Consider the following 243793-nt stretch of genomic DNA (forward strand, 5'->3'; position numbering starts at 1 on the left):
TGACCTTGACTTATCAAAAGGCCACAGGTGAACTTGTTCCCTCTTGGAGCTGATCCCTGTCTCGCCCCTCAAATCCCTGCCTTTAGTAGAAGCACACCTGTGGCTCTGTCCACCCGAGACGACTTTCTACCTGAGCTCTTAATTCTGCATCACAAAGAGCCCTGGGATCAGCTGGTAAAGACTGAATTTCCCTTAGATATGGAAGGAGGGGAGAGAACTAAGTGGCTGATCAACTGAAAGCAAATAATCTTCCCTGGCTCCTACGATAGGCTGCAAGTCTATGTCCACATCCATCCTCCTATAGCTTTTATGGTTCAGGAAGTGAAGATGTACCAGGGAAAGGAGTTGTTGAGAATGAAGGGCATGGTAAATCCCTTATTTTTCCTGCCATCAAGAATAAAGAAGATCTTAAATTACACCAAAGGCTTTTGTGGAAAACACAGTAGAGCGTTTGAAAGTAATGTCTTGGGAACCACACGTAGCTCGACCTGAATTCTAGCTCCAGCACTCAATAGCTGTTTGATGGGGCCAAGTCTTTATGAACCTCGGCTCCCTAATCTGTAAAATGGGATGATATCATGACTGGCCTCGCAGTGTTATTAGAGTTAAATGAAATACGCTTTAAAGAGTCCAATGCATGGCAAACACTTAAGAAAAAAGTACCAAGATATATAAGGGATTTCAAATCCTTAAAGATGTGTGCAAGTATAAATCATCCATTATTTACAAAATCAAATCCTTCAGGAGACTTAGATTTTCCAGAAGAAAACATAAAAAGCAAATTAACTCCCATGTTTTCTATTCCCTCTACCACTGCCCTTGTTCAGACTCCCCATTTCTTCCACTGGACCTGGGCAATTAGCTCCACATTCTGCACTGCTGCCTAATAAGCCACCCCAAAGTGAGTGGCTTAAAACAATGATTTATTATTTCTCATGATTCTGTGGTTTGGCAGGGAGGCTCCGACTCTGGTCTTACCTGAGCATATCCATGTGGTAGGTAAGCTGGAAGCTTGTCTTGGCTGGGATGCTGGGAAAGACACCTTCTTTCTCCTTAATGTCTGGGTGTCTCCATTTTCACCCGGCCTCTCATCTTGACGGAGGCTAGCCGGAACTTCTCACACGGTGGCTACACTGCAAGAAGCGAGCCCCCGTTCAACAAGCGATTTTTAAGCCTCCACAGGCATCACGCTTGTTGATGACTATTGGCCAAAGCAAGTCACATGACCAAGCCCTGCCTCAGTATGGGGAGGGGAACTCCACAGGTGTGGATATAAGGAGGCTTGACGCACAGAGGCCATCAATTTGTAGCAGTTTGCCTTACCTTAGATGAATTCCCTCCTCCAATCAGCTTTAGCATCTCAGCTGTCTTCAGTCAGGGCTGATCTTGACCCCTTACCCCCACTCAGAGGAGACGCCTGTGATCATCCCGAGTGCAGGAGGTGTGCTACTAGCATCTAGTGGGCAGAGCAGGGATGCTAGACTTCCTACAATGTGCAGGACAGCCCCACAATAGGATTATCTAGTCCAAAATATCAACAGTGCCAAAGCTGAGAGACTGTTCTAGATGTAAGGTCCTGGGATAACACTAGGAACAAAACTGGACCTGAACTCTCAACTCAGGGAGTTATTTCTTATGGGGGAAGACAGGCAGGTAAAGAGCAAATGCAATAAAGCGATAGATGTTCTAAAATATGAGGAAGAACCTGAAGGCTTGGGTGCCCAGGGAGGGAGTCGTCAGTTCTGCTTGAGGTGAGAAGAATCAGGCAGATAGTGAGGAGAGAAGGTGAGCCATGCAGACACAGAGAATAGCACACGTTAAAGCCAGAGGGCTTGAAATAGATTGACATATTTGACAATTTACCATTCTTTCAACATGGATGAAGGACCAGCCATGGGCTGAAAGTGGGGTAAGGGTGGGAGAGAAAGGGGAGACGTAAGCAACGGGCAAATCAATGACAGCTTCTGTGGCTCATGGAGGTAATTCTCACTCATGGCTGCACATCAGAATCACCTGGGAGCTTTGACAAACCAGCCCTTCTGAGCCTCACGCCAGAGCATGTAACTCTGACTCTGGGCGTGGGATTCTGACATCTGTGCATTGTGAAAGCTCCTCGTGAGATTCCAGTTCACAGTTAAGAGTTGAGAACTGTGCTCACTTCATCTTGTAGGCAATGGGGAAACAGAGAAGAGATTTAAGCAAGGGGCAGCCTGATATTTTAGGACTGTGTTCATCAGAGGGTGGAAAATAGATGGAAGATGGGCAAGACTGGACACAAAGGGCCCCATTCTATTAGGAGATGACCAGGGGACACAGCTCAGGGGAGAGATATCGAAGACCCACACCAAGAGCAAGGATGGGGCTGGTAATAGGTTAACATGATTCAAGCAGCATTTTGAAACTGAGTAAAACGGGAGAAGTGATGACAGAAAAAGAGGAATTTAGACAGAAGAATGAATACTGCATGATTCCACTTATATGAGGTATCTAAACTAATCCAACTCATAGAAACAGAGAGTAGAATGATGGTTGCCAGGGACTCGGGGGAGGGGAAATCGGAAGTTGATTTTCAACAAGTATAACCTTTCAGTTATGTTAGGGGAATAAGCTTTAGAGATCTGCTGTATAACACTGCGCCTACAGTTAACAGTACTGTCTTCTGCACTTTAAATTTTCAAAGGGTAGATCTCGGTGTTTAAGTGTCCTTATCACAATTTTAAAAAAGGAAAAAAAGAGAGGGATTTAGGAAATCTGATTTTCTGATAGGCTGGCCTATCTGATGGAATAGGGAGGTCATTACTGATTTGAGGTCGTGATACAGTTTGGAGGATTATGAGTCACATTTGGATGCACGGGAGTTTGAGATTCCTCAGCTCCAAGCACCTGTTAGTGGGCAGTGATGGACTCTTCCTCATGAGAGGGACCCAGCTGGCTTGCAGCCATTTGCGAGTCATGGGACTGGATAAGTTTGAACAAGGGAGTGTGGAGAGTAAGAAGAAGGGGCCAAGGACTGGCTCTTGCATCACGGCCACACGGAAAGCGTAGGCAGCGGAGAAGTCAGCAAACACTGATAAGGAAGGTTCAGAGAGACCCCATCTGTCCCCATTCCAGATCACTGTATACACCTCTGCCACGAAGACTGTTCAGTCATGAAAATATGAGTTCCTTGGCCCACTGTTTAAATTCTTCAGTGGCTCCTCTCTGCTCCTTGGCTGAAGACTAAGCTTGGCATTTAAAGCCTTCCCACTCCAGACACGGCATGTATGTTTTCCTGGTTTCATCCTTCACCGGGGGCCAGCATTTACCCGACCCTCTGCTAGTACGGAACTGCTTTAAACTCTCTGTACTTGCTGTGCGGCTTCGTGCGTCTGGTCTCTGCATAGGTTTTCTTTTGACTAACCTGCTCCCCCAACCCTTCTCTCTTCCTTGTTCTTTTGCTGAGCTCCCATGAGCCATTCACAACTCAGCTCGGATGTCTTCTCCTCTCTGCTTCAATCAGAAAGCTCCTTAAGCCCTTTGTACAGAACTTGTACAGAGTGGCATTTCCCAGAAAAAGGCAAATAAAAGGTAGTGGTTAAAAGCAAGTACACTGGAGCCAAAACCGATTGAGTTCAACACAGGCTCGCCCACTGGACAGAAGACCTTGCCTTCTTCTTGTTCATATCAAGTCCTTCTAATATATTTTTAAAGGATTTAATAGTTTAAAAAATATTTTTCAATTATTTTCTTAATATTTCCTAATATTATTTCCTATTTTCCCATTATTTAAAAATAATCCTTTCAAAAAGAGTTTATGGGGGCTTCCCTGGTGGCGCAGTGGTTGAGAATCTGCCTGCCAATGCAGGGGACACGGGTTCGAGCCCTGGTCTGGGAAGATCCCACGTGCCGCGGAGCAACTAGGCCCGTGAGCCACAACTACTGAGCTTGCGCGTCTGGAGCCTGTGCTCCGCAACAAGAGAGGCAGCGATGAGGCCTGCGCACCGCGATGAAGAGTGACCCCTGCTCGCCGCAACTAGAGAAAGCCCTCGCACAGAAACGAAGACCCAACACAGCCATAAATAAATTAATTAATTAATTAAATTTAAAAAAAAAAGAGTTTATGTGGAATATTTTTAGGAAGATTTATACGCACATATATAACTACCTCAATTTCTAATGATTTTAAGATTTATACTGGGTATTAAATTCAAACAGCTAGGACTTTCAATAATTTAATTTTAATTGTTAAAAAAGAATAACTATTCTTTATATGCATTAGGCAACAAATAAATAATTTGTCAAGGAAAAAAATTTTCTGTCTTTAGAATCTCTATTAACTCACAAAAAGTTCTATATCTGGTACAATGGACGACCACTTCCTCAGTGAAATCAGGACGATAGTAGGTCAGTTAATTAAAATACTAATTCAAGTAAGAATCATCCACCTCAACTGCTAGGAGCAAAAGTACTTGAGCGTAGCCTATTAGATGCATTAGTCAGCATATTTTTATCAGAGGCAGTGGTATGAATTACTCTGGCAAGTTAGTTAAGTGGAGAGGTTAAAAGAGTCTGTTCTTAATTACATTTTAAAATCTAGTTTCCCAGAGATAATGGCATTTGGATTCAGAGTGACCTGGGTTCAAGTTTTGCTTCTGCCACTTCCTAGCTATACTCATTCACTCAGGCCACAAATTGTCTACGAAGCTCCTATTATCAGCCAATCCCTTTCTTTGTACATCTTGACTTCTCTATAGGTAACTACTGGATATAAGAATGGCGCACCTATGATCACATCTTTCTTATACTACTTACCAGGCTATACAACTTTGGGTAATTCCTTTACTTTCTTGGTGCCTTTATTTCCTTGTCTATAAAATGGGGATATAACACTACCTACCACATAAGATTATTATGAAAATTAAAAAGTTAATAGGTGGACGTTCATCAGGGTCAGCATACCTTTTCTGTCAGGGATCAGATAGTGTCTCTTTCTGGTTTTGTAAACCATATGGTCTCTGTTGCAATGAATCAGCTACACAAAAGCAGCCGCAGACTGACTATACAAATGAATGAGTGTGGCTATGTTCCAATAAAATTTATTTACAAAAAAAAGGTGGCAGCCACATCTGGGCCATGAACTATATCTTGTCAACCCCTAGAGAACAAGCCCTGGAATATACCAAAATTTATCTATCTTTATCATTATTTTATATTTCTGGAGGAAATGTTTTGTAATCAATAACATCTTACTTGACTGTTTATCCAGATTTGTATTTGTTTCTGCGAGTCATTTGGGAGCACCACATACCTGAGAGCACGTTAAAGTGTCTGCTCAAGGTTTTGGGACCATCTTGGTGGTGTGAATGCAAGTAAAATATCCATGGTACTAAGAGCTTGTGGTTCTAACTCTAATGGGAGTTGTCTTTTTCTTCCTTCCATCCTGTGCCAACGTCGAAATATGAAAGTTCATTACTGCCCTTTCCTGCCTAGTGTTTTTTTTACTCATTTGCTCTGACACTGCAGATTTAGCTCTTGGGTGTCCCAGCTTTACGTGAAGGTTTTTTTTTCTATTAGACCCCCACCTTGGGCATTTTTTCCTTTCTTTATAGTACTTAAAATAATAGTGCATTTTATAATTGGTGGGGCCCTAAATTTGATGAACTATGTTATTAAAGCTCAGGAAATATTAGCTATTGTTACTTATGATCATTTCTGCAGTGGACCCTGTGGGGCTCTGGCCAGACTCCCTTCCCCAGCCCCCAGCTGGTCTAAGTCTTTTCCAGAGACACCCAGAAGGTGGGCCCAGAGGTGGCCTTCAGCCACTGACTGGCAGATCAATGTATGTTATGGGCTGAATTGTTCACCACCCTCCAAATTCATACAATGAAGCCCTAATCCCAGTACCTCAGAATATGACTATATTTGGAGACAGGGCCTTTAATTAGGTGATTCATTAAAATGAGGCCCTTAGGGGAGGTCCTCATCCAATCTGACTGGTGTCCGTAAAACACGAGGATGTTTGGACATAAAAAGAGACACCAGGGCTTCCCTGGTGGCGCAGTGGTTAAGAATCCGCCTGCCAATGCCTGGGACACGGGTTCGAGCCCGGGTCCGGGAAGATCCCACATGCCGCGGAGCAACTAAGCCCGTCCGCCACAACTACTGAGCCTGGGCTCTAGAGCCTGCGCTCTAGAGCCTGTGAGCCACAACTACTGAGCCCGCATGACTAGAGCCCGTGCTCCGCAACAAGAGAAGCCATCACAATGAGAAGCCCGCGTGCAGCAACGAAGACCCAACACAGCCAAAAATAAATAATAAAAAATTAAAAAAAAAAAAAAGAGACACCAGTGACTCGAGTGCGCAGAGAGATGACCAAGTGAAGAGGCAGCAAGAGGGCGGCCATCTGCAAACCAAGGACAGAGGTCTGGACCAGATCCTTCCCTTATGGTCCTCAGAGTAAACCAACCCTGCTGGCACCTCGATCTTGGACTTCCAGCCTCCAGAATTATGAGACAATACATTTCTCTCATTTAAGAGAGAATGCCACCCAACCTGTGGCATTTTGTGAAGGCAGTTCTAGCAAACTAAGAAAATGGGGGCATAAAATGCTGGCCCTCTTGCCTCAAGGTGGAGCCACCTCTTGCTGATCCCATCCCCTTCCTATCTTGCTTCCCTCACTTCTTTCTTCTTGAGCACCCTCCCTCAGTTAGTCAAGTGCATTCAAATCCCTGGTTCTAGAGGACCAGGGATCCTGGTCAGGTCCTGCTACTAGAGGACCAGCTCTAAAAGAAGGTCTTCCCTTCTCTTAATCTGCTCCAGTTATTATAACAGACAACCACAGACTGCATGGCTTAAATAACAGAAATTTATTTTTTACGTTACTGAAGACTGGGAAGTTCAAGATCAAGGTGTCAGCCGATTCAGTATCTGGTCAGGGCCCACATTCTGGTTCATAGACGGCCATCTGGTCATTGCATCCTCACATGGTGTTAGAAACAAGGCAGCTCTCTGGGCCATCTTTCGTAAGGGCACTAATCTAGTTCATGAGGACTCAGCCCTTAAGACCTAAGCACCTTCCAATGTCCCCAGCTCAAAACACCATCGTGTTGCAGTTAGATTTTAACATACGAATTTGAGGGACACAAATATTCATTCCATAGCAGCACCTCAAAACTTTTCCATGTTCTGGAAGCCTATCAGTTTTAGCAGGTAAATATTGAGGCTATAAATCACATTGGATTGTAAGGGCCACCACTGTCAATAGAAAGATGAATATGCCCAGTAAATGAATTATTTTCTCATAATGATAGCATGTTTCTACATCTGTGCTGACATCCCCAGCACACCAGTATGTTCCAGTGATATTAAAATATCATATGTGTATATACTATCACTGAAATAGAAGACACATTCAAACACAGTATCTGGGTTGGCAGAATGACTCAGGAAAAACCTGGCGTGCTTCAGCACATGTGGGGAGCAGATTTTTAAATACCCACATCTCTCTAATTAGAAAAAAAGTAGGGGAAAATATTAATATCCTAGGCATATGCAGGAATTTTAATTATCTTTTGCAATATGTTATAATTTTGCATGTTACAAAACATTGTTATTTTTAATCGTTAGATCATGACATCTTGAGAAACTTTAATGCCTGTGGACTTTTTCAAAGTTTTTCTTTATTAGAATGCATTAACAAAAATAGCTATATAGCATGTGTGTGTGAGAGGGAAAGGGGAGAGGGAGAGAGAGAGAAATGTTTGTGAAAACATTTAGATATTTATTGCCCCATGCATTTAGAAGCTAATAAATTCTTTAAATATATGAGAAAAGGTAAGGGAATTCATGTGTTTCCTTATTTATGTCACTATGGTCTGTGATAACATTGTACAGTATTAAGAGAAAGCAGTGCAAGTATTGTTAGGAATCACTCAACCAACCAGGAAGTAAATTATGGTTAGGTCTTCACAGTCTGATTGAGATGGAAACTGGAAGCAGTTATCAGGTAATTCAATGAATTTCAAAACAGTTGCCAGAGTTCTCCACTTCCACTGTATCTAAAGGCAGGTGAGCCATTCTAAATTAAGAGAGAAACAAGAGGGATCCTATGTCCCTAACGGAGATTATACTCTACCTCGTTCTTATTTTCCTGGACAAGTCTATACCTATTTTTTGTTTTCCTGTGAATTTGTCTTCAGAATAACAAAAACACACATGCAAAAAAATTACAAAGCACAAAAGCGATCCTGTGAGTCTATCATAAAACAAGAATTTGATTGCTTGCTTCCCTATACCACCCCCTCTCACCCGCCACATACATGCACATGCTCAGCTCACTGCTTACCACTTACCTCTGAACTGCAGAACATGTTTGATTTAACTCTGGTTCTTAAGATAATGGCTCCCAAACTTGGGCCCTCATTAGAATCACTTGGGGAAGTTTTGGAAAGTTTGCATTCCCAAACACCAGCACGGAGAGTTTTAATTCCATAAGTATGGGAGCTATGTCCCTTGAGTTCTGAAGTTAAATAATAGGAAAAATTAGTCAGTCTTGCCCTTTGACCTTATATACACGAGGAAGGCAAAATGTCTTGCAAAATATATGCTACCACTTCTCCCTCTCAAACTCATGACAGACATCCTTAGTTGGTCATGATAATGTTTCCAATAACTTCAGACAGTTTCAAAATCCTCATTACAGCACTATTGGTGGCTACTAGCAACACAAGTTGGGGGAAAAAATTCAAACCTATTTGCACTAAAAGGAAAAAGAGACTGAGTTAATTCAATTACTATAAAGATGGTCAAAACTTAAGCAGCAGCAACATGCGTTCATACCATAGTTATTCCACTTATGGTTTGTAAATTGATTAATTTCTTAATGTCATATGCTGATTTAAATATAAAAAACTATGTATCTTCTTTTTCCCCAAGAGAGGCCCACTTTATATGTTATCCAGAAAATATTTCATAGAAGTCAAGTCAACAGAAAACTGTCTCATTAAGTAACATATAATCTTAAATCATCATTAGAAGAAGCAAAGGGAGGGGGTTATTAAAAATTTCAAACCTCCCTTTCCATCTTTCCTTCATTCTGCAGAATACATCGAGGTTAAGAAGATTCTGATTTACAAAGCTTGCATGAGGAAATTTCTCATTTTATAAACTTAATTTAGGAAAGTTACACTTTTAAGGGTGGAATAAGATTTTGATTAAGAGCTTATCTACAAAGACAATAAAGAATATGGCATGACTGCAAATTTGATGATGGACATACAGAGCTAGCAAGGGTAATGCAGGACAAATTAATTTTTTTTAAATGTGTGAAATAATATTAATAATCAGAGGGAAATCTGATATTAAAATCTAATTGAAATTGAATTCAGTCAGAAAACTTCAGCTTCTACACTTCTAACTTGACATCTCCACAAAGACTTTCCTTTGATATTTTCCTTCACAAATAATTGAATTATAGGACTTTTGTGATATAGGAAGCCTCTGGCCCATGCATCTAGGACAAGCCGCTAGGTGGAAACAGGAAAAATATATTAGATATTTGTTTTAGCTTGTGGTATGGCATGGGCCATAGTGTTTACTTATGGACTAATTGAATAAGATTTCTCCTAAAAAAAGGAGGGAGGTTTTGGGCCCCAAACCCCATGCTTTTCAGTGTGGGAGTGGTTATTAGGTGGGAAATGGGGAAAATGAAAGCAGATTTGAGATGATATTAAAATGTGTGAGCTTATTAAAGTAGTGTGATAGTCTATTTTTCTTAGACCTGGCCCTGGACAGAGCTCGATTTCCATAGCTTGCAGAATGCCACATGGCTAATAAAATATCCGAAGCTTATGCAAACCAAATAGGTTTTGTCTTAGTTTACATTACTCTAGAGCCAAAGAGATCCTGATATATTGGGGGGCTGAGCATAGTTAGTTCTGACAAACAACAGCAAAATGTTGGGGGTTCTCCCTGAGCTCATACCTGGGTAATAACCTTAGCTTCAATTACACTTGGCCTTTCTAAATGTTGCCTAAATTAGGGACTAGATAAAATGGTGGCTATTAATAACTCGCATTTATCCTTCTTAAGCATAAATTCATTATTTTCTTACACAGTATGTCTTCTGTCATTTACTGCTCTTTGATAAACTCAAACTCAGGCTTCAGGCAGCACTTATATAACATGGTTAGTATCTATTTGAAAATAGGAAGGTTCAGTCAGGTTGCCATTTTTTTTCTGTCAACCAGTTTTATCTGATAATTTTAACAAATAGAACTGAGTCTTTTTGTTGTTGGAGGGGGATACAAACATACGGACCCCACCTCCCATCACTCTCAATGCATCCCTATTGAAATGACACTCAGAAGCTAAATATTTGGGGAGAGGTTTATTTCCTTAAAACTTAACTTCAAATATCATATAAGCCAGAAAGAAAACAGTAATGTCGAACGTCTTCTTCAAAATGAGGCAAACTCTTTATCTGAAGCATGGGCTCTGCTCTTTGAACACAAGGGTAAAATGAGCCTCTGACCTGTCTAATGATAAAATCTCTTCCTTGGATTTTTAGCATCGTTAGCTTTAAAAGAGCCTTTTATATTTAATATGTTACTGAAACTTATCCACGTAGAAGCATGTTTGATACTGGTGTGGTGCCAGCTTACTTCCAGAAGTCATGACCCAAAGTTAAAACTGAATATGGTAAAGGGTGTAATACTATGGTTATTGAAAATTTTGGGGTTCCAACCTCTGTTACTGCATTTATTCAAGGGAGAAATTGAGCTCTACAAACCTCACATTCAATATCTGTGAAATGAGAATAATAATAATACCTATTTCTAGGAAGGGTATTCAAAATATTTAACAACTGGTTGAACCCAAGCCTAGAAAAATCAGAACAAACATCCATTTGGTCAAAATAAATGCCAGTCAACATACATATTGCTGACGGTCAACCAGAATATCAGCCAGTTTCATTTCCTCAGATTGTTGACACATACGAGGAGGACGTCTTAGCTTTATGTGGCAGCTACCCCTCAAGATGGACCCCAATGATTCCTACTTTGTACCTGGGTTGGTTTGTGTGACCAGTAGAAAGAATACAGTAGAAGGGACGGTGCATTAATTATTTCTGAGATCATATTATAATAGTCACTGCAGCTTCCATTACGGTTGCTATCTTTCTTCTTCATTTTAGTCACTCACTCTGGGGGAAGCCACGTCATAAGTAGTCCTAGGGAGAGGTGCCTGTGGTGAGGAACTGAAGCCCTGACAGTGGCCTTTGGAGTGAGCTCAGATCCTCCAGCTAGAGTAAAACTCCAGATGACCGATTCCCCGACTGGCAGCTTGATTACAACCTCATAAAAGATGCTAAGCCAGAACTACCCAGCTAAGCTTCTCCTGGATTCCGGACCCTAAGAATCCGTAGGACATAATAAATGCTTGTTATTTTAGGAAGCTAAGTTTTGAGATAATTTTTTATTTATCTCAGCAAGAGCCCACTGACTTACTATATAATTGGCATTATTATATAATAGAGAAATGAAGAGAAAAATAAACATTTTAGGGCAAAAAATTATGTAGTACTTAATGCTGAAATCTGAATAAAGGAGAGATCTTAGACACGGACTTTTTTTTTTTTGGCAGAGGTGTCTCTGAGAAAAGATCATTATATTCCATTGCATAGGTTGTACTCCACCCAAGGGGACCAAACCAAGGACATGCCTGGAGGTTAAAATCAAATCATGCTCTGTTCTCCAAGCTTTGTGGCCTGGCTCAGAGTTGCATCTACTCAGAAGAAAAGGTGCCTTTCGTTAATTCATGCAAATGTTTAGTCCTCTTGCCAAGACATGTATCCGCGAGGTTTGTCTACCTGGTGGAGGCGTCTTTTCCTTCTAAGCACAAAGACAAAAAATGGGCTGACCGTGGTTCCAACATTGGTGGGGGCCCTGGGATTTAAACTTTTTGAAGGAGTTTTTTCTAGCTTCAAATCTGGCCTACCTCACTTATTTTATTTGCACCTTTGCATAAGTTTTATAATGTCAGTTTTCTCATTGTTAAAATGAGAAATGAGAACAATATCATCTATGTGATTGGATTATGGGGAAAAATCATATGAGATAATTTTTATTTATTTATTTGTGGCTGCATTGGGTCTCCATTGCTGTGCGTGGGCTTTCTCTAGTTGCAGTGAGCGGGAGCTACTCTTTGTTGCAGTGAGCAGGCTTCTCATTGTGGTGGCTTCTCTTGTTGCAGAGCATGGGCTCAGTAGTTGCGGGACGCGGGCTCAGTAGTTGTGGTTCGGGGGCTCTAGAGCGCAGGCTCAGTAGTTGTGGCACATGGGCTTAGTTGCTCCGCGGCATGTGGGATCTTCCCAGACCAGGGCTCGAACCTGTGTCCCCTGGATTGGCAGGCGGATTCTTAAGCACTGTGCCACCAGGGAAGTCCCACATGAGACAATTTTTGAAAAGCACCAACCTCAACAGGCTGTTACATAGTAAATACTGAACGAATGCGATTTTCCTATCTCCATTATACCAGTTTGAGTTTAGGCACAATTAAAGGCTGTTTATGGAGGAAACTGCCAGCCTGCCAAAGGCTTTCTTGTATAGATATGAGACTGAGACTAGGCTATATTATTCCCCTATCATATAATAAGCATAATACATTTCCAATAAATAAATAAGACAACTTCTCACGTGATATCTAATTACTAGATTTATTCAACTAGCATGAATAGGGAAAACAATCTACATGGCTTACCAAGAACTGAATACTCTTAATTAAAAATGTCTTTATCAATACCACATATGCTCCAAGAAACTCCAAATAATCTATAGGAGAGGATAAAATACTTAGAGAGAAAAAACATCTTATTGTAATAAATCTACCTGCACTAGAAGCAATTAATCTCATATGTGAGGAAAAATGGAAAAGAAAGACTAAAATTATGCTCTGGTTTATTATTTAGAGTTCTTAAGGAGAGCAATGAGTACCGAAAATTATTATCTTTAGTGAAGTGGATCTAGTAGAAGAATAACTCTATGAGTGAGTTGGACCAGAGATATTTCTCACTGAATCTACTAGAAGTAGTAGCCAAGGGATTTCTGGGAGCTATGAAGGGAACTAAGGAGGGCAGTCACGACACTGCCTTGATTGTCACCATCAACACTGCAATGAATCATCTGCAATCATTTTCTCTTATCTCTTTCTCATTTACTCAAGATTCAACTTCCAAGAAACAGCTTGGCAAGCTTTGGTTCAGTAATTTTTATGGCAGGAACTGGAGCAGGGAGAGTAGACTGGTACATCGGTCTTCTGTATCAGAAGGCCATCACCTGGAACTACATCTGCATCAAGACTAGAGATAGCAGCACAGAAACACTTCCCCAGTGGAAAGGGAAACTATTTCTCTACAGTCTTCAGCCAACAGCCAGCAAGGACACGAGGCCTGCCAACACTCGTATGAGTGAGCTTGGAAGTAGATCTTCTGAGGCTGGCCAACAGCCCTGCAAATAGCTTGGAAGAGGATGTGCTCAGCTGAGCTTTGAGATGACCATGGAGACACAGTCAACATCTTGACTACAGTCTTGTGAGAGACCCCAATACAGAAGCAGCCAGTTGAGTTATACCTGGATTCCTTTACCTGATTCAAACTGAGTTAATAAATGTTTGGGGATTTTTGTATGTCACTAATTTTTTGGTTAATTTTTATGCAGCAGTAAATAACTAATACAGACATTGATTTTTATAAGGAATGGTTTTGCCAATTATTTAGCTGTGGTCCAAACCCATCCTTTTACACTCAGCTTTGTGATGCAGGGCTGGGACTCTGCAAACCCTATTTCCTCTTTGCCAGGTGCTTACTGGCTCTTCCATCTCAGGGTGGGGAAGGGAGGTGATAGAGAGTGATGAAAGGCTAGAGGAGGAAATATGGACTTGTTCCTTCCTGCTTGCTTCATGTGGGCTTCCTATTCTTGTGACCCTCACCTTAGCCGTGCTTCTCCACCCTGGAACATCTGTGTCTGTCGTAGGGGTGTTTCAGCACCTGTAGAACCAGCCTCACTGTGTCCCCCTTGAGACGACCAGGGCCAGCTGTTCAGTATCCCTGCTCAGAAGTCCGTGTGTCCGTTCCACAGGGCTTTTCTTCCAAGCTTCTAAGTTGCAATGATTCCAAGCTTCTCCCTGTTTCCCCAGCCCTACTGGGTGACAGCTGCTTCCTGCAGTTACCATCTCCATGATACCTTAGTTTCCCTTTTTGCCTCTTCAGTTACCTAGTTACAACTTTATACATGGTTAACATTTCTTTATATCACATTCTATTAAAAAAACTGGTGTGGTTTTTGTCTCTCAACCGGACCCTGACTAACACAATGACCTAAGGGCCAACTCTACCCTAATATCACAGGGGACAATGGGAAAAGGGTATTGGTTTTTCTAACCCAGAACATTAATGATTAAGTTAAAATTGGCATTTTTTTCATTGAAGGGAGTATGTATCAATAGATTATTGTTCTGTATTACAATTTATTGTGACTGTGTCTCTACTGTGCACTTCAAAATAGACAAATACATGCACAAGTACCTGAGGTTTAAATTTTCCAATGACTTGCAGCTCTTCATTTATTTCTGCTCCATTGTGTTTAGCAGTTCTACTGCTTTCTGTTTCACATAGGAAAAAGCTTAGAAAGCCAGAAGAAAAAAAGAAAAAACAAAGGTATAACCTTTACCTGATTCCCTACTAGCCAAAATATTGATTTTTTCTATTTTTATTTTACAGGAGAATTCAATTCCACCAGCTGAATAGGGCAGCAACTCCCTTCTATTCTGCTTGTTGTCACAAGTAGAATATATCCTAGCTCCTGCCTCTTATTTCCTTTTGTGGGTTCAATAGGCATTTGGAGGGTTTCACCTGAGAAGAGATGTACAGTGCAAAAGAGAAAAAGTCTCGTTGAACATTTTTTAAAAAACTATTCCTGTATGAGTCCACTGTTTGAACAGACCGTTCAAGTTTGAGGTTAATGACACCATGACTGTCAGTCTGGAGAAATTCAGGAATTTAGTGACGATAATGTTTTGTTAAAGCATCTGACAGTGCGTTGAATACTGCACATGCTTTGTACATATCTGGTGATTAACCAAGAACAAAGAATGAACTTTCATGGTAAGAAGCACAGACTTGTAAAGGCTTTGATTAAGACTTATTAGAGTAGGCAGGAAACAACTTTGAAAACTGTTAACAATGTGCTCAAGGACCTAAGCAGTGGTGTAAAACACAATTTTTTTTTAAGCAGAAGGACACTTCATTCAAATGAGATCTTATGAAGTACAAAATATCTATTAAAATTAAAGATAGTACTGCAGTAGTTGAGGTTGAGGTTGGTTCCTGGCACCTTGCTAAATGGAGCCATCTTCCTCTATCTTCCTTGCACTCATCCACTTTCAGCCTTTACTGGGTACTGTCCCAGCAGGAAAATATGGCATCTTCAAATTTGATAATTTGAAGATAATTTAGCAGAGATTATTTACAAAGGTATAGACAGGGTATAAAGAAACCCAAAATAGCACAATACCCTAGAGTTATTAATTGTCTAAAGCAGTCTCTTTGCATTAAAAAAAATGGCTATAATATATCTCATCCCAGGTGTTCTTTGTACAGTATCCCTTGGATTCCTCTGACTGAGAGGTGGTATCTCTGTTCCCTTCCCTTGAATCTGGGAACATTTGTGACTATAGTAGAAAATGATGCTATGCAATGTCCATGGCTGCATCCTGAAAGGTGATGCCATTTACATGCTGGTTTTCTTTGAGAAGCTTGCTCTTGGAACCCCACCACTATATTGGGAATTTTGGAAATTCAAGCAGTACAGCCTTGAAGAGGCCTGTGTGAAATAGAACCAAGGCCCCCTGACTCTCAGTCCAAGCTGAATTCCAAGCGTAGAGTCAGTACCAACTTGCCGTCCATGTTAGGGAGCCTTCTCGGAAGTAGACCCTCTACTGGTAAGAGACAGAAATGAGCCCTGCAAAAATTGCAGAATCTCTACCAAGCCCTGCAAAAACTGCAGAATCTTGGGGCAAATAAATGATTGTAGTTTTAAATCACTATGTTTTTGGGATAGCCTGCTTTGCACTAATAATAACTAAATTGAGAAGTTGCTACTACCCTTAGGCCTGAAGAAGAAAGGGGAGGTTTTGGTTACTAAAACAAAGAAGAAGAAAGAAGTGTGTGCTATTAATGGCCCCTCCCAAGAGAGGAAACTGGGAGAATAAATACCCAAAAACCCACTATCTTCCCTCCTGATGAGCTCCTGCTGATTCTCTCATTGGCTGAACCCAATGGGAAGCCAGAGGGTAAGGGTGCCTATTAATATAATCCATTCAAGTTAGCTTCAAGAGACAAAGAACAGTGGAAACAAGTGTCACAGAACTTGAGGGCAAAACAAACAAACAAACAAAAAGTGATATCTAACTCAAACCCCTTCAACTAATCTGCAGGGCTCTGTGAAACAATTTAAAACCCAATGACCTAGATAGGGCACACCTATGGAGTAGACACTCCTCTGCAATTCCACCACTGTTTAAAATTCTGCTGTAGATTATTTCTCCTTTGTAAAGTGATATACATGGACATATGGATCTATAGACCTATAGATAGATCAATATATAGATATAAAATTTGAATACAGATTAATATACCATAGTGCCAAGATGGTATATTGGTATTATCAATATACCAAGATGTTATTGGTGATTATCATTTTAATATTTTTCTTTCTTTTGCTTTATCTGTTTTGTTTTTCTGCAATGAGCAAGTACTACTTTTGTCATTCTCAAACTCATTAAGCAAAAAAAAAAAAAAAAGCCTCAACAGAGAGTGTTTTTCAAGTTTGTGATGCTCTTCTTGATTTATAATGCAAATCATCCTGGGAGAGGGTGAGTAGGCTAAAATTTAGGCCATCAGTCCTTCACAGGGCAATATGAATATTTTTAAAGACGTTGTTGAAGGTAGGCTTTGATGGAATTGCTAAAGGAAGGCTTTGTGGGGAAAGGAAGAGGAGGTAAAGGTGAAGAGCTACAGTGAAATGACCAGACAGGGATTAAAAGAGGTAAGTTTCTGAGTCTAAAGAAAATCTTTGAATACTCTAGTTTGGCCAACAGCCAGACTAGGACTACTGTTTGAAGAACAGTGCCAATGGGTAACAGCAGGAGATCACAATGGCTGCTCTGTGTAGGGTTTTTTTGCCCACATCCAACTCAGTACTTCTCTCAGCTGCTTGTCTGCCTGGTTCTCCAAGATCCTTTGTTATTCTCTAAGAGTGGCTGAAAACTCAAGATTCACAAAAAGTAATTGTGCCAATGTCTTCAACTGAAACCCTGTACTTAAGAATCATGTGTCTGAATAGCAGTGACCCCAATTTAAAACACTAACCTCTCTGTGAGGTCACCATCCAACTAGACAGAGGTTGAACGGCCTAGATGTGTTTGGGCTTTCAGCACATTCACTCTTTCATTGCACTCAGACCTTCTAAGAGATAGGACTCATAGAACTCAGAACTATATTTTGGATTGTTTGGAAGAATCCTATTAAACATTTCCTCCAAAGCAGTAATTCAGGCTTTTGAGAGTCAGCATGACACTTAAATGAATTATTCATGCAAGACTCTGCAAGATGGGCAAGTTTCCTGCCAAGAGATGCACAGCAAGTGGTGTTATAAAACTGAAATTGGTATGTGTAGAGGGGAGCTGATGGAGAAGATTTCAAAAGATGATCTCTTTGCTGGGGAAAAAAAAAGAAAACCCTGTAGACCTTTAAAGCTTGCTTTCACAGCAGAGAGCTTTCTACATGCTCTGATTCCCACCTGCCATTCCTTGTCTTTCCATAGCCCAAGATTCTAAAACACAGTTGTCTCCTAAGTTTAATTAGAATAAGAAAGCAGCTATGAAATAGACCAATCAGTTCTGAAAGTACCCGTTGGCATTTCATTGTGTGACTCCGGGTACTGCATTTTGTGCAGATGAAACGGGTTTGAATGGCAAAGTTACTGCGGTGGCAGTGAAGACTCTATCTTAAACAAACAAGCAGGCAGCACATGCCCGCATGCCTGCCTGACTGTGCGCAGACTAGAAACTCAACTTCAGCGTTGACACATGGCAGCGGTACAAGGCCAATTGCCAGTCCAAGGATTAAAGCCTTTGAGTTTTACCCACGTTTGCAGGATTTAATACTTTGATGCAGCCCTCTGCATCTGTAAATGAATAAAGCTTATGTCATTGATGGTACATCCCGCTGAACAGCAGTAAGTAAGCTCACAACAGAGATAAAATAAGCCATACCTGGGTAAGCAGTCATAAGAATAAATACAAACTACAGATATTATTTATCTGGTCAGGCCATACAATTTCTGGGTGCACAAATCATTCAGCACTGAATAGTCCTGATAATGACATTATGAATAATGCAAACCTTTAGCAGTACAAGGGAGGCCATCAGTAATGCAAAGCTTCTCCAATGACTCTGAAAATGCTCTTTTTATTTTAATTTATATCTTAGTGAATGTCAAATACACACCATCCACAATTAGGCTGGAGAGCTTAACAACCGTTTATTCTAATTTGGTCTCAATTAGGGATTTGGTGGCAACCCCATCTTCCCTTTCAGCAAATCGCAGAATGATAGTCTTCAGGTTATTATCCCACTTCTGACAATCTAAGAAATAGCAGCTGGAAAGTGATGAAAAATACATGTGAGTTTGAGGTTCCTGCTCTTTCCAAAATGCTCTTAAAGATTGTGTACATAATTTTTAGACAAACACAAAAATGTTCTACTACAATGAACTACAGAACATGTAAATACCTTCCTAGACTCTAAAAATGTGCACACCCAAATCTTGTAACTTTGACTGGAATGAGACTGCAAATGGACAATGGGAAATAAGACGTTCTGGGTGATGGTTTCATTTTCAAGACGTTAAACCGGAACTATTTATTCGTGGCTGGGGATTTGCTGATTAGGCTTGTGTTGAAGTTACGAAATTTCCCACTGGAAGTTGTTTCGGGTTCTAAATGACTGGGATGATGTTTTCTTAAAGATAAGCATGACTGGAACGCAAAAGGAACAGCATTTCCATTCGACAAACCTATGGTCTTGGGGATGTTTGGAAAATATTCAAAGCTGACTTCCATGCTCCTAAATTTTAGAATTAAACTCAATTCCTGATCTGTCAAGCTAGTTCAATTATGATTATGATTAATGAAGAAGCACGAATTCCCTTATTCTAGATTTGATACTCCACTTTTGAGTGCTTTCTTGAGCATTGGTGGTCCATCATATTTATTGGATGCTATTAACTGTAAAAATCAGGTAATAAAGGCAGTAACTTGGCCATTTCCTAATTTAAATACACAAACTTTAAAAATACAAGGCATAACATTCCTCTGGAATCACTAAGTAATAGATTATATATACAGAAAAAAAAATATTCTTCAGATTAACTGAGTGAGTAGATAAAAGACTATCCTGAAGTGTCTTCCACCTATCTTAAGGTGGGTTATAAATATCATACAATTAAAAAAAAAAATGAAATCCAAATGACTTCTAGTTGTCATTTGCCAACTATTAGATAATGTGAAATAAGTAAAAACCACAATTAGGTACACAGAATGACAAATTATGCTGTAAACCAAGTTATCACCTCTGGAAATTTCAGTTTTTTAAATCCTAGAAATCTGGCAGAGTCAGTTTTTAGACTTTGGTCCATGACGTCTCAGGTGATTAATATCACAGACACATGCCCAAAGTACATCAAGAAAGAAAATGATGCTGTTGGTTCTTTTCATATTTTGGTAAACTCATATCTGATCAAGAAGTATGATCATAAAACACTAGTATTAAATATAGCTGGCACAATTTTAGCATTTTAATTACATAATTTTTGCATAAGTTATGTCTATGCAAACACAACAAATTAGATTAGAAATAAATATAAAGCTTCTCCAGCTTGTTAGTGTCAAACGTGATATTTTTCATTACACATAGCACCAAAATTTCCAGTGAATATAGCCTTTGTGTTTTGAATTTGTTTTAGGAAAAACAATCTACATCTAAGAAAAGTTCATAAGAGAGACTCTAGAAAAATATTTGTGCATCACATACTCTGAAATTTCACATTATGTTTTTGTTTTGATAGAGTTCCCTAACACGAATGAAAATTTTCTATAGTTTTATATAAATTGAACAGTTACTGGTTGACATAAGAATGGATATCAAGCTCATCCACATGCTATCTGTCATTCTAACATTTAGCCAATATCCAAAATTGCTGAACATGTCCACTTGAAACATATCCGAATTCATTACAACAAAACAGAATTGATAAACACCTAGAAGGATTTTGTCATCTGCTTATTTTTTAGAAATTGACAATATTAAATAATTCTTTTTCGTGCTTCGTTCCTGTAGTTGCTGTTATTATTGATAACAGGGTTAAGTCAGATTCCCCTAGTGCCTAGAATCCCATTGGCACCTCTGGGTTTTACATCCATTTTTTTTAGGCAATCAGGATCCCATTCGGTAAACAGAGCCACTAAGTGAAAAAATGTCTGCATAATACAACCTTCCAAATTGTTCTATTTTATTTTATTTTTAATATTTATTTATTTATTTATTTGTTAGCTGCGTCGGGTCTTAGTTGTGGTGCACAGGATCTTTCCTTGCAGCGCGTGGGCTTAATTGCCCTGTGACATGTGGGATCTTAGTTCCCCAACCAGGGGTCAAACCGGTGTCCCCTGCATTGCAAGGCAGATTCTTAACCACTGGACTACCAGGGAAGTCCCCCAAAATGTTCTATTTTAAAGAAGGGAGTAGCCAAGGGACTATGAAAATTAAGCACTCTAGTACATTTTTTTTTTTACGTATCTTACACATTTTTTTCATTCATTCATTTAAAACCTAATACAATCTGGGCACTGACCTATGCTAAGGGCTACAAAAGTGAATGAAATAGGGCAGTTACCAAGGAACTTAGATTCTAGTTGGAAGGTCAGACGAGTGCAGAGTGAAAATAAGACAGTAATCCTTAGTTAGATGGAAAGATGTTGCAAAACAGCTTTCCAAATAGGTGATTGATGCTCACATTTGAGCTTGAAGGAAAAGTCACAGTCAAATAAAAAGTAAGGGCTGCAGTAATCAAGCCAAAGAAAAAGTATTTCCAGAGGGACACACAACTGCACCATGACCGAGGAAATCCCAGTCGTGACAAAATGCTGATGAAGGAAAACAAAGCCCATTTTTAGCCAGACAGTAGCACACAGCGAGAAAAAGGTACCTTCTGTAACTTGAAAGGCTGATTTTCGAACAAAGTCCTCCTTATATAGCAAGTAATAAACCTGAGGATACCTTGGTTAACCCCGGAGATGTTAAGTAGAGTTTCATAATACAGTTTCAAAGAAGATTTAGTTAAATTAATGACAGGGAAATAAACTCTAAGAGTAAAATCATAACAAATAATAAAAACAGCAACATTGTACATTCATAACACAGTCAATACACCCTTATACATTAACTGATTAAATCCTCACAATACTCTTTCAAAATTGATACTGTCATTGCCAATTTACAGAGGAGAAAACTGAGGCTCAGAAATTTAATGGAGGTATGCTAGATTTTAGAAGGATATATTTCTGACCCTTTAAGGGTGATATCACAGAGGGACAGCTAAGATTTTTCCTGGAATTTTGCATGAATAGAGAGAAAATAGACTTCTTCACAGGCTCTAAGTATGACTCAGTACAGTAATTTTAACTATTTTTTCAAGCAGTGGCCATTCAATGATTTCTAGGCGTTAGGATCTGCATTAGAATCACCAGTAATTCTTCCTAAGATCATGTTTTTTGCCAGCTGGGCTTCAATATGCTTATTTTGGACTTGGTAAACCTTGAGAATATGGAAATTCACAAAGTGGGTTCGGAAACATCATTGGTATTTTTAGGACATATCCATCACTTGCTCCAAAACACAACTTCAGGAATACAGTCCACAACGAACTCAGACTCACATATCATTGCACAGGTTATGAAAATAAAATAATTTCCCAGACTACTCAGTTATAATGGATTTATGAATACTTAATATTTTTCTAGGCCCTGTTTGATTTTGTCTGTGCATATTATGTGCTAGGTACTCTGATCTAGGTAGGATATAAAATTAAAAATAAAACAACCTCATAGGAGAAAGATGAATTATTGAGCCATAATTTCGAATTGAGTTTCTGGTCAACCCACAAACCATTTGAGCTTTGCACTCATGTTTTCTATTGTCATCGGTGGCTCTCTAAGGAATTACAGCACCTCATAATTCAGACTTGTTTATTCCAGGGTTAACAGCACAGAAAGCGAACATCTTTTTATGCTTATATGGTTGCATATTAAAAGTGCTGGAGATGAAGTTTGTCCTTGTATCTCGGTAAAAATAACAATAGTCAATAGATGGATTTTGTACTTTCTAAAATGTTTATTGTGTGACACCTGTGTACACAACACAACTGGATACCATGGGCAGAAAGCTAGTGCAACACAAGTACAATCCAGCTGAGAAAAAAAGGAGGATATGTGTGTACTTCTATAAACATTTATTTTAAGAATGAAAAATAATGATAAAACTGCCTACTGACAAAGTTGTAAACATTTAATGAAAATGGAATAACTGTTGAAATGATGAAAACTAATGGAGTTATCCAAGTGAAAAACTGAGATGGCTATTGTCAGGGTAGAGTTTTGGAAGAACCAAGTTTCACCCAGTTATTCTTTTACTGAAGACTCCTGGGGGCAGGCAGAAATTTACCTCTACTAACACAAATTTATGATGGAAATTTTTTTAAAGGATACAGAAAAATCTCATGGAATCCAAGGGCAGGAGGGTAGCTGGCCTCACATAGTATAGAACTAGGAACCAGAACGCCCGTAGGAAACACTCTTCCCACATCCCATGGCTCTTACTCTCTCTTTCTGGAACCACATGGGCTCTCATTTCTGCCACCTGATACTCTAGTCAGTCTGTCCGAGTCTGAAACCCAGCTTTGTCCCTTACTCTCTTAGCCTGGGCAAATGATGTAACCACTATTGCTCCATCTTTCTCATCCATTAAGTGGGGTCATAATAAAAGTGCCCACTTCATTTGGTTGTTGAGAGCATGAAATGAATAGGCACCATTATTCTCTATTCTCTGGAATTTTCCACACCAGGGCTTTTCTGGAACTCGAGTTTTGTCAGAAGTTATGAAAAATGTGCAGTGGGTTGGAGCTAGTTATCTAGGCATATCTACTGCAAGATTACTAAGAACCTAATTTGGACCAGGGTAAGGAAACTGAGGCACGTGCTACTGGAGCGAAATTCTAACAAAAAAACTCAGGAATCAAGAGAAATATTTTAATGCAATATTACAAAAAAATCAGTAAACTATAGGCTGCAGGCTGTGAGGTGAATGAGGAAGGGCTGTGAAAGGTAGTACTGGATTTCATATTCATTTGCAATTTCGATATAGCATCTATCATGGATTTTTCTCATTAAAATTGATTTTAAATTAATATTCCATTAAATATTATTTATCTTGATTACTGCATTTTGGGGCACCTGCTTAAGTTTCAGGCCCGAGATGAGGGCCTCACTCACCTCACCCTGGTCCTAGTTCTGTGATGTTCATTTTGAATTAGCGAGTCTGTGTATACCATTTTATTCATGGGAGTGATCACAGAACTCTTCTCTGCATGGAGCATGAAGGACTAGTCTTTACTGGCAAAAGACAGCCAGGGAAACAATAATCCCAAGTTGCCCCAAAATTGCCCAAGCACTTTTAGCCCGTCCGCCTTTGACACAGGGCAAAGAGTACCAAAGAGAGGGCAGGTGGATTTTAATAAAATAAAATTTGGTTGATCTAGGTTTTTAGGGCGAGTAACTTATACCCCGACACACACCCAGAATTGGTTTGGCAGCCACGGCAGAGATGATCACACCTGGGTGGCCCACGTGCAGTGAGTTAGTCTTACTCTGAATTAGAACTCATTCCCAGCCACCTTTCAAGCAGAGGGCAAGGCTTAAGGCTGATTTACCATGTAAGTGAAAAGGGTGAGGCCAGTTCTAACGGGATTAGGAAGAAATGGCTCTAGGGCCAACTTCTATGGTCATTTAGGACCCCACAACAGTGAGGCTGACTGACTCAGCGCCATCTATGGAAACATCCAGGCAGAATACAAGCCAATGAACAGAATTTCAAGCAGACGCCCTTTCCTTATCCCAGCTTCCAATAAAATATCTCCGCTTCTTCATCTGAAGCATCACAGACCATATCCCTCCATTATTTAGGCCTTATCATAGTTTGTCTTGGTTTCTAGCTATTTGTCAGAAGACCTGAGTCTGAGTCCTGACTATGCTTTTGGTAACTCTGCCTCCTCAAGAAAGTCTCTAGCTTAGATTTCTCAAATATAAAATATTATAATGGTGTCCTGGTATTCCATTATGTGACAGTAGAAACTGGATATACCTTCTAGTTTCAGAAAGAAAAAAAATGGGTGTCAAAGTGCTATATTAAACTCTTAAGCCATCCATAAATAACACAATTCAAACCTCAATTTTTTTGATTGAGCCCTTTGACCAGAAATTATCTTACTCATGACCAGTTATGATGCCAGTACTAGGAGCTAACACGTGCTCAGCATCTGGAAGCTGGTAGTACTCTGAGTGCTCTACAGCTGTGAACTCATTCATCCCCCCGACAATCAACGACGGTAGCATTATCATTACCCCAACTTTAGAGCTGAGAAAACTGTGCCTGACTGGAGAGGAAAGTGGAAGAAGAATCTATTGTGTCAACAGAATGTGATTTTACTTTGATGTTATTTTCTTAATAAAAAAATTTCTCCTGTCATTAGAACAGACTCCGAGCCACACTCCCCCCACCTTACAGCTGGACGTCCCGGGGCTTCCTAAATACTGTGGAGAAGCTAGACTCAAGTCTGCTGGCCCCGGATAAAATGTAGGAGGTATTATTTTCCTGACATCATGCACTAGCGGTTTTTCTAAGTATACAGAGGACACACTTTGCCTACATCTTCTCTCAGTTTCCTCCCTGCATTACCAGAGCAATCCCCCCCTCAGGAAAACACTGAGATTCATTTTCTTGTCCTGAGCCCCTTCATCACGAATGAGGTTACAAAAATAGCAGATGCATCAAATCACCCCTGCTTTCAAGATACCCATGAGGTATGGAGTTAGCCTTAAAGGTCTGGATCCACCCATTAATCAACTCTAAATTAAGATAGATTTCAATTTTTAAATGTATAATATTTAAAGCAGAAAACGTTGCAGTCCTTACTGGCCAAGGCGAGGGGGGCTGTAACAACTCACTCGGGGTAGATAGATGAGGCGAGATGCAGGTGATTGTGTTTTTCATAGTAAAAGACCAAAATGGGGCGGTGCGGGGGGGGGGGGGAGGGACTATGGGCATCTAGAAAGATCCTTTGACATTAAAAACAAATCTACACCATGCTGGCCTCTGGCTAAAACAGGAAAAAAGAAAAAGGATGCGTTTTAAAAAAAAAACCTCTCACCTCTGTGAAGGTTTGCCCAATTCCGCCTTACAATTCGACAAGAGCCACAGCAGGTAACAATTAAAGTAATGACTTCTAAATAGGACTGTAAATGTAAATCATCTGGAAGACTTTCTGATCATGTTTTTACTTGGGCTACACCCTCCCATGCTAAATCAGATTTGCACAAGTACGTTTGTACCTTCCTGTGGAGGAAATGGAGGCGAGCTGCACACGCCTGTACGTGCTTGTACGTAGAGGCAGCGTGTGTAGCGATGGAGTGTCTGGGCTCTCCACCACACGGGCACGCCATTGAGAGGACACGTGTGGAGCCAGACTGTCACGTTCATATTGCACTTTCTAGCTGTGTGACCACAGGCAAGTCACTTAACCCCTCCAGGTCTCAGTTGCCTCCCCTATAGAAAGGAAATGATAATACTAGATCTTACCTCATAGGTTGTGATGAGGATTAAATGACTTAAGAGCTTAGAAGAGTGCCCTGCAAATAGGGAGCACTATGAAAGTGTTCAGCTGCTGCAACTGTAATAACAACCATAATATTATCGAATATGTATGCACACATGAGAGTGTGTGAGTCACCGGAGGCCATCCAGGAAAACAGAAATTGCTCTGTGAAGCAGCTCAGAAAATTCCAGGCAGCCATGGAAGGGCTGTCCCTTTGGAGCTGAGAACCTGTAAGAACAGCCACCCGGTGGGAGCCGGAGCTTATGGTAGAGTTTCCCCTGTGGCTCGATCTGCTGCAGAAGGAAGCAGGAGGGACTGAGCAGACATACCCTGCTTTCTCCACTCCCCTACCCTCCCTTGTAAGGAATGGACTTGAGAGCAAACAGACATGTGACCAGCACGAGCTACTGAAGCATTCTCGTCCATGGAGGTGAATCTGTGCATGTATTATGTATATGCTTAGGAGTGTGTAGTGATAAACGTGGACCCACACATACATACAGATATACACCATATGCTGTCTGAAAAAGCTCTCCAGGGGACTCAGGCTTGGACCACCTGGAGAACCTGGAGGCAAAGGGAATCTGAACACCTGGCTGCTGCAGTGCTTGCGTGAAAGTTAGCCGACTGTTGGCCCAGTCTACATATGGTGTTACTGTTGAGGGCTGCTAGTTGCTGGTTTCTATTAATGGACTCTATGTTTCAAAGCACCATAAAGCATCACCTTTCCAAAGCAGTGTGAGTCTTCTGCACCAGGACCTTTAGATCTATACTAAAGCTAAACCTCCACACGAGGACACTCTTTTTCCATATTCAAACCTTCCAGGGTCATTTTCTGATAGGAATCATAACCAAATTAAGTAGTGAGTGAGTCCTTAGTGAGTCTCAATTATGACCCAGGGGAAAGCCAAATAAATAACTTAATAAATAAAAAGTGAAATTTACAGTTCACAAGTTCCAAATAAACAAGAAATAGATGGAAATAGCTGAACATGTTTTCAAACACAGAAACTCCAAGTATTGTCGGCTAAATGTGTTTTGTGGCCTCACTGACCTTTCCATAAAAATATTGTTAAGGAATTATGCTATTTACAAATTATTAAAGAAGGGAAACAGTGCTCAGAGTAACAATAACATTTGAAGTAACTCATAAGTAAAAGAAAGGTTCAAATTTTAATTAGAAAAGGTTAATACAAAGCATGTTGCAAAAAAAGAAATGCAAATTTTTTCAGTGATTTCTGTAGAAGAAAGGAGGTGTAGAAATGTTGGAATTGAAGATTCAGTCAGAGAGGAGATATATCAAAACTTAACCTTCCTTGGCATTTTCTTTACAATACTTTGTCTCCATCCTAAATTGTTTTGACCCATCCTGTTAACCTTTCTCATTTCCCTTGAAGTATGTCCACACCTGTTTTGACTCCATTTTGTGCATTTCAGCCTCCAAATAAAGTTTTACCCCCCTTCATTGTTCTGTGTGTGTCACTAATACATCCATACTTTTACTTCTTTCTGGGTGGCTTCTCCCATCAATTTCATGAGTTTTCTTCTGTGTTGTTCTTCTTTACGCTTCATTATTTTTTTTTCAAAATACTGTACCCATCAAGAAATTTTGGCTTCAAGGAACAAAGACTTGACCAAAGAACCTCAGGATAAAGGGGAGATTTTGAAAGGATGTCCATACACGGGAAGGAACTCAAGAGTACCTCGACAACCATTCTTATGAAAGGCAGAAATGCAGGCAGCATTTAGGTCCAAACATGTCTCTATTTCTGCCACAGTGACATTGCATATCTGTCCTTCTCCAGACATTTACTCAGTTTTCTTTCTCTTCTTTTTTCTTCCTCTCACTCTAATCTTCTATTCCCTAAAATGGCAGCCCCAAGACCTGCATCGACATGACCTTTCAGTTACAGCAGCCAAGCTCATAGTCAACTCTGCTCCTGGATTCTCAGTCAAATAACTCTTTTTGAAAGGGGTGAGTGACAACTATTTTTTCAATCAACTGTGCCATGGAAGCAGTAGACTGCTGCCTCCTCAGAAAGGTTATGGATGGATGTGGACAAGAATATACTCTTTCATTGCCTAGCACATGGGCAAGCTTCTAAATCCCTCCCAATCTCTTCAGAACCCCCTCATTATGCCAAGCCACAGCCCCTTGGTCCATTAACCGTCCTTCTGTTCATGCCCTCTCACTTTCTCTCAAAGTTTAGTTGTCATTAGAGCATGGGTTCATCCTATTTCAGCAGGTTACAACTGGAACTGAGGAGAGGTAATATTTTTCTCTACTTTGGAAGGAAAAAAAGAGGCATTTGATTTTAAATAAACTCATTGAAAAAAGGGGTGAAGAGAAAGGTCAGGATTATAGGGAAAGAGAAGAGATTCTCTTTGTGTAAATATACATGGAAGAATGTCACCAAGATGTGTGTGAAAGACTGTCTGCTCACTCTTCCCAGAACAGGGGTCCCAGCCCACAGAACCAATGTGCTGGTTTCCCCATTTTCCTTCCCTCTTCTGTGGGGCCCTGAGGCAGAGACACCTATCAAGAGTGGAAACTTCATTTGAGGAGCAAGTGACCTCAAATACAATTGACTGCCATCTTACTCATACTTCATGGGATAACACTAAAACCCAGGAAAAGTTAGGTGACTGGCTCTAGCCCTAAAGCAGGTGAACAGCAAGAAACTGAGGAACCATTCGTGAGACACTTATCCTTCAGTGACAGCTCTCATAGTACTGGGGAGCTTATTTCTAGGTAGAACATGAAGTGATCTTGCCTACAGTGGTTCAGAAAAGCTTTTCATGCATTGCAATTCTCTCCAGCCCTCACCTCTTGCCCATGAGATGTCTGAGTCAGAGTGGTACCTTGGGAGAGTTACTCGGTGTTGTATAATCTTGCTTTTGTATTTTATCGTGTAAGAATAAAAAAAGAAAAAAACTGCAAAATACTTAAATTGAATGCTTTGGATAATTATTACAGAAGGAGATAAAGGGCAAATAGAACTTATGTTTACTATTATTTAAATTTATGTGGGGACCTGTAAGACCATATAAAACTTTGAGGAGCAAGGCAGGTGATAGCATCAAGACACACATACACCTGGGCAAGATCACTTGATTTCAGACTAACCAACTCAAGTGAAATTATAAAAAAAATTATTCCAGTTAAAGTTTTAAAACAAGGTTATGAGAGTGGCAGTTTTATTCATTCAGAATAATTTTTTTAACATCTTTATTGGAGTATAATTGCTTTACATTGTTGTGTTAGTTTCTGCTGTATAACAAAGTGATCAGCTATACGTATACATATATCCCCATATCCTCTCCCTCTTGCTTCTCCCTCTTACCCTCCCTATTCCACCCTTCTAGGTGGTCACAAAGCACCAAGCTGATCTCCCTGTGCTATGTGGCTGCTTCCCACTAGCTATCTATTTTACATTTGGTAGTGTATGTACGTCAGTGCTACTCTCTCACTTCGTCCCAGCTTACCCTTCCCCATCCCCATGTCCTCAAGTCCATTATCTATGTCTGCATCTTTATTCCTGTCCTGCCCCTAGGTTCTTCAGAACCAATTTTTTTTCTTTTTAGATTCCATATATATGTGTTAGCATACGGTATTTGTTTTTCTCTTTCTGACTTACTTCACTCTGTATGACAGTCTCTAGGCCCATCCACCTCACTACAAATAACTGAATTTCGTTTCTTTTTATGGCTGAGTAATATTCCTTGTATATATGTGCCACATCTTCTTTATCCATTCATCTCTCCATGGACACTTAGGTTGCTTCCATGTCCTGGCTATTGTAAATAGAGCTGCAATGAACATTGGGGAACATGACTCTTTCTACATTATGGTTTTCTCAGGGTATGTGCCCAGTAGTGGGATTGCTAGGTCATATGGTAGTTCTATTTTTAGTTTTTTAAGGAACCTCCATACTGTTCTCCATACTGGCTGTATCAATTTACATTCCCACCAACAGTGCAAGGGGGTTCCCTTTTCTCCACACTCTCTCCAGCATTTATTGTTTGTAGATTTTTTGATGGTGGCCATTCTGACCGGTGTGAGGTGATATCTCATTGTAGTTTTGATTTGCATTTCTCTAATGATTAATGATGTTGAGCATTCTTTCATGTGTTTGTTGGCAATCTGTATATCTTCTTTGGGGAAATGTCTGTTTAGGTCTTCTGCCCATTTTTGGATTGGGTTGTTTGTTTTTTTTGATATTGAGCTTCATGAGCTGCTTGTATATTTTGGAGATTAATCCTTTATCAGTTGCTTCGCTTGTAAATATTGTCTTCCATTCTGAGGGCTGTCTTTTCATCTTGATTATGGTTTCCTTTGCTGTGCAAAAGCTTTAAAGTTTCCTTAGGTTCCATTTATATATTTTTGTTTTTATTTCCATTTCTCTAGGAGGTGGGTCAAAAAGGATCTTGCTATGATTTATGTCATAGAGTGTTCTGCCTATGTTTTTCTCTAAGAGTTTGATAGTGTCTGGCCTTACATTTAGGTCTTTAATCCATTTTTAGTTTATTTTTGTGTATGGTGTTAAGGAGTGTTCTAATTTCATTTTTTTACATGTAACTGTCCAGTTTTCCCAGCACCACTTATTGAAGAGGCAGTCTTTTCTCCACTGTATATTCTTGCCTCCTTTATCAAAGATAAGGTGACCATAGGTGCATGGGTTTATCTCTGGGCTTTCTATCTTGTTCTATTGATCTATAATTTTGTTTTTGTGCCAGTACCATACTGTCTTGATTACAGTAGCTTTGTAGTATAGTCTGAAGTCAGGGAGCCTGATTTCTCCAGCTCCGTTTTTCTTTCTCAAGATTGCTTTGGCTATACAGGGTCTTTTGTGTTTCCATACAAATTGTGAAATGTTTTGTTCTAGTTCTGTGAAAAATGTCATTGGTAGTTTGATAGGGATTGCACTGAATCTGTAGATTGCTTTGGGTAGTAGAGTCATTTTCAGAATGTTTATTCCTCCAATCCAAGAACATGGTATATCGCTCCATCTGTTTGTATCATCTTTAATTTCTTTCATCAGTGTCTTTTAGTTTTCTGCATACAGGTCTTTTGTCTCCTTAGGTAGGTTTATTCCTAGGTATTTTATTCTTTTCCTTGCAATGGTAAATGGGAGTGTTTCCTTATTTTCTCTTTCAGATTTTTCATCATTAGTGTATAGGAATGTAAGAGATTTCTGTGCATTAATTTTGTATCCTGCTACTTTACCAAATTCATTGATTAGCTCTAGTAGTTTTCTGGTAGCATCTTAAGTATTCTCTGTGTATAGTATCATGTCATCTGCAAACAGTGACAGTTTTACTTCTTTTCCAATTTGGATTCCTTTCTTTTATTTCTTTTGCTTCTCTGATTGCCGTGGCTAACACTTCCAAAACTATGTTGAATAATAGTGGTGAGAGTGGGCAACCTTGTCTTGTTCCTGATCTTAGTGGAAATGGTTTCAGTTTTTCACCATTGAGAACGATGTTGGCTGTGGGTTTGTCATATATGGTCTTTATTATGTTGAGGTAGGTTCCCTCTATGCCTACTTTCTGGACAGTTTTTATCATAAATGGGTGTTGAATTTTTTCAAAATCTTTTTCTTCATCTATTGAGATTATCATATGGTTTTTATCCTTCAATTTGTTAATATGGTGTATCACATTGATTGATTTGTGTATATTGAAGAATCCTTGCATTCCTGGGATAAACCCCACTTCATCATGGTGTATGATCCTTTTAATGTGCTGCTGGATTCTGTTTGCTAGTATTTTGTTGAGGATTTTTGCATCTATGTTCATCAGTGATATTGGCCTGTAGTTTTCTTTTTTTGTGACATCTGTGTCTGGTTTTGGTATCACAGTGATGGTGGCCTTGTAGAATGAGTTTGGGAGATATTTTGGAAGAGTTTGTGACGGATAGGTGTTAGCTCTTCTCTAAATGTTTGATAGATTTCACCTGTGAAGCCATCTGGTCCTGGGCTTCTGTTTGTTGGAAGATTTTTAATCACAGTCTCAATTTCAGTGCTTGTGATTGGTCTGTTCATATTTTCTATTTCTTCCTGGTTCAGTCTCAGAAGGTTGTGCTTTTCTAAGAATTTGTCCACTTCTTCCAGGTTGTCCATTTTACTGTCATATAGTTGCGTTTAGTAATCTCTCATGATCTTTTGTATTTCTGCAGTGTCAGTTGTTCCTTCTCCTTTTTCATTTCTAATTCTGTTGATCTCAGTCTTCTCCCTCTTTTTCTTGATAAGTCTGGCTAATGGTTTATCAATTTTGTTTATCTTCTCAAAGAACCAGCTTTTAGTTTTATTGATCTTTGCTATCTTTTCCTTCATTTCTTTTTCATTTATTTCTGATCTGATCTTTATGATTTCTTTCCTTCTGCTAATTTTGGGTTTTTTTGGTTCTTCTCTCTCTAATTGCTTTAGGTGTAAGATTAGGTTTTTTATTTGAGATGTTTGTTGTTTCTTGAGGTAGGATTATATTCCTATAAAATTCCCTCTTACAACTGCTTTTGCTACATCCCATAGATTTTGGGTCATCGTGTTTTCATTGTCATTTGTTTCTAGGTATTTTATGATTTCCTCTTTGATTTCTTCAGTGATCTCTTGGTTATTTAGTAGTGTATTGTTTAGCCTCCATGTGTTTGTATTTTTCCAGTTTTTTACCTGCAATTCATACCTAGCCTCATAGCACTGTGTTCGGAAAAGATACTTGATATGATTTCAACTTTCTAAAGTCTACCAAGGCCTGATTTGTGACCCAGGATATGATCTATCCTGGAGAATGTTCCAAGAGCACTTGAGAAGAAAGTGTAGTCTGTTGTTTTTGGATGGAATGTCCTACAAATATCAATTAAGTCTATCTTGTTTAATGTGTCATTTAAAGCTTTGTTTCCTTATTTATTTTCATTTTGGTTGATCTGTCCATTGGTGAAAGTGAGGTTTTAAAGTCCCCTACTATGATTGTGTTACTGTCGATTTCCCCTTTTATGGCTGTTAGTATTTGCTTTATGTATTGCGGTGCTCCTATGTTGGGTGCATAAATATTTACAATTGTCATATCTTCTTCTTGGATGGATCCCTTGATCATTATGTAGTGTCCTTCTTTGTCTCTTGTAATAGTCTTTATTTTAAAGTCTATTTTGTCTGATATGAGAATTGCTATTCCAGCTTTCCTTTGATTTCCTTTTGCGTAGAATATCTTTTTCCATCCCCTCACTTTCAGTCTGTATGTGTCCCTAGGTCTGAAGTGGGTCTCTTGTAGACAGCATATATACGAGTCTTGTTTTAGTATCCATTCAGCCAGTCTATGTCTTTTGATTGGAGAATTTAATCCATTTGCATTTAAGGTAATTATCAATATGTATGTTCCTATTACCATTTTCTTAATTGTTTTGTGTTTGTTATGTAGGTCTTTTCCTTATCTTGTGTTTCTGCCTAGAGAAGTTCCTTTAGCATTTGTTGTAAACCTGGTTTGGTGGTGCTGAATTCTGTTAGCTTTTGCTTGTCTGTAAAGGTTTTTAATTTCTCTGTGGAATCTGAATGAGCTCCTTGATGGGTAGAGTAATCTTGGTTTTAGGTGTTTCCCTTTCATCACTTTAAATATGTCCTGCCACTCCCTTATGGCTTGCAGAGGTTCTGCTGAAAGATTAGCTGTTAACCTTATGGGGATTCCCTTGTATGTTATTTGTTGCTTTTCCCTTGCTGCTTTTAATGGTTTTTCTTTGTATTTGTCTTTGTAATTTTTGATAGTTTGATTAATATGTTTCTTGGTGTGTTTCTCCTTGGATTTATACTGAATGGGACTCTCTGTGCTTCCTGGACTTGATTATTTCCTTTCCCACGTTAGGGAAGTTTTCAACTATAATCTCTTCAAATATTTTCTCAGACCCTTTCTTTTTCTCTTCTTTTTCTGGGATCCCTATAATTCGAATGTTGGTGGTTTAATATTGTCTCAGAGGTCTCTGAGACTGTCCTCAATTCTTTTCATTCCTTTTTCTTTATTCTGCTCTGTGGCAGTTATTTCCACTATTTTATCTTCCAGGTCACTTATCCATTCTTCTGCCTCATTTATTCTGCTATTGATTCCTTCTAGAGAATTTTAAATTTCATTTATTGTGTTGTTCATCATTGTTTGTTTGCTCTTTAGTTCTTCTAGGTCCTTGTTAAACGTTTCTTTATATATATATATATATATATATATATATATATATATATATATATATAAATTTATTTTATTTATTAACTTTTGGCTGTATTGGTTATTCATTGCTGTGCCTGGGCTTTCTCTAGTTGCGGCGAGTCGGGGCTACTCTTTGTTGTGGTGCACAGGCTTCTCATTGCAGTGGCTTCTCTTGTTGCGGAGCACAGGCTCTAGGCATGCGGGCTTCAGTAGTTGTGGCTCACGGGCTCTAGAGCGCAGGCTCAGTAGTTGTGGTGCACTGGCTTAGTTGCTCTGCAGCATGTGGGATCTTCCCAGACCAGGGCTCGAACCCATGTCTCCTGCATTGGAAGGTGGATTCTTAACCACTGCACTACTAGGGAAGCTCCTTGTTAAACGTTTCTTGTATTTTCTCCATTCTATTTCCAAGATTTTAGATCATCTTTACTATCATTACTCTGAATTCTTTTTCAGGTCGACTGCCTATTTCCTCTTCATTTGTTTGGTCCCATGGGTTTTTACCTTGCTCCTTCATCTGCTGTGTGTTTCTCTGTCTTCTCATTTTGCTTACCTTACTGTGTTTGGCGTCTCCTTTTCACAGGCTGCAGGTTCGTAGTTCCCGTTGTTTTTGGTGTCTTCCCCCAGTGGGTAAATTTGGTTCAGTGAGTTGTGTAGGCTTTCTGGTGGAGGGGACTGGTGCCTGTGTTCTGGTGGATGAGGCTGGATCTTGTCTTTCTGGTGGGCAGGACTGCGTCTGGTGGTTTATTTTGGGGTGTCTGTTAACTTATTATGATTTTAGGCAGCCTCTCTGCTAATGGGTGGGGTTGTGTTCCTGTCTTGCTAGCTGTTTGGCATAGGGTGTCCAGCACTGGACCTTGCTGGTCATTGAGTGGAGCTGGGTCTTAGCATTGAGACGGAGATCTCTGGGAGAGCTCTCGTCGATTGATGTTACGTGGGGCTGGGAGGTCTCTGGTGGTCCAGTGTCCTGAACTCAGCTCTCCCACCTCAGAGGCTCAGGCTTGACACCCAGCCAGGGCACCAAGACCCTCTCAGCCTCATGGCCATGTACGTGAGGAGTTTCTTCTCTTTTGGTAAGTCTGAGGTCTTCTGCCAGAGTCAGTAGGTGTTCTGTAGGAGTTGTTCCACATGTAGATGTATTTTTAATGTATTTGTGGGGAGGAAGGTGATCTCCACATCTTACTCCTCCACCATCTCTAAGGTCCTCCAGAATAAATTTTTGAACCATTGATCTAGACGCAAAGAATGAGAAGTGTGAATTGGCAATGGAGTCTTCTTGAGAATGACAGCTGATTATATCTAGATGCTCATTATTTAAAGAATTTCCTTTAAACCTCTCCTCTGTGTTGAGGGTGGATTAAAGCCATTCTTATTATATCAATGAAAATATACATCCAGCACAGACTTCACCATTTGAACCAAGTAGCACTTACTAAAGGAGCACAAACATCTGATAATAGAAAAGTGACAGAGCCGGGAAATAAAATTTTAATACAGATAGCAAAATCTTTGAATTACCGAATGTTGAAAACATCAAATTCACAGTTTCTAATACTTGATTACTTATCACCATGATTGCTTTTATTAATACTTGATCCAAATATGTTAGCCTTAGTATGCAAGTTGGATTTAAATGAGCAAATTTGAAGATGGGTTTTGGTAAAATCCTCCCTAACGATAAACAGATCACTGGACTATTAATGAATAAAAATATTTTAGGCTGCATGTTTTGTTCATATATAAATACTAATTCAGAACAATAATCTTCTAGAAAGATGTCAAGTTTTCAGTGCTTGTAAACAACAAATGCTTTAGGATTATTGACAACTTAATGAAGATGAAATGGATTTTTTTCCTTCATACATGACTCAACTGATTTATCTAGCATTAGGATCCCAGTCTAAAAAGGTGCTTTAAAGGAAAGTGACATAGTATGACTTTAGTAACAGAGTAAAAATAAGAGAAAATTGTTGCATAGTAGCCAATAGTGGATATGTCTTCTACCAGCCTCAACAAAATGGACAACTGGAAGTGGAAGTTTAGTCCAAGGCAGTGGAAATCCAAGTTCCATAGGTGGTATTATCTTGATGCAAAATGATCTCTTTCATATTAAAAACTAACCATCATGTCATGTGGACATGACAAAGTGGAGAACTTGTGTCAAAGCTAATGCTAGCCAGCACCATTGACATTTTCATGCAAGGTCTAAAATCAAAACTGAGATTTGCTGGCAATTAGATGTGAGGGGTATTTTCACAGGGGTTACAGAACCTAGAGGAAGGGAACATCAAACCAGTGAAACAGCTGTTTTAGCATTTCAAAATTTCACAACATAGTAAAGATCAAGAAAACCTGAGAGTGCCAAGGAAGAGCTCATACATCTGGAAGAACCCTCAACATCAGCTGGAAGTTGTTAATGCCACCAAGACCGGAACGTGCTATGTTATGTGGGCAGGGGAGGTGTAGGGAAAGTGATTTCCATATTTCTTTATTTTCTGATTGTTGAAAGAGTATTTGTCCATAGCTATGGATAACTTCATATTTCCTTTGAAATGCAAAAGACTGAAGCAGATGAGGCCACATTTTTGGATCAGCACACAAAAAGGTATCCAGAAGAACACCCTTGGGACAGAATGATGAACACTGGGCTTGAAATCAGGTTAGAAAATATGCATTTCAGAGCAAATTTTGCCAGTGTACAAGTGAGATGCCAGCTAAGCAGAAGTGCCAAGGATATCTGCAGTGCAATCATTCAGGTTTAAAGAGATCACCTAAATGACACAGGGTGAGCAGGAGCTGTATTTAGCCAAGGAGCATTTTTTCTTCATTTTAAGATGTTAACTTAATGACGACTATTGGCATGATGTTGATCTAGGCATTAGGGGTTTTACAAATGCGGAAGGCCTGCTGCTCTCCCTCAGTGTTTGCATTTTGTACATTGTAGATATCTTAATTATCTGTATTGCTGTATATCTAGCCACCCCAGAACTTAGAGGGGCTTTAGAAAGCAATTACCGTTTGTTGGCTCGCAAGTACACAATTTGTGCCAGGCTTGTGGGGTATGCATCATCTGTGCAGAGATAGAGTTGACTTGAGTTACTTATGCAGCTTCATTTAGCTAAAAGCTCGGCTGCGGCTGGAACATCTAAGAGGTTCACTCACATGTCACGTGTTTCAGCTGGAGTGGCTGGAGTGGACTTTCTCTCTCTCTCTCTCTTTTCATGTCTACAATAACCCTCCAAACCTTTCACATGGTAGATGGGTCTCAAGAGGTTAAAAGTCAAAGTTTCCACCATAGGCCTAGAAGTCTCACAACACTTCTGCGGCCACATTCTGTTGATCAAGGTAATTGATCCTGGGCCCATCAAGGATGTAACGGGAGGGGAAACAGACCTCACCGCTTGATGGAGGAAGTAGTCAGGCATTCAGGAATGAGAGGTGTCGGCAGCCATCTTTGCAGACAATCTTCCATGGTATACAGGAAAACTATGTAACTAAGAATGCATGATACAAAGGGAGGGGATATCTGTATGTGTATGGCTGATTCATTTTGCTGTGCAGTGGAGGCTAACATAACATTGTAAAGCAACCATACTCCAATTAAAAAAAAAAAAGAATGATAAGGGAAGCATTTCTGTACAAAATCAAAAGTAAATGGACCTTTAAGCTCTAAAGGAAAAAGAAAAAGAATGCATGATACAAAACGTGGAAGAAAAGATAAAAGAAACCAAAAATAGCTAATGTTTATTAAGCATCTATTTTGTTCTAGGTAAAAGGTCTGCATCAATATGTATCTTAGTAAATGCTAGGAAATAAAACAAATTCACAGAAATAAATACAGGATTTGTAGATGAAATTGTATTTCTTATGGAAAGAAAAGGATGAGAAGGTATAAGTAGATGGGGGAAAGAAAGGAAGCTTATTCCAAACTGAGAAAAGAGCAGGAAAATGGCAAATTACAAGAGTTAAGGAAGAAGCTTGGAGGAGAGGGGTATGTGTGTATGTACGTGCGTGTATGTTTAAGGAGCGAGACATAAAGCTGAAAAACATGGCATGGATTTAGTCCTGGGAGATGTGGCTGGAGGTTTGGAAGGCGATGGTAAAAGGTACTAACTGTTGAGAACATTACAGGCAGCAAGGCCAACATGATTTGTGATTTTGCCATAAGGGATGTTTCTCAGATTTTCTAATTTTCTGAGGGTTGAGACCATGGTAGCCTTTTCATCACTGTATAAAAGCACCTAGGTTTAATTTAATTTACTACATTTAAAAGCGTATATCCAAACTTCAGTCTTTGTCCTTAAAGGTTTTTGGTGACACCATGGGTACCGATGGTTATGTGGAAGAGACCCCCGTCTATCCTCGTCATATCTTTTGCCCTCCATGACCCACTTATCTTTGGCAGGAGTTCTGATCATAAAGACTCAGACCCTACTGTGCTGGCATACTGCAGGCACCAAAGATTATTTGCTGATGGACTGATAAGCGGTCTCCCTTCTGAGTCAGCATCCTCTCCCACCGCCTGCATCTCTACTGCCAGATGAAATTACCTGAGGAGTCCATAATTGACACTGTCATTCCCAAGGAGGAAATGTAGGGTGTCTAAATGCCTCTTGTCAGTGTTTGCCAGGCACAAAGCTCCATTAACGTTGCTTTCAGACCATCACCCTTCAAATCACAGTTTAGAAACATTCCTGCAACACCCTGTATACCCTACCCGGGTAGATGCATGCCATTTTGGAAATCATTTATCCTTTGGAGATGTGAATAATTGGCAGGCTTCAACTGCAGCGCTCTCATCAGACGTTATAATGTTGCCAGTTATCAAACTTACTCTTATGTTAGCTGCTTTCCAACATCATTCTTTTCCATCTTATAGCAAGACAATTTCTAGGTTGCACTGAAATAAGGAAACAGCAACATGCATGTTTGTTTTGAGAAAGCCAGACAAGACATTCTGCATTTGGCAGGGACAATTTATGAACACACTTTAGAAACAAGGGATTTTATTGGAGAGTTATGAGGCAACAGTTGGTCCTAGTGGATACTGTTTTACACTAGAAATAAAAAACACATTTTATTTCCCTACCTAGATGGGTAACCTCATGAGCAATTATGAAAATGGTATTTTTAGGCCACGGTTTCTGACCTTCTCTGAAGGGATCGGATCACCCTCTCAAAGATCAAACATATTATGTTAGGCTCCCTTCTAATTTTGTGGCACATAACTCTCTGGTTTAAGTAAGTTCATTTTAAAGGAATCAGCTGTGTTTTTAAAATGGAAATATTCAGCAATACTTCGGAAAATTGGAGAACATTCTCTTGGTGTGAAACTGAAGCACTGCTTTTCTTGTTTAGTATTTTTATAAAGCTCTGTGTAGGTTTAGGGAAGAGGAGGAAGAAGGGAATAGAAACTCTGAAAGGTGAAGTTTATTAGTGGTTAGATTTCATCTCCTGGCATGAATATTCATGAGTTCATTTCAAAAGTTTGTATTGAATTTCTAAGAAGCTTAAATTTAACCACTGTATTAAATTGGATGCCATCAAGTTACAGAAAAAGTTACAGAAAAATATAACTCATATGTCTTAAAGAGTAGGAAATACATTATTTCACATAACAGGAAATCTTGAGCAGGCAGTTCAAGGGTTGATTAATTCAGTGACTCAGTGGTATCAGGTATCCACATCAATTTCTCGGTTTCTCTTGACTTTCACCTCATGCCCTCAAGGTAGCTGCCAGAGCACCAAGCATCACATTGCAACAAAGCAATATTCAAAGCCAGGATGTGACATGTTTCTGCCTTGTATCTGGAAATGTCCAACAACAGAATTCCCAGATGACTCATTTGTCAGTATTATATCTGCTGCCCAGTCAACAGCAAAATAAATAGAATTACCATGATTGGCTTACACCAATCAAAATTTAACCAGTGGGTGCCAGAGAGAGGCTTCGTAAGCTTTTATGTACCTAGTTCCTGAAGGCCATTAGTGTAATGATAATCAGAAAGAGGGAAGGAACAGCCATTGAATAGACAACCAAAAGCACCCACTACAAATATTTTCCCTTCTGCAGTTATAATTGGGTAACAGTTAAATTTTGCTACATAACCAACCACTCCATAACTTACTGGCTTGAAACAACACCATTTATTTAGCTTTTAATTCTGTGAGTCAGCCATTTAGGTTGCACTCAGGTAGTTTTCCTGCTGATCTCGACTATTATTGTGTATGTATCTGTAGTGAGCTGCAGGGAAGATGGGGGCAGTTAGGTCAAGGGGAGGTTGTGTTCTAGGGGTGGTTCTCTGCTTTAACAGCTCTGCTCTATTCTGTATGTTCTTTGTTCCTCCAAGAGACTTGCCTGGACTTGTTCACATGGTGATGGAAAGGTTTCCAGAGCCACAAAAAAGTAATCCCCAATGTACAAATTTTTTTTTAAAACCTCTGTTGCGTCATATTTATTAATGTCTCACTGCTCAAGGAAAGTCACAAGGCTAATGCGGATTCAAGGGTTGAAAATAGTATCCGCTTCTTAATGAAAAGATAGACAGTATCATGTTGCAGGGGGTGGGGGGAATGCAGGCGAGGAAAAATGTATGGCCACTTTCACAATCCACCATACAGCTTTCCTAGAAGTTGCTGTGCTGAGCTGCTTTCCAAATTTCTTACAACACACGAACAAAGGCAAAAATCAGAAGAATAATAACAGTTATACATGACTTTTTACATGCCATACATTATTCCGAATGCCTCACACATTAAATTAATGATATCACTCTTATAAAACTTGTAAAAAGCATATGATGAAGTAGAAAAAATCTGGGTTTTCATGTAAGAAAGATCTATGTGTGATCCTGACACTTGCCTTTTACTAACAATAGGTATGTGACTTGGGGAAAGTTATTTAGGTTTTCTATCTGTAAAATGGGGAAGTTGTTAGTTTGAATCCTCTAGGAAATGGACACCAAGACAGGGTAAGATATGCACAGTATTTGCTGGGGAAAACACTCGTGAAGATTAAAAAGAGATGGAGCAAAACGTAGGCAGAATTTCACATTGCAGGCGAGATTTGGCACCTGTGAAAGGTGAAAGGGAAGGGAACTGGGTATGAAGAACCTCAGACGAGAGCACGGGACTACAAAGATCTTAGAGCCGAGGGAGAACGCCCAGGCCTAACTTGCCCACCAGAAGAGTTCTGCAGAGGGCAGGAATGGCTTACTTCTAGTGTCCCCAGTGGGCTTGATCCTTGGCCAGGAGCAAGCAGCCCAGGGAAAGCATTGCCTGGTGTCAACACAGAGGCAAATTCAAAGAGATGGCAGCTAGAAGCTGTCAAACAGCAATGCTCCCTGCAGCTGGTTCTCTTGAAGAGCCATCTGAGCAGTGTAGTTTCACAGGGCTAAAAGGTTAGCATTGCTGTGTCAAATGAGATAATATGAAAAGAGTCTGCTGTATTGTCTGGCATGTAATAGAAACTACAAAATGATACTATCATCCTAACTGCTGGAAGTATAAATAGCCTCAAAGTTCAGTCATCTTACCCAGAAGTCAAGTCCAGTGCTGATTGCAAAGTAGGTGTTTAATAAAATATTACCCAACATTCACTAGCTGCAGTGAGCATCTCAATATAATGGATACTGTAGTGAGCATCTATTACACTGATTTTCAAGCCCAATCCCATTCTAGTTTATGTGATTTGTACCCCTCAAATCATGTTGGTAGAGCCAAAGCAGCCATGTCTATATTATATGTCTCAACCATATTGTGTACAGTCTATTGACTTGCAGTGGGCAGCTAACCCAACATGAGCTCATGACATATCTTCCCTGGGAGATTAAAAATGGAAAGGGTCAATTCAATTGCTCTCCATGTAGGTGGTCCAGTAACAGGAAAACTCAGGATGTCATAGAAGCTACATTTCCAACATATGGCCTGGGAAATAGTGAATGCCAGTGTGCTATCAGGAAGAAAAATGAACTAGATTCAAGAAAAAGATCATATATGAAAGACAGAATGAATGTCCTTTCAGAATTTGAATCCTTTGTTTCAGTTCATTTCTTCATTTCTGATGCATTTCTGTCATTTTATGTGTTTATGTGATAACATAAATACAGTATTTCCTTCATTTTCTTTAAATTGGTTCAAGTGGGCTTTGTTATATATAACTAAAAATGTCCCATGCAATACACCAACATATGTATGGTGCAGTCTGGTTGCAACCAAGCACCGAAGAGTTTCTTTCTTTAATGTTATTTGGAAGTTATAAGAAAAATAACTAAGATATACTAACAACGGAAAAAGGCCATTTCTGTAGCAATCCTGCTTTTGAACAAATGTTAACATCCTAAAGATGAGTCGTTGGTGGCATCATATTTAAAATTAGGAATATTAAGTATACAAATTGAAAACATATTAAAAATATATTCAAACTATAAGAAGAAAACAAATTGCTTACAAAACCTTACCACCATGCATTATGAAAATTAATATAGGGATTTTAAACATTAGGGATTACTAAATAGAAACACTTTACAGAACTATTTGTTAGAGTTTAGAATTCTCCAATATTAAAATATATTCATAGGGCACTAGTAAAAAATTATGTAATTGGTAGTATTTAAACAGATGGTGGCTGATGGACCTTCTGTGCTTATATGAAATGGATTCCATTCTATACTGGAGATTGAACCAGAGTATCATTAACTCCATGAACTCTCTGATTCAAAAAGACCATCATAAACAATACAATGTACAGGCCATGATAAGAACTGAAAAAATTCCAGTAAACATATAAGATGTTCAGCTTCACTAAAATCAGAGAGGTATATATAAAAGCTTTAATGAGAATGTTAGAATATTAATCAGTCTCGCAATGTTAAGTGTTGATAAGAATAGGAAGAGACAGGAACTCTTGTTCTCTGTTAGTAGAACTATAAGTTGATCCATATTAATTTTCTTACATTAAGAAACATGGATGTACGTAGGAAAATTAATATTGTGTATACACTCCCATCCAATAATTTCAATTCCAGGTTCATAAACTAGGATCATTCTTGCACATGTGCACAATAGGAAATGTACAGGGGTGTTCATTGAAGCACAAAGCCCCTCCTGACTCTTGATGGTATTCTCCCTGTATGTGATGCCTAGAAATGCTATGATCATCTTGCTATCAACTAGAAGATGAAGCCAGAACAAGATGGAAGAGAGATTCAAGAAAAACCCAAAGAATAAAAGATGGAGCATTATGCCTGGAATTGCCCTACATATGTACTTAGGTAGGCACACAATTTTAAGATAACACATCCATTTACTGTTTACACCATTTGAGTGGTTTATCTATTACTTGCAGCCAAAGCATTCTGTAAAATAATATCATGAGATTTTTGTCTGTTGCTTTGTTTCATTTTGTGTATTATTTTGTTTTAACAAGGTAAGGGCCTTATGTGCCAGAGTGAAAGTGCAAATCAATTCTAGATTTATCACTGGCTCATTATAGAATGTGTTAAATATTCATGTTTTAGCCTTTTGCCCGTTCATTCTTTCTTGCCATTGCTCTTTGGCATTCATTGTCCATTAGTAATATTTTCTTTCCATTGACTTTGGGGAGGAGTTGAAATTTGACTCAGATAATTCAGAAGTTTCTGTCCAATTCTAATGAATTTTTACATAACTGTAGAACTGTACTGTACACTTATGATTACATTATAGTAAAATTTGGTGGAAAAGGGGCTGCAATCTTTATTTATCTATAAAAATCAACAGTATTCCTACTTGGATATTTGTGAGTAGGCCTTGTAACAAAGACCACAAAAAATATTTTTAAGATAATCTGATACTCATAATAACTGTGCACTTGGTTCAACCATGAGACACATTTGCAATCTGTGAAATGGGCATTTCAACACTGTAAGTTTAAAAGATTCTGCCAAAAGATTGCTAAAATTTATCCACAAAGACTTCAGTCACCTTAAGGATGCTCTTTTTAAAATATTAAACCAATTGTGTGGACTTTTAGTTCCTTTACTGCTGGATGAACTAGTAAACTCTATAAAATTGAAGCAGGGCTTCCCTGGTGGTGCAGTGGTTGAGAGTCTGCCTGCCAATGCAGGGGACACGGGTTCGAGCCCTGGTCTGGGAAGATCCCACATGCCGCGGAGCAACTGGGCCCGTGAGCCACAATTACTGAGCCTGCGCGTCTGGAGCCTGTGCTCCGCAACAAGAGAGGCCGCGATAGTGAGAGGCCCGCGCACCGCGATGAAGAGTGGCCCCCGCTTGCCACAACTAGAGAAAGCCCTCGCACAGAAACGAAGACCCAACACAGCCATAAATTTAAAAAAAAAAAAAAAAAAAAATGGAAGCAGCCTCATTTTACTTTGCATAAAAGGCAGGGGTGCAGGAGAGGAACACAAATGCTTGGCAGAGGTCAACTGTTTCTCCTGCCAAGGAGGAGTTGTCAGTGGCAAGAGACTGTCAAGACAAATTAATCCAAACTCTTGTTTACATCACTTGAGGAAAGTGGCTCCTCTACAAGCCGCTTCCTCTGGGAACACTTGATTCATAAGTCTAAATCACAATTCCAATTTCAGCATGTTCATCCGTCTCACAGACCACAATGCTCCGTGTTTCCCTGGTAGAGCACTTTATTTCATTCCACTTTAATGCACAGTATGGTTCTGCTCTCATGCAGAAATTACCATTCCTGGCTTTTCAATGAAGAACATTTATTCTGCAAAGTTTCCATAAGAGGGAAGATGCTGAATTTAAGTGGTTTATTCTCTTCTGTGATATTAATTGGCTGAACATAACTGAATAAAATCCATCAAATTGAGTAGCCAGTCAACAAAAGGACAAGAAAATTTAAAAAAAGTTTTTTTCAGTGAGTAATCCTCAATTAAGGATATTTCACAGGATGCAAGGCTGCACGTACTTCAAAATGTCCAGTGTATAATAGCTTTTAGTATAATATTTAATCTTTACATTCATTACAATTATTACCCACCCCTCTAGCAACTGAATAGTGTTGACAACACACAATCTTATGGTTTCCATAGAAAAGAGTTTTCCTAACTCCCAACAGTCACCTTATACCTATCCCTCCCTGACACTCAAATAATATCTGGAGGTTGTTCCTTAATATAATTAAAATCAATTTAGATGGCAAATATCAAAAAAAAACCCCCAAATAACCCAATCAAAAAAATGGGGAGAAGATCTAAATAGACATTCTCCAAAAAAGACATACAGATGGCCAACAAACATATAAAAAGATGCTCAACATCACTAATTATTAGAGAAATGCAAATCAAAACTACAATGAGGTATCACCTCACACGGGTTAGAATGGGCGTCATCAAAAAAATCTACAAACAATAAATGCTAGAGAGGGTGTGGAGAAAAAGGAACCCTTCTACACTGTTGGTGGGAATGTAAATTGGTACAGCCACTATGGTGAACAGTATGGAGGTTCCTTAAAAAACTAAAAATAGAGCTACCATATGACCCAGAAATCCTACTCCTAGGCATATAACTGGAGAAGACTGTAATTTGAAAGGATGCATGCACCCCAATGTTCATTGCAGCACTATTGACAATAGCCAGGACATGGAAGTGACCTAAATGCCCATCAACAGAGGAATGGATAAATAAGATGTGGTACATATATACAATGGAATATTACTCAGCCATAAAAAGGAACAAAATAGTGTCATTTTCAGAGATGTGGATGGACCTAGAGATTGTCATACAGAGTGAAGTAAGTCAGAAAATGAAAAACAAATATATAATACCGCTTATATGTGGAATCTAGAAGAATGGTGCAGATGAACTTATTGGCAAAACAGAAATAGAGTCACAGATGTAGAGAACAAACTTATGGTTACCAAGGGGGGAAGAAGGGGGTTGGACAAATTAGGATATTGGGATTGACATATATACACTACGATGTATAAAATAGATAACTAATGAGAACCTGCTGTTTAGCACAGGGAAACCTACTCAATAATCTGTGGTGACCTAGATGGAAAGGAAATCTAAAAAAGAGTGGATATATATATCCATATAACTGATTCACTCTGCTGTGCAGCAGAAACTAAAACAACATTGTAAAGCAAACTATACTTGAATAAAAATTAATTAAAAAAAGAGAGCAAAACTGTATTCGTTAAAATGTGGGAGAAAGCATGGCTAAAACATATTTTGAAATGTATTTTACAATTAATGTATACTGAAAATATTTTAGTTAAAAGCAGACATTTTAAATGCCCTCCAAAACACTAAAATACCACAGTAGCAGTAAAATAGTTCAACCACATGTTTTGATTATATTCTGCTTGATCTAATACCCAGTTTTGAACATTACAAATATCAATAGGTTATTTCTATCTCAAAACTTTCAGTCCATTGTACCTATGCTGATTGGAAGATGCTGATTATAAATTAAGACACACAATGGTCTATGAAACATATAATTTCCAAGTTGGGGTGTTACAATTCACAGGCCAGTGAAGGTTCCAATACCTGAATGCAATGGGAAGGCTGACCTGGTAGACTCAGAAATCAAAGTAGACAGGATTTGAATAACTTTCCTAAATCCAGGTAGCTTTGCAGTGATCATTACATTTTGAACATGATCACTGACTGATTTGCTTTCATATTTGCATTATTTTGCATATTTCTGCTTTATCATAAGCTCATTTAATGAGCTGTAGTACAAATATGGACATTTACATTGATTTGCATGTCATTGCACACAAGAATTAGTTTACACCCTAATGGCAAGACATTTGCCCTCTGACTTTCTTGGCTCACTCATAAATGAGAGTTAAGCTAAACTAAGCCAAAAGAAAGAATCATCTAGAAAATAATTTACTATACAGCTAGTATGTATTTGTGTGCAGACATGTACTTACAGCACACCTTCTCTTTCAATCAAACTAAGAGGAAATCTCCCAGGGTAACATTAAAGCATCCTTATAATTTACCTCTGAAATCTCTTCATTTATTTTTGAAGCAAGTCATATAAGTTAGCCCTGTACTGGAGGAAATTCTGGAGTAATAAGTATAGATCTCTGCTGGTCAGTATGACAGCCACAAAACAGGTGTAGCTATTTTAATTTAAATGAATTAAAATTAAATAAAATGAAAAATTCAGCTCCTCAGGTGTACTAGACATATTTAAAGTGTTCAACAGCTGTATGTAGCTAATGACAATGTACTGGACACTGTATCTGTAGAATATATAAAGCAAACATACAAATCAATAAGAGAAAAACAACCCAACGGAACAAAAATGGCCCACTCATTTCTATAAGCAAATGAATCGTTAGCAAAGGGATAGCCTAGGAACATAATGATGAAGCAAAGCCGAAATAGTGGATCAAACGGTACATGTGTCAATAGAAACAAATGTGATCCTAATGATAAGTAAAAAGTAGCCAGAGGTCGACCCTCTATGCTCCAACCCCCTGTGTTTAATGAATGTTACAGGTGAGCCGGCACCTGCCCCTCTGACTGCCCTCGGGGACGTAGATGCACTCCTGGTCCCCCAGGGATGTGCTTACTAACAGTTAGTTGCTGCATTTGCTACCCAAACCACTTATTTGAGCTGAATGATAAGTTTTAAGTTTTATTTATCAATAAATATTTTTAAAACTGAAGAAATACGTGTGTTCTATAAAGTCAGTCAGAAAGGGCATCTTGCTCAAAACTTATTGTAGAATTAGGTATACAGTAGTTTTAAATAATTGGGGCAAACCATCATGAAAATATAAAAGACCTCACTCTGTAAGGAAACTAAAGCTGGAAATGTTAGATGATGTGTCCTGAGAATTTTTTTAATGAGTAAAAAGGCAGCGGGGAACTTTTGTCAGCAGGCCTATACTCAGTAAATAAGAAGCCTTGGTTTTGCAGCAAACAGTTAATGAATAAATGAACATTTATATTTTTATATTAAAAATGTTTGTGTGATCCCACACATTACGTGGTACTTTTATGGGTGATCAAATATCAGTGCCAGTTTTATCAGACTGGGTTTCTACTGTACACTTTTCTTTACACCTAACCTGTAAAGGACAAAAAAACCCACTCATTGAATTCTGTTGTATTAAGAAAGAAAACATTCACTTTGTTGCCATGGGTCCATTTAAAACGCCGAACCCTGATTCTCTAATTCTTCCCTTCATGTAGCAGAACCTCAGCTTTCTCACCTGTAGAATACGTATCGTAGTCCAACCTCAGAAATGCATTGGGGAGATTAAATGAGATAATGTTATAAAGCACTTAACACGGTGTCTGTGACTTAAGAATGCATTACATCTCATAAGATCTATTTACACGGTACTTCTCAAACTCATCAACAAGTCTCAAAATTTGCAGTCCCCAGGTCACCACGGGGAACAGTAACATTCAGCCCGGAAACTGGATGGAGAAAAAAATCAGCTGGGCCAGCTGCCAGCCATCTGGTTGCCGGGCCTGGCCAGACCTTTTTCTGTGTGAGCTGGCACAACTCCCCGTCTGAGGTGCTCAGCTGCTATCAGCGCAAAGCTCCGTCCTCCTGTCTCTGCATCCACAGGGAGCCTGATCGGGGACACCCACAAAGTGGCCATAGTCAAACCCTGGCACACCTGGGCATGGGAAGCACAGCCAGCCTGCTGCTGGCATTCCGGGATAGGGTTGTAGGGAGGGGAGAGATGGGCTGCAGTGCCACCTTTTAACCCATTTACAGTACTACACAGGCAAAATGTATATCTTTGTACCTTGTTTTCTCTTCCATTTGCAGTCTCGTCCTAACTCCTAAGCCAAGTCCAGAAGAGCTGCTCAATAAATGTTGGTGGAATGCTAACTCTAATTGATTGTTATGTGTCCCTTCTAGATCTAAAAGTCTGAAACCCTTCGGTGAAATGAATGAATTTTACCCACAAAGATACTTCTCTGGCAGCAGGGCACACTCAAAATGATTTGTCCCAAAACAATGGAATTGGCAGTGCTACAGTATAAAAAAATGGCAAAGATACACGAGTACTAGCAAACATGTATTGAGCGCTTACTGCCTGCCAGGAACCTTACATGCATGATCTCATTCACTCTTCACAAAAACGGAGTGAGTTCAATATTATTATTATTTCCATTTCATTTGGGAGTTTATGGCAAAAAAAAGGGAAACTCAACTGAGGTCGTAGAACTTGGATTCAATTTCATGTCTATCTGATTTCAAAGAATGGGCTCCCTTAACAGTTAAATTAATTTCCTCTTAGAGATAATAAGAATGGAGAGAGGGTGTGCCAGCTGAAAGATGGAAGAACTTAGGCCATGTGGCTGTTTTAAAACATGGCTGCAAATGTTGTGCTATTCCTCTCATGAGAAGTGGAGTCTATGTCCCCTGCCCGTGAACCCGGGCAGACTTGTGACTGTTTAAACCAACAGAGTATGGCAGAAGGGACTCTAGGTATCTTCCAGTGCTACCTAATGAAAGGCTGTGCAGCTCTGCTGTGTTCACTGGAACACACTACCTGAGCCATCATATAAGAATTCACACTACCATTATCATTCACACTACCTTTATCATTCTAGAAAAGGTGCTCCAATGGACACTCCAGACACCCGCTCATGCTATCAGCATGTGTGCAAAGCTATCTTGGGCCACTGAGATCCACCCATCCCACAGCTGTGTGACAGCCATGAAAATGTACTGCTCAGATCGTCAAGACAACTGGCTGCAGGGGGTATGTATGACTGACAGTCACCCGTCCTGATCCAGGTGTTCCAAAGCCACCCTTCTCCTAGACGCCTAGTATCCAGTGACTGAGTACAGTTAGTCTACTAGTGGAATCTCATTCCTGAAGGACATATTCAATACATTTCTTCTCACAGGTAATTTGCAGCCTGCCTGAGCCTTTCTTAAACTAACACTGCAGTCTTGGTCTTCCTCCCCAGTCCGCTCTCCCTCCCTGTCTCTTTTATAGGTATCAGACCTGCATCCCAGCCTGAGTCTTTTCCTACCTATTCCCACTCCCTCCTCTTTATCCTTCACAGGCATTTCCCCAAGAAACCCCACGCATGTCTAGACTCATTTTTACCTCTGCTTCATAAAAGCCTTAAACTAATACAAATTGGAAGAGAATAATTCCCCAGTTAAGCTCTATCCAATTCCTGACCCACAAAAATCATGAGACGAGATTAAATTGTCACTGTTTTAAGCCACAAGTTTTGGGCTAGTTTTTAATGCAGGAAGAGATAGCTAGAACAGCAATGTTTAACCACAAGCTGCATGAAAGACAAAAAGTTTGTATGTGAAAATGCAATGTGTTTCTGCAGCAAATACTCTTCTAAAGACAAGACTTTATAAAAAATAACCAGCCCAGGATATGAAGCCTGAACTACAGTGACCACCTCATCCAAGTTTGCCCAGGTCTTTCTAGTTTCAGCACTGAAAGATCAAAGTCCTGGGAAAGCCCTCACTCTAGGGTAAGCCATGTCAGTTGTTCAACCCACCCAGAACTCTTCAAGTACACAAAGTGAACTGGACTAAGGTTTTCCTCTTGGCATCTATGCTGAGACAAGTATTCCTCTTTCTCAGAGAACCCCATTATCTTAACCAAGAGTCACACAGCTTAATGTAATTGCTTAGTTATGAACTCAAGGTCATTCCGCTAAATTAAAATCTGAAGATAATTACCTCTTATAACTGTCTCATTTCTCAGTGAATTCCTTTGATGGAAAGTTCCAAATATATTCATCTTAGCCTCCAGGAAGCTTAGAGAGAAACTGTACACTGCATCCCAGCCACCAGTTGAGTCCAAGCTAACATTTCTGAGAGAGTGCTGAACTCTTGTGTCTTGAGACCCTTTAAGAAAGAAAAAAGGTGCCATGGTTACTTTGGGAAACATTGTATATTCGCTATCCCTTACAGAGAATCTCAAAGCATGTTACATATTAAGAATCTGAGTAGGTTTGCAGAAGAGCAATCTTTTTGTATCAAAATATAAATCACAAGAGATCTATTTCACTCATCAGACTGGCAAAAGCAAAAATGATTTGTAATATCCACTCTTTGTGCAAGAATAGGAAAATAGTTCCTAAGATAAACTGTGGATAAAAATATAAATTGGTAGAGATTTTTCTGGAAGGCAAGTTGGCAGTTACTATTAAATATAAATGTACATATTCTTCCATTCAGCAATTCTACCTCTTGGTATCCTCCTTAGAACAAATACTCATCATTGCACAAAGATGTATGTACAAGGGTATTTATTGCTACAGCTTTGTAATAGCAAAAATTTTAAATCAGTCTAAATGACCATTCATATACATTTATTTTGCAAGTGTTTATCAAATGTTTGTTACATGCCAAACACTGTTCTAGTCATGGGAGATGGACCAATGAAAACTGGAAATAAGAAAATGGTCATCCATCATGGAGCTTTTAGAGATGGAATTTATGTAACAAGGAGAATGAGGAAGGTCTATAATCAAATAATAAGCAAACAAAATCTAATAAATGTATATCTCTTAGATTTAGGATTGCCTTGGTATATCTGGATTCCCAAATAATAGTGGCTTAAACAAGGGAGTTTGTGTCCTTCTTATGTCAAGGTCTAGATAGGTGGTTCAGGGCTGGTTTGGTGACTATAGTCAAATGAGGTCAAGTTACTTTCAACAGTCTGTGCTCCCATCCCTGTGAGTAACCCTCGTTTTCAGGGTCCAATATGGAGCTTAAACCATCACATCCACATTAGGGAGAGTGGTAAAAGGTGGGAAGAAGAATGTCTGTTGGAATTTGGACGTTCCACGTTCACTTAATCTCACCAACCAGAACCTATTCTTATGGTCACGACTAACTGCAAGGGAAGCTGGAAGTTACGGTGTTTTTTTTGTTGATGTTTTTTGTCTGTCTGTTTACTTGTTTTTTAAATGAGCATTCATGTGACCAGAAGTTCTAGTAATGAGGAAGCAGGAGAGAAGAGATAGTTGGTGACAACTAGTAGCTTTGCCTTAAGATAGCAATGAGCTATAAAAAAAAAAGTGATAAAATAAACTGCGTGATTTTTTTAGTGAGGATGAGACATTAAGATTGGGTTGTCAATGACAGAATTTCTGATGATTTGATAGTTAGGTTGACACCTACATGAGAGGAAACTTCTTCTATTATATTAGTTATCTATTCTGAATAATAATAACCCCAAACTTAGTGGCTTAAAATAATCTACATTTATTGTCTCACAGTTTCTGTGGGTCAGGAACTTGGGCATGACCTAGCTGGGTCATCTGCTTTCTGTCCCAGGACAAGGCTAGACTCGAGGTGTTGACTAGGGCTATAATCTCACCTCAAGGCTCAAGTGGGGAGGGATCAACTTGCAAGCTCAGGCGGTTGTTAGCAGAATTCAGTTCCTTACCAGTTCCTCACCAGTTGTTGGACTGAGGACCTGACTTCCTCACTGGCAGCCAATCAGAGGCTGCCCTCAGGTTCTAGTCATGTGTAGGTTTCTCTAACATGGCAGTTCACTTCCTCAAAGCATGTAAGCCACGAAGGCAATAAATAAAGTCTGCAATCAAAATGGAAGCCTAATCTCAGAGTGGCATCCCATCACTTTTTGCTGCATTCTATTTATTGGAAGCAATTCTAACTCCAATCCACATCCAAGGGGAGGGGATAACATAAAGACACAAAAATAGCAGAAGGTGGAGCCTTCTTAATAGACCGCTTGCCACACCATCTATGAAAATACATGCAGTGAAATCATTCCAGGCAGATGGACCAACTAGTACAAAAACCCTAGTTTGCTCGCAATCTCGGCATGTTCACAAAAAGAAGGAAGGTATATATTTTTGGAGTATAAAGGAGAAAAGTGCTATGAAATGAGGACAAATTAGTAGGTAGAGGTCAAAGCACATGGGTTTTCTTAAGTTGAGATATAGTTGATGTACAATATTATATAAGTTACAGGTATACAACATAGTGATTCATAATCCTTAAAGGCTATACTTTGTTTATAGTTATTATAAAATATTGGCTATATTTCCTGCATTGTATAATATATCCTTTAACTTATTTTATACATAATGGTTTGTATCTCTTAATCTCTTACCTCTATTTTGCCCCTCCCCCCTTTCCTCTCCCCACTGGTAACCACTAGTTTGTTCTCTATATTTATGAGTCTGTTTCTTCTTTATTATATTCACTAGTTTGTTTTACTTTTTAGATTCCACATATAAGCGATATCTACAGTATCTGTCTTTCTCTGTCTCACTTATTTCGCATAGCATAATACCCTGCAGGTCCATCCATGTTGCTGCAAATGAGAAAATTTCCTTCTTTCTTATGGCTGAGTAGTATTCTATTGGTTATACAGATGTATAGAACAATTCTCTTCATGGAAAAGCAAGGCACACTGAAAATTGCTGCAGCCTATCTCAAGCAGTCACAGAAGCTCTGGCTTTCCCGCCAAACTTCACCTCTGTCCCCAAGGGCAGAGATAAGAAAAGAAGGAGAACAGTGCTTTCTGGAAGCAGCAAGTTCTCAGGAGAAGGTTGACGCCCAGCTAACATAAGTTGCAGGAATTTACAGCTCTTCTCAGGAATCAGCAGAGGACACCAGCCAGTCCTCAAATGCCAAGTCTGTTAACACCATCACTGGACTTCCTTTTATTTCACACTTAAATCTATGCAGTTTCAGGGGCTTGTACATAGTCAGTGATCAGTTAATGTTAGATATTATTGATATTATGGAAGAATAAAATTGGTACTTAATATATATTAATAAAGATCTAGGATATTTTACCTTCTGCCTGATTTTAAGACAGGAAGAACATTTATATATCTGTCACTAAGCAGCATTACACACTATTTTCATTCCTATATATACAAACTTATAATAACAAATTTAGCACTTTATATATAGATACTGTCACATGCCTGAAGTAAAAAAAAGTTGTAGAATCTGAGTCAAATTCTTTAAAATTTTTTTTGAGATATAATTAACATAAACCATTGTGGTGTTTGTGTTTAAGGTGTACAATATGTTGATTTGATACATTTTATGACTTGCAATAAGATTAGCATGGCAGCATTAGTTAACACTTCTATCACGTCGTATGTTATCATTTCTTTTTTGTGCTGGGAACAATTCAGACCTAGCCTTAGCAACCTTGAGGTTTATAATATTATTATTTATAATTACAGATCCAAATTCTTGATCTCATATGGAAACTGAGAAAAAGTTTCTGACTTTTGTCCACACTGTATCTCTATCATTACCCCTTATTAGTTGCATAGAAGACTGTACCATTAAATGCTCCAGTTTTGAGAATTTCCAGAGGCACATGCAGGATGTTTATATATAAGAAATATACAGAAATCTTTCGTACTTAATAATGTGCTTTCAGCTTTAAAATAAAACGTGCAGATTCAAAAGCTTGACATCTTCCTCAAAAAAAGGTGACGTGCTACAGTCAGGTATTGAATTCCACCTCAGGTTGGTAGTTCAGTAGTGGATTATGGATTCCAAATGGTGTAAGGAGTTATATCCTGCATCTGGCAGGAGATCACAGGCTTGGGGCAGCCCATCCAATATGCTCTCTGAAGTCTAGCTGGACAAAGTGTTCTCTATGTTCTATAAATGTGCTAATTTCTTCCTAGTGCTCATCAACAAAAGTTGACCATGCTAGAAAATTGAAGGACAGTATGCTAAAGCAGTACGGTATGATTTGATAATTTGGGATGTTAATAATGACACTACTAAAATTAAATGACAAACAATAAGAAAAAAATATTCATCACTCTAATTGTTCACAATTCTTCCTGAACACTTCTAAGTAAATTCAGGTTTAATTGCAAAAGGTATTTAATAAAGGTGTACCAAATATGAAAAATGATCACACCACTTAATTACTTATAGTTCATTTAAGTAGATTCAGTAAAATATATAGTAAATACGAAAACATAAATATACCACTATGCATATCATTGATTTTATTCAGTTGCCAGAATATACTCAGATTTGTTAACCAGGTTCCCAAATATCTCCAGGTGGACAACTAGGGAGATCATTCAAAACCTTAACTATTTTAAAGGTAGTATATATTCTTCTCTGCTTTGGCCTTCTTACTATGTTTTTCCTTATTACAGTTTGAGCACAGTTTAATTTCTGCTCCATTGAAAATCTGTGCTAATTTGATCAGAAACTGGACATAAGGTGTTTCTAGCAGCAAAACATGGCTTGGTAGTAAAGTTAGTATCAAGTTTCGAGTTCATGTTTCATTCTCTTAAAATAATAAGCAGTTTGTGGGAATTTTGAAGCGTATTTTACCATCAATGTAGTCAACATCTTTGCTTAGTCTGGTATTTTCTCTGTCTATATAGCATGTTTATAGGTTCACTAACAAAGGGTTTCTTTTGCCTATTTCCAATTACTATGTGTTCTTCAATGTAATAAAAATACCTTTGCTTTTTGGTCCAGTAATTAAGACTTTTAACTAATTCAAGCTGACCTTCCTGCAATGGGTGCAAATAAGTGAGATTAAAATGAGATTGCTTGTCTCTGTTCTCCTGGTTTACGTGCAACTTTTACTACAGCTCATTAGCTAGCTAGTTCAGTGCAATGAAGTGCTACTTTGTCCTTTTTCAGTGAAAATCTGGTCCTATTAGGCTTAGTAGCTCTTTCTCAGATTTTGAAAATAATTTAAAATTAAAACTGGTATATATAAAAATTCCTAGTTGTTATTCATTAAATTTCTATCACACGTATAGACCTTAACACAGTATTTAACTCTTTCTTTTTATGTGATTTAAGAATAAAGAAGACACTTGGTTAAAATGTGGTGTATCAGTCAGCACAGGCTGGTTTACGCTGCAGAAACAAACAATCCCCCAGATTTCAGTGGTTTGAAATACCAAAAGTTTCTCTTTCACAAGCTCCTTGCCCAACAGGGATTGGCAAGTTGGTCTATTCTCATTGTAGTCACTCAAGGATCCAAGTGCTGAAAACTCCTTTTCTTCCACAATCAATAAAGGAGACATAGTTAGTCAAAACTGGCTTTAAGACTTCTGCCTGAAAAATGACACTTGTAACTTTTTGCTCCTATTACAGGGGCCAAAGCCAAGCTTAATATCAAGGGGCCCAGTTGAGTACAATCCTACCATGTGCTTGGAAAAGAGAAAAACTGGAATATTTATGATTATCCCTATTGACCGGCAAAATCTGCCTTCTGGTCACCACATATTTTATGTACTCTCCTTTCCTTCCTATATACACACAACAACAAACATTCACCTGGTCTATGAAGGGAATAACCTATAAGCCACACAAAGTCACAACATCAAGATTAATGTCTAGGATACCTGAGTGATGGGCTGTAGTTCATGGTAGTCATAAAAAGTACTGGCTATATCTCTTCTTGATCCAGAAACCTCCAAAATTAATGATAAGTTATCTACTCCTACTCACACAAAATATATAATCATGAAACAGTGATAGGATATCCATAATAAGAATTTTCACTTAGAAAAAAATAGGAGACATAAGATATATGCCTCTACAACTGACAAAGGACTCATCTCCAAAATTTACAAGCAGCTCATGCAGCTCAATATCAAAAAAACAAACAACCCAATCCAAAAATGGGCAGAAGACCTAAATAGACATTTTTCCAAAGAAGATATACAGATTGCCAACAAACACATAAAAGGATGCTCAACATCACTAATCATTAGAGAAATGCAAATCAAAACTACAATGAGGTATCACCTCACACCGGTCAGAATGGCTACCATCAAAAAATCTGCAAACAATAAATGCTGGAGAGCGTGTGGAGAAAAGGGAACCCTCTTGCACCATTGGTGGTAATGTAAATTGATACAGTCACTGTGGAGAACAGTATGGAGGTTCGTCAAAAAACTAAAAATAGAACTACCATACGACCCAGCAATTCCACTACTGGGCATATACCCTGAGAAAAGCATAATTCAAAAAGAGTCATGTACCACAATGTTCACTGCAGCACTATTTACAATAGCCAGAACATGGAAGCAACCTAAGTGTCCATCGACAGATGAATGGATAAAGAAGATGTGGCACATATATACAATGGAATATTACTCAGCCATAAAAAGAAAAGAAATTGAGTTATTTGTAGTGAGGTGGATGGACTTAGAGTCTGTCATACAGAGTGAAGTAAGTCAGAAAGAGAAAAACAAATACTGTATGCTAACACATATATATGGAATCTAAAAAAAAAAAAAAGTTCTGAAGAACCTAGGGGCAAGACAGGAAAAAAGATGCAGACGCAGACGTAGAGAATAGACTTGAGGACACGGGGAGGGGGAAGGGTTAGCTGGGACGAAGTGAGAGAGTGGCATGGACATATATACACTACCAAATGTAAAATAGATAGCTAGTGGGAAGCAGCCGCATAGCACAGGGAGATCAGCTCAGTGCTTTGTGACCACCTAGAGGGGTGGGATAGGGAGGATGGGAGGGAGAAGCAAGAGGGAGAGGATATGGGGATATATGTATATGTATAGCTGATTCACTTTGTTATACAGCAGAAACTAACACACCACTGTAAAGCAATTATACTCCAATAAAGATGTTAAAATAAAAAAAAAAGATATATGCTTCTATAAAAATTGAAAACGCACTCTATGGGCCCTCTACCTTGAAGGTGGGGCATACCCCTTGGTTAAGCTCTGATTCTATTTTCTGAGAATCCTTTGCAAAGTGGTCTCTGTAGCCCCTGGTCTTACCTTCTGAAAGATACTTTCCAATTTATTATCCTTCTTGACTATATCCATAGGAGAGACTAGGAAATATCCCCTATTAGGAGATGAACAGCTTTCTCAGCCTACCTCCTGTCTGCAACTTTTGAGGCCCTACCTGACTGATTTACATTAGATATCTGTTAAGACCAGTTTCCTACTTTTAGTACCGGTTTCTGTATCAATCTAATCTTAATACAACACAAGTTTATTTCCTGTTACATTTTGAACATGGGGCAGCAGGGAAGCTCTGCTCACGGTATCACCGAGGGACATAGCTGATGGGGGCTCTGTTCTAACACAGGCCTTCATAGGGGCTAAAACAGGTAAAAGGAATGTGGCTAAAGTGGGAATTTTTTTAAAGCTTCTTTCTAAGATGATAATTGTTATTTCCACTACTGTTGTTGGTCAAAGCAGTCACATATTCATGATATAAGTAAAATATTACCATTTATCTAAAATGATGAAAACAAGAGTTCTAGGTGACAACATTAAATGATTATCACATATGGAAAAATATTTATTTAAGATTTTTAGCTATAATTGTGGCATTAAAAAATGAGAAGTTAGTCCTGAAAAGGGTGCAGTAAGTGCGGGAATATTTCCAAATACTTTCTGTCAATACATAATTTATATAATTCTATAAAAATTAACTTGTTAGCATAAATCTATATAAAATAAACTCTTAAAACTACTATGTGAATTTGGCAAGGTTACTGTACATAAGATCAACACAAAAAATAATTACATTTGTATATACTAACAATGATCATGTAGAGAATGAGCTTAAAAAAAAACACCACAAAACCATTTGAAAAACAGAAAACTGTTGTTCTACAACTGATCCAAGAAAAATGAAATACTTAGGTATAAGTCTAACAAAAGATTTATAAGATCGAAAGAAATTAAAGAACACCTAAATAAATGAAGAGATATATCATGTTCATGGATTGAATGACTCAACATGCAAAGATATCAATTCTGACAAACTGATTTACCTATTCAGGCATTTTTTATTTTTAGTGAGGTCTGTGTGTATCAGTGAGATTTGATATAATTTCTATCAAATCCCAGTGAGGCTTTTTATAGACATAGACAAACTTATTCTTAAATTTAATAGTGCCACAATTACTGAAGCCCGCACGCTTAAAGCCCATGCTCCGCAACAAGAGAAGCCACCACAATGAGAAGCCCACGCACTGCAACGACGTGTAGCCCACTCGCTGCAACTAGAGAAAGCCTGCACGCAGCAACGAAGACCCAATGCAGACATAAGTAAATACATTTATATTAAAGAAAAAAAGAAAAAGAATTGAATGGGATGAATTATTCTACCTGAATATAGGCCTACTATATAGATACAGGAGTCTGACAGTGTGGTATTGGCAGAGGTATAGGCACATACAGCAATAGAGCCCAGAATTAGACTCACTCAATGATGTCCAACTGGTTTTTGACAAAGGTAGCAAAGCAATTTGATGGAGGAAAGATAGGCTTTTCAACCAATGGTGACTGATTATAGGCAATAAAAATAAACCTTGACCTAAACCTCCTACCTTACATAAAAATCAACTCAAAATGGACTACAGATTTAAATATAAGAAGTAAAATTATAAAACTTAAAAAAATTAAGCAGAAAACTGCAGTATCTATAGATAGGCAAAAAGTTCTTAGACTGATATCAAACATGTTTCATAAAAGTAAAGATTGATAAACTGGATCACATCAAAACAAAAACAAACACAAAAACAAACAAAAACAACAACAAAAAAACTTCTGTCCTGTAAAAGACCCTGTTAAAAGGATGAAAAAAACAAGATACAGATTGGGAGAAAATAATTATAAACCACAAATCCAAAAGAAGACTGGTACCTAAAATACATAAGGAATTTTTAAATTCAATGGTGAAAAAACAAACACTCCAATTAGAAAATGGGAAAAGGTATAGAGATATTTCACCAAAGAGAATGTACAGATGACAAATAAGTACATGAAAAGATATTCAACATCAGTAGCTATTAGATAGATGCAGATTTAAAATACAGTGAGATATCACTACATACCTACATAAGTGACTAAAATGAAAAACAGTAACAACACCAAATGAAGATGAGGATGTGGAGGAACTGGGGGAGACTATCTCCCATATATTATGGGAATGTGAAATGTTACAGAAACTCTGGAAGACAGTTTGGCAATTTGTTATGAAACTATATATCAATTACAACACAATCCAGCAGTAGCACCCTTGGACATTTATCCTAGACAAAAACAAATGTACAATAACACAAACCTCTGTACACAAATGTTCATGTCAGCTTTATTAAAAACAGCCCCAAACTGGAAACAATCTAGATATCCTTCAGTTGGTGAATAAACATACGGTTATAGATCTGTGGCATGGAAGAGTACTTAGCAATGGAAAAGAGCAAATTATTGATACCTACAACAATTTGTATGACTCTCCAGAGAATTATGTTGAGTGAAAAAAAAAGTCAATCCAAAAGGTCACGTACTTTATAAATCTATTTAGATTACATTATGAAAAGACAAAATTTTTGAACTGGCAAACAGATTAGACGTTGCCAGGGGTTAGGAAAGGAGGTATGGCAAAGGGTAGGTGGTGGATATGGTTGTATAAGGCAGCATGAGGGATCCTTGTGGTGATGGAATTGTTCTGTATCCTTACTGTGGTGATGGATACACAAACCTACGTATGTGATAAAATTGTACAAAACTAAAAAATACACACACATACACACATACAGATAAGTACCAGTAAAACTTGAGAAATCTGTATAAGACTGGTGGATTGTACCAATGTCAATATCCTAGCTGTGCTGCTGCACTATGTAACAGTGGGGGAACCTCGGTAATGAGTGTATGGGATTTCTCTGTAGTATTTCTTATAACAGCACATGACTCGGTTATCTCAAAATAAAAGCGCTCATTGAAATTAATTTGGCAATATAACTCAAGATCTTAATTACTTTCAGTTACTTAAGTGTAAGAATGTCTTACACACAATGCTGACACAGATCTGTATCAGTCAACATTTGGAAGTAACTTCAAAGTAAGGTAACTGATAAACACCAAGCCTCAAAATATATGCCTAGGTAGATCACATTAGTATAAATCAAGTTGTCTGAGTCTGGTATGTGTCAGTGAGTGTTCAGCTAAATGGAAACAATCCAATTATCAATGGTTAACTCTGGTGATTATAATGTGGGGTATTGTAAAGAAAGATGAAGTTTACTTTATATTCAAAGTAATTCTCACTGAGATTTTTATAATGCACATGTGTAAATTTGTAATTAAACTGGTTTCTTTAAGAAGAGTATGTGCTCATAAGGAATAACACTTGCTATGTAACTGAATAAAGCAGAGTACATATTTGCTCATAAAGTGTGGTTTGTGCACTAGATATTACCTTTTTGGTATTTAGCCATACTTTTTATTAATTCTTAAGTTTCTAGTTCATAGTGCCTACTGCAGAAGAAGTCAATAGATACTAATAAATATAGATTGTATACAACACAACATACATAAAGGCAAGGAGACTGAAGGTGTTCAGTAGATTATAAGGAAATTATTGTTTTAATCATATCTATGGGTGATTTCATTGTTTTTCAAATTTTGGCTGCTCAAGATATCAAAATTCATATGATGAAAAAAAAATAGCTCTCAAATCGGTTCATGGTGATCCAATTACCGAAGTATGTAAGAAATACAATCCAGTCACTCTGTCATTAATTTTATTTAAATAAATAATCCAGCATATTCTCATGTTACATATGACATCAAACAGTGAGGATTATTATGTTCAAAGGAAATATTTGCAAGCTCCTGATATTTTTGAACTTGGCCTTGCCTGGTTTGAAGTACGGATTGAGCAGCAGATTAAAACCTACATGTTCAGTCACATCTCCAAATGATGTTTCACTTGTTCGACATGTCATGGCATTTCTCTTTAACAGTCTCAGTTAACTTGCTTCTTCAACATATGTACTCATCTTAATCATTCACTCATCCTTGAAGTAGCCAAATTTAAATGCCATATGTTTTTATTTGCAGAGCATGGAATCAATCTCATTATACTCTTGAATGCACAGCTTTTACTAGGAGATCCTCCTTCTAAGCCAAAAAATCAATTTATGTTTATCTGGAGGAATGATATCTTCTTCTCTGTGTTGGCAGAGTGGGAAAGAGAGGGAGAGAGGGAACAAGTTCGCTTATTATACGTTAAAATGTAACTCAGTGGCTAACTCCCGTGTGCAGGGTGGATCTCGGCAGCTAATTTACCTTGTCAAATCATGTTATTCTCACTTTTAAATTCATTTGTTCTTTCTGGATAATGTAACTGAAGTCGATGTTCTGCAAGGGAAGATGCACGATCACATTAAATGCATTGATGTGTTAATGTGTTACAACATAGTATGATGTAGCCGTAGTCCAGTGTTCACTAGGACTCTCAGGAATGACTTTGTCTTAAAGATCAGGAAGAGCTGCTTTGCAAGGACTAACACAGGAGACAATAATTCTGCAAGATCAAGGGATTAGTGTGGGGAATGAAAATCCAGAGCTTACATTCACAGCTTCATGGTGAGTTTATATCCAGTTTGCTTTTCTCAATTGTTAGTATGCTAAGATTCAGAAAAGAATTCCCTCTGAGATGTCTCTTGCATGATTTGTGTTGTAGATCAGAGAGCACTCAAGAAATTTGGGGGGCTTCACATGATGATTTAAGATGGAAACACATTAGTACTGATCTTTACAGTTTGACAAAATACTTTCACATCTATAGCTTTAGGTGATGTTAGTAAAAGCCTTGTAAGTAGGCAGATCAGTTATTGACTCCAGAAAGGTTAAAGAGATTGATTAAGATCACATATTTGGAAAAAGACAGCACTGAGATGGTAATTTTGCCTATTGATGGAAAGCAATGAATGAATGAATGTAAATGAATGAATGAATGACAAATAACCAACTCTAGGTCTTTCTTACAAGTAGTACAGCATTGCACCTACTAGCTCATATGGCATATACCACTTAACATTGCGTGTTCCCCCAAAACTTTTTTTATGCATTTGGAGGTAATCCTTTAAAGAGATGGTGTGCACAAGCCTCAATGAAATTATTACTTTTGTGAATAAATATTGGATGTGTCAGTTTAGATATAAAACAGGTTCTGGTAGTTTGCACAGTGTAAAACTCTCAGCTTTGTCTCTATTTGATAAGAAGCAGTGACACCTGGGAGTAATGTCAGAAGGCAGTAAGAATTCGGTATTGTTAGATCTACAGAACCACTGTACATGTGATTTTACCAAGCGATATGAAACAACATTCTCACTTTTATAATTGTAAAGGACTAAATGTCCTTGAAAAATCTTTTTAATCAAGCAGTGCAAATTTGGAATTATCCATATTTATTCACTTCCTGAATTGAAAACCATCAAAAGGAATTCTGTATCATATTGATGTCATTTTTATTACTGCTACATCAGTGACTAATTGAAGTATACTTTAAGCTTAAAGAATATGCTGCTATGCTTAATTATAAACATATAAACATATTTTATCACTTTTAACACAAATGCTATTTCATTATAATTAATAGGTTTTAGAAACATTGATTTAGTTGACAGTTTGCAATACCATGAAGAAATGGGATGAATAAGTCAAGGTATGTTTTATGTCTTACAATTGATGAAATACAGGTTCATGAGTCTTTTTTGCCTATAACTTTCATTAGTTAATGGTATTTCCATTAGTTATATTGCACATATGTCATGGAAAAAGGAAATAATGAGTGTTTTTATCAAGGAAGAACAAGTTTTAAGTCATGAATTATTTTCTTCCTACTGCAAGTAAAACTTAAGCATAGGTATTACCAACCAAAATTTTGCATTGCTCAAGTTTCAGGCTATAATCAGCTCTTACCACAAGTACTATAAGAGCCTCCTAATTGGAATACCTGCACTCACTCTGCCTAGGCTCAAATACTCAAATTCTGAAATCTGTAACCACAGGAATTTTGTTTTTAATCAAATATAATGACATCCACTCCATTGCTTAAAACCCCTCAATGGCTCAGAACTTCTCTTAGTATAAGACATCGTATTAGAGAAAGAATAGCTGCCGTAACACATAGACCCCAAATTTCACTGGCTTAACACAGTACAAGTTTCTCTTTCATTCATGTTCAGTAAAAAACAGATGTCTCTGCTAGGCGCGATTCAATCTAATTATGATATGAGAACACCAGTTCCATCCCTTAAGGACTCAGAGTTTGCTACATTCTGATGGAAGAGTAAAGAAAGGGTGAAGAAGTCACATTACTCCTTAATCATGTTATTCCAGATGTGCACATAAATTTTAACACATTCCATTGGCTTGAAATAGTCTGATGGCCATATATAGCTGGACTTCTATCTGGGGTTTATGTTCCTTCAATACAAAGCCACTTCCAGGGAGTTTTCCACCATAAATGGTGAGACAGTTTTCAGTGGATAGCCAACTGTCTCTGCTACGATCCTATCCCCCCAAATGCCATGTAAGACCCTGTATTTCTGGCCTTATCAAGTACCCTGCACTCCTTTGGCTCACACGGGTATTCCTTCTATCTCTTTAATGCCACAAGATTCCTTTAAATATAAAGTTTTTACACATGTATTTTCTTTTTGCCCCTGGGTTTCAGCATAACTGTGAATTCTTTGTCAAATTCTGATCCAACTTGAGTCAAGTCCTTTTGTTATGTATTCTCATAGCTACACCCTACTGTGTCTCTCTACTCTGTAGCATTTGTCTCTGTTGCAATCTTTACATGTATTTGTCTCATTGTTAAATAAAATACTCACTAGAATATAAGCTTCACGAGCGTGAGTATTAAGTTTAGTTTTGTTCACTCTTATTTCCAGGCTCTAATGCAGTACTTAGCATATAGTAGGCATTCAATAAGTACTAAATTAATTAATTAATTGACTTTGACCTAGTACTCTTCAAAACATTTTAAACTGCTACTGAGACCTTCTAAATGCAAACATTCACCAAGTGTTTTCTTCCATTTTGACAAAAGTTAATGCCTTAATTTAGGTTCTCTCAGAAGCAGACCCTAATTTGAAATATTCAAGTGAATGTAGTTTATTACTGGGAATGGAGAATGTGAAGAGAGAAATGGGAAAGTGATACAGGGAAATATAGGTAACCAATAATGTGTTATTAAACCACATTGGGTGAATGAAGCTGACTTTCATAGGGAAGACTGGGAAACAATGTAAAATAAACCCAGAAATATCCAACTTAATGGTCAATGGACTTGAGGTATTAATACACTCCTCATCATCATTACTTTAGGAGGAAAGTTGATTTTCCAGCAGGGATAAATCAAACAGAGTGGCCTTCTGAGAAAAGATTCTGGACAAGGATATGCAGATGTTGGCAGTTGGAAGTTCTCAGATGCACTGAAAAATTTTATATATATATAAAATTATATGTGTGTATATATATATATATATATATATATTTTCACGCAAGACATTTATAGCAACTACTACAGTTTACCTGAGGCTTAGTACTGCTGTGATCATGTAGCTCAAGCCTTTCTCCCTCTCACCTTTGACTATTATCTTTCTGGTCTTTAGTTTATGCTCTTTCCCAATCTATCTAGAATACCACCGACAGATGAATATTCTTAAAGCATGCCATCCCTCGTGTTATGTGCTTTGTCAATAGTCCTCAGTAAGTATTCTGTTGTTATAAGATTCAGCCCAAACTCATAGCTTACATTCATATAAGTTAGTCTTATTATGCTTTTTTTCATTCTTGGCATCCATTAACAAGTTTTCTCCTTTGATATGGTCTTGTGCTTTTCTGCATAACTCCCCTTATCCCCACTACCTGGAATAATCTTGGCTTACTGAATTTCCAGTATTCTTTAAGATAGCATTCAAATCTAAGATTTATTTAAACACTGTTTATTAGAATGTTTAATCGTGGAGCTATCTGAATGACCTACCTTAGAAGGTGATCAGTTTGCCATTCCTATACATTTAAGTACAAGTTTGGCAAAAACGTGGTGAGGGTTATCCAGGGGAGACTGGATGAGTAATGCATTATATATCTAGACCTCTGAATGCCTTCTTATCCTGTGATTCTATGAACTCCTTCCTAATTAGTTCAACCAGTATTGATCATTTTGTAAAATGCCTGTGACAGGCATAGTTTTAACTAGGCTTTTGGAACTAATCATCTATAGCAATTTTCATACATCAATTTCTCATCTCCCCTACTAGATAATAAATTCTCAGAGGGAATTTATGTTGCATCTCAGAGATGCAACATAATTCAATCTATATCTCAGAGTGCCAGTATTTTGCTTATGGTAAGAACTAAAATTATCTAAAATGAGCCAATACATTTTTTCAGTGACCTTCAGGAAGCTTCATTTTCCTTTCTTGATTCCAACCACCAGTGAGCGTGTACTGAGTATGTAGTGATCCTAGCCCTGTTGACCCTGAGCAGTGTGGTGCTACATAGTTCTACTCTCAGAGTGAATATTTCACTCAGAAAATAAACTATAAAAAAACCCTTTGATTATCTTGTTTCTAGAAATCATATGTTAGAAATTTCAGTGTTAATGAATAAATAATGTACATTTTCTTTGGGTGACTTATGCAGGTGAGTTGGAAATGCTTATATTTATATACTAGAAATACTGTGGGAGGTTTAGTAGTTCCCAAGCCTTGCCCATTACCTGGTAAGTGTTCCCTACTCCAAAGTGGTAGCTCCTGTGGACGTGTTTGCATTATGTGTTTCTACCCATCCCATTTTTTATTGATGGGTCTGGGGTATATATTTGCAAAATGGAGACAAAAATATCTGATCTTTTTACTGTCAATATATACACTGAGTGCAAAAATAAGAGTATTCAGCTATACAGGGAAAAATAGATATAAAATTCAATATGTTACTGAGTAGAAAAAACTCACTTTAACAGTTCTTTTGCCCTTTGAAATATACTATATTTTCTCAATTCATACACAGATTTAAATTTTTCTTCTCACCCTTTCTAGCATGCATTCACCCACATACTGCCTCACCACAATTTCATCCTGTTTCTCAGCTCATTATTATGATTAACTGTCGCAGTGATACATTAAATACACAACTCTAATAAAGAGAAAATATACTGCAAATTTTTCTTGTATAGAGTCCATTTATTTCTAATTTTATTTGCAATGCTAGTGCATTCTTTGTGATTTCTCTCATCACCACCATCATCATCCCATATACAAGAAACAAAAAACGCAAACTAAAGAGTAAAAGTATTACTTAAGCTGAATACTGGTCCATTCCAGATCTGACTCAAAGGCAAATCTTCTAGGCAGGATATAATCTAGAGTTTTGAAAGTCAAAGTTTGATTCTTGGATAATTAGCAATGGTACCACTTGGGAGCTTGTTAGAAGTATAACCTCAGATTCTATCTCAGACCTAATAAATCACAATCTGCAACTTAACAAGTTCCTCAAGTGGGTTATATGCAAGTTTTGGACATGTGAGACCTGGACATTACTGTAGCAGAGATGACTGGGTATCTACCAGCAATTCTTTATTTTATGTTTTTTTAAATAAAAGAACCTCTTAGTTTTAGCTGGTTACTAGGTTAACCATCAAGAGAGTACATTTCTCAGTTTTTCTTGCAACTTCCTGTAGTGATGGGACAAAGTTCTGCCCAGTGGAATGTGAGTAGAAGGTGGTCTGTGATTTTCAGGTCAGGCCTAGAAAGTGAATGTGTGTGAGCCCTGGTCCTGTTCCACATGATGCTGCCTGACAGATGGTGACAATCTGAACAACTAAATTGGACCCAAAGGAGGAAGCCATATATTAAAGATGAGAAAACCAACTTTGGACTGCTAAACTAACCCTAAACTACTCTGTGAGAAAGAAAAAAAAAGTTTTATCTTGCTCATGACACTCTGTTTTGTCATTTTATTAATATTGCAATTGCATGGATAATATAATATCCAAAAGTTAATTTTATCTTTGTCATTCTATTTAAACCACATCTATGACACAAAGATATAGTGAGTTGTATTTTAAACTCCCATCATGACATTTTTAACAGCTGAATCACCTCACTACAAGCCAATGATTAATTTAAGTCAGTGATCATCTTTATCTCTTTTGCAACTTTCAAATTTGTGTTACTTAGCAGCCTTTAATTTAAGCATATGTTGCTCTTTCTAACAGGTAAAATGATCAAAATATTACCAGAAAAAAGTCATAAAACAAGCCCTAAAGTGTACAGCATAATTAAACAATTATTTATCTTTCTGATTTTCAATGTTAATTTTGGTCTTATACTTTAAACCCCAGATAATTGCATTTTTCTGATTATACAGCTTTATACTTGGCAAAACAAACCCTGTTTAACATAGGGACTTACCTTTCTACAACAGGATCCCCTAGAGTTTTAGGACATATTCCTGGCATGATGTTCTGTATAGAGGATACGTTCATTTACACAGTCTTTCCCAACTTTTAAAATATTATTTTCTAAAACAGTTTTAGGTTTACCAAAAAAAAAAAAATTACAATGATAGTACAGAGAGTTACCATACATCTAATACCCAGTTTTCCCTGTTATAAATATCTTGCATTAGGGTACTGTATTTGTTACAGTTAATGAACAAGTATCAAAACATTGTTATTAACTAAATTTCATAGTGTATTCAGATATCCCTCATTTTTACATAATTGTCCTTTTTCTGTTCCAGAATCCCATCTAGTTCCATTTTGTGGTCATGTCTCCATAAATTCTTTCAGACTGTAACAGGTTCACACTTACCTTTTTTTGCTGACCTTGGCTTTTTTTCTTTTTTTTTTTTTTTGGAACACAGGTATTTTGTTGGCTTTCCCTCTATTGCAATTTGTCTGATGTTTTTCTTATTATTGTACTGGCAGTGTGGGTTTTGGGGAGGAAGATCACAGAGATACAGTGCCATTTTTATCACATCATATCAACTATATATACCATCAATATTATTTAGGACTTGATCTTTATCACCTGGCTGAGAGAGAGCTTGTCTGGTCTCTCCATTGCAAAGTTACTTCTTTTCTCTTCTGTTCCCCCTTTCCATACGGTACTCTTCGGAAGGCCCTCATATGCACAGTCTACATTTATGGAGTGGGGAGTTACGTATCTCCTTTCTGAGGGTAGAGTAGCTACATAATCTGAACAGAGTTTTTATGCACTTTTTCTTTACTTTTTATGTTTATCTTAATGTTTATCTCCTAAGATAATGCTGTTTCTGAATATTTGGTAAACACATTTCAGAAAAGCCTAATTGTCCATATCTTTATATCCATGTTTAATATAATGGAGAGAACTAACCTAAATTTATGTGTGCTTTAATTATGGAATAAACTCTTGTGTCTGATATACTGGTTTAAGGAAGATAACACAATACTTTTAACTAATATTTACTGATTGCTCGCTGTGTGAAAAGAACTATTCTAAGTGGTTTGCATGTATTATTTAATTGATATTAAACCCCACTCTATTCCAAGGATTATTATTAATCTACCACTAGGGCTCAGAGAATTCAATAATTTTTCCAAGTTTTCACAATTGTTAAGTGGTAGATCAGGGAATTTAGTCTAGTCTTATTCAAGTGAGGTTTAGTGACAGTTATGAGATTGGTATTAGGTATTCAAATGTTATATTAAGGCAAAAACACATTTACTCAGTGAAGCTTAGAACACATATCATTTGAATATTTCAGCTGTGAAGAATTTTGGTTTCAATTTTTATATAATGATAACTGCATGGTCTAATGCAATCATCCAAAAACCACTCAATTTCAAATGATAATCCACCCACATAGCATTAGTCATCTGAGAACATATATAGATTTGGATTTGGAAAATTGCAAAATATTGTGGGTGAGTCATGACATCTACAAAAAAAATAGTTTTGTCCTCTTGGTATGCCCTCTAAGAGGATTTTCAATGATTCATAATTGAGCATGATAGAAAGTAGGTAAGCGTTTTTAAAATTCTGTTGATGGCACGAGAACAGATTTTCATACCCAATTAAAAGCGTTCCATTTGTGATCTGCTGGAGTATACAAGTGTTTCCTATTTTCACTGCATTAATTGTACTAGGATATAAATTGTATAACAAAATTCACAAGCAACTGAGAAATTTTACAATGATATCATGGCAGGCATAGCAGCCTGGAAGCACTTTTGCAAGTATGATATTTAACAGCCATAAAATTTTTACTGAATTAAATGTACTTATAACTGGCAGTTAAAGAATTAACAAGACACCAGTCATTTGTACAAGTTTCCAAACACAGTGACATTGATTAGAAATGCCCTTGCTCCAGAGATAGCAAACAGAATGACTTGTAAGATTCTGCTTTAATGGAAACAGTAATGATGCATTTGATAGGTGTTGCATATAGAAAATGAATTAAGGACCACTCTGCCATCATCTCGTTTTTTTATAAGAAGAGTGCCCTCTGGCTAAATTTCATGTTAACAATGGTTCTCATTTACTTCTCTGTTGCAATTTCCATTACTCTAAAATAAAACTTAGATAAATTCATTGGACTGCCTACTTTGACATACATATTTTAAGCCTGCAAATTCTGGAGAGATTTATATGGCTTTATAACTTGTTTTCAGCTACAATATGATCACACTGTGTTATCATTTTAAAAGTGTCAGTGTTAGATAACAGGTCACTGGTGGAAGTAAACGTCAAGGTATCTAACATGTATCTTTTCAACTGAATTCACAAATATGGATCTCAACAATGGCTCAGAGGCATTATTAAGTATGGGAGCTAATATTTCTCTAATATGACTGCATAAAAAAAAGTCACCAGCATCTATAATGTTTAACACAATCCTGGTGAAATACAAAATAGGATAGCTCTTTCCCTTAATATGACACCAATAGTTAGTGCATTCATGTTGAGACTTCCTTGATGCAATGTCTCTCATATTGCTTTTCTTTGCTGTTTAAACCATTATTTGAAACTGATTTAGCTTCAATTTGGTTTCACAGATACATATGTCAGGCATTTTATCCTTTTGATGGACGTAGGTTTCTGATTATGATTCTATAGCTGTCAAATTTCACGTTCAAAATCTGATCCCAAACTACCAAACGTATAGAGTTGAAGCCCTGATTGTAAAATATTAATGATTCAATTCAACTTCTTCACCCTAAGTCAAACAAATCAAAAATCAAAATTTGATACACTTAGCTATTTAAAAAACAGACATTGATTAAATAGCCATGGGATATCTAATCAATAAAATAACCACATGGCTACGAAGAGTGCTATAATAGAAGAAGATGGAATCACACAGAAAAATGGTTACAATGTATTTTAGGTAAAAAAAGGAGTCTATTAAACCTTAAGATCCTAATTTCAAAAAGAAATAGTTGAATACGTGAATATATAAACAGGCAGATAGGTAAATAGTGGATCAAGGAAAGAAGAGAGAGATAGATAGAAGGATTGAAGGAGACAGAAATGATAAAAATGATATTATCCTTGATTTGTTTCTTTGTGCTTTTTTTGCATTTTTTCAAAAATAAATAATAAAGTATATCTGTATGTATTAAGAACAGAACAACTCTCTCATTACTAAAACGATTAGGAGTTTTAGTAATCAGTTCATGCCTAATCCCTTTATTTTGAAAGAACTGAAAATCCAGAGGGCACGGATTTATACCAAGAAATATAGTGTCAGAGCAGAAGCAGAAACCAGAAGCCAGAGCGCTGATCTCCTGGTTAGTGTTGACCTAACGAGACCTCAATGCCTCTCTCCTTCCCCTGCCACTTGGTAACTTACTGGTAGTTCTTTATTAGGCATCTCAGGTGTGGATCTTTCATTGCAAAATGGGCTTGAAATGATCGTATAAGAGGGTAAAACAACTTTTCAAATTCTCTGACAGTTTGGGAAATAATGGAGAAATCGCTAAGAGACCTCTGTCATTAAAGGTGGGCTGGGAATGTATATGTGCAAATAATGTATTCACAGAGCCACCTCGCAGCTAGGAGTTATAAAAATAGACTCCACAAAGGTACATTTTGTGTGGCATTCTAAGTGCAAAGTAACATGTTTAAATTCAATTTTGTTTCTCAATTAAAGTGATGGGGAATTTTAAGAGCTTCGCTGACTCATGTGTAGTCAAGCCCATCATATATTGACAGAATGTCGTATACGGAAGTTGTTATTCATTATTAATTATGATGAAGAAATTAGTGAAGACGTGGGTAGGAATTTTGATGTATACTCAATTTCCTCCTTTCTTGTTGTTTTTCATGGATTGAAAGAGTTCAAATGCTTTTGGTGATTATTTTTGCTTAAGGTGTGAGATGTGGAGCTAAGTTTACCTTTTGTCGAATGGCTATGCAGTCATCCCAGTACATGTTATTAACAAGTCTATTTCTATCTCAGTGATTTGAGATGCCATTGTTGTCATATACTAAGTTCCCCAATATATTTAAGTTTAATTCTGGACCTTCTATCCCATTCTTCTGTTTGTCTAGTCATGTGCCAGTAATACTCTATTTTAATTGTAGAGACTTTGTAGTATCTTTTAATGTCTGGTAAGACTGGTCTTCCCTGGTATTTCTTCTTTTACAGTGTATTCCTGGGTACTCTTGCATGTTTTTTCTTCCATCTGAACATTAGTATCATGTTATCTAACTTTGTAATTTGTTGGTATTTTGATTAGGTTTGTATTGAATTTATAAAACAACTTATGGAGAACTTACATCCTTATAGTGTTGAGTCATTTTATGCAAGAACAGGGGGTGCCTTTCCATTTGTTCACGTCTTCTTTAGTGTCTTTCAGGAGCATTAAAATTTTCATCATACATGTATACATTTTTAATTAAATTTATTCCTAAATATTTAGTATTCTTTTTGCTATTGTACATGGGGTTTCTCTTAAGTTCTCTAAATGTTCACTGTTAGAGACTACATAAAGCCTATTGATTTTTTTAATGTTAATTCTATATCCACCTAATTAACTGAAATATTTGATTCCTTGAGTGAGCTCTATTATTGATCCTATGTGGTTTTCCACAACAGCAAATAGAGATAGTTTTATTTCTTCTTTACCAATGTTTTATGTTTCTTATTGATTCCTCTCATCTAATTGAGTTGGCCAACACTATAGAATAATGTGAAATAGTAGTAGTAATAATAAGTATCCTTACCTTGTTCCTAATCTTACTGGAAATGCCTGTTGTATTTCAGCATCAAAGAACATACCCGCCTTAAGACCAAGGTAAATATATTTTAGCAGGGTAAGAAAGAATACCTTAATTCATATCTCCTTGAGTGCTTCTATCATAAATTAGTCATGTTTTCTGTCAAAGGCTTTCTTAATGTCTATGAACATAATATAATCCTCCCTTAAATTGTTAATATGGCATATAGTATAAATGATTTTTCTAATATGTAACCAACCTTGCATTCCTGAAGTAAATCCTGTTTGTTCATAGTGTATTATTTTCTTAATGTGGTGTTGGATTCAGCTTACTAATGATTTAAGATTTTTACACTAATATTTATGAGTAATATTGACCTGTAGTTTTCTTTCATCATGTGGTATATATCTAATTTAAGTATCCCTGTTATAGTTGCTTCATAAGGAATTAAGATATTTTTCTTCCCTTTTAATGCTCTGAAATAATCATAGAGCATTGGGACTATCTGGACTTTGAATGTTTAGAAAAATTACCTTGTGAAAGTAACTGGGTCTGGTGCTATTTTGTGTGGTGTTTTCCTAATAGTTTCCTATATTTATTCTATGAAATTGGTCTACTTAAGCTTTCTAACTTCAAAGGGATCACTTCCAGTAATCTGTATTTCTCTGGGAAATAATTCATTTGCCTAGAATTTCAAGTTTATTTCTGTAGAGATAGAAAACGTAGTTTCTTACAGTTTAAAATTTTCCTTTGGTTTCAATAATTTCTTTTTTGTAATTTCTAATGTTATACAGATTTACTTATTTTTCTTTTTTATTGATAAAGTGAATGTAGAAATGCATTTAATTTAATTATCTAAAACTTAAGTTTAAAAGCTAATATTTGGCTTATTTATTAGAAAACTCTCAAGTATATCTGGAAAAACTTGGTATGTGAATTAACTTTTAAAACTGTACATCTTACAAAATCTAAATATAGATCAATAGAATAGTATGAATTAACTGTGTACCTCAAGTGGTTACTGCAGCTTAGAGCCATGGATTTGATATTAGATTTTATGTAAATAGCAGTCATATCACATTGTAGACTACAGAAAATACTTGTTATTTTTTTTCAAGGCTTAGAATCTGTACCTTCTACTCTATGTTTGGATAATTCACTATTTTAAGAGTCTCAGTAGAAGGCAGAGATTATTTCTTTAAAAGTTGAAAACAGCACGTTCCAGTGTATTCAACCTTCCCCACACTAGGGTATGGTCAATCAACGAGATGCTTCCAACCAAGTGTTTAAATTGGCAGGTAATGATGAAAAACAAAAAAAAAGAGACTGGCTGAGAATCTATTGCAGAGGTAGACGGGGTGGCATAAATACGTGACTGTCAGGGGTAAGAGACTAAGTGGCTCAGTCGTGGTATCCAGAGGTGGCAGCCATGGCTTTAAGGTCTGTGGCATACACTGCTCCAGAAGACAGGTGTGGTGTCCTCCCTGAATTCGTTTTATGAAAAGTTTTCATTATGATCCTCCCAGCTGCCTATTTCTTTATTGTTTCTGTGTATTTTTGAGTCTAGTTCTCTGGATTTCCTGATAGTACTCTAATCTATTCGATATCCATTCAATAGATTCTCTTTATTAAGGTCTGCCAGAGTCAATTTCTGTGACTCGTAACTGAGGGCTCTCACTGATATAACTCTCTTGGCACAATCAATGGATGTGTAGTATATTTGCTTCTTAGCTTTTTCTTCCCTCATCTAGAAAATAAATATTTATTTAGCCTTCCATACACTATTCCCTTTATGTCATAATTTGAGCTCTCTTCTGATCATCCTTGTGTCTCTTCAACAGTGGAGGGTCCAAACTCAGCACCTGATAGAGTCTGGTAGTTTAAAATCAGCTAAAGACACAAATTTAAAGTCTAAATCTGCTACTTAGTAGTTGTGTGACTTTTAGTAACTCAATGAACCTTTCTTTACTGTAGTGAATCTGTAAATTAGGGAGAATATAGGGAGAATACCAGCTCTGCGAATTGTTATAAGAATTAAATGAGGTAATGTTAGCAAAGACTCTAACTTAGTACTCACACATAGTAGGCATTCAGTGCAGTTTATGGTAATCACTATTAGTAATTACATAGTCTCAATACAGTCTATGGACCTACAAGTATCATTTGTATTCACTGTGTTTGAGACACCAGTCTTTGCAGTCAAATTTCAGCTTGACTTTTATATCTTTCTTGCTTTTATTTTCTCAATATTATGCCTGTTTACTTAGTTCTCACTTTTAAAATGATATTCTCCCAGGCCTTAACATCTAGTAATTAAAAGCATGAGAGAATAAGGATCTTTAAAAACCACTAGAGTGTGTTAGGATGGTACTAAGTCCTAAGAGTTTTATGCTTAAGTAAACAAATAACATTTTACTGCAGCTCATTTAAGTAGGATTTTAGGTTGTTCCTGAGATGTGAGTCTATAGGCAACTAATAAGAGGAAAGAAGTAACCGTGAAGAAAAACCAGCTGCACCAAACTGCAAGCACCCCATGAATCTGCAGATCCTGCAGGGCACCAAGAGGTGAACCCAGCCAGATGCAGCAGTGGGCAGATTTCTCCAGTGTTGTTTCAAAATATCAATAGTGCTTTATGAACAAAGAGAGTTTTTTAATCATTTGTATGTCAGAATCCCTGCTTATCAGCATTACTTCTTGAGGTTTTTAACCATTAATATTAGTGTATTAAAGACACTGAAACATCACAGAGTAAATAAACCTGTCACATTTTTCTAAAACCTTTATTTCTCCCAACCTACTAACATAAAATTAAAAAAATATTTTGTTTAGATTTGTTTTTACAGAACACTTTGTGATGATCCAAGGTACACAGTTGATATAATTCAATAATGACAAATGAAACTGGAAGGTAGGACTGACCAATTATGAAGACTCATAAAAAACAGTCTATATATTTGGAGCTTTATCCTCCAGGTACAGGAGAGCAATTAAAGATTTTTGAGGTAGAACAATAAGGAAGTGGTAAGTTAGAAAGATTAATTGACAATGATATGTAGACTTCATTAAAAAAAGAAAACAGATGGAGGCAAGGGAATTCATTAATAGGCTATTGTGATATCTCTATTTTGAGAAAATAATTAAGAATTAGAATGAAGGCACTGAACATAGAATAGAAGCCACAAATAGAAGAGATTAATCCACAGGACATGGGGGCTAGTGGATGTGGATGGGAAGGAGAAAAGACTGTAAGAGAAAGTAATTAAAACTGGCAAGAGGGTTCATGCCTGAAAGAGTGAATAAAATATTGTAATAAGTAATCCTCAAAAAGATCAAATCAAGAGGGCTTTTGTGGAAAAATACTGAAAATATTTTAGGAGCCTAAAACCTAGGGAATTATTCTGATGTTTCCACTTAAGTTGTTTGGAGTCATAATTTGTCAAGGATTGAATCATGTTTCAGCTCTCTATCTTGCATTTTGTAATCTAGAAAAGAGAACTAAAAGATAATAAACACTCCTTTTGACAAGTATTTTGCCATCCTTCACCTACTTGTTATGTACAAGCATGTCTTACTGAGTATGTGTCACATTTACTGGTGATTTACGTGGAAGAAGGATTCAACAACATGATAATCAATAAATCTGGATACTTTAGTGCTTTTTGGTAGAATGTAACATATTATGAGTACACAATGTAAAGAAATCAGGAATCCTCCAAGGACAAATGTTCATGAAGGATGGGCAAAAGTAAGCTAGGGCAAGACAATTTTTCTCACCCTTATTGAAACGTTCCTATTAACTCCCTGTCTTATACTTTGGGGTGTTATCATGCTTGTACGTAATTCTGCAAGGGAAGAGGGAACATTAAAATATTTGTTCTAAAAACACAACAAACTAGTGAATATAACAAAAGAGAAACAGACTCACAGATATAGGGAAAAAGCTAGTGGTTACCAGTAGGGAGAGGGCAAGGAGAACGGGAAAAAACAGCGTAGGGGGTTAAGAGGTACAAACTACTATGTATAAAATAAATAAACTGCAAGGATATATTGTATAATATAGGGAATATAGCCAATATTTTATAATAACTATAAATGGAATGTAACCTTAAAAGTTGTGAATCACTATTGTACACCTAAAATTTATATATTACATCAACTCTATCTCAATTAAAAAAGTTTTAAAAATAATAATAAAGCAATGCAAGAAAAAATAAAATAAATTCTTTGTTCTACATTCTTCCAGTTAGACATTAATACCCCATGCTGCTCTAGACTTAATTCTATCAGTAATCTTTTCTGAGAGTAAACCACAGTGTCTTGTCTTCCTTTAAGTTATGCCACAGTCCTAAGAGCCACACTTGTGAAACTGGTGTCCTGGTACCAGATAGGGTAAATTTGAGAGGGCTGCAGAAATTACCCAATAAAATTTGGAAGATATAGGACTGGGTTCTGAGAAAGAGCAGGGGGGAGGGGGAGACAGAAATATCAGGGCCAAAATTAAACATTTTGGGATCATCAGCACGGAGTAAAAATCATATCTTTACATGAAAAATAGAGAATTTCTCCAGAAAAGGAAATATAAGGAGAAGGAGATTGTAATGCTTTAGAAAACCTCACAGGACACCCACAATGGAGTTCCAAAAATAAGGATTACCAGCAATGGAGACTGAGATAGAACATGTACAAATGAAGAGAATTTGATGATAGGAAAGTATAGTAGGTGGAATAATAGGTCCCCAGAGATTCCTGCATTCTAATCCTTGAAACCCGTGAATATGTTATATTACATGGCAAAGGGGAATTAAGGTTGCAGATAGAATTAGGGTTGCTAATCAGCTGACATTAAAATGAGATTTTTCTGAATTATCCAAGTAGGACCAGTTTAATCACAAGGCTCTTTTGTATATGGAATTAGGAGGCAGAAAGTCAGTATCAGAGTGACACAATGTGAGAAAGACTCCTCTGGCCATCTCTGGCTTTGAAGATGGAAAGAAGTCAGAAGCCAAGGAATGCACTTATCTTCTAGAGGGTGGCAAGACAAGAAAACTGATTCTCCAGAAAGGAACAAAGCCATTCTGACATCTTGATCTTAGCTTACTGAGACCGATTTCAGACTTCTGCTCTCCAAAACTGTAATATAATAAGTTTGTGTTGTTTTAAGCCTCTAAATTTATACCAATTTGTTATAGCAGCAATAGGAAACTAATACAGATGGCTATTGTTTACATGGATATGCAGTTTCAGTAAAAAGTATAGAAACCTATTACAAAATCTTACAAATGAAGAATGGAAGCAGCAGGTGTGGCCATATTTTCAGCAAATTAGGCAGTGGAATAAGGAAGAGAAGTAGGATGACAATGTCTGAGAAATTGTTAATTGGAGAAAAATTCAAATGGATCTAATTAAACAAAAATAACATTGCTTGAGAAAGATGTTCTATTATATTTAGTTCCTTTTTTGTAAGTAATCAGAACATTTCTTGAGATCATACGAACATTATCGTCAAAACAAACAAATGAAAACCTCCCAAACTAATGTATGTAATAACTGAGATCTAGAAACTCACAGAAAGCTGTTTCACTTTTTAAAGAATTTTTAAAAAGTAATCTCTAAATTATATGAAAAAACAAATACTGCCAATTATGAATGAGATGAAAATAGACACTTAAGAAAAAATTCTGGCACCTTATAAAAATGTCAATTTTATATATTAAAAGAACAAATATAATGCTGACATGATAAGTGCATTTACAGAGAAAACAAAAATGAGTATGTTAAATCAAGACATATACAGAGCAAAATAGAAGACTGGAAAATTGTCAATAAAATCAGTGTATAGAAAAAGTAAATCTGGCTTTTCACAAGGGCTTTTGTAAGAAAGTAGGAATATTTAACAGTAAAAGGTAACTAAGCCTGCCAAATGCTACTGTGGACAATACTAAATTACATGTGCAATTCTTATGCAAAAGTAATTCCATTGTAAAAACAGGAAAATGATGAAAAAATCTTTTATTTACATAGATTTGACTAAAAATGAGTTTAAAGCTAATAATGCAGTTTTAAAATAGATTTGTCTAAATCTAGGTAAACGAATTCAACTGCCAAATGAATGATTCAGACCATATACCCTACCAGGTTCCATATAAAATAATTGTTCTAGGAATTCTAGTGCTGGAGATGTAAGTAAGCATTACTTGTGAAAAGCATTCGGTGACGAGTTGTTTGGTAAATACTTTATTAAACTTTGCTTCATGCTTTCTCAAGCCCTTTAACAAATACTGCATATACCACATAAATCACAAATACCAGTATACCATCATCCTTAGATTAAATCCATAAATTAAATTTACTATAGATAAATTTAGTTCTAAAATAGAAGTGAAAAATAGAAAGAATAATTTTGACTTCTTTCTAAATCTCCACTTTTTGTAGACCTTTTGGATTATAATGGACTGTTAACTCCATTGTTCTACTTCGTAGCACTACATTTGTCACGCCGATTGTCTGGTTATTAACATTTAAAGATTTTCTATCTGAGAAAGTCCTATTGGGTTGTTGAATCAGATCTTTGGGCATTGAGAACTCCTGTTTACTCCATGTTCTTGATTATTCATTTGCCAAGTTATTCTCTACATGCTTTATCACCCTTTGGCCTTCTTTTCTCTTAAATAACAATCAAAACTCCAGCTGTTATTAGTTTGGTATTAATAATACCAATAATTTGCTAAGCACTTAAGATGGAATTAGCTTTTCATGTCTTATCTCACTATTCACAACAACTTTGGGGCAGGTGTTAATCTCTCCACTTTGCAGAAGAGAAACCAAGAATAAAGATTCCATGGCTGGTACATGAGAGTCAAGGTTTGAACGCAGGTTTGCTTGTCTCCAAAACTTTCATCTTGATGCTATTGTCTTGTGATACATTTTCTTGCCCTCTCTGTGCTCCATCATGAAACCCTCATAACTATCTAATTCTTTAGCTAGATTTCCGTGAATTGACCCTAGGTATATAGGAGAAGAAGAGGACATTACTTAAGGGAAAAGAATTCAAGGACTAGAAACCTGAGGATGACTTCTGAAGGTGATCATCAAACCCAAATCAGAACTCACTCATGCCCCAGGGTGCTTTCCCCCACTGCAGAACCCGACATCAGGCCTTGAAAAATGGTCATGACTTTTTCTTGAAAGCACTTACCTCTACCACTTCCTCTTTCCCAGCTACCCCTGTATGAGGCTCACCCTTTTCATGAGGAACATGGCCTCACACCTGTGAGTAATTTCTTGACCCCCTTTTAACTATGTGCCCTCAATCAATAGCCCTTCCTCTTCTCTTGCCACTGATTTTTTCCAGAGGCCTGAAAACGTGATTCCTCGGAGTAACGGAAGCCTTTTCTGATCTGTGCCACTGCCCCCACATGTTCTCTTTTTCTCCCAGAAGTGTGTTTCATGTCACTCATGCTATCTCAACCCATAAAACCTTATGTTGTACTATATAAAAGTATATTCTTCTAACTTACATAGGGCCCATGAGCTCTAGGATGCTATTGTTATCTTTAGGCAATATGATCCCAGATTTTTAAAAAATGTGACAATGTTGTCTTTATTTTTCTAACAAAGGGTTTTTTCCCTCTTATTAAAAAGGAACTTGTTCATGGATTTAATGGGGATCAGACGAGTCCACTTAGAATCATCTGGGAAGCTATATTAAAATATCAGTGCCTGATTTAAGAGTTTTGGAGAGGTCCTGTGTGTCACTGTTTTTAAAAGCACCCCAGATAATTGCAATGTGCATCTGGGAATGAGAATCACTGTTGTAGGTAGCAGTTCTGAAGTTGGTGTTCTTATATGGGGTAACCATATGTGCTAGTTTGCCTGAATAAAGTCCTGGTATAATTATTAACAATGCTTCTTTCTCTCAATATCTTGACTTTGGATGATTAATCATATGGCTATCCTATTCTTACTAACCATCTAGACAGCCCATTAAAAATTCAGATTCTCTTGTCCCATGTCCAAAGATTAAGTTTCTGTAGGACTAATAAGAGGTCTGAGAATCTGCATTAAAAACAAGCACCACTGCCCTGAAGTGATTCTAATGCAGGTGATCCACATACTACATATTTTTTTAATGCACTCTATTTTTTTTAAGACTTTTAGTTTCATAGCAAAATTGAGAGGAAGATACAGAGGCTTCCCATATACCCCTGCCCCCACACATGCAGTCTCCCTCAATATCAACATTCCTCACCAGAATGGTATAATTGTTACAAATGGTGAACCTACACTGTCACATCATCATCACCCAAATTCATAGTTTACATTAAGGTTCATTGTTAGAGTCCTACATTCTATGAGTACGGACACATGTAATACAATGACATGTGTCCACTATTAGTATCATGCAGAAAAGTTTCACTGTCCTAAAATCCTCTGTGCTCTGCCTATTCATCCTTCCCTCCCCTCAGACCCTGGCAACCACTGATCTTTTCACTGTCTCCAGAGTTTTGCTTTCTCCAGAATGTCATGCAGTTGGACTCACACAGTACGTTGCCTATCCCGATTGGATTCTTTCACCTAGTAATATGCATTTATGGTTCTTCCATGTCTTTCATGGCTTGGTAGCTCATTTTTTTTAGTGCTAAGTATTATCCCATTGTCTGGATGTACCACAGTTTATTTATCCATTCACCTACCGTACATCTTGGTTGACTTCAAGTTTTGTCAATTACGAACAAAGCTGCTATAAAATACAGTATGTAGACATAAGTTTCCAGCAACTCTGGGTATGTACCAAGAAGCATGATTTCTGGACTGTATGGTAAAATATGCTTAGTCTTGTGAGGAAACAGCATACTGTCTTCCAGAGTGATTGTAGCATTTTGCATTCCCACCAGCAATGAATGAATGTTCCTGTTGATCCAAATCCTCATTAGCATTCGGTGCTGTCCATAGTTTGGGTTTTCTCCATTCTAATAGGCGTGTAGTAGTAACTCACTGTTGTTTTAATTTGCATTTCCCTAATGACATAAGATTAGGAACATTTTTTTTCATATGCTTACTTGCCATCTGTATTTCTTCTTTGGTCAGACGTCCAGGTTTTTTGTCCATTTTTAAACTACGTTGTTCATTTTCTTATTGTTGAGTTTTTAGAGGTTTGTTTGGTTTTTTTTTTTTGGTGTATTTTGGATAAAAGTCTTTTATTGGATATGTCTTTTGCAAATATTTTCTCCCAGTCTGAGGCTTGTCTTATTCTCTTGACAGTATCTTTTGCACAGCACAAATTTCAATTTTAACGAAGTCCAGTTTATCAATTCTTTACTTCATGGATTGATTTGAAATTCACCAAAACCTTGTGAGGCAGACTGTACAAAACCTGCTAATTTAAGCAGATTAAATGACTTTATTATCCCTGATGTTATATTGGCAGAGTAATGAAGGCAGTATATGAAAATAGGTCTTTTAATTCCATATCTATTTTCTACTCTTTCACTTAATGTAGATTAAATAAGGACCCATTTTTTTCCCACTGTGCATTTTTAAGGACCTGTGAGAACTACCATGCTTTAGAATAAAAGCAAAATAAATGTTTACCTCTTTTGAAGTAGATGGTTAATTTCTTATTGCATGCCTTGGCCACTATTTCTGAAGCTTAAAAACATACCAGAAAGTCCCATCTCTTCCATTTCTAATAGAAAATCACCCCAGCTGGCTCCCCAACTCTTTTGTAAGTTCTCTCTTATTTATCATATTCAAATCTGCAATCTTGATGCTGTTTTTATGATTGTAATTCATGCTCAACAATCTGCTTCCATTCTCAACTCAGTGAGCTGGCAATCAATTTCTTAGTGCTATTTGGGAAGAAAGCAAAATCTAAAAATGAAGCTATTAATATATTACAAGTAAGAACTGAATCTGTTAGGTAGGGGCTGACAGATCACATTAAAATGGGCGCCCTGAGGCACTGTGAGGCATGAGAAAGGACTTGTGATGCATGATACTATTATTGACCTTTGAGTTACACAATTTATCAGAAAGGAAAAAATAGCTTATTTTGTGTAGGTAAAAACCACTAAGTGAGCCCTTTACCCTAGATTTCTAGGAGAAGCAAATTGGTCATTGCAGAAGTTCACTAATTAGACTGTTATTCCCTCAAATCGAAATGGAATTGTTACAACCCAACCAGATTGCGTTTAACATTAGTTCTTAGTTTAACATTATATGGGAAGCCAGAGTAAAAAACACACTGTGTTTTGAAAACTACTGGGAGGGTGGGCCTGCCTTTCAATTAGAGTTTTCCACTACTCTGATGCTTCCGTTTATCTCCATTTTACACACTCACACTGTTATAAACATAAAATTACATTATAATAAACATAATGGTGCTCTACTACTAATAGAGCACCTCCACTAATTTATGCATGATACTTAGCTCTAAATTTATCTTATTTAATCCTTAAATATTTTATGATGTAAGTATTATTATTCTCATTGTGCTGATGTGGATATTGAGGCTTTGGTGAGTGAAATGAATTGTGCAAGTTTGCACAGCTAGTAAGTGGCAGAACTGGGACTCAAATCTAAGGTGGATCTGCTCCAACACTCTTTTCTTAAATATAACTTTGCATTGCAATGTAGTTTATTTATTTTTAAAATTGAAGTATAGTTGATGTACAATATTATATGTTACAGGTGTACAATATAGTGATTCACAGTTTTTAAAGGCTACACTCCATTTATAGTTATTATAAAATATTGGCTATATTTCCCATGTTGTACAATATATCCTCGTAGCTTACTTTATACATAATAGTTTGTACCTCTTAATTCTGTACCCCATATTGCCTCTCTCCCCTACCCTCTACCCACGGGTAACCACCAGTTTGTTCTCTATATCTGTGAGTCTGTTTCTTTATTGTTATATTCACTAATTTGTTGTATTTTTTAGATTCCACCTATAAGTGATATCATACAGTATTTGTCTTTCTCTGACTTATTTCAGTTAGCATAACACCCTCCAAGTCCATCCATGTTGTAGCAAATGACAAAATTTTCTTCTTTTTTATGGCTGAGTAGTATTCCACTGTGTGTGTGTTTGTGTGTGTGTGTGTGTGTGTGTGTGTATGTGTGTGTGTGTGTACACCACTTCTTTATCCATTCATTTGTTGATGGACACTTAGGTTCTTCCATATCTTGGAAATTGTAAATAATGCTGCTGTGAACATTGCAGTGCATGTATCTTTTCAAATTACTGTTTTTGTTTCTTTTGAATATATACCCAGGAGTGGAATTGTTGGGTCATATGGTATTTTCTAGTTATCTGAGAAACCTCCATACTGTTTTCCACAGTGGCTGCACCAATTGACATTCCCACCCATGGTGTACAAGGGTTCCCTTTTCTCCACATCCTCACCAACATTTGTTATTTGTATTCTTTTTGATGATAGCCATTCTGACAGGTGTGTGGTGATATATCATTGTGGTTTTGATTTGCATTTTCCTGATGATTAGCAGTGTTGAGCATCTTTTCATGTGTCTGTTGGCCAACTGCATGCTCTCTTTGGGAAAATGTCTATTCAGTTCTCCTGTCCATTTTTAAATTGGGCTGTTTGTTTTTTTGATATTGAGCTGTATGAGCTATTGTTATACTTTGGATATTAACCACTTATCAGTCATATCATTCATTGCAATGTATTTTAAACAAGGTGATAGTGACTGCAATTATTCCCTGACATCTAACTCTATATGTAATATATTTAAAATCAATGGAAAGTACTCCAATCTAATCACTGATATGGTGCCTCCAGGTAATGCAATAGTTACATCGTTTTCTTATTCATCACTGCTATTTAAAGAGAGACATTCTCTGAGGTTTATCACTTTCACAGATTTCCTGACAACCACAAGCCACGGGACAGTTTGAAAAGTTTATTGAGATGTAATGTACACATGTTATAATTCACCTTTTGTTATGTGCCCAGTTCTATGAATTCTGACAGAGTTGTGTAAATACCATTAGCGTCAAACACAGATCATGTCCATCACCCTGAAAAAGTTTTATTATTTTTTTAAAATAAACTTTTACTTTAGAATAGTTTTAGATTTACAAAAAAGCTATGAAAAAAGTGTACAGAGTTCTCATATAGCCCACACCCAGTTTCCCCTATTGTTAGCATCTTACATTATTATGGAACATTTGTCATTTTTTCTGTTCCAGCATCCCATCCAGGACACCACATTACATTTAGTCATCATGTCTCCTTAGGCTCCTATATTGTGTCAGTTTCTTAGATGTTTCTTTCCTTGGTTCCGATGACCTTGACAGTGTTGAGGATTTTTGGTCACATGTTTTGTTGACTGTCCCTCAGTTGGGATTTGTCTGATGTTTTTCTCATGATTAGATTGGGGTCATGGGTTTTTAGGAAAAAGAATACAGAGAGATGAAGTACCATTCTCACATCATGTCAAGAGCACATGCTATCAACATGACTTTTATCACTGTTGACTTGACTTTAGTCACCTAGCTGACAGAGTGTTTGTCAGGTTTCTCTGCTATAAAGTTATTCTTTCCTCCACTTTCCATAGTGTTTTCTTTAGAAGGAGGTCCTATGTGAAGCTTAAGGAGTGGGAAGTTATGTTCCACTTCTTTTGGGGAGACAGTATCTACATAAATCATTTGAGATTCTTCTGTACAGGATAATTGTCTACTCCCCTCCAATGATTCATTTATTCAATCATTAGTTTATGTAAGTATGGATTTAAAGATACTTTATAATTTAGGTTTTAATCTAATTCCATGTTTTAAATTTTGCTGCTCATATGGTTCTAGCCATGGCTATTAGGAGCTCTTTCTATTGACTCCTGTGCCCCTTTGATACATCCCCATCATTGATTTTGTTTGTTTGGTTTGGTTTGGATTTTAGCACTACTTTGCTGTCTGGCAGTACAAGATATTCTATGATAATATTATATATTCCCTATTCAAGCCCTAGAATCAACCATTTCTACAAGGAGTTCTGGTTCCTTTTATTAGAGAAACCAAGATCTGGGTGGAGTGTGCTTATTGCTAGTGGGGTGTGGCTTCTAGGCTCCTGCAGCTCATAGAGAAGGAAATAGATGTGTATATACTAACCCAGGTATGTACACATATCTGTAGATAATTCTATACATATCTATCTATTGGTATCTATTTTATGCTAAACATGAGTTCATGTTCATGTCTTTAATTGCAATTACAACACGGATCATTCTAACCTTCTCCCTTGCTTATCTAGAATCCCCCATGCCAACAGCGAGAAACCTAGCTCCCACTGTCTGCCACCCATTTACTTAATTGTTGAATTTCATTTTACATATATAAGGTTTTCTGAATTGTTAACCTGTACCCGATAGGAACCAACTTTACCAACTAGAGTACGGTACTTATTTGAAGTTCCTTGTTCCTTTGGTCTTAGTCTCTGCTCACCTCCGAAGTTAATTAGGCAATGTGTGCTGACCTTTTACAGGAAAATATTTGAACTAGGATAAAAAAAATAAAAGTTTTATTTAATGTGTAACTACATTATGAAGAGTTTTAAAATCTCCGAGTTACTTGTAATCATGGGTGTATACTCTTGAAATAGTTTGAGATCTATAGTTTTCTTTGAATATTCTAACATACTGGCTATTTTCCAATTCATTTTCCTTAGCTTCTTCTATGTTTTTGGTTTTCTGGTTCCCTTCTAGACTGTGCATTGTTAAAAGTAGAATTCTATAGACAAGGGTTTGATAGTAACAGGAAGTTTAAAATATTTCCTATAGGCTTTCCTTATTATTTATCTTCTCATGGACTTAAAAATATATTATATCTTTAAACATTTTAAACTGGATTCCAGATAGCAATTGGAAACTGGTGACAAAAATGTGACTTTTAGGACTTCCTTGGTGGTGCAGTGGTTAAGAATCCACCTGCGAGCGCAGGGGACACGGGTTCGAGCCCTGGTCCGGGAAGATCCCACATGCCGCAGAGCTACTAAGCCCATGAGCCACAACTACTGAGCCTGAGCTCTAGAGCCTGTGAGCCACAACTACTGAGCCTGCATGTCACAACTACTGAGCCTGCACTCTAGAGCCCGAGAGCCACGACTACTGAAGCCTGCGTGCCTAGAGCCCGTGCTCCACAACAAGAGAAGCCACCGCAATGAGAAGCCCGCGCACCACAACGAAGAGTAGCCTCCACTCGCCACAGCTAGAGAAAGTCCGCGTGCAGCAACAAAGACCCAACTCAGCCAAAAGTAAATAAATAAACCATAAATTTTTTTTAAATGTGACTTTTAAAATGCATCTTTGATAAAAAATAAATAAATGTCTATATTTTTAGTAATAAAATGGTATTCTCCCCCAAATATTAAGCTAATGTGATATTTTATCACCTGAAGAAGTAGAAAACCCCAGCAAATTCAGGGCTATCTTCTACCAGAGGAGTCTTACAAGACCCTATTATCCACTTGAACTTTAAAGAGAAATCTCATCTCAAAATATTCTTTCTGAAATTCTCTTTTGGAAGCCCAAGAATGTGTTTTTAACACAGTTCAGAAACAATGTAAATCAAAGACAAAAAAAAAATTTAAATGATTGGACTGCTATATTTTCTGTAAAACTCAGGCTGGATGCCAGGATTGTACTCTAAGTTCTACAAAATCAATTATATACACATGCTGGAATGGTATCTGAGATTAAGGCAAATAGGATGAGCAGGGCGTTAAGGATAAGGCATCCACAAAAGCAAACCTTTCACTGAATATCGGATATAAAACATTTAGGAGCCTACACTGAGGAAATCTTCTTTTGATTACAAATTCATGATTTTTATTTATAAAATGACTAGCTTTGAGGTTTTATATATTCATAACTTCAAGGGTTTCTCAGATATTCCAAGTACATTCAAGCTTCTGTAGTGAGGATTCATTTTAAATTAAATATTTATTGCTTCCAGGAACATTTTAAAGTAGTTTGTAGTATGATGTGGGGCCCCAAAGAGAAACGACTGCCTCAAGAACTCTATCAGGTGGCCCTTCTCTGTCTTAACAGGATTCGAAGGAAATGGATGAGGCCAACTACAATGACTGAAGCTGCATGTGACCTTCTCAGGATACAAACATTCATATACGTGTAATAGTTCCCGTTCTTTAAGAGCATGCTTTGATGCATGGTTAAAAACACAAGGGTGACTATGGATTTGCTTTTGAGCAAAACCATAAAGGCCACAGTGTGTGACTCTCTCTTTTCCAGCCGAATAAGCATTTTGCTGAAAGATTTACTATGTGCTTTTGTACATTCATTGATTTGAATATCCTAGACTAGTCTTCGGTCGCACAAATGTAAACCCAATAGGGACAGAGATTTTTTTTTTTTTAAACCAGGCTTTTTTGTGTGTTTTTTTAAACCATCTTCTCCACCTTTTTCTGTGTATGGTTGGGAGTGACTTAGGAGTATATCACAAGACCACAATCATTCCTTGAACAGTGGGTATTTTCTCAACATCCTTGTTCACAATGGCTCTAAGACTTGATAAAAGGAATTAGAGAAGTACACATATATATATTACAGGGAGGTAAAATTAGGTGCCTCTAAAAAGTACAAGCCTAAATGCATGTGTAGTCAAAGGAAGGAGGAAAAACATTTTATTATGAGGATTAGGAAAACTTAGGACATTTACTGAATGATATTGCTTTTGAAAACCAAAGGCAGGATAGAATTTTAATGGATTAGGAGGAGTAATAGAGGGTTTGGGCCTTCCAAAGGGAGAAGAGTTTCCTGGTGGAGGATATTGCATGCATAAAAATAGAGAGGGAGGAAAACACACAGAGCAGGACAGAATCTATGAGGCTAAGGTATATATGAAAAATAAATCTAGCTGAAAATAAGTATCAGGACATACTATTGAAGGTCATACATGTCAGGGTGAATAATTTGTTCATAATCTTGGAGGATCAAATAAATTGGGCTTCATAATCTAAGAAAGTAATACAGAAGCATTGTGCATAGATTGGTAAAGGGAAAGACAAGATACACAGGTATCAACTTAAGATTTGTTATAAAAATCCAGGTGAGAAGAAACAAGGATTAAACTAGTTTGATCATTATTAAAATTAGAAGGAAGGGAGTGATAAGCTAGATATTATGATGATGTACCAGAATTTGGTAACACCTACATACTGAAATATGAAATCGAAGATGACATAGAAATTCTGATTCCAAGTGTCTGGAAGAATGAGCATGCCCTTAATCAAAAAAAAGAAGTTGCTTCTAGAAATGTGGCTAGGGAAGCTATGAGGATGGAAGTCAGTTAGACTTAACAAAGGAATTAGTATTGAAGAGGTTTAGGTGACACTGAATTACACAATGTAAAGAAGAATGGGCCATTAAAATGAAAGGGAGCCTGAGTCCTGAAAAGGATAATTTGGGGAGCAAGGAAATATCAGAGAATCCATGAGAGGAATAAATGAGAGAAAATGAGAGGAAATAATTAATAGTGAATAAAGAATGACATAGTGTTTTTATTTTTTCTTTTGAGGTTTCATTTTTTTCTTCCTTTTTTTTCTTTCCTCGCTTCCCTTCCTTCTTTCCCCAATAGACTGCTGCCCTAAATTTTGATCCATGGAAATCTATAAGAGAAAACACTAATACTGCTCCTATATTTAGGGAAGATTTTGCCTGTCTCTTAGAACAGTTGTAAAGAGTGAATTTGTCTCCAAACTGGTTTGCATTTTTTGTATAAAGATGCTAAACGTAAACAAAGCGCTGCTATTAGAATGATATATGTGAGGTTGCCCATGCACTCTGGCAGAAAAAAATGTTATATAAATGGAAAGTTTTGCATATATTTTAAAAGAACACACAAGTTTCTCAAGGGGAATTGTTGATTTATGTACTGTGCTTGTTCTAAAGGTATGTGTATGATTCATAAATTAATTTATAAGTAATTTTATATTGTAGAAAGAAAACTAAGAGGATACTTAACTGTTCCCAAGTATCTGAAAGATTTATTTTATGATAATCAACTATTCACCAGTTTATTGTAGAGAAGAAGGAAATAGATTTAAATTTCACCTGTAAAATTTTATGTAAGATACAGACCTTACTGGAGCATCTTCATTTGTTGTGGACTCTTGGAAAAGGAAAAATAATTATTTCTTTTATTTGTTTTTCTAGTTCTTTGACCCTATATTCTCTGTTCCTCATGTCTACACTCCTGAATTTTACCAAATAATTGACAGAATATTGACCAATTACCTGCAGTAAGCCCTTTCTTATATTAGTCTTTTTATAAATCTCCTCAAGATAGCCAATTAATTTTATTTGCTTGATTGTTTTATTTCCACCTTTATCACAGTTGTCTATTCTGGTGTTTAAATATGTACTATGTCAATGACAATTTTAGTCAATCACAAAGTTTGTGAAAGTAACACATTATATGTGTTTATTCTCTACATTTCAAAGAAAAGTCATTTAAAATATTATAGGTTTAACTGTATCTAGAGGCAATGAGGTTGATAGTTTTTATTTTTTGCTTTTTATGTTTTGTTTTCAGTCAGCAATATCAATCTTTTGTTAAATATTTAAATTATTTAGATTAAAAAAAACTTGTGTTGTTTCTATATCCTAGCTATTGTAAATAATGCTGCAATGAACATTAGTGTGCATATAATTTTTAAAATGACTGTTTCTGTTTTCTTTGTGTGAATACCCAGAAGCAAAATTGCTGGATCATACGGCAGTGGCCATTGATAGATGAATAGATAGGAAGATGTGGTGTGTGTGTGTGTGTGTGTGTGTGTGTGTGTGTGTGTGTGTGTATGCCTGTATATATATAATGGAATGTTACTCAGGCATAAGAAAATGAAATCTTTCCATTTATGACAACATGCGTGGATCTTCTGGGTATTATGCTAAGCAAAATAAGTCAGGCAACAAAAGAAAAATACTGTATGAGTTCACTTATATGTGGAATCCTAAAAGCAAAACAAACAAGCAAAACAAAAACAGACTCATAGATAGAGAACAAATGGGTGGTTGCTGGGGTAGGTGACAATTAGGGCACGTAAAATAGATAAAGAGTATTAAGAGGTATACACCTCTAGTTATAAAATGAATAAGCCATGGGGATGTAATATACAACCTAAGGAAAATGGTCAGTAATTGTGTAATAACTTTGTCTGGGGACAGGTGGTTACTAGACTTACCGTGATGATCACTGCATAATGTATGCAAATGGAAAAATCACTATGTAGTACACTTGAAACTAATATAATATTGTATGTCAACTACATTTCAATACTAGAAAAAAAACTTGGTAGAGTACCTAGATTATCTTTGAGATTGTTATTGTCATGTCATACTTTCATGTTTCCTATTCCTTGTTTTCCTTCTTTTTGATGTACTAAAAAATCCTAAAGTGTTATTATCTCCAAGAAGCAAAGGCATCATTTTTTTCTCCAAGATAATGATCTCCTTCATGGCTCCTTCACTCCAGCCTTGAAGCCATTAGTTTAATATGCAAATAGAACGCTGACAAGGCATATTGAAAGACTTAATGACCAGCTAACTGCTACCACCACCACAATTCTCTCCCATGAAAACAGGGATACTGTGAATTGACGATTAGCATCACCAAATGCTTAATGGCAAATAAAACAGGAGGTTCAGTTGTGCCACTGACAAAACATGAAGAAAAAAACAATTCCTATCACATGTCCCTGATTTAAAAGTGCTCCAGGCCATCTTTGTTCCACAGCTAGGAGCATAATAAATTAAGAAAAAGTAGTATATGGCTGAGATGAAACCTTGTGGGATATGTGAGCAAACTAACAGGTAGAGAATTTAAGAGGAAAAATACAGTAGCCTTGGGTAAATAAGATAAGAAGCAAGAAAACAAGGTGCCAGGATATTGCACTAATAAGATAATATAATTTACAGCTGTGATGTACATTGCTATTGCTGTCTCTGCCTCTTGTATTTCATACTTAAGGAGTTTCTGAAACTATGTAAAGGCATGATAAAGCTGGACTTTATACATGAAAATATGTATGTCACTAATAAGGGGGCAGTTCGCAGAAAAGTAACAGACATTCTGGGAAAAGCACTGATAAAAGAATGAAAAAGCCAAGTGTGGGGCTGTCTTCACACTTCTTTGGGCTGCTTGGGGTGCTGACACCACTGCTGCTGCTATTGTGCCTGGGCCAGTAGTGATAGAGGATTGACCAAATAGAAAGACCTTTAGCTCACCTCTTATGGACACACCAAAATCACAACTATCTGCAGAACAACCATTGATGAAAAAGACTAGAACCCACTAAAACACAAAGTGTTCTACAACTAAAGACACAAAGAAGGAACCACGACAAGATGAGTACGAAGAACAGACCCATAACATAGTCAAGTCCCATAGCCCTGGGTGAATGACCCACAAACTGGAGAATAATGACATTGCAGAGGTTCTCCCACAGGCGTGAGAGCACTGAGCCCCATGTCAGGATGAATCCCCAGAGCATTTGGCTTTGAAGGCCAGTGAGGCTTAATTTCAAGAGTCCCAAAGGATTGGGGGAAATAGACACTTTGCTCTTAAAGGGTTCACACAAAATCTCACACACTCCAGGACCCAGGGCAAAAGCAGTAATTTGACAGGAGCCTGGCCCAGACCTACCTGCTGGTCTTGGAGAGTCTCCCAGAGAGGCAGGGGGTGGCTCACCCCGGGGACACAGACACTGGTGGCAGCCATTACTGGGAGCTCCTTCTACTACGTGGATGCTGGTGCTGGAGGGCACCATTGTGGATTCCTCTCTCAAGCTCATTAGCACCAAGACCTGGCTTCATCCAACAGCCCATAACCGGCAGGGACACAGACCCACCCATCAGCAGACAGGTTGATTAAAGACCTCCTGTGCTCCCAGCAGCCTTTGGACATGGCTCTGCCTACCAGAGAGCCCAGGACTCAGCTCTACCCACCAATAGGCAGCCAAAGGTCCCAGAATTCCCTGGGCCCCAGCCCTGCCCTCCAGGGAACCTGCTCTGGCCTCTGGACCAGTATCAACCACCAGAGAGTAGACACCAAACACAAGAAAACCTCAGTCCCACTTCCTGCAGATGAACCTACCCACAGCAGGCCAGAATCTGCCCTGAGACCAGCTGGTCCCTGGCCCTGCCCACTAGCAGGCCAATACAAGCTTTGGGAGAACCTGGATCCCAAATCCAACTGTATCAGGAACCAGTCCTCCCCCAACCAGTGATCTGACACCAGCTCTGGGATTCCTGGGGCCTGTAACCAGACTCTAGGACCTGGCTCTGCCTACTTGTAGTCCAACACTAATTCCAGGAGCTGTCTTCACCCACCAGTAGGGGAGCAACAGTCCTGGAGTCTTCTGGACCCTGACCATGCCCTCTAGCTCACTCCAGCACTAGCCCTGGGGACCCCCAGGGCTCTGCAGTCAGCCGCCTCTTGACCTGGTTCCAACAACCAGTAGCGGGCAGCCTCTGAACAAGGTAGAGCCTGGCACTCAACCAGACCGGGGACCAACCAAGCCTACCAGACCACCCCCACAGACAGCCCGCCACAACAGAAGGACCCACGCAGACCTCATGGGGGAACCCACAGAGCATGTACCTTAAGTGATGAGAGGATGAGTGCACTGCTGGGATGCATAGGACGTCTGCTACAGAAGGTCACTTGTCCAAGGTCGGGAAACATAACAAACCGACCAGTTACCTAAAAATACAAACAGCAATTTAGGAAAAATGAGGCGACACAGGAACATGTTCTAGATGAAGGAACAAGATAAAACTCCAGAAGAAGAAATAAGTGGAGATAGTCAATCTACCCAAGAAAGAGTTCAGGGTAGTGATTATGAAGATGATCAAAGAACTTGGAAAAAGAAAGGATACACAGAAGGAGAAGTTAGAAGTTTTTTAACAGTTAGAAAATATGAAGAATACAATAACAGAGAGATGAAAATACAATAACTGAAATGAAAAATACACTAGAAGGAATCAACAGTAGAGTAAATGATATGGAGGGACAGATCAAAGAGTTGGAAGACACAGTCGTGGAAATCACTGACGCTAAACAGTAAGCAAAATAGAGGACAAGAAGTGATATTTACTGAGTGCAGGCAATAGGCATATGATATTTATTTATGATCCTTTTATTTTCCCTATAAGGTAAAATGTATAACTTTTCATTACATATAAGAAAACTGATGTTCAGACATATTAAATTATATGCTAAAATTGTTGACTCATTTGTTCATTCATCCACTTGACAAACATTTTCATTTGCATACAACTTCTTGGATGTTAAGGCAAAATATCCTGGATTTTGAAATTAGGCAAAATATGGGTGGCATATATATATATATATATATATATATATATACACACACACACACATATATATCACGCAGTGTTAAGCAATGCATTTTGTTCAAATCACTTTATTATAAAAGATAGGCCCATATCTAGTGAATTGACATATTACATTATAAAATTATAAGTGTTTGTCTGGTAGAGATACACATAACTCTGACCAGCAGTAAATATAGAAGGTTAAGGGACCTTCAAGATGGTAGAGGAGTAAGATGTGGAGATCACCTTCCTCCCCACAAATATATCAGAAATACATCTACATGTGGAAAAACTCCTACAGAACACCTACTAAACATTGGCAGAAGATCTCAGACTTCCCAAAAGCCATGTGGCTGACAGGGTCTTTGTGCTCCGGCTGGATGTCAGGTCTGGGCCTCTGAGATGGGAGAGCTCAGTTCAGGGCAGTGGTCCACCAGAGAACTCCAGGCTCCATGTAAAATCAAATGGCGAAAGCTCTCCCAGAGGTCACCATCTCAGTGCTAAGACCCAGGTCCCCTCAAAGACCAGCAAGCTACAGTGCTGGACAAACCATGCCTAACCACTAGCAAGACAGAAACACAACCCCAGCCATTAGCAGAGAGGCTGCCTAAAATCATAATAATGCCACAGACACCCCAAAACACACCACCAGATGTGGTCCTGCCCACCACAAAGACAAGATCCAGCCTCATCCTCTAGAACACAGGCACCAGTCCCCTCCACCAGGAAGCCGACACAACCCACTGAACCAACCTTAGCCACTGGGGACAGACACCAAAAACAATGAGAACTACGAACCTGCAGCCTGCAAAAAGGACACCCCAAACACAGTAAGTTAAGCAAAATGAGAAGACAGAGCAATACGCAGCTGATGAAGGAGCAAGGTAAAAACCCACCAGACCAAACAAATGAAGAGGAAATAGGCAGTCTACCTGAAAAAGAATTCAGAGTAATGACAGTAAAGATGATCCAAAATCTTGGAAATAGAATGGAGAAAACACAAGAAACATTTAACAAGGACCTAGAAGAAATAAAGAGCAAACAAACAGTGATGAACAATACAATAAATGAAATTACAAATTCTCTAGAAGGAATCAATAGCAGAATAACTGAGGCAGAAAAACGGATAAGTGACCTGGAAGATAAAATAGTGGAAATAACTACTGCAGAGCAGAATAAAGAAAAAAGAATGAAAAGAATTGAGGACAGTCTCAGAGACCTCTGGGACAACATTAAACACACCAACATTTGATTTATATGGGTCCCAGAAGAAGAAAAAAAAAGGGACTGAGAAAATATTTGAAGAGATTATAGTTGAAAACTTCCCTAATATGGGAAAGGAAATAGTCAATCAAGTCCAGGAAGTACAGAGTCCCATACAGGATAAATCCAAGAAGAAACATGCCAAGACACATATTAATCAAACTATCAAAAGTTAAATACAAAGAAAAAATATTAAAAGCAGCAAGGGAAAAACAACAAGTAACACAAAAGGGAATCCCCATAAGGTTAACAGCTGATCTTTCAGCAGAAACTCTGCAAGCCAGAAGGGATTGGCAGGACATATTTAAAGTGATGAAAGGGAAACACCTAAAACCAAGATTACTCTACCCAGCAAGGATCTCATACAGATGCGACGGAGAAATTGAAACATTTACTGACAAGCAAAAGCTAAGAGAATTCAGCACCACCAAACCAGCTTTACAACAAATGCTAAAGAAAATTCTGTAGGCAGGAAACACAAGAGAAGGAAAAGACCTATAATAACAAACCCAAAACAATTAAGAAAATGGTAATAAGAACATACATATCGATAATTACCTTAAATGTAAATGGATTAAATACTCCAACCAAAAGACATAGACTGGCTGAATGGATACAAAAACAAGACCCGTATATATGCTGTCTACAAGAGACCCACTTCAGACCTAGGGACACATACAGACTGAAAGTGAGGGGATGGAAAAAGATATTCCATGCAAATGGAAATCAAAAGAAAGCTGGAGCAGCAATTCTCATATCAGATAACATAGCTTTAAAATAAAGACTATTACAAGAGACAAGGAAGGGCACTACATAATGATCAAGGGATCAATCCAAGAAGAAGATATAACGATGGTAAACATTTATGCACCCAACATAGGAGCACCTCAATACATAAGACAAATGCTAATAGCCATAAAAGGGGAAATCAACAGTAACACAAGCATAGTAGGGGACTTTAACACCCCACTTTCACCAATGGACAGATCATCCAAAATGAAAATAAATAAGGAAACATAAGCTTTAAATGATACATTAAACAAGATGGACTTAAGTGTTATTTATAGGACATGCCATCCAAAAACAACAGAATACATTTTCCTCTTAAGTACTCATGGAACATTCTCCAGGATAGACCATATCTTGGGGCACAAATCAAGCCTTGGTAAATTTAAGATAACTGCAATCATATCAAGTATCTTTTCTGACCACAACGCTATGAGACTAGATATCAACTACAGGAAAATATCTGTAAAAAATACAAACACATGGAGGCTAAATAAGACACTACTAAATAACCAAGAGATCACTGAAGAAATCAAAGAGGAAATCAAAAAATACCTAGAAACAAATGACAATGAAAACACGACAACCCAAAACCTATGGGACGATCCCAAAACCTATGGGATGCAACTCTTGAAGAAGTTCTAAGAGAGAAGTTTATAGAAATACAATCCTCCCTCAAGAAACAAGAAACATCTCAAATAAACATCCTAATCTTATACCTAAAGCAATTAGACAAAGAAGAACAAAAAAGCCCTAAAGTTAACAGAAGGAAAGAAATCATAAAGAACAGATCAGAAGTAAATGAAAAAGAAATAAAGGAAACAGTAGCAAAGATCAATAAAACTAAAAGCTGGTTCTTTGAGAAGATAAACAAAATTGATAAACCATTAGCCAGACTTATCAAGAAAAAAAGGGAGAAGACTCAAATCAATAGAATTAGAAATGAAAAAGGAGAAGTAACAACTGACCCTGCAGAAATACAAAGGATCATGAGAGATTACTACAAGCAACTATATGGCAATAAAATGGACACCTGGAAGAAATGGACAAATTCTTAGAAAAGCACAACCTTCTGAGACTGAACCAGGAAGAAACAGAAAATATAAAAAGACCAATCACAAGCACTGAAATTGAAACTGTGATTAAAAATCTTCCAACAAAAAAAAGCCCAGGACCAGATGGCTTCACAAGAGAATTCTATCAAACATTTAGAGAAGAGCTAAACCTATCCCTCGCAAACTCTTCCAAACTATAGCAGAGGGAGGAACACTCCCAAACTCATTCTATGAGGGCACCATTACCCTGATACCAAAACCAGACAAAGATGCCACAAAAAAAGAAAACTACAGGCCAATATCACTGATGAACACAGATGCAAAAATCCTCAACAAAATACTAGCAAACAGAATCTAACAGCACATTAGAAGGATCATACACCATGATCAAGTGGGGTTTATCCCAGGAATGCAAGGATCCTTCAATATATGCAAATCAATCAATGTGATAAACCATATTAACAAATTGAAGGAGAAAAATTATATGATCTTCTCAATAGATGCAAAAAAGCTTTTGAGAAAATTCAACACCCATTTATGATAAAAACTCTCCTGAAAGTAGGCATAGAGGGAACTTACCTCAACATAATAAAGGCCATATATGACAAACCCACAGCCAACGTCATTCTCAATGGTGAAAAACTGAAACCATTTCCACTAAGATCAGGAACAAGACAAGGTTGCCCACTCTCACCACTATTATTCAACATAGTTTTGGAAGTGTTAGCCACAGCAATCAGAGAAGAAAAAGAAGTAAAAGGAATCCAAATTGGAAAAGAAGAAGTAAAACTGTCACTGTTTGCAGATGACATGATACTATACACAGAGGATCCTAAGGATGTTACCAGAAAACTACTAGCGCTAATCAATGAATTTGGTAAAGTAACAGGATACAAAATTAATGCACAGAAATCTCTTGCATTCCTATACACTAATGATGAAAAATCTGAAAGAGAAATTAAGGAAACACTCCCATTTACCATTGCAACAAAAAGAATAAAATACCTAGGAATAAACCTACCAAGGAGACAAAAAACCTGTATGCAGAAAATTATAAGACACTGATGAAAGAAATTAAAGATGATACAAAGATGGAGAGATATACCATGCTCTTGGATTGGAAGAATCAACATTGTGAAAATGACTATACTACCCAAAGCAATCTACAGATTCCATGCAAACCCTATCAAACTACCACTGGCATTTTTCACAGAACTAGAACAAAAAATTTCACAATTTGTATGGATACACAGAAGACCCTGAATAGCCAAAACAGTCTTGAGAAAGAAAAACGGAGCTGCAAGGGTAAGCTGAGACAAAGTGAGAGAGTGGCATGTACATAGATACACTACCAAATGTAAAATAGATAGCTAGTGGGAAGCAGCCGCATAGCACAGGGAGATCAGCTCAGTGTCTTGTGACCACCTAGAGGGGTGGGATACGGAGGGTGGGAGGGAGGGAGACGCAAGAGGAAAGAGATATGGGGATATATGTATATGTATAGCTGATTCACTTTGTTATAAAGCAGAAACTAACACACCATTGTAAAGCAGTTATACTCCAATAAAGATGTTAAAAACAAAACAAACAAACAAAAAAAAAAAAAGGATCTGCAGTAATCAGGCTCCCGGACTTAAAATTATACTACAAAGCTACAGTAATCAAGAAAGTATTGTACTGGCACAAAAACAGAAATATGGACCAATGGAACAGGATAGAAAGCCCAGAGATAAACCCACACACATATGGTCACCTTATTTTTGATAAAGGAGGCAAGAATATACAATGGAGAAAAGGCAGCATCTTCAATAAGTGGTGCTGGGAAAACTGGACAGCTACATGTAAAAAAATGAAATTAGAACACTCCCTAACACCATACACAGAAATAAACTCAAAATGGATTAAAGACCTAAATGTAAGGCCAGATACCATAAAACTCTTACAGCAAAACATAGGCAGAACACTCTTTGACATAAATCACAGCAAGATCCTTTTTGACCCACCTCCTAGAGAAATGGAAATAAAAACAAAAATAAACAAATGGGACCTAATGAAACTTAAAAGCTTTTGCTCAGCAAAGGAAACCATAAACAAGATGAAAAGACAACCCTCAGAATGGGAGAAAATATTTGCAAATGAAGAAACTCACAAAGGATTAATCTCCAAAATTTACAAGCAGCTCATGCAGCTCAATACCAGAAAAACAAACAACCCAATCCAAAAATGGCCAGAAGACCTAAATAGACATTTCTCTAAAGAAGATATACAGATTGCCAACAAACATATGAAAGGATGCTTAACATCACTAATCATTAGAGAAATGCAAATCAAAACTACAGTGAGGTATCACCTCACACTGGTCAGAATGGCCATCATCAAAAAATCTACAAACAATAAATGCTGGAGAAGGTGTGGAGAAAAGGGTACCCTCGTGCACTGTTGGTGGGAATGTAAATTGATACAGCCACTATGGAGAACAGTATGGAGGTTCCTTAAAAAACTAAAAATAGAACTACCATCCGACCCAGCAATCCCACTGCTGGGCATATATCCAGAGAAAACCATAATGTAGAAAGAGTCATGTACCACAATGCTCATTGCAGTTCTATTTACAACAGCCAGGACATAGAAGCAACCTAAGTGTTCATCGACAGATGAATGGATAAAGATGTGGCACATATATACAAGGAATATTACTGAGCCATAAAAAGAAACGAAATTGAGTTATTTGTAGTGAGGTGGATGGACCTAGAGTCTGTCATACAGAGTGAAGTAAGTCAGAAAGAAAAAAACAAATACCGTATGTTAACACATATATATGGAATCTAAAAAAAAAAAAAAAAAAAAAGTGGTTTTGAAGAACCTAGGGGTAGGACAGGAATAAAGATGCAGATGTAGAGAATGACTTGAGGACATGGGGAGGGGGAAGGGTAAGCTGGGACGAAGTGAGAGAGTGGCATGGACATATATACACTACCAAATGTAAAATAGATAGCTAGTGGGAAGCAGCCACATGGCACAGGGAGATCAGCTCGGTGCTTTGTGACCACCTAGAGGGGTGGGATAGGGAGGGTGGGAGGATGACACAAGAGGGAAGAGATATGGGGGTATATGTGTATGTATAGCTGATTCACTTTGTTATAAAGCAGAAATTAACACACCATCATAAAGCAATTATACTCCAATAAAGATGTTAAAAAAATATAGAAGGTTATGGTTTATTGCCCTGTTGGGTATCAATCAAGTCTGTATTTTACTTAGCATTTTCATCTTAACGTTCCTTTATTAAATTGTTTACGAATACCTATCTCTTCATATGTTCTCAGAGCCATTTTTAACATCTTACTTGTTTCCTCATTAATTAATGGGTTGAATAAACCCTTTGAGACATTTCATATTTGCAAAAGACTTAAAAATGAGTACAAAGACAAATAATGCATAATCAGATAAGTAGCACAAACACCTTGCCCTTGAGTGCTTGATAGGGAAAACTAATCTTGTGACATTAACTGCAAAAACAAATATTATAGGCTCTAAGAGTAGAGTGGGAGCAGTAAAGACAAAGTTGTAAGTTAAACTTGAGATGAAGCTTGAAAGATGAAAAGGCAAAGTCAGTGGTGTGGAAGGGCATTCTGAATAAAGGTGAAAAATAATATGACTGACAGAGGGAAGACTAAAGCCTATATCTGTCTGACTTCTAGGCACATATTTTTCCCATCATGCTATGCTCTTCCCTATCCTTTTCAGAAGACTTGGGTTTCTAATAGTCTTCCTCAGTCTCTCTGGCCTTGACGTCCCTCATTTAAGAAATAGGGTTTGGGGGATGAAGGAATGCAACATATTTATGATCATTAAGATTTCTTCTCATTTTAATGTTTTTGAATTACAGAGTCCAAATAATAACCTCTTGCTTATTCCTTTTAGAACATTTTTAAAGTAATGCAAAAGAATTCCCAGTACATTTTTTTCTTGGGTTTGTACAGATACACAATTAAAAACTCCTCTCCTGTGACTTTTAAACTTGAACCAACTTCTCCTGATTAAACAAAGTCAATGAGTGTATGATCTTCAATTTAAAATTATTATGTCTTTTGAGTTTTGATTCATGTCTAAAACTAGTGGAAATAGATTTTTTATGTTAATATAAAAATCACTGTTAAAGGGCTGCATATCTTCTGCTTTTCCTCATGTACTCACCAAATCCATCCAATTTTTATTCTGTATATTTAAATCTGTATATTGGGGAATTGATTTGATTTCTTTTTGTGAAGGGAGAAAAGAGGGAGGGTAGAAGCAGCACACTTATTGTGCCTTGTTTGTGAAATGTTACCAAATCACATGGTCTTCTCCACCCTCTCCAGCTTTATGAGTAGCTAGGAAGATACAAGAAGGATGATGTATTAGGGTCTTATTAAACTAATTTAATCTATCAGCTTTATTCTTTTATCCTCTTTATTCTCTTAGAGCATCACTTATTTCTCTCTCTTGATACATATTAAAATCAAAAATTTCCATTCATTTACATGGTTATTAAGATTTAGATCCCTCAAGAAGATTATACTTTCCTTAAGGACAGGAGATGAGTAACAAGCATATATTAGGCACAAAAAAAATATTTGAATAAATGAGTAAATGAATGAATAATAAATGAGTGAAAATATCCTGGTGCATATGTGTGTGTGTATGAAATGTAAAATCAATCAAAATATTTTAAGTGATTCAATCTCTTAAATTATCTTTTCCACTTCTTGTTCCATGAGATTAGCTCATACATTGTAGTGTTTTAGTATTGTTTTACATATTAACGGCTCTGGCAACTTTCTGAAACCCAACCATTATTTTCTCTGCATTTTGCTATTTCAAAAAAGTTAACTTTTTTTTTAACATAAAATAGGTATTAAAATTTAAATTTTATAAAATCCTGTGAAACTTTTAACATCAACCTAATTGTACTTTCTGTAGTGTATATCTTCCTTTAACGTTATTGAATATCAGGGTTTACATCTCCACTCACCCTCTTTCTTCCTTAAAGCTTCAAGACTCACATTTTCCTAGTATTCGAAGAACTTTACTTATTTTTCAAATGCTTTTCTTCACTTAATCATTCACTCACTCATTCTTTCATTTAGTTAATGAACATTGCAAAACACAAAAAACGTTGTATATGACATTGTACCAGACATTGGCAAGGTTCTAAGTATAAATTAGATAATTCCTTGATTTATGGAACTTACAAACGCATAGTTATAATTAGGTAATCAAATATATAATAAAGATCACACTTGATACTAAAATAACAGTTTTTAATTATCCAGTTTATGGGATATGATTAAATATATATATTTTTCTTTATTATAGCACCACTTTTTCTTATGCTATATGGACATTTTATATTGTCAGTGTATGACTATGAATAAAATACTAACAATTTTAACTTTAAATGACCTGGGGAATTTTTGAAACATAATCAAAACTCTCTGCTAGATAAACTTAAAATCATGTAGTTATCTTCAATGAATAGTCAATGCTTCTATTGAGTGAGATAGAAAGGAGTATGCGCTAGGCTGCTGAAGTCCTTGAACTTACGATGATATAGTTTCTCAGTGTAATACTATTTGGACAAATGAACACCAACGTTTTCCTTTTTTGCTAGCATTATTCCACAAAGGATGGGGAATGCTATTTACGGTAGTTATTAACCTTTGCCTCTTGTAGAAAGGAAAGAGTTTATATCATGGTACAATTCAGTGACAATTCTTATTGAAAAAATATAATTATTTTGGAGGCTGTAAGGCAATACAGTAATGCTACAAATTATTTTTTAAAAACCTGTTGTGTTTGGTAAGGTTTCACTTACGTGCGAATGGGGCAAGAGAGCAATACATGCAGCATTAGGTAACAGTAGCTAGTAAGATGGTGTATTTTAATTTAGATATAAATAATGAAAAAGTCATTGGCAAATACTATCAAAAATCAGTTAAATAATAAGGGGCTCTAGAGAACATAAATGATTTTCTTAGACTTTTGAACAATATTCCAGATGATAAAAATCTTTTTACCCTAAAAAGTAAAAGTAAGATTTTAACTTAACATGCGTTGGATGGATAGCAAAATATTTAATTACATCCTTGAAAAGCAAAAATTTCAGTTACATCCTGTGTGAACTTGAGCAAGTTACCTCTCCACGCTATGGTTTCTCATTAGGAAACATAGGGATAATGAGAACTGCCTACCTAGTGTTCATGGCTGTTGTGAGGCTTCCTGAGAAAATCGTGTATAAGGTGCTTGGAGTCCTTTTGATGAAAAGTGCTACTTCAGTGCTAGGTATTTTTATTGCCTATGAGGTGACATGGTGGATTAATTGCAGTCATTTTTCATCTACCAGAGTTCAAAACATTAAAAGAGAAAGTGAAATGGTAGTCTCAGGTTAGCTCCTCCGCTTGGTATACTACAGATTATTTCATCAGACTGGACTTCATGGCTAAGAAATGTTGACCAAGGTGATTTGAGGGTAGTAAAAAAGTAATCAGAATTTAATAAAGGTTTTTATCTCATGTAGATGCAGTTCTGTCTAAAATCATGCATTTATAGAAGATTAACATATATGTACATTTTAGAGTTACAAAACTGATAAATGAACTTTGAATATGTGCTCACACAGGAGTGGAACTGTGTGTTTCTGGGTATTGGGGGTGGGGTGGGTGGACTTGGGCTATAGAAGCTATTATAACATGGCGGAGAGCAGAGCAATTGAATGTATTAATATAAAATGAGAATAGCTATTGGCAAAGTAACATGTGGGAAGTACTTTCGAAATTCTTTGTGGTTATGAAGTGGTTCGAAAGGAATTTATATTTTGTTTTCAAACAAATGCAGGATGTGAATCAGGAAATAGAGAATACACAAGATGTAGTTAGATTAAGGAAGTGCACGATGACATGCCCTAGAATAAATGGTCATTCCTAGTTGTGCATCTATATTTTAATGCAGAAAGAGGCCCTGATTTGGGATGAGATTTATTTTGAAAAGAAAAGAAAAGAAAAGATTAAGGTGGTATCTTTCAACCTTGGTTGCAAATTAGAATCACTAATTTGTCAGAGCTTTTAAAAAGGTTCATACTCAGGCCTCAGCTCAAGATGAAATAAGTCAGAATCTCTGAAGATTGGGACACAGGTTTTGATACTCTTAAAGTCTTTCTCAATCATTCCAAAATTCAACCTAGGTGCACATGATGATCTAAAAGTGGAAATGCTCCTAGATATCCAACACCATCCCCCATCTATCCACGTGCAAAACACACACGCCTCTGACTGATTTTCTTATGAGGCTACACAAATATCCCAACTGAATGGTATTTTACTTTCTTATTTTTAAAGTAACATTATACTTTTGCTCTGTTTTAATAAGTTATTCAGAAATGTAGATGTGCCATAAACAAAAACATTATACCCGTATCACCTAGAAATAACTACTATTGATATTTTTATTCATTTCCTTCAAAACATAGATTTAAACAAAAATGTGATTTTATTGCCGATATTTTTGATGTACTTTTAATCTTTAATATATAGAATATTTCTTAATGTCTGTCCATGTACTTCTGTAACATTGTTTTTAATGGATGGGTGCACCATAGATTTTTTTTTTTTTTTTAAGGAACTTTTGTTGGTTATTGGCTTCCTTTCCAATTTCTCAGTATTATAAAAAAATATTGTGAATGGAGATGCAGTGAAACATCTCAGGTAAGGTAATTCATCCAACATACATTTATTGCTCACCTACTATGTATACATTCTTGTATATATCCTGTAGCTCTGAAGCTTGAGTCTCAGAGTTAAATCTTTCTCTGCCTCCTTCTCTTCTCCTTCCTTTCCTTCATCTCCCTACTTCCCACCCCATCTCCCTCTCTCTCCCTCTCTCTCTCTGTCTTTCTGTCATTGTTTCTCTGTCTCTGTGTCTCTCCCTCACTCTCTCTCACATTAATAGCATTGTCATATGAGGACTTGCAATGTATATGGGATGAGGCAAATAATCAGGGAGAAGTAGTTGAACATGTCTAAATATGGATATTTTTCTTATTTTCCCAATGGCTTAAGAATTATATTATTTTTAATTAAAATGATAGAGGACCTCACAACAGCAATGTTAGACTTGATTCTGACCTCCTTAATTGTCTTTTGAGGGTTTTGTGATCGCTAGCTAATTTTAAAGTGAAAAACCTAACCAAACCAACTTAACAAAATTTTCTAAAGGAAATGAAAAAAACACATCCCTATATCTTTCCAAGCCTCTGAGATGGGGTGATACTCAATCACAGATGTTTCTCCACTGTTTGGTAGGTATATATGAAATCGTCTTTTGTTCCCCCAAACTTCTCTACTAATGTATAGTATAGCTACATTAAATGAAGGCTGGATTTAAATTCTGACTATCTACTAAGTGACAGTTATGAGAACCCTAATAAAATATTTGATTGTATTCTGAAAGCATTGTTCATTGCAGCACTATTTATAATAGCCAAGACATGGAAGCAACCTAAATGTCCATCGACAGATCAATGGATAAAGAAGATGTGGTACATATATACAATGGAATATCACTCAGCCATAAAAAAGGATGAAATAATGCCATTTGCAGCAACATGGATGGACCTAGAGATTATTTTACTGAGTGAAGTGAGCCAGAGAAAGACAAATATAATATGATATCGCTTATATGTGGAATCTAAAAAAAAAAATGATACTAAATGTTTATATACTAAACAGAAATAGACCCACAGACACAGAAAATAAACTTATGGTTACCAAAGGGGAAAGGGGGGGAGGAATAAATTAGGAGTTTGGAATTAACATATACATACTACTATATATAAAATAGATAACCAACAAGGACCTACTGTATAGCACAGGGAACTATACTCAATATTTTGTAATAACCTATAAGGGAAAAGAATCTGAAAAAGTATATATGTATGACTGAATCACTGTGCTGTATACCTGAAACTAACACAATGTTGTAAATCAATTATAATTTAATTTTTTAAAAAAACTTTAAAAAAATGACCAAGGGGCACAATTATGGTTTTGTATCTGTGTGTCATTATCTAATTATTTGGAGGTTTCCTAGAACTTTTTTTGAAAGATAGTTTGAGCCCATTTCACTTCAATTACTATATAGTAAATATACACCATAATACTATGGCAATCTAGATTTGATTTCAGTAGAAATTTTAAAACATAATATAAGATTTTCTCTTCAATTTTAAAGTAATATAGGCTTCAAACAATTCAAATAATGCAGAGGAATTTAAGGAGAATAAAACAGAATATACTTTCCTTCTTTGCTCCAGACCTAAATCTCTTAAAATAACTAAAGTAACAGATTGGCACACATAATGCCAGTTTTTCTTCTATGCTTCTAGTAGCACAAATGCATTTTTCTATCTTTTAAAATTTTTTACACATAAATGTGAATATACTAAAATTATTACTCTGAAACTTGCTTTTATTTTTTAACTTATCACTTTCTAACAGTCAATTTTCCAGGCCAGTCGATATGAATCTAACTTATGAAAAGCATAACTGATTTATATTCCATGAGAAATATATGCTGTAATTTGCTCAACCATTTCTTACTCAAAAACATTCAAATTATTAGCAATTTGTTTTCTTCAACAAAATTACTATAGCAAACACATTATTACATACACTGGTGGCCTTAGGGCATGTGCATTCTCATTTTTATTAAATGAACTGATAATATATAGCTAACTACAATATCTATAATTGACTAATATATAAACAGAGAAAAGAGTAGCAGGCTTTAGGGGAATGTTAAGTCATTTTGTCTATCTTGATATCATTTTTTTTTTCCTGCTTTTTTCCTTCCTTCTGTCTTCCCTCCCTCCCTCCTTCCCTCCCTCCTTCCCTTCCTTCCTTCTTGCATATTTTCTACATTTTCTTTTATATTTTTAATTTTTTTTGTAGCTTCAAACCTGTATTATATTTACAAATAAAATTAGTTTTCATAATTAAGAAAATCTCAGATCCTTTGCCATTTTTGAACAGAGAAAGAGAAAGAACTTGAACATAATTTATTTGCTTACTATGAATTTTTAACAATCAAACAGTTAAAAGACTGGAGATACTGTTTCTGAATGTTAGGAGCCCAGATATGAGATAGTAGAGAGTGATGGAACTACACTTGAAATGAGAATCATAAATCTGGAAACAAGACCTACCAGTATCTTGACCAGCTATGGAACCTTGGGCTCCCTGAGGCAGTGGAAAGAATGTGAGTTTGGCATATGAACACCTGACTTCACATGCTGGCCCCAGTATATTAGTTGTATGACACAAACTATTTAAGTTGTCTTATCTTCAATATCCACACGGTAAATGAGAAGAAATGGTTATCATGGTAATACTGCAAAGTTAAAGTTAGATAATGTATTTTACAATTCATATAAAGTGTATTAAATAAAGGTGTAAATCTATTTGTGACTCTTACTAAAGAAATTAGGAGAATAAGACTATCAGAAAACTAATGTTTATTATCACATAAAAGATAAAGAAAGGCTTAAATTTTTACCCTGATTCTTCTTTAATGTATAAAAAAGCAAAGCACTGAAAGCTTTTAAAGGGTTTTATTGTTCTGTCTTTGTGCTTGTCTTAAATGAACATTGTTTAGATTATCATTTAAACAGGATAGATGCAAATTGTTGCTATTATTGTTTTTAATGACACTTTTTATTTCTTAATTTGGGCAAGATTCTTTGGCTCGTAGAAGGGTAAATGGAATGGTTTCTCAATTAAATGCACTGAAAGGAATTCTGTAACAAAAGAAATGCATAGAGATGTGACAGGGTGAGAGAGTGTCATGGACATATATACACTACCAAATGTAAAATGGATAGCTAGTGGGAAGCAGCCGCATGGCACAGGGAGATCAGCTCGGTGCTTTGTGACCACCTAGAGGGGTTGAATGGGGAGGGTGGGAGGGAGGGAGATGCAAGAGGGAAGAGATATGGGAACATATGTATATGTATAACTGATTCACTTTGTTATGGGGCAGAAGCTAGCACACCATTGTAAAGCAATTGTTCTTCAATAAAGATGTTTAAAAAAAAAAAGTGGATATATGTATATGTATAACTGATTCACTTTGCTGTACACCTGAAAATAACACAACTTTGTAAATCAACCATACTCCAATAAAAATTAAAAAAAAAAAAAGAAATGCATAGGGCATTCTTCCTGACTGTTTTTTATAATCCACATATTAAGATATTCTTCATTCACTGATAACTATTTATTAAGTTCTGTTATGTAGTAGGTCATATACTGGGTATACAATACCGATTAAAACGGATATGAGGTCTGGCTTCATGGGCTGATGGTTTAGGAGAAGAAAAAGACATTAATCAATCTGATCATTGATTGACAATAATCAATTTATTAATGTATTTTATCAAACGTTTTGATTATCCAATGAGAATAAAAGTGGGGCAACCTTGCCCCATATTAAATGTCTATTATAGTCAAAAGACTGGTACTACTCTCAAAAAAGTATTGGAACAAATGTAATCTCTGCTGAAATTTCCTCAAGTGCCAAGAGGACATTCCATTCAGAACACATATTAAACTATATAGAAAAAGTTGCAGACTGAACTGTATTGTTTGATTAAACCATTATTTTGTGTCTCTGTTTCCTATCAGATAAATAGTGCTACCAGGACTTAAGACTGTAACTGAAAACCATCTTTATCCACCTCAGAATCACCAAGAGAGTTAAATCAAGTAGAAAGTCTTATAAAATCCAACAGAAGTGCCCCACTCACCAAATTCCTTTGACTATATTCATTATATAATGTGACATCAATAGACAGTTCTGATACTTAACAGTGATAAGTTTCCTGTTCTTTCATGAGACCTCAGAATTTGAAGAAGTGTAGAAAAATGTTCCAAACTCAACACTCTCCCCATCGGAGGACGATTTTGTGCACTATTGTTGGGACATGGTCCTTCAATGTTTCTGCGAACTTGTCTAGCAAAATAAAATCCATTTACTGTTTCCCTGCCCAACATGGTAGTAAATCACTCCATGATTTCACGAAGTGACTGTACATGGAGAAGTTCTTTATGATCCATTTGTTCAGCAATCATCTGAAGAATTGAAATGAACTAGATTCACCAGAGAATATCTCAAAAACCAGAATGGCAGTTGATTTAAAATTGGAGATTTATGTGGCCTACAACCCAGAACTATTTGTCTTCACGGGGCATAACTTTCTGGTAAGAAAATCCATTCAGTTTATCAAACTACAGACCAGAAGGTTGTTTTGTGAGCAAAGGGATTTATAATTATGTAGAAGTGAAGAATTTAACAATCTGACTTATTTCAGTGGTCATTTTTTTCCTTTTAATATTATGTATTTTTAAGCATTTGGAATGTATTACTACCTGTTCAAGACTTTCCTCCGTCCCGTCTCAATCAGTCTTATGGTCAGCAGGATAATTGGACGTTTGATTTTTTTTTGGGGGGGGGGAGTATAATTGCTTTACAACATTGTGTTAGTTTCCTCTGTACAACGAAGTGAATCAGCTATACGTATACCTATCTCCCCTCCCTCTTGTACCTCCCTCCCACCCCCCTCCATCCCACCCATCTAGGTCATCACAGAGCACCAAGCTGAGCTCCCTGTGCTATACCACAGGTTCCCACTAGCTATCTATTTTACACATGGTAGTGTATTTATGTCAATACAATGGAATATTACTCATCCATAAAAAGGAATGAAATTGGGTCATGTGTAGAGATGTGGATGAACCCGGAGTCTGTTATACAGAGTGAAGTAAGCCAGAAAGAGAAAAACAAATATCTTCTATTAACTTATGTATGTGGAATCTAGAAAAATGGTACAGATGAACCATTCCAAGGAGGGAATAGAGACGTACACGTAGAGAACGGACTTGTAGACACAGAGGGGGAAAGCGGAGGGTGGGATGAATTGGGAGATTAGGACGTTTCATTTTTAACAAAAAAAATTATTTTATTGCTTACGAAAGCTGTTCAATTTTAGCCTTTGGCTGTGTGACTTTAACAGAGGTGTTTGTGAGTTAGAACACCATAGCATGTTTATTTTTGCAATTCATTATAACACTCTGCCCTTGGAAAAATTGACAGTAAACAGTTTATAATTTTTGTAAACTAAAAAATCATTTGTGACCTAATATTGAAAGGAAAAAATTTAGTGACTTCCCTGTAGAAGCAGACTCATTGTTTGAAAAATCAACACATGTTAAAATAATTTTATTTTTAATGATCAGATGCATCTTACACATTGTCTTTATCAGTGATCCTCAAAGTGTTATCCTCAGACTACCTGCATAATGAATTGGAAAATGTCTTTAAAAAGTAGATTTTTTTTAACCACTGACCTATGGATTCAGAGTTTCTTTTTTTCCTAGCTTTATTGATAAAATTGACATATGACATTGTGTAATGTTAAGGTATATAACATGATGATCTGAAATATGTATACATTGTGAAATGATTACCACAATCCAGTTAGTTACCACATCTATCATCTCACAGAATCACCATTTTGTTGTTGTTGTTGTTTGTCTTAAGAATTTCTAAGATCTATTCTCTTAACAAATTTTAAGTATATAATACAGTACTGTTAACTATAGTCACCATGCCGTACATTGGATCCTCAGAATTTATTCATCTTATAACTGGAAGTTTGTACTCTTTAATCACCTTCAACTTCTTCCCCCACCCTCTCACCCCTGGCAACTACCAATCTACTGCCTATTTCTATGAGTTTGATTTTTTTTTTAGATTTAACATGTAAATGAAATCATACAGTATTTGTCTTTCTCTGTCTGACTTATTTCAGTTAGCACAACTTCCTCAGGTTTCCTCCATGTTGTTGCAAATGGCAAGATTTCCATCTTCTTTATGGGTGAATAATATTCCACTGTAGGGATATATGCATGTGTGTGTGTATGTGAGTGACAAGAATGGAAGCAAAGAGATCAGTTAGGTGGCTATTTCATAAAGCAAAATAAGAAGTGTTGGTTACTTAGAACAGGATGATAGTGGTGAGAGATATGAAATAACTAAAAGACAGAACAATTAGTATTTGCAGATGGATAGACACAGTGAATGAGAGAAAGAAAGGACTTAAAGATGATTCCAAGTCTCTAACCTGACCAAGTGAAAGGGTGCACGGAAATGACTGAGGAAGGAATAGATTTAAGAGAAAAGTGGAAATTTAGTTTGGGGCATGTTTAGACTGGGCTGCTGATTTTACATCAAATGGAGATTAGGCAGTTGGATATGTAAGTCTGACTGAAGACAGAAATTTTGGAGTCATTAGCGCAAAAGTACTGAAGGATTTTTAAAGGATTGACTCAGGTTGATCATGTAGAGAGGATATAGACAGAAAAAGAAGGCATCTCTGGATTAAATCCTGGAGTATTCCTGCATGTAGAGCTTGCTGTCAGATTGGAAGAGAACCGAGAGACTTGAAAACAAAACCAAATGTGGGTATTTCAGTAGGAGTTTGTGATGAACTCCCTCAAATACATCTTATAGTCATGGAAGGTAGCTGAAAATTGGCCATGTGATTTTGCAACATGGAGATCATTGGTGGCATCCGTATGAGCATTTGGTAGTGTGGTGAAAATAAAAATCTAATTGCAGTGGTTTTAAAACAATGAAACAAGAGGACATGAAAGAGTAGGAAAAGATTTCCTATAAGGGAGCATAGACCGGGAACAATAGACAGCAGGGTATGGGGGTGAAGGAAGGTTTTTGTCCTTGTTTTTACATGAGAGATATTATAGCATGCTTATATGCTAATGGCAATAATGCAATAGAGAGAAAAATCAAGGATTACTTAGAGTAGAAGAAACAATGGCTGGGTGAGGGTGAGAGGACCTGGGCTCCTTTGCAGAAGTGAAGCGGTTGGTCTTTACTGGGACTACCGATGGATGATACATAATAACAGTGGTACTAAATATAGAGGATGCAGGCTATAGATAGAGGCAGACTGGTGGTTGTGGTTATTGGTGCAACTGGAGTACTCTTCTATGTAGTTCTATTTTCTCGGTAAAAGAAGGAAGCAAGGTTGTCAGCTGAAGATGAGGAAAGGGATGGGAACAGAAAGGAGAAACAGGGATTGATAAAGGCATTCAGGGTTCATGCAAATGAGAGATTGTATTGTTTCATCTTGTAAGAGTAAAAAGCACTAGGATCAATAGAGAAGTCCTGAGAGATTGACAGATTATTGCAGCTGGAGAGATAATGAGTTAATAAGTGGAAAATGCAACAATTGAAACTAAGATTATAGAGGAGGTATAGTTATTAAAAATGAAAATATCTAGACTATGACCATGAGAGTAGGTGGCTGAGATAGTGTGAATGACAAGATTATTGAAGAATGAAGGGTATGAGAAGCCGGATTCCTGGAAGAACTGCTCAGATTATTATTAAAGTCACCAAGAATTATCACAAAAGTTGGAATGGAAAGAGTAGCAGTGGTTCATACACTAAAATCTTCAGGAATGTGGAATAGAGGATTCAAGGGGGTATCATTGTCTAAAACATGGAAGGGAGGCAGATGGTAGAATATGATGACATGAGCTACAAAGCTGGGTATTTTAGGGAACAGAGATAAATCATAATCTGAAAGAAGCTTTGAAGAGCAAAGGTGGTCTATCCTACCTTAAGACTCAGAATTAACAAGGATTATGGGAGAGAAAACTGTCACAGCTTAAAGAAGGTCATGGGGAAGCCATGTCCTTAAGAAAGAGCTAGGATTCAATTCCAGCTAAATTGTTAAGGGGATGCTCAGGAAAAAGACTGAAAACATGAGTTAATTTGCTGGAGCCATGAAGTCCACACGGCTGAGCAAGATCAGAACAGCTTTAGGAGTCAAGGAAAGTAGGAGGTGGGTCAGACTGAGATCTTCAGCAATATATAGGGAAAAGAGCCCTGCTGGCAAAGGAGTCTTGCAGTCACTAACAAACAGATGTGTGGGACATGATCACATGAGGTCTGGTCTGAGAGGCAGATGGTGGTAGAACAGCAAATGTGAGTTGGAGGAGAAGGAAGGATGATGTTACTAGGAAAGCATGATGATCTGGGCTCTCTCTCACTCCTGTTCAGATCTCTGTGGAAACTTTGGGAGGGGACAGTGCTACTGAAACAGGGAACAGTGTGCATATCTCTACCAAAGTATTAACAGTGGTTATCAACATGGTGGCATCATGCATGATACTGGTGTTACTTCACTTAGCATTAAGTAATTACTTCTAAAGAATGCATTTTATGGGTTATACATACATACATATATTACATACCTGGGATCCTATGATATATGTATATATGTATATCCCATAACATTAAGATATATGTGTATGTATATGCATATATATTCTCAATTTTTAACTTAAGTTGAAAATATTGGCCTGGATGAGAGAAGACATGGTAAGAGCTCTGAATGTGTAATGTTTTCTCAGGAACAAGTCTTTATATCTCTATTTTACTCCAGCTGTATTTTTTAAATTACTCGGCTAATACTAAACTCACGTTCATAGAGAAAATTATCAACATTTTACATAAAGTTGTTGACATATAAGACTGAATGGAGTCTAACAATCATATTTACTGATATGTCAGTTGTTGAACACTGAACAGATGTCTTCATCAGCTTCTCTACAATGATGTCTAAATAGTTTTAGGGAGATTTCTACTAATTGGGAAGCTACATAGTGATTTCCTCCCAATACTCTTCCCTATATCAAAATTTTTACTTCTTAGTTATTTCTTATATCTCTCAGCTCCCCTAACCTGGAAACAATTAGGCTCTCCTTATTTCTTTCCCAGTCTTCAGGGTTATTCAGAGGATTATAAGCACGAGTTCTAGAATTAGGCTCCTGGTGTTTAAGTTCCACGGATGCCTAAAATATATGTTTTTTGCCCTCAGGGAATTTACAATGTAATCATTGAAAAGAACCATGTACACTAGTTTCTTCAGCACAAAATAGAAATGAGTAGCATAAATATAATATTGGCTGAAATCGCAGAAAAATATCATGGAGTGAATGATATTTGAATGGGGATTTTATCAATAGTGTGCTTTAGGGATAAAAATGGTGTTAGGCAGAAGGGAATTTCAAGCAGAGAAATGACTTTAGTGAAGATATGAAAATGACAACTGTTCTGATGTTCAGGATGGTGGGAGTATGCATTGAGTTGGGGAGAGCTGTGAGAGACGGTTAAAAATATCTTGGTGGGACACGAATGCCTAATAATTCTGATTTGCTTTACTACCCATTTGACTTTACGGATCATTAAAAATAATTTAGTATAAATGTTAATAGCTAGTATAGCTCACTCTAAGGTTGTTTCTGCACTTAAGAGCAACCAGTAAAACATTTTCATTCAACCATTTATTTTACTACCTGTTGCCAGAGAAATAGTTTCCTTGATTTTTAAAAAATATTAAAAATTGACTGAATGACTGTTTTCTAAAAACTTAATTGGGGGCTTCCCTGGTGGCGCAGTGGTTAAGAATCCACCTGCCAAGGCAGGGGACACAGGTTCGAGCCCTGGTCCGGGAAGATCCCACATGCACAGAGCAACTAAGCCTGTGTGCCACAACTACTGAGCTGGCAATCTAGAAGCCACGAGCCACAACTACTGAGCCCGAGTGCCATAACTACTGAGGCCGTGTGCCTAGAGCCCGTGCTCCGCAACAAGAGAAGCCACCGCAATGAGAAGTCCATGCACCGCAACGAAGAGTAGTCCCCACTCACCGCAACTAGAGAAAGCCTGGGCACAGCAAAGAAGACCCAACACAGCCAAAAATAAAATTAATTAATTAAAATATTAATCGGCTTGTTTGAGGCAGGTATAAATGCAAGCTAAACACTTAGCATATTCGAGTGCATATATTCACAGTAGGGACAGATATCGAAGTAATAAGAAAATTTGAGCCACTGACATCTACATCTGGCAATTTTTGTTAAATGAACATCCCTCCTCACTAGGGAAGAAATTAATGTTTTATAGAACAAGGGTTAGCAAACTTTTTCTGTAAGGGCCAGGTAGTAAATATTTTAGGCTTTGCAGGCCAAATGGTCTCTGTCACAACTACTCTTCTCTGTTTTTCTAGAGTGAAAGCAGTCATAGACAATATGCAAATGAATGAGCTTGGCTGTCTTCCATTTAAACTTTACTTATAAAGTCAGGCAGTGGGCCAGATTTGGTCTGTGGCTTGTAGTTTGGTGACCCTGTTCTAGAAGGTTATTAGGATCAGGCATGTAAAAAGTTGAATAAAATTAATGCAACACTAAGAGACCATCACATAAAAATGAATGTTTACCAGATGTTTACTCTGAACCACTAACAGGAATCCATGCAGGGAATAGGCTTTTCTGTGGTACAGATACATCTAACTCAGGGCTGAATCCATAGTTAGAAAAAATTCTGTCTTTATATGTCTTTCACTGTTGCAGGGCAAAGGGAAAAATCAATCCAATTTACATAAAAATTAGATATAGTTTAATGATAAATATATCCCACAGAAACATAAGCCCAGAAACTACCATAAACCTGAGTCTCATAAGAAATAAAATTTGGAGTAAGCAATGAGCATAGTGTCAGGAACTTTTCTCAATTCCTCCCAGGGGTGATCTTATTTTTTTCTCCAGAAAAACCCTAAATTTAACCAAGAATGTGAAAGACCTATACACTGAAAACTATAAGGCACTGGTGAAATAAACTGAAGAAGACACAAATAAGTAGAAAGATATTCTGGAAAAAATTAATATTGTTAAAATGTCCATAGTACCCAAAGCAATCTACAGATTCAAGGCAATCCTTATCAAAATTTCTATGGCATTTTTTGCAGAAACAGAACAAACAATCCTAAAATTTGTATGGAAGCACAAATGGCCCTGAATAACCAAAGCAACCTTGAGAACGCAGAACAAAACTGGAAGCATCAAACTTCCTGATTTCAAACTATATAACAAAGGTAGAGCAATTGAAACAGTATGGTTTTGGCATAAAAACAGACACATAGATTAATGAAACAGAATAGAGAACCCAGAAATAAACCATATATGCATATATACAAAAGCATATATGGTCAATTTATGTCAAAGGAGCCAAGAGTATACAATGGGGAAAAGACAGTCTTCAATAAATGGTGTTGAGGGGGAAAATAAAGGAAAGAAAAACCCTATGAAGTGAATACTAATATCATCTTCATTTGATGAGTAAGGAAACTGAGGCACAGACATCTGAAGAATTTTCCCTGGCCACATGGATAGAGAATGGTAAAACTAGATTTTTAATCCAGTGAGTCTATCTCAGGAGCCACTACTTTTAAACACTGCCCTACACTGCCATTAGGTTTACGTCGATTTGTTCGTTGACATTTGAGCTAGTCTCTGAAAATAAATAGGATTTACCTAATCATAATAGCTAACATTTGTTGGTCACTTAATATATGCTTGAGCTTTTTACAAATTATCTCCTTAATCTTCACAACCCTACTTTGTGGATATAAAGAAGACAGCATCATCCAAAGCAACATCAACAGCAATTAGTAGGGCCAGAATGCTAGCCTGGTAAACCTGACTCTAGACGCCGCAGTGTCGATCTTCAGAGCAGGTGAAATGGTCTGAACAAATACAGTAAAGAATGTACAGAGATAAGGCGGCTGCCAGTTGGAGAAGGGAGGTATTAATTGGGGAAAAGTGAGAAAGTGACTTGCTAGGTAGGGTGGCTCCTAGATTATTGGTAAAAGAAGCTAATTTTTTGATATAGTAAGCAACTGAGATCCACAAAAGACTTGTGGGTCAAGGAACACAAAATAAAGTTGTGTTTGGGGAGGTTCTATAGCAATAAGCAGAGGAGACTGGAAAGGAAGATGAGAGATGGGGGAACAACAAAAAAATCATGAGGTTTTGTTATTTCTCAAAAGAGTGGGAGGTATAAAAATTGAGAAAAAGGAATGATACTGACACAAATTTCAAAGGAGATTATGATTTGAGACTGATTGGTCACATGAGATATAGAAAAGGATAAAGGGAACATTAATTCAAATGCTGAGCCTGGGATATTTGACAAAGAGGATGAAGAAAGAGAAAAGCCATTGAGTTCACCATCAGCTACCTCTGCAAGTGCAATTTCCATAGCGTGATGTGAATTAAAGGCCATTTTTCAAAGGGAAACAAGATGATGTCTTGAAACCAAGAGAAACAGCTGAAACTGGAAATTCAGATTCAAGGAGTCATCCACATGACGACATCAGTGAAATCCTGGGAGTACTTGATTCTTTAATAAAAGGAAGTTCAGAGTGAGAAATAAGGGCAGTGAGCAGGATGGCCTTCCTCTCGAAGTTAGAAAAAGAAGGCTTGCCAGGAAGAACACAGGACAACCTATTAGAAATGCAGGAAACAGAATGGTAATAGTACAGGCCTCAGAAAGGGAAGGCTCAAAACACAAGTGTGTGGTTAAGAGTACCAGATGCTATGGTCTAAGAAGATGAAGACTGGAAACGAGCTATTAGACTTTGTAAAATATTGGCTTCTGATTACGCTGAAAGGAAGAAACAACAGAAATATCTATCAATAAGTGAATGGAATAACAAATTGTAGGATATCCATGCAATGGAATATTGCTCTGCAATAAAAAAGGAATGGACTAACCAATGATTAATCCATGAAACAACATGGACTGATCTCAAAATAACTGTGCTGAAATATACCAGACTAAAAAAAAAATACTGTATGATTCAATTTATGAAAATTCTGTAAAGTTAACTAATCTCTATTGACTGGAAGCAGATCAATGATTGCCTGGAGAGAGTCGAATAGATTGTAACAAGGGCATGAAAAAATCTGTTGGGGTGGTGGATATGTTTGCTAGAATAGTTGTGGTGATTTCATGGATTTAAACATATGACAAAATTCATCGACTTGTACACTTTTAATACATGCAGTTTTTTGTATGTCAATTATACCTCAATGAAGCTATAAAATAAAGAGTTTATGGAGTTATAGTGATCAAGTTAGATTTCAAGGGGTTAGTAAATGGAAAATGGAAATAAAATTAGCAGGTACCCTAGACCACACAGTATGTACACATTTTAGAACATTGTCCATAAAAAAATAAACTATTGGATGACCAGGGAAAGTGACAGTTTTCATCTTTTTTAAAGATGGCAAAGACCTAGCTTTTCCTTATTTTCTATTTACTTTTCCCCCTGTAGCTCCGAGGTAAAATATATAAGTGCCATTTGTTTTCTAGTAATATTTTTTTCCCAGAAACAGAAGGATAAGTTGTAGAAGAAATATGTTTTAATTATTTATTGAAAACACACGTTACCTCAAAAAAAAAATAACACCATAAATAAAAGTGTCTAATTCTGAAAGCATGAGAGTGTACACAATTCTTGATAACTGCAGTTCTGTCGACTCAAACTAGCAACATCAGAGCATTCCATGCAATTTTTAGCCTCCTTGTCACAAGTTTGCCTCAGAAGAAACTAATCTTGATGGAGAATTCTGCCTTCCTTGGGTGGAAAAAAATGCATATATGTGTGTAATCTCAAGATGAAACTTTAACTATGATTTTTGTGAAATGTTTGCAACCCAACTAAAAATATGTTTCTCCAAATTGCTACAATATAGTTTTCACGATGGTTTTTTTTTTTTTTTTGGATCTGTGGAACTATTCTCAAACTATTCTATTCTAATGGCCTCATTTTCGTTTTCACCTCACACCCAAAAGACACTACTGTTTGCTGATTATCATTTCTCCTGTATAGAATAAGATTTAATTTTACTGCTCATTGCTCATAATATGTACATGGAAGCAGAGATCAGGCTTCCCTACCCCATCTCTATTTCTTCTTCAGATTAATAGGTCTCCCTTTCCCAATCATTGAGTATTGCACACAAGGACAAAAGAGATAAATGTTTACTGAAGCGTATTTAGAAGAGGAAAAGAAGGTAAATCCTCACTTAAAATTTTTCTTGCCTTTTCCCTTAGTTCGTTTTTTTTAACATCGGCTAGTATATGAAGAATAAGCTTTGACTGATGGATTTGTCTTATATTATAAGGGGTTCTAAAAGATGCATCTTATACGCACTGATCTATTTCATATTTTTAAAGATGATTCCATTAATATTGTTGCTTTTAATCCTAAAATATCTCTTCCATTGCCTGTGTCTCTCACGGTTTCTCTGAAGAGCATATGCTTGTATGTTGAGTTAGGGTTACTCAGATTGTGAACTCACAGAGAACAGTCAGGAAGCAGCATCCTGTTTGTATAAAAGTGTCATAAGCAGATGGGACTACTACATATTTTTTAGTAAAAGTTAAAAATATGTATGAAAAAGTGAAATAATGTCACTTCTGGCCTTTGATATGGGGACTGCCACTTTTTAAGTAGCAGATCAAAGAGAAATCAGTCAATGTTCTTTCAAAGGAAGGTATTATTTTATTGACCCCATACAATTGCTGTTTTCTGGATCTAAACCAAAATCTATGACTATGCAACTATGCAATGAGGTTTTTCTTTTACTTTATCACATAATCGTTCTCTTTTCGAGACAAACCTCCTCTGTGTTGAAATCCAGACTTAAATGAGTGATAACATTAATAACTGAATCCAAAAATCAATCTAATAGGATTATTGGAGGACAATTCAGGGCTGACTTACCAATAATAGTGATTACTCTTAGTTATGGCTAGCATTTATTGCAGTCTACAGTACAAAGCACTTTAAATGTATTACCTTATTTCATATTCCTAGCAATACTATGTGGTAGATGGTATGAGCCCAGTAGATTGGTAAACTGATATTTAAGCACTTAGAAAATTTGCCAAAAGTCGCACAGCTGTTAAATGGTCTCAGACTCATGTCCCTTTAATGCCTAAGGCCACACTCTTGACCATCACACTGCTGTGTGTTGGCAGTTCTCATTTACATTTGTGTTTAAACTTATTTAGCAAATATTTCTGAAGTAATTAGTAATTGTTGTTCACTTTGCATGGAACTAGGGTTTCAAAGATGGCAGAAATATGGTTTATAGTTCTTATCATTATGGATGGTATGAAACATCTAATTAATCATCTCATAACACTGTCCTGAGAAAGTGACTGTTCAATCTTATGCTTTCTGTAATACTGCTACCCCAAAATAATAGGAACTATTAAAATAAAATCAAATATATTTACTGGTGATCTGAATTGTTTACCTTCCTTGTTTTCCTCACTATCATTCAAAACAGATTTTAACTCTCTCACGATGAGGTCAAATGTAAATAACAATAACAATAAATGGATTTTTACTTTCTGCTTATATATTTTACCTATATTCTTGGTTTCTTACTATTTAAAAAATATAAAATTTTCAGTAGCATGTATATATATGTAGTCAAAAGTGGTATTTGCATAGTACCAAACGAAACTGGTGATTTCGTTTAAAAAAATGTAATGTTAAAAAGTCATTTTGTTATGCTTAGTGAAATAAGCCAAAGACAAATACTCTACGTTATCACTTATATGTGGAACCTAAAAAAATAAAACAAATGAATATATATAACAAAACAGAAACAGACTCAGAGATGTAGATAACAAACTAGTGGTTAACAGTGGGGAGGAGAAGGGGGTGCAAGATAGGGGTATGGGATTAAGAGGTATAGATTACTATATATAAAATGGGTAAGCTACGAAGATCTGTTGACAGCACAGAGAAGTATAAACCACTATTTCGTAATAACTTTAAATGGAGTATAATCTATGAAAACATTGAATCACTATGTTGTACACCTGAAACTAAAATAATACCATAAATCAACTATACTTCAATTTTTTTAAAAGTCATTTTGTTTCAGAGTATGGAGACAATCCACGTAAGTTGACTATTTCTGCTTTTCACTTATTGTGGCATGTGAAGAGAGCTGGATATTTTCTCCCTCATAATTTTAATATGTGGGTTATAATTAGTATATAAATACAATTATTCAGAAAAACATCACTTAAAAGACCTCTATATATTGTTTTATTACATGCAGCTCTTAAGTCTAACAGACTCCATGTTACTTCTTGATACTATGCAAGCTTTACTGCATTATTCTGAGTTTCTTGGTTCACTGTAAGTGAAAAGTATTATCATCATTCTTTTCATATCATTGTCATGTGAATATATTCAAATGTGTGTCTGTGAACTGTTTAATTAGATTTGTGAGGCTCTTATGAAACTGTCATCAGCAGAAATGAAAATGCAAAACTTGTAAATTATATTTTTTTATATGTGTTAAAGTTGAGACTACTATGTTTTGCTGAAGAAATTGCCCTATTAAAAAATAGCAACATGTATCCTTAAAGCAGAGGGTGTGTGATTTATAGGAGTAGCAAGCTTGCCTAGAAATGGGATGCCTGAAGTAGCTTTACCCTGTTTATTTATTCTAGGTGCTTACTGACTTCTCAAGTTGCTGCTGGTATAACATAAATACAAGCTGAAACTCATAATTGTTAAGTTTCAAAATTTGCTAAAGTAATGTTTTTCTCCTGCTACTCTAAATATTTGAAGATGTATCTGAATAGCTCAGTCTCTTTTCATCCATCTTTAAAGCACACATCCAACTCTGTAAATTGTGTTGAGCCTCTCTTTTAATAGGATGTAGATGAGTGAGACTTATTTTCCTGTTTCTGACATGCTTGAACGAGAAAACAAAGCTCCTCCACCATCCCCCAAGTGGAAAAACCTCACTATGCTAGATGGGTTTTGAAAAATAAAAACACAAATCAAAACCTTCTAACAGCACATCTGTTCTTATTTATAGGAATTAGATGATACAAGTTGCAGCTCAGAATCAGAGGTAAGCATTACATTTAATCTGTCATGCCTGGAGGTTTTTATGGAGTTCAAACATTTTAAAAGGTTTGGCTTGACAAAACTCTCTCATTATGTTTCTTGAGGTAGCACTGTCATTTGTGCCCAGTATCACACTAACAATATTTCCAGTTCAGCAGGAGCAGACATTGTTCATTGCATTTTATTTGATCTCAGGCTATTTAATACTAGAAGATGTTGTGTGCACACCATTCCTTTAGGATTTTAAGCCACTGGGTTAAAGGTACACCCAATTATGTTATATCTTTAAGCAACTTGAAAGTGCAGTTATATATAGAAATTTACCACTGAACTATGCTTAAATGAAGTGAAGGTTGTGAAACACACTGACAAAAGATAAGGAATTCAAAGTAAAAAACGACATTTTGTCCTTTGCTTGTGCAGCTTTAAAAATGAAGGGGGCTTCCCTGGTGGCGCAGTGGTTGAGAATCTGCCTGCCAGTGCAGGGGACACGGGTTCGAGCCCTGGTCTGGGAGGATCCCACATGACGCAGAGCAACTAGGCCCGTGAGCCACAATTACTGAGCCTGCGCGTCTGGAGCCTGTGCTCCACAACAAGAGAGGCCGCGACAGTGAGAGGCCCGCGCACCGCGATGAAGAGTGGCCCCCGCTCGCCGCAACTAGAGAAAGCCCTCACACAGAAATGAAGACCCAACACAGCCAAAAATAAATAAATAAATTAAAAAAAAAAAAATGAAGGAAGTTGAGTAGAATACAAGATAAACTTGAAGAGATTGGGGATTTCATTTTTTTAAATGCTTCTATAGACTGCATCATATACAAGGTAATAATAATTGTTTATATGATAACATAATTATGATATGTTATATGGGAATTTTAAAAACTCTTTCACATATGTCATTTCATTTGAAACTTAAAGTGGTCCTGGGGTATACATGGAATAGTTTAGGACTAGTCTGTTTTTCCCCTAAAGAATACATGGAGTATCTATGAGTATTTTCTTCACAGTTATAATGCCAGTAGGAAATGTAGCTGCATATTGGACCCAGTTCTTTAGACGTCAAGGTTGACCCTCTTCATACTACGCAGTCACACTACTGCCATAAGGATAGGTGTGTGCATACACCAGGACACTCATGTGCAAGCATGCACACACACGAAGACAGCAAGAAAAAGAATAAAATCAGAGAGAAAGCAACGTGTATTTGCTGGATGAATTAGGGTGTTCTCTGTGCTGGACAATTCAACTCTACCTCGTATGAACATTAAGGAGATTTATTGACTGATGTAAATATAAAGTCCAGAGCCACTGCTCTCATGAGTCTCCTAGGTTTGTTCTCAAATGTGTCACATTTACTTGTAGGCGTCCCTTATGTTTGCAAAGGTCAATGGCAGTTTCGAGAAATCTGTGACCTAGAGTTCTCAAGCATAAATCCTGACTTTCCTGTAGGTTGGATCAGACTGGAAATCATCCTTATAGCCAAGGGTAGGACACTTAGACTTAGGTTAGCTACAGTGATCTTTGTTGCAAGGGTGAACAGGAATATCCTGTCTGGAACTGGCCATTTATGTCCTATCTCTTTTACTGGTCCCATTAATCACAAGAATGTTACACAATGGCAGGGGGAGGGGGGAGGTACCATCAATTCTATGGAGACAACCACAATGTATACTACAACTAAGTTTCAGTGTGTAACTGCTCTGTGTTGAGTACGTAGAATTCTAATTATTTGACTGCAGGCATAGAGGGATGAATTAATGTAATCCTAAGTACATGTAGCTTAATCTTATGTTACAGATAAACAAAACCATTAATTCACTTTTCTTCATTCATTCAGTTTTATCCCTATTCCTCACTTTGCATTATCTTTCCCCTAACAAAGCAACGCTTTGAATGCATTTGATAGGTATCCCTTTGTTGATGTATGCTTCATAAAATTTGTTTTGTTGTTTTGCATTTTCATAAATAGTAGTGTTGATCTTATTCCATTTCTCACTTTTGAAGTTCACAATACATTTCTATAATATACCTATACTTGTACAGGTATACCCAGTTCATTGCTTCTTACTGTTGTGCAATTCTCTAAGGTGAGCATAAGTTGAATTTTACTTAATCACTTTCTCTGTAATGGATACCCATTTTGCTTCTAACTTTGCACCATCACTAACATCACTGCAATAAATTCCTGCCAACATCTTCTTATAAACTTGTGTAAGCACGTATCTGACTTATATACCCAGGACCGGAATTATTTGGAATGTGGTATTCATATACTGACTTTGACTAGGGACTCATGAGTGGCTCTCCAGAATGACTCCATCAGTCTATAGTAGGAATCTATGAGACCGTCTACCAAACTCAGCAATAGCCCGTGGTTTCAAACAGGTCACATTGCAGAAATGGAAATTAATTTTTCTACTTTAGGAGAAAGGGGTTTAACAAAGGTAATTTCCGTGCTTTCAAAAAATTATTGAATGGGATACAGAAGCAAGTCTAGGCTGGGTTGCTAGGAATGACACCAGAATGATATTCAAATACCTTTAAAAGGGTAGCTACAACCTCTGAGGCCACCCTGAACTATGGAGATTAAGAAGCTGTTGTACCTGCTATCTGTGTATCAGGAAACTACAACTAGAAAGAAGGTCCCACCATTACTACAGATGCAAATACTTCTTGGCATCCCTAAAGGATGTTCAGAATGCCAGAGAATGGGACATAGCTGCAGAAACTACTCACAGCTCTTGACTCATTCCTGCTAGCAGAAAGCAGATAAAAGGGCAAGGAGAGGTCCTTTGTCATATTTTCATCTTCCAAATGCATGAGTGTTTACCTTACTGGTAGAACTTAACTTGTTTCCAGAACCTTAGCTGCAAAGGAGTGTGGGAAATGTGATTTTAGCTTTCTGGCTTCTGTAATACAGAAAAGTACATTAAAAGGGGGGTGGAAAGGATTTTGAAAGGATCAATCCACAGCATTAGTCATGCCATCTTTCCACATTTGACCTTCTAATGTGTGTAAAATTAGTTTTAGCTTTTTCTCTATGCATTTTAGAACCTAGAGTTTCCACTTCTATAAAATACCTATTCATATTATTTTTTGTTTTTCTAGTTGGAATCTTGAATCTTTTGTTGCTTTCATTATATATTCTAGACATAACACACTTTGCCATTTTGTACGGTGCAAGCATTCTTCTCAAACTGTATGCCTGTTTACTTGTTCATGTACCTATATTTCAAGCAAGATTTCCTTGCAGAGAGTTGGGGCTATGTGACTAAATATGGGAAATGGAATGAGAGTAAAGTTATTATGAGTGACTTACAGATTATCTCCAACATATATACCACCTGCCCTGGATTGACCATAACCATTCCTTCCTTCCTGCTGACTGCAAATAACAATAACTGGAATGACTTCAGAAGCCATGGATCAAGCATGGAAGACCTATGACACAACCTTGAACTGATCAGAATCTCCCATAAGACAAAAATGAACTTCCCATTTATTTACATCACTGAAATTTGGGGTTTCTTCACGACTTCAATTAAACCTTTATCCCAACTAATAACATTCTTGAAGTTTGGTGATAAACCCTCATTCATCAGAATGTACTGTAAGTTGTGTAGATGTACTGTTGGATTGGTTTGGCTAATACTTTATTACTGGTATTTGCATTTATATTAATAAGCAAAATGTGGCTAAAATTTTATTTTCTTATATAATCAGTAGTATTTTCTTCTATAATCTGATATAGATCATGATTTTTGAATAAAATTATATGACATAAAATAATCTAAACAGCTTTTACTTTTTTTAATTTCTCAGAAAAAGAATGCAAAATGTATGTGATCTGGATTGAAGTGTGTCCCCCCGAAAGATATGTTGAAGTCCGAACCCCAGTAACTGTGAATATAATCTTATTTGGAAATAGAGTCTTTGTGGATGTAATCAAAGTTTGGAAAATTTTCAGTCTATCCATATTTCAAAGAATTACACAATGTGTTGTGGAGAGAAAACACCAAGAGTGTGCCTGGATAAACGTTTGTTAGAGAGATTAGGTATATGACTCAGGGATGCAGTCAACTATCTCAGCAGAAATGCTGCTTGGACAGAGATGGGAATACCTGAAGAAAGGTACTGGATTTGTGGGATGCTATAGGTAGGACGTGGGTGGCTAGAGCTACTCGGCAACAAACACGTGTTATCTTTAAAGAAAAGAGAAGAAAGACTCAAACAGTGGCTCAGAGGCCAGGGGGATTTTCAAGGACTGAGAGATTGGGGTTGCCACTGCTGTGGGGGGAGAGGGCAGGGACGCTGCTGAGGAGGGCTCAGAGAGTGGGACTGCCCTGAGGGGCCCAACGGACAGAGCCACGAGGAGTATTTTCAGGCCTTGAAATCTAATGGAATTTGCCACGCTGGGTTTCAGACTTGACTGGTACCTGTGATTTTTGTCCCCCTTCAAATGTCTTTCTTTTGGAATGGGAATGTTTGTCCTATGCTTAGCTCACCATTGAATTTTGGAAAAAGATAATTTTTTCCCCCTGTTTTAGACATCCATGGATGGAGAGGAATTTGGCCCTCACATGAACCATCTCCAGCATAAATGTAAAATATAAAACTATAAAATTCCTAGAAGATAACATAGGAAAAAATGTAAATGACTTTGAGTTTGATGATGACTTTTTAGATGCCACGATAAAAGTACACTCTGTGAAAGAAATAACTGATAAACTGGACCTGAATAAAATTTAAAATTTTCTGCTCTGCGAAAGACATTGTCAAGAGAATGAAAAGACAAGTCACAGACTGGGAAAAAAATATTTGCAAAACACATATCTGATAAAGGATTGTTATCCAAAATATAAAAAGAACTCTTAAAACTCACAAATAAGAAAACAAACAACCTGATTTAAAAAATGTGCCAAACACGTTAACAATTACCTCACCAAATGAGATATACAGGTGACAAATCAGCGTATAAAAACGTTGCTCCACATCATATATCACCAAAGAAATGCAAGTTAAAACACCACTGAGATATCACTACACACCTATTAGAATGGCCAAAATTCGAAACACTGACAACACCAAATACTGGCAAGGATATGGAGTAATTCTTGCTAGTGGGAATGCAAAATGGTACAGCAACTATGGGAGACAATTTGGCAGCTTCTTATAAAACTAAGCACACTCTTACTATACAGTCCAGCAGTCAGGCTTCTTGGTATTTATCCAATGGAGTTAAAAACTTACTTCCTACACACGGAAGTTCATAGCAGCTCTATTCACAACTGTCAAAACTTGGAATCAACTCTGACATCCCTCTGTAGGTGAATGGGTAAACTAGGTACATTTAGACAATGGAATATTATTCAGGGCTAAAAAAAAAAATGAGAGCTATTAAGCCACAAAAAGACATAGAAGAAACTTAAATGCATATGGCTAGATGGAAGAAACAAATATGAAAAGACTACATAATGTATGATTTCAACTATACGACATTCTGGAAAAGGCAAAAATATGGAGACCATAAAATAATCAGTGGTTGCTGGGGGTTAGAGAAGAGGGAGTGATGAATAAATAGACACAGAGTATTAAAAACTCAGTAAGACTGCTCTGTGTGATACTGTAACAGTGGATACATGTCATTCTGCATTGGTCTAAACCCACAGAATGCACAACACCAAAAGTGAACCCTAATGTAAACTATGGACTTTGGCTGATAATGATGTGTCAGTGCAGATTCATCAATCATAATAATGCACCTCTCTGGTGGCGGATGTTGATAGTGGGGAAAGCTATGTGGGCAGGGGGTGTGTGAGAATCTCTGTACCCTCCACTCAATTTTGCCATGAATCTAATATAACTCTAAAAGATAAAGTCTATTTTTTTAAAAGAAGTTCACCAAAAGCTAAGAGAGAAAGCATAACCTTGCCAACATCTTGATTTGGGAGTTCCAGCTCTAAAACTCTGAAAACAACTTTCTGTTGTTTTGAGCCACATATTATGTGCTAGTTCATTACAGTAGCCCTAGGAAATTAATAAGCATAGAATAAGTTATCCTGGATAGTTTGGTAATTGTCATCTGAATCCATCTAGGATTAATTTCTTTAAAAAATTAGGGTGGGTAAGGGCTGCTGGAATGGAAACATGTCTTTAACTACCAATTCAATTTACTTCATGTTAATAAGTGTTCAAATTTCCTACTTCTTGCATATTTTAATGAATTTGTCATGTCATCTCTTTTCATTACGTATTTATTAACATCATATAACTAGCATGAAAATGATCTCTTCTTGTTTAACAACCCTTCCTTTAGTTTATCTCTCCTTTTAAATTTTCTTATAAGCAGCAAGGATAAATCAAGGGACTCTTTAAATACTTTGCTCAGAAAAGTTTTCAGCAAGATCACCCAGCTCTTTAGGCACATTTTCTACCTTGTACATTACTGCAGGCAACAGTATTTCTAAACTCCAGTTTTCTATCAGATCTTCTTCACTTTCCTTTAAATCCTTGTGTTCAAGGCACTTTAAGTTTTCATTAGCACACTCCTCAAAATCTTTACATCTTTTCTTGCTTCTTCCCACCCCTCCGTTCCAAAGTCATTCTCATATTTTAGAATTTTTGTTATTGCAGCATTCCATTTCTAAGGTGCTAAAATCTGAATTTAGTTATCTATAACTGCATTAAAAAAAATCCTAAATTTAGTAGCTTAAAACAACAAACACGTATTATTTTGCATAGTTCCTGAGACCAGATACCTCACTTCCTTGCCATATGGCCTTCTCTATAGGCTGCTCGAGTATCCTCACAAAGGGCAGCTGGCTTCCCTCAGGAAGAGCTATGCAAGAGAGGCAACCCAAGCTAATCTTACAAGTGACATACCATCATCTCTGCTGTATTCTATGGTCACACAGACCAACCACGGTACAGTGTGGGAGAAGGCTGCATAAGGGTCTGAATAGCAGGAAGCTGGGATCATGGGAGGCAGGGGCGGGGGGTGGATCTTTAAGGTTAGCTATTACGGTTATTAAGGTATAATTTCCATCAACACCCTGAAGACTGGGCTTTGTCAAGAGTAACAAATTAAAGTCTGCTTGATCTTCATCTAACAGTGATCAACTGAAATGGCTATATTAAGATTTATTATATCATAGGGATTTCTATGATTTGACTATGTAGGTAATAGGTGCTTGTAATCAAAAAGTAACAGACACATGATTTAAAAATGTGTATGAGTATGAGGTTTCACTTATAATATATGCCCACTATCCTGACCCTTGAGGACAATGTCATAATGAAGCTCATTTTTATAAGTGACATCTTCTTAATCTTAGTTTCAAATGAAGCATAAATGGGACTGAAGTGCTCATTTGGACTAATGGTGCAGTCAGGTTATTTCAATTAGAGTCACCCAGCTACTAGTGAGCTGACTGTACCATTGGAACAGTTACTTTAAACTACTGACCAAGTCTTGCCAGACTCAGCAGGCAACATCTAATGTGATTACCTCCTAATGTGTTTCAGCAGTTAGGAAATCTATAAAACAGTTTTAACAGGGCTTAGAAATACCACTTCTATAAAATGGACTGGCATAAAGTTAATTCTTTAATGCATTTCATTAAGAGAAAAGTGTTTACTTTCCTCTATGCAAAAATCCACTCGTTAATCTAGGAAATATCACCTGAGAATGCTATTGAAGTCAATAATATCAAATAAAATAATGACAGGTACTGACAAGGACTCAACAAATTCTACTCCAAAATATATTTCCCTATTAGAGTTGCTGTAAACTATGCTTGGATTTAGCCATCTTGGCAGAAGATTTAAAAAGAAAAGACACATGCACAGCTATGCAATTAGAGGAGAATCACACCAGCAATTAGTTGTAGAGTAGGTGTTACTTCTGTGTTGGTATCTATTTTCAGTTATTTATGCTTTGGCTTTTTTTCTTTGTTTCTTTCTTTCTGAGTGTTTGCAGGCAAACATCGGCAGACTGAGCTCATCTTTGATAGGATCCCAGAATGCTGGTATTAGGAGGAAGTTTAACCTAACCCTGCTAATTTCCATTTAAAACTTATCTTCTTGTGAAGCAACTGATTTTTACATGTGGAATTTGATGTCTAGCCTAAACTCAAATAATTTTAGTGGTAGAACTCACTGTCTTCTGAGGGAGCCTGTCCTAAAACAAGTCAGTTTGTTCAGTTAGAAAGTTCTTCCTCATATTGAGATTGAGTTTATCCATTTGAAGTTTCTACATGGTGACAAACTCCACCCTTGTTAATATTTAGCACGAGTCTCATTCCTTTTCCACAGGACAATCCTCTACAGAGGTATGATAGACCCTTTTGCATTTTTGTTGGTTGCTATCTTCATGAAGCTGAAGGATACCATCCTATTTTGACTTGCTTATCATCAAGGTATCATTGACTTTCCTGGGATGGGCTGGTGCTCGTGTTTTCATTCTGCATGCCCTTACAACATCCAGAAGGTGCCTGATTGCTATGTATTTCCGGATCATGAGAGATTTGGTCCTGCTGCCCACTGACATGGAAGGGGTGACTTTAGTCAAAAGATATCAGCAGTCTTCCCCAATAGTACACTTCTTGACCCACAGTGACACATGGGGTAGCTGAATAAAATCACCTTGACAGGCTGCATGCCAAGGTAAAACTAGTGAGGACAGGCATTGATCTTCAGGCTCATAAAATTTAAAATCAAGAGGAGTGCCAAATGAAATGTGAAGAATGTAGCTTCTTAAGGAACTGACACACCTAGAGTGATGTCAAATCAAGAGATAGGAAATTAAGAGGGGGATTCTGACAGTCAAGGAAGTAGTATATTATGTACACATATACTGAACACTCAAAGCATTTACTCAATGCTACAGTTATGAGTATCCAAGTAGTACTCTTCTGGAATGTTAGGGACATTTCCTAAATACCAGGATGAGAACTTGGAAGGGGTGGGTGGGTAGCAGTATGTATTTAATTATTCAAAATTCAATTAACAGGCATTTATTGATGCCTTGCACTGGGGTAGGTGATGTCTTGGGTACAGAGTATACAATTTTAGGCAGTGGCATACTCACAAGCTTACACTATTAGAACAGTACAATGCTCATAAATAAGCCCAATATGCTGATTTTAAAGTTCTAGGAGAGCTTTATATCTGGACTACTGATTTGAAAATACATTTTACAATGACAATTATAAAAGTTTTATGGGATTGCTTTTATTGTGTACAATTTTTATAGCTTTAAAAATACCAGTAAGAAGTTACATTTACCAGCTTTTCTAGGGTTTGAATTTAATGACGAGGCCCTAATTTATATTTTATTTGCTCTGATCTGTCCTCTTCCAGGTTCTTTGCTCTGTCTGAAATTTAGGTGTCAGTGGGAGGAAAATGGATGAGAATGCCATAGAAATGCTGAACTTTTCACATAATCCAGCTCAGTATAGTTGAGCTAATGCTGTCAGTGAGCTTTGTAAACACAAACTGCTGTGTGCTAGATTTCTCAGGGACTAAGCAGTGAGGTGAGTCTCTTAGGTTTATACTGTAGAGTTGAAAGCAAATCACTGAGAGGAAGTCCAAGTACTAACCATCAGTAGGAGATGATATATTTTTAAAAGGAAAACAGCAATTTGTCTATGAAGAAATGTCTTTTTATTAACAGAGTTACTAGATATTGCAAGTGATGGCTAGCTGATCTCTTAGAGTTCTTTTCTAAAAAATATATTTTAACCGACTCCCATGTCCAGAGAGATGGAGTAGACACATTTACACGTTTCTTCCTGCTAAGTGAAGCTAAAAACCCTGGACATTTATACAAAAGAAACAAAAGAAGACTCTGAAGGTGGAGGAAAGAAGACAGGCAGGTTAAAGATCCTGAGACCCAAGGACAACATGGTGGTGAATTCCTTGGGTTTTCTTTTTGACTCATAGCACAGACTTAAAGGTAAAGGAGCCAGCAACTCAGGAAGGTCAATGTATATAGACAAAGGTGGCTCAAGAAAAGCCTGCTCTCTCTGGCCCAAGGAGGAGAAATGAGATAGCCTCAGAAGAAAGACAATTTTCAGACAATAATGCATTACTCTAGTCAAGCACCACTGAAAAGATTATAGTCCCACCCCCATTAGCAAAAGCCAAGTGCAGAGCCTAGACCGTGCTTACCAGGCTGCACGGAGGTGTTCAAAATCCCACCAGGTGGTGTCAGAAAAAGCAGAGTAGGGAACTGGATCTCTCATCCACGTCAGGCAGTGATAAGCTCCCAACTCCCAGGGCAGTGTCGGTGGAGACCACATATGCAGCCTGGACTTCACCCTAACCCTGTGGTTTAAAAAAAAAAAAAACTGGGTAAGAGCTGGAAGGGCCTCCTCCTCAGACACTCATTTCCTTCTACTCCACTCTGACTATAAAGCTCTCCTGTTTAAATTTTTTAACATTAATTAGTTATTGAATGAGCCAGCATTTAAACCAACAAGCAATTTGAAATTTTAAAAAGTTATATTCTCTTGACGAAATCAATAGATCTGTACACTCTAAGCCCAAATTCACCTGGAGCTTAGCATTTGACACTTTAGATGGTCATGCATTTTCTAGTTAAACACAATCCCCAACACTTCCTATGACCCCCCAATTACCATTTGACATTGAGCTTGTACAGGTGTTTTTCTTACATATGGTGAAACAATATTTCTCTTACGCATATTTCAATCAAGAGTAGAAAAACTAAGCAATAAAAGATAGCAATGTTATTTTTCTTATACCTGTCCTACTTCCCTCTTTTATGTAATCTTTTTGGCTCCCATAGGTATATAAGTTTCTAAGTCCTACAATACTGCCTCAGATCTGTGACAATACTGTTCCCAATCTTGGCTATACTTATGAATCCTCTGGAGAAATTTTTTAAAATCCCAGTGTCCAGGGTGCACTCCAGACCAATAGATGTGGGTGGAACCCAGGTGTCAGTTTTTAGACCTTCCCGGGGGTTTCCAAAGTACAGCCAGGTTGAGAACTGCTGCTTTAGACATTCTCTAAGATTTCTCCTGTTTCCTGAATGCTAAGACTTCTGTAATTCTGAAGAAGACTGTCTTAAAGATTGGAGGGGTTCAATATATTTTGTGTAGGCTGTAATTGGGGACCTAGGATTGATGCAGGGACATTGATTGTGAACTGCTTGCTGAGTTGAACAGATCATACCAACCCTTTAGATGAGCAGCCCAATCTAGCAACAACTTCCACACCTAGAAGAAAAGTATCATAGACTAATCTTAGTTCTGGGGCCAACATTCTATGTGAACATTTTCTCATCCTACGGTTCCTTTTCTTTTTTCACGTATGACTCAACACCCCCTACGTACAATGCTTTGCTTAAGTCATACAGTTGTGGTAAAGACTGTGAGGAAATTAAAATAAAAGTACATAAACAAATATAAAACAACGTATTCCAAACCTATTGAGTTCCTACTTAAATTCAGAAAGGTGATCAGGAATTTGAAATTCTTATTGCAACGCTCAGGTGAGAAACTTTTGCCCCTGGTCACCCTACAAGGTCCAGATAACAGGACTCTGGTGAATCACAAGTTTGATAACTCCAAATTTTATGGGTTCAATAAGCAGCTATGAAAAGACTTGCAATGACCAGGAGCCAGTGGCAGAGCTCAGAGCCCTACACTTCTATTATTTGTTTTCAGACTTGTTCATTCTCTGGAAAAGGTCAAAATATTCCATACAAAACCGTGTTCAGTTCTCAAGTGTGAAACTTCCATGACTGGAAACACATCAAGGCTTTTTGACAGCAGATAACTTTTTACCTCCTCTCTGAGGGGCTCCCATTCAGAACAAAAATGTAATACAGCTCAGAGTGCTATCAAAGCTGCTGTAAAATGCACTTGGGCATTCTGAAGATTCATGCTTAATATCTTCCCATAATTTGTGAGAATGTGTGCAGAGTCCTTATAGAGTGCTAATAATACTGTGTTATGCCACTGGCCAGCACCACAGGTCCGACTTACACAGGGATAAAGCTATGATGTTGAAGGGAAAGATGAAGACTAGAATTGCAAGTTAAAAAGCAAGGTTTTATAGAGACCACTGATGAACTGGGGATAGACTAACTGACAAACGTTAAAAATAGTGAAGATATTTAGGTTTATCTTAGAATGAAACTCTAGCAGCACTGTGAAGGCAAGCTTATAAGAAAATGAATCATTGTGGGAGCTGTTTTTTGACTTTCTGCAGAATAAGATACTGAGATAAGTTTAAAGATATTCTGAAAAGCGGGGTACCTACCAAAATAGGCAACCTGAATTAGGGCATCACCCATCTTCTGAGTGTGTGTGTGTATGTTTTTCTTCCTAAAAATATTATGTTTATATCAGAAACCACTTCAGCTGAAACAAATTTCTTGTAACAACAGGACTTCTGTTTTATAACTTTACATCAGAGAATGAAGTCAGACCCAAATACTTGCTTTTGTTTGTGGCATTGCCCCTAATTTATTTAAAATCGATTATGCTGCTTGGGCTTGGAGTTCAAAAAAGTCATCAGTGAATCCATATGTAATATTTAGATTACAGATTGATATATTGATAATGCGAATCAGCCCTGAATTAAAATTAATCTCAGGTGTATAGCAAATATGTTGTTTTCAGACACTCGTGAAACTGCTTCTTTCATAGAAGTAATATTGAGAATGGCATGGTTACATGATGAATAAAATGCAGAATAAGTACAGAGTAAATCGTCATCTATTTCATGAAGAAAACCAGTGTTGGTGATAAGTAAATCAAGATATTTGAGTTTAACTTCAGAAGAGAAAATAAAATGTTACAAGTTTCTCAGTAATTCCTGTAGATGCCAAGCAGGAACTGAGAGAAAATAATAATTATACAAAGCAGTGTCTTATTGGATAAATGTTTCTTTGTTGAACTATTATACCTGAGTGAGAAGCTATGACATGTGTTTTGTCTGTATTCATTATTGTCTATTTTGAGATGGCATCGTGCCAACAGATTGTAAGCAAAACCTGATGATTATTCTCTAAGGTGCATCCATTATATTATTAAATCACCTTTCCTACTACATTATATGAATAACTATAGAAACTTCAAGGTTTTAAAAATGATTTATATAATCTAGTCATTCATGTATAATTAATTCTACTAATTTGCATGAGTGTTTCAGGTCATTTTGGAATAATTAGCCATTGTTGAGGGTTTTTTCCCCATCAATTAAACTAATTGCTTTTCACATAGGTGTAGATTGAATATTGATTCCCATTTTTTTCAACGAGCTTGCATAAGCAAATTATGACTAATTGCCAGCTTACCACATCATTACACAGTTGTCATCAATTATACAAAAATATACTCTACTAGACTAATGATTTCTTTGTGGCATTTTGAAGGGCTTTTTAACTGTGATGCTTGAAACAATGCTATAATTTGAAAAAAATATCAAACACCATGTTTAAACCACTAACACGATAAAGCACATTATTGGTTAACAAATATGCCAGCTCCTGCCTAGACAGTCATTTATCTTTGAATGTAAAGAATTCCTTGAAACAAGTTGATTAATCATCATTATCATTAAATGTAGTGAACACACACATGCAAATACTGGATTACACTGGTTCTAAGTTTTTTCAGCTCAATTCCTCCTGTTTCATAATTTATTTCTTTTCTACCTAATGAAACATCTCTGAGAGGATCTGAAGAGGTGGGGGATTTCAAGAATCACTGATAGAGAGCAGGAAGACATTTTAAAAAGTCAGGAGACAAAAGAAACTCTATTCATCATGCATTCTATGGGGTGCATTGCTGTCTTTTGATGGTTTTACTGGGCATTTGCTTCATTATTTTCTAGGTTAGAAACACTATTTCTTTTTGGGAAACACTATTATGTAAGTTATTTGGGGAAAACTTTAAATATCTAAAATCTTTCACCATGCTGGCATTGCCAAACTATTGACTCATGATAATTTTATAATACCTGAAATAAATTTTGTTTACTCTAAAGTGAAATGATGAAAATAACATTTAAGTTTAAACATCGTTTGACACTCTGAGATTTGTAGTTTATTTTATATTTTTTTTATTTTTTAACATCTTTATTAGAGTATAATTGCTTTACAATGGTGTGTTAGTTTCTGCTTTATAACAAAGTGAATCAGTTATACATATACATATGTCCCCATATCTCTTCCCTCTTGCATCTCCCTTCCTCCCACCCTCCATATCCCACCCTTCTAGGTGGTCACAAAGCACCGAGCTGATCTCCCTGTGCTATTCGGCGGCTTCCCACTAGCTATCTATTTTACGTTTGGTAGTGTGTATATGTCCATGTCACTCTCTCACTTTGTCCCAGCTTACCCTTCCCCCTCCCCGTATCTTCAAGTCCATTCTCTAGTAGGTCTGCATCTTTATTCCCGTCTTGCCCCTAGATTCTTCTGACCTTTTTTTTTTTTTTAGATCCCATATACATGTGTTAGCATACGGTATTTGCTTTTCTCTTTCTGACTTACCTCACTCTGTATGACAGTCTCTAGGTCCATCCACCTCACTACAAATAACTCAGTTTTGTTCCTTTATATGGCTGAGTAATATCCCATTGTATATATGTGCCACATCTTCTTTACCCATTCATCTGTTGATGGACACTTAGCTTGCTTCCATGTCCTGGCTATAGTAAATAGAGATGCAATGAATATTTTGGTACATGACTCTTTTTCAATTATGCTTTTCTCAGGGTATACGACCAGTAATGGGATTGCTGGGTCATACAGTAGTTCTATTTTTAGTTTTTTAAGGAACCTCCACACTCTTCTCCCTAGTGGCTGTATCATACATTCCCACCAACAGTGCAAGAGGGTTCCCTTTTCTCCACACCCTCTCCAGCATTTATTGTTTGTAGATTCTTTGATGATGGCCATTCTGACCAGTGTGAGACGATATCTCATTGCAGTTTTGATTTGCATTTCTCTAATGATTAATGATGTTGAGCATTCTTTCATGTGTTTGTTGGCAATGTGTATATCTTCTTTGGAGAAATGTCTATTTAGGCCTTCTGCCCATTTTTGGATTGGGTTGTTTGTTTTTTTGATATTGAGCTGCGTGAGCTGCTTGTAAACTTTGGAGATTAATCCTTGGTCAGTTGCTTCATTTGCCAATATTTTCTCCCATTCTGAGGGTTTTCTTTTCGTCTTGTTTATGGTTTCCTTTGCTATGCAAAAGCTTTTAAGTTTCATTAGGTCCCATTTGTTTACTTTTGTTTTTATTTCCATTTCTCTAGGAGGTGGGTCAAAAAGGATTTTGCTGTGATTTATGTCATACAGTGTTCTGCATATGTTTTCGTCTAAGAGTTTTATAGTGTCTGGCCTTACATTTAGGTCTTTAATCCATTTAGAATTTATTTCTGTGTATGGTGTTAGGGAGTGTTCTAATTTCATTCTTTTACATGTAGCTGTCCAGTTTTCCCAGCACCACTTATTGAAGAGGCTGTCTTTTCTCCACTGTATATTCTTGCCTCCTTTATCAAAGATAAGGTGACCATATGTGCATGGTTTTATCTCTGGGCTTTCTATCCTGTTCCATTGATTTATATACCTGTTTTTGAGCCAGTACCATACTGTCTTGATTACTGTAGCATTGTACTATAGTCTGAAGTCAGGGAGCCTGATTCCTCCAGCTCCATTTTTCTTTCTCAAGATTGCTTTGGCTATTCAGAGTCTTTTATGTTTCCATACAAATTGTGGAACTTTTTGTTCTAGTTCTGTGAAAAATGCCATTGGTAGTTTGATAGGGATTGCATGGAATCTGTAGATTGCTTTGGGTAGTAGAGTCATTTTCACAATGTTGATTCTTCCAATCCAAGAACATGGTATATCTCTCCATCTATTTGTATCATCTTTAATTTCTTTCATCAGTGTCTTATAATTTTCTGCATACAGGTCTTTTGTCTCCTTAGGTAGGTTTATTCCTAGATATTTTGTTCTTTTTGTTACAGTGGTAAATGGTAGTGTTTTCTTAATTTCACTTTCAGATTTTTCATCATTAGTGTATAGGAATGCAAGAGATTTCTGTGTATTAATTTTGTATCCTGCTACTTTACCAAATTCATTGATTAGCTGTAGTAGTTTTCTGGCAGCATCTTTAGGATCTCTATGTATAGTATCATGTCATCTGCAAACAGTGACAGCTTTACTTCTTTTCTGATTTGGATTCCTTTTATTTCTTTTTCTTCTCTGACTGCTGTGGCTAAACCTTCCAAGACTATGTTGAGTAATAGTGGTGAGAGTGGAAAACCTTGTCTTGTTCCTGATCTTAGTGGAATTGGTTTCAGTTTTTCACCATTGAGGATGATGTGGGCTGTGGGTTTGTCATATATGGCCTTTATTATGTTGAGGAAAGTTCCCTCTATGCCTACTCTCTGGAGAGTTTTTATCATAAATGGGTGTTGAATTTTGTTGAAAGCTTTCTCTGCATCTATTGAGATGATCATATGGTTTTTTTCCTTCAATTTCTTAATATGGTGTATCACGTTGATTGATTTGCGTATATTGAAGAATCCTTGCATTCCTGGGATAAACCCCACTTGATCATAATGTATGACCCTTTTAATGTGCTGTTGGATTCTGTTTGCTAGTATTCTGTTGAGGATTTTTGCAATTATGTTCATCAGTGATATTGGCCTGTAGTTTCCTTTGTGACATCTTTGTCTGCTTTTGGTATCAGAGTGACGGTGGCCTTGTAGAATGAGTTTGGGAGTGTTCCTCCCTGTGCTATATTCTGGAAGAGTTTGAGAAGGATAGGTGTTAGCTCTTCTCTAAATGTTTGATAGAATTCACCTGTGAAGCCATCTGGTCCTGGGTTTTTGTTTGTTGGAAGATTTTTAATCACAGTTTCAATTTCAGTGCTTGTGATTGGTCTGTTCATATTTTCTATTTCTTCCTGGTTCAGTCTCAGAAGGCTGTGCATTTCTAAGAATTTGTACATTTCTTCCAGATTGTCCATTTTATTGGCATATAGTTGCTTGTAGTAGTCTCTCATGATCCTTTGTATTTCTGCAGTGTCAGTTGTTACTTCTCCTTTTACATTTCTAATTCTATTGATTTGAGTCTTCACCCTTTTTTTCTTGATAAGTCTGGCTAATGGTTTATCAATTTTGTTTATCTGCTCAAAGAACCAGCTTTTAGTTTTATTGATCTTTGCTATCGTTTCCTTCATTTCTTTTTCATTTATTTCTGATCTGATCTTTATGATTTCTTTCCTTCTGCTAACTTTGGGGTTTTTTTGTTCTTTGTTCTCTAATAGCTTTAGGTGTAAGGTTAGGTTGTTTATTTGAGATGTTTCTTGCTTCTTAAGGTAGGCTTGTATAGCTATAAACTTCCCTCATAGAATTGCCTTTGCTGGATCCCATAGGTTTTGGGTCGTTGTATTTTCATTGTCATTTGTTTCTAGGTATTTTTTGATTTCCTGTTTGATTTCTTCAGTGATCTCTTGGTTATTAAGTAGTGTGTTGTTTAGCCTCCATGTGTTTGTATTTCTTACAGATTTTTTCCTGGAATTGGTATCTAGTCCATAGCGTTGTTGTCGGGAAAGATACTTGATACGTTTTCAATTTTCTTAAATTTATGAAGGCTTGATATGTGACCCAAGATATGATCTATCCTGGAGAATGTTCCATGAGCAATTGAGAAGAATGTGTATTCTGTTGTTTTTGGATGGAATGTCCTATAAATATCAATTAAGTCCATCTTGTTTAATGTATGATTTAAAGCTTGTGTTTCCTTATTTATTTTCATTTTGGATGATCTGTCCATTAGTGAAAGTGGGGTGTTAAAGTCCCCTACTATGATTGTGTCACTGTCGATTTCCCCTTTTATGGCTGTTAGTATTTGCCTTATGTATTGAGGTGCTCCTATGTTGGGTCCATAAATATTTACAATTGTTATATCTTCTTCTTGGATTGATCCCTTGATCATTATGTATTGTCCTTCTTTGTCTCTTGTAATATTCTTTGTTTTAAAGTCTATTTTGTCTGATATGAGAATTGATACTCCAGCTTTCATTTCCCATTTGCATGGAATATCTTTTTCCATCCCCTCACTTTCAGTCTGTATGTGTCCCTAGGTCTGAAGTGGGTCGCTTGTAGAAAGCATATGTACAGGTCTTGTTTTTGTATCTATTCAGCCAGTCTATGTCTTTTGGTTGGAGCATTTAATCCATTTACATTTAAGGTAATTATTGATATGTATGTTCCTATTACCATTTTCTTAATTGTTTTGGGTTTGCTATTGTAGGTCTTTTCCTTCTCTTGTGTTTCCTACTTAGAGAAGTTCCATTAGCATTGTTGTAAAGCTGGTCTGGTGGTGTTGAATTCTCTTAGCTTTTGCTTGTCTGTAAAACTTTTAATTTCTCTCTCAAATCTGAATGAGATCCTTGCTGGGTAGAGTAATCTTGGTTGTAGGTTTTTCTCTTTCATCACTTTAAATATGTCCTGCCAATCCCTTCTGGCTTGCAGAGGTTCTGCTGAAAGATCAGCTGTTAACCTTATGGGGATTCCCTTTTGTGTTACTTGTTGTTTTTCCCTTGCTGCTTTTAATATTTTTTCTTTGTATTTAATTTTTGATAGTTTGATTAATATGTGTCTTGGCATGTTTCTCCTTGGATTTATCCTGTATGGGACTCTCTGTGCTTCCAGGACTTGATTAACTATTTCCTTTCCCATATTAAGGAACTTTTCAACTATAATCTCTTCAAATATTTTCTCAGTCCCTTTCTTTTTCCCTTCTTCTTCTGGGACGCCTGCAATTCGAATGTTGGTGCGTTTAATATTGTCCCAGAGGTCTCTGAGACTGTCCTCGGTTCTTTTCATTCTTTTTTCTTTATTCTGCTCTACAGTAGTTATTTCCACTATTTTATCTTCCAAGTCACTTATCTGTTCTTCTGCCTCAGTTATTCTGCTATTAATCCCTTCTACAGAATGTTTGATTTCAATTATTTTGTTGTTCATCTCTGTTTGTTTGCTCTTTAGTTCTTCTAGGTCCTTGTTAAACGTTTCTTCTATTTTCTCCATTCTATTTCCAAGATTTTGGATCATCTTTACTATCATTATTCTGAATTCTTTTTCAGGTAGACTGCCTATTTCCTCTTCATTTGTTAGGTCTGGTGGGTTTTTTACCTTGCTCCTTCATGTGCTGTGTGTTTGTCTGTCTTCTCATTTTGCTTAACTTACTGTGTTTGGGGTCTCCTTTTCGCAGGCTGCAGGTTTGTAGTTTCTGTTGTTTTTGGTGTCTGTCCCCAGTGGCTAAGGTTGGTTCAGTGGGTTGTGTAGGCTTCCTGGTGGAGGGGACTAGTGCCTGTGTTCTGGTGGATGAGGCTGGATCTTGTCTTTCTGGTGTCTTTGTGGCAGGTCCATGTCTGGTGGTGTGTTTTAGGGTGTCTGTGGCCTTATTATGATTTTAGGCAGCCTCTGTGCTAATGGATGGGGTTGTGTTCCTGTCTTGTGAGTTGTTTGGCATAGGGTGTCCAGCAGTGTAGCTTGCTGGTCATTGTGGAGCTGGGTCTTGGCGTTGAGATGGATATCTCTGGGAGATTTTTGCCATTTGATATTACGTGGAGCTGGGAGGTCTCATGTGGACCAGTGTCCTGAACTTGGCTCTCCCACCTCAGTGGCACAGCCCTGACGCCTGGCTAGAGCACCAGGAGCCTGTCCTCCACACGGCTCAGAATAAAAGGTAGAAAAAAAAGAAAGAACGAAGATAAAATAAAATAAAATAAAGTAAAATAAAATAAAGTTATTAAAATAAAAAATAATTATTAAGAAAAAAAATTTTTAAGTAATTAAAAAAAAAAACAGACAGGCAGAACCCTAGGACAAATGGTAAAAGCAAAGCTATACAGAGAAAATCACACACAGAAGCATACACATACACACTCACAAAAAGAGAAAAAGGGGAAAAATATATATATATCGTTGCTCCCAAAGTTCACCTCCTCAATTTGGGATGATTCATTGTCTATTCAGGTGTTTCACAGATGCAGGGTACATGAAGTTGATTGTGGAGACTTAATCTGCTGCTCCTGTGGCTGCTGGGAGAGATTTCCCTTTCTCTTCTTTGTTCGCACAGCTCCCAAGGTTCAGCTTTGGATTTGGACCCACCCCTGCGTGTAGGTCGCCTGAGGGCATCTGTTCTTTGCTCAGGCAGGATGGGGTTAAAGGAGCAGCTGCTTCGGGGGCTCTGGCTCACTCAGGCCAGGGGGAGGGAGGGGTACGGATGCGGGGCGAGCCTGTGGCGGCAGCGGACAGCGTGACGTTGCAGCAGCCTGAGGTGCACCGTGCGTTCTCCCAGGGAAGTTGTCCCTGGATCACGGGACCCTGGCAGTGGCGGGCTGCACAGGCTCCCGGGGCAGGGGCAGTGTGGAGAGTGACCTGTGCTCGCACACAGGCTTCTTGGTGGCGGCAGCAGCAGCCTTAGCGTCTCATGCCCGTCTCTGGGGTCCACGCTGATAGCCGCTGCTCGCGCCCGTCTCTGGAGCTCCTTTAAGCGGCGCTCTGAATCCCCTCTCCTCGCGCACCAGGAAACAAAGAGGCGAGAAAAAGTCTCCTGCCTCTTCGGCAGCTCCAGACCTTTTCCCGGACTCCCTCCCGGCTAGCTGTGGTGCACTAGCCCCCTTCAGGCTGTGTTCACGCCGCCAACCCCAGTCCTCTCCCTGCGATCCGACCTCTGAAGCCCGAGCCTCAGCTCCCAGCCCCCGCCCGCCCCAGCGGGTGAGCAGACAAGCCTCTCGGGCTGGTGAGTGCTGCTCGGCGCCGAGCCTCTGTACGGGAATCTCTCCGCTTTGCCCTCCACACCCCTGTGGCTGCGCTCTCCTCCGTGGCTCCGAAGCTCCCCCCTCTGCCAACCGCAGTCTCCACCCGTGAAGGGCCTTCCTAGTGTGTGGAAACCTTCCCTCCTTCACAGCTCCCTCCCACTGGTGCAGGTCCCGTCCCTATTCTTTTGTCTCTGTTATTTCTTTTTTCTTTTGCCCTACCCAGGTACGTGGGAATTTCTTGCCTTTTGGGAGGTCTGAGGTCTTCTGCCAGCGTTCAGGAGTTGTTCTGTAGGAGTTGTTCCACATGTAGATGTACTTCTGATGTATTTGTGAGGAGGAAGGTATCTCCGCGTCTTACTCTTCCGCCATCTTGAAGCTCCTCCTCTGTGGTTGATTTTAAATCATTGCTTCAGTGATGGCAACAATACAAATGTGATCTAAAGCTTAGCTGAATCCAAGATGGATTCAAATATTTTCAGTCTAAGTAAACAACTCTATTATGTTCAACATAATAATGTTCTTGCTTTCATTCCACAGGACAAAAATAATTGATAACCTCTGTTCACAAAGTGTATTTGTACTCGATGTTATTTCTTCCTTCCTAACAGTTACTGAATGCCATCTTGTATTGTTTATAATGACAACCCATCTGCATTTCTAAAGGTTGACTCAAGACCTTCCCACATTAACTTGAATTAAAATTGAAAACAGCACAGGTTATGCCTGAAAGTACCCAGCAAACATACACATTAACAGTAAATTTAAAACTCTACAGAATAGAAACCACACACTCTGCTTTAATTACTGCAGAAAGGTCAGTGTTTCAAACAAAATAGAGGTAAGAAACCATGCTTTTATGACAGGCTCATGCTATTGAAAAACAGAAAGCAAATGTAGGTCTGCCCTTCTTCTCCTACCTACTTACTTTTGATTGCATCTTGCAACAGATTTCAAAACAGATTTCAAAGGGCAGCATCTGTTGTTTGAACTATCCATAAAAAGTTCATAAAGAGCTAAGTTTACAGATTGCTAAGGGTTTAAGAAAAGCACGGGGAGATGCTAAAGAGAATAGAAGAGAATCTGGAAGAAAGGTAGTGAACTCATTCTCTACTTGCATAACTAACTTTGTCAATAGGAAGAAACTAGAGTAACATATATATTCATGGCTCCAACACATGTTCTCTTTTAATATCCTGAGGAGGGTTTCATTCAAGGCTTCCAGGAAGGGGACGAGAGAGTAAACAGCCAATTTAGAATTCTTTTCATATTAACCATAGAGATGTATCTTTTGTTAAGCAATTAGAGTCAAATCTTTAACACAGGGTTGGCCTGGTAGAGTATTTTGAAAAAGTTTCTGAATGTTAGCCTATAGCCTTGGTATTTAACAACTTTTATTTTTATCAACATAGAATTCTATCAAATGCCTAAAGCAAGTAACTGTGGATTTTAAGCTTTAAAGATTACACTTCTATTTCAAAATGGGCAAACAACTGGGCGCTCTGAACATTTGTTCATGAATGACGAGGTGTATATGAAATCGTAAACTTTTAGAGCCCAGGATGTGCTATCATATCTGGCCCTGTATATTTGGTGACAAGTGATATTTTAAAAGTTATATATTTTATTGTTATGTTAAAAAGGTAAGTTTAAATATGAAAACAACCTTCAGGATGTTTTTCTTCCTGTTTGTATCATACACTAGAAAGAAATATCAGATTAAAAAGAAATCTTTGAATACTGAGCAAAATGTTATTTTGTTTAGGAACTATGAAAAGTAGAATTGCTGAGCTAAATCATGAGAGAAAATATATCATGTTTGTAACAAACTACCTGCAATGTCTAATAAGTCTTTTTGTCAGCCAAAATTTAAATTATATATATATGTACACATACATACATATATATATGCATATACACATTTTCTTTTCAAAGTACAAGTGAATTAATTAATGCTAACCAACATCATAAATTCTCATAAATAAACCTAACTTTAAATTACAGGGACGTTTCTTAGAAACTGAATGTCAGATGTTAAAGAACCCCACTCATCTATAAAGTGTATTAGTCTAAGAATATCTGATAATCTAGGCTAGAAAAGCATGGAGTGAGAACGAATAGTGTAGGGAGAAAAGACAGCAAGACAGGATAGCCAGATCTTTGTAAAAAGCACGTCATTGCTTTAACTGGAAAATTTCTCTACTGTATAGTAAAAAAGAAAACAGTAAGAGTAAATAGTTTCAAAGCTAAAAAAAAAATCTGCTGCATCATGTCAGCATGTTCTCATAACAAGAACTAAATAAAGTCATTATAGCACTTACCATATTTCATTTTAATTTCTATGTCTTTCTCTTTCATTAAATTCTCCTTCAAGACACAGCCATATATCTCCAAAATCTAACACAGTGCCCAACATATAAGTAAAAATCAAATAGAATTTTTTTTTGTTTTTATCCTTTAAGTTTAACCATCATATATAGGATTCCTGTTTGCATAATTATACAATTAAAATATCTAACTGCTGTGAAATGCTTTCTATATGCCAAAAATGTTTTAAAGCATTTCTGTATTAACTCATTCATTAATCTCAACGGCTCTGTAAGACAGGACTTTATTTATCTGTATTATATAGAGTGGAAGCAAAGGCATGGACCAGGAAGGTAGTTTGCCCAAAATGAATGAGTGGAACCATCAACATTTGAATCCAGACACTCTGAGTCAAGAGTCAAAGCCCATAACCATCACAATGTACCATCTCTGTTATCAAAATCAAGCAATGCTTCAAGCCAAGGTAATTTGCCATAGATGCAGTAATAATATACTACATTAACAGTCATGGTTATAATATACATATTATCATTTAATTAGAAATTGGCAAAAGTTGGTGGCTGAGAGTGGATGCGGGTACAAACTTAACGTGGCGAGTAAGCAATGAGAGCAACCTGTCTTGAGATTATAAACCACTGAGTCATGGGTGGCCAGAGACATCAGGATATTGCTAAGAATATGAAGAAAGGAAAAAGGAGCCCAAATGGAAGGTATGAAAGATGTCGCAGAGGTCAAATTTACCTGACTTGATCATTTAGCCCTGGCCTGGCCCTGCCATGTTCAGTATACACTAATCATAGGTTTCACCTCACATACCAACTCTGGGTAATTGGGAATGGCTGCCTAGAATGTGGTATTAAGATGGAGTGTAAAGTCTTGTCTGGTCTCTGTTGAAGTGTATTCTGCTCTCCCTTCTCAAGGTCTGTGATGAGCTTGGATGTAGATTATAATGCTCTACACTTCCCCTCCTATATGTGTTATCCTTGCACTATATTAACATTTTCATGGCTTGATGCTTGACTCTTAATCTCCTAGAATCACTGATCAGTCCTGTAACAGAAAAGAAATGGGTTGACTCTGAGATATTTGATATTCGACCCAGAAATATATATAAATTTAAAGACATGGACTTTAAATTTAAAGGTGTTGTCTACACATACACTAGTGTAGACTGTAGGAAAGTCAGATAATGGTCGTGTTCAGAGAAATCACCCTCAAATGTTGGTACCTGAGTTATTACTGACAAACATGGCATCATAAAGCCAGTAGGTACACCCTACATGGGGGTTCACGCAGCTTTGTATCCAACCCCAGGTATTTTTCAATTCACCTCAGTAGTTTCACACTGAGAATTTCAGGTATGTTACGAGTTGAAGAGTTTCCCTCCAAAAAGATATGTTGAAATCCTAATTCCCAGTACCTCATCATGTAACCTCCTTTGGAAAGAGGCTTGTGGAAGATGTAATTCGTTAGGATGAGATAGTAGTGTAGGACAGACCTCTAATCCAGTATGACTATTATCCTTATAAAAAGAAGAAATCTGGACATGAAGAAAGAAATGCAGAGGGAAAATGGTGGGAAGACACATAGGAAGAAGATGGCCATGTGACTGGAACAAGGCATTTAGGAGCCAACAAACACCAAAGACTGCTGGCACAACCAGAAGCAGAAAAGGTAAAGAAGGGTGCTCCCCAGGGCCATGAGAGGGAGTATGGCCCTGAAGACACTTTGATCTTAGACTTCTAGCGTCAGAATTGTGAGTCAATAAATATCTCTTATTACAAGCCACTTATTTTTTGCTTCAATTGAACATTTTATAAATGAGAACATGAATATGTACTCTTATTTTGTACAACGGCATTTTCATTTTCATTGTTGTATAGTATTCCATTGTATACATCGCCATGCTTTATTTATCTATTCAACCACTGATGGACCTTTGGACTTTTTCAGTTTGGGACTATCAGACATCATGCTACTACGAATGTTTCTGGCCTTCTCTTTTGATGCAAATCACATTTGTATTAATTAGATATTGAAAGAGTGGAATTAACGGGTAACAGAGGAAACATATGTCCTACTTTAGTAGACAAAGGCAAATAATTCTAAATCATGAGATAAATTCACACTGTCTCCGGTCTGAGGCTGCTGCCGTTTGTTCTAAAACTCGATGTTGTCAGTCTTTTTAATTTGTTAACTGAATTCCCACCATTGTGGTGGAAGCATAGCCGTATCTCACTATACTTTCTAAGATCTCTGTAACTTGGATTCTATAATAAATACACAATTATGTTTTGAAATTATTTAAGTCAACTTATTTTGGACTCAAGTATTTATTTGTTGTTGTTGGTGATCATCCATGAACTATGAGAATGAAAGACTGCTTCTTCCCTAGCTTAGAACGCTAGAACTGATCAGTAAAATGGTATTTTCCACTGTGGAGAAATTTACTACGTTTGTTCTTCACAGCCCACCTCTGTGGTCTTGTGGTCATAAAGCATTATGTTAATCCTAAATGCTATGTGTTCCCTATCCCATCAAACTGATATTGGATTAAAAAATGACCTCCAGAATGATTGCTAACTCTGAATTGACTTCACACTGCGGTCACAGGTGATTTGGAGATTTACAGCCTTTTAAAACATGATTTCTGTATATCACAAAGAAGATATAAGCTCCCCAAGCTGCCTCCTGTAAATGTCTCCTGTCTTTATTATTTCTTGTTGAAGAGGCTTTTCTTTTCCTTCTACAATCACAGATCCACTACTAAGCAAACTGGGGCTAACTGCAGATTTTAAATAGCACCACAAATTGAATGATCTCAGTTTTAAACCTGTCTCAAATATAATTTATGATTTTCTGTTACAGCTATTGGTTTTTGTACTTCCTGGACTGCAGTTGCAAAAACACTGATATTCTCCAGACTGTCTCAGTCTACTGGCAGAGTGCTTCTCCCCATCATTAGACAATAATTGGTTAAGGGAAACATGGTGTGAGGTACTGGGAGCTAGTGGCCTGTACTTAAAAAGCAAACTCTATTCTCTCCCTTCTAGGAACTTGATTTGGTTTCTCCCTACTTGAAATTCTATTTTGAATCTGAAAATGTTACCTAAACCCTAATTCAGAAATCCTTTGCAAGGAATCTGAATAATTTGCTCACCAAAAAAAAAAAAAAAAAAAAAAAAAGAAGAAGAAAACGAAAAGAAAGAAAAAAGAATCACAAGGAGAAGAAATAGCCAGCTACCTGCAGCTACCTGTAATCATAGCTCTGAATTGCTTTTACCTAAAAGGTGATTAGGAAGAAATTTTATTTTAACAGTTATTTCCAAGCAAAATTTCATTTTCTTATTGACAGAAAGATTCATAAATAAGCATACGAATAAGTAACAAACTATCCTGCACACTATCAAGGTAGCTTCGCACATTTCTAGGTGTGAAGAAAGGCATTGGGAACATTAATTAGCTGTGACTATAACATGTCCCAGATGAGACCAGCTTTCTTTCAGCTCCTTCACTTGCAACTAAAAGTGAAAAATGTTTATCAGCTGAGGTCAGGCTCTGGAAATGAGTAGCAAATGTAAAACACAAGCAGCACAGAATTGTTCTACATTGAATCTTGTGGGTAGATATTTGTACAGTAACCCCAAGGGTCTACTTTAACTTTTCAGAATAACTGAACTGCAAAGCAAGACACTTATCTATTCGAAGTTCATGAGAGAGACAGAAAAATGATGAACTCTTGCAAAAATTTCCCAGCCTTCTTTCGAAGAAGAACCACAAATGGAAATTTGCTGTAAAGACTAAAAAAGCTTGTAAAAATGTTAGCAAGAGGATGTGCTTCAGGCTTCTGTGTGTGAAAAATGATTTTTACTTCCTCATTAACACAAATTTGGCAAAGCTTGGTATACACTCAGCCATTTGGAAAAGAAGAAAGGCTTTTGGTGTGTCTTATGATAAAGGATTTTTGAAGTGCATAATAATTTTATTAATAATTTAGAGTAAGTTTATGTTGTTTCAGTATGTGCACAGTGGAAATGAACAACTTTTATAAATAATAAAATAGTGACTAAAGTATTATTATTTGTTGCTGTTGTTAATATGTTTCAAAAAACATCAACAGTTCCTAGCATATAGTGGAAACTTTTAAGACATGTTTCTTTCCATATATCGTATCTTTAATTTGTGCCCAAATGTATTATGCTCTAGGTAATTTAAGTGAAAAAGGAATTTATTAAAATAGGTATTAAGTGCTTCTTGGAATGATTGGGAAGTATAGATAATGTGACTCAGGAAATAAGTAGTACACAAATGTTTCATATTTTCAGCTTTATGGTGAACTCTGCCTTTTACCAAGTCTTTATTTAAAGACCTGGGAGATCCTCAAACACAGGAAGAGAGAATATACTTCTTGTTTGGGCAACAAATAAACAGGGAAACAAATGATGATGGAAATGGTATCTAGCAATAACAAGACCTAATATATATCCAGTAAAATACTAAAGGGTATGATCATGTGGTTTATATAATTTGACAAGTTAAAAATTAATTTGGTTAATATAAATGGACTATCTGGGGTATTCAAATTAAAACCTCCTGTTTATCAAAACAGTAAGCTCTTTTGTCTACTGAACCTTTAGTACTTCAGATTATTGGCAGATCCATTCTTTTGTAATGAGCACCTTTCTAGGAATGGGAAGCAATTCTAAAAGGAAGTCACTGACATCAGAGGAAGAATGAAATATTCTCCACATGGCAAAAAGGGAGGGTTATTAATAAGATCAATGACTATATTTTTGAAACACAGTGGAAATGTCTTTATTTTATAGAAATGTTCTGTCCAAGAAACCACTTCATTTTAACTTCCCTACAACTTACTTAAAATGTTTTGGGAACTTAATAACACAATTCTTCATTTAACTTATATAGTCAACTTAAAAAAATGTTTTTCCAGTTTTATTGAGAAATAATTGATATACATCCCTGTATAAGTTTTACAGAAACAGCATGATGGTTTGATTTACTTATATTGTGAAATGATTACCAAAATAGGTTAGGTTAACATCCATCTGCTGACATGGATACAATAAAAAAGAAAGAAAAAGGAAAATAAATTTTCTCCTGGTGATGAGAACTTTTAGGATATACTGTCTTAACAACTTTCCTAAATAGCATACAGTAGTGTTAGTTATAGTCATCATGTTGTACCTTACATCCCCAGTACTCATTTATCTTATAAATGGAGGTCTGTACCTTTTCACCACCTTCCTCTAGTGTCTCTCCCCCCATGCTCCACCTCTGATAACCCCAAGTCTGATCTCTTTTTCTATGAGTTTGTTTTTTTGTTGTTTTTGGTTTTTTAAGAGCCCACATTTAAGTGAGTGCAGACAAGTTGCACACATGAATTGTGTTCACACAGAACACAGTTTTTTCATCTAAATTCTATCTTTTAAAGCTTTTTTTCAACTACTGGGCCACAATCATGAGACTCTGGAGCAGATGCACCTGTTTTCATCTTTGCATCTGCTTTACATAGCACAGCACTGGACACAAAATACATGCCTAAAATTACTTACTTGAATGATTGAATGCATGAAGCTGGTCAGTTTATGACTATATCAAAAGCTATGCAATACCAAGTTTCAAGTTTAACTCAGAAAAATTTCAGTAAAATAGTAACGATTTTCCCGTCAATAATTTTATCACAGAATATTGCAGGAATAATAAAGGGATTAGAGACATTTTCAACCAAAGTAAAATGAGATTTATAATTCATATAATATGTATATTTTCTAATTACTTTTTGTATGTTACCTTATTTAACCCTCACAACAAGTTGATGCGGTAGGTGTTATAATTAATTTCATAGATGAAGAAATAGGATAGGTGAGCTATTTACCCAAAGTCAGAGAGTTGTAAGCAGTATATATTTTATGTGTATTAAGATATATGTCTTACATGGTACTGATGTATGTGTTGTATACACACATATTAATATAAGTATTACTATATTAAGTAGATAATGCATGTCACTGAAGAAAAAGATTTATGGAGCTCAAAGCAGTATTATTAGTAGATATTAATTTAAAACATTTATAAATGCAAATCTTGCCCCACTTTTTTAATGTCAACAGATCCTCAGGTTGTTCATAGTGAATTTTGTATTTCACAATGTTTAACCTACCCCAGTCTCCCAGCTCAAACAATTGATAAGTAGTACACTATCCATTTTGTCTGTATAGCATCTGGTATCCTAAACATTTTTCTACTAAAGAAAATATTCTACAGAGAAGACAACTCCACTGAAACAAAAGCTGATGGACAGAATGTTGCTTTCTTTTTAAAGATGTGTTTTAATTTATCAGTCCCTGGAGAAGCACAGGTTCTTTTCCTCCCCCATTTCTCTAAGGCATATGCACTTGCTTCAGCTCTGCCCATCTTTAAAATGATCGTTACTTCCCCAATGGCCTCTTTTGCATAATGATGTCATTTTTGCTGTCAGTACCAGTATAATGCTTTCACACAGAGAGTATAAGGAAGAAAAAAGTTGAGTAGTATTTTTCTGGAGTCTCATTTTCTCTTGTCCTCTTTCTCCTGGCCTTGTGTCTACCTGACCATATATGTGACATGAAATCATGTGGCAGTTTTATATTAATCTTTCACATTTGAGTTGGGTGAGTCATGATTCATTAAGAATAAGACTGTGTCTGCATGGAAAGTTGCTCAACATCACTAATTATTAGAGCAATCTAAATCAAAACTACAATAAGATACCACCTCACACTGGTCAGAATGGCCATTACTAAAAAGTCTACAAATAACAAATGCTGGAGAGGGTGTGGAGAAAAGGAAACCCTCCTACACTGTTAGTGGGAATGTAAGTTGGTGCAGCCACTATGGAAAACAGTACGGAAGTTCCTCAAAAAGCTAAAAATAGAGTTGCCATATGATCCAGCAATCCCACTCCTGGGCATATACCCAGACAAAACTATAATTCAAAAAGATACATGCACCCCTATATTCGTAGCAGTACTATTCATAATACCAAGACACGGAAACAACCTAAATGTCCATCAACAGATGAATGGATAAAGAAGATATGGTACATGTATACAATGGAATACTATTTGGCCATGAAAAAGAACAAAATAATGCTATTTGCAACAACATGGATGGACTAGAGATTATCATACTAAGTGAAGTAAGTCAGAAAGAGACAAATACCATATGATATCACTTATATGTGAAATCTAAAATATGACATAAATGAAATTATCTATGAAACACAAACAGACTCACAGACATAGAGAACAGACTTGTGGTTGCCAAGGGGTGGGGTGGGGGAGGGATGGAGTGCAGTTTGGTATTAGCAGATGCAAACTAGTATGTATAGAATGGAAAAACAACAAGGTTCTACTGTATAGCACAGGGAATTATATTCAATATCCTGTAATAAACTGTAATAGAAAAGAATATGAGAAAGAATATATATATGTATAACTGAATCACTTGGCTGTACAGCAGAAATTAACACAACATTGTAAACCAACTATACTTCAATTAAGAAAAAAAAAAAAAGAAATAAAAAGAATAAGATGCCTGAGCTCAGTGGCAGAATTAACCCTGAATTAGCACTGTTGAATGACATGGTTCATTTACACAGTGTCACAACTGACAAAGAAAATTCTGTTTATCAGAAGACTTGTATAGCATATCTGTTGCCACATTTTCTGGACACTCGAGCATTCCCAATTTAAATAGGTCATTATATTCTTGTAATAGTTTTTCAGGAGCAGACTTTGGTTTTCTTAAGCAGGAAATAAATATATTGACATATAATAGATAGCTCAGAAAACTGAAGACATATTTGAAGAACAAGGCTGGGGATAAACAAAAACAGAGACAGTTCCAGTGGTCTAAGGAGCAGGAAATTATAATCAAAGTACTCAGGGCATTACCCCTGCGATGGATGAAGTGGCTAAAAATCTTTTCTGTTTTTGATCGCTCTGCTCAAGGTTGAGATTCTATAGTGAATGGAATAGGACAAATGTGGATTATGTGCCCACCTACTTGCAGGATACCACGGTGGACAATTCTACTAAATGACCAATACATCAAAGCAAAATTGGGAGCTCTTACCAGAATATAAGAAAACTGATGTGGATTGGCAAAAGCAACAAATTTCTATTATAATTCTATTATAATTGTCAAGAATTAAAACACAGTTTATTACAAGGTTTTTTCAATTCACAACACACCTGAGACCTAAGTTAGACCAATATTTTCAGAGCCCCTTACCTTTTTTTTTAGCCAGAAAATGATACCAATTCATACTTGAGGAAGTTAATCAGATGAAGACAATAGCTTTATTGTGGCAGAATAAAGCTTAATCTGAGATTTTAAGCATCTTCAACTAGAGCACAGAAGTTCGATTGACCCTTGCAGAATTCATTTGAAAGATTAAGTGAAAACACCAGCTCAACACAGAAAAATAAACTGCTCCATGAATGAAGTGTTAACCAGTACTCAGTATCTCAGTCCTTTCCTGGAACGTAGGGTGGGTCACATACCTTCAGACACCTTCTCAGTCTCTCAGGCCACAAGCTCTGAGGATATAAGGAGGATCTGGGCCTCATTGCTATGGCCCTGGAGAGGTTATTGCAGTATGTAAGATTGAAAACATGCAAAAATATTCTGCGTTCTGCAAAGCTGCCTCCCCATTTTCTCTCTTCTGGACAGCAGAAAGCCGAGCAGAGCTGCAAATCTTGCACAGCAATTTGAAGACGATGGCAGGGCAGCCTCGTGTGGGAGTCCTAAACCTGACACTCTGGTCTGTCCGTGCTGGCCTCACTGCACTCTCAGCTTGTCCATCACATGGCTATGGAAGCAGAACAGGGAGCGAATGTTCTGTGTTCCTGGCCTCTAACCACATATTTGCATCCTGGCGTGTTCTCCTAGGTGTGTCTGTTCGAGAGAACCGTCAGCTAAGGTTACGCTTCTCTTTCAAGGAAGAGAGTCTTTATTTTTCACTCTTGGACTTAATTTTTTGTGGAAAAATCATGCATTAGAAGTACAGAAGGTTTTTGTTTATTGTGATTTGGTGGATTTGTTTCTTTGTTTGCTTTGTTTTTAGTAAGGAAGGATTACCAGGCCAAAATTGACCAGTATCATTTTAAGTAATATCTGCAAAACAGTCAGGATCTTAAGTAGATAAAATACTGAGTAGAAAAACTATTCCTCTTTATCATATGACAACTTCAGCCTTCCCAGGCAAGAAGGAACCGGTTTTGTCAGGCTTATAATCCAGCAGGGCTCAATTTACATCCCTGTGAATACTCCCATTAAAATAATATAAGCTCCCAATTTAAGATGGATCGCTAGTACAATCATTGTCTTCCATCCTGAGAACTGACTGAAATAAAAATATTGAAGGGAAAGCATAGTTTACGGACTGTATCATATTAGTTAAGCGATTTGAAATCGCCATTTCTGTTAAGTCAAAAATGGTTAAACATTAGCTGCTTTCTATGTTTCAAGCTAGCATAGAATGATTATATATTAACAAGGGAGGTAACTGGAGGTGATTTATAACTGAATGAAAGGTAAAAACTAGAGGGGAGTGGATTAATCGATGAACAATATGAGGAACGCCACACATCCCAGAGTATGGAAGGCTGAGGGACTTTGGAACCAATTGGGTCACTAGAGGCTGTGAAGTCAGCAACAGGAAACACAGTCAAGGGCAAGGGGCAAGTGGGGTCCCAAATCATCATTATGCAAAACAACTAAACCAAGTAGCAATCCTACAGCCAATCTCAGACCACTGGCATCTGCTAGTCAGGCAAAAGCCCGAGCAGGGTCCTTCTGCCAAGCACCCACAGTTAGAGGAAAGTTAAGGCTTCAAATGTGGCTGTCGGTATTAATTATGGGGTCATGGTCATTTTGGCATTTGGTGGAGGAAGCTTGATAGTCACACAGCTAACATGTCAGACTTCATTCTACCCCATGTAGAGATTCTGTTCAAAGTTCTAACTCAGTGAGGAGAATCAAAAGGAAACTGTACTATTTATCAAGCAAAATCGTAAGAGAACATTCTTTGCATCTTCACTTCTTAAATTCAAAACTTGCTTATGAGGAGAGCTAGCAGAATCGAGAAAATCAAGAAACTCAGACAGAAAATCTATTTTAAGAGCAAAGAGAGATAACTCAGGGAACAGAACTTAAAATAATCCAGTCTATAATTAAAAATTGGGGAAAGTATGAAATTTCTAAAATAGAGTTTGCCATGTCAAAGGAGCAATCAGAGAACAAGGTCACTGTCAAGATTAAAATACTAAGGGCAGATTTTTTTTTTTAAATAGAAAAAAAGAGATAAAAATACAAATAACCTGAGATACAAAGGACCAATAAAGGAGGTCCCTCAGAAATAAGAATTATATGAGAAAACAAACCAAAACAAGACAGAATGAAAAACCAAAGGAAACTATCAAACAAATAATGAAAGAAAATTTCCTAGAACTGAAAATAGGCACTAAAATGTAGATCGAAATGGCTTGTAAAGGCCCCAGAAACACATACTAAAAAAATCAATTATATAATACCTAATTATATTCTTATGAAGTCTTAGAACCACAAATTTTTGGAGAAAAAATATTTTTAACCTAGGATTCTATACTTGTCAAATTACAAATCAAATGTAAAGCTTAATAAAAAAATATATGAAATGACATTGGTGCCTTTCCTCTCACAAAGCATTCTTTAAAAGTCACTTCAGGGTAAACAATCCACACCAAAGAATAATCCAAGAAAAAATAACACATGAGATCAAAAAACAGTGGGCCCTACCAGGAAAGTTATGATGAGAAGTACTAGAACAACAGCAGGACAGACAACCTGGATTATATAACAATTTTAGATTAAAAACAGGAGGAAGTCTTGATGAAAGAGGCATCCAGAAAAGGGGAATCCACAGAATGGATAGTAGGATTAAAAATTTAGAAAAGCATGAATGTATAAAGGAAAATGATGAATTAAAAAAAAAAGGAGAGGGGGAAAAAACAGTTATAAACTCTAAGAAAAACAAAGTTTTATATGGCTGTCATGGTCCAGTCATAAAGCAAACGAACTGATAGAATGGTTTTAGGCAATTAAAGGAGGTGATTTATTTGAACCTCATGCTAAGAAAATTCTCCTATACATAACACAGAGTGCAGATATTGGATCAGAGGACAACTAAATGCAATCTTCTTATAGTACTTTGTTGAACAACCAGAAATTTATATAATCAAAAAATGTGAAACTACTTTTTAGCATCAACCTAAGGACAACACATAATAAACTTGTTTGTAGTTGCAATATAAAATATTAATATTAAAACATCAACAAAGTACAAATTAAAGCACAACTTACAGAAGGTAGTACATTAACATGGGAGAGAAAGTGGAAAAAGAAAAATGGAAGAGAGAGTAAGGGAAATTAAATGCTAATCTTAAAAAGTCAAGAAATACTGCTGGATGTTAATGGAACCAGAAATTGAGTTTTAAGTATATTATTTAATGTTGAAAATATAATCATTAGAAGAATTATAGTACAGTATATTAAAACTAAAACTTTATTTTTCACATTGAGGAGTCAAGAGATATTTTCTACATCTGATAGATTGAGAAATAGTTGTATAATTACATTATCTAAAAGCTGAGTTTTTCTTAAAAAGTGGAACTAGGGTTGAAGAGGAATGAGACTATAGACTGAGGGTTTTCTATAGTGAGTTTTTCTGTACAAATTCATTAGTTATCTGGGACATGTGTTGCTCTAATAAATATTCAAACAGAAAAAATTAGGGTAGAATACATAAGAATCATATTGATCTTATTGCTCTATTATGAGATTATTGGTGATTTTATTTTCTTGATTTTACTTTCTGTATTTAAAACATTTGCTTTAAAGTAGATGTATTTTTTAGTAATAAGAGAAAAACTCAGAAATATTCATAAATAATGAAAATAATATGTGCCACTTATTGAATGTCTACAATGTACCCATGTACTCTGCTAGAAATTATACATGCATTTAATCTATTCTGAAAAATGTTTAATCTATTATCATTTCCTTTCACATATGAATAAACTGAGGATCACTGTAATTTACTAACAGAGGTTCACAAAAGAATATGTCATGTTTCAAGCCTAGTTTGGGCCACCCATAACTAAGCTATTATTACCACCCCATACCACCCCAAAAACTTATGATTTGTATGGGAATGTGGCTTAGGATCTTGAAATATAGGGACCTAAAAGATTTACTGTAATTCCCTTCAATGGAGACTGATTTAAGACCAAGCACACACGTTAAGAAGACACTACTGTATTTAAAATAGATAACCAACAAGGATCTGCTGTAGAGCACAGGGAACTCTGCTCAATACTCTGTAATAACCTAAATGGGAAAAGAATTTTAAAAAGAATAGAAACATGTACATGTATAACTGAATCACATTGCTGTACACCTGAAACTAACCTAACACTGTTAATCAACTATACTACAATGTAAAATAAAAACTAAAAAAAGACATAACCATAAAAAAGAAGATGACAAAAAAATAGTTTTGCCGTAATTAATATTGATTTAAAAGTCATCTTTAAAAATCTGGCCCCATTGATCCAACTGGTTTCTGTATACTTAGTTATCAGAACAGCTGGACATTCTACATAGTCCTGGCTGCCCCTTTGTGGTCCTGTACCGTACTGCCCCTACCCTTGTTAAGAGTTTGGATTCTCAAACAGGCTTTTGAGCCTCAGATTCCTCTCTTCACCATTTACTAGCTGTTTGACATTGTTATTCTCCTTTTGGGGTCTTCATTTCTCAACCGTAAAATTAAAATTTTCAAAAAGTATTGCAACTAACCATGTCAATTGTCTTTTAAACATCCATCCCTCCCTTTTTTATTGGCAACAGAACCCCAATTTGAGGCCTAGAAATATTCCCCGCTAAATACTCTGTTTTTCTGGCTCCTTTCAAGCTAAGGGTTGCCATGTAACAGTCCCAGCCAATAAGATGTAAATGGAAGCCAGCTGTAGGCTGTGAAAGAAGCATGTTCTTTCTTGATGGAAAAAAAAAAAGATCTGGCTTCTAGACTGTTCCACCTTCCTCTGTTCTATTTGCCTCAAACAAGGACACAGTGCAAAGAGCTAGGTCTGCAATCTTGTGAGCATGTGAGGAAAAGTTCTAATTTTGACATCAACAAGACATCAGCTACCAACACTTAGATTTCGTGTGAAGTGAGAAAAATTAATGGGTCTAAGCCAGCATACTGTGGTTTTCTGCCACTAGTTACCAAATGAATTCCCAACTAATGCTAATGTCTTTCTCACAGGGTTGTCATAAAGATTCAAAGAAGTAATGAATATAAAGAATTAAGATTAGATTCCAGCACAAAGCAAGCAATAATTATTACCTGCATTGGGGGAGGAGAGGAAACGTTAAAGAAGCATAGGATTTTTCAGTTTAAAATCTAGCCCTTTGGCTTCCCTGGTTGCGCAGTGGTTGAGAATCTGCCTGCCAATGCAGGGGACACGGGTTCGAGCCCTGGTCTGGGAAGATCCCACATGCCGTGGAGCAAATAGGCCCGTGAGCCACAACTACTGAGCCTGCGCGTCTGGAGCCTGTGCTCCGCAACGAGAGGCCGCGACAGTGAGAGGCCTCCGCTCGCCGCAACTAGAGAAGGCCCTCGCACAGAAATGAAGACCAAACACAGCCAAAATAAATAAATAGTGTTCCCTTTAAAAAAAAAAAATCTAGCCTTTTCATCTCATTGCTAAGGAGAAAAAGACCCAGAGCATTAAATGACTTGCTAAAGATAACTCATATAATATTTATTTTTCTTCACCATTTATTATTGCAAAATGTGATATTTATTAAGCACTTGCTATATAACAAACATTCTGTAAGGGTCTGGGCAATGCCCTCTTAAAGCTTACATCCAATGACATATTTCAAGACTAAAACTAATATTCAACCCATTTAAGGTTTAATTGCATCAAATTACAAAGAGCTTTGATACTGAAGTTTAGCTTGTACCTTAGCAGGGAGGAGGTAGGTAGACTAGTTAACTACCAGCTCCCTTTGCTCTTTATATCAGTTATGTTTATTGTAAGATTCCAGTATACTTCATAGACTCAAACAAATGGCTGAGGCACCATAGAGGGGGCAGAAACAATGGCTATTCCGATCACCCAAATAGTAGGTTTCCATCTTACCTGAACACTGACAGTAGCATATATCAACTCCAACTCTTTTTCTGTTCTTGAATTCCTCCACTTGACTCAGAGACCAGCAGGAGAATGTTGGCTTGACCTGGTTTGAATCATATATTCACTTCTCAGTTAAGAGAATTACATCACCTTGACTGACAGATCCACCATATTGCTTACAGTGGGAGAGAAGTAATTCCCCAATAGGAAACTACTGTGCTGTCTCCAAAAGAAGGCAAAATGAATGTGGAATTGTAAAACAAATCACCTGTCTGCTTACTTAAACCAGGGCTCTAGCAAAAAGTATAGAATAAATATGACACTATGAAACTCTGATACCACCCTAGTTGTGGATGGGGTGTGGGGTTCAAAGGGAACACTACTAGATTCCTAGCCAAGTCTCAGAGTTGTCTTAGCCAGTCACTATGTGTCAGCATGTGGTGTTTTGTGATAGAAAAAATAGTAAACTTGCCTTCTTATTCTTTTCAGTATATCTTACCAATTCTCTTTTATATTCTAAGAAGTTCTTACCTGGAATATATATAAAGTGTTGTTTTTCTCCTTGCTTATGCAGACTTGTGTTTTTAAAAAAAAGTTTATGAAATAAAGTAGTTGCTCGGTCTTAGAAAACTGGGCCAGGCATCCAATTAGCATACCTCTCTTGCTAGCAGGACTATCAAGATGATTAAGGAGTGTTCCCTCTAGGAGAGGAAAAGGTGTGCTAAGCTGCGAATCAATTTGACAGACTAGTCTTCCATTGACCCTCATAAGTTCTGTTTTCTTTCACCCTTGATTCTTAAGGAACTTTACATTCACTGTTCTTTATATCCTCTTTTGCCATTGTTGTTGCAATTGATAATGTTTTGATTCCTCCTTTGTGTTTTAATTCGTTATCTTATACTCCATACTTATTATTCCAATTGCCAGTACTCTTTGGACAATTCACTGATGTGTAGCACTTTTCCTTTTGGCAGAACATAGCTAAAGGGGAAAATTTTCAGAATAGATCATGATTAGAGATAAAACTCTATTTATATGGATGGATGTTACAAGACCCTACTGATCTACTGTCCAGACTCCTTCTTCCCATTTCTCATTTCAGAGTGGCCCTCCTCCAGCTTCAGTGTGTTTTTGATGTCAATTAGCTGTACCTGCAAATCTTATTTGGTGGCCTCACCTAGGGCTATTGGAGACACTTTGCCCATAGGCACGAAGACCCAGAGTTCTTGGGAATTTACATCCCCCTGCTACTCTGAGGCCCTTAGCCAGAAGCTGATAGTGGTGTGAGTATGAATTCTCAGCATCCTGTAAGATCAGGATGAAGCTACCTTCAAAAGGACTTGACCTGAAACAACACCCTTGCTGGCTTCTTCTCCATCAATGTCATGTGCAAAGTCCTATGGCAAGAGTGGCTGTTTTGTTTAAGAACCTGCGAGAACACTGGCACAGAGAGTTTGAACAAGAGGAAAAGTGGTATAAGATGAAGTTGGGGTAGCGGGGAGAGGTAAGGGTCATATCATGCAGACCTATAAGGAGCCTGAATATTATTCATAGTACAACAGTTCACACCTACTAACTCTTTCCACCTCATAGAAAAGACTGTAATCAAAAATGGTAGCTGCAATGGGTGGCTGCCACGGCAACGAGTGAAATTAGCTGATATTTACTGTATTTGTATTTGTCATTGCTGATTAAAGAAGCCTGGGCCATGTAACTAATTTTCTACCAGGGTTCAGGCAATTAATGGCCAGGTTGTACCAAAGGAATCTCCCTATTCACCACTAAAGGAAGATAATCCTTAATTGAAAGTAGGGAGTCAAGGATCCAGAGGCATAGTGCTAATATCCAAAAGTCTTTAAGTATTAAGATCAGCTGGATAACACAACATCATGGTTTAGCTGATCTAGGCCCAATCTAAGCTGGAGCTGTGGGTTGGACACATCAATAATAGGGTTTCTACAAAATGACCTAATCAGCAAAGACTAGAATATAGAGCATTCTAAACACAACCTATGGCAGAGAAGCCAGATTGATGAGTTTCATATAAAATCATCTTTATCTGGTTCTGTTACAGTTCTACTTCCTAGAAAAGAGACAAAACGTAGTCCTTATCTAGGATTTGTACATTTATCTTACATTAGCTTACCACCACTTTTAAAATCTGGTAACTTTCCTGAAAATTACCCATGGATAGAAGCTTTTATTTTTAATTACATAATTTTCATTACATTAGGAAGCACATTTTTAAAATAGTATAAAATTAAATTATTTTGACATAAATATAATTTTCCTGAGACTTAAATTTTAATATACCAAGTTTTCTTTCAGTGCAGGCTAGACTTTCATGCTTACTAAAAACACGCTTAGCTAATCACATTATAGAATATGACTATTAGACAAGAATATTTTTAAAAGCTGCCTTAATATCCTGTAATACAAGAAAAAAACAAACTAACAAGCACATGGAGATCAACTCTTTTATCAGTCTACAAAGTTTTTAAACATCAGATTTTGACACAGGATTACTGTTCACAGGATCAGATTTCAACTTATTCCTTATTAGTAATAATGATATATGTGGTTTTATATTTTGTGTTAAAATATCAATTATGACTTAGAGTGTGAGTGCCATATCCTGCAGTTTCTCAGACACTTACAAGTGATATATGAAAATCATGTATACTTTTTCTGTTTACTGCAGATATTTAACACCAGAAAAATATTAAGAAAAATGAAATACTCTCCATATGTATGCATGCTTTTTATGAGAAAAAAAGCAGTGCTGTCAACATGCTATTTGTAGCTACTAGCAAATTTAATTTTATGATGTTTTAAAATTTTTTTGCAGTCTCACCTGAGATAACAGCTTTGAGGCCTGAAATAAATAAAATCCAAAAGAATGTAAAATAAAACTAAGAATTTGAAGATGAGTAGAACCTGAGGTGAATAAATCTTTATCTTCCCAATTTTCTTGGTGTTCATAATGAGAAATCAGCCTTACTGTCCATAATCTACATGGTATCATACAGCGGAGATATTAAATTAGTTTGATAGGATCTCCAGCTTCAAGGAGCTTTCAACAGGGGATTTTGAGAGACCTACCATGCATTGAGCTACTGTAGATTAAGTGGTTAATGCCATTATCTTATTTACTCCTAACAACTGTGTACATTAGATATTAGTATTTCCTTTGTATAGATGAGGCACTAAGTATTGAAGAGGTTAATGACTCACCAGCATAGCATAACTCTTAATCAGCAGTGGCAGATTTAAGGTCTGAATCCAACTCTCCAAACCACAAAGCTACACCCTCTCCTCTAGCACTAGCCTAATAACTGTGATATTTGTGATTAATAAGAAATCAGATCTATTTACAAAAACACTGTGTTAAATAATCACACAATTGAAGCAGAAATCCTAAACATCTAGTCTGAAGCATCCTTCTGGTTTTGCACAGTGGCTGAAGCAGAAAATTCTAGACCCACAGAAAGAGGAGCACTTTTCAGAATCAATCTCGTGTGCTTAGGAAAGAAATCGCAAACTGTTAGCAAGCAGATAGGCTGATTCGCTAAATAATTTATACTGCCTATCACTGATTTTTTTCTAAGTAGAAGAATTCACAATGAAACTACTATTGCAAAATGTTATACTTATAAGAGAGCGACTTCAACCATGACTTTCCTACCTGCTATAGTTCACCAAGTGCACACATAGTGATTCTAAGTCAATATTGATTTGGCAGCTCAATATGCTGTAAGATTTATACAGATAATTGCCAAAATTTATATTGATAATTTTTTGTAAACTGACTTTAAATTGAATCATCCTGTATATGGTGAGTTAAAACCAGGAAAAAAATAGGATTGTATGTTATGAATTTACTAAGAAAAGCCATGTGTCAAGAGCACATTTTTGAATTCAGAAAAACCTGATCAGAAATTTCACTTGTAATTTAATATTGCTTCCCCATTTATTGATAACAATTATATTTATAGCTGCCAAGAACCAACAGTATAATTACGAGAAGACTTTTTGACCTAGAACAAGAGGATAAGACATTTGTACTTAGGCTGGTAGAATGCTTTGCAGCTTGGGACCAAACAAATTCCATTATTAGCACCTCTGTTTCTTCAGCTTCTCTTTCTCTCTCTTCCCGCATCAATCTTACAAGCTTTGTTTCTCTCTTGCTCTATTCACGGATCTTTGCTCTAATAAAAAGCAAAATTTAAGAAGTTTTCTCACTCTGGCTATACTTTTTACTGCTCAAGGTACAGCACGGAGAATTAAGTTTTCAAAAACCAACTGATAAAAAAGGAAGAAAAAGAGATTAAAGAACATGAAAGTGCTACAGAGATAGACTCAATAAAAAATGTATAGAGTTTTTTTTTTTTTTTACTCTGAATTTTCTTCTTTTGAGGACAACCATGTTCTCTATAAAGTGCATTTATCTGAAATTATTTTTTTCCTATTTTTATCAATTCTTCATTAAGTTATTGATATATTTTAAACAACACACATTCCCTGTTTTTAAACAACGCACATTCCCTGTTTTACTTCTTTCTACAAAATATAGATAAAACACTCCTTCCAAAGATGTTATTCTCCCAGTACACAGGATATGAAATCTTCACAGAAAAGTACAAAGGGAAAAGAAAGCTAGTAGGTTGGTAATGGGACATAGGAGAAAAACTTGGACAAAGGTACAAGCATACAATTCATCTTCGTTCTCTTCACACAAAAATAATAGTAATGGCAAAAGGAAATGTGAAGGTGAACAATCCCCTCAGAATCCACAAACAATCCAAGGATAATGATGAAATCTTCCATCTCTTGTAATACCCATCAGTAAGAAACAACTGAATCCTGCTATAGTCTTAAAATAAAGGGTTCTTATTTAAGATAACTTCTGCATTTAAGGTAATATTTACCATAATATGCCACACTTGGTATTCAAACACATAATAAGCTAAAGTAAGTCTGTCCATGACTCCCTTTCCTTAGTCTCTCTCTTTAACAAAATCCATCAAATAAATGTATAAGGTAATAACAACTCAAAAATAGCATTGCTACTTGTCTTTAGTCATTGAAAAATTTGTTTAGGATACTATAAGTTCAAATATCAGATTTGTCTATGGGCACTACAGATTTATATAAATCATGCTTCTCTTTAACCATCTTAGTGGAACTATCAAATACTGGGGATTAATTAAATTATGATTCAACTATTCAAGACAAAGCATTCAGCTAGAAAGAATATCTAGTGCTATGGGAAAATAGTCATTTTATTTTGCTAAGTGGAAAAAGCAAGTTACATAATTTTATATTCAATACACCTTAATTTTGCAGAAGTGTGCAGATACATAAAAAGACCAGAAGGTCATATAACAAAATATGAATAGTGATTACTTCTACATGATGGATTGTCAGGTGTCTCATGTGGTTGATTTTTCACTTCTTGTGATCTCAGCCAGTGTAGCTGAATTGTTCTTTTCTGAAAGTATACAATACCTTTCTTTTTACCTGTGCCTTTTCTCTCTTCCTACATCTTAACTCTTTTGAAAAACTGTTCAGATTTTGTTGCCTTCATACCTCAGTTTCCTGAATGGACGAGCTAATGTGAACAATCTCTCCACAGAACTCTTAAAACCAAATCTAAGCTTCTTGAGGGCAGGATCCATAGCTTATAATTTGTAGCTTCTGTAGCAGTAGAAAGTGGTTTGGTAAAAACCCCACAGAATTAAAAATGAATTCTCCAGAAAATACTCAGATGTGTACGTATACACACACACAAACACACACACACAGGCACACATACACACTTTTTTATCTCTTTTTTTCAGTGGTGGCTCTTGAGTCTTATATATTTGACCTAATCATCACCATGTCAAATCACAAAATCTCAGCTGAAAGGAATCTGGAGGACCCTCCTTACCGTGCTGACTCTCCTCCATAGTAGTGCTTCTGCATCTAGCTGGGCTTAAGTATCTCCAGCCGCAAAGAATTCACTGAACATATGGGACTTATTCTATTGCTACATATCTTCTAAACATTGAAATTTTTTTTAATGCTTTGGCAAAACACATACATGCTTAAATTTTTAAAAATTCCTATCATACCCACTAGATAACATTTTAATACTTTATAATAAAATTTTAAGCTCAAAGGAATTGAACACATAGAATCCTGGTTTCTTCATGTTGATTGCTTTCCTTACATTCAATATCTATCTTAATTACTTAAAGTGTGTTATTTAAAATTTATCTGATTACAGAAAATAAAATATGAAAACAATGCAAGCTATTATTGTATGTTTATCGACACTTTTTACTCCATCACTTGAATCCTAGTCCTTATGTCTTGATCTTTTAAGTTTTAAGTTCATATGGATAAAGACCAAAGTTACATTTTCACCATGGTAGACAACATGGAAAATAAATATATTGGAGTAGGGGACAGCAAACTTCTCCTGGAAAGGGCCAGGCAGTAAATATTTTTGGATTTGAGGACCATAGGTCTCTATTGCAACTATTCAACTCAACTACTCTAGGACAAAAGCAGTCACAGACAACATATAAATAAATGGGTGTAACTATGTAGCTGTTCCAGTAAAATTTTATTTATAAAATCAAGCAAGATCTGGATTTGGCCATTGTTTGCTGGTCCCTGTATAATTGGAGAATTACTCATGCTGCTATCCTAATGAACTGCATGAAGCAGATCACTATCCCAACAGGGGGGCTATGAAGATCACTATTAATCAATTGAGTGTGTATTTATTAAGCCCATCATGTGAGTTTAGCATTGTAATCAATAAGGCTTTACAAGATTATAATTTAAACATCGTCTAAGAAAACAGATTTAAGAGTATGCAACAAAATCAAGTAATTCAGCACAAAATATCTATTTCAAAGCATGAAGTACCATCTGTGTATGCATGTGTGTACACACTCACTCATGTACCACTATTCTTGGTTCCTCCACTCCCCAGCCCACTCCCCAGGGAAATGTAGATAAAATATTTAAATGGCTCTTGTGAGAGTAGAAGACATGCCAAGTTATTTTATTCCCTCATTCTTAAGTTTTCCAGAAGAAATAATAGTAGCAGTTTCTAGATGGTCTACTGTGAGCGATCTTGGCTTTGACCAAAAAAAAAAAATCTCCCAACGTGTCTCCAAAGTGTGGCTTGGGAGTAGTGGGGGATGGAGAGTAAATGTTGACTCACAATCTGAAAGTAGACGCACTTTCCTTGATCCTTAAAAAGTCCACCACTACGCCTTAGCAGATGTGTGGTTTAGTTCATAGGTTTGACACACATAATGTTTATTTCCCAGCAGTTATGAAAGATTTATTAAATTCAGATAATATTGAAGATTTGTGTTTTGCAATCTTTGTATATCATTAACATCTTGTTTGAAAAAGGACTAATACTGTAATTCAGGAAAAAAATGTTTCTAGCTTATTTAAAAACAAATTTTAAAGACAATTTTTTGAAAGCAGATTTAGGTTTACAACAACATTGAGAAGAAGAAACAGAGATTTCCCACACACCTCAGCCCCCAGGTGTATGTAAAGTCATTATCAACATCACTCACAAGTGTTACATTTTTCCCAAGGATGAACCTACATTGACACATTATAATCACCCAAAGTCCATAGGGTTCTCTCTTGATGTACAGTCTTTGGGTTTAGACAAATGTATAATGACATATATCCATCATTATAGTATCATACAGAGTATTTTCACTGTCCTGAAATTCCTCTCTGCTCTGCCTAATCATCTTCCCCATCCCAACCCACCCATGGCAACCACTGATCTACGTACTGTCTGCATAGTGTTGCCTTTTCCAGAATGTCACCTAGTTGGAATTTTTCAGTATGTAGATTTTTCAGATTGGCTTCTTTCACTTAGTAAAATGCATTTAAGCTTCCTCCACGTCTTTTTTTTTTAATAATTATAATTGTTTATTGACCATTTATTCTTTTTCTTTTTTGCACTGAGATGCAGCTTTGTTTATAAGATAAACATTAAATATTATAATATTTGGAAACAACCTAAATGCCCCATATTAAGTTATGTAAATGTTGATATGTGACATATGACAATGGGATATTATTTATCCATTAGAATAATAATCATGAAAGATTTTAATAGCATGGGGAAAGGCATGTTTTATGCTAAAAGAAAGACACAGAATACAAGATGTAATAAAAATACTTCAAAAAATAAAAGAAAAAACATGTATCAAAATGGACAGTGTTATCTTTGGTTGGTAATTTTTTTTCCCTTTCCTTCAACTATTCTTTTTTTTTTTTAAACTAAAACAGTGTTGTTTATTGTACCTTTATAAATATAGGGCAAACACTTCAGTCTCACATAATGATTTTTGCTTTTAATGACATTTTAATATTAATATCATCCCTATACTCTCTGTGTTTTCTTTTTTTTAAAATTTTATATTGGAGTACAGGTGATTAACAATGTTGTTAGTTTCAGGTGTACAGAAAAGTGATCCAGTTATACATGTATTTATTCTTTTTCAAATTCCTTTCTCATTTAGGTTATTACAGAGTACTGTAAGCAGAGTTCCTTGTGCTATATAGTAGGTTCTTGTTGGTTGTCTATTTTAAATATAGCAGTGTGTACATGTCAATCCCAAACTCCCAACCTATTTCTGCTCCCCACCCTTCCCCCCTGGTAACCAGAAGTTCATTCTCTAAGTCTGTGAGTCTGTTTCTGTTTTGTAAATAAGTTCATTTGTATCATTTTTTTAGATTCCAGATATAAGTGATATCATGTGATATTTGTCTTTCTCTGTCTGACTTACTTCACTCACTATGACAACCTCTAGGTCCATCCATGTTGCTGCAAATGGCATTATTTCCTTCTTTTTAATGGCTGAGTAATATTCCATTGTATATATGTACCACACCTTCTTTATCCATTCATCTATTGATGGACATTTAAGTTGTTTCCATGTCTTAGCTATTGTAAATAGTGCTGGAGAAAACCATAATTCAAAAATATACATGCACCCCAATGTTCACCGCAGCACTATTTTCCATGGCTTGATAGCTCATTTCTTTTTAGCGTTGAATAATATTCCATTATCTGTATGTATCACAGTTTATCCATTCACAAACTGAAGGATATCTTAATTGCTTCCAAGTTTTGGCAATTATGAAAAAAGCTACTACTATGAACTATGATGTTCAGGTTTTTATGCGGACATACGTTTTCAACAACTTTGGGTAAATACCAAGGAGCGTAACTGCTGAGTCGTATGTATAGTAAGAATATATTTAGTTTTATAAGAGACTGCCAATGTGTTTTCAAAAGTGGCTATCATTTCACATTCCCACTAGCACTAAATAAGAGTTTCTGCTGCTCCAAATCCTCACCAGAATTTGGAGTTGCCAGTGTTCTGGATTTTGGCCATTCTAGTAGGTGTATAGCGGTATTTCGTAGTTTTAATTTGCATTTCCCTAATGACACATGATGTGGGACATATTTTCATATGCTTATATGCCATCTGTATATCTTGTTTGGTGAGATGTCTGGCTTTTTTTTTTTTTTTTTTTAATAATCCAGTTTGCAAAGGGAAGTCACTCTTTCTCTGCACAAGTTTTCTTAATACATTAGCCAGCTTGATCATTTAAAACACGTATTCCATCTTTTCATGTAATACATACAAGCATGTGATTATTAACATGTATATGTAATGTGGGTATTACACGGCCTCATGTAACTTGATTCACAGGTAAATATAACTTCAGGCATACCTGGTTTTGTTGGCTTAAAATGTCACCAGGACTCAGCTTTTATTATATCTTACTTCAGTTTTCCCCCATGCTGGCTTAATTTCAACATTCTAAGTGATGAGAAATGGAACCCACAACCTATCAAGTTAGTAGAAAAAATATAACATCTCACTTTCAAGAGTCTTAGAAAAAGTCTCTGCAGTCTATCTTGTGGGCTATGAGGGCCCTGTGCTCATCCTTGAACTAATCACTAGGGACAAGTTGCTGTCGTGCTCAGATTGCCTGGGCCAAAGTTTTAAATAAAACCCTAGAGTCAGGGGTGGAGCCCCATGTACAGTAGAAACATATGAAGAATAGAAGGTGAGTGTTTTCCCGAAGGAAAATTTTACAGTAGTAAAAGAAGGAGCATTTTATGCTGAATGGCTAATTCCAGCAATGCCGCAACTAGTCCAGCATTCTCATTGCACAGATGAGATAACAAAGAGATTGGTTAAAGACCAGTCGTTACTTAAGACCAGTAATTGGATATGGAAGAATTGATATCAGCACAAAAGTCTCCTGATTTTTAGTAATTTTCCTGTACCCCAGCAGCTACAAATTTTGCTTAGTTTCCACTTCAAGGAAACATCCACCTAGTCTGTTTCATTTCTTTCAGAAGAAACATCTAACACATGGCTATGTAGACTTTAGGCAACTTTCCCCATTTATCTAATATATTGATTTTCCTCTTCCATAGCATTTCTGAATAAAGAAGATACATAGAATATCATAAATATATTAAGATATAACATATTAAAAATATCAGAGACTTCAAGACCTCAAGTCTATGAATATAAGTTATCCTGTAAGTTAATGTATTATAAACAGGATCATAAGATATAATTTCTAAACATATGGACTTTAGTATGTAGACTTCAATTACTGGGTTTTTGTATTTAGCATTTAATTGAGCCAAATAAGTGATTTTAAAGAGTACATAACAGGTTTAAACCATGTAAGTTGTTCTGGTTAGCAAAGGGTCAGGGGATGGAGGAAGAATTGACATATAATGAATAATATATGATAGGTAGTATATTGAGTACTCTTTCCATGTATCTATCTTTATACATATACATTATTAGCATATAATAGTAATTCTCACCACATAGGTTTGTTTTGTGGCTAAAATAGACAAAGCTACATGATGGAAATGTATTAACATTATGATCATTATTTATTTATTTACAGGATGATGCAAATAAGCTAAATACAATTACATGAGATCAATCAAGGTATATAACAGAGCTCTTATTTAGCCTGTTATCTTGCTCCAATGCCCAGAGCTTCCCCAATAAGTCACGCTACCACCACAAAGACCTGAGTTCTTAAAACATCTATTAGAAGGTTGTACTTTTAGATAGGTAGGCGTAATTACAATAATAATAATGCATTGTAGCATTAAATATTAAATTTTATAGAGTAATTTAAAGTATACATAATAAAAATAAAACAACACTTCTTCCTTGTATGGAGAATAGTATAAGCTAAAATAGATGACAGATAGTTGATGGATGGATGGATGTTTAGATAGATAGATAGACAGACAGTAGGTTCCTTCATGAGATGCCTTCTTGTCTTTCAGAAGAGAAAGGTAGATAGGCTTACCAGGAATGATGTTTCCTTAGCAACAGCAACCACAGGAAAAATATAGCACACATTCCTTCTAATCATATACACATCTATGGAATGACCCATCCTACACGCTTCAAACAGAGAAATTATTATGCCCCATATATTTACTCATTTAACTCCTCAAAATCCTCAAGTAGCTCCCCAGAACTCCCAAAATAAACATCAAAACAGGTTTTCCCATCTCTCAAATGCCTCAACAACTCACCTCCTAGCCACATTTTATTTTTAAAGACAGGTTATTGCAGGCATAATTTACATAAAGGAAAATTAATTAATTGGTGTATAATTCCATAAATTAGACAAACACATAAGTTATGTAACCACACCACAATCAAGATATTTCCATCACCTGAAAATATACCCTATGCCTCTTGTACCCAAAATGAATTTTAAAACTTAATAAAGACAAATTTATGCATCAAACTCTTGTAATATTTAAGAATTATCTGCCAAACACAAGGTGACAAAGATTTTTTCCCTATGATTTCTTCTAGAAGTTATATAACTTTTGGTTTTATATTTAAGTATACAATCTATTTGACTTAATTTTTGTATATGATGTGAAGTATGGAGAAGGTTTTTTCTCTTCTTTTTTCTTTTCTTTCTTTTTCTTTCTTACTTTTTTTTTTTTTTTGCATGTGGATGAACAATTGTTTTAGCACAATTTTTGATGACTGTTCTTTCTCCATTGATTTTCTTTGCATCTTTGTCAAATTTATCATACAAAGGTGGATCTATTTCTGGACTCTTTATTCAGTACCACTAATATCTCTGTCTGAACTTTTGCTAAAACCACACTGTCTCAATTACTATAGCCTTTTAGTAAATCTTGAAATCATTTAGTGTGAGTCCTTCAACTTGGTTCTTCGTTTTCAAAACTGCTTTTTCTATTCTAATTAAGTGTGTATGCATCTAACAACAAAATTTTAAAATTGCAACAAAATGATGCAAAAACTGATAGAACTAAATGAGGAACTATAATGCAAATTCTTGGGAACTGTAGCACTCTCTTCTCAGTAATTGTTACAACAGACAGAAAAATCAGCAAAGATATAGAAGACTTAACACTTGACCTAATGGACATTTATGGAACACTCAACCCAACAATACATGCGCTTTTCAATGGCACATGGAATGTTCACCAAATGGGTCACATTCTGGGGCAAGGGAGGCTGGTTCCACTTTCAAAAATCAATCAATGTAATCCATCCTGTCAGCAGACTAAATAATATAAAAGAACATATAATCATATCAATAAATGAAGAAAATGCATTTGACAAAATCAATATCCATTCATGTTAAAAAAAAATATGCTCAGCAAACTAGGAAGAGAAGGTGACATTCCCAGTCTGAAAAAAGAATATCTCTAAAATATTAACCAAAACTACAGCTAACATCATACTTAGTGGGGAAATATTGAATGCTTTTCCCCTATTAGTGAGAACAGGTCAAAGATGTACCCTCTCACTATTACTATTCAACATTATACTGCTCTCAGTACTAGCAAGTGCAGTAAGGCAAGAAAAATATATAAGTGGCATGCAATTTGAAAAGGAAGAAATGATGATAGACAAGATGATTGTCTATGTAGAAAAATCTCAAGGGATCTCCAAAATTTTCTTAGAGCTAATAAGTGAGTTCAGCAAGTTTGCAGGATACAAAATTGACATAGAAACACAATCATTTTTCTATATACTTACAATAAAAAACTGAAAACTAAAATTTTAAAAATACCATTTACCATGGCCCCTCAAAAATGAGATGTCCTAACTCTAATTATAACAAGTTACATGTAGGAGCTATATGATAAAAAACCACAAAATGCTGATGAAGGAAATCAAAGACAATCTAAATTAATGAAGGGAAATACCATGCTCATGGATTGACTCAGTATAATTAAGATGCAAATTTTCTAAATTGATTTTCAGATTTCATGCAATTCCAATTAAATGCCTAGCAGGATTCTTTGTAGACATAGACAATATAAACAAACATAAAACTATTAGGAACAGAGAACAGACTGCCTGTTGTCCCTGGTTAGGTTTGAGGGCAGTGTCTGTGAATCCCTTGGGTGTTGGAATTGTTCTTTATCCTGTTATTGGTGGTGGTTACAAAAATCTATGTATGTGTTGAAGCTCATAGGTCTGGATACCATCAAAAAGTGAGTTTTACTTTACTTAACTTAAAATAATAATGTTTTAATATATAATAATTATATATAATAAATGATAAAGAGGAACTTGTGACCCTGAGGTCACTTAACAAAAATAATCAATGTCTAAAAGCCAAATGTTAATAGTTTAACGTTATAAGCCTGAAATGCTTAATAATTCCATTCTCTTCAGCATAAATAAGTTCCCCAAAAGAGCACATAATAGTATAATCTACCTTTTAGAAGTGAAAAGAGAAGGAAGAGACCTACAATAACAAACCCAAAACAATTAAGAAAATGGTAATAAGACCATACATATCGATAATTACCTTAAATATAAACAAATTAAATGTTTCAACCAAAAGACACAGACTGGTTGAATGGATACAAAAACAAGACCCATACATACATTGTCTACAAGAGACCCACTTCAGACCTAGGGACACATACAGACTGAAAGTGAGGGAAGGGAAAAAGATATTCCATGCAAATGGAAATCAAAAGAAAGCTAGAGTAGCATTCTCACATCAGACGAAATAGACTTTAAAATACAGACGATTACAAGAGACAAAGAAGGACAGCACAAACACTACATAATGATCAAGGGATTAATCCAAGAAGAAGATATAACAATTGTAAATATTTATGCACCCAACATAGGAGCACCTCAATACATAAGGCAAATACTAACAGCCATGAAAAGGGAAATCGACAGCAACACAGTCATAGTAGGGGACCTTAATACCCCACTTTCACCAATGGACAGATCATCCAAAATGAAAATAAATAAGGAAACATAAGCTTTAAATGATACATTAAACAAGATGGACTTAAGTGTTATTTATAGGACATTCCATCCCAAAACAACAGAATACACTTTCTTCTTAAGTGCTCATCTAACATTCTCCAGGATAGACCATATCTTGGGTCACAAGTTAAGCCTTGGTAAGTTTAAGAAAATTGAAATCATATCAAGTATCTTTTCCGACCACAACGCTATGAGACTAGATATAATTACAGGGAAAAAATCTGTAAAAAATACAAACACAAGGAGGCTAAACAATACACTACTAAATAACCAAGAGATCACTGAAGAAATCAAAGAGGAAATCAAAAAATAGCTATGAAAAAAATGATAATGAAAACATGACGATCCAAAACCTATGGGATGCAGCAAAAGTAGTTCTAAGAGGGAAGATTATAGCAATACAATCCTACCTCAAGAAACAAGAAAAATCTCAAATAAACCACCTAACCTTACACCTAAAGCAATTAGAGAAAGAAGAACAAAAAAGCCCCGAAGTTAGCAGAAGGAAAGAAATCATAAAGATCAGATCAGAAATAAGTGAAAAAGAAATGAAGGAAACAATAGCAAAGATCAATAAAACCAAAAGCTGGTTCTTTGAGAAGATAAACAAAATTGAGAAACCATTAGCCAGACTCATCAAGAAAAAAAAGGAGAAGACTCAAATCAATAGAATTAGAAATGAAAAAGAAGAAGTAACCATTGACACTGCAGAAATACAATTGGTCATGAGAGGTTACTACAAGCAACTATATGCCAATAAAGTGGACAACCTGGAAGAAATGGGCAAATTCTTAGAAAAGCCCAACCTTCCAAGACTGAACCAGGAAGAAATAGAAAATGTAAACAGACAAATCACAAGCACTGAAATTGAAACTGTGATTAAATATCTTCCAGCAAACAAAAGATCAGGACCAGATGGATTCATACGCGAATTCTATCAAACATTTAGAGAAGAGTTAAACCTACCCTTCGCAAACTCTTCCAAAATATAGCAGAAGGAGGAACACTCCCAAACTCATTCTACGAGGTCACCATCACCCTGATACCAAAACAAGACAAAGATGCCACAAAAAAAGAAAACTAAGGCCAATATCACTGATGGACATAGATGCAAAAATCCTCAACAAAATACTAGCAAACAGAATCCAGCAGCACATTAAAAGGATCATACACCATGATCAAGTGGGGTTTATCCCAGAAATGCAAGGATTTTTCAATATAAGCAAATCAATCAATGTGATAAACCATATTAAAAAATTGAAGGAGAAAAACCATATGATCATCTCAATAGCTGTAGAAAAAGCTTTCAACAAAATCAACACCCATTTCTGATAAAAACTCTCCAGAAAGTAGGCATAGAGGGAACTTACCTCAACATAATAAAGGCCATATATGACAAACACACAGACAACATCGTTCACAAGGGTGAAAAACTGAAAACATTTCCACTAAGATCAGGAAGAAGACAAGGTTGCCCACTCTCACCACTATTATTCAACATAGTTTTGGAAGTTTTAGGCACAGCAATCAGAGACAAAGACAAAATAAAAGGAATCCAAATTGGAAAAGAAAAAGTAAAACTGTCACTGTTTGCACATGACATGTTACTATACATAGAGAATCCTAAAGATGCTACCAGAAAATTTCTAGAGCTAATCAATGAATTTGGTAAAGTAGCAGGATACAAAATCAATGCATAGAAATCTCTTGCCTTCCTATACACTAATGATGAAAAATCTGAAAGAGAAATTAAGGAAACACTCCCATTTACCATTGCAACAAAAAGAATAAAATACCTAGGAATACACCAACCTAAGGAGACAAAAGACCTGTATGCAGAAAACTATAAGATACTGGTGAAGAAATTAAAGATGATACAAACAGATGGAGAGATACACCATGTTCTTGGACTGGAAGAATCAACATTGTGAAAATGACTATACTACACAAAGCAATCTACAGATTCAATGCAATCCCTATCAAAGTACCACTGGCATTTTTCACAGAACTAGAACAAAAAATTTCATAATTTGTATGCTAACACAAAAGACCCTGAATAGCCAAAGCAATCTTGATAAAGAAAAACGGAGCTGGGGGAATCAGGCTCCCTGACTTCAGACTATACTACAAAGCTACAGTAATCAAGACACGATGGTACTGGCACAAAAACAGAAATATAGATCAATGGAACAGAATAGAAAGCCCAGAGATAAACCCACACACATACAGTCACCTTATCTTTGACAAAGGAGGCAAGAATATACAATGGAGGAAAGAAAGCCTTTTCAATAAGTGGTTCTGGGAAAACTGCACAGCTACATGTAAAAGAGTCAAATTAGAACACTCCCTAACACCATACACAAACATAAATTCAAAACGGATCAGAGACCTAAACATAAGGCCAGACACTATCAAACTCTTAGAGGAAAACATAGGCAGAACACTCTATGACATAAATCACAGCAAGATCCTTTTTAAACCACCTCCTTGATAAATGGAAATAAAAACAAAAATAAACAAATGGGCCCTAATGGAACTTAAAAGCTTTTGCACAGCAAAGGAAACCATAAACAAGACAAAAAGACAACCCTCAGAATGGGAGAAAATATTCGCAAATGAAGCAGCTGACCAAGGATTAATCCCCAAAATACACAAGCAGCTCATGCAGCTCAATATCAAAAAAACAAACAACCCAATCCAAAAATGGGCAGAAGACCTAAATTGACATTTCTCCAAAGAAGATATACAGATTGCAAACAAACACATGAAAGGATGCTCAACATCATTAATCATTAGAGAAATGCAAATCAAAACTACAATGAGATATCATCTCACACCAGTCAGAATGGCCATCATCAAAAAATCTACAAACAATAAATGCTGCAGAGGGTGTGGAGAAAAGGGAACCCTCTTGCACTGTTGGTGGGAATGTAAATTGATACAGCCACCATGGGGAACAGTATGGACGTTCCTCAAAAATCTAAAAATAGAACTACCATACGACCCAGCAATCCCACTACTGGGCATATACCCTGAGAAAACCATGGTTCAAAAAGAGTCATGTACCACAGTGTTCATTGCAGCACTATGTACAATAGCCAGGACGTGGAAGCAACCTAAGCGTCCATCGACAGATGAATGGATAAAGAAGATGTGGCACATATATACAATGGAGTATTACTCAGCCATAAAAAGAAACGAAATTCAGTTATTTGTAGTGAGGTGGATGGACCTAGAGACTGTCGTACAGAGTGAAGTAAGTCAGAAAGAGAAAAACAAATACCGTATGCTAAAACATATATATGGAATCTAAAAAAAAGAAGTGGTTCTGCAGAACCTAGGGGCAGGACAGGAATAAAGACGCAGACGTAGAGAATGGACTTGGGGACAAGGGGAGGGGGTAGGGTAAGTTGGGACTAAGTGAGAGAGTGGCATGGAGATATATACACTACCAAATGTAAAATAGATAGCTAGTGGGAAGCAGCCGCGTAGCACAGGGAGATCAGCTTGGTGCTTTGTGACCACCTAGAGAGGTGGGATATGGAGGGTGCGAGGGAGACCCAAGAAGGAGGGGATATGGGGATATATGTATATGTATAGCTGATTCACTTTGTTATACAGCAGAAACTATCACACCATTGTAAAGCAATTATACTCCAATAAAGATATTTTTAAAAAAAGTGAAAAGAGGCTCTAGTTCCTCTAGGAGAAAAAATTGTACAACCAGCCCTACTCTGAGCATAGGTCACTGAAGTGAATGAATGCCACTATCATTAACATTTTTAGCTTTAAATAAATGTCTATTTTTTTTATGCAGTCAAGGAAAAGCATGTCTTAAAGATTATTTAAGATTGAGTACTTTTTTTAATACTTACGTTTTTTAAGGGTGACTACTAGTGAATTGTCATTATAGATATTCATACTTTTTTTACTTAAATATTGGCCAAGTTCCTGGGTGATTTTGGTTTCTCCAGAGGCCTTAGATACTTAATTACCTAAGCACCTCTAACATGTATTAACATGAGGTTAGTAAAACATCTATTGTTACTGGTTAATAAGGAGGAAGTACTTTTTTTTTTTCAGAATTGTTGCTCTTTGTGGATTCTTCCTTAACATTATAATCTTCTTTGATTAAAAAAAAATAATCTGGATGACTGAGAGGTTAACTCTGCCCTGAAGGAGAACTAAGGCACTAATTCCGTTTTCCGTAGAGTTTTCACAGATTTTATGCCTTTGTTAAATCCCAAGACTAGTCAGAGAGACTGTACTTCCAAGTCTCTGGTCATTTTCTTTGTTGCTAAAATAAAAATATGTCAGAAATGCCTTTCTAAGGTCTCTGGTTTCAGGACTTGACAACACTCAGGGAGCAGTAGGTGAGTAAGTAGAGATATAATCCAAGACATCATATTTCTGTGAAAATCTAACACGTGAGACCTGGTGGTGCTTTCTCCTTTCTCTGTGAATCTCCCCAGCACCTACACACCATGGATGTAGCCTTTAAGAATCCACATTTACCTGTTCTGACAATAAGAACGATTCAAAATACAGAACTTGTCCTGTGAAGTGCATTAGGGAAAGATAAATAAGATACATTTATCTCACCCATTATTAAATACTCTGTTTTAACTTCTAATTGTAATTTTTTCAATATTAGATGTATGTATAAAGTATGTCTGATTCTCTGTGACACAACTCCTTACTAATAGGTTGTAACTTAGAATTTGTATTAATACTTCTATCCAGTTCAATTTAACAAATATTTTTTTAATAACCTCTCTGGACCAGGCATTATGCTATCATACAGGAACATAAAGATGACTAGAAAAATTCCTATCCTGAAGGAGTTTGTAGTTTTAAAGCCGAGATGCATCTATTATGCTAATTAATACCATGCAAAGCAGAGGATGTTTTACATTCACTAAATGAGATTAAAGCACTGAAAACAATTAAGGGAGAAAAACACTGATTTTAATTGGGGAGATTAATAAAGATTTCAAGGAGGAGGTAACATTGGAGATGGTCCATTAAGGATGAGTCAGACTTTAGTGGATGTGAATACAAAGTAAAGGAGATGGGAATAGTGAGTCCTTTTGTTTAACTGAAGCATGGAGTACAGCTGTGGGAATAGAAGGTGAAAAACTAAATCGTGGAGCCTAGACCTTAAATACCAAGTAGAGTTTTGTGCTCTCTTAAAACAATAAAATTGTCAACAGTAGATTTTAGAAATGATATTTTCAGGGAAAAAAATGCACAATTACACACACACACACACACACACACATATACACTCATGTACATACACATATAAAAAACACATACATATAAATATATTTACATACATACAGAGTGCTCTTAATTTAAATGAGAGAAAACTACTTGTGTTGTAGTTGGTAAGGTTAGAGACACCTGAGAATCTTTGAATCGCTAGTTGTAAGATAAATATAAAACTATATTTATGGCAAGTGTAGGCACCGAAATAACACTTGGAACATTCACATGAACGTGGAATAATTACATAATGTCAAAGTTCATGCTATTATAGAATAACGTAACTCTATTTATTAGTATTAGTATACTAATAGGCTGAAAGTATGACTAGTAGTGGTGCCCACATTTTTGAGAAACTGGCTAAGGTACCAGAAAGAGAATTTATGCAAATTAGACTACGGTGAAAAGTATGGCTACCTGTTGTTTTTATATAAAATGTAATGATTTTTTTGAAAGAACAAACGTTATAAATTATTTAATGCCTGCCTCTTTCCACACACTGTAGGTGAAACTAGTTGATTTTATGTTAACATCTAGCCCAATCAAGAAAGATATTTCTCTAAGCTTCAGTTTGGTAGAATTTAAATTTTTCACAGAACCATTGACTCAAAGAGTAAGTCTCTAAGACTTTTTCATTTTCCCTAGTAAACTGCTAAATGTGTACTTCTAATGGCTTATAGACAATGGATTTGGTGTATGATGACACACCCAGTGAATGATCATAATAGCTTCCTAATAGTATTTTGTGGTTAGTGCCCATCTAATATTTTTCTATGCATAACAATAATCATATTGTTTTCATGTATATAGATATTTAGAAAATATTTTGCATTTTTCTATATTATATTCGATTGCAAATTAAACATTTCATTGATCCTGTATCTTTAGACAAACCTGTGAAAGTGAAAGTGATGAGGAACGGGGACTTCCCTGGTGGTTCAGTGTTTAAGAATCTGCCTGCCAATGCAGGGGACACGGGTTGGAGCCCTGGTCTGGGAAGATCCCACATGCCGCGGAGCAACTAAGCCTGAGCCACAACTACTGAGCCTGACCTCTGGAACCCGCGAGCCACAACTACTGAAGCCCACGCACCTAGAGCCCATGCTCCACAACAAAAGAAGCCACCGCAATGAGAAGCCCACGCACTGCAATGAAAAGTAGCCCCCGCTCGCCGCAACTAGAGAAAGCCCCCGCGCAGCAACAAAGACTCAATGCAGCCAAAAATAAATTTAAAAATAAATAAAATCAAAAAAAAAAAAAAAAGAAGAAAGTGATGAGGGACAGAAAAGGTCCTAAAAATCAATATGCTTTTATTTGTGAGGGATGATTTTCATCCATTTCTAAAAAAGAGACAGGTATAGACTAAGTGATTTGTAAGCATTTAATATCCAGCTAAATGATGTAATATTCATTTTTAGAAAATTCTTCAATTCAAATAGATAAGTATTATTAAGAACTAGCATGAGTATATGAATAATACATAGTTTCATATGCTCAAAGATGTCTAGTCTAATACATTATTATAAATATTATAAAATATAAGTACCATGCATTCATTTGAAATTCATTTATTGAGAATATACTATGTATCAGACATGATGCCATAACCCTTGTTCTAAGGACTTGTGTGAAAATTACTATGAGAAAAGAATGAGTCTACTTCAAGAAGAGTATGAAAATCTACAAAAAGAATGGACATTTGAGCTGGTGTTTTAAGATTAGGTAGAAGCTTTTCCAAGTAGGAACGAGGGCAAAAACATGGTAAAGTGAGAAAAAAAAAGAAAAATAAGAGGAAGACATAAATGCATATCCTACTTGTGTGTTGAATTGTGTCTCCCTTCAAATATGCTGATGTCCTTCCTCCAGGTACCTATGAATACGAACTTATCTGACAATAGAATCTTTGCAGATGTAATTTACGTGTAAGTTAAGATGAGGTCTTACTGGAGTAAGGTCGGCCCTCAAACCATTATGACTGGTGACCTTATAAGAAAAGGAGAAGAGACACAGAGACAGACACACACAGTGGAAACACCATGTAAAGACAGACACACACAGTGGGAGGATGGTCATGTGACGACAGAGGCAGGAATTGCAGTGCTCTACCTGCAAGCCAAGGAGCATCAAAAGTTGTCAGCAACCACCAGAAGCTAGGATAGAGGCCTGGAACAGATTATCACTCCTTGTCCCCAAGAAGGAACCAAACCTGCTGACACCTGGATTTCAAACATGTGGTCTCCAAACTTTGAGAGAATAAATTTCTGTTCTTTTAAGCTACCCAGTTTGTGGCAATTTGCTATGGCAGCCCCAGGAAACAAATACAATCGGCTTAAGAAATGATGTTTTAAAGCTGTCATATGATAAAATACCTAGTTATGAAAGCACATGGAGAGAACTGATGAGAGGAATGACAAAATCAAATGAAAATGGCTATTGTGTAAGCCAAGGAATAATGCTTTTAACATACAGTAATACAGAGGACTTTTTTTTTTTTTTATTCAAGGCAGTTGCCTTCTTATATTTGTTTAGTACAGGACACAGGCATTGCAGAGAAGATAGTTTTGAAGGGTGAAAAGTTATAGCGATGTAGGCTAGAGAGAAGACTATTTCAATTTCGCAGTTGAGGGATAATGATGGCTGATACTATATACTGTTAAACATGCAGTGTCCTCTATGGATGAACATGCTATTTTGGACCCATCCTAACAAATGGTCTCTGTTATCTTTTTTCCATCAGTGGCGTAGGGTTTTACTGATCTACCCAGATTTTCCTTTCCTATTTCTCTGACAGTTAAGGCCCTCATTAAAAAGATGGCCAGAGTGAGAAATATCATGATAATGGCATGGATAATGTCTTTGATGAATGGGAGCTTAAAAATGAGGGGGTTTAAATTCACAGTACAGAGTCCAAAGGCAAACAACAAAACTTAATAGATTGAAAACCATGACTTTGGCCTCACTAGTACCAGCTGGGAAATCTAGCCTTGAATTGTAATTAATTATTGAGCTGGATCAGTCATACATACACATTTTATTACCCAAACAGGTATTTTGTAGTGGGGGGGGGGGGCAAGCTGAAATCTTTTCAATAGCAGGTAAATTTGAATAACTGTTAGTTAATTTTAAACAGTTAGCCAAAGTAACGTTATCTGATTAGAGGAAATTGGAGGGACACATACAAGTTGATAAATACTTTGCACTTATTTTCTGCAACAACACATTTTAATTATTTTTTCTATGCTATATAATAATTTTAGGAACAATTACTGACATTTTGTTTGCTATAAAATGCTTGGATTGGACTTAAAATTAAATTCTTAAACACCTGTATGTTTTGGTCTCAATATGATAATTTAATATGCATCATATTTTTATATCTCTGGACTACTATAATAGTATAAAATATCTGATGTTTCTTTTACTATCTACCTTCCCTTTTCCATCCTCTTTTTGCATTATGAAATTAGGATCAGTCTTATTATCAATTAAGTAGTCTTTCTTGTACTCACAATTAAAGCAGCTTCATCAAGCAAACCTTTCCCCTTTCTGAAAACTTTCAAAGCATATTTTGGTCTTACTACTCAATTTTTGAGATTCTTAATTAAATCCTTGGGAACAAGTGGATACAATTTAGAAGGCAATGCAGCTCTGTGGACTTATACAGATGTCACAAAAATCATCTTTGCAGGATAATTTCAGAAAAAAAATGAATGCACCATTAGCTAGAATAGCGTAGAGAAGCACAAGTAAAAGCCATTATTATTTTGACAGTATTTGAGTTAACAAAGAGGTTGCAGGTAAAGCCTGCATATCCCTGTTAACTTTATCAGTATTCACAGTACGAATTTCTTGGAGAAATGCAGTATTTGCTTTGGTTTTATTGAAATGACGAACATGAATATGTCAGCTGCCTGCCTTGGTGAACAAAATGCTGTGGAATTTCAATGCAAAAAGTACATGTGGGTTAAAGGGAAACAAAACCCCTTTGTCTGCCTGAGTGTTTTTAACAAGGATCTAGGGAACAGTTAGTGTGATTCTTACTAATGTTTTCCTTTGTTTAGGCAGAATCAATAATTCTGATGAATAAACAGAATATTCAAAGCGACATTCTAAGAGGAAATAATAGAAAGCTCAGTGCAAAATCGAAAAATATGGGCTTATAATAACCTATGTTTTCCATGTAGATAGATAAATATAGACACAGAGTAGAAATAAAGGTGGATTGATTCTAGGTCTATAGCGTATCTTCATTTAACATAAAATAAACTCATCGATCAAGGATGAAAGAAATTTTATTTCAAAATCCAAATATTGTTAGGATTGATTTTAATAAAAATGTTTTGCCATAGTGCTGTCTGTGGTATATTAAAATGAAAAAAAATAACATTTCCCAGTTTACTAATAGGTCAAGTTGCTTGCTTTTAGTGATGATAATCAATTGTTCTGGAAGAGGGAGAGAAGAAATAAAGAGAGGGAAAAAGACCACTCATACATGTGTGTTAACAATAAAGTTTTGTGCTGGTGGTTGCTATTTTCTTTTACATAGATTCAATATAATGAAATTTGTACTACCTTTAGGTAGAATTAAGACCTGTAGAAGAAAAATGTAACATAAGGTCTCAAAATTTTTTCAAGACAAGAATTTTTAAACATTTAAAACATGTTTTTATCGTTGTATGATTTACATTCAATAAAATGCACAAATCCTATGTGTTCATTTTGATGAGTTATGATATTGTATATACCAGTGTAACCAAGACCCTAAGCAAGACATAGAATATTTCCATCACTCTAGAGAGTTCCTTCATATGTCTTTCTATTCAATTTCCACCCTCAACGTGGCAACCACTTTCTGATTTCCAGTGAACCAGTTTGTTTTGCCTGTTCTTGGATTCTTGGATTCTTATTTCCAGTGAACCAGCTTGTTTTGCCTGTTCTTGGTTCACAGTGTATAGTCTTCTTTCACTCAAAATAATGTTTTAAAAATCCATGCATGCTGTCGCATGTATCATTAGTTTGCTCATTTTTATTGCTAAGTAGTATCCCATTGTAGGGATATACCAAAATGCATTTATATAATCTCTGATAAATATCTTGAGTTATTTCCAGTTTTTGTCTGCTTTTAGGGCTGCTGTAAGCATTCTTATGTAAGCCTGTTTGTGTATATATATTTAATTTTCATTTGGGTCAATAACCTGGACTGGAATTCCTAGGTCATAAGGTGTAACTATATATGCTTATCTTTAAATGTATAAAAAATCACCAACCTATTTTTCAATGAGGTTGTGCCACTGTATGTCACCATCAGCATTTTTGAGAATTCATGTTGCTCTGTGTGGCAGGCAAGATAATAGGACACCCAAATGTCCTACTCCCCCAAACCTGATAATATATTACCTTACACGCCAAAAGGGACTTTGAAAATGTGATTAATTTAAGGATCTTGAAAGAGAAAGATTATCCTAGATTATTCAGTGCATCAAGGGTGATCATAGGGTTCTTATTATAGGGAGGCAGGAGAGTCAGAGTCATAGAAGGAAATATGATGATGAAGGCAGAGACAGAGGGGAGGGTGAGAGAGAGAAAAAACAGAGGCCACAGTGCTGGCTCTGAAAATGGAGGACGAGGCTATGAACCAAGGAAAGCAAGTGGTGTCCAGAAGTTGGAAAAGGCAAGGTAATACATTCCCTTGTAGAACCTCCAGAAAGAATATGACCTTTCCAGCACCTCGATTTTGGGAGTTTTGACTGCCAGAACCTATAGTTTAAAAGGCTGTGTTGCTTTAAGCCACTAAGTGTGTGGCAATTTGTTACAGCAGCAACAGGAAACTAATACAATCTGCATCCTTGCCAACTTCTGGGGTTTCCAATCTTTTTAATTTTTGTCATTCTAGTGAGTGTGAAATGGTTTAGAACTGTCATTTTAATTTGCATTTGCCTGATGATACAATGATGTTGAACACATTTTCATATGCTTTTTGGTCACTTGCGTATCTTTCTCTGTGAAGTATTTTTTCAAGGTTTTTGCTCATCATTCTATTGAATTGTTTTCCCTTTTGTTGTTGATTAGTGGGTGTTTTCATATATTTTTGATGCAAGTTCTCTGTCAGATAGATGCGTTATAGATATTTTCCAATCTATGACTTACCTATTCATTTTCTAGGTTCATATTTCTTTCGATGACATATAATTTTTAAGTTTAGTAAACTCAATATATATTATTTTCTTTTATGGTTATTGTTTTTGAATCCAACGAAATTATTGCTTCCCTCAATGTCACTAAACTATTCTCTTATGTTTTCTTTCGGAAGGTTTATGGCTCAAATATTTACATTGACATCTATGGTTCATCCCAGATTCATTTATGTCTATGAAGTGAGTTAAGAGTCGAGGTTCATCATTTTTCCAATATAGCTATCCAGTTGTTTCAAAATCATTTATTAAATATTTTCTTTCTTTTACTCATTGAATTTCCTTGGCACCAAAGCATATTAACTCTTGGTGAAAATACTTGGTCTAAAAGTAGGCAGACACACAAATAATGCTTTCATTTTATAGCATTATATATAATGCGATAATATATATATGCTACTCAGATATAACGCTGGTCATATCGGAGTAGATGTAGCATATCTATTATAACTTTATAAAATAGGAAGTTTTAGGGTTCAACACATAGATTCAGACAGGGAAAGCTTAAGAAAGAATAAACTTTATGTTTTTGACCAGATGGTGTTTTTTTCTAGGTGGTCTTGATAAAGAGTTAAAGACAAGATGCAAACATCAAAACTTGATGAAAATTTATTTGTGGTAGTGGGGAATACCTTAGTTTTTGAGCCACTTTTAAATTATAGAATAAGAACCTGAAACTTATTCTTTATGAAAAGTCATACATTTTCAGCAAAACCTTGAATCATCCTCATTTAGCTTGTCTGGAGTGTTTCAGCAAGTGTGGAGGTACTCAGATGGCTAAGATTCAACACATTGAGCTGTCATGCCGCACATACTTGGAGTACAACTTAATGGGCATTTATCCACCTGTGCAATTCCTGTTTTCACCTCTCTAGGTTCATATATCACAAACTGCTTTAATTATAGTATTTATTATTAACCTCAGGCAGAAGAAGTTTGAAAGGGTGGAACAAACATATGCATTTTGTCTCCATGGACTGCACATCTCTAAGCTATTATTCCTCGGGAATTCCAATCCAGGGGAAATCACATAGACAGGCTTTTGCCCTACTACTGATCAGCTGCCTCCTGAGCTGTACATATTTCAGTTTCTTGGCTGTCTCTATTTCTCATTGCAGAAAACTGTAATTTTTCTAATAATCCTCTGCAACATTTTTGTTAGCTAGTGAATAATTCTTCATCACCTTCAGTACATTACTCTGCTTTTTGTGTTAAACTTTAGCTAGTTTCATCTAAAAAGTGAGGAACCCCTCCAAAATGAATATTATGATTGTGCAACTCAGTTAAATGATCTGCTGACCAATGTTAATCATTGATTTAAATACATCCTGCTAACTCACACAGAGTCCTAATTTTTGCAAATAAAACCTTTCGCCTGAATTACCTGGATAGTGATCCCAATAATCTCCTTCCATTTTATGTGTAGAGATACAGGCAAAAGAAATGACATTACCTGGATCACCCAGCCCATTTATGAAGAAACTATAACAAACTTGCCAAATCATGTGTGATCTTTTATTTTTTGAGTGAAAGGGACTGAGTTTGCTGCCCAGAGAAACCACTAGAGAGCAAAGAAAGGCAAGCAAATAAACTTATCTGGGGTCAAAGGACTCAAGGATAAACTTGCTTCCTACTGAAGACAGACAATGTCAGGGCTCATAGTTTCCTGGGGCCAAAGTCAGAGGCTGTTGCCTCCTGTCTTCAAAGGCCTCATTCATCATCCTGGTTGAAACATCACAGACCTTGCCAAAAATATTTGTGACTCAAATGTGCCTCATTCAAGCATAAAAGAATACAGTAGCCAACAAAATAAATACATATGTCCCAAACTCTAAAATAATACTTGATTAAAATTATTCTCCAGCAATTACTGTCTTTATTATATGAAGTATAAAAACAAGCAGTTTTCTTCATAGTCTTTCTGTTCTAGATATCTTTTACACTAATTATGCCATATACATGGCATATATATATCTATCCCTTAGCAAAATTATATATCTATACTAGATAGTATTATGTAACTTATAATGTTATATAATATGTGTATTATATTTATAATATATATATCCCTGAGCTAATTTTTTCATATTTCATCTCTATAGAACAAAGAAGATATTGAAGGAATTATTGGAGTGGTATAAACGAAAAATAATCCCAAAAGCTTAATTAAAGTGATTAAATTATGAAAAAGTATCCTATGTGTTTCAGATAAACTGAAGCTTCAGTTCTCATTCTACGATTTATGGGTGACCTTAAATAAATACTTAACCCTTTAATGCTTTGATTCTAATGATTCAATGAATTATTGACTCAAAGTGTTTAGAACAGCACATAGTATGTTATCATTAGTTAACAAAAATTGCATTTATTATTAATATTAATAACAGAAAGAATCCTTGTACAACCCATCACTATGCTTGAATATGTGATATACCGCATTGAATCCATTATGAAACTTCATTAGATACTTACGTGTTCAGATACGCTAGTTGAAAGCTGTGAAAATATGTATCTTAAGAAATAGGGTTATATAGGGCCAAGTTGTATTTTGACACTAGACTGTCTTGATATATAACTAGTCCTTAATATATAATAATAAAATGGTATTATTCCATTTTATCCTTATTCAGAATCATGAATATTAAGAATTACGCTTTCCCTGCCAATTGTTATTTTTTAATACCTCTAACTAAAAAAAACAGAAAAACTTAGAGACTCACGAAAGTTTTAGGGAAGTCCATGACATCTCTGTGTAATGTCCCCATTTTCATATAGAACTGAAAGCCCCTTGTGGAAACTTCCACCACTAGGCCCAGTTACATTCTTCACTTCTACATGCAATACTGACCTAAATCCAGAGTCATCTGTATAGAGGGTAAACACTGAGTTCGTTCAGCTGTCAGTAACATGTCATGGCTCTGAATCCTCTCATCATATTGCTTATCACCACAAAATATTTTCCATTTTGTCTTTATCCCTTTAAAATCGTCATGCTTAAAACTGATGTGAATTGGACTTCCCTGGTGGCACAGTGGTTAAGAATCCACCTGCCAATGCAGGAGACACAGGTTCGAGCCCTGGTCTGGGAAGTTCCTACATGCCATGGAGCAACTAAGCCCGTGTGCCACAACTATTGAGCCTGCGCACCTAGAGCCCATGCTCCGCAACGAGAAGCCACCACAATGAGAAGCCTGTGCACCACAATGAATAGTAGCCCCTGCTCAGTGCAACTAGAGAAAGCCCACGTGCAGCAACGAAGACCCAATGCAGCCAAAAATAAATTAATTAATTAATTAATTTTAAAAGAGGAAAATCTTTAAAAAAAACTGATGTGAATAATCTATGTACTTGTGATTCTATTATTTCTACATATAGTATTCCATTTTTCAAGAGACTTTGAATTTCAATATCTAGTTCTCTTAGCTTGCAATGCTACCAAAAACAAACAAACAAACAAAAAATGACCTGACTGGCCTGACTCCTAAGTGATTACTCAAGATAAACTAAATCCAAGTAGATACCAACCCATTGTTAACGAACTCAGGCTTAATTTCCAACCCAAAACATGTATTAGAAAGTCTATTGCTTTATTTGTATGATATGCATCTTTGAGTGCAATCCATTTTTAATTTTTCCAAAGAGATAAAATCTTCAGGATTTTCTTAGATTCCAAATTTATCAATGTCCTGGAACTATTGAGGTATGATTAATTTCAAAATAAATTTGCAAATTAATCCAGATGTCAATGACAAAACATATGTGTGAATTAATGTCATAATTTAAGTCTTTTGCAACTTAGTATTTTTATCTGTAGGGAACATTAATAAAAAATGGTAAATCTATAATCAAATGTATACTTGTATCCTAATTTCTGCTTCTTTTGGGGAATATATAATTATTATTTGACTTATTTTCTGTATTAGTCATAGATCACTTTTTAATTGAAAAATTATCCTCAGTACATAAAAAAATTAGGAGCTTCAGTGCTAGTATTAATTAATTTTGAATAGCAAAGGAATGTTCAATCCCCTTCAGCTTTATTAAAATACTGCTGTATTTGGTTATGCTAAACTACCGAAACAAACAAATAGGGACATTTGTTCTTTGAATTGATGAGCATCTTAAGAATGGAATAAATGTTACTGCCACTGGACTTTTATTGTGATATGGTTTAAAAAAACACTTTTGGCTAGCAAAATAAGAAAGTTTTCTTTTTTTAAATCTCTATATTTGCTATGTCTTTATCTCCGGAAAGAAAACAAATGGTATATAAAAGGGCTTTAAATTTTTCTCTTAAAACAATCACACTGAGATAAAAAGAAAAGAATAGGCCCTCTTGGAAACCTGTTGTATATTATATCACAGGTCTAAGACAAACATGCCTTTTAACTTCATTCTCAACAGGATAAGCTCTCATGGGCTTGGCATTTATCATGCATGTCAGAGAGGAGAGTAAGAAGTCACAATTAGGGATGAACACATTTCCAAATTTTAAAAACTAAAACAAAGGGAGAGTTTAAGGTGGGATTGAATTAAGTAGCAATAAATTAAGACTACTTTAGCTGGTATGTTCCAATAAGCTCTAGAACTATTTTCTTCAGAACAAAGGAATGTTGCTTCAGCCATCTCTCCTACAATTCATGCTAATTCTCTATTTAGAAAAGCTAATATATTCATTATCCCAGAAATATCAGACTTGTAAAACTGAACCTAAGTGAAGACTCATCCTGGTGCATTCTGATTTCTTGAAAGAGATACCAAGATCTTGGCTGTGGTATGTGACTTCAAATTCAACAGTTAAGAATATGCTCCATCTATCCCTGGAAACTCTTTACTAATCATCATCAATTTTTGTAAATTGTGTTATCTACATCCTTGTCAAATATTTGTTTCTTCAGTCTAACTTTGCCTATGATTGAATGACAGAATTTCAGATTTAAAAGGAAGTGTAAGACCTACAAAATGTTTGAAGCACCTCTAGAAAGAGCCCCTCAAATCTTCTGAGGAAGTCTTTTCCATTTTGAAATACACCTTCATTTGACTACCTCCTTTGCATTTCCATCATTGGGTCTAATTCTTTTACTTGAGATGATACCAAAGTCCTTTCTGTCTTTTATATAATAATCCTTTAATATTTGCCTCATTATTTCCCCTTCACCTCATTGTCAAGTTGTCTTTACTCCATTTTAAACATCACCAGATCTTTAATTTTATTCGCTACTATACACAGCAGATTTTTGGTTTTTTTTATTAATTACTTCATTAAAAAGTGATAGAGAATCATTGACTCTTAACCTAAACTCACTGTGTTTTAGAAATTATGGCCTCACTTTAAGTAGCTAGTCCCCAATTGTAATAAACTATAGGCTTCTTAAATTTACATACAATCAGTTTAGATATCACATAAAGTTGCTCATGATTTATAAACATTAGCATTTATGATTTTCTCCTAACTTCTGCAAACTTTCTTAAAATATAACAAATTCCAATATTGAGTGTTATTTTAGAATATTGAGATTCTTAATGTGAAATATTTTCATTGACGTTAGTGACAATTGTACAATTGTGTGCATTTATAAAAAAGAACAAATGTACAAATGTGCATTTGTAAAAAATAGCACAAAATATTCTGTATACACTTTACTCAGTTCCCTCCATATTAACATTTTGTAAAACTATAGTGTAATATCACACCAGGATACTGACACAGATACAATCCATTTATCTTATTCAGATTACCTGAGTTTGACTTATACTCACCCGTGTGTGTGTGTGTGTGTGTACATATTAAGTTCTATGCATTTTTGTTACCTGTGTGGGTCTGTGCCTCCACGAATGCACTCAAGATATTGAACAGTTCCATAAACACAGGGTCTCCGATGTTGCTCTTTTATAACCATGTGATAGCACTTTTAGCATGACTATTTTTACATTTTACATTTGGGAAAGGGTCAAAAGTCTTTGTCAGCCCAGTTCCTGTCCAGATAATTTAAATTAATCGTCTCCCTGTTCTTCTACAGATGTCATCGCTACTTGAATTATAGAGCTCCAGGGTGCTCCTTCTCTCGCTCCTTCAGAACTGTGGTCTATTGCATGTCGGTACATCATCAAAGCAAATTGCCTCTTCAATGATGTGTAAGTATAATACATCATCAAAATGGGACACGGTGATAATACATTACTGGGAGAAAAATGACTATCATACTTGCCAGACAAGGTCAAGGAGCAAATTCAGGCAGCTCCAACACAGTTCATCAGCAGCATTCTGGGTCTGGAAGTGAGTTTGTTTGCTTACAATGATCTACTTGAAATGTGGACAAGGTTAAAGACGTCTGTATGCTCTGGGTTGATTCCTTTGGTAAATTAAAAATGAGGTGATTGAACTTCTATTAAAATGACACGTCGATGACATGTGAATAGGTTTTCTGTCCACAGGGTGTTCTGAATCCTGTGTATTTCTGACTTATTCAGCAGCAAATTGTTTTCCAGAGGAAGCTCTTCAACAAGATTGCAAACTCCTTCAGGGCAGTAACTGTCTTATACTTCCTTTGTTTCTTCCACGGTGTCTAAAACATTGCTGAGCCCATGGAAGACACTCAATAAATACTTGTTTAATGGAGTTGAATTTGTAAGCACCAGAGACTCATGTTTTTTCTCAACATAGCTTGACACTCGGCTGCCCAGAATCTTTGTGTGCTAGGTGGGAAGGTTACAGTGCTAGAATTCTGTTGACTTACCATCCTATTTGCTGTCGGCTTTTTTTATTCTTCCTTTCTTTCTTTCTTTTTTTAAGTAGAGCTTTTTGGCCAGGAGCTATTTTTATGAAGGATTTCATTTCTCATTCATGTGGGATTAAACTTTTTAAGTTTGGCTTCGGGACTTGAGAGAAGTATAACTCAGGAAGGTTGTTCTACACTGCAAAAAGGATAGGATTTGAGGAAGCGCTGTTTTTGATACTGGCACAGTATTGTTTCCCCCTCAATTGCTATCAAATTAGCTTCTTTAAAAAAATACTGTATTTATTTCTCTAGTCCTTGGCTCACAGCAGTTTTATTTCAATGTCACCAGTGAAGGAGAGCGTGGCAATATTCTGTCCAAGAGTGAGATCTAAAAATGAATCCTCTGAGGATACATTAGAAGAAAGATAGCATTATATGCTGGAAAAAAATAGATCATTTCTTGATGTTGTTGTAGGACACATATCTTTTTCAAAAATACACATACGACAATACAGTGAGTGTAGTTCATTTTGGTCAGCTCTAAAAATAGCCATACTAAATTTCTCACGATAGATAGTGACAATGGGTGTTCAAGTGGGAATACATCATACTGGTCATCTTGACAAGTGTGGTGAAATAGAGAGGAAGCCAACAGATGTCATCTCATGTGCCAGTTCTAATTGCTCAGGGGCAGTTATACCAACAGTGTGTTGATAAAAATTGTGAGTCAGGGATCAATTAGAATGTCTGCCAGTGGCCCAAGACATAAGGCCTGGGTCTAATAAAGCCAGTGTACCTATTAAAATTTTGGGTCACAGGTAAATCACTTAATAAAAATATATCATCAGATTGTTCTGAAAATCACACTATAATTTGCATAATGTATGTTTTTATTATAATGCTAACTCTATATGTATTACAAGAATAAAATAACAGTAAATATTTAGAAACAAAAGGAACAAAAATACTTAAGTGAAAACTATAATCCCATCCACCCAGAGGCAACAATTTATTGATTGATTAGTATAATACATCATCAAAAGGGGACATGGTGATAATGCATTACCCTGAAAAAAAATGACTATCCTTGACATTCTTTCACCATATGTATTATTTTAATATCTTCTCTTTCCTCTCTCTTGTATACCATAAATATTTTTCATATCAAAAGATAAGTTTTGCAAAGCTATTTTAATATTTTCATGGAAGTAGATTATATGGATATACCATAATTTATTAAACCAAATACCTATATTTATACATTAAAGTAGGGTTTAACTTACTTGTATTTAAATTTACCCTCACACTAAATGTTTTTGAAATGAAATGATTTTAACTTCCTTAGTAAAGTCCCAGAAGTTGATATGTTGGATCAAATGGCATACAGATTTTACAGGGTTTACGTGATATTAAAAGGAATTGTACTGAACTACACTACACAAAGTCTCAGCCAACTTAAGCACCTGTAAACAAATGTATCCTGATTATAAAGAAGGTGTAGGCAGTTCTGCTAAAATGCTTGTTTGGAAGAAGTGAATTTGTTCCAATACTATTGACATATTAAAGGACAGTTTAAGCGTAATACAAATTTCACATTTGCTTTTGTGCTACTTTGTCTTTGAGAAACACTAGGTGGAGGCACAAAACAGCACCTGGTTGAACTAAGCCCTGTAGGAATATATACATATACAAAATGTAAACATGCATCCACCCAAACACCTAGCAGACACCTCAGTTCAGCACGTGTTATTATCAATAGCTAACCCATTTATAGTCTGTGTTATGACTTTTTGTCTCATTTCAGATAACCCTTTTCCCACCATTTCATAGTCCCTCAAAAGCTGAAACACTTTCAACACCCACTTCCACAGGGAGCTTCAGGTCTTCTTTTTAAGGGTAAAGTATATATTTATTCTTGTAATTATGTATTTCTTAACCATTTAACATGCATAAAAATGTGCTAACATTTTTAATGTTTTCCTATTTTTTGTGTGTGTATGTCACTGACAAAAAGTTTTTAAAGCATTACGTTCCAACTCCGTTTATCCCATAAGTTCTTTATTTTTTATTTCATGACTTTGCATAGTGTAATTTTTAGAAACACTTTTGTCATATTATAACAGAGTTGATGTATGTGCTATGTGTGTGAAAGAGGACTTTCTAAAAGACTCCCCTAATTCAAAACTTGCATCATTCAAGACTAATCCTGATAAAGAATGGTAGCTATTACTTTTTACTCACTAAAGAGCCAGAGCTAAGTGGCAATTACATTAAATCCATTTATAATCCACTCAGCACAGAAGCTTTGAAGTTCTATGATCCTTAATACACTTTTTTTAATACCTTTATTGGAGTATAATTGCTTTACAATGTTGTGTTAGTTTCTGCTGTACAATGAAGTGAATCAGCTATATGTATACATATATCCCCATATCCCCTCCCTCCCACCCTCCCTATCCCACCTCTCTAACTCTTAGGGAGACTGACTCAGTTGAGGTGAGTTTTCTAGCACCTCTCTCTTCTCATCACAAAACTTCCCTATTACTTTTGTTTTTTTAATTTATTTTTTATTTTAACATCTTTATTGGAGTATAATTGCTTTACAATGGTGTGTTAGCTTCTGCTGTATAACAAAGTGAATCAGCTATACATATACATATATCCCCATATCTCCTCCCTCTTGCATCTCCCTCCCACCCTCCCTATCCCACCCCTCTAGGTGGTCACAAAACATTGAGCTGATCTCCCTGTGCTATGTAGCAGCTTCCCACTAGCCAACCATTTTACATTTGGTAGTGTATATATGTCAATGCTACTCTCTCATTTCAGCCCAGCTTCCCCTTTCCCCACCCCCATGTCCTCAAGTCCATTCTCTACATCTGCGTCTTTATTCCTGCCCTGCCACTAGGTTCATCTGTACCATTTTTCTAGATTCCACATATGTTCATTGCAGCACTACTTACAATAGCCAGGACATGGAAGAAACCTAAATTTCCATCAACAGATGAATGGATAAAGAAGATGTGGCACATATATGCAATGGAATATTACTCAGCCATAAAAAGGAATGAAATTGAGTTATTTGTAATGAGGTGGATGGGCCTAGAGTCTGTCATACAGAGTGAAGTAAGTCAGAAAGAGAAAAACAAATCCTGTATGCTAACACACATATATAGAATCTAAAAAAACGGTACTGATAAACTTAATACATTTTAATGTAGATATTTTGCATTATTTTCCACAATATGTTAATAAAGTGTGATATTATTCAGAATGACTTTATTTTCAAATTTACAAATTTGAATGTATACCCTGCATTAAACTAGGCAGTATCATTTTCTTTCTGTCCTCTTTCTTCTTGAATTTTCCCAATTTAATAGGAAAAAACTCCATAATCCAGCTATGATAAACTATTTAATATATGGTTACTTTGCCACTTGTTTTTCTTTTATTAATGGCCTATGCCATAAATAATCCTTTTTCCCATTAAGTAGACATGCATCTGGACATTTTTTTTATTGATTTGTATGAGCTTTTTGTACACATGCTATATGGCAATTCTCAGTGGGCTAGGTAACTAGTTCTTAGAAAAGAACATGTAAATATTCCCCCAACTTTTCTAATAATACAATTTATAATGTTTTATACATATACATATAAACACTGAGTGAACCCCCAAAAATCCGTGCCATGAGACATAATACTTAAGTTACTGAAAACTAAACATAAGGAAAAAGAATCTTGAAAGTATACAGAGAAAAATACCTTCCTTTAGGGGAAAAAAAATAAAAATGACAGCAGATTTCTTATTTAGAAATCATGGGAGGCAGAAAGAAGTGGCACAATAATTTAGAGTAATGAAAGAAAAGTCCTTTCAATCAAGGATCCTACACCAAGTGAAAATATCCTTCATGACTGGACGGGAAATCAAGATATACTTAAACAAAAGGAAAATTATTTTGTCGCCAGCAGAACTACACCAAAAGGAGGGCTAAAAGAAGTTTCTCTCTAAACAAAAACAGAAGGATAAAATGAGTAAACTTGGGACATCAGGGAATAAAAATAAATACGGTAAGCAAAATTATTATAAATACAATAGGATTCCTTTCTCCTCTGAGTTTTCTAAACTATGTTCATCATTGAAAAAAAATATTATAACTTTGTCTGATGTGGCTTTAAATGTATGAAAGAAACTATTTGAGACAAGTATTTATAAATATGAGAAAGTAAAGGGGCATAAAACAGGTGAGGTTTCTGTACTTCAGTCAAACAGGTGACATTACAACAGTAGACTGTGATAAGTTATATACGAATAATAACCCAGAGCTACCACTAAAATTTCTATATTACAAAAACACTCAAAAACACTATAGATAAATCAAAATGGAAGCCTAAAAATTTTTCGATTAACCAATAGGAAGACATGAAATACAATTCAGAAATAAAACATGGAGAAAAAATAGAGAATAAAAACTAAATGGCAGACATAAGCCCTAACATATCAATAACTACATTAAATGTAAATGGCAATACACCAAATAAAATACAGAGATTAGTAGAGTGGATTTTAAAACATGATCTAACTATATGCTCTTTATAAGAAATTTGTTTCAAATATGATGTAAGTAGATATAAGAATAGGAAACACTCCCCATTCCCCATGCAAAATTCCTCAACAGAATACTAGCAAACAGTGTTCAGTGATGTATAAAAAGAATTATACACTCTGACCAAGTGGGGTTATTCCAGGGATACATGGCTGGCTTAATATTCAAAAATGAAACAATGTAAACTACTATATCAATAAGCCAAAGAAGAAAAATCATATAATTGCATTAATGTAGAAAAAATATTTGACGAAATACACCATCCACGTTAAGACTTTGGCACTAACATACACACACTACTATATGTAAAAAAGATAATCAACAAGGACCTACTGTATAGCACAGGGAACTCTACTCAATATTCTGTAATAAACTAAATGGGAAAAGAATCTGAAGGAATAGATATATGTATATGTATAACTGAATCACTTTGCTATGCACCTAAAACTAACACAACATTGTAAATCAACTATACTCCAATATAAAATAAAAATTTTTAAAAACCCTCAGAAACACAGAAATAGAACTTTTCTCAACTTGTTGAAGATCTAAAAAAAAAAAAAAAATACCCTCAACTCTATCTCTGTACATAAGCAAGGAACACATGGACACCAAACGTAAAAGTACAATACCATTTACAGCTGTTAAAAATGAAATATTTAGGTGTAAATATAGGAAAACATGTATAGGACTTCTATGTTAAAACTATATAATGCTGATGAAAGTAATCAAAGACAATCTAAATAAATGGAGGAACATACTGTTTTAATGGATTTGAAGATTCAATATAGTAAAGAAGTCAACTTTCCCCCAAATAATATATAAGTTAACACAATTTCTATTAAAATCCCAGCAATATTTTTGTAGACTTAAATAACATTATTTTAAAATTTATATGGAAAGGCAAATAAACAAAACAATTTTCAAAAGAAGAATAAAGTGGGAGGTATCAGTCTACCTAATTTCAAGACATATTCAAGTAATCAAGATGACTTGGTATTGACAGAAAAATAGACACATAGATCAATGGAACAGAATAGAAAACCCTGAGTTTGACTCATCCTAACACATGCAACTGATCTCATACATACGTGCAAAAGCAATTCAAAAGAGAAAAGACAATCTTTTTAACAAACAGTGCCAGAGAAATAGAACATTCATAGGGGAAAATAAAAATCTCTACCTATGTCTCATGTCTTTTATAAAAATTAACTCAAAATAGATAATGGACGTAAACATAAAATTATAAAACTTTTAGAAAACATACAGGAAAAAAATCTTTGGAATCTAGAACTAAACAAAGAATTCTTAGACGTGACACCAAAAACATGATCCACAAAAGAAAAAATGATAAATTAGAACTCTTTTCTTTGCAATGGTCCCTGTCAGAAGTATTGAAAGAAGAGCTACAGATAGGAAGAACATATTTGCAAATCACATATCCAACAATGGACCGCTATGTAGAAAATAAAGAGAATGCTCGAAACTCAACTTTCACAGTGCAACCAATCCAATTGGAAAATGAGCAAAAAAAAAAAAAAAAAAAGAAAACTTCAGCAAAGTATGTATACATATGATAACATAAGCTCATGAAAATATGTTCAATAACATCAGCCATTAGAGAAGTGCAAAGTAAAGCCACTATACAACTATGTGAATGACTAATATTAAAAATAATAAAATAAAATAAACATAACGCGCTGGTAAAGATTCAGAGAAACTGAATCACTCATATAGTCAGTGAGAGTTTAAGAAAGGAGAGCCACTTAGGAAGAGTTTGTCGGTTTCTTAGGTAAACATATAACTATTGTGTAACCCAGCAATTGTTCTTCTAGGTCTTTATCCCAGAGAAGTGAAGACATTTTCAGGCAGAAATGTGCACAGGAATATTCATAGCAGCTTTATTCATGATAGCCCCAAACTGGAAACACCTAGATGTTCTTCATCTGGTGACTGGCTAAACAAACTGTGGTGCGTCTATACTTTGGAGTGCTACACAACAGTGTGGATTATGCTTAATAAAAATAGCCAATCCCAAAAGGTTACATACTGTATGATTCCACTGAAACATCATCCTTGAAACATTGACCAAGTTATAGAAATGGAGAACAGATAAGTGGTTGCCAGGACAGAAGTGTGTGTGGTTACTAAAAAGTAAAATGAACGATCCCTGTGGTGACGAAAGTTCTCTGTATCAATGTCAATATCCTGGTTGTGATATTGCACTCTAGTTTTTCAAAATGTGTTCATTGGGAGAACCTGGGTGAAGGGTACAGAAGAGCTCTCTGTATTAGTTCCTGAAACTGCATATGAATGATCTCAAAAGAAAATGTTGAACACACACACACACACACACACACACACACACACACACATCACCCAAAATGCCAAGTTTCTCCAGAGCACTTTTCCATTGTTATCCTACGTTTAAACATTTACTAGTGACAGGCCTTATGGGTGTGTGACCTATGCGGACAGAGTACCCCATGCTTAGAAAGTCTCTATCCTGGACTTAATTCTCTGCTGCTGCCATCTTGAAATTCTTAAGAATATTTGAACAAGGGGTCCACATTTGCATTTGCAGTGGATGCACAAATTATAGAGACAGTCCTGGTGGCAGGTAATGAAAAGTTTACAGGTAGCTTTTTTTTCTAATAAGGATTAGATAAGTTAGCTGTTAAAGATACAAATTCAAATTATATGATTTATATGAGTTAACCATATTTTAAAAGACCAGAGTGAGGCCTGAGGCTACTCTGAGCCCTCCTTTAAAAACAAAAAATAACACATACCTATATAAGCCTGACTCCTAAATTTCAAAAGCTATTGTTCCACCAGATTTGCAATACGTTACCTGACCTTTCACAAGAAAATGTGGTTATTTTTCATTCTTCCTCTCCTAAGCAATTTGCTTATTGTGCAAGGATTTACAGGAAAAAAAAAAAAGTTACTATTCAGATTTGAGTTTTTGCAAAATGTACCAAGCTATAAATTTATCATACCATGAAGGATCATCATAAATCATAAAATTGTGGTTGTTAGGAAAATGAATAAGAAATGTAGGCAAAAGAGAAGATTGTATTTGTCTAATTTTAAAAGGTCAACGTAATACAAAATAAAGTTTAAAAACTTTTAAAACTTTAAAAAAAATTGGCCAAAACGCAGGTAGTGAACTTTCCTAAAATAAGTGTCTTCCGTCCTCCCTCCCTCCCTCCCTCTCTCGCTCCCATCCATCCTCTCTCTCTCATATGCCTTTCAATATGTTGTACTGTTTTCCATTGCCTGAATGCTATGAAACTTTCAAAATTACATACAAGAAAAACCTACAAAACAAGAATGATTCCATAGCAAAGGAGATGACCGCTGAATAGAATCTAGTACCTGCATTTTACAGAGCAGATAATAGATATTTGTTGAGTGAATGTGTTGGTTAACTTGAAAGTAAAATCAGATGCAGATATTACCACCATATAGATAATTTACTAATGATTGATGACCATCCAAAATTCATTTGTCCATTTTAAATATGATCAATACGTGTAATAATTATCTTAAAAGTTCAGAAGACCTTTGAGGAGTCCTTTATACTGTCTTTCTCTATAAATTTTTTAAGATCAGTCTGATGCAGCTTCTTTTTATAAAGAAATATTCTCATTTCAATGAGTATACATTGGAAAAAACATTATACTATTATTTGACTAATTGTCAAAATAAAGTGGAACCTACTAGCCCAAAGTGTATCTTGGCTAATTTATACATATGTGGATAAAAGGAAAGATGAGCTAAACAAATTCTTACTATTTTAGAATATTTCAGAGGTTTATTTTCCCCCATCTTTTAGGTATACAAAGAGGATGTTTAACTAAAAGTGTGTTTTCATTTTAGATTAACAAGGAAAAGAACAAACTGAATTATCAGATTTTGTATCAGGTGTTCTGTTTCCCACTGAAAAGCTACCATGGCTGTAAGTGAATTGTTTAAATAACAGAATAGACAGATGAATGCTGGAAGGTAATTAAAACAAAAAACACTAGTATGCATTGTGCTAGGATAGCAAATGCCATCCAGGAGATATGCTGGTGTTGACTCCAAGTCTTTACTGAGACCAACTCTAGAACAGGGATGTAAATTCAGATACCTTAAATGCAAGTCAGGGAATATACACAAGTGAATGGGATGGGGGAGAGGAAAGGTGAGAATGTGAGGAAGTGAAACAGGAGAAAAAAACTCCTTGAACTAAGATGCAAGCCCCTTCCCATGGCATCCAAATTACTGTCTTTTTACCTCTAAAATATTGTATTAGCCAATCAAAACAACTTTGAGGTCCTATTTAGATTCCATCAGCAAGCAGTCTGAGCTCTCATCCTCAGAACTCTACACTAAACAGTTGCAATACATAATTACAGAAACAAAACAATACAATGACAACAATAAACACTCTCAGTTATAGTTAGCTGGCTAAATAGTGAACATTAGTTATAAAGTTAACGTGATGTATTTACCTTGTGTTTTCAGACCAATTTTCCAATGGAAAAAAGAGGCACCACTGCACAGTGATTTATTCATCTGCTTTCATTCACACAGCAGGACAAGGAGGTGTTACGCAATCCAAGCTATAGGTGGAATCTTTTCATTAATTGAACAACATCCCTAGCGAAAAAATCACTGGTAACAATGAAAATAAGATCAAAATTGCCATGTTTGGCTATTTTCTTTTTTTATTCATAAGAAGGAGATGAATTAAAGCAGAATTCACAAACTAGTGAGGTTTTCTCATTCTGTCTTCCTATCCTGTGAGCGAGATTATGTCTAGTTATACAGAACATAGAAGTAGATGTTCTCTACATTATATCAAATCTTTCATACCATAAAGCCATGAAGACTAGGATATCCTTCACTTTACTTGCTTATCCTCATTTCCAAGAGTAAAACAATATGGCAAAATAATTCAAACAGCTCTTGGTATAATTTTATGGAAATTACCCATATCTTCAGAGTGAAATTTGTGTCTCTTCTCATCATACCCACTTTGTATTCCTATACATTCACAACTCCCATTGACTTAATTTTTTAATTTGAAACAAAACAAACAAACAAAAACTAACCTAGTCACCTATGTGCTTTCTAGAATGTGTGTGTGTGTTTGTGTTTAGTCCTCAGTTACTTACCACATCAGTGCTGCTCTGATAGCCATCATTAGTAATTGGGAGAAGAAAAAATTAGGACTGACACCTTCCAGTGTTAGGCTAATGGCAGAATGCTTTTAATATAAACCTAATATAAGATAGAAGATACATACAATTTTAACACAATAATCTACTAAATTTATGCTAAGGATGATGGTGGAGAAAGAGGAAAGAAATTTAGCTTTTGAATAAGTCTGGAGAGGGCTGTTGGAAAAAGGTGAAATTCATATGGTAACATGTCTGAACATATATATTCATTCAAAGGAAATAAAAATGATCTAAGATAAAAGAAGCTAGGGGGTATGTTAATTGCTATGGATAAAGTAAGTGGAAGGACAAGAGAAGGATTTTTTTTAAAAATCGATGAACTAGGAGAAGAAAAGAGGTTGACATTAAGAAACCTCTGTCATTGCCCATGACGGATGCCTTTCTGACATTCCCAAGACTTGGGCATTGAAACTCTGTATAGTTGTATGGTGCCTAAAAATACATTAGCTAGACCCTTGCCGCTCGAAGCATGATTTGTAAACCATCAGCATTAGCATCATCTGGGAATTCGTTAAAAATGAAGACTCTCAGGCCCCAACCCAAACGTATTAAATTGGAATCTGCATTTTAAGAAGATCCCAGGTGATTCCCAGGCACATTAAAATTTGAGAAGCACTGGAGCTGAACTATAAAATGCAAAAACTTGGCCTAAGACATAGCACTCCTGACTCTCCTCATGATTTTAGCCTCTCAAGATACTGACTGTGGACAAAAGACAAACCCCAAAGCCTGGTTTACAGCAGTTTTACATAAACAGCACACAGAAGGAAACGAGTACAGAGGAAAAGAAAACCAGGAGCTCTTGAACTTTCACCTCTTTTCAGAATTCTTAAAAATTCAGACAGCTGTCCTTTTAAAAGGCATTTTCTCTCTGGCAGTTGAATCTTTGTAGTCCGACTTGTGAGAGGATCTCTAAGACTCCCTCGTGCACAGTTAAGCTGGGCGGTCTGTGTCAGGCAGCGACGGGTCAATTTCCCTGCCATCCCAGCCCACCTGCTTGACGAGCTTGCTCCCACATCTCCTTTAGCAGAGAAGCCTCAGAACCACAGAAGACAGTCAGTGACTTGACACTGACCATAAAATCCTTAAAGAAAGTCAATTTACTATTGCACTTCCACACGGAATTGGTATTTCTGAGGTAGGGCTAGGATAGCACTGGATATACCGAGAAGTTTCTTCCCAGAAGCAAAACGCTGTTCTGAAAGTAGTGTTGGCAGGAGGCTGTTCCTATTGCTCGTGGTCATAATATTCAGATTGTGCCTCTATCTGCCCTGCTGAATACGTTTCCAAATCTCTCAGGCTTTTGTCTCTATCCTACGGCTAGAGTCTACTTTACAAAGCAAAAAGTCCATTCAAGCTCATTTGTCTCTCCCCTTTACGTGGATTAATTTTGTAATCAATTGAATGGCATGGCCATGCAATATCTATTTTAAATCTGTGTAGGCAGAAAGTATAAATGGGCAGTGCTAATCTTTTAAAAGCAAAATGAAGTTTTCAGTTTGGAATTGATTAGATTGTTAGGGTATTAAGCCCTTTCTGGTAATTCCCTGCAGCTGGAGGCAGGTAGAAGGAGAGGAGATTGGGGTTTCTGCTTTGTAAATAAATCTTTAAAGTGGACTTGCTATTTCTGTGGGGAATTACCATGGATTTGGTGGTTGGCAAGATTTGGCGTTTTTCTGCTTGGGAGGAGAGCAAGCTAGACCTCAAATCTATATCCTATTTTCCTCAGATTATCAACATGTTTTGAAAAATTAATTGATTCTTTAGCATAAAGTTAGAATGAAAATTTGGTAAATGTTATATAGGACAATAAGAGTAGATATTACAGTGCAAGGAGGCTGTGCAGATGATTATACAGAAAGAAAAATACGCCATTTAAAAAAATTTTACAATAGTTTTCATTTATAGAAAAATTACAAAGATAGAACAGAGTTCCTCTTCCCTCCCAATTTCCCTTATTATTAATATCTTACATTACTATAGTACAATTAATAAGCCATTATCAGTAGCTAGAGTCTATAATTTATATTTACATTTCTTTAGTTTTTATCTGGTGTCCTTTTTCTGTTTCCAGATACCACATTACATTTCTTTGTCATGTCTCCTTAAGCTCCTCTTGACTGTGACCATTTCTTAGGCTTTCCTTGTTTTTGATGATCTTAACATTTTTAAGTAGCACTGGTTAAGCGTTTTGTACAGCATTGGTCATCTGAGGTATGTCTGCCGTTTTTCACATGATTAGACTGAGATACAGGTTTTTGAGAGGAAGACCACAAAAGTAAAGTGCATTCCCATCACACCAGTTCAAGGGTGCATAGTATCAACATGACTTATCACTGCTGAGGTTGACCTTGATCACTTGGCTGAGGTAATGTTTGTCAGGTCCACTGTAAAGTTACTTTTTCCCCCTTTGTGCACTGCACAGTTTGGAAGGAAGTTACTAAACAGCCTGCATTTATGAAGCAGGGCATCATGCTTTGCCTTCCTGAGGTGAAAGGGGAGAGTATCTATATGGTTTATTTGACATTCTTCTACACTGAAAACTTGTTTACTCTCCTTATTCATTGATTTATCTATTTATTAAATATAATTAAATCATCACTTATTTCATTTTGGACTCATTAATGTTTATGTTAGAATTTGACTTATAATCCAATACTTTCATTTTGTTACTCACATTGTTCTGGCTTTGGCCATTTGGAGATCTTTTGGTTGGCTGCTGGAATACACCATTCCTAAAAGGAGAATGGAACAGAAATGAGAAATGAGAAGGCTGGAAAACAATAGTTGTTGTTGTTGTTGTTTTTAAAGCAAGCTTATTTTTTTTTTAATATTTATTTATTTGGTTGTGCCGGGTCTTAGTTGCGGCAGGTGGGCTCCTTAGTTGTGGCATGCTTGCGGGATCTAGTTCCCTGACCAGGGATGGAACCCAGGCCCCCAGCACTGGGAGAGCAGAGTCTTAACCACTGCGCCACCAGGGAATTCCCAGGAAAACAATAGTTTTTAAGCCACAACGTGTAGTGAAAAGAGCCTAAGATCTACAGACAAAAGTTTAGTTTGGAGTTCCTGGTTGACTAGGCTTTGTCAACCACTAGCAATAGGATCATGCCTCAAGTTACCGGTCTGTACACCAGGAATAATATTAATGTTTGGCTTCACTCAAAAATGAGATTAAAAATACTTTACCCTTCTGTTAAAATAGAATATGAGACACTGTTGAAACATACTAAGTGGGAATTCATCATGCAAATGTGATATTTTATAATGATATCCAAAAATTAGTAAGCATAACTGACAGAGAAACGACTGTAAATCTCAGCGTTGCTTTTCCACAGGATTGCTGATAGAAAAACAACAAAAAAGAATAAGAATTAACTGAGCCAATAGATAGGGAGTCTTTCAGATATCTCAGAATCATATTAAGCCTGGAGAGCAGCAGTTCAGATTAGCAAAGTTCAGAAGATCCCACTGTCAGGTCTGTAGAGCAAAGCTTTGCACTCAAAAGAGCTAGAGTTATTCGGTAGCAATTTGCAGTTTGTAAAGCCCTTTCATTGTGTTTTGAAGATATGAATCTCAGCCTATATACATTGATGTGCAAAAACATGTTATATATTTTTAAAGACTATTCATATTTTAATCCCACCAAGACTATGTAAAATTTAACCTCAGTTTTTTTCAGGGTTCCTCCAAACTTAAAATGTGTTGTGGGTACATATGGAATCTTCAGTAGTGCCAAGATGGAGTAAAGGTCAATGAGTCATCGGCACCAGTCAGTAATGAGACAGTAATAGCATCAAGGCTCATGGTTCTCTGTTTGTCTATGGCTTTTGCCTCTGTTCATCTCTATGCACCATGTACCCTTTTTCTCAGGTCTTAATGCCTCTTCAGAAGTTCAGCCCTGGACCTACTATCCTCTCTACTTTCATCATTTCCCATCATCTTTGCTATGGTTCTATCTCTGCGGCAAGCACTTTCTTTATGTCCATTGCACTGCTTCTGTTTACTGAGGCTTAGAAAGAGCCAGGAAGCCCTTTTGGCTGTTTCAAGCTTGTTCCCTGCTGTATCCATCCATTAAGCCAATAAGCACAATCTCAATGAGTGGAAAGTGCAATATACAGAGAGAGAAAAACAAAACATATCTAAAAATTGCTCAATATTGCTAATATTAGAGAAATACAAATCAAAACACCTCATACCAGTTGGAATGGCCACCATCAAAAAGTCTACAGATGGGCTTCCCTGCTGGCACAGTGGTTGAGAATCTGCCTGCTAATGCAGGGGACATGGGTTCGAGCCCTGGTCTGGGAAGATCCCACATGCCGCGGAGCAACTAGGCCCGTGAGCCACAACTACTGAGCCTGCGCGTCTGGAGCGTGTGCTCCCAAGAGAGGCTGCGATAGTGAGAGGCCCGCGCACCGCAATGAAGAGTGGCCCCCACTTGCCACAACTAGAGAAAGCCCTCGCACAGAAACGAAGACCCAACACAGCCAAAAATAAATAAATAAATTAATTTAAAAAAAAAAAAAAAAAAAAAAAAAAAAAAAAAAAAGTCTACAGATAATAAATGCTAGAGAGGGTGTGGAGAAAAAGGAAGCCTCCTGCACTGTTGGTGGGAATGTAAATTGGTGCAACCACTATGGAAAACAGTATGGAGGTTCCTTAAAAAACTAAAAATAGAGCTACCATATGATCCAGCAATTCCACTCCTCGGCATATATACGGACAAAACTCTAATTTGAAAAGATACATGCACCCCAATGTTCATAGCAGCATTATTTACAATAACCAAGACATGGAAGCAACCTAAATGTCCATCAACAGACGAATGGATAAAGAAGATGGGATACACACACACACACACACACACACACACACACACACACACACACACACACACACACACTGGAATACTATACAGCCACAAAAAAAGAAATAATGCCATTTGCAGCAACATGGATGGACCTAGAGATGATCATACTAAGTGAAGTAAGTCAGAAAGAGAAAGACAAATACCTTTTTGTCACCCTGAATCATTTACTCTTGAAGTAAATTTATTCACAATTCCATAAATGCTTATAATGGCCTACCATATTAAAAGTAGTATGTTAGGCACTGTGGAGCAGAAGTAGGATCACACAGCTATTTTGATGAAGCACCTTCATTTTATAGATGAAAAATTTGCATTCAGAATCATTAAGGATTTTAAATATGATCATAGAGATTGGTAGTGACAGTCAGCATTCATAGTCCAGTTCAAAACTCATTAAATTCTATCTGGCTTCTTTCCAGCCGAACAAAACATACCCCTGCACTTCAAGGAAATTTGATGATGGTTTGAAGAGATAAACAATTGTTAGTAATATCCACAAGATATTGGTATATGTGAAATATCTTATATGAGTGACATGACATGATGGTGAAGTTGAAGGACAGATCCCTCCAGCTAGAGGGATCAAGGGCATGGTCGAAGTTGAAGTGAAATTTCATTTAAAACTGAGGAACATTTGGGATTTCAGCAAGTGAATGTTTTAGCCAAAGACACTCACAGAAGAAAAGGCAGGAGCAAGAAGTTCCACAAAATCACCCCAATGAGTGAGAGAGTTTGGGTACCATCAGTGGAAGCAGAGAAGGAAATTAAATGCTTCAGTTCAGGGTGAATATCTAAAAGAACACTAAGTAGTTACAGTGGGATGTATGTGGCTGCACAGCATCAAGGACAAGGGGGTTGTAATTGTCTTTAGGGACTTCTAGCAATTCTTGTTGGTCTCAGATGAACTTGGAGATCTGGAGCAAGTACTTAGTCCTGCCTCTGGCTTGTGTACCTACTTTTCTTCATCTTTTCAAGGCCTCTCTCGATATCTCTTTCTTCCTGACATAGTCTCCATCTTCTCAAGGCTTAGTTACATATTTTTGCATCTCTTAGTACAGTTGAAAGAAACACAACGAAAGGATTTCTCATGAACTACCTTTCCCTCTAGAGATGGAGGGGAGACTTCTGACCAACTACATCTTTCAGAGAAATTATATAGTCCCAAGTATAAATTTTTTCCTCTTGGGAGGAAAAACCTGAATATGTTCATCAAGTAAAATAAAAAATTGAGATCCTTTGTCATCTGATTAATGCTGTTTTAAAAATGCAAATGATATGTGTTTAGTATTTGAACATGGGCTCCATTTGCCCCCCGTTTTCTCTTTTATTGTCATCCTTTTGCAAAACCAAAATTACTAGAATGGACGCTCCATGAAGGAAGGTGCATTATCTATTTATCTACCTTGTTAACCACTATATCCCCGTGGCCAAAAATATACCTTGCACACAAGGCCAAGTGATAATTAAGCTGGCTGTTTTTAGCTCAGTCTGTGTTATATTTAATGCTTTTTTGTGAAAGTCTGAATCTAATGGTCTAATCAATTGTTCAGACAAGAGATGCATAAATTAATTGAATTAGATAATCCCAGTGATCTCTCAAAGATTAAATAACAAAACAAAACTATAATTGTACCCCGTTAGAGATTCTTTCATACAACAGCATATTACAGTGACTCTGGAATTCAGTAAAATGAAGAAGCAAAACGTGGTATTTGATGGCTGTACAAGTCCTTTATTGTTTCAAATACACGCCAACACCAAGCACATCATTTCGATTTTATGACAAGATGCAATATACAGCCACCTGTGAAAATAAATATATTTTTCAAATTAAATTTCTTTCTAGCAAGCTTTATTGTCCATATTCCCTTTGTTGTCTTATACTAGCCACAGATGTTACATGTCAGGTATGATGAAGAGAATATCTTTAGATATTTTTTTAAAGGGAGTTTGACAAGGGAGACTGTATCACAAAGAAAGGATTTATGCTGAATAATTATGAAATGTACTGACTACTCTGATTATTTATATCAGGACTGAGGTTATAGACAACTAAGAGAGTAGTATAATTAAATGATTAATCAGAATTAGTCTAATTGCATATACAAAAATCAAAATAAGGTGCTTCTGTTGGTCGGGCTGAAGTTTTTCAGGTCACATTGACATTTAACATAATTAATTAATTAATTTCAATTCCTTAAATCAGGGCATGCTTAAGATAAACACTAGTTACAAACCTAATGGCTGCAGAGGGGTTTGAAATAAAATAAAAGTAACCATAAACACAGTCTCTCTCCCACCCTTTTCCTCTCCAGAAATTAAGTCTTCTGTTTCTGATTTTAGGTTGTTATGAGGGCTATCTCTATAAAAGGGTGGGCAAACAGGAGATTATTTTCTTTCTACTTGGGTGTCTGAAAATGTCTTTTCTTTCTTCCCTTTCTCCCTCCCTCCCTCCTTTACTTCCTTCTCAATCCTCCCAAATTTAAGTTTATCTATCCATAACTTTTAGCATTCACAATAGCTGATGAGACTTTGATGCTCTTCTCATTAGTAGTGAACTCGCTTTTCTTTTCTCAGGACATTTTTGGGACTTTCTTTTTATTTTTAGTGTTATGAAATTTCAAGATAACATGTCTGGGTTCTTTAATATTTTTTTTGCTGCATGCTCTGGGTTCAATTCTGAAGGTTTAGGTCTTTCTTCAACTCTGCAAAATTATGTTCTATTATTTCCTATTCTTTATTTCTAATGTTCACTCTGCAATATTGAACCTTCTGAGTTTGTCCCATTTTTGTATTTTTTTCCTTTCCTCATATATCGTAAGAATTATTCAACTTTATTTAGAAGTTCTATTGTTAATTTTTGACAATTATGTTCTTACTCTCTAAGAGAACTTTCTTGATTTTAAAATTTTATAGCATACCATTCATTTTTTATGGTTGTAATAGGTTTTTAAATCTTTCTGTATAGATTATAACTTTAATTTTTTTCCTATAAATTAGGTCTGTTTCCTTTGAAAAAAGCTTGTCTATTTATTTCTCTTGTTCCTACTCTTTCAAGTTGCTGCTTTTAGTGATCTTTGGTTGTCACTTCATACTTTAAAAGGACAGTGATACTGGCCACAGATTCCCCAAAATGCTCAGATAAGGAAAGAACCAGTGTCTTCATTAAAGACCTTACCTTTTCCTAAGGAGATAATCCAGTTCTTTTAGAGAAGAGTCATTTGCTTTTGGGATATTGTTTCCTTCATGGTAAACATCTTTGTCGTTTACCCTCTATGCTCCTTTGGGAGAGAAAATATTGTCGAGTTGTGACAATTTATAGGACCTTCCAATTAATTTCTGGTTTCTGCTCCCATTGTGTTCCCGAACTTTCAGTACCTGATTACTCTGAAGTCAAAGGCTGGAAAGGGGTTTTGTTGGGCAGATTCTCCCACTTCTAAGGAAAATAATTTTTCTACCTATTCTATCCATTTTACAACACCTAGAAATTTGTTGAAATGTTTCCTTTTTTTGGTATGCTTTCTTTTCCTTTGCATTTCTAAAGTTATTTCCATTATTACTTTTTTTTCCAGTGGACTGTCAGTAGTGAGGTAAATATGTAAGTCTAGTTTACCATATTGAATTCAAACTGGGAGTATGCTTTTAAAAATAAATCCTGTATGACAACTGTTTACAGATCTAAGAATCTAATATCCGTCTCCTAATAACCCTCCATATTTACTCAAAAAGTTTGATTTTCTCTTATTTCCTAACCGAGTACTTTTAGACACTCATATTTGTAGGGTCAAGATTATCTTTATAAACAATGATGTATCTAGAGTGGATCTATTTGGATTGACTGTATTTCTCAAGTTAGAATTGTTAAAATTTTATATGAAATCTCTGTAGTTTATAATGGTAAGCTAGTTTGATATAGGCCAGTTCTCACACTAAAAATCAGTAGGAAAGAAACGCAAACTTACTCTCTCACAGTTTCCACTGTCAGCACAGATTATATGGGTCCCTTGTTCAGGGTCTCCAATGTTGAAATCAAAGTGTCAGCCGTGGCTGTGATCCCATCTGAGGCTGAGGGTCCTCTCTTAAGAATGTTCAGGTTTTGGTTCTGTGTGGCTACAGGACTGACGTTGCTGTTTTCTTACTGGCTATTGTCTGGGAGATGCTACAGGTCCCTAACACATGTCCACAGTTTCTTCCCATGTGCCCCCCTTCATAGTCCCTCTCACAACATGGAAATTTACTTTGTCTTCAAGGCCAGAAAAGAGCATCTCCCTTGCTTTAAATCTCTCTGACTTCTCTTGTCCTTGAGCTCTAAACCCACTTTTAAAGAGTTTATATAATTAGGTCAAACAACACTGACCTACTTATCTGATTTAGAATGAATAAGAATAAAACCTCTTTTGATTAATTTAAAATCAACTGATTAAGGACCTTAATTACATTTGTAAACTCCCTTTGTCATAGAAAATAATACAATCAGGGGAATAATACCCCATCACAGTCACAGTTCCATCTCTCAATCAAGGGGGAAGATTACACAGGGCATATACACCAGGGGTCAGCAATCTTGGGCGCTGTCTTAGAATTCTGCCCACGGCACCAGTAGACAAGTCCATATAATCAAAACCAAGAGAAAGAAAAATAAAATAAAACAGATTCCCTGGATAACTTCCAGATATTTGGATACACAGATTTTTAAATACCAGCGTTTTATATACTAAAAAATTGTGTAGTCATAAAAATGTTTAGTAGAGAACTGGAAATAGGGTTGCCAGATTTAGCAAATAAAAATATAGAATTTTAAGTGAAATTTCAACTTCAGATAAACAGCAAATACTTTTTTAGTGAAAGTATGTCTGATAAAATATTTAGGACATAGTCATACTAAAAATTATTTCTTGCTTATCTGAAATTTGTATTTATCTGGGAACCCTTTCTTTTATTTGGCAACACTAACTGTAAACTATAAAATAAATTAAAATTTTGAAATGTAAAATATAAAAAATATAATTAAGGACTCAGATTCAAAGAACAACATGTTAGATACAATTGACAACAGGATTAATGAACTGGTAAGTAGGTCAGAAGAGACATATACTGAAGCATTAAGAAGAAAATAAAAATAAGGAAAAATCCAGAAAAGAACATAAGAAACATAGGGCATGGGAATAAAAGTCTAAAATATTTATTATTGTGGTCCCAGATGGAGAACAGAGAGAAAATGGGGAGGAATATTTAGGCACTGCTTTCTACATACCAGGGACCATGCTAAGTGCTTTACATGTATTAACCCATTTAATCCTTACAACAGTCCAGTGACATTATTATGTCCATTTTACAAATGAGATCCACAGAGATAAAGCAAATCCCACCAAGTCACCCAGGTAGTAAGCGGTAGAGTCAGACATTAATTCATTCTCTTAATCACTATGGTATATTGCCTACCTAAATCATGAGGAAACCAGTGTTAGAAAATAAATTTTTGGCCACTGTTGTTTTGTTTTTACTCATAGGAATTGTAGCAAAAGAATCTTGATCCCTACTGCAAAAATATAAGCAAATAATTTCAATAAAAATTATAAGCATTGATGTATTTGGGTTACTAAGGGCACAAGGAGGAGGGAATTTGGTCAATAAGAAAGATTTGTGAATAAGTTCCTGTAGGAGATGACCATGAGCTGGGCCTTTAAACCAAAAGTTAGGTTGGTAGTTCTAAGACTTGACCATGCATTAGAATTGACTGGAGGGCTTGTTAAAATGCTGAATGCTGGACCCCAATCTCAGAAATTCTGATTCTGAGGTCTAGGCTGGAGCCATAGAATTTGCATTTCTAATAAGCTCCCAGGTGGTGGTGATACTGTTAGACCTCATTACCAACCAGAGTTAGGTGGAAAAGAACAAAGTTCCAAACACAGGGCAAGAAGGGTTGAGTGGAAGATTAAACACTATTAGTATAGTAAAGTCACACAAGAGAGAGGTAAAACAGAAGTCAGATTATAAAGTACCTTACAGTCACGCTTAGTGGTATGGATTTAGAACATAAAAATGCAATGAGCCAGCCTATAAAATAATTCTTTTGAAACCTCAAAATTTTATTCAAATGTAATAAAAACAAAAACAACAAGGCTCAATAAGACAAAAATAGGATTTTTTGTGTGTGTATGAACATTTTGGAAGAGAGGATCAGAAGAAGCTAAAAAGCTTGCATTCCTAGACTCTTGGGTGTACAAATATCTGTGCCTAACAATGGTTATGTCTTGCCACTTTCCTCCCTTTTCCTCGAATACACACAAACTTACTCTGAGTGACACTATATCTGCTGATCAGGTCCATCTGGCTCAAATAAAATGTTGAACATCCTTGCCAAAAGCTTGAAGAGAATACTGTTGCCCTTCTAAGTCTGGTGACACATTTTTATTTATGAAGATGGAATCACTTTGCATGAAATTTGATCTGGACTTGAATACTAGATTATGAGACAGGGTGCCAACAAAATCAGCATTCCATGTCTCAGGTAGAAATGTAACCTGCCACCCCCTTCCCCAACCATACTTTCTCAATCCCTATGTATGTGCACGTGCGTGTGCCCATATGCACATACCACAAACTGAATTTGACTCTTTTTCCTTCTGACTCTACTGATTGCGTACATCATTAAATTAGTAGACATGACTGATGTTTTCTTTTTTCCTTGAGTAGTTACAGATTTCTTATTGAGAGAACTTTGAGCAGACATTTAGAAATTACAGGGTTTTTTTCCTCCTGTCTTTTTCTTTGTGCCATTCTATCTTAATGTTTCAAAACTGCATTACACTAAACTATGCATTTTATACATACAAACGATTTGAATAAATAATGTGTATGCATTCTATTGTTTCATTAATTAATTCAGGAAAACCATTTCATTTAACATGAGAGCTAATCTCAAACCAATACAATCTGGTTTCTAACATTTTATCCCCTACATTTGAGACTGGAAAGCGTTCCATTACATTCCTTGGACTCTTCCAACATTTGCCTGCTAGAAATGGGAGGGTCTATTTAACATCTGATCTTGCAGTATTTATCACTCATAAACCAGAAACAACTTAAGCCCTATGAAGTATGGAGGTTTAAAGCAAACCTTTATTTAACATTTTCTGTGTCAACATTTTCTCCAACTTGACCTGCCAAGCGGATTTCATAGCAGATGACCCTGGAACATGAACAAGTGTTTGCTCTTATGTCTCAGCCATTAGTGTTGAATTAAAGACTACAAGGTTTGGATCACATGGCAGGCTTTGGTGCCTTATGCTGCTAATGCTGGCCAAGAACAGGAGCATCTGAATATTTATATGTTTATTCCTGTGGAATACTAAGAAAGCTTTGGACAGTTGACAAATATATGCCTATACCGCTAAACCTAAGCGAGCATCCAATTCACTTGCAGGCAGCTTTTCATGGATATGAAAACTATGTTGATGCTAAAACAATGTCATATGAACTGTTTAAAAATAACTATCCTGGAAACTCATTTTTCTGAAAAAAAATCCTTTCAACTAATATTTATGGCAAAACATAAGATTTGTCTGTGGAGTGGTGAGCACAGTGGGAGAATGCATTTAGATTTCCCGCATATTCCCCATAAGTATAAATTACACCAGCCTCTTTACATGTGTTATCCCATTTCGTTCTTCTAATGACCCACTAAAGTGATAGCTAATACTACCTCCATCTTTAACCTTCACTCCAATCTATCCACTCATGTGTACGCATATGGCTGTTCATGTTTATCGAGGGGGCTGGTGTGGCTTGCCCATAGTCTTATTCTACCTTCAAAATTAAGCTCAAAAATGTCTATTATTTCTTATCTTTACCAGTTTATCTTTAAATCAGTTTATCTTGTCCTTCCTTCAGTTACCACAATAGACACTTAATTGCTCTCCCTGCTTCCAAATTTCACCCTCTCTCAACTTATTCTCCATTTTTAAGCTCTCGCTGAAAAAACTGCAGAGACTTTTTGAACATAGAAACATAGAATGACATCTGAACTACCAACCATGGTCTAAAAGGCTCTGCATGGTATCTCAGGTTGCCAGATTAAGAAAAGAATTATATATGTAACAAATATATATATATTTACATATGTTACAAAATTTTATGTTTTAGACATTTATAAATTATATAAAATATATAAGTGTAAATAAATATGACACACACATAGATATATATTCAGTCCACTTGTGCGTGTGTATATATATTTACATATATATGCTGGATATATAGTTGATTCTCATTATTCACAGTACTTATGTTGTATAAAATTGCCAACAACACTGAATTAGCAAATATAGAACCACTGTTCCTGGGGAAATGGAGGGTTAGGTTTCTGAGAGCCTCCGGTTGGAACATTTTCATCAACCAATCAACACATAATCTTGTATTATGTGTGTTTCTGTTTAAATATACATAAATATATTTGATTCATTTAATATTTGAACTCATGATCAATAGCAATGTAACTCATGCCTGAGAGAAGTTTATCTAGCACACATATTTTCCTCCTAAGGCACATATGATCTTCTTGGGCTTAGGAACAATAGACAGCACTTCAGCTTGGGGACCACTTTGAACAGAAAAATCACCAGCAAAAGCACAAATGTACAAGAAATAGGTGGTGCTAAATAGACTATGAAAAGGACACATGTATAGTATGAGAGCTCAAATAAGAAGGTAGAGCATTGCCTTGACTTCAGCTAGGACAGTACATGTTGGGTGAGTTAAACTTTCTGATTCTCTGCACATGTCCATGAATGACTGTGACAACATCACGCATATTGATTTGGGGGTTACAAATAAATGTTAACGAGGAGGCAAATTCATAAATTCATAAATATGGAATCTATAAATAATGAGAGTCAACTGTATATATAAAATGCCCAGTTATATTTGAATTTCAGATAAACACTAATTAAGTTTTTAGTATATCTCACAAAATATTTGGGACATACTTATACAAAAAAAATTACTATTTATCTTAAATTCAACTGGTTGCCCTATATTTTATCAGGCAATCCTATCTGATAGTTTTCTACCTCTCCAAACTTACCATGCTTCACTTTCTTTATCGATCACTGCATTCCAGCCTCATTTTCTTCCTTTATGCTCCTCTGAAATCCCAAGACTGTCCCTTCTTGGAGTCTCTTACTGACCCCTGACCTCATTCCCAGGCTCTCATAAATCATTCATGTTCTCCATCCAAATCTTTCTTGACTCCCATGTCCTTCTTTATCCTATACATCAGTACCCAATTTGGCTACCATATGCTATTATTATAATTTATGACTATTTTATTTATGCGTGTTTCTTATTTTGGTCCTGCCTCCCTTAAAAGGCTGTTTTCCCCAAAGACTATGTTTATTTCCATTTTGCTACACAAAGCCTAATACAGTATCTGATACATAAAGCCTTTTTAAAGATATTTGTTGAAGAACAAATGATGTAAAGAATAAAGGGAAAGGGTATGAGGATTTACAGAACAGAAGCCTTAGTTACATATCTGAACCTAGTCTACTCATTAACCCGTTGACGCATTTTCCAAATATTTATGGAGCACCTTGAGCCTTGGCACTGTGCGAGTCTCTGAAGTGAAAGATAAGAAGGACAAGGTTCCTGTCCTCATGAACATATACTTTGCTGGGACAGACAGGAAGTAGACAAATAAGTGATTCAATTATAGCTTGCATCATTGCCAAGAAAGAAACAAGCACAGGAATTACATGGAGAATAACTGGGGAGTTATCATGGATAGAGTGACCAGGATTTCAAATCTTTTGTTAAGACAAGAATAAAGTCCTTATGCTATATGATCTCCGTGTTTAAAAACATTTGAAATGTATATCCTAACATTCTAAAGACTGCTCTAAAGAGATTATCTTCTTGACCTTATAAATTAATGTGTGGTGAGACAGGGCAATGAATAGAACACTGACATTTTGACCCCCTATGCTGCCACCCTTTCACAATATGATGAATAAACTACACACACATGCACACACATGTATACACTATATTCAGTTAATTTTCACTGCTTTATATGCAGAGAACTAACAGTATAAATGACATGACCATTGACATAAAATGCAATTAAATTCAAAATAATCAGTATCTTCATAATCACATTTTTCAAAGGGTTTATGCAGTCATATTTTAATTTATTTCATGGCCCACAATTTTACTGAGCACTAATTTTAAGCCAGACACTGTTATAGGATACAACAACAAACAAAAGCAGAAAATCTAAAATTTTACTTTAGGTATGTGAAAGGTTTCTAAAGAAATTCCAATATCAGCATGTCTGATTTAGAGCAGCAAGAACATAATATATTAACGTGTTAGCAGTCTTTATTCTAAAAGTATTTGTGCAGCTTTAACTAATTAATCCTCATGATACTAACTAGTGGATAAAGCTTCTGTATTAAACATTACGCATTCTTTTTTTTAAAAAATGACAATTCTTATAAACAGTGTGTCCAATGCCAAAAATCCACACAAGCATTTTGGTTTTAAACTCTCTAAAGCTAAGAGAACTGCAATCCACTGCTGAAAGTTGGCTTTTTCTCTGTTGCTCAGGACTTATGCATTTTGACAGTAGAGTTTCAGAAACTGTTTACCTATTTTTAAACCATGAGGTACCCATTCTCATCTTAAAATTTATCACGGATATTTCCACCAGGCTAGGCAGGGAAACCTGGATGAGAAGTTTGTGACTAAAGGGCTGTATAACTCTGGCAAGTTACCTAAGCTCTCTGCATCTTTTCATGCTCTAGCCCACCAGCCATCATAATACTTGTCTTACTTATCTACCAGCACTGTTAAGAGAATCACATAAAATAATGATGCCATTCTTTCCTGGAAACAATACACTGACTTCCTAGTGAACCTAGAATAAAATGTAAACTCCTTTCACGACCGGCAATGCTTTCCTTCTTCTAGCCCCTGACCACGTTTCCAACTTCTCCTGACATCCTCTCACTCATTATTTCCATTTTCATTGCAGTGGCAAACTTTTAGTTTTTCAAGCATATCAAACCGTTTCCTTGACACAAGTTCCTTTGGCCTGCAATATTTTTTCTCCCACTTTTCATATACTTGGCCCTTTCCATTTCCTATGTTTCTGCTTAAATTTCACATCATTAGAGAGACCTACACTTATTATTTGTCACCTCAAATAAGACATACCCATATTCTTTGTCTAAGAGCACGCTGCTCATTTTTTATGACACTTGTCTTACATGTTTTGTTATTTTTTTAGACATTTTTTTGTTACTGTTTCCTCTATAGCCAGCTAGGCTCTAAGTCCCAATAAGGGAAGGACAATTTGTGTTTTATTCACCACTATACACCCAGTACTAGCATAGAGTGGGTACAGGATGTGTTTCAATCTTTACTATTAACTATATTAATAAATGAATATCGATGTAAGCGATTAGAGTTTGTTAGTTAAAGGAAAGAGGAATGAAATCAGGTTGACAAGAACTGACTTCACTCTTGGTTTTTCATTGTCTGTTTAACTTAAGCCAAGTTGTTCCTCATCTCTGGGTTTCATTCCTCATTTGTAAAATAAAGATAATGGAAATGTAATGCACACAATGCATGTAATACATGTGGACATATACTGTATAATGCTAGCCATGTACAAATATAAGGTGCTATTATTCATAAGATCAATAACATTTTTAAAAAGAAGATAATTCCATAGGTACTTACATTTCTTTAGAGACTTCTAGTCCTTCACCAAGAAAGTACGAGACAGAATCAATGAAAGTAAATACAATCTTTGTGACCTGTTTTGATTTTCCAGTTCCAAGTCTCTTTTGCCTCCTAGCCTGGTGATGTCTTTCTTGCCATTACTTCTAATTTTCACATTTCTCCAATAGTGTAAGTAATATAAAATTGCAAATAAACTTGGTAAACTTGGTTAATGAGAAAACTTATGAAAAGAGTGAAAATAAAAGTAATGAAGAAAAAAAATTTTTCTCATTTCTTTCACCACTTCTGAAGACTGTTAGTTAGTAGAATGATGGAGAATGATCCTAGAGCAGGGACATTTTATTCACTGTCCAATCACAGTGTCTAACCAATGGGATCATGAATATGTAATTACTATTATAAGTAATTACTTATATTTGCATCACAGTTTTTGAACTCTGCAATCTAATGATATTTTGAAGAAGAGAAAAGAGATAAAATATCTGCCTTCCCAAACTGCACTATTCTCTATCTCAACCAGGTATTTAGTCAGGGAGAAATCTTAGGGAAAACTATTAAAAATTAGAGGAATGAGGTTCTTTCAGGAGAATTAATTTACCTCTCCCCACTATCCTATTAGAAGCATAATTGACTTAGAGGCACAGGACATGCCAATCCTATTAAACATGTGAGCCTATAATGTGCAGGACTGCAGATCCAAATGTCGCCTTTTAAGCTCCCTTATGGCACATACTTGGATGCCACCGAGTCCTGACTGTGGTGGGATGTGCTTCTTGAAGGAGGCTTGGAGGCCATCTGTTTATTCTGGCATGAGTTTCACTTATGAAGTTTGAAGACTTGGTAGCAATTAGTTTCTGGTTTGTTTTACAGTAATTAAAAATGAAAATAAGCTTGAATTTCTATGTGCCTTACATACATAACCATTATTCCCATTTATAAAACAGAAGCTCTATGGGGTAATTAGGTCTCATACACTGTTTGTATAGGTTGAGTCTTAATCATTTTGGGGCTGCTACAACAAAAATACCATAGACTGGGTGGCTTAAACAACAAACATCTATTTCTAACATTTCTCAAACCGGGAAAGTCCAAAATGAAGGCTTGGGCAGATGTGGTGTCTGATAAAGTCACTTCCTGTTTGGCAGACAACCATGTTCTCTTTCCATTCTCCTAGCAAACTCTTACAAGTCTCTTCTAAGGGCACTAATCCCATTCATAGGAGCTCTACCTTCAGGACCTATTTAGCTGCCACTTCCTAATGCCATCATACTAGAGGTCAGGAAACCAGCATATGCATTTTGGGGAAACACATTTAATTCATAATAAGTTATCAGCATCCTGATGGGAGTTGCAAAGCCCAAATAGAGATAAAAACAGGGATCACTACTGAGAAAACATGAGCCCACTGCCCAAACCTTGCTTGGGAAGCCAAATGGAGTTAGGGTCAGGGAAAAGGTCAGCATCAGTAACCAACGGGAAGTCGCATATTTGAACAACACAAGAAGGGAACTTTGATTCCATGGGCCAATTGTAAGTCAAAAATCCAGGCACTGAGTAAGAATAAAACTGTCATGAGAGTAGGCATCTGATTAAACCTCATTCCAGACAGATTTTCATAGTTCAGATTTTTTTTTTAAGGTTCAAGGTCCCCTTTATATTGAAAACACTCCAGTTAACTATGAAGAGTCAGTGCTTTGAGTCCTAGTTCATATGCTGGTTTCAGAGTTTCTTTCTGTACCAGTTTCTAGCAATAGCTCACAATGGTTAGAATAGCGGGATTTTAACATGGAAACTTCAGTATTAAGACATCTCAAAGGAATCCCTGTAATGGTCTCCAGATACAAAGGTCAGGGGACTAAGAGTCCAACGCTCTCACATTCTTTAAAAAAAAAAAAGGTCTTGATTTGTAGGATTTGCTTATTACTCTGTAGTAAATACTCACAGCATGGCCAATTTCAAGTTATCAAAAGTTAAAATTCCTAGATATCTTACACTGGTGCTCTCTAGCTGATTCAAATGGGCTCTAGCACACCACTAACTATTAAATAAGGCTTCCAGAAGAAGGAAGAGAAGTGAATTATCCAAAATCTCCAGATTCTGAGACAAAGTCAGTCCTCACCCCCTTGTGTTCTGGATTTGAGCCCATCTTTCCTTGTTGCAGAATTGAATTCTTACATGTATTCTCTTTTTCTTCTGCCTACCTCGGTTCTTCCCTCTCCAATGACTCATTCCCAACAACTAATAAACATGTTCTATCATCATTCATTCTTAAATGAAAAGCCATCACTTTAGCTCGTATTTCACTGTGACCCAAATTTTCTACTCCCCTACCCAGCCAAACTTTGTAAAACAATTGTCTTTTATTGCTATGTCCACTTCTCACATTTCACAGAAATTCAACTATTAGTCATCAAAATATCCTCCACATTGCTAAATCAAATAGCCTCATTTTTACCCTTAACTTAATCTTTTAGCAGCTTTCAACATGGATGGCTACACAGGACTTCTGGAAATCACTTCTTCTCTTTGTTTCATTGACACTAAATTATGATGATTTTTCCTCCTGTCTCTCTGATTGCTCCTTTTTTACCTCAAAAGGCCAAATATTGGAGTGTTTCAATACATTATCCTTGAGTCTCCTTTTTTTCTTTGTCTGTACACTCAACATTGCAGCTCAAATTCAACACATTCTAAATGCTGAGAAACCCCAAATCTCACCCTGAAGTCTTGACCTCTCCTCAGAACTCCAGTAGTAAATATCCAACTTGGTACTTTCATTTGGATGTCTGAGACACATTTCAAACTTAACAGGACCTGGACAAAATTTTTTGTCTACACCATCTGTTGGCAAACTACAACTACAACTAAAATCTGACCCTCCACATAATTTTGTTAAGTAAAATTTGATTGGAGCACAACCACATCATTTTTTTTTTTTTTTTACATTTTGTCTATAGCTTGTTTCACACTGCAGTGGTAGATTTGAGTAGTTACAACAGAGACTGTATAGTCTTCAAATACTAAAATGCTTACTATCTGGTCCTTTAGAGAAAGTTTGTCAACATCTGGTTGATATACTCAACCTTCTCTTATTCCAGTAAGTCTTTACCTGATTAGATAACACCACCTTCTGTCTCATTTCTCGAGCCAAAATTCTCAAAATTATGTTTGTTTGGAGGCAAACGCTCACTTCCCGCATCCACTCCCCACAGAGGCCGCGGAGCCGGCGCCAGCCGGGCGCGCCGCCGAGCCGCGCGCCATAGGCAACATCCAGAAGAAGCTGACGGGCAAGAGCGAGGGCGGCGGGCGGCCGGAGAGGGGCGCGCCGCGGCGGGGCCGGGCGCCGGAGGCCGGCGCGGACAAGCGGAACCGGCCGCGGGCCCCGGCGACGGCGGGCGGCGCCAGTGGGCACCCGGGCGGCCGGCGGGGCGCCAAGGACCCCGCGTCCAGCGCGCCCCCTGGGCCCGGCGCGTCCCCCGGACGTGGCGCGCCGCCGCCGCCGCCGCCGGCGTCCGCCCCCCTGGTAGGCCCCGCCGGCCTGAAGAGCCAGGGTAACGAGCTCTTTAAAAACCGGCAGTTCGCCGAGGCGGCTCTCAGGTACTCGGCGGCGATCGCGCAGCTGGAGCCTGCAGGAAGTGGAAGTGCAGATGATCTGAGTATCTTATATTCAAATAGAGCAGCATGTTACCTAAAAGACGGAAACTGCAGGGGCTGCATTCAAGACTGTAACAGGGCTCTGGAACTTCATCCATTCTCAATCAAGCCTCTTCTTCGACAAGCAATGGCCTATGAAACTTTAGAGCAGTATCAGAAAGCTTATGTGGATTATAAAACAGTGTTGCAAATAGACTGCGGAATCCAGATAGCAAATGACAGTGTTAACAGGATAACAAAAATTTTAATGGCCCTGGATGGACCAAGCTGGCAGGAGAAGCTGTCGCCCATTCCTGCTGTGCCCACTTCCGCACCATTGCGAGCTTGGCGGCCTGTGGCAGAGACGCCCCTAGACCAAGTGGGAGATTCCTGCAGCCATCACCAACCGGGCATCACAGATGAAAAAATGTTTAAAACCCTTAAAGAAGAAGGAAATCAATGTGTAAAGGACAAAAACTATAAAGATGCCCTTAGTAAATACAGTGAATGCTTAAAGATTAACAACAAGGAATGTGCCATTTATACAAACAGAGCCCTCTGTTACTTGAAGCTGGGCCAGTTTGAAGAGGCAAAGCAGGGCTGTGACCAGGCGCTTCAGATAGATCTCAGCAATGTGACAGCATGCTATAGACGAGCTCTTGCTCACAAAGGACTCCAGAATTATCAGAAAAGTTTAAATGATCTCCATAAAGTTCTCCTACTAGACCCAAATATTATTGAGGCAAAAATGGAACTGGAAGAGGTCACCAGAATCCTGCATGTTCAGGATAATGCAGCATCATTCAACAAAGAAAAGGAGAGAAGGAAAATTGAGATTCAAGAGGTGAATGAAGGCCGTAAAGAGCAGCCTGAAAGGACCTCGGAGGACGTCTCCACTGACTCCCGTGCTTCTGAGAAGGGGGACACAAGCAACGGGCCCCGAGAATTCTATGAGAAACTACCAATCCCCAAGCCTAACAATGCCTACGAAGTTGGCCAGGTTATAAACGCTGTCAGTACTAGGAAAGATAAAGAAGCCTGTGCACACCTGTTAGACATCACTGAACCGAAAGACTTGCCAGTGTCGTTGAGTAACAAACTTGAAGGGGATACATTCCTGCTCCTCATCCAGTCTCTGAAAAATAATCTTATTGATAAAGATCCTTCTTTGGTATATCAGCATCTTTTATATCTGAGTAAAGCAGAAAGGTTTAAGATGATGTTGACACATCTTGATTAGCAAGGGCCAAAAGGAGCAGATTAAACAGCTCTTTGATGACCTCTCAGACACACCAAACAAACATTTTACTTTAGAAGATGTGCAGGCCCTCAAAAGGCAGTATGAACTTTAAATAAAGATTATTGTTAGATTTCTTCCATGCATGTATATGTTCCAGTAATGCTAATGAGATGGTATTATAATAGAGTTGCATGGATAAAACCTGGCTTAGAAAAGGTCCCTTGGTCTGGACTATAAAATATTTTACTTATTTTTATACATAGAACACATATATTCTACAGTCTGCTTTTTATTAGTTGTAAATATTTTCTTACGTACCAGAGCTAACATCTTTATATTTAATAATAAGTATATCTGGAACTTGTTAAGATGCATTTTAATTTATATTATACATTTTCTTTTAATAACTTACTTGTTAAAATTTTGAGTTAAATTACACTTCTTTGGGCTATGAAGGAGTCCTGTTAAGTTTGATAGAAATGTATTTCTTTACAGTTCATTTTTAAAAGTGAAAATCATTAACAGTGATTATTACATCACTTTTATTTCCTGCTAAGATATATATAAATCCCATTTTATACTACTTGTGGATTACAGGCCTCTAAGATGAAATGTAACACTTAAGTCTATAATATGAAATGATTATTAAATAAATTGTGATTATTAATTTACAAAAAAAAAAATTATGTTTGTTTGTTTTCTTTTCCTTACCTACTACATCCAATGTATCAGGAGTCCCTCTGGACCTTACCTTTAAAATAAACCCTAACTCTTTCTATTTTTAAAATCTCCTCAGCAACCACCATTGTCTGGTGTATGAAGCACTGACACAACTTCCTAATGCTTTCCGTTCTTTTTTTTGCCCTTTTATAATCTTTACAGTCATCTTAAATTTTAGAAAGTTCTTCCTAAACTACATATCAGATAGCCCTTCCCCTGCTTAAAAACTTCCAATAGCTATCCATTTCACCTAGAATAAAATTCAACTCCCTATTTTATCTTACAAAGTCCTAGATGATTTGAATTCTTCCTCTTTCTGCTGTAAGCTCTTTTCTCCTGCTTACTCACTACATTCCAGCCTCACTGAGTTTTCTGTTCCTCCGACGTGCTAAGTTCCCATTTCTGGACCTTTGCATTAATCACTGCCTCTGCCTGGGATTCTCTTCCTCCATGAGTGGCTGCCATGAAAAGCTCCTTCTCATCAATCAGCTTTCAGCTCAAATGTCACTTCCTTCAAGAGGCTTTTTCTTAATCACTCAACCTAATACCATCACCAAGACATATGCTATCATATTATCACTTACCCAGTTTTTAATTTCCTGCAAAGCACTTTTCACTATAAGATAGTTCTACTTATTTATGTATTCATTTATTTTCTAGGTAATTGTCTGTCTCTCCAAAGTAGAATATAAATTTCTTGAGAATAGGGATCTTTTATGTTCATTGAAGCATCCCCAGTATTAGGAACAGTGCTGAATAGTGGTGTTTGAATGAATAAAAACCTCAGCTTTAGTATGTCAGAGAGGTTCACAAGGCTGTCTTAAAGAATGTAGACCAGGTTGGCTTTCTTAGACTAAATATGAAGGCAGAAGGCAAAACAATGAACTGTATCAAGTAATATATCTATCCCTGTTAAAAATTTTGTTTTATTATGTTTTTCTTAAATATTTATAAGCATAAAATTGGTTATAATTAGTCATGTAACTATACAACAAAAACAAATTAAGTAAATTAATGAAATTAAGCATTGACTTGGATGGTTTTGTTAATTTCTGTCCCACTCAAGCTCTTTGAGGGTATGGTCCACATACAAATTTTGCTCTTTAATGCATTGTCTATGCTTATACAGTGCCTGGGACATAGATGTAGCTCAACAAATATATTGGTTGTCAACTAGTGCTGAAGAATAAATAAAGGCATAGCTTTTGTCATCAAAGGACCTGTGTCTAGTAGGGTAGAGTTACAGAGACAAATCAGCTGTCCATTCATCTTCTAGAAAACTCCTCTAACCAAGTCTGAGCTTCAATATTAATAGTTGACATTTGTTGGTGCTTACTGTGCCACACTCCTACTACACATATTACAGTAACTCATTCAACCCCTCAATCAAGCTTAGAAAGTGTATACTATTTATTACTACTTACTACAAAACGAGGATAAAGAGGAACAGAGAGATCATCTGGCCACAGCTAGTAAGTAGCAAGCGCTGAGATTTAAAGTCAGTCTGTTCATATCCAGTCTGAGTTCCATTGCCTCCAGCTGATCAAGGAGTGAATGATCCTTTGTGATTAACAGTGGCCAGGATCTCAGAATCAAAAGTTATATCCCACTACAGGAGAATAGATTTGACTTATCAGCTTGCATTTTCATAAACTAATCCCCTCCTGCTCCTTGATGCAGTGGCTTTAAATAATCTCCTTTATCTAAATTACAAAAATTTGAAGGTAAAAGAAACTTTGTCAGTACTCTTGTTCTACTTCATTTTACAACTGAGGAATACAAAGTTCTAGGGAGATTAAGCTCATATGGCTAGACAGTGGCAAAACCAGGAGAAACTAGAATCTTTATCCTTTGTAGCACAAGCTACAGAGGAAATTCTGCTCACACTTAATGTCGGGGGAAAAAAATGTTTTCTTTCCCTTAGGAAAGAAGTAAAAGCAGATACCTAAATATTTCTCTTTTTTGTCCTACTTTTCCTTCCCTTTAGAACTATTGCTGAAATGTGGCAACCTGCTCAAGTCAGATGTTGAAAATATAACCTTTCTGCATCTTTCAGATGATCCAGAGTGCTTTTCATTTATGCATGCATACTTCTACTCATCTTTCCATTCCATTATTTATTTATTCATTAGGGATTACTTGTATGTGAACTATGTACAAAGCACTGGACTAGGTAAGGGGGGAAATGTTAATTAAATGTGATTTTATTCATACTGACTCTATCCTCCCTTAAGATTTTTTTTTTTTTTTTTGTAATTTGTGTAAGGTCCTTTCAAAGATAGGCTGTAATTCCTAAATGAAATGAATATAAAGCACTCACAAATAAAATCTCATAACATCAATATGGCAATATGCTGCTGATTGTAACACCTAGCAATTCTTATCTTAAATTTGCTTTGGTTTTACTTCTATCAATATTACTAGCTAATTTTATTGCATGCCTAATGCATGCCAAGCATTCTATTAAATGCTTCAAATATATTACCTAATTTAATCCCCTCAACAGTTTATCAGGGAGGGAAAATTTTCCTCTACCCTACCCAGTTCTTCTGGCTGGCCTAATAATTAAACTGACATGGTACAGATTAACAGGAGAAAATAAAATTTAATTTTGAAGTTACAGGGAATCCACATAAAATGAGAGATTCCAAAGACAGTGAAGCAAACGGAGGTATACATGTCATCCTGGATTATGGAAAAGGGGGTAGGGGTCTAGGACTTAAAAGGGAAGGGGAGTTAGCTTCAAGATGCCAGAAGAGTAAGACGTGGAGATCACCTTCCTCCCCACAAATACATCAGAAATACATCTACATGTGGAACAACTCGTACAGAACACCTACTGAACGCTGGCAGAAGACCTCAGACTTCCCAAAAGGCAAGAAACTCCCCGCGTACCTGGGTAGGGCAAAAGAAAAAAGAAAAAAAAGAGACAAAAGAACAGGGACAGGACCTGCACCTCTGGGAGGGAGCTGTGAAGGAGGAAAGGTTTCCACACACTAGGAAGCCCCTTCGCGGGTGGAGACTGCGGGGGGTGGAGGGGGGAGCTTCGGAACCACGGAGGAGAGCGCAGCCACAGGGGTGCGGAGGGCAAAGCGGAGAGATTCCCGCACAGAGGCTCGGCGCCGAGCAGCGCTCACCAGCCCGAGAGGCTTGTCTGCTCACCTGCCGGGGCGGGCGAGGGCTGGGAGCTGAGGCTCGGGCTTCGGAGGTCGGATCGCAGGGAGAGGACTGGGGTTGGCTGAGTGAACACAGCCTGAAGGGGGCTAGTGCGCCACGGCTAGACAGGAGGGAGTCCGGGAAAGTCTGCAGCTGCCAAAGAGGCAAGAGACTTTTTCTTGCCTCTTTGTTTCCTGGTGCGCGAGGAGAGGGGATTAAGAGCGCCGCTTAAAGGAGCTGCAGAAACGGGTGCGAGCCGGGGCTATCAGCGCGGACCCCAGAGATGGGCATGAGATGCTAAGGCTGCTGCTGCCGCCACCAAGAAGCCTGTGTGCGAGCACAGGTCACTCTCCACACCGCCCCCGCCCCGGGAGCTTGTGCAGCCCGCCACTGCCAGGGTCCCGTGATCCAGGGACAACTTCCCTGGGAGAACACAGGGCGCCTCAGGCTGGTGCAACGTCATGCAGGCCTCTTGCCACTGCAGGCTCGCCCCGCATCCGTACCCCTCCCTCCCCCCAGCCTGAGTGAGGCGGAGCCCCTGAATCAGCTGCTCCTTTAACCCTGTCCTGTCTGAGCGAAGAACAGACGCCCTCAGGACACCTGCATGCAGAGGCGGGTCCAAATCCAAAGCTGAACCTCGGGAGCTGTGCGAACAAAGAAGAGAAAGGGAAATTTCTCCCAGCAGCCTCAGAATCAGCGGATTAAATCTCCACAATCAACTTGATGTACCTTGCATCTGTGGAATACCTGAATACACAACGAGTCATCCCAAATTGAGGAGGTGGACTTTGGGAGCAACGATATATATATATATATATATATATATATATATATATATATATATATATATATATATATATATATATTTCCCTTTTTCTCTTTTTGTGAGTGTGTATGTGTATGCTTCTGTGTATGATTCTGTCTGTATAGCTTTGCTTTTACCATTTGTCCTAGGGTTCTCTCTGTCCGTTTTTTGTTTTGTTTTGTTTTGTTTTAGTATACTTTTTAGCATTTGTTATCATTGGTGGATTTGTTTTTTGGTTTGGTTGCTCTCTTCATTCTTTCTCTTTTTTTTTAATTACTAAAAAAATTTATTTTTAATAATTATTTTTTATTTTAATAACTTTATTTTATTTTATTTTATCTTCTTCTTTCTTTCCTTCTTATTTTTCTCCCTTTTATTCCGAGCCGTGTGCATGACAGGCTCTTGGTGCTCCAGCCAGGTGTCAGGGCTGTGCCTCTGAGGTGGGAGAGCCAACTTCAGGACACTGGTCCACAAGAGACCTACCAGCTCCATGTAATATCAAACGTGAGATCTCCATCTCAATGCCAAGACCCAGCTCCACTCAATGACCAGCAAGCTACAGTGCAGGACACCTCATGCCAAACTACTAGCAAGACAGGAACACAACCCCATCCATTAGCAGAGAGGCTGCCTAAAATCATAATAAGGTAACAGACACCCCAAAACACACCACAAGATGTGGACCTGCCCACCAAAAAGACAAGATCCAGCCTCATCCACCAGAGCACAGGCACCAGTCCCCTCCACCAGGAAGCCTACACAACCCACTGAACCAACCTTAGCCACTGGGGGCAGACACCAAAAACAATGGAAACTATGAACCTGCAGCCTGCAAAAAGGAGACCCCAAACACAGTAAGTTAAGCAAAATGAGAAGACAGAGAAACACATAGCAGATGAAGGAGCAAGGCAAAAACCCACCAGATCTAACAAATGAAGAGGAAATAGGCAATCTACCTGAAAAAGAATTCAGAATAATGATAGTAAAGATGATCCAAAATCTTGGAAATAGAATAGAGAAAATACAAGGATGTAGAAGAACTTCAGAACAAACAAACAGTGATGAACAACACAATAATTGAAATTAAAAATTCTCCAGAAGGAATCAATAGTGGAAAAACTGAGTCAGAAGAACGGATAAGTGACCCGGAAGATAAAATAGTGGAAATAACTACTGCACAGCAGAATAAAGAAAAAAGAATGAAAAGAACTGAGGACAATCTCAGAGACCTCTGGGACAACACTAAACACACCAACATTTGAATTATAGGGGTCCCATCCCAGAAGAAGAGAAAAAGAAAGGGACTGAGAAAATATTTGAAGAGATTATAGTTGAAAACTTCCCTAATATGGGAAAGGAGATAGTTAATCAAGTCCTGGAAGCACAGAGAGTCCCATACAGGATAAACCCAAGGAGAAACACGCCAAGACACATATTAATCAAACTATCAAAAATTAAATACAAAGAAAAAATATTAAAAGCAGCAAGGGAAAAACAACAAATAACACAAAAGGGAATCCCCATAAGATTAACAGCTGATCTTTCAGCAGAAACTCTGCAAGCCAGAAGGGAGTGGCAGGACATATTTAAAGTGATGAAGAAGGAAAACTTACAACCAAGATTACTCTACCCAGCAAGGATCTCATTCAGATTCGACAGGGAAATTAAAACCTTTACAGACAAGCAAAAGCTAAGAGAATTCAGCACCACCAAACCAGCTTTACAACAAATGCTAAAGGAACTTCTCTAGGCAGGAAACACAAGAGAAGGAAAAGACCTACAATAACAAACCCAAAACATTTAAGAAAATGGGAATAGGAACATACATATTGATAATTACCTTAAATTTAAATGGATTACATGCTCCAACCAAAAGACATAGACTGGCTGAATGGATACAAAAACAAGACCCTTATATGTGCTGTCTACAAAAGACCCACTTCAGACCTAGGGGCACATACAGACTGAAAGTGAGGGGATGGAAAAAGATATTCCATGCAAATGGAAATCAAAAGAAAGCTGGAGTAGCAATTCTCATATCAGACAAGATTGACTTTAAAATAAAGACTATTACAAGAGACAAGGAAGGACACTACATTATGATCAAGGGATCAATCCAAGAAGAAGATATAACAATTGTAAATATTTATGCACCCAACATAGGAACACCTCAATACATAAGGCAAATACTAACAGCCATAAAAGGGGAATCGACAGTAACACAATCATAGTAGGGGACTTTAACACCCCACTTTCACCAATGGATAGATTATCTTAAATGAAAATAAATAAGGAAACACAAGCTTTAAATGATACATTGAACAAGATGGACTTAATTGATATTTATAGACATTCCATCCAAAAATAACAGAATACACTTTCTTATCAAGTGCTCATGGAACACTCTCCAGTATAGATCATATCCTGGGTCACAAATCAAGCCTTGGTAAATTTAAGAAAATTGAAATCATATCAAGTATCTTTTCTGACCACAACACTATGAGACTAGATATCAATTATAGGAAAAAATGTGTAAAAAATACAAACACATGTAGGCTAAACAATACACTACTTAAGAACCAAGAGATCACTGAAGAAATCAAAGAGGAAATTAAAAAATACCTAGAAACAAATGACAATGAAAACACGATGACCCAAAACCTAAGGGATGCAGCAAAAGCAGTTCTAAGAGAGAAGTTTATAGCAGTACAATCCTACCTTAAGAAACAAGAAACATCTCTAATAAACAACCTAACCTTACACCTAAAGTAATTAGAGAAAGAGAACAAAACAACCCCAAAGTTTGCAGAAGGAAAGAAATCATAAAGATCAGATTAGCAATAACTGAAAAAGAAATGAAGCAAACGATAGCAAAGATCAATAAAACTAAAAGCTGGTTCTTTCAGAAGATACACAAAATTGAGAAATCATTAGCCAGACTCATCAAGAAAAAAAGGGAAAAGACTCAAATCAATAGAATTAGAAATGAAAAAGGAGAAGTAACAACTGACACTACAGAAATACAAAGGATCATGAGAGATTAATACAAGCAACTCTATGCCAATAAAACGGACAACCTGAAAGAAATGGACAAAGTCTTAGAAATGCACAACCTTCTGAGACTGAACCAGGAAGAATTAGAAAATATGAACAGACCAATCACAAGCACTGAAATTGAAACTGTGATTAAAAATCTTCCAACAAACAAAAGCCCAGGACCAGATGGCTTCACAGGCGAGTTCTATCAAACATTTAGAGAAGAGCTAACACCTATCCTACACAAACTCTTCCAAAATATAGCAGAGAGAGGAACAGTCCCAAACTCATTCTGCGAGGCCACCATCACCCTGATACCAAAACCAGACAAACATGTCACAAAAAAAGAAAACTACAGGCCAATATCACTGATGAACATAGATGAAAAATCCTCAACAAAATACTAGCAAACAGAATCCAACAGCACATTAAAAGGATCATACACCATGATCAAGTGGAGTTTATCCCAGGAATACAAGTATTCTTCAATATAAGCAAATCAATGTGATACACCATATTAACAACTTGAAGGAGAAAAACCATATGATCATCTCAATAGATGCAGAGAAAGCTTTCGACAATATTCAACACCAGTTTATGATAAAAACCCTCCAGAAAGCAGGCATAGAGGGAACTTTCCTCAACATAATAAAAGCCATATAAGACAAACCCACAGCCAACATCGTCCTCAATGGTGAAAAACTGAAACCATTTCCACTAAGATCAGGAAGAAGGCAAGGTTGCACACTCTCACCACAATTATTCAACATAGTTTTGGAAGTTTTAGCCACAGCAATCAGAGAAGAAAAAGAAATAAAAGGAATCCAAATCAGAAAAGCAGAAGTAAAGCTGTCACTGTTTGCAGATGACATGATACAATACACAGAGAATCCTAATGATGCTACCAGAAAACTAGTAGAGCTAATCAATGAATTTGGTAAAGTAGCAGGATGCAAAATTAATGCACAGAAATCTCTTGCATTCCTATACACTAATGATGAAAAATCTGAAAGTGAAATTAAGAGAACACTCCCATTTACCATTGCAACAAAAAGAATAAAGTATCTAGGAATAAACCTACCTAAGGAGACAAAAGACCTGTATGCAGAAAATTATAAGACACTGATGAAAGAAATAAAAGATGATACAAATAGATGGAGAGATATACCATGTTCTTGGATTGGAAGAATCAACATTGTGAAAATGACTCTACTACACAAAGCAATCTACAGATCCAATGCAATCCCTATCAAAGTACCACTGGCATTTTTCACAGAAGTAGAACAAAAAATTTCACAATTTGTATGGAAACACAAAAGACCCCGAATAGCCAAAGCAATCTTGAGAAAGAAAAACGGAGCTGGAGGAATCAGGCTCCCTGACTTCAGACTATACTCCAAAGCTACAGTAATCAAGACACTATGGTACTGCCACAAAAACAGAAATATAGATCAATGGAACAGGATAGAAAGCCCAGAGATAAACCCACGCACCTATGGTCACCTTATCTTTGATAATGGAGGCAAGAATATACAGTAGAGAAAAGACTGCCTCTTCAATAAGTGGTGCTGGGAAAACGGACAGCTACATGTAAAAGAATGAAATTAGAACACTCCCTAACACCATACACAAAAATAAATTCAAAATGGATTAAAGACCTAAATGTAAGGCCAGACACTATAAAACTCTTAGAGGAAAACAAAGGCAGAACACTGTATGACATAAATCACAGCAAGATCCTTTTTGACCCACATCCTAGAGAAATGGAAGTAAAAACAAAAATAAACAAATGGGACCTAATGAAACTTAAAAGCTTTTGCACAGCAAAGGAAACCATAAACAAGACAAATAGAAAACCCTCAGAATGGGAGAATATATTTGCAAATGAAGCAACTGACCAAGGAATAATGTCCAAAGTTTACAAGCAGCTCATGCAGCTCAATACCAAAAAAACAAACAACCCAATCCAAAAATGGGCCAAAGACCTAAATAGACATTTCTCCAAAGAAGATATACAGATGGCCAACAGACACATGAAAGAATGCTCAACATCATTAATCATTAGAGAAATGCAAATCAAAACTACAATGAGATATCATCTCACACCAGTCAGAATGTCCATCATCAAAAAATCTACAAACAATAAATGCTGGAGAGGGTGTGGAGAAAAGGGAACCCTCTTGCACTGTTGGTGGGAATGTAAATTGATACAGCCACTATGGAGAACAGTATGGAGGTTCCTTAAAAAACTAAAAATAGAACTACCATACGACCCAGCAATCCCACTACTGGGCATATACCCTGAGAAAACCAAAATGCAAAAAGAGTCATGTACCACAATGTTCATTGCAGCTCTATTTACAATAGCCAGGACTTGGAAGCACCCTAAGTGTCCATCAACAAATGAATGGATAAAGAAGATGTGGCACATATATACAATGGAATATTACTCAGCCATAAAAAGAAACAAAATTTAGTTCTTTGTAGTGAGGTGGATGGACCTAGCGTCTGTCATACAGAGTGAAGTAAGTCAGAAAGAGAAAAACAAATACCATATGCTAACACATATATATGGAATGTAAAAAAGAAAAAAAAAGGTCATGAAGAACCTAGGGGCAAGATGGGAATAAAGACACAGACCTACTAGAGAATGGGCTTGAGGATATGGGGACGGGGAAGGGTAAGCTGGGACACAGCGAGAGAGTGGCATGGACATATATACACTACCAAACGTAAAATAGATAGCTAGTGGGAAGCAGGTGCATAGCACAGGGAGATCAGCTCGGTGCTTTGTGACCACCTAGAGGGGTGAGACAGGGAGGATGGGAGGGAGGGAGACAGAAGATAGAAGAATATGGGGACATATGTATATGTGTAACTGATTCACTTTGTTATAAAGCAGAAACGAACACACCATTGTAAAGCAATTATATTCCAATAAAGATGTTTAAAAAAAAATAGGACAGCGAAATGGCTAATCCATCATAAAATTTATAAGTTCTTCACCCCCCAAAATTTCAACTTAAGATGATTTTATTCATCTGAACAAGTCAGCCCTGCAGTAAAGAAGGCAACTAATGTGAGCTAAAGTCCCATATTTGCATTAGCATCAGTCAATAGAAGAAAACAACATAACCTATTTTTAATTACATTCATGGTGTTCTTCCTATTGACCTGAAAATTAAACATGCAAAAATGAAAAAAAATTAAAAAATAAAAGGGAAGGAAGGGAATTCACAGGAAGGTGAAAAAGAGCAAATATTTGGTACACAAATGTTTGCTGGGATACAAAGAGGAATTTTAAGAAACAGACTTTTCTAGGTTCCTCCTGATCTATCACACCTAATTCATATTAAACTGTAGTCATCTTCAGTGACGGCTCCCTCCGTGGAACAGGTCCTCCATCTAAATTCTTTTAGGCAGTAAGAATAGAGAGACAAAAGCTCTTCCTGAGCAATTTTTTCTTAAAAACCACCTGCCTAAAATAATCCTCATGCCAAAGAGACACATTTTGGGGTGGGACATTTTGCCCTCTTGCAAGTTCCACAAACAAATGTTTTATTATCCATATTTACAGCTTTAAATTACATTCCTAGTAATTGGTGGAGCCAGGATTCAAAACAAAACAATTTCCTTTAGAGAGTACATGCTTATTATATCATCAAACTGTCTGTAAATTGATAGCTTATATAGAATACATCCCAGAACTTTGGCCAAGAATGTTTAGAGTCTGTAAATTATTCCACACTGTAAGTAGGAGAACGTATTTCTTCTCATTTTCTTCTAACATATATACCTCGCTTCCCCTTTGTATGATTTTCCACAGAATTCAACCCCATTAGAGATGTTGCCATGATTTTATTCAATCCGCTAATAAGCAATGATAACAAATTTGGAAATCATGGAACTCATGCATTGTAAATTTTGGTTTTTTTCTTAAATGTTATCCTCTTTTAAAAAACGGTTGTCTTAAAGTTGTACTCATTCAGATTCTGTATCATTTTTTCCGAGTTCTATTTTGTAAGGGCATTAACAACTCAAAAAATGGTATCAGTAAACATGGCTGTTATCCTGAGCTTGGCTGAGGATTGCAGAGGCATAAACAGCAGTTTGCTCCCTGATTTATTCTGAGCTCTGACACAACTGAGCCCCAAATATATTATAAAGTGGTTGGCTCCAGTGGTGTTATTAAATTCCTTATAGGCTGCAAACATTGCTCATTAGATACTCTTGGGTTTGAGTTTCATTTAAATGGTGAAAAGATATATATTTATGTATCATTTCAACTTCATGAGTAAGACTCAGAACAAGCAACTTCCACTAAACCTCATAGACATAGTCTGTGAGGTAAGCTGGATCTACCCTGTTTATCAAAATATTGGTAAATTGACCTACATATTTTAAGCCCAAAATATAAACTTTATTTTATATTGGGAGACATATACTGTCAGTTACCTATGCATTTCTCAGTGCTAAGTAGTTGTATTATGAAAAATGAGTGATTCTCTGTAAACACAAGATAAATGTGACAACATTTGAACTTTCTAAAAGAATTATAGGTAATGCATGCTCAGAAACTCTCTGTCTCTTTGGAAATAGAACACCCTTTGAAGTTAGTTGATGGTAAAACATTGTAGATTTTTTTCTAAGGCAACATAGATGTAACTAGGATTTGGCTGAGGATAAGGACATATTCCTACACCACCACCAACTGCTTTCTAAATACTTATTCTACTTATATACAGTATTCATACAGTATGTGAGAAGTAATTTGATGCCATTTTAGTTACACTGCGTGTTTAACATGAACTCCAAAATAAAAAACACATCTAAACTTCATCATCTTTCCACTTACTGGTTAAAGAGTCAGAGTTGAGAAGACTCGTGTGGGATTCTTGAGCTCATTTTCATTCTTGTGTTTCATAACTTCTGGCCTTCAGTTCCTCATCTGCATAGATGTTAGTGCCTAGTAATCAATCAACATGCTGTAAATTCTATAATGACCATGTAATTAGCATTCCCTCTGCATTTTTTCTTATCCCCTACAGAAAGCATAGAGATGTTGATCACACTGAACATAAGACATAGGTCTTTAGGAACACTGTAGGGCAAACTGAAAAGTAACTGTTAATACTGGCTCCTAGATTTATTGTTTCTGTTTAAGGAAAGATAAACTTAATTCCCTATTAGTTGTTGGAATGTTCACTTATTTTTCAAAGCTCTTTGAAATTATAAAGGTATTTAGCTGTTCACTAAATCTTACCTGATTATTTTTTTACTGGAGGGAAAGTAGTATAGATTTGGAATCCATTAAATAATACTTATTCTTTTACCTGTATGTAGAATGAAATGTCACTTTCAGTTTTGATCCATATTTATCATGTCTTAGAGCATTTTCTCAAATACCTTAGTTACCTTCAGATAAGCTCCTTTCTAAGGGGTACACATTAACTCCTTCAAAATCACTGATATTATTTGGTAGCTGCCTTAAGGGCATCTCTGAAGTACCTAATGCATTTATAAAGATTGATTTAGATGAAGCATGAAGACTCATACAAAATACCAATATTGACTAATTATTCCTTGCTTTAGGATGCAGACATTTACCATGACATACTCTTGCTCCCTTCATTGCTGGAGGTATTGGCATAGATAGTAAAATAAGTGAAATCAGAATTTGTTCCTACTTCCAATTTCCATCATCTGTCATCTAAAGTGCACTTGTTTTTTGTCTTATTTTGCTATGAAATTATTAATGCAGCTTTGACTGAATAAAGTATGTCATTTGTATCTGAAATAGAAAAATGAAATTCCAGAAGAATGATGAGTTGCTGGAAAGATAATTGAATGAGTGGAATACCTTAATTTATCATATTAAGAAATTTATTTCTAGGCTTTCAGTCTCTATCCATATATACTGGCTCCACAAGTAATGACATATCCACCCTTAGCATTAGAAATTATGATTTCTTTGAAAAGAATATGTTTTTATCTAACTCTTGTTTTATGACTACAGGAAGAATGAAAACATGTGTATTGATAGAGACTGAAACTAAACCAAAAAATAGTTCAAGAACATTGTCCATGATATATAATTAATTCTAAATGATATGTACATAGAAAATGGAGACCATGTGTGGTAGGCACATTTCCCCCCAAGACTCCCATCCTTTGCTTATTTCAACAAGCACTAATCTAGTTACCGCTGTGGGAGGGCTTTTATAGTTAGAATTAAGATTACTGATCAGCTCATGTTAATTTAAGGAGACTATTTTAGATTATCTGGGTCGGTTCGAATCACATGGGTCCTTGAAAGCAGAAGACCAAGGCAGAATATTGAGGCAGAAGAGATGCATTGGAGAGAGAAGGCAGAAAGAGAAGCATGTGAGAGATATGAAGACACCATTATCGGCTTTGAAAGGGGCCAAAAACCTGGAAACATGGGCTCTAGCAGATGAGCATGAATGACCCATCAGACAGCCAGCAATGAAATGGCAACTCTGTTTCTACAATTGTGTAGCACTAATGGAACCAGACTAGCCACAATTTTCATGGACTTCAGACCTACAGAGCCATAAGATAATAAATTTCAGTTGTTTTAAGCTGCTAACTGTGTGGTAATTTGTTATGATAGCAATGGGAAAATAATGCACTATGTTTACCGCAACTGAGATGCTTAAGCAGGCAAACCTCACATTTCTAACCTCTTTGGAGAAGTTAAACCTCTTTGCCTTACTAACACAGTTCTGCCTTTATAGTGATATATCAGGCAGTAAGCTGACTTGTGGAAAAGATAAGAATTCCAAGTAGATTCCAAATGACCATTTTTATTTCACTCTTGAGATCAAGTCTTTTCAATATTTTTAACAAATAGGCTACAGCTGGAGTGGCCTCTTCAGAATCCACATCTCATCCATCACCCCATCGTCTGTCCCCCTTGCTTAAACCCTTTCAGTGACTTCCTTTTGCCCTGAGGAAAACAGGACATTTTTTAAAAAGCCCTTGCCTGGTTTGGCTTTTACTTGCCTCTCCAGGCTCATGTTCATTTCTCTTGGAATTCTCCACATGGCACGTTTTCTTTGTATCTGCACCCTTTTACTTATTTGATGCCTAGAAGCTCTGTAAATGATTAATAGGATGGGCTCTGGAATCATATGTGCTAAATTCAGATCCTGGCCCTTTTACCTCCTAGTTCTATGACCTCAGGCAGAACACCTAACTTCTCTGTGCCTCGATTTCCTCATCAATATAACGGAGACAATAAGAGTACCAAACGTACGAGTTGCGTAGGCTGACATAACAAAATATCATAGACTGGGGGCCTTAAACAACAGACATTTCTTTCTCACAGTTATGGAGGCTGTCCATTGCTTTGGTTCCTGGAGAGACATCTCTTGCTGGCTTGCAGACAACCACCTTCTTGCTGGGTTCTCACGTGGTCTTTCATGGGTTGACGTGTGCAAAAAGAGAAAGAGATGGCTCTCTCTTCTTCTTATAAGGCCACAAATCCTATGGGATTACACACCTACTCTTACTATCTCATTTAATCTTAATTATTTCCTACAAGCCCTATCTCCAAACACAATCAGTTTGGAGGTTTAGGATTTAACATTTGAATTGGGGGGCACAATTTAGTCAATAGCACCTACTATAGATGGTTGTCATTCACAGAATTTACTTATTTGCATCCCTTCTATTTTCTCTGTACTGTATTTTCACTAACATATTTAATGAATATTTGTGTCCATAAATAAGTGTCTATGCAGAGCTCTGATCCCAGACATAGGCAGTAGGCACAAATGCAGTTTGGTATTATACTTCCCATAGGACCTAGTTAACTGTGTACCTGTAGCTGCAAACATAAACTAATATAGCTACTATTTCATTCATTAAACAGACATTTATTACGTACCTACTGAATTTCAGAAATCAAGGATACTTCCATAAATAAAATATATTTTCTTTTAAAATATATTTGCTATTACTAACAGTATGTTTGATCAGATTTAGCAGGAAATGTAGTAAATTTGGCCAAATAGCCATTTATTGATAAATCAGTCATTGGAAATATTTCAACCAGTAGAGTTGGGTAGATTTAACTGGAATTCAAGCACACCCTTACACTGGAAGAATATTTTGTTTCATTTTAACAAAATTAGTTTTATTGAGTGTTTATTATAAGCTAAACCTATTGAAGAATTATAAGAAAAATACATATGAAGCACCTTGGATTGTGCCTGGCACATAAGTGCTTAGTTTTTCAAAAAATTGTTTGAGCCCTACAAACTGCTAGTCATTTTTCTAGGAAACAGGAACATAATCAGAAACATGACAAGATTCAGTTCTAATGAAGGAAAGGGATGTTTAAGAAATAAAAAGTGCATAATTTAATATCAACCAGGATGGCTACTCTTAAGAATGAAGGATAAAAGGAAAGAAAGCAGTGTAAACATGCCAGGGCTGAGCTACTTTTGATGGTGGGGCGGGGGTTGAGGGGTTGTGGAGGAGAAAGGGAAGATGTGGTTGAGGGAACAATTAGCTTATCTCCTGGGGTACAGGGATCTAAAAGAAGCTTGCTTGAAGCCAGGGTCCTCAGCATGACTCCTCCCTTTTTCTTAAAAAAAAAACCTTTTCCCTCTGCAATCCATTGTAGTAAGTCTTCCTTCTCAACTGAAGGTATGTCAGAAAACTGGACTTAATCTTTTGATTCAGTATTAAGTATACCAACTGATCAATTAGTATTATAAATGTTTATGTTATTTTGTCCACCAAAAGGGACAATTAAAAAATTTTCCAGGGACTTCCCTGGTGGTCCAGTGGTTAAGACTCCGCACTTCCAATGCAGGGGGCGTGAGTTTGATCCTTGGTCGGGGAACTAAGATCCCACATGCCACACAGCACAGCCAAAAATAAACAAATCAATAAAATAAAATAAAATTACGAGTTTATTTTTTTTTAAAAATGGGGGACTTCCCCAGCAGTCCAGTGGTTAGGACTCTGTGCATCCAAGGCAGGGGGTGAGGGTCTGATCCCTGGTCTGGGAACTAAGATCCCACAAGCCACGCGCACAGCCAAAGAAAAAAAAGTTTTCCTCTGGTTGTGGTAATATCACACAAAAAACAGAATCTCAATATGTATTCTTTTTTAATTTTTTTCAATATGTATTCTTTACTTCTCTATTCTTTGGCATGAATTGCCTATTTACTGTAAAACCCTAGCTAATTTTCACAGTACAAAATTTTGCAAGTGGTGCTTTATGTGTTTAATTACATCAATTAATTATTCACATGATTTAACAGCCCATAGGCCACCAAAGAAATCATCATTTTAAAAGCTTGAAGTTGCTGACTATTTCTGAGGCAAAAGTGGAAAAGATTCAGCCTGGAGAATGATTGATTTCTTAGTGATGTCCTTCTGTCATAAACCCAAGATATTTGAGAAAGACATGCTATAACTTTCCCACAGCATAGTGTACTGCCAAATACCAAAATTTTTAAAACTTGAAGATATTAAAGGTAGAATTGTGTATCAACAGTAAAACTTCACAAATGTCCTACAATTTCTATTTTAAATAAAATAACTTGGAGAGGTCCTGGCAGTCAATGGGAACTTGGAGCTATTTTATTCAGTAGTTCAGATAACAAAGAGAGAATTGTTTAAACCATAGGCACACTATGTTTGTGCAGAAAGGTTTTTCTAAAAAATTTTACTGTGCTGAGCATTCTAATGAAGGCTGTACAAATACTAAACAGCATCTACAAATATGTTTGTTTTCTTTTCAATATTGAATGTTTACATTCTTAAAACATTCCTGATTATTAGCTTTTATTGACTTTGTTTTCTCCTTTCTCAGCTATTTCTTTACTTGTTTTGCCTTATGAATTTCTTCACATGGTGTTTTATTTATATATTTCATTGTTGATATGGGGGAAAATGTTGCCCTCTTTTTACTAACAGCTTGAATTATCAGCAGACACTGAGGCTTAGGGCCAAGCAAGGAAGACAAAGACAAGCAAATTTTTTCGAGTACCACTTTCAACCTTGAATACAGACCTCTGGGTAATGTCACACTGGATTCTTGCTGAATATTTGCTGAGGGCTCCTTTTATGCTTGTCTCAGCATTGGTTTAAAACAAGATCAGGACCAAGAAGAGCCAAGTTGCTTTCACAAAGGTCTTTCTTCATTTGCCCTTTCTCTCCCAGTCTTTGACTGTACGTGTGTAAGGACTTGGTGATATAAAAATTTTGAACATGACACATGAGCTCAGCAAGCCTCGATTCAACCTATAATATCTATACTCAAGCCTTCAAACCTGGTCTCCTCCTGAGTAATCTTACCAGGGAACAAGGAAACCACCACCATCCATAGCTTGTACAATACAAGCGAGAAACCCCAGAATCATCCTTGACACACTTCCTTTCTCTCTCTCACTGTAAAGTTCAACAAAAACTTCTGTTGGTCTTTATTCTTAAATTCCTATATATATACCCACTTCACTTCATCTCCATGGCCATTACCACTTCTTAAGACTAAGTGTTCACTATCTCTTGTCTGGAGGTGGAAGGTCTCTAACTGGTTAATCCACAGCACTTTTCCAACTCTTTCAATTGTTCTCATGCTGCACTTATCTAAATAAATATGTAATGATGTCACATGCTTAACCCCATGAAACACTTCAGTGGATTCTGATCACATTTCATATGACCTATGAAATCCTAAATGTTTTAGCTTCTTTATACAGCCTCAACTCACCCCACACTCTCCTTCAGCCTATATGTCGCAACCACCTGTTTGGTTTCTCAATTAGACCATGTCCCTCCTATTATAAGACCTTAGCATATGCTGTTCCTTCTACCAAAACAACACTCTTCCATTCAGCCATACCTTCAAGAACACACACATATACACACGCACTAAATGATTATTTTGCTAAGTTAATTCCTTCTTATTCATTCATGTTCCAGATTCCAGTTCAATGGTTTCTTCCCCAGGAAACAATTTCTGACCACTCTAACTAGATTAATTTCTCTCCTACAAAGAACTTATCATACATTTATTTCTAGGATTTATTAGGTTCTGGCCAAAAATTTCTATAAAGGTGGGTGCTGTATTTCTTTATGCTCAATATCTGATCCATGGCATCTAAATTATGGTCTGACATATAACATCTACTCAGCAAATATCTATGGAAGAAATGAGTAGACTTCCTTTAGTCTACGTAAAAGAAGTGTAACTGAATTTCTACCTGATGTTTCTTTGGATGTTTGAGGAGAAGCATCATGCTCCTTACTCTGACTTGGAGGTCCTCACTTCAAGAATAATGACCTTCATTTATTCAATCAACCTTTATGTTAAATGTTTTCTGACCCCTTATAACCCCCATCACTCCTCCTTGAACAGGGTTTTCACTCTCTAGGTAAATACAAAAAACTCTGAAAATGATGTGACCAGAAAAATAAACCCAATACTCTAAGTAAAAAAAATTTATTTTCCTCTATACATATCACTCAACTTCCCTGTTCATTCAATTTTGTAGAGAGTAGATTAGCTAATAAAATAGCCATCATGGAACCATTGCTAATAATTATAAGACCACCACTCTAATCTGTTTTACCAGGCAACTTATTACATTATTTGACATAATTCTCAATATGTTTTAGTGTATAATACAACACTTCCATTTTATCCATTTCACTCGATTTCAACTATAGTAAAAATAGAATTATAAATCTCATCACAGAATATCTGAATATAGAGGTCTTTTATTTTGATCTTTTTGTTTTTGAGGTGAGGAAATGGAGTCCCAAGAAACCAAAGTTATTTGCCTAAAGCTCTGGCAAAGATCAAAGTTAGAACTAAAACATAGCACTCCTGAGTCCAAGGCCAGAATTTTTTATAAATATACCAAATTTGGTTAATGATTAGAATAAATCTAGGGAGGATTAAAAAAAAAAAACCTACTCCATTTTTCACCCTATTTTGTACCTCTTCTGTATTCACTCTCGAAGATTCTGTTTCAGTTTATCTGAGTTGGAATCTGGCTATCAGCAGGAAGGAATAAAAATTCCCTAAGTGATTCTTTTAATCTTACAATGTATGGAACTACTGTACTAAACAACTAGTATTTCATTATGCTGCTAATATAGTAGCTATTAAAATACTGATGATGATGATGATGATGATAAGATAAAAAAGAAGAAAGT

The 243793-nt window shown here is 36.5% G+C and overlaps 1 long non-coding RNA gene and 1 pseudogene across 3 annotated transcripts; one reads left to right on the top strand and one right to left on the bottom strand.

Moving 5' to 3' along the window:
- Positions 1-34234: 34234 nt before the first annotated feature.
- Positions 34235-206606, bottom strand: LOC309637555. Of its 2 annotated transcripts, XR_014250648.1 has the most exons (5): positions 205059-206606; positions 159979-160075; positions 132753-132908; positions 93829-93930; positions 34235-51036 (listed from the first exon to the last, which is right to left on the bottom strand). It is a non-coding gene; the product is annotated as an uncharacterized lncRNA (long non-coding RNA). The 2 variants fall into 2 exon arrangements; XR_014250649.1 differs by lacking the exon at positions 205059-206606 and having other exon boundaries at positions 159979-165871.
- Positions 206607-222123: 15517 nt separating this feature from the next.
- LOC309638736 (sperm-associated antigen 1 pseudogene) lies at positions 222124-225618 on the top strand (annotated as a pseudogene). Its single transcript has one exon. The product of its transcript is annotated as a sperm-associated antigen 1 pseudogene (transcript).
- Positions 225619-243793: the final 18175 nt, after the last annotated feature.

Source organism: Balaenoptera physalus (assembly GCF_965194825.1).
Source record: "Balaenoptera physalus genome assembly, chromosome: 11".
Taxonomy (NCBI): Eukaryota; Metazoa; Chordata; class Mammalia; order Artiodactyla; family Balaenopteridae; genus Balaenoptera; species Balaenoptera physalus.